General features: G+C 33.9%; 11 protein-coding genes and 1 long non-coding RNA gene across 72 annotated transcripts in view; 4 read left to right on the plus strand and 8 right to left on the minus strand.

Moving 5' to 3' along the window:
- Positions 1 to 297, plus strand: part of LOC126694470 (uncharacterized) — a 3022-nt gene extending 2725 nt beyond the window's left edge. The window contains exon 4 of the long non-coding RNA XR_007645780.1: positions 1 to 297. This exon is cut by the window's left edge and continues 218 nt beyond it. This is a non-coding gene — a long non-coding RNA (uncharacterized LOC126694470).
- Positions 298 to 19307: 19010 nt separating this feature from the next.
- Positions 19308 to 20480, minus strand: LOC126694479 (glycine-rich protein DC7.1-like). Its single transcript, XM_050390756.1, has 2 exons — positions 20288 to 20480; positions 19308 to 19648 (listed from the first exon to the last, which is right to left on the minus strand). Exons 1-2 carry the CDS (start codon positions 20376 to 20378, stop codon positions 19494 to 19496), a joined length of 246 nt encoding a protein of 81 aa, XP_050246713.1. The 5' UTR covers positions 20379 to 20480; the 3' UTR covers positions 19308 to 19493.
- LOC126694478 (glycine-rich protein DC7.1-like) lies at positions 19308 to 54363 on the minus strand. Of its 2 annotated transcripts, XR_007645788.1 has the most exons (3): positions 54175 to 54363; positions 53226 to 53534; positions 19308 to 19344 (listed from the first exon to the last, which is right to left on the minus strand). XR_007645788.1 is itself a non-coding variant. In XM_050390755.1 (2 exons), the coding sequence occupies exons 1-2, from the start codon at positions 54263 to 54265 to the stop codon at positions 53374 to 53376; spliced, it is 252 nt and encodes an 83-aa protein (XP_050246712.1). In that variant the 5' UTR covers positions 54266 to 54363; the 3' UTR covers positions 53188 to 53373. The 2 variants fall into 2 exon arrangements, 1 of the variants encoding a protein (XP_050246712.1); XM_050390755.1 differs by lacking the exon at positions 19308 to 19344 and having other exon boundaries at positions 53188 to 53534.
- On the minus strand, positions 44565 to 45703 carry LOC126695816 (uncharacterized). The gene is made up of 4 exons (XM_050392624.1): positions 45238 to 45703; positions 45035 to 45155; positions 44744 to 44902; positions 44565 to 44657 (listed from the first exon to the last, which is right to left on the minus strand). The coding sequence occupies exons 1-4, from the start codon at positions 45264 to 45266 to the stop codon at positions 44565 to 44567; spliced, it is 402 nt and encodes a 133-aa protein (XP_050248581.1). The 5' UTR covers positions 45267 to 45703.
- Positions 45297 to 47390, minus strand: LOC126695817 (uncharacterized). The gene is made up of 10 exons (XM_050392625.1): positions 47232 to 47390; positions 47076 to 47139; positions 46866 to 46958; positions 46727 to 46773; positions 46536 to 46635; positions 46347 to 46443; positions 46125 to 46255; positions 45963 to 46044; positions 45702 to 45852; positions 45297 to 45395 (listed from the first exon to the last, which is right to left on the minus strand). Exons 1-10 carry the CDS (start codon positions 47388 to 47390, stop codon positions 45297 to 45299), a joined length of 1023 nt encoding a protein of 340 aa, XP_050248582.1.
- LOC126694474 (serine/threonine-protein phosphatase PP-X isozyme 2) lies at positions 47668 to 133086 on the plus strand. Of its 2 annotated transcripts, XM_050390748.1 has the most exons (9): positions 47668 to 47678; positions 125309 to 125531; positions 127823 to 127975; positions 129594 to 129656; positions 129762 to 129847; positions 131005 to 131080; positions 131152 to 131420; positions 131498 to 131576; positions 132279 to 133086. In XM_050390748.1, the coding sequence occupies exons 2-9, from the start codon at positions 125391 to 125393 to the stop codon at positions 132327 to 132329; spliced, it is 918 nt and encodes a 305-aa protein (XP_050246705.1). In that variant the 5' UTR covers positions 47668 to 47678; positions 125309 to 125390; the 3' UTR covers positions 132330 to 133086. The 2 variants fall into 2 exon arrangements, with proteins under 2 accessions (XP_050246705.1, XP_050246704.1); XM_050390747.1 differs by lacking the exon at positions 47668 to 47678 and having other exon boundaries at positions 125273 to 125531.
- Positions 77109 to 80094, plus strand: LOC126694480 (V-type proton ATPase subunit e1). Its single transcript, XM_050390757.1, has 4 exons — positions 77109 to 77274; positions 77379 to 77493; positions 79145 to 79192; positions 79730 to 80094. The coding sequence occupies exons 2-4, from the start codon at positions 77396 to 77398 to the stop codon at positions 79794 to 79796; spliced, it is 213 nt and encodes a 70-aa protein (XP_050246714.1). The 5' UTR covers positions 77109 to 77274; positions 77379 to 77395; the 3' UTR covers positions 79797 to 80094.
- On the plus strand, positions 81473 to 86384 carry LOC126694473 (cell division protein FtsZ homolog 1, chloroplastic). The gene is made up of 6 exons (XM_050390746.1): positions 81473 to 81859; positions 82415 to 82514; positions 82722 to 82951; positions 84633 to 84800; positions 85091 to 85324; positions 86008 to 86384. The coding sequence occupies exons 1-6, from the start codon at positions 81602 to 81604 to the stop codon at positions 86275 to 86277; spliced, it is 1260 nt and encodes a 419-aa protein (XP_050246703.1). The 5' UTR covers positions 81473 to 81601; the 3' UTR covers positions 86278 to 86384.
- On the minus strand, positions 88610 to 96094 carry LOC126694471 (transcription initiation factor TFIID subunit 6-like). 3 transcript variants are annotated; one of them, XM_050390743.1, is made up of 13 exons: positions 95938 to 96094; positions 95492 to 95703; positions 95053 to 95139; positions 94848 to 94949; positions 94647 to 94755; positions 94149 to 94246; positions 93916 to 94053; positions 93704 to 93799; positions 93089 to 93213; positions 91268 to 91400; positions 90709 to 90834; positions 89789 to 89900; positions 88610 to 89242 (listed from the first exon to the last, which is right to left on the minus strand). In XM_050390743.1, exons 2-13 carry the CDS (start codon positions 95615 to 95617, stop codon positions 88878 to 88880), a joined length of 1617 nt encoding a protein of 538 aa, XP_050246700.1. In that variant the 5' UTR covers positions 95618 to 95703; positions 95938 to 96094; the 3' UTR covers positions 88610 to 88877. The 3 variants fall into 3 exon arrangements, with proteins under 3 accessions (XP_050246700.1, XP_050246701.1, XP_050246702.1); XM_050390744.1 differs by having other exon boundaries at positions 95492 to 95663; positions 95938 to 96075; XM_050390745.1 differs by lacking the exon at positions 95938 to 96094 and having other exon boundaries at positions 94149 to 94237; positions 95492 to 95907.
- Positions 103784 to 109091, minus strand: LOC126694476 (syntaxin-51-like). 2 transcript variants are annotated; one of them, XM_050390753.1, is made up of 6 exons: positions 108807 to 109091; positions 106726 to 106947; positions 105195 to 105400; positions 104993 to 105093; positions 104812 to 104856; positions 103784 to 104187 (listed from the first exon to the last, which is right to left on the minus strand). In XM_050390753.1, the coding sequence occupies exons 1-6, from the start codon at positions 108812 to 108814 to the stop codon at positions 104056 to 104058; spliced, it is 714 nt and encodes a 237-aa protein (XP_050246710.1). In that variant the 5' UTR covers positions 108815 to 109091; the 3' UTR covers positions 103784 to 104055. The 2 variants fall into 2 exon arrangements, with proteins under 2 accessions (XP_050246710.1, XP_050246711.1); XM_050390754.1 differs by having other exon boundaries at positions 108885 to 109089.
- Positions 112877 to 117771, minus strand: LOC126694475 (prohibitin-3, mitochondrial-like). Of its 10 annotated transcripts, XR_007645782.1 has the most exons (6): positions 116832 to 117770; positions 116223 to 116254; positions 115513 to 115689; positions 115360 to 115403; positions 114540 to 114593; positions 112877 to 113181 (listed from the first exon to the last, which is right to left on the minus strand). XR_007645782.1 is itself a non-coding variant. In XM_050390752.1 (3 exons), exon 1 carries the CDS (start codon positions 117674 to 117676, stop codon positions 116840 to 116842), a length of 837 nt encoding a protein of 278 aa, XP_050246709.1. In that variant the 5' UTR covers positions 117677 to 117770; the 3' UTR covers positions 112877 to 113181; positions 116223 to 116254; positions 116832 to 116839. The 10 variants fall into 10 exon arrangements, 3 of the variants coding, with proteins under 3 accessions (XP_050246709.1, XP_050246708.1, XP_050246707.1); XR_007645784.1 differs by lacking the exon at positions 114540 to 114593; XR_007645781.1 differs by having other exon boundaries at positions 115360 to 115689.
- Positions 133087 to 135315: 2229 nt separating the features above from the next.
- Positions 135316 to 241584, minus strand: LOC126694481 (disease resistance protein RUN1-like). Of its 47 annotated transcripts, none has more exons than XM_050390800.1 (15): positions 227162 to 227197; positions 194966 to 195030; positions 167592 to 168702; positions 167191 to 167463; positions 166161 to 167105; positions 165279 to 166070; positions 165036 to 165148; positions 163472 to 164930; positions 163290 to 163388; positions 138798 to 139548; positions 137638 to 137881; positions 137165 to 137256; positions 136333 to 136403; positions 136132 to 136221; positions 135316 to 135902 (listed from the first exon to the last, which is right to left on the minus strand). In XM_050390800.1, exons 1-7 carry the CDS (start codon positions 227168 to 227170, stop codon positions 165050 to 165052), a joined length of 3294 nt encoding a protein of 1097 aa, XP_050246757.1. In that variant the 5' UTR covers positions 227171 to 227197; the 3' UTR covers positions 135316 to 135902; positions 136132 to 136221; positions 136333 to 136403; positions 137165 to 137256; positions 137638 to 137881; positions 138798 to 139548; positions 163290 to 163388; positions 163472 to 164930; positions 165036 to 165049. The 47 variants fall into 47 exon arrangements, 41 of the variants coding, with proteins under 41 accessions (XP_050246757.1, XP_050246727.1, XP_050246719.1 ...); XM_050390770.1 differs by lacking the exon at positions 227162 to 227197 and having other exon boundaries at positions 163472 to 164068; positions 164761 to 164881; positions 194966 to 195482; XM_050390762.1 differs by lacking the exon at positions 227162 to 227197 and having other exon boundaries at positions 163472 to 164068; positions 164761 to 164930; positions 194966 to 195482.
- Between the last annotated feature and the right edge of the window lie 2600 nt (positions 241585 to 244184).

Below are 244184 nucleotides of genomic sequence, written 5' to 3' on the forward strand. Positions count from 1 at the left end.
GCTCAAAGCTCTTGGTCTCCTGGTAACTATGCTAAGATTTTACTTTTCTACTTAAAATGCATTTATGTATTTGTATTTTTATCTTGCATACTACCTTCATTGTTATTTAGAAAGAGAAGCTTGTAAAGATTTTTGTACGGGTTTTATTGATTTAGAGAGTGTGTATGATAGAGACTATAGACTACGTAGAGAGATTATGGGGTGGGTTTAGATAAGATTAAGGATATGTACAACGCTAGTTGTAACTGGCGTGAGAACAAATGGATCGATAATTCATATTCATCTTTTTCTCTTGCATACTATTTTCATTCTTATTTAGAAAGAGAAGGTTGTAATGATTTTTGTAGGGGTTTTGTTGATTAAGAGAGTGTATGATAGAGGACTATAGACTGTGTAGACAGATTATGGGGTGGGTTTAGATAAGATTAAGGATATATATAACATAGTTGTAACTAGTGTGAGAACAAATGGATTGATAATTCTTAAGGACGTATATATTGAAGAGGGTGTGATTTATAGGATAAGAGTGGATGAAGTGGAGAAGTTCTTTGGGTGTATTGTGTGATTATAGAATACTAGTTAAGTTGAAAGGGAAAATTTTACAATTTATGCTATATGGTTGCTGAATGTTCAGCTATCAAGAAGTAACATATTCATAAAATGAGTGTGGATGAAATGAGAAAATTAACTTGGGTAAGTGGAAACATAAGGGTGGCTACTAATAATGAAAAGATGAGGAAGAGTCACTTGAGATGATTTAATTTTACATTTTTTTTTGGTTTAGTGCCTCTAAGATCTAATTGGTTAATTTGTTGTAGTATTGTAATTTATTTTTTATTGGTATTGGATTTTGAGGTCAGTGGAAATATTGTTTTGGAATGGTATTCAATTACAATTGAATTTGATCGCGTTCTAGAATTTTGGTTTTTTTATTATTTATTTTCAATGGCATATGAGGAAACAAGTTTGTTGTTGATTAGGCCTATTTGGTATATCTTAGTTTCCAGCCTTTTGAAAATGTGGTTTTAAAACCCACAAGAAAAGGAAAAAAAAAAAAAAAAGGACCTATAGCGGCGGGCAAAAACCGCCACTAAAGGTGCACATTTTATGCTTTAAAATGATTCCCTATAGCGGCGACATATACCCGCCGCTAAAGGTAGACACCAATAGCGGCGGGCATGACCCCGCCGCTAAAAGTCAATGCCATGAATTCTGAACACGTATAGTGGCGGTTTTATGCCCGCCGCAATAAACCTTCACCCGCCGCTAAAGGGTGCATCTATAGCGGCGCTTGTAGGGACCGCCGCAATCTACCTATAGCGGCACTGCAGCACCGACGGGACGGCCCGCCGCAATAGCACCCGCCGCTATAGGTTGAATGTACCTTTAGCGGCGGTTTTTGGGGCTTTAGCGGCGGTTCTGGACCGCCGCAGTAGCCCGTTTTTCTTGTAGTGTTAGTGTGATATATGGTATGGTGGTTAAAATTCATATATATAAACAGTAAAAAAATCTCAAATATTTAAAATTGAAGAATAAAATAGCTAATAAAAAAAAAAACCTTAAATTATATGATAAAAGCCTATTGCTAATTAAAACCCGACCCGATTTTTTTAATTATCAAAATTAAAGTACGGTAGACCATTAAAATATGTAATTTTTTAACATTTTAAAAATAAGATTCCAATTCAAGTAATAATTTAAACTTCTTCAAATTTAAGTATTAAAGCTTCAATTATAATAAAACTAGCTTGTAACCCATATTTACGCATGAACATGTTCAATTATAGCGGTACTATTAATGTTATATATATATATATAGGGGTCAAAAACATAAAAACAAACGAACTACTCGAGTGTTCTTGATCTACACAATTAATTTAAGACAGGTGAGAGATGGAAATCTACAATGGGAGAACTAAACAACTAATCAAAGATGAAAATGACTAAATAACTACTTATATATATATATGGAAAGGGTTTTCCCTTACAATGATTCAAAGGGATGAACACTTGTGGAAACTCTTCTCACTTTCTCTCTCTAGTTCCTCTCTCAATTTTTTTGAACCCCTACCTTCTTGCCCTTCTCCCCCTTTTAAAGCCCACCTCATCCTCCTCCAATTGTCCGGCCCTTTAACTGGATTTTTGGGAGATACTTGTCCCATCAACACTCTTCCCTACCATTTCTAAATCATGAAGGTAGATTTTAGCGGTGCCCTCCATGTTCAGGCCAATCAATCAACATTTAATGCTGCTGACATTAGGTAAGAGAAGTTTTAAATGTGGAGGTGACTATTGCATTGGGTTCTGCATTTTTCTTGATGTGTTCCCGTGGTGATCAGATGGAGAGAGGATTCTTCAGCAACACAGGTGGGCATTCCTCGGTTGGATCGCACTTCCTCCAGAACATGGGCTTCTCGGATCTTCTCAGCATTATCTTCAGAAGGCTTATTCCCAACAATGGGCTCCTTTTGTACCTCGTCAGTATTTGGGTTGGGCCCTTACCATAGAAGGGACTTCTTAGTTTTCCTTCCTCGGGCTAAGGTCTTCAGGGTGGGCTCAAGTCCACTCCCCCACAATATCCATTTGATATTCACATAGATAACATAACATATTAAAAAATAAAAACGAAAGAAGAAAAAAGGAAAAAATACCTTAGAGTTTTTCCAAGAAGTAATGAAACGTAGATCTAACTTTGAATCTGAAGCACAACTGTCAAATGAAGATATAAGATTTGAAGCAGATTGACATAAATTAGAAGTATATAATAGCATTTTTTGTTATTATTTAAAGAACTATTACACTAGTTCATTTTTCTATGTGACACATACATAAACAATGAATGAGACACAAAGATAAATATTAACAATGAATTGGACACACATTTTTGTGGGGTTCTCATCTTAAGAATAGTTGAGTAATAAGTATATTGTATTGAGATTGAAGCAATGTCATTATTGTGGTACACCAAAATTAAGAAAGTTCAATTGGACACTTGGTGCATTAGACTCCAATTGAAAGTCAATTTGGATTTAAATTGAATTTTCTATAAGCACTTGGCTTTATAAATATGTGTTTGTGTGTGTGTGGAAGTACCACTATAATTGAACATGTCCATGCATAAATACATATGTGAAAATACATATGGATTATGGGTTATATAGCACTTGGCACTTGGCTTGAGTTTCTAGGCCATCCTCGTTTCCCCTACGTACGTGGCTAGGCCTCTCCATCGTTGAAGGTGAGTAGAGTTGGCCTCCTCGGCTCCACTTGTCATAGTTTGAACACTATTCTCAACAAAAATGAATTAAAATTAAATGGGTAACTACAGTGTTACAATGCATTTAAAAAATATAAGAGCTTGAAGTACTTCACATGAAAATCCCTTATTTTTTAAACAAATATAAAAGTGCATTTTCATTTTGCATGTTTAATCTGTAAGGATAGGAAAATGAAGTAGTCTCTTCTTGGATTTTTTTTTTTTTTTTTTTTTTTTTTTTTTTTTTTTTTTTGGTTTTCTTTGTCCCATTGTTAGTGGAGTGGAAACGTAATATTGACCATGGTTGCAAGGATTTTTGGCAGTATATTTGCTACGTACAGAGCCACCTCACACTCACACATGCAACTATATATCCAAAATTTGGTGCATATATTTTCCGCAATATGTTGGCCACGTAATTTAACATCGTTTGGTATTTAAAGACATCAATTAGGTGGATGCACCTAATGTAAACCTAATACACCAATTGCAGAAGTTGACAGACATTTGAGCTAATTATACATAAAATAGCAAAGGCACATACTTAGCCCAACAAAGAAAGAAACATGGGTGGTTTGAAAATACTAGTCACAAATTAAGAAGAATATATGGGGTTCTCGTGAAGGCGGTGATTATATGGAGGAAAATTGTAGAATGATTAGAATGGCCTAAATGTTCAAAAGACCCTTCTATTTATAGAAATATTTAGTATTTACACCGCCTCATGAATCATAACCCTAGAAAGGGTTGTGTGTCCCTCAAGGGTCATATCTCTTCACCAAACTATATAATCGTAAGTGAATCAAATCATCCTTTCATGGGTACAATTTACTACATAAGGATGCATCATATTATAGTATAATCATCATTCTCGGTATATTTACATATTCCATTTGACCACACCATATATAATTCTCATGTGATTTGTCATAGTCAACATGATACCATGGCTTCAATATTCGCTCTCATTCTAACTCTCATTTGTGATAAAACATAGATTGACCTCAATGGATGACTTCTCTATGTGTGTTCATGTCACTCCCAAAATTGACCACTGTTAGGTTCTAAAGTTTAGGACTTTGTGTAGTTAAAACTCTAATTTGTATTGTTGGCAAACCATGATCAAAACAATGTGTTTAGAATTGTTTAAAGCTAGCTCAAAGTTGTATGTCAATGTAAAGTTGGAATCGAGTTTAATGCAGGAAGCACTATGGCTTTCGACTTGGCTCGATCGATCGAAGTTTAGGCTCGACCGATCGAAGTTCGGGCAGATTGCTTTTCTACAGAATTTTCCAACTCAGCCCTAGTTGTTTTAAAACGTTTTTAGGGTTTCTTATTTGTCCTAAGTATAAAAGCCAAACCCTAGCCACGTTTTAATGTTGCTCATATTGCAGTTTGTGTAAATCTCTTGTGAGATCTAGAGGAGCTTTCCTTTACACAAACTTAGGGTTTTCAAGGAGGAGATATTCTCTACACCTTGATGATCAAAACAGTTGCTGCCATTAAAGCTTAAAGAATACACAATCGGGGGTGCTTGTAGCTGGTGGGAATCCAAAGAAAGAAGGAGTCCGTGGATTCGGAGCTTGCACGTGGTCGTGTCAGTAAGTTTTACTGGTTGGTAGCATTAGGAAGTCGAGCGGGGGTGCTTGTAAGTCCTTTTGTATGAACTTCGATTCTTTCTAATAGTGGATTCAAGTTTACCTTGAGGATAGCTAGGTTAAATCCTTCCTAGGTTTTTTTACCGGTTTGGTTTTCCTGGGTGATCATATCGTGTGTTATTTATTTTCCGCTGCTTTGCATGATTTGATCTTTATTATTGTGATAACCTATAGTTGTTTAATTGGATTAAGTAACAACTTGACTAATTACCTAGGTTTAATCAATTGTTTAAGGGGATTAAAAACTAACAAGTGGTATCAGAGCAGGTTGCTCTTTTGTTTTAGATCTTTTGATCTAAGAGCTGATCCTTGACCCCTGTTGTCGTGGATAATTTGAAGTGTCTTTCTGATCATGTTTTTGCTCATGCTTCTGCTGATTTTATTGATGCCTGTGAAACTCTTCGTAAGGAATTATTGAAATCTATGAAAATTGCTAAGAAATTCAAGGAAGAGTTAAAATTGGCTAATCTTGAAAAAGAGGAATTGATTGTTAGATTAGATGAATCTAATAAAAAGAATGAATTTTTGAGAAATCAAATTTCCTCTCAAGATGAGAAGATGAAAAGCTTGGAACAAGAGTTAGTTGAATCTAAAGCAAAAATTGAAAATTTGACTTGTACCAAGTCTGCTGTTGATAACAGAAGTATTTCTATTTCTCTTAAGCCTAAAACTGAGAAAGTTTATATCCCCCCTTTCAAGAGGAATAATAAAGAAAAGGCTTATTTTGCTAGGTTAGACAAAGGTAAAAGTTCTGATGTAGACGCTGAAGTTTCTAAACCTATGTCTAAACCTACTGTTAGAGAGCATAATAAAAATGTTTTTGTGCCTACTTGTCACCTTTGTGGTGTTGTTGGTCATATTATACCAAATTGTTCTTTGTTGAGGCAAAAACCTAAATCTGAGACTAGATTTGCTGTTAGGAATACTAATGTTCCTAAATTTGTTCTTGTCTGCCACTTTTGTGGTGTCCATGGTCACATTCGTCCTAACTGTTATAAATTGAATTTTAAGCATTCTGTGTTTCAATCTAGGATATGTGATGATATTTCTCCTGCCATAAGTCCATATAAATTGTTTCATATTATTTTGAAAAATTTAAGCTTGTTGGCTTGTGAAAGGAATTTGCAGGATTTTAGTCTTTCTCAGAAGATTGGTGTAATCCCTCATATACACTCTGCTTCACATGGATTTTCACCTACAAAGCTGAAGACTCGTGCTATATGGGTGAGAAAAGATTCTCCAAGGTGAGTGTTGCTGACTTGTCCCTGATCGATTTAATTCTTTCAATTGTTTGTGGACATGTTTTGTTTTTTGTTTTTGGTTGTTTTGTTTTTTAGATTGGTTTTTATTAAAAAAAAAAAAATCCAAAAACATTGAAAATTTTCAAAAAGACAAAAATATTTTATTTTGTGTCTTGTTTTATTTGTTTTGAGGATTACATGAATTATGATATCTCTCTTAATTTTGAACATGCTTGACATTGTGGAGAAACTTGAAAGCTATTTTTGATTTTATGTGAGTATGTAGTAGTTTGTACATGTACTTAAGGGTTAATTAAGAAATTGATATTTCTTGTTTGTGTACCCTCTATAGCTTAGTTAAATACTATCATGCATTGCATTTGCATTGTTCATTTAGCATAATGTGTGCTTTTAGTTTTTGGTCATAATTTTTAAAAAAAACCAAAAAGATTTTTATGTTTTGTATTTCACATCTTGGATTTATAATCAAGGATTGACCATTTTATTTTTACATAACAAGTTTATGTACCTTGTTTAGCTTGGATGAGCTTCTTTTATTACACTTTACTAGTTTGAGCTTTGTAGTGCATGTTGTGTGGGAGATGTTTATAGTTTTGATCACTTTGTCTTGATCTTGAAGTCACATGTCTTTGACTGTCGGACTTGAACCTTTAGAGAAAGGCATAAATAACCATCTCACCACTGTTCACTAGCCAATCATGAACACCTTAGTGCATATAATAAGTTTTTGTGCTCGAGAAAGTGTAGCACATGCACAAAAAGAACATAAGGTGTAGCCTCAGTTTAATTGATTAATGCTTAAAATTGGTGTGTACTATTAGGCTTGATGCCAAAATTACATAATTAAAACTGGTGTGTATATTATGAGGCAAAAATTAAGAAACTTACATGATTGCAAGCTTATGATCTAGGAGATGTGGGAGTTATATGATGTAACTCTTTAGGTGATAGTCTCTTTTAAATTATATGTGATGAATTTTGTAGACTTTGTGATTGATTGCTATTCACATATCACCTCACATGTATCTCAAGTTTTTGCTAATTGCACACACTACACAAGTTACTCTTTGTTAAACTTGGTACATTATATTGTATGTGTTCTTGTTGTGGCCATCCAAGATTAAAGTTCCTTGATTTTGATGCAAAATGTCTTTAATGATTGAGACTTGAGGACAAATTGATTGAATTTTTTTTGGAAGATCTGGGTTGAATTCAACTGTTTTTGAAAAAATTTTCATCTCATACTCATGCATTTTATTCATGAAATATTGTGTTTTGAGGAGTTTCTGCATTAAAATGCTCTGTTTTTCAAAAATTTGATTTTTCCATGCATCATTTATGTTTAGGATTCACATGAAATGTATTGCATTGTTTTTTTTTGTATCCATCTTGCAATTTTGCAGCCATATCTCTCATTGTTTTCACACATAACATGCATACACTTTGCTAAATTGGGTATCAACTTGATTTAAAAATTGATTGATTAATTTTGAGTTATGTACTTTCTAGTATATGCCTTTTTTATGTGTGAGCTGTAGAAAATTTTTTTCTTAAGAGATATGTTGGATAATCAATGTGCAAATATTTTCTCTACTCATGCAACTGTTTATGGGTCACATAGTGCCATGTTTGCATTTTATTGAAAGAGAGAATATTTTTTCTTCATGTGTATCCTCAACTAAGTTTTTTTTTACAAAAACTTGGTTTGTGTCTTTTTATTTATCCCCAACCCTTTTATTTTTCCTCAAAACTGTTTTTCCCAAAACTTGTTTTGTTTTTCCTATTTTTATAGGGGGAGAATTTTTTTTTAACCTTTGTGGTTCATAGGGGGAGTTGTTGCTCTTCATAGGGGGAGTTGTCTCTATTTTCTCTTACTTTCTTGCGTATGTTTTCTGTCTACCTTCTGATTGGGTAGTCTTTGTCAATACATGACAAAAAGGGGGAGAGATTTAGATGAAATGTGTGGAAAATACAAGAATGTTCTGTTTAGGGGGATTTAACATTGTTTTTGATGTATCTAACTTAGGGGGAGAGTTAGATTGCATATTTGTTGATTTACTGTTTTTGTTTTTCTGTCACACATGCAGTTATGCATTTTGTTTAGTGTTTCAGGAAATATATAGGTTGATTCAATTGAGCTGCTGTCTACACTTGCAACTGATGGATAGTAGTTAGGATTGAATTTGGTTTATGAGCATTATTTTGTAAAGGGCTTTTCATTTTGTAAACTTTGAGCTTCTATGTTGTGTTTTTTCATGGATTGCCAAAGGGGGAGTTTGTTAGGTTCTAAAGTTTAGGACTTTGTGTATTTAGAACTCTAATTTGTATTGTTGGCAAACCATGATCAAAACAATGTGTTTAGAAGTGTTTAAAACTAGCTCAAAGTTGTATGTCAATGTAAAGTTGGAATCGAGTTTAATGCAGGAAGCACTGTGGCTTTCGACCTGGCTCGATCGATCGAAGCTTAGGCTCAACCGATCGAAGCTCGGGCAGATTGCTTTTCTGCAGAATTTTCCAACTCAGCCCTAGTTGTTTTAAAACATTTTTAGGGTTTCTTATTTGTCCTAAGTATAAAAGGCAAACCCTAGCCACGTTTTAGTGTTGCTCATATTGCGGTTTGTGTAAATCTCTTGTGAGATCTAGAGGAACTTTCCTTTACACAAACTTAGGGTTTTCAAGGTGGAGATATTCTTTACACCTTGATGATCAAAACAGTTGCTGCCATTAAAGCTTAAAGAATACACAAGCGGGGGTGCTTGTAGCTGGTGGGAATCCAAAGAAAGAAGGAGTCCGTGGATTCAGAGCTTGCACGTGGTCGTGTCAGTAAGTTCTACTGGTTGGTAGCATTAGGAAGTCGAGTGGGGGTGCTTGTAAGTCCTTTTGTATGAATTTCGATTCTTTCTGATAGTGGATTCAAGTTTACCTTGAGGATAGTTAGGTTAAATCCTCCCCAAGTTTTTTTACCGGTTTGGTTTTCCTGGGTGATCATATCGTGTGTTATTTATTTTCCGCTGCTTTGCATGATTTGACCTTTATTATTGTGATAACCTAGACTTGTTTAATTGGACTAAGTAACAACTTGAATAATTACCTAGGTTTAATCAATTGTTTAAGGGGTCTAAAAACTAAAAACCACTTTCGTTATGGATGACTTCCAATTCTCTCTCTTTCAAGAATACAAAATTGGTTAATTACTGATGGTTATTAATAAACGGAAGAAAAATGCTAGGATCACAAAAAAGTTCATAACTTTTGTCATGAAGCGAGTTTTAATTGATACATGAAGTTAAAGGGGAAGGTCTACACCTTCACCAGTCATAACTTGTCGCGTGTCAAGTTGCAGCAAAAGTTGCTGACTTTTTTGTGGTCCTATTATTATCTAAATGGAATTATGGCCAAAAATGTAGCCCATACCCTCTACCACAATCAACAATTTCAATATCACTACTTTTGTGTGCTAACCTAGCTATGCTACAATTTACATCGAGTACGTCCTTCACTACCAAAAAAAAAAAGTCTATAACCGCATTTTTGTAGCGCCGCTAAAGACGAAGGAGCAGAGGTGAATAGAGCGGTAGAAGCTGGAGGAGCTGCTGTCTCTGTCAGGGGCTGTCTCTATCTGGGGCTGCCTCAAGCGAAGCTATGCAATACTTCGCTTAACGGTAACGGCATCAATGGTACACATGAACGTGAAGTGGGGAGACTCGGGATAGGGGACAAAAAAGTGGCGAAGGAGCCGCGTGATAGCCAAAGGAAAAATGAGCTTATCACGGGTCGCCGTACCCTTATAGACATCTATAAGAGAAAGTATAAAATGATAAGGGAAATCAATAGAAAGATCCTCAATGAGGGATAACAAAAACCGAGCACGAGGCTCTGTGATAGTGTTATAGTGAGACAATGGATGGAGAACAAATGTCATCACCATGTTTAGGATTCTCGAACCTTTAACAAAGGCCGAGCGTGAGGTGTTTTGACGATCACCCGAAGAAGAAGGTGTCTCACAAAATAGAGACAAGAGTTTGTCTTTGGACATTGTCCTCAGACGCTCACTGCCAGGGTAGTTAGGATGCGCTACCCTAGAAACATGTAGTACCTCGGATACAATACTCGAAGTAACTACCATGCATACACCTCAAACGCAAGGGACAAACTGGGGTATAGGGTAATCAAATCCGTGCATATTGGAGTAGAACTCCTGTATGATCATGGAAGAGCACGTGACTGGAGCGCCACAAAGTGACTCCCAACCCCTACTGTAGATGACAATGGGTAGGTCAGTGTTAGAGAAATCTAACAGAACAACTTGGCGTTCCGAATGAATGCCATGTCGTAAAAAGTTCTCCAAGAAGTCCGATTTGGCCTTCTCATCACGGAACCATACATGAGATGGAGTGGGATCAAAAAGAGAAGAAGAAGAAGATGCCTCGGAACGAAGAGGGTTCCGAGATGGTGTGGATTTACGTTTAGGTGCCATAACACAACTAACGTAAGAAAGAGAGAGAGAGAGAGACAATCAAAAAATCACCAACAAGATACAATATAACAAATATAGAAACTTAAAGATACGTATGCATGAAAATGCATGAACATGTGACATGCAAATATAAATGCATCATGGGCTCAGCCCAATCCAAACCTACCAGCACATAACATAGCAACAAAGTAAACACACGTTTAAAATGCATGAAACATTGTTATAATGCACATGTGATGCAATGCATGAAGATTTAGAAATCATTTAACCAAGACCCATCCCAAAAATTTCACAAGAACTTCATTAATTTTGAAAAATCTCAAAACTTCCAAAAATCCCAAAAGTTAGGTCACAAAATGTGAAATGCATGATGGAATGAGTGAAAAAGATCATGCCAGATGAAAGAAGATGATCTTTAGGCCAAAAATCTCTTGGAAAAGAAGTTTAGAGAGAGAAAAGTGTGTTTTGGAAGTGAAAAGGCTGAAATCAGTCGAGAGAGATCGAGGAGAGGTGATCTAAAATCGCGAGGAGCCTTTATATAGAAACTTCATAAAGCTCGATCGATCAATAGCTATCGAGCTTTAAAAAGGCGTGTTTTAGCTATCGAACCAGTTATCGGGGATCTAACGAGAGGTTTCCTCAATAATGAAGCTCGATGGATCAAGGTAGCTATCAAGCAACTATCAAGGAGACAGAAAGTTTCTCAATGGATCGAACTAGCTATTGAGAATGCGATAAGAAAAAGCTGAAGGGTCTCAATAGATAGCCTAGCTGTCAAGACCTATCGAGTAGCTATCGAGATTACTTAAAAATAGTTTTTCAAGGAAGAGAAAAAAACAGATATGAATGCAATCAAGCATGCTACTTAACCAAAGATCCAAACAACATTTTAAGCTCTTAAAAACATCTCTCCACACGAAAAATGTTAAGCACATAGATCCCAAAACACACACACACGCACACTAAACAAGTCTAACCAATTTTATATTTCAAAAACAAGTTAAGACAGTTTAGTGAGTATACATTTACACAAGTATTCCTTGTGATGGCCAAATCACATTGTACCTGCACATGTATCAAAAGTAGCAAAGAATATTGCATGTTGTATGTGAAAAAACATTGCATGATTGCATAAGTGTCTACATGTTATGACAATTTGAGATATGAGAAAATCACTTTAACGCACACACAGTCATAACTGTTTGATGGAGACTATCACCTTCGAGGTACATCCTGTAACTCCCACATCTCCTAGAATACACGCTTGCAATCATATATAAAGCATTTTGATCTTTTTGCTTTTATTTTTCTTTGCATATTTTTCTTTTAAGCAAACCATGCATGGGCATATAAGAGAGAGAAAAGAAATACACAATGATGTTAAGCATTTGACATTCCACTTTTGCTATGCCAAAGCATACAAATGTCATTTCATGATTGGCGGGCAACAGTGGTGAGATGATTATTTATGCCTTACTCTTAGGATTTTCTAGTCCTTCCCATAAAAAAGAGTGATACGAGTGTTAAGTACAAGAGATCAATTAATCTTACTCATCACAAACACGAGCCACAAAACTCACTTGCTTGGTTGTGCATAGAGATGCTCATCTTAGCTATAAAAGATACAAAGTTTAGAAAATTTTGTTTCAATAGCCATCCAAGGTACATAAATTCCAAAGTACACAAGCATACACTATTTTTGTATTTTTCTGATTTTTCAATTTTTTTTATATGAAAAAAAAAAATAAAGCAAAACTGAAAAATAACCAAACAAAAACATGCTAAACAAAGCAATGCATAAAACTTGACTGATTCAAAACACGAAAGCAAAACATACAAGTAATGCAAAAACAAAAACAAGAAGGGGAGAGAGAAAAAGTGACAGAATGACTTGGAGCCCTTTTCTTTCCACACCTTGGAAGAACATTTCCGTTTAGCAAATTCTTGATCCGACAGTGAGGGAGAAGAATTTAAATCGTTCAAATTTGAAAGAAACATGAGGGTTTTGAGAAAATCTCCAAGAGGAGCAAAGGAGGATGGAAACTGATTCTAGTTTCCTGACGCGATCATGTTGTTGCTCTATTGAGTGGCTAGCCACTTATAGCAATTAGGTCGAGTATGTCCAACTGCGCCACAGTAATGACAGAAATGTTGCTTTTTCTGTTTGGGTTTTTGAGAGTTTCCCTTCTTAGCCCTAAAGTTCTTAATTTCTTTCTTATTAAGCGTAGGGGGTGCTCCTAAGATAGATTTACCCTTATCAACGTTCTCACTAACTAATTGATTCTTAACATCATTGTTTTCAGTTTTAACATTATTAGCAGGAGGAACAAAAATAGCAGTGCTAGTAGAAGCAATACTAGGAGAAGAGAAATCATACCTTAAATTGGTTCAATCGGAAGCCGATTTCAAAAGACTGAGCATCTCATCGAGCTTAGTGCTTGAAGTCCTTTCCAGCTGAGCTCTGACTTGGAACAGTTTTACCTCAAGCTTCTTGGTCTTCTCAGCCAAGAAATTATTCTCAAATCTCAGTGCTCCAATAATCTGATTGGCTTCATCAAACTATGTAGAGATTTCTGCTCGCTCAAGCTCCATATCACTAAGCTTCTTGGTGGCCAACCTACACAACTTCTCATGCTTTTCGGAGACCTTGTATAACTTTGCATAAGTTGTGTGGATATCATCTTGTTCATCAATCTTCTCAAACTTAGACTCCACCAATTCCTCTTCTTCATCCACATCTTCAACAATCCCCTAAGTAGGATTTACAGTTGCAGTGAAGGTATTTAGGATTCTATCATCCTTATTATCGGAGTCATCCTCAGGCTTAGTGTCGCTCAAGGTAGCAGCAAATGCCTTACTTTTTCCGATGGTCTTGAGATAAGTAGGATACTCTTGTTTCATATGACTGAAACCTTGACACCTAAAGCACTTTGGTCCTAAGGGAATAGTGTACTGACCGCCATCCTTAGCATCCTTTTTCCCTTTTATCTTGGCTCTTTAATTGTGAGGAATTGGATTGCCTACGGTCCTTGTCAAAGCCCTTCCCATTGGCATTCTTCATAAACTTCTTGAATTGCCTTGTAATGTAGGACTTCATTTTAGAATCTTCATCATCTGAAGACTCATCAGTATCACTACTCTTGGCCTTCAATGCCATGCTCTTACTTTTGCTCGATTTCCCGATCCTTGTCAAACCCAACTCATAGGTCTAGATTGCTAACCAACTCTGTCAAAGGAATCTTGTCAATATCCTTTGATTCCTCAATCGCGATGATCTTGGCATGAAATCTCTCAAGTAGAGATATGAGCACCTTTCTCACAATCTTGGGTTTAGAAATGGTTTCCTCAAGATTAAAGGCTGAGTTCACTATGTCCTTAAGTTTGGCATAGAACTCATCAAATGACTCATCCTCCTCCACCTTGATCTCTTCAAAGCTTATAGCGAGTCTCTAAAACTTTGAATCTTTGACAGCCTTGGTTCCTTCATAGGTTGTCTAGAGAATAGTCCATGCTTCCTTAGCAGTTTCAGTAGAGGATATCTTTTTGAATTCCTCATTCGTGACTACATTGAATAGAGTATTCAATGCCCTGCTGTTGAAGTTTATTGCCTTGATCTTAGCATCATCCCAGTCAGTCGATGCTTCCATAAGCTTGGTCCAGCCTATCTCCATAACTTGCCACACTTTCTCATCTAAAGATTGTAAGAAAGCTCTCGTGCGTATTTTCCAGTATGCATAGTTAATGCCATCGAATAAAGAATGTATAATAAGAGACTGCCCTCTATCCATGACAAACAGGGATCAATGGATCACACACAAAGATTAAAACCTAATTAGAGTGTGTTTGCTCTGATACCACTTGATAGGCTAAGAATGTATTGACCCCTTATGATATATTAATTGATTAATTAGCCAAGTTTATTTATTAATCAAATTAACATGCAATGTGCGTGGCAACACAAACAAATCACCAATTAAACTAAATGCAGTGGAAAATAAATTGACAAGGTAATTTGTTTACGAATGGCAAAAACTTACACAGCAAAAACCCCACCGGGTGATTTTAAGGTCACCATTCCTGAGAATCCACTATTATCAAAACAAGCAGTTACAAGTAAATGAATCTCAATACCTTATACCAACCTACAGTTGAACCCTTACCCCAATACCTAATTGAACTTGTTCTGTAGTGACAATCTCTACTTTTCAATACACGACTCTCAATACATGACTAACCAATAGATGCGCGGATCTCAGTACATGACTTATTCACCAACTTGAAAAGAATTTTGATTGCAAAGTTCTTCAGTTCATCCAGACGATGAAAATCAAGAATTTCCTTGGTCACAAAACCCTACGATGTACAAACACAACAGCTTCTTCAAGAGAAATATGAACTAGGGCAAATTCTGTCTCTAGTCATAATTTGCATGAACAAGACTTTGCTTTACACTTGTGCAACTATGCAACCTTTGACAGCCCTTAAAATAATCCTAATATATGTTTAGGATTGTGAGAAAAGAAAGCCTAAACACATACTCACGGATTGGATGAAAAACAGCTCTGAAAAACTGAGTTTCATAAATCTCGATAGATAGCTATCTATCGAGGTAGCTGTCAAGCCACGAGCTTCAGCAGCTTTTAAACGTCGATAGATGCTTACTGTCGAGCTTTAAAATCCAGCACTTTCTCACTTGATTCTTGGACAAACTTGCATGACTTTAGCACTTCAACTTGAAACCTTGTTTCTTGAAGTATTAAACACATCCTAAATCTACCCAATTACAAGTAAAGTGCGTTTTGTCAAAGGATTAGCCAATTACATAAAATAGTGACATATATTCCTAACATTGAATCACATATATCCTAACAGTTTTGTTTATTTTTGGTTTCGTTTACATAAATACTAACTTCAATCCTAAAACTTTCAGTGCCCCATCCTCCACTGCTGATCCTAAAACTTTCAGTGCCCCATCCTCCGCTGCTGATCCTAGCTATATATACAAATGCTCATCTATGATATAGGTTGACATAAATGACTATTTGAAGTTGCATTTTCCAAAATAAATCATTTTTTTAAGTCCATCTTGGTTGAGTACAAGTATATACTTTAATTTCTCAGTTTGTAATGTTAATTATTTTTTTAATAAAAAATTTGGATATATAAATGGCGTAAATGCACTTTTAGTCTCTATATTTTAACTTTTTTCCATTTTAGTCCCTACATTTTATTTTTACCACTTTTAGTCCCTAAACCAATTAACGCCCTTCATTTAAGTCCTTGAAACACCATTCCGTCACCAAACTAACAGAAAACTGACAGTGAATAAGATAATATTTTTTTTTCCACGTTGAACAATAAAATAATAATTTTTTTTCCGTCACCAAGTACGTGTTAGCTCTTTTCTTCGTGTTTTTGCTAGCCTTTGCAATCCAGATGTTGTCCATCTTGCCCGATGTCAAGCCTACAAGCATGAATCCCATGCTGGGCGCCTTGACTCAAACCATCATATATACTTGTCGCATGGGTTTTGCTTACTTAGTCATGCTCTCTGTCATGTCCTTCAACCTTGGAATCTTCATAGCCGTCCTGGCTTCCATTTCTAACAGGTACCCGAAATATACAAAAGCATAAACTAAATTATTCACCAACAAGCACATCCCAATATTTCCAATCCTCATAAAATCCTATACCTGGAAAACAACACACACTGTGAACAAAAAATAGGGAACTGTAGGAAAAACAAATAGTTCATTTGCTAATTGCTAGGATCCACTCACTCACATACCAGCTGTTTTAATAGATAATATTGTTTTTTCAATAAAAAAATTTTCACTTCGTCGTTAACTTAAAAATAATGGTACAATAAGTAAATGAATTAGTAAGAACCATTTCAACGTGGCCACATTCATCCCATTGCATGTTAACTTTGAACTGACATATGGTGTGCTCTTTAATTACTGGCATTATGAGTGTTGGACATATATTAACTTAAACTAAATTCATTAACCTGAGAGGAATATCATCTAACAAAAACCCTCTCTCTAGTCCTCACCCTCACCTAATGAAAATATGGCTGACTTAAAAAACACTCTGTTTATTGACAAAAAAACAGAGCATATCTCCTAACATGAAAGGCGAATAATTGGTGAGTTGCCTTGTTAGTACTCGAGTCAACTCAATGTGATGAACTTGTGAAGTGTGCATTTAATAATCAAGGATAGATGAGTTGCGAGGCAGGTTTGGTGTTTAGATTTAGAGTATAGGGTCTATAGACTAGTACTACAACGTACTGTCTTGGTTTTTTTCTTGTTTATTAAAAAGGAAGTGAGGTGGAAAAATAAGAGTTGGGATTGATGAACTTATGGTTATATCGTTTTGTTATGTTATGTTATGTTTTCAGCTGCTTATATATGTTATGTTGAAAAACGAAGTGCATACAGTATGCACTATTTTCACTCTCTCTCTCTCTCTCTCTCTCACATGTAAATCAGAAACGTGAAATTAGTATTTGCTCCACAAAAGAGAACATGAAGTGGAACCTCAAGCATAAAATTGAAAGCCAAATCTCATTTCTGTAGGCTGGGATTGTTTATGTATTTAGCTAATATTTCATAAATTACATAAGCAGCCAAAATTATAAAATTTAATGACACAACTAACTAAAACTATTGTTAAAACAAAATTAAGATTCTTTCACGGGGCCAATAAGAAATGGAATACAATTGCAAACTTCGGGTACCTTGTTAGAAATGGAATACAATTACACTCATGAGTGTTGGTGAATAATTTGGTTTATACTTTTCGGGTACCTGCTAGAAATGGAAGCCAGGGCGACTATGAAGATTCCAAGGTTGAAGGACATGACAGAGAGCATGACTAAGTAAGCAAAACCCATGCGATAAGTATATATGATGGTTTGAGTCAAGGCACCCAGCATGGGATTCGTGCTTGTAGGCTTGACATCGGATAAGATGGACAACACCTCGACTGCAAAGGTTAGCAAAAACACGAAGAAAAGAGCCAACACGTACTTGGTGACGGAAAAAAAATTATAATTTTATTGTCCAATGTGAAAAAAAAAGTTATTATTTTATTTATCTGTTAGTTTTCCTGTTAGTTAGGTGACGAAATGGTACTTCAAGGACTTAAATGAAGGGTGATAATTGGTTTAGGGGCTAAAACTGATAAAAATAAAATATAAAGACTAAAATGAAAAAAAGTTAAAATATAGTAACTAAAAATGCATTTACGCCTATATAAATTTTTGTAAGGCGCGTAGTTATAATATTTGGCATTTAAAATTTTGGATAAATTTTTTTTTCTTTTTCTTTGTACATCAATCTTACTAACTCTAATAAATAATAAAGAGGCCAGGGGTAAGAGGAAGATATGGAAAAGTGATAAAGAAGTAGAACATATGAGTTCATGCGAAAAGCAAATGAATATTTCCGATATATATGGACTCATGATGCTTTGGTAAGACAAAAACAAAGGATGTAATTATACTATTCAGATAAAGAAAAATGAATAGTGTTTACATAAAACTAATATGAAGTGCTAGGTTCTTACTATAATAAGTTCCCATTTTGTATAAAATTTATACAAACTGAAACACATGCACTCTTTAACGGATATATTCAATAAAAATAATTAAATTAAGCAGATGATGAAGTGCTCCGCATGTGGCAAATGCAATATATCCTAACAAATGATTCGCACAAGAGTCTAGAGATGTCCAAGATAGACAAACACAGCCTTCTGATTATTTAATACATAGCAAGCCTTAGCATCCAACGGAATAAACACAAAAGGGGGCACAAAACAGTTGTTAGTTATGCACAACATAGGGCTTTAATGTATAAAACTTAAATTTGTGTACTGTTATTCTCAGTCCACCGGAAACAATCGGTCATATATTACATTAACACAAAAGGGGGTTAGAAGCTTGGGAAAGAGACCGAAAGAGAAGCTTCTAAGTAGTACTATATATCCAAGTTCATTTGGTGAGATATATAAAAATAAAGTAGGAAATGGATATTACATAGGCTGGCTTCTCTCAATCAAAACAAAAAGCAGTAAAAAATATGGTAGTTGTTGAATTCAAGCGGTCATCGATCACAACCAACCTATGAAAAAACTCGAGTACAAGAATAGGTGGTTCTCCAAATGTCAATTTCTAAAAACTGTATTAAATTAATTGTCCATAATTTATGAGATCGTGACTATTAGTATTAAATCTTATCTTGTTGCTAGTTGTTACTTACAATGTTACTTCCTTTTCTAATTGTCATCACGGATTTGGTGGAATTTTAAGAATGTATCTTATGAGAGCACTCTTTCATAACGTGTGAAAACCCACACATACGAGAGAAATGTCTTATAAATGAAACAATTTTATAAAATAATTTTTCTATTCATTTAATACATTTATCACTATGGATCTCACACATGCTATGAGGAAGCAGTTGTAGTTGCATACAACTGCCCCCACAAAATAAATATCCATATTGAAAGAATTACCCAGATTTAGGTAATAATTTTTTTATCTACTTGTGTTCATTTTGAAACAGTCAATGCGTAATGCAATTGAAGTTATAGGTAGGGTATAAGCAAAGGAAATGATAGGTAGACAAATTGCAAGACATCCTGAATTTCACAAGTTCAAGCACGTTTATTAATACATAAAAAGTAGGACATACATGACAAAGAAAACAAAGATAAAGCTTATACACCTACTGTGGTTGTAAGTTAAACCTTATTGGCATACAAGCTTATTAGACAAGTAACACATATTGATAAGACACACCCATTCAGAAACCGTAGGACAAAGGATTAATCTAATTTTGGTCGGTCTCTTCAAGTTTCTCTCCAGCAGCACCATGACCTGGTTTGCCATGGTGTCCATGGCCATGGCCGTGTCCGTGTCTGTGATCGTGTCCATGGTGATGACCATGCTTGTCCTCATTCACTGCGTCAGTTTGCACAGTCTCCTCTACAAAAAGAAATGAAAATGTTTACAACATGGCTAAAATATAATGTCAAGGTGTACTGAAAAATATATAATTAAAAAAATAATGGATTACAAAACATAAGAGCTTAGAAGTATATACTTCCCACATGGAACTCATGAAAATGATGCTCCATTATTTTGTAAAACAATAAGATGCAATGCTTCTTTCTTTTACTTTTTTCCTTAATCAATATGGATTAACAAAACTATGTACTATATCTTTTTTTCTCCTTTGTTTATTTCATTATCATTTCTTGTCAGAGTGAATGCATATTATCATTATAAATGAACAGTCATTTTACACTTTGATTGACTCAGAGATATTATAACCAAGTGACCAAGATTCATGGTAACCTTATGTACTTGTAAAAAAAACTAGCTCCAACCGATCGAATAGGTTTATTGGCAGTGTATTTGCTACAAGGAGGTCCACTTGCAATTATGCAATTTTGGTAAATTTCCCATGACAAGTTGGTATTTGAAGGCATTTGATGCATGTTGGTGAACCTCTGTCTTTGACATAAACCAAAAACACCAATTCTAGAACAAAAAAAAAAAAAAGACATTTGGGCTTAAAAAAAAGTAGTAAAGGCATATATTTAGCTCAAGAAAGTAGCTTACGAGCTAGCTCACGAGCTGAGACCTCGGAGGAGACGAGAAGAACCACAGCAAAGACAAGACCAAGAAGAAGGAAAGTCTTTGAGTAAGCCATTTTCCTTAGCAACACAAGAAGATTGAAGACAAATGTACTAAGCAAACACACACTCTAATAAGATTCTCTGTAGTAGTGGATGAGTAAGAGCAGTGTGGTTCTCCCAATTTATAGAGTTTTCAACACAGAGAGAGAGAGAGAGAGAGAGATGGGACCCCAAAGTTTTGTTTGGCTTTGATGATATGTGTGAAGTGTGACGGAGTGTGAATAGGACATTAGGACCACAAAAGTTTATTTTATTTTTTTGGCCAAAGAAAATGATCATTATCCAAAAAAAATATATGATCGAATTGGCACTGGCTTTGGTGTAGATTGATTGAGTCCAATTTCGTCTAGAGTCGTTAAGAGCCTGTTTCGTTTCAAAAAATTGTTTATCTATATTTCATTTTCTTTATTCTATATTTAAATCTTGAATTTGAATATAGAAAAAAAAAACACTTATTTTTATATTTAGTAGTGTTTGGTAAGTTATTTTGAATACATAATTTGAATATAAAATATATTATACCCAAGTTTGGTTAGCATTTTTTTTTTTAAATAACTTTTCTCACTTACACACATCACATCACTAAAATAAGAGTAATTTTGTGTCTTCACAATATTTACGAATATACCATTATATTCATATTCATACAAAACGAAAACTTAGAAAAATTGTATTCATTTTTTGTATTCAAATTCAACTTTTACAATATTGAAAATGAAAACTGAATACAAATGCTAAAACCAAATCAGTTTTTTTAATGGTAGGACCCACTAAAATCTGAAAATAAAAACAAAAAACGGTGTTTTTTTCAGCAAACCAAACATGTCCTAAGCACCTGGATATTCATGGAAGCATGTGGTAAATAGTTAGGTTCAAATCGATGGACTATGGTAGTAATGCATGTCAACTCATTATGAAAAGCCTTCATATCCTACGTGCTCACACGGTCACACTTTAGCCTTTAGTTTGTGTAAAGTAAATTGCTTTTAATCCATTATAATGGCCTAAATGGGTCATTTTGGTCAGCTTTGTTCAACTATAATATATTGCATCTTATATATTCAAGGATTTGAGGCTTAGTTTATAAACTCTTAGTTTAGCCAATAAAAAAACTCTTATAAGTTGGGACCGGACTAGGTGAATCAATTTCTAGTATTGGGAATTTAAATTGAAACTTGTTTATTATATTCTTACAGTCTTTGAAATAAGAAAATATGACTACAATCACATGAGAAAGAGTCTTTTTTAATATTTATAAGCAACTATGATATTGAAAACCTATCCTCAATCTATATAATATTGTCCTAAGATTAGGCTTGTACTCCACAGTTACTGACCTATTTGTTGACAAAAATTATAAACAATTGTAAACCACCTAATTCATTTTCTTTTGAAGCCGGTCTGAATTACCACCTAATATTCTTACTACTCTAGAGTTTGGAATATGGGTGCATCTAAGGCCGGTGGCAAAATTTTGTTGCCCACAAACGGCAAGCTACACGGAGGAGCCAGAATTATTGGCGTGGGAATGCGTTAAATGGTGTAGGACCCCAATGTTTGTGTGTGTCTCAACTCTAAAGAATTTGCTTAAACAAAAACCATTGACGATTCAAGTTGTGCTTTGTTGCTATGTTCTACTTCTAACTCCTCGTTTTTATTTCATATTGTAAAGTAAATGTGAAAAGATACTGCCGCAAAGAGGTTGGGGCGGGACCAATATCTTTGCTGAACTTTGCGTTATCTCACATGGCTTTAATTAGCCAAAAAAGAAAAAGAAAAAAACATTGCTTTAACGTAACAAATCTCTTTATCCTCTGTCAAATATATGAAAAAGATTTGCAAATCTCTCCCACGTGAGAAAAATATAAATTTAGGACTTGTTGAGGATCTGTTTATTTTGTTAAAATTGAAAATTTTTCATTGAAAATATTGTAAATAAAAATAAAGGTTAACTGAAATAGTACAGTAGGACCCATAAATAATATCAAAAAGTGCATAGTACCCATAAATAATAGCAAAAATAAGCTGAATAGTAACAAATCTCTTTATCCAATCTCAAATGAAAAAGATTTACAAATCTCTCCATGTGAGAAAAATATAAATTTAGAATAGATCGAACGATATTACTTTTCTTTTGCGTTAGATGCCCAATGTCTTTCTTAAATTTGATATTCTTTCTGGGATAAATAATTAAATTAATAACCCATAAAATCTTTTGTTTTGTTTTCTGAATTTATCACCAATTGAATCATGTTTCTTTATAGACTTTTTTAACATATTTGAGGTGAACTTTAAGTTAAGAATCACGGATACGGACATGGATACAAGTACAGACACGAATACGAGTACGATATAATGACACAAGCAATTTCTGAAAAATTATAACATAAATTGTTAATACGACACTTGTATGACATTAGTACAACACAAATACGGTATCCTAAATATAGTATCCATGCTTCTTAGATTTTAAGTAGGCATTCAAACGATAAGTATATACCAGAATTCTTTTACATATACATTGTGTAGAGAATGAAGTGATTGCACTCATCGTAGATCCATGTAAGAAAAAAAGAAAAAAAAATTGGTATCTTATAAATCAAGAAAAATGTTTCTCATGCAGGTAAAAAATATAACTTTATATTTCATGCAAATGTATAAGAAAGCTATAAACGAAGGCGGAAGGCCATAATTGTATATAAACCCCAACGATCCTCAATAATTACTCAAATGTCTACTTCAAGTCACATAAAATTTTCTGCTTTTTTTTTTTTTTTTTTTAAGTCACATCAAATGTTGATCATCTTATATTTTTCCTTCTTTGCTGTCTGCAGGTTCCGTCGGTTTTTCAACATCGGAGAAAGAGAGAGAATATTTTAAAGGAAAATCTATTTAAAAACTAGACCCTTTCAATTTTCAACTCCTTTCTTTTTCTCTTCGTTTCTTCCAAAATCGAATCAAAGTTTAACAATTCTCACAATATAATAGGTCAATTTGTATTTTTAATTTGCTCTAAAAAAACAGGCTCAATAGGTACTTAACCGACATGCATACGTCCCTCCTTGCGTCATTGTGTCACAAAACGATAGGAAACTGTCCCAAAAGTTTGACATTAAACCAATATCAACACGGGCTTACAGGACCACATTGTCTGTAAACAGCAATGAATCTGGGATTGAGTTTGGGTGGTATTCAACCACGTGCAATTACTTCCATACGATGCAATACCTACCTAATCAGTAATCACAATTCTTGAATTTGTATCTCTAATCATTATCTCTCTTTATGGTGATATTCTTTCTTGAGCAACGTGTTACCTTACGTTTAATTAATAAATTTTTTATTGGATCTCATGAATCTCAGGTGGACTAATTAGTAACCACCAACATCATCAATAATAGTAATTTAGGGTAAAAATATTATTTTCATCTTAAATTTTTATAAAAGTTCATTTTTTGTCAATTAACTTTACAAAACATTTTACTTTTCATTTTTTCATCTATATCTGTTAGTTTATATCTTATGTGGTTTAACAGAATAATAATGATATAATATTTGACTTGGACCAAATTATTTTATTCAAAAAATTAGAGACACGTGGCAAAGAGTTATTGACACACATAAATTAAATATTGAGTGAGGTGACATTCTTACAAACTGATGTGCCATTTTTATAATAATAAAAAAATCCAGCTCATATTTATGTTGAGAATTTATTAGGATTTAAAATAAAAAATTTAAACACCAAAACATTAAAATAATAATATCAATTAATTAATTAATTATAAAAATAAAAAATAAAAACCAATTCAAGCTGTCCTTCTCCAGCAACGTCGGACGTTCAACCAAAACTTCCCATATCTTTCATTCATTTTCTATGTTTTGATGGGTTTTTTTTTTCGTTTGTAGCATTAGCTTCTTTTATTTTATGATTAGGTTTTCGATCTTTAGGGTGTTTTATATTGTGAGGCATGAACATAGACGGGATTTTCTCTATTTTTTGAGAAAACACCAGATCTTCTTCCTTGTCATTGTCATCATCTCCTTCTTCGTCTCTAGTGCTCTCCTTCTTCTTACTATAGTGCTTTTCATCATTGCAAGATAGGATGAATACTTGGATGGATCAAAATGATGAGGACATGGGTGGGTGGTAGATTCTAGAGAATAGAGCTTGAATCAGTGCCAAGTGCCGACATTAAGAGATGGGAGGGGTTAAATTTGGGATTTATTTTAAATCTTGATAAATTTTTAAATTAAAATCCGAACTATTAGTTTTTTTTTTTTTTTAAATTAATCCATGTGTACCAATGACTCTGACATCTGTCCATAATTTTATAAATAAAATAATTCGGTCAAAGTAGATACTACGTCATCACGAACAAAGTTTCTCTTCAAACTAGAACAAAGTTTCTCTTCAAACTAGTTTGAAGAGAAATCCTACAAACTACTTATATATCATTATATCGAGTGTGAATTTTGAAAATTTAACCGTTAGATTACATGTGTTTCTTATATCCTTTATGCTTGTAAAATTTCAAAAAGATCAAAAGTCAATTGCTATGTCATCAAAAAAATATTAAAATTTCAAGTTTTCGTAATCTAAAATTGTGTATAAAAAATAAATTTAATGATCGAATAGTAACTAACAACCGATTTGAATGAAATTTGATATACATGTTAAGAGGATAAGGAACATGAAATTTAACGGTTCGATTTTCAAAATTCACAACAAAAAAAGAGATATATGAGAAGTTTGAAAAGTTTCTCTCCAAACTAATTTGGGAAGAAACTTTGTTCCGTCATCACTCTATTAGGCCATATAGTGACAAAAAGATGAAAAGTAAAATGTTTTGTAAAGTTTATGAATGAAAAATGAACTTTTATAAAAGTTTAGGGACGAAAATAATGTTTTACCCAATAATTTATCACCCCAGCAGTTGTGCATTTTTTTTTGGCTTCGAGATTTGTGTTCATTTATAAACAACCTATTTTTTTTTTTTTATTAAAAATGTGTAAAAATATACTTGTAATTAAAAAAAAATTAAGAAACTATATATAAAAAGTATTAGCTTATAAGCTAGTCCCAATCATAAAAGCTATCTTACGAGCTATTACAGACATAGTTGTCAAATCATGAATCATATCGTGAATCTGTAGAGGTAAAGTCCCCAGATTAAACAATGGGCCTTGGGCCCCATATAGAGTTCAACCACGTCCGAGGAGAAAGTGTGGGCGCCAAAAGGGCTCCCAGCCCAATTCTTATGAGCCCAAACTTATTTAAAAGGAGGTCCGAGGAGGAATGTCTCCTCAGACGTGCCAAGTATGGCTTAAACATGCATCCTACCAGCAATAAAGAATCACTCCAACGAGTATTAGTAGCAGGGATGAGTCCCACAAGCCCGGGAGAGGGAAGAGAGTATAGGATGTCAAGGGAGAGACTACAGCTGCCACATTAAATGCAGGGCAACTACTTTTCTAGCCGCATTAATGTGGAGAGGACAAGCGAACAGTGTTACCTTGGCCACTACAACTCACAGAAGGATAGGGGAGATGTCTGATGGGACGGGCACTCAAGTGAAAGTCCAGATGATCAACAAGTGTAAGGTTTTAATGACTTCAAGTGGGCTATATAAGAGAAGGGAATCCCCATGAAGAAGGGGACCGGAACAAAGACGAACGAAGAGTAGAAGAAAGAAAGAAAGACCATAGCCTTTGACCAGGAACAGAGGTGCACCCATACGTCTCTTCGGACCGAATATCCAGTGGACAGGAATGAGATATTCTTATGCTCAATTGTTGTATGGCCCAAAGTTAACTAACACTCACTTCGTTAGGGCCTAGTTCTGTAACCCGCTCTTTACAAATTCATTGTCTAAGACTCCTTGGGCCAGAACCACCTACCTGTTGGGCCTGGACCCCAAAACGAGGTCCTACAATTGGCGCCGTCTGTGGGAAGAACTTGTACCTCGACAAGTGAAACCGTTAGAAATGGAAGGATCAGGTCCGCGCCAAACCAGACACACAAACTCCCAACAACAAGACAACTTTTTGAACCTCGAACGAGAAAGAGATCAAGACAAGCAGCGAAAGGGTAGTGTAAACACCTCCCACACGAGCAGAAGTCGCTCAAAAGGGAAAGGTCACGCATCCCATAAGCAAAACGATCATAGGGCTCTACAGCAAGAAATCGACGACTTGAAGAAGAAGTTACGCCGAGCGCAGCGAAAGCGTCCTTCACCCGACTCAGACACTAGCGATGAGGAGGACAATGAGTACAGGCAGAGATCAAGAACCCCTTCAAGTGAAACCTTTTCCTATGAGGAAGAGCAACCTCGCAAACGCGGCCACAAAAGCCCATCTTACCAAGGCCTAGCAAACGACGCCATGAGTAAGGCCCTGGACCGCATCTCCCAGTCGCCTTTCACGCATAGGATAGAGGGGGCTGAGCTTCCTCGGCGGTTCCACCAACCCACCTTTGCCATATATAATGGTCAGACAGACCCAGTAGAGCATGTAAGCTAGTTTAACCAGAGGATGGCCGTCCATTCCAAGGACGAGGCGATGATGTGCAAAGTGTTTCCGTCCAACTTGGGACCCATGGCGATGAGATGGTTTGATGGCCTCAAGCCAAACTCCATAAACTCTTTTAAGCAGCTGACACAGGCTTTTGGTTCCCGCTTCATAACCAGCAGCAAAGTCCCTCGACCCCTAGATTCCCTCCTGTCCTTGTCCATGCGAGAAGGAGAGACACTAAAGGCCTATTCAGACAGATATTGGGAAATGTATAATGAGAGAGGGAAATTACGATGACGTCGCCATTAGCACATTTAAGAGGAGCCTGCCAACAGGGCATGGTTTAAGGAAGTCCCTGACAGGGAAACCGGTCACTAGCATGCGCCAACTCATGGACAGAATCGACAAGTACAAGAGAGTCGAAGAAGACCAACAGATGGGAAAGGACAAAGCAAGGTTGTCCCTCAGGAGAGGAGGGACTTCAGGTCGGACCGCTTTAACAGCAGCCATCGGCCGAGAAGGGATTACCCGGAGCAGTCTGGATCCACAGGGGCACAGGCAGTCCATGCTGTGTTCCGAGAACCATTACATAAGATCCTAGAGAAAGTGAAGAACGAACCGTTCTTTCAATGGCCAAGCAGGATGGCAGGTGACCCCACAAAATGTAACCAGAATCTATATTGCGCGTATCACCAAGAGACGGGTCACGCCACCGATGATTGCAGAAATATGAAAAACCACTTGGATCGGCTGGTCCGAGAGGGGAAGTTGCGACACTTGCTGCACCACCCTGTCGGATGGCAAAAGCAGTCGAACATTGAAACAAGGCAAAGCACATTGAGACCACCCGTTGGCATGATAAATGTCATTCTCGCCGCGTTGGGGAGGACCGGCTCTGATCCTTTCAAAGTAATGTCGGTAAGCAGACTCCCCTCTGAAGCTGACGATAGGGAGTCCAAGAGGGCTAAGGGGATGGCCACGCCCCGAATCAGATTCTCGGATGAGGACAAACTGGGAACCCTCCAACCCCACGACGATTCCCTAATCGTCACGCTCAGGATCGGTGGATACAACGTGAAGAAGGTGCTAGTCGATCAGGGCAGCGCCGTGGAAGTGATGTATCCCGACTTGTACAAGGGGTTGAAGCTGAAACCAAAGGACCTGACAGTATACGATTCCCCTTTAGTGAGTTTCGAGGGAAAAACCGTCACTCCGAAAGGCATGATTAGGCTGCCTATACAAACAGACTCAGACGTGGTGGAGGTGGACTTCATAGTGGTAGACGCATACTCCCCCTACACCGCCATCGTAGCCAGACCGTGGCTCCATGCCCTAGGGGCTATGTCATCAACCTTACACCAAAAGGTGAAGTATCCATCGAAAGGTCGAGTGAAAGAAGTAATAGGGAACCAGGCCATGGCCCGGCAATGCATGGTGTCAGCAATCTCGCAACGACCGAATACTGAGCCCTCCATCTCAGCCGAGAATGACTTATAGCAATTAACGACCTCGGCCCTGGCCTTGGGTAGTGGGGGACCTACCAAGGAAGCGAGTTGTGAGGATTTGGAGAAAGTTCTTGTTGGCTCCGACCCAGAAAGATTTTTTCAGGTCGGCTCAGAACTACCGCCCTAAGAGAAGGAAACACTAATTGACTTCCTCAGACAGAATGTGGACGTATTTGCATGGGACGCCTACGAGGCTCCGGGGATCGATCCAGATTTCATTTGCCACCACCTCAATGTTAGCCCGGCCGTAACACCTAAGAAGCAGCCTCCTCAGCGACCGTCGAAAGAGCATGCAAAGGCTGTGAGAGAGGAGGTTATAAAATTGAAGAAAGTAAGGGCTATCAAGGAGGTATTCTATCCCGAATGGCTGGCCAACACAATCATGGTGAAGAAGAAGAGTGGGAAATGGCGAGTCTGCGTGGATTTCACAGACCTGAACAAGGCCTGCCCGAAGGACCCTTTCCCTATGCCGCGGATAGACCGATTGGTGGATTCAACTGTGGGACACCCTCAAATGAGCTTTTTGGACGCCTTCCAAGGCTACCATAAGATACCCTTAGCCGCCGAGGACCAAGAAAAAACAGCTTTTGTCACTCCCGTTGGAAACTTCCATTACAAGGTAATGCCCTTTGGCTTGAAGAATGCTGGGTCGACCTACCAAAGGATGATGACCAGGATGTTTGAACTACAGATGAGTAAGAGTATCGAAGTCTATATAGACGACATGGTGGTGAAGAGAAAGTTAGTGCCCAATCACGTCAGGGACCTCGGCGATGTCTTTGGAATACTGAGAAAGTACAGGCTGCGCCTAAACGCGTCCAAGTGTTCATTCGAAGTGGGATTAGGGAAATTCTTAGGTTACATGGTGACCCATAGAGGCATTGAAGTCATCCCCGACCAAATTAGAGCTATCCATAGCCTGTAGCCTCCTCGGAACTCCAAAGAGGTCCAAAAACTCATTGGCATAATTGCAGCCTTAAACCATTTTATCTCTCGCTCGGCGGACAGGTGCAGGCCTTTCTTCCTCTTATTATACAAGTGGAAAGGCTTCGAATGGACGGAAGAGTGCGCCTTAGCCTTCCAACAAATTAAGGAATACTTGGCTCGACCACCAATCATGTCCAGTCCAGAAGCCGATGAGGTACTGTTTGCCTATATTGCGGTAGCCCCTCACGCAGTAAGTTTGGTGTTGATCCGGGAAGACAACGGCACACAATGACCCGTCTCCTACGTAAGTAAATCGTTGCACGAGGCAGAGATCCGCTACCTCCCCCTCAAAAAGGCCGTCCTGGCAATCGTGCAAGCCACACGAAAGCTCCCCCACTATTTCCAAGCACACACCGTTATTATACTGACCCAACTTCCGCTCAAATCAATACTCTGAAGTGCTGACTACACAGGCAGAATAGCAAAGTGGGGGACGATTCTGGGCGCTTTCAACATTAGGTATATGCCCCATACCGCTGTGAAGGGTCAGGTTCTCGCGGATCTAGTAACTGAGTTTGCAGAACCCACACCAGAAGGAGGAGGAGGGCCACTAAACCCAGACGGGAAACTGATCGGCACAATCTTTCAACAACAACCCACTTATTAGAAAGCACACGTTGACGGCGCGACCAACCAAAAAGGCTCGGGGGTGGGGCTCGTCCTGATTTCCCCCGAGGGGATTACCATCGAAAAATCGCTGAGGCTGGGCTTCTCCGCCACGAATAACGAAGTAGAGTATGAGGCATTATTGGAAGGAATGTCAATGATCCAGAAACTGGGTGAAAAATCCTTGAACATGTTCTCGGACTCAAGATTTGTTGTGGGACAAGTAAATGGGGAATTGGAAGCGAGGGATGAAAGAATGCAAGAGTACTTAGTCCAGGTCGAGCACTTGCGGGCACATTTCGATCACTTCAATCTAGCGCACGTGTCCAAGAGCGAGAACACCCATGCTGACTCTCTTGCAACGCTCGCCACCTCCTCAGCTCAGTCACTTCCTCTGGTTATTCTCGTAGAAGATCTCTACAGCCTAAAGGTGGCAAGAACCAACTCAGTACGGGTTCACAGCATCAGGGCAAGACCTAGCTGGATGGATCCTCTAGTACTATTCTTAAAGCACAACACCTTACCAGAAGATAAGAACGAGGCCGACAAGATTAGAAGAAAGGCTTCTCGATTCTAGCTGTCCAAGGACTCCAAACTGTATAAGCGCTCGTTCTCAGGATCGTACTTGCTATGCGTGCACTCGGATGCCACTGAACTCATCCTGGAGGAATTACACGAAGGGATTTGCAGAAGTCATACGGGAGGTAGGTCCCTGTCCCATAGGGCCATAACGCAAGGTTATTGGTGGCCGAGCATGCAGAAAGAGGCGCAAGAGTATGTAAAGAAGTGCGACCAGTGCCAAAGGTTCACCCCGAATATACATCAGCCAGGCGGAACCCTTAATCCGCTATCCAGCCTTTGGTCGTTCACACAGTGGGGCCTAGACATCCTACGACCATTTCCTAAAGTAGCGGGAAACAAAAGATTTCTTCTTGTCGGCACGGATTATTTCACAAAATGGGTCGAAGCTGAGCCGCTGGCAAACATTAGAGATGTTGACGCCAAGAAATTTGTTTGGAAAAATATCGTCACTAGGTTTGGAATCCCTCACACCCTGATCTCGAACAACGGCCTCCAATTTGATAGTAAAGCTTTTAGGAGATATTGTAGCGAGTTAGGAATTGCCAATAGGTACTCCACGCCGGCTTACCCGCAGGGCAATGGGCAGGCTGAAGCCATCAATAAAACCATAGTGAATGGGTTGAAAAAGAAGTTAGATGACGCGAAGGGAAGATGGGTAGAAGAATTGCCCCATGTCTTGTGGACGTACCGCACCACGCCACGTAGGTCCACAGGGGAAACCCCCTTTTCAATGACCTATGGGGTCGAGGCAGTTATTCCTCTAGAGATAAATTTCCCAACACAGAGGACCAGCGCATTCTGCCCCAATGCTAACAACGGATTGCTGGAAAAGAGCTTGGACCTCATCGAGGAAAGAAGGGAGAGCGCAATGGTCCAACTTGCCTACTACCAGCAAAAGTTCAAGCAAGGTTACGATGCCAAGGTAAAGCTAAGGCCCCTGGCACCTGAGGATCTGGTATTGAGGAAGGTCTTGGGCACTGCAAGAAATCCCGCGTGGGGAAAACTCGGACCAAATTGGGAAGGCCCATATCGTATCACCTCTGTCGCCGGCATAGGGGCCTACTTTTTAGAAGATTTGGATGAAAGTGTAGTGCCACGCCCTTGGAATATAAATAACCTAAAAATGTACTATTATTAATGAAAGATGTAATTCTTGGCGCCACACTACTGTGCACTTCTTCTTCTGAGTGTTAAACAGATGTCAAGTCCTGTCTGGCTCCTCGAACCACAGGCTTGGGGAAAATTAACTAGAATGCAATCTCTTCTTCTAAGTGTTAAACAGAACCCAAGACCTGCCTGGCTCCTCGGACCATAGGCTTGGGAGAAATTAACTGGAATGCAACTTCTTCTAAGTGTTAAACAGAACCTAAGTCCTGTCTGACTCCTCGGACCACAGGATTGGGGGAAATTAACTACTGCACAATTTCGTTTAAGTGTTAAACAGAACTTAAGTCCTGTCTGGCTCCTCGGACCACAGAATTGGGGGGAAATTAACTAGAATGCAATTTCTTCAAAGTGTTAAACAGAACCTAAGTCCTATCTGGCTCCTCGGACCACAAGATTGGGGGAAATTAACTACTGTGCAATTTCATCTAAGTGTTAAACAGAACCTAAGTCCTGCCTGGCTCCTCGGACCACAAGATTGGGAGAAATTAACTAAAATCCAATCTCTTCAAAGTGTTAAACAGAACTCAAGTCCTGCCTGGCTCCTCGAACTACAGGCTTGGGGGAAATTAACTGGAATGCAACTTCTTCAAAGTGTTAAACAAAACCTGAGTCTTGCTTGGCTCCTCGGACCACAGGCTTGGGGGAAATTAACTGGAATGCAACTTCTTCAAAGTGTTAAACAGAACCCAAGTCTTGTCTGGCTCCTCGGACCACAGGCTTGGGGGAAATAAACTAGAATGCAACTTCTTTTAAGTGTTAAACAGAACCTAAGTCCTGCCAGGCTCCTCGGACCACAAGATTAGGGGAAATTAACTACTGCGCAATTTCGTCTAAGTGTTAAACAGAACCTAAGTCCTGCCTAGCTCCTCGGACCACAGGATTGGGGGAAATTAACTAGAATGCAATCTCTTCTAAGGGTTAAACAAAGCCTAAGTCCTGCCTGGCTCCTCGGACCACTGGCTTGGGGGAAATTAACCAGAGTACAGTTTTATCTAAGTGTTAACTATCATTTTTCTCAGCCCTTCATTCATGCTTAACCGTGTTACTTAAATTTCGAATAACGTTTGGTTCTCAGCAGTTAGTAGCATAATAGAAACTCATCCAAAACAAAGGCAAAAAAAGAAGCAGTCAGACAAAATTCAAAGGAGAAATAATATCATTCATTAAGCTCCAAAATGCGTTGTCTTACAAACGTTGATAAAATAAGGAGACAAAAGACAAAAGGGTCCTACACTAATTTTGGTAAAATAAGGGAAGACAACTACAAGTAAAGTCCTACACTAATGTCCTAGGCCTTATCCTAGGTAGAACTCTTTGCAAGGACCTCCGCCTCAGGTTGATCACCTCCTGCCTTGGGCTCAGAAACGGCCTCCTTGGCTTACGCAACCACATCCCTTATTGTGAGGGTGTCCTCAGGCGACATGTCTTTTGCAGGGGGCTGCACCTCCTCGACTTCAGGTACGAGGGAATCCAAAGTAATGGCCTTAGCAGAAACAGGCTCCTCAGGAGGAACTGAACCCAGAATCTCGCAAATATCTTCAGGGAAGAAGATATTCTCAATCTTCCTAAGGTCGGAGTCCGCAGGCACAACGCCCTGTCCAAGGCCACCCCCTAGGACATAGTAATGTAGTCCCTGCACACTGTAGCCACCTCATTGGTCAACCTGGCCTCGGTGTCTACCACTCCACGTTCGTAGAAGGTTACCACCACAGCCTCAGCCGCCTCCCTGGCCAGGCGAGCTGCCTCTTTCGCCTTTGATAGCTCGGCCTTGAGGTCTGAGACCATCTGCTTCTCGGTCGCGAGGTTTATCTCGGACATATGAAGTTGTTTGCACATTTCCTCAGCCTACTAGGTGGTGGTCTTAAGCCCGGCCTCGGCACTGGCGCAAGCCTTTAGCGCATCCTTTACTTCGTTATTCAGGCGATCCTTTTCCAACCTGAGGGCGCCAATAGCCTTTTCCGCAGCGATGCGAGACTGAACCTTAGTATGTAGGTCTTCACGAGCCTTCTTGGCCCACTCCTTAGCTACAAAAATTTGTTGAGTGACCTGCATAGGAGTAATGGAAAATTGATTAAAAGAAGATAACAAATAGATAGGTGCAGTATGAAGAAACTGAATAGGGAAGAGTCTTGATTCACCATGGCCATATCTCTCTTCAGTGACATAAAGAGATCTGGCTGCCGAGTAGCCTGGAGCCCCTCCATGTCACGGGGCAGGAGAAGGGGCTGCTGCAAAACCTCAGCCAGATAGGACGCCTGTCCTCGTTGGGACTCCCACAGAGTCGCGTCCCACGAGATAGGGGCGCCATCCAACTCTAGGCATGGGGACCAGGTCTGCTGCTCCCTCCTCATAGCCGCCTCGTCTCGGCTATCAACGAATTTTGTTCTTTTTTCTTTGGGCTCTTTGCCCTTCTTCTGCTGCTTGGCCTTCTCAGGGCCAACCTCGCCCTCTTTCAGCTCTTTCACTGGCCTCTTCCGCCTCAAATTGAGAAGAGATTGTAACGCTGGGTCAGTTGTGGAGGGAAGAGGAGGAGGAAGCTTGGATTTAGCCTGCTCCTTGGGGGCATCCCTAGAAGATTGCCCCTTATTTCTATTGGACAAAAGGCCCCTAAGACCAGACCTTGGCTTCAAGTCCATGCTTTCTTCTTCGACCTCTTGACTAGTGTCAACTTATGTAATTACCAAGCCAAGGGTGGGTGCCGCCGAGGAATGGTCTATGTCAAAGTCAGAGTCTGAGAGTTCTACAGGCCTGGCTGATACCTCTCCTTCCTCAGCGAAGCGGAATTGATCAATTTAATCCTCAAGAGATGAGTGCGAGGAATCAGCTCCTTCTCCTGGGACAACCACCTCGGGAAGAACGCGCTAAGTAGGCAATTGGACGGGAGGTAAGTCTCTCTGAGCAAGAAAGCCTGGTATAGAAACTTCGATGCGGGCTAATCGGGGACTTCCAACCCTAATGGCTTGATCGGCGTCCACTAAAACGAGTGAAAGGGGCTCGTAGTCCAAAATAAAAGGAGCAGCACGCAGTTGCCCGTCCTCGCTCACAAAGATTTCAGACCTTAGGAGGAAGTTGAGAGCCAAGACGTTGACCAAACTTAGCCGAGGAGTTGTTCGTTCCTTGTTTGCAAAACCCAAAGAAAGGGTTACGTTAGTCCGAGGAAGCAAATAATCAAAGCTAAAACTGAAATAAGGAAAAGAAAACTCGAGGCTAAGATCCCCTCCGAGGAGTCTGACCCTACAGTACCCCACCTGGTGTTATTGCCCTAACAGGACAGTGAATACCGTCGTGCCATGCTCCGGAGACGATCAAAAGGTCGTCCTTCAAGCCTTTGTTGGACTTGGGAAGGTAGGATATCAGTCTCACCTCATCGGACCTGGATTTCAGGTAATACGACTTGTTGAGGCTATGACATTCATATAGGTGAACTACGTCGTGCCATGAGAGGCCAAGGTTCATCTGTTCGTTCAGAACGTCTATGCACCCTAGGATCCGGAACATGTTCGCAGTGCACTGGTGGGGGGCCAACCTATGACCACGCAAATAATCCCTAGTTATTCTCCCCATAGGGATCGTCATTCCTCCCTCCACAAAGGCTATCATTGGAATGGCGACCTGCCCCGTCTTCCTCTTGATCAAGACCTCTTCCAAAGAGCAATATTCTAGACCTACTCCCAGCGGGATACGATATTTAGCCCTGAAGCCTTCCATACCGGCCGGAGAGTCTACCAGTTTCTCAAGCTTACCCATCCCACTAACCCTAGGCGACGCGAAGAAGATTTACTTAAGGAAGAAAGCTGGGAAAGGCTACGGAAGGGAAATGAGCACTTACGGGTGAGGAACTCGCTGGGAATCTTCGAGGGAGTGTATGTGGAGTTTCAAATGCTTTGCAAAAGGAAATGCCGTAGTGCTCTAGGACGCTTGAGTGCTTTTTCAAAAAATGGAAGTAAGTCTCTTTGGAAATCTTATATAGTGGAGAGAAACTGAACGGGCTTACTCCCGCCCAGAGAAATGGGAAAAATATCAACCGTTGATCTAGCGCCCCACCGTTGGATTAGAAGGACATAAAGCCATCAAGCACAATAATTAGCGCCTCGTGAGTTACGAAACGCCATTAGCAGTAGTGAGGCACGTGGGGCCGTACCTCCACACGGGTGAAACAAGAATTTACAATAAATGACCCCATAAATGTCAAAATCTTGCCTTTTCTCCTCGGATAAGAGGGAAAGAACCGGAATTTTGAGGGACTATTGTAGGGATAAAGTCTCCAGATTAAACAATGGGCCTTGGGCCCCATATAGAGTTCAACCACGTCCGAGGAGAAAGTGTAAGCGCCAAAAGGGCTCCTGACCCAATTCTTATGGGCCCAAACTTATTTAAAAGGCAGTTTTAGGAGGAATGTCTCCTCGGACGTGCCAAGTATGGCTCAAACATGCATCCTACCAGTAATAAAGAATCACTCCAACGAGTATTAGTAGCAGGGATGAGTCCCACAAGCCCGAGAGAGGGAAGAGAGTATAGGATGTCAAGGGAGAGACTACAGCTGCCACATTAAATGCAGGGCAGCTACTTTTCTAGCCGCATTAATGTGGAAAGGACAGGCGAACAGTGCTACCTTGGCCACTACAACTCACAGAAAGATAGGGGAGATGTCTGATGGGACGGGCACTCAAGTGAAGGTCCAAATGATCAACAAGTGTAAGGTTCTAATGACTTCAAGGGGGCTATATAAGAGAAGGGAATCCCTATGAAGAAGGGGATCAGAAAAAAGAGGAACGAAGAGCAGAAGAAAGAGAGAAAGACCATAGCCTTTGATCAGGAACAGAGGTGCACCCATACGTCTCCTCGGACCGAATATCCAGTGGACAGGAATGAGATATTCTTATGCTCAATTGTTGTATGGCCCAAAGTTAACTAACACTCACTTCGTTAGGGCCTAGTTCTGTAACCCGCTCTCTACAAATTCATTGTCTAGGACTCCTTGGGCCAGAACCACCTACCTGTTGGGCCTAAGCCCCAAAACGAGGCCCTACAGAATCGATTTTTAATTTTTTTATATCGTGTATTGTATCGAATTGTGTATCGTAAGATACACAAACACCTAATAAAATTATAAAATAATGATAGATATACATATATAAAAGGTATATTCATTATAAATTCAAAATATATTCAACTAATGACCAATTTAATCATTACTTATGTAATAAAATTTAACAAAGCTAATTAAATAAATCAAATTAACTTATGTTTATAACATGCACATTCAAATTTATTAAACTCAGAAGTAATACATGATATATGAACCAAAATAATAATATCTTTTAGTCATCTTGGCTAATCAACTCCATCTAAGTCAATGTTATCATCATGTTCAGTATCTTGCAAAATTATTTTTTCATAGACATTTTCTTTTTTATTATCAACATTTACTTTTTTTTGTTTTTTTATTCTAATAATTTTTTCTTTATATTTTTTCTTGGCATTCTAGCTTTTTAGACTCAAAATAATAATAACAAAATAAAAAATAATTATATTTTCATTTAATACATTATTAATAGCATAGAAAATAAATTTGTACATATGAAAGTGAGTGTTATGAGTATGGTCTAAATTTTGTAGGAGAAAGAGAAGGGAGGAAAAAAACTCATGGACTTGCTATTTCATTAGACTCAATTAAGTTTCCCAATAATTTTGTTTTAACAAAGTCTAACAACTTGTTTAAATCAAATAAAATCACAAATTTTAACAAAAAAAACCTATTTTAAACTCATATGTCTATGTATCGTACAATACGTATGATTTACCTATACGATACGAGTCATACGATACGCACCTATGTATCGAATGATTCATGAGCACTTACAATACGCCCTTATAATACAAAAAAAAAAAAAAAAAAAAAAAAATTATACACAATACGATACATATCGTACGATACGTATCGCGTATCGTACGATACTGACAACTATGGTTATTGAAATAAAATAAAAAAAAAATATTACAAGTTGTTATTATTTTTTGAGTAATGCTAGAATGGTAAAGTTGTGAACCCACAACTTGCCATGTGGACAAATTGTGGCAAATTAAAGTTGTAATAAAAGTTGTGATTTTAGTATTTTCTTTATTTTTGAGTAATACTAAGATCACAATTTTTACCACAACTTATCCACGTGATGAGTTGTGGAGGTGAAGTTATAGAGCACCACTTTAATTCTCTTTGCACATTTGCATCCCTTCTTATGCCATGGTAAGAGAATCCACATTAGTCCATGGATAGTCTTGCAAAATACATAAAACAACCCTTTTTACACATTTTGGCCAAAAAAACACCCACGTCAGTGGGTGTAAAATTGTGCAAAATATACACTCGGCTGTGTAAATGAACGGTAACCATGTATATATACACGGTTACTGTTCGCGTGTAAACGATTTTTTTATTTTATTTTCTCTCTCCTCTATCGAACTACTTCTCTTCCCCAATCATTACAACAACCTAGCGTGTCAGAATAACCACCCAACCACCAAACCCGGCGCCACCACCAAACACCGCAATCTAACACAGAGTATTAACCAAACTCAACAGAAAATTAACCCAAAATCAACTGAAAATTAACCCAAACACATCCACACAAACAAATCAACACAGAAATACACTTGCTCAGAAGAAGAAAAAAACACAAAGATACACAAACACACCCACATACAAACAAACCCAAACGGACAAACAACAAAGAGAGATCGATACTTATCGGAACGATCGGTGCTTGACTGGAACGATCGAAACTTGTGGGTTTTGCTTGATCAGAGCTCATAGGTATGGGCCTTGCCTGATCGGAGTTAGGGAGATATACTAACTGATCGGTGCTTGTGGATCAGAGTTAGGAAGATCTCGGTCAAATCTGATCTGGTCGGATCTGATCAGTGCTTGTGGATTGGAGTTAGGGAGATTGGTGCTTGCCTGATCGAAGCTGTGGATCGGAGCTAGGGAGATCGGTATAGAGATGATTCAGAAAATTGATTCAGAAAGGGAGATCGGTATAGAGATGATCGGAGCTAGGGAGCTAGGGAGCTGTTGATCGGTATAAATCGAGAGGGAGAGTTGATTTAGAAATGGGTATAGAGATGGGTTATGGGTAGAGAGATGGGTATAGAGAGAGAGCTGTATCAGAAAAAATGGGTTCAGAAAAAATGGGTTGAGAGAGAGAGAGAGAGATAGAGAGAGTGAGAGAGAGAGAGAGCGCGCGTATAATAAGAGGTTAGTTGAGGAAATAAAAAAAATTAAGAAAATTAATTATTTAAATAAAAGAGGTGATAAAATAAATGAACTGATGTGGGTATTTTATAAAGGTGGATGTGTAAAATAGAAAAAGTAAATTTTTAGTGTAAAAATGACTGTGTAAAATACACGAATGGATGTGATTGCTCTAACAGTAGTGCAGTAGATAATGTCTTTTAAAATTTTCGTCAACGAACTCCGTAAATATTTATGCATGTGCCTTTTCTTTTCTTTTTTGATAAATAAATGCATGTGCAACCTGCATTTATTTATGATAAAGAATTAAATATTTATGCACTGTGCAGCTTTTTTTTTTTTTTTTTAAGAATTGTGCAGCTTTCTCTTTAATTCTTTATCATAAACTTGTAGCTGTGATTTAACATAGCTGTATGTAACGGTTAATAGTAGTGATAGTGACCAATACCATTAAGTGTGGACAGTGTTAGCTACATCCCATCAATTTTGGGAAGGCTATGACTGCCAGGATGAAGTTAGTGGGTCCCAAAGGAGGCCATCGTGGCCCTAACTTTAATTCTTTATCATAAACTGGAAGCCGTGATTTAATATAGCTGTATGTAACAATTAATGGTAGCGACCAATACCATTAAGTGCGGACAGAGTTCGCTGCATCCCATCAATTTTGGGAAGGCTATAACTGCCCGGACGAAGTTAGGGGTGTCAATGGAGGCCGTGGCGCCCTAACTTTTCAAAAATTCCCTTAACGTTAGGTCTAAAATTCCCTTAATATTACTATTATATTTGTACAATACACGGCTTAATAAAAAAAAATTATATATAATTTTTAAAAAATATATTTTTTTTGATAATATAATTAAATTTAATAACAAATAAAATAGTAAAAATATTTTTAAAATTATAGCAAGTTTTAAATTTCTAAAAGCTCTTAGTAGTAAAATTGTAAGTTTTATATATGGCACTTAAAAACCTTTCCATTATACTTGCTAACATGTAGAGTAGCAGAAGTGCTAACCATATATAAATTTCTTGCATATATAACTAAAAACAAATTCCATAAATTACAAAAATATAAGTGTGGGGATCGGCCCAGAATAACAAGTTGGCTGGGCCTTGGGCCCGTCCAAGGACGATCCTGTCCAAGGAGACGTCGCGGCCCATAATCCTTGCCCAAGCCAACTGGGCGAAGAAAACACGTCTGAGTAGTAATTCCTCCTCGGACATCCCAAAGTCCAGATCAATGATACATCTCAGTTACTGTAGCCCTCACCCCAAACGCATAAAAAGAAAGAAGGCTCAAAATATCCTAGCAAAGGCTATCACCACCACATTAAATGCACCACAACTACTCTCCTGGCCGCATTAATGAAGAGAAAACCCCTGAACAGTGTTACCTTGGTCACTGCAACTCACAAAGAACTGGTAAGGACGTCTGATGGGACAGGTGCTTAAGTGGGGATTTGGATGATCAATAAGTGTAGGGCCCAGATGATAAAGGAGGGCCTATATCACATGTGAGAGTCCCCCAGAAAGGGGGAAGGAGAGAAAGAGGAGGAGGGAAGAGAGAAAAGAAAGAAGTCATTGTATGAAAGCATGTCCATGAATAGAACTTCCACTTTCACATACATTTTCTTGATTTCCGTTTCTACATTCACTATGAACATGCAACGAACCGTTTGAGCCAACTGGAACCGAGTTCTTCAGCCCATACTCTACAAACTTCATTGTGTGGGACTTCTTGGGCCAGGGCCTGATCGTCCAGGACCGGGTTAACGAAAATCGTGTCCCTACAATAAGTATTTAGAGTTTCTAAACTACAATGTAAATATAAAAGTTTACCTATAAGTTATTTCAATGTTGCCATAAGTGAGGAAATAATCAGCATAATCTATTAAGAACACCAAATCAAAGATGAATTGCATTACTACGTTAGTATCTAGACCTTCTAGGGTACCACACTCAAATTTTTTTTTTTTTTTTTTTTTTTTTTTGAGAATCACCACACTCAAATATTGTATTGCAATTTAAATGTAAAAGTTTAAATATGTAAATACACACTTGCAAGGTTGTAGGTAGAAGAAGAGAAGGATAGAGGTTGTAGGGAGAAGAATAGAGAGAAAGAATTGTATTGTAGGTATTCATTATGGATTATTTGAGATATATATATATATATATATTTATATATATATTTTTGTTAGTTGAATAGAATTTTATAAAAGACTTTTTTCAAGTGTACTACGTTGCTGTTAGGTTGCTGTTTTCTTTTTACATGTAGTATTATATGTTTTTTTTTTTTTTTTGCTATTTTCTTTTTACATGTAGGAATATAATTATAGGAGAAGAAGATAAGAAAAAAAAATTATACCTAGTTTTTTTTACAAAATCTAAAATGTGTAGTTGTGTGCTACTTCTCAAAAAAAAAAAATATAAAACATGTATTAAAAATTTGTTAGATTTTAATATATAAGAATATATATACTAATATATTAATCATTAATTATCATTCTATTATAATTAAAAAAAAAAAATGTGTACTACTTCCTCTTAAAACGTGTGCTTTTGTTTTTGTTATTAAACATTAGGGTCTAAGATTTTTTTGTTGCTGTTTTTTTAATTAATATTTTTTTTCAACTTATATATTATAATGAGGAAATGATTAAATGAAGAATTTGGATTATAATCAAATTATGATTTTTATCAACTTAGAAATTATAGGAAAATAAAAATTATATCTATTTTTACTAAATTTAATAAAATTTCTGCAATTATAACTATTTTTTAAATAATCTAAATCTAAAACTTGTAAGATTAACGTGTAAGATTTTTTTGTTGCTGTTTTTTTTTAATTAAAATTTTTTTTCAACTTATATATTATAATTAGAAAAGGATTAGATGAAGAATTTGGATTATAATCAAATTAAGATTTTTATCAACTTGGAAATTATAGGAGAAGAAAAATTATATATATATATATATATATTTTTTAAATCTAAAAATCTAAAAAAAAATTACAATTTGGTGAAGCCACTTGGCACTATCACAACTTCTAAACCCAATTTTTATTATATAGTACTAGTATTATGCCCGTGCGATGCACGGTTTAATAAAAAATATTTTGATAATATAATTAAATTTAAAAACAAATAAAATGAAAAAAGAATTAATTCAAAATTGAAGATTAAAAAATAAATTGTACTTGTACACTTAAAAGAAATTTAATTTTTATTTCTTATTTTGATATTTAAATAATTTGTTTTATTGTTAATTTTATTCAAATGATTATAAGTTATATCAACCCTAAGCTAGCATATGTATCTATATGTAACATTCTAAATTAATAATAAATAAAAATATAATACTCTAACTTAATGTAACATTCTAACTTACTAATAAATAAATATAACACCCTAACTTAAAGTAATGTTAATTGTGTTGTGTTTTAGCCTTTAAGAACACACACACACTATATATATATATATATATATTTATCATAAAAAAAAAACACATATATCAATATTACACATGAAAAAATAATGAATTCAATAATTGAAATGGTTGAAAACAAAATTAAGCCAAAACCTCAATTCATTAATGAAAAAATATCCAGATTTTTGAACATAAAAAAAAAAAAAAAAAAAAAAAAGAAAAAGAAAAAAAAGGAGTTAAGTAAAGATATACTTACATAGAAATTTGCACGAATGTATTCTCTTATATCCAATTTCATGTTTGATAAAAAATTTTGCTTTTAATTAAAGAATATAGATTGCATGGAACACAGCACCAAACAAAAGCCATAACAAATTAAATCTATTATAAAATATTGATGTCAACAACAAATGATCAAGTAATAAGAAATTAAAAAATACAAATATATTGCTTGCATATTGACTTCTAAAAAAAACACTAAAAGTTGTGATCAAATATAAAATTTCAGCCTATTTCTAAAACTTATTGATAAAAATCACATTATATATAATAAAAGGCAACAAATACAAAAAATCTATTCAATTTGATGAAAGGAAAAAAAAAAAAAATTACCTGCAAGGTTGTATGTAGGGCAGAGAGGAAAAATGAAGAATATAACAAATAATTATAAAGTACGTAGTGAAACTGAAATAATGAAACACCAAAAAACTGTGTATATATAGCGAGAATTTTAGGTTGTGAAGAAGATGATATGAATAAAAAGAAGTAGTTTAGTGAAACTCAAATACTTTTTTTTTTTTTTACTTTATTATTAGGAAAAAGATGATATAAGATGCAAATTTATCCACCCAAAAAAAAACGTGGGAAAAAAAATGCAGGAAAAAAAAATGCATGTTCTATCTTTCTTTTTTTTTTTTTTTCTTTTTTTTTATAATATATTTTTACCTTTTTTAAAGAAACGTAGGAAAAGGGGATTGATTAAACTAACTGAAAAGTGAAAACCAAAATAGAAAATATGGGATGGAATGGATTAAAATATTAAGTGCTTACCAAGTTTGGCCTTCTCGATGAAATGCTTCAGATATAGAATTCAACCCCATGGATGATGCCATGTGATTGTGTTGTGATTCTTCCGAAATGGGCAAAGCTTAGAACCACCAAAAAAGCATCAAGATGAAAGAATCTCTTTTTTATTTAAATTATATCCTTAAGTAATTATATTCTATCGATTTTAGGGTTTGTTGATAACATTTTAGATAGACACAATTGTTATAATTGTAAATCAAATACTACTTTCTTTCATTACTTGATTTGTCATATTTATCCAAAAAATATGTATATATCTATTATTAAAATCTAAAAATTTATTAAAATTTTTGCAATTTGGTGAAGCCACGTGGCGTAACCACGACGTCTAAGTCCAACTTTTATTATATATAATAATAACTAGTAAAAGGCCCGTGCGTTGCACGGTTTTATCATAAACTTATATAATATATATTTTATTTGATAAACAATAACCAAATAAGTAATTATTATAATTACAAAAGGAATATCTGTTATCTAAACTACTTTGTTTGGTGTTGTTGGAATGATTAGGGGGGAAAGAAAGAAATTTTAATGTTGGTTTTTCATTTATCTTTGTTTGGGTATTGAAGAAGTTGTAGTAAACTGAGATTAATACATGTATTTGGCTTAGTTGAGAATTTTCTGGAAATTGAATTTCACCAAACCATGAAGCACAAATTATGATACTCTTAGCAGTTATTTTGAAGAATTGATAATAGTAAGAAATAACAAAACAACTAACTATTATAATAAAAAAAAAAGTAATAAAATGTATTGGCACAATTACTATAAAATATAAAATGATAACATCTAAAAAAATTAACTTGTATACAATAGCTTAAAAGTAAATTTTTCCAAACTCAAATCATTCTAAAATGAAAACAATCTAAAACTCTAAATATGAAAATAGTCTTTGATTTAAATATTTTATATGTTCTCTAATCCTCTAACACTTCTATATGATCTTCCACTTCCTCTTTTTTTATTTCTCTGCAAAATAGAAACAATACAGAAGTTATTTTCTTGTTTAGGAAAATAAAGATTGTGTGAAGCTTTAAAAAAGAACCAAATAATATTTATTTGTGCAATTGTATTTACTTCTTCACAATCTTTCTTTTCTTTACTTGTGCACAGATTTTTTCTTCAAGTACTTCATTTCCATTGTTAGCCCCTCTTTTTGTTGTTTCCTATAATCAATATGATTCAATATGTTATTATGTACTAATGATAATATTATAACTTCATCAATAATGTATAGGTGAAGCATCGTTACCTGTAATTGTCCGTTTCCTTCAATTTCAATGACTCTAGTTATTGTAAAGTTTTGTTTGCGAACGAAAAAATTGTATGCAATAATTTTCAATTGGAAGATGTAGGTTTTTCCAATTATGCATTTGATGCTACTTGGAATAATATTGTCATCGTCTTCATCCTATTATTAAAAAAAACAAAAAAACAAAAAAAAACAAAAGATTTCAATTAGTGTAACATAATACAATTAATGTAATTATACAAATAAACTATATATATATATATATATTTATTTATTTATTTATATATTTACCTCTTCTTCCATATTGGAGAGTTGCATAGCAGGCACTTTAATTAACTTCTCTGCTTCCTTGTCAAACACTACAAAATTTGCATGTTCTGTTGTATCATCAACTTGCATGTCAAGTCTGTATCTGAAATATTATTTTTCATTTACATCAATTAACATTTTAATATATTTAAAGTTAACCAATAGTAAATATTAGAATTACTAACCTAATTTTTGGGAATCCACATACTTTCATACATGTCTCACAAAATAGTTTGGATTCATGTCATTTCAATTTTTTAGGACACTCATCACAGGAGACATAATACCATCCATTCTCAACATTGATCTTTTTAATTGAGGCCGTGCAATAAAATGTTATGTCCTATAAAAAAACACATGGTAAAAGTTCATAAATGAATTTTTCACATAAACATATTTGGAAAGCAAATATAGACACAAGAACACTCTTTAAAACATCTTAAATATATAGCAATTTACTACTCCTTTCATCTGTCTTTTTCAAAAGTCTTTATTGTATTCAAAATCAATTTGAGGAATTAACGTAATCATAGTTTGTTGTCATCAACTTAAACTTAATTACCATTGCTTACCCTTTGCCATAATATATTTAACAATTGAATCCAAGTTCTAGTAAGAGATAACAATACCTTGCACACTCAATACTAACCTGTTCTTTTTCAGTCTTTATAAAGGTCAAAATTTCCAATAGTATTCTTTTCATCTTAGAAATCTCATTAGGGTCAAGAATTGAACGTGATAGTTGCAACGACTCAATCTTCTTCTCTTTCTCATCAAGGCTGAATTCAGTTTCTTCAAGACTATATTGAAATTCAACATATTAAAAATGTCTATTGGTATAATAAAATAATAATTTAAGATATTATAAAATTGAACTAAAATAAATAAGTAATTTTAAAATTGTACTAACCTTTTTCTTAACTCTATGACCTCTGGAATATCTAAATTCACATACAACTTTGAAGAGTTTGTAGAAGACGATGATAATTTCCCTACCATCATTCATACATAAGTAGTTTAAATTATGATGTTTAAACACATATCATGTATATCAAAAGAAAGAATTGCTTACTCATATAAGTCTTGACAGTGGTTGTGGTTGATGTGATAATTATAATAGGCCGCACAAAATTATCAAAACATATATCTTTATTAATTGCCTTTGCAAATTTATACCAAAATGTGATTCTAATTTTTTCCCTCCTGCATAAACATTTTTGTTAAACAATTAAAAATTTATCTCTCAACAAAAATTTACAAATCTAAGTAATATATTCATCAATATCTAACTAACCTGTTATCTTGAAGTTCAATTAGCCTTTTGTTCATTTTTTTCCCACGCACCTCTATCTTTCCCATGGGAGAAATTCCTACGATTTCTCCTATTACATCTACAAACGATAAAGTGATTAACCAAAATAATGAGTTATGAAGATAATAGTATATAAATATATTTTAAGTATAAATGTATAATCAAAATTACCTGTTAGAGTTGTGTTTTTGTCAGCAAGATATTTTAGCTCATCAAATGGAACCAATTCAAATTTTTGTTTTGCAATTAGTTCATCATTTGTTTCTAACAACTTCACAGATGTTGTTGCATAAAATCATCTGTGAAGTTCAATTAGCCTTTTGAAGTTCAATTAGCCTTTTGTTCATTTTTTTCCCACGCACCTCTATCTTTCCCATGGGAGAAATTCCTACGATTTCTCCTATTACATCTACAAACGATAAAGTGATTAACCAAAATAATGAGTTATGAAGATAATAGTATATAAATATATTTTAAGTATAAATGTATAATCAAAATTACCTGTTAGAGTTGTGTTTTTGTCAGCAAGATATTTTAGCTCATCAAATGGAACCAATTCAAATTTTTGTTTTGCAATTAGTTCATCATTTGTTTCTAACAACTTCACAGATGTTGTTGCATAAAATCATCTTATCATGTACTTGTGATTCACAATCCTATAAGCATCCTTGTTTTCGACAACTCCAAAATATTTTATTCGATAAGTTTTACCTTCTTGTATATCTCTAAAATGATTAGCAAATGACTTTCTAATACTTGCATGAATAAGATTATCCTGAAAAAATGAGAATAAACTTATCAAGAAAATATAATTCAATTGTATTTGAAGAGCTAAAAGTAATTTTATTATCTTATTTCAAAACTTACCTTCTCATCAAGAAGCACCAAATCAACACTCATAAGTTCATTATTTGTTTTAATGTCAAGAACTTCCCACATTCTTGTGACTCTAACTCTAATATTCCAATCGTCTTTTTCAATGTCGATTTCATCCAAAAGATTATATCTTTGACTTTGTCTATCCATTCTGATAAAAAAAAAAAAAAAATTATTAGCATTTATCTAAAAACAAAAGAAATTTTGATAGAGAAAAATGAAAAGTAAAATTTTTGAAAAATTAAAAATGTTTACACCTTCAACAATTACAAACATAATAACATATTAATAAGATGCACAACAATTGCAAAGAGTATAATATATTTAAAAAAAATAATATTTTTGCAATGCAGCCCCATAGCGACAATTAAAAATTAAAAACATATTATAATATATAATTAAAAAAACATAGTATAAACATTAATCATAGATTCACAGATCAATTTCTTATATAATTTCTTAACAATCAAACTAATATTATTAAAAAAAAATCAATTGAAAATCCTTAACAATTCTCTAAACTGGATTAAACTTAAGGCAATCAACTTAAACAAATACACAAAATATATTCAATTTGATGGGAAAAAAAGGATTAATCTTAAGGAAATCTACTTAAACAAATACACAAAATATATTCAATTTGATGGGAAAAAATATATTCAATTTGATGGGAAAAAAAAGTAGAGTAAACAAATACGTACTTGTAAAGTTGTAGACTTGTAGGTAGAAGAAGAGAATAATAGAGATTGTAAGTAGAAGAAAAGAATAATAACGCAAAAGAATCGTATGATAAGTATTAATTATGAATTATTTGATATATATATATATATATATATACACACACTCCACGTTGAAGAATTTTATTTGAACAAAAAGTCTAAAGTTAATTAAAAAACCATGTGATTCACAATATTATATCAACTGAAGTTTTTCTTTACCGGTCAACTTCTTATCTTCATCAATAACCTCTTTTTTTAATTTTTTTTTTTTTTTTATTATCCTGGGATATATACGGTTTTACAGTTGGCCTTAGCCATATAACGTTTTTTTTTAATCTTGAGATATATACTGTTTTATAGTTGGCCTTAGCCACATATCGTTTTCTTATCTTCATCAATAACCTTTTTTTTTGTTTTTTTTTATCCTGGGATATATACGGTTTTACAGTTGGCCTTAGAAACAACGTTTTTTTTTTTTTTTTTAATCCTGGGATATATACTGTTTTACAGTCGGCCTTAGCACATAACGTTTTTTTTTCTTTTTTTGTCTGGGATATATACGTGGCCCTTTTTTTTTGTGATAAATCAGCATTTTCTCCCGGGAAAGTGCCATATCATCTCTACATACGTGTCTATCTAATATATATAATATGATATGATATAATATGATATGATTTTAGAATTTGGTCCAATATAATTGAACTCCCCCCCCCCCCCGGCAACATCTTTAGCCTCTTTTAAAAAATAAATAATAATAATAATAAAAAGCCCAAATAACATCCTAATTACAAAAATTAAACAACCGGCATATGTAAGATCAAACATTTACCAAACCCATCAGATACATTTAGTCAAAATTGTTCCAAATTTTCAAAAAAAGAAAAGCCCTGAATTAGTGCTGGTCCGATCACTTTAAAGAGTAAATAAAGTAGTTAGAGTAAAGACTAGAATAGTTAAATAAAGTTAGTTACTGGTTGCTAATGGTTGGTTGAACATTTGATTATCATTGCTTTTATCTAATAATGATTGATGACTTGCTGAATATATTTGATAAAGTTAGATGAAAATTTGTCTTTAGTTTAGCATCTTTACATTAAAGACAATAAGAACATTGTTTGACATAAATAATTAACTTAGCAATAGTAATTAAACTTAACAACAATCTTAATCTTAGCAACAATTGACTTTGAATTTTTTTATTTTCTAGTATTCTTTTTTACCTAGCAACTATAATTAATTTGAGCAACAACATAAATGTATTGTAATGCGTTAAAAAAAATTATATTATATTTATTATTTTGTTCATATTTTGTTAATACTAAATAGGTGTTATTTTAGATTTTTATGAATTTCTTTTGTTCCTTCTTTACCCCCTCCATTGAAAATCTGGCTTGATGGCGGCTATGCCAAGGTTCAACGGGTTAGTTCATTACACACAATACATGCACATAGACTTTAGCTTGATTTGCATGTGATGATATATACAACTTGCATCCATGCATGTGTCGTCATTTAAAGCATGAAAGCATGAGTATTTTTATGTGACTATAGCACATATAAATGGGATACAGGGAGCCAGGATTTCAGCTTAGGAGAGGCAGGATTTAATTGCTAGGATCCACTCACTCACATACCAGCTGTTTTTATAAACTAGGGACTGTATTAGGTCCCAACCTCACTGGGTAAGAAAATACTTATACTGTAGACAGGGGCGGAGCGGGGGGGGGTGGGGGCAACTCCACCAAAACTCCTTTACTATTGTAGTGGTATGAGAAATGTATATGTTATCTTATATACAAAAAAAACTTTTTTAATTTTTTAATAGATAATATTGTTTTTTTAATAAAAAAAATTTCACTTCGTCGTTAACTTAAAAATAATGGTACAATAAGTAAATGAATTAGTAAGAACCATTTCAATGTGGCCACATTCATCCCATTGCATGTTAACTTTGAACTGACATATGGTGTGCTCTTTAATTACTGGCATTATGAGTGTTGGACATATATTAACTTAAACTAAATTCATTAACCTGAGAGGAATATCATCTAACAAAAACCCTCTCTCTAGTCCTCACTCTCACCTAACGAAAATATGGCTGACTTAAAAAACACTCTGTTTATTGACAAAAAAACAGAGCATATCTCCTAACATGAAAGGCGAATAATTGGTGAGTTGCCTTGTTAGTACTCGAGTCAACTCAATGTGATGAACTTGTGAAGTGTGCATTTAATAATCAAGGATAGATGAGTTGCGAGGCAGGTTTGGTGTTTAGACTTAGAGTATAGGGTCTATAGACTAGTACTACAACGTACTGTCTTGATTTTTTTCTTGTTTATTAAAAAGGAAGTGAGGTGGAAAAATAAGAGTTGGGATTGATGGACTTATGGTTATATCGTTTTGTTATGTTATGTTATGTTTTCAGCTGCTTATATATGTTATGTTGAAAAACGAAGTGCATACAGTATGCACTATTTTCACTCTCTCTCTCTCTCTCTCACACATGTAAACCAGAAACGTGAAATTAGTATTTGCTCCACAAAAGAGAACATGAAGTGGAACCTCAAGCATAAAATTGAAAGCCAAATCTCATTTCTGTAGGCTGGGATTGTTTATGTATTTAGCTAATATTTCATAAATTACATAAGCAGCCAAAATTATAAAATTTAATGACACAACTAACTAAAACTATTGTTAAAACAAAATTAAGATTCTTTCACGGGGCCAATAAGAAATGGAATACAATTGCAAACTTCGGGTACCTGTTAGAAATGGAATACAATTGCAAACTTCGGGTACCTGTTAGAAATGGAATACAATTACACTCATGAGTGTTGGTGAATAATTTGGTTTATACTTTTCGGGTACCTGTTAGAAATGGAAGCCAGGGTGGCTATGAAGATTCCAAGGTTGAAGGACATGACAGAGAGCATGACTAAGTAAGCAAAACCCATGCGACAAGTATATATGATGGTTTGAGTCAAGGCACCCAGCATGGGATTCGTGCTTGTAGGCTTGACATCGGATAAGATGGACAACACCTCGATTGCAAAGGCTAGCAAAAACACGAAGAAAAGAGCCAACACGTACTTGGTGACGGAAAAAAAATTATAATTTTATTGTCCAATGTGGAAAAAAAAATTATTATTTTATTTATCTGTTAGTTTTCCTGTTAGTTAGGTGACGAAATAGTACTTCAAGGACTTAAATGAAGGGTGATAATTGGTTTAGGAGCTAAAAGTGATAAAAATAAAATATAAAGACTAAAATGAAAAAAAGTTAAAATATAGGAACTAAAAATGCAAACTTCGGGTACCTGTTAGAAATGGAATACAATTACACTCATGAGTGTTGGTGAATAATTTGGTTTATACTTTTCGGGTACCTGTTAGAAATGGAAGCCAGGGTGGCTATGAAGATTCCAAGGTTGAAGGACATGACAGAGAGCATGACTAAGTAAGCAAAACCCATGCGACAAGTATATATGATGGTTTGAGTCAAGGCACCCAGCATGGGATTCGTGCTTGTAGGCTTGACATCGGATAAGATGGACAACACCTCGATTGCAAAGGCTAGCAAAAACACGAAGAAAAGAGCCAACACGTACTTGGTGACGGAAAAAAAATTATAATTTTATTGTCCAATGTGGAAAAAAAAATTATTATTTTATTTATCTGTTAGTTTTCCTGTTAGTTAGGTGACGAAATAGTACTTCAAGGACTTAAATGAAGGGTGATAATTGGTTTAGGAGCTAAAAGTGATAAAAATAAAATATAAAGACTAAAATGAAAAAAAGTTAAAATATAGGAACTAAAAATGCATTTACGCCTATATAAATTTTTGTAAGACGCGTAGTTATAATATTTGGCATTTAAAATTTTGGATAAATTTTTTTTTCTTTTTCTTTGTACATCAATCTTACTAACTCTAATAAATAATAAAGAGGCCAGGGGTAAGAGGAAGATATGGAAAAGTGATAAAGAAGTAGAACATATGAGTTCATGCGAAAAGCAAATGAATATTTCCAATATATATGGACTCATGATGCTTTGGTAAGACAAAAACAAAGGATGTAATTATACTATTCAGATAAAGAAAAATGAATAGTGTTTACATAAAACTAATATGAAGTGCTAGGTTCTTACTATAATAAGTTCCCATTTTGTATAAAATTTATACAAACTGAAACACATGCACTCTTTAACGGATATATTCAATAAAAATAATTAAATTAAGCAGATGATGAAGTGCTCCGCATGTGGCAAATGCAATATATCCTAACAAATGATTCGCACAAGAGTCTAGAGATGTCCAAGATAGACAAACACAGCCTTCTGATTATTTAATACATAGCAAGCCTTAGCATCCAACGGAATAAACACAAAAGGGGGCACAAAACAGTTGTTAGTTATGCACAACATAGGGCTTTAATGTATAAAACTTAAATTTGTGTACTGTTATTCTCAGTCCACCGGAAACAATCGGTCATATATTACATTAACACAAAAGGGGGTTAGAAGCTTGGGAAAGAGACCGAAAGAGAAGCTTCTAAGTAGTACTATATATCCAAGTTCATTTGGTGAGATATATAAAAATAAAGTAGAAAATGGATATTACATAGGCTGACTTCTCTCAATCAAAACAAAAAGCAATAAAAAATATGGTAGTTGTTGAATTCAAGCGGTCATCGATCACAACCAACCTATGAAAAAACTCGAGTACAAGAATAGGTGGTTCTCCAAATGTCAATTTCTAAAAACTGTATTACATTAATTGTCCATAATTTATGAGATCGTGACTATTAGTATTAAATCTTATCTTGTTGCTAGTTGTTACTTACAATGTTACTTCCTTTTCTAATTGTCATCACGGATTTGGTGGAATTTTAAGAATGTATCTTATGAGAGCACTCTTTCATAACGTGTGAAAACCCACACATACGAGAGAAATGTCTTATAAATGAAACAATTTTATAAAATAATTTTTCTATTCATTTAATACATTTATCACTATGGATCTCACACATGCTATGAGGAAGCAGTTGTAGTTGCATACAACTGCCCCCACAAAATAAATATCCATATTGAAAGAATTACCCAGATTTAGGTAATAATTTTTTTATCTACTTATGTTCATTTTGAAACAGTCAATGCGTAATGCAATTGAAGTTATAGGGTAGGGTATAAGCAAAGGAAATTATAGGTAGACAAATTGCAAGACATCCTGAATTTCACAAGTTCAAGCACGTTTATTAATACATAAAAAGTAGGACATACATGACAAAGAAAACAAAGATAAAGCTTATACACCTACTGTGGTTGTAAGTTAAACCTTATTGGCATACAAGCTTATTAGACAAGTAACACATATTGATAAGACACACCCATTCAGAAACCGTAGGACAAAGGATTAATCTAATTTTGGTCGGTCTCTTCAAGTTTCTCTCCAGCAGCACCATGACCTGGTTTGCCATGGTGTCCATGGCCATGACCGTGTCCGTGTCTGTGTCCGTGTCCGTGTCCATGGTGATGACCATGCTTGTCCTCATTCACTGTGTCAGTTTGCACAGTCTCCTCTACAAAAAGAAATGAAAATGTTTACAACATGGCTAAAATATAATGTCAAGGTGTACTGAAAAATATATAATTAAAAAAATAATGGATTACAAAACATAAGAGCTTAGAAGTATATACTTCCCACATGGAATTCATGAAAATGATGCTCCATTATTTTGTAAAACAATAAGATGCAATGCTTCTTTCTTTTACTTTTTTCCTTAATCAATATGGATTAACAAAACTATGTACTATATCTTTTTTTCTCCTTTGTTTATTTCATTATCATTTCTTGTCAGAGTGAATGCATATTATCATTATAAATGAACAGTCATTTTACACTTTGATTGACTCAAAGATATTATAACCAAGTGACCAAGATTCATGGTAACCTTATGTACTTGTAAAAAAAACTAGCTCCAACCGATCGAATAGGTTTATTGGCAGTGTATTTGCTACAAGGAGGTCCACTTGCAATTATGCAATTTTGGTAAATTTCCCATGACAAGTTGGTATTTGAAGGCATTTGATGCATGTTGGTGAACCTCTGTCTTTGACATAAACCAAAAACACTAATTCTAGAACAAAACAAAAAAAAAAGACATTTGGGCTTAAAAAAAAGTAGTAAAGGCATATATTTAGCTCAAGAAAGTAGCTTACGAGCTAGCTCACGAGCTGAGACCTCGGAGGAGACGAGAAGAACCACAGCAAAGACAAGACCAAGAAGAAGGAAAGTCTTTGAGTAAGCCATTTTCCTTAGCAACACAAGAGGATTGAAGACAAATGTACTAAGCAAACACACACTCTAATAAGATTCTCTGTAGTAGTGGATGAGTAAGAGCAGTGTGGTTCTCCCAATTTATAGAGTTTTCAACAGAGAGAGAGAGAGAGAGAGAGAGAGAGAGAGAGAGAGATGGGACCCCAAAGTTTTGTTTGGCTTTGATGATATGTGTGAAGTGTGACGGAGTGTGAATGGGACCACAAAAGTTTATTTTATTTTTTTGGCCAAAGAAAATGATCATTATCCAAAAAAAATATATGATCGAATTGGCACTGGCTTTGGTGTAGATTGATTGAGTCCAATTTCGTCTAGAGTCGTTAAGAGCCTGTTTCGTTTCAAAAAATTGTGTATCTATATTTCATTTTCTTTATTCTATATTTAAATCTTGAATTTGAATATAGAAAAAAAAAAAAAACACTTATTTTTATATTTAGTAGTGTTTGGTAAGTTATTTTGAATACATAATTTGAATATAAAATATATTATACCCAAGTTTGGTTAGCATTTTTTTTTTAAAATAACTTTTTTCACTTACACACATCACATCACTAAAATAAGAGTAATTTTGTGTCTTCACAATATTTATGAATATACCATTATATTCATATTCATACAAAACGAAAACTTAGAAAAATTGTATTCATTTTTTGTATTCAAATTCAACTTTTACAATATTGAAAATAAAAACTGAATACAAATGCTAAAACCAAATCAGTTTTTTTAGTGGTAGGACCCACTAAAATATGAAAATAAAAACAAAAAACGGTGTTTTTTTCAGCAAACCAAACATGTCCTAAGCACCTGGATATTCATGGAAGCATGTGGTAAATAGTTAGGTTCAAATCGATGGACTATGGTAGTAATGCATGTCAACTCATTATGAAAAGCCTTCACATTCTATGTGCTCACACGGTCACACTTTAGCCTTTAGTTTGTGTAAAGTAAATTGCTTTTAATCCATTATAATGGCCTAAATGGGTCATTTTGGTCAGCTTTGTTCAACTATAATATATTGCATCTTATATATTCAAGGATTTGAGGCTTAGTTTATAAACTCTTAGTTTAGCCAATAAAAAAACTCTTATAAGTTGGGACCGGACTAGGTGAATCAATTTCTAGTATTGGGAATTTAAATTGAAACTTGTTTATTATATTCTTACAATCTTTGAAATAAGAAAATATGACTACAATCACATGAGAAAGAGTCTTTTTTAATATTTATAAGCAACTATGATATTGAAAACCTATCCTCAATCTATATAATATTGTCCTAAGATTAGGCTTGTACTCCACAGTTACTGACCTATTTGTTGACAAAAATTATAAACAATTGTAAACCACCTAATTCATTTTCTTTTGAAGCCGGTCTGAATTACCACCTTATATTCTTACTACTCTAGAGTTTGGAATATGGGTGCATCTAAGGCCGGTGGCAAAGTTTTGTTGCCCACAAACGGCAAGCTACACGGAGGAGCCAGAATTATTGGCGTGGGAATGCGTTAAATGGTGTAGGACCCCAATGTTTGTGTGTGTCTCAACTCTAAAGAATTTGCTTAAACAAAAACCATTGACGATTCAAGTTGTGCTTTGTTGCTATGTTCTACTTCTAACTCCTCGTTTTTATTTCATATTGTAAAGCAAATGTGAAAAGATACTGCCGCAAAGAGGTTGGGGCAGGGACCAATATCTTTACTGAACTTTGCGTTATCTCACATGGCTTTAATTAGGAAAAAAAAAAAAAAAAACATTGCTTTAACGTAACAAATCTCTTTATCCGATGTCATATATATGAAAAAGATTTGCAAATCTCTCACACGTGAGAAAAATATAAATTTAGGGTTTGTTGAGCATCTGTTTATTTTGTTGAAATTAAAAACTTTTTGTTGAAAATATTGTAAATAAAAATAAAAGTTAACTGAAATAGTACAGTAAGACCCATAAAAAGTATCAAAAAATGCATGGAGCCCATAAATAGTAGCAAAAATAAGCTGAATAGTAATAAATCTCTTTATTCAATCTCGAATGAAAAAGATTTACAAATCTCCCCATGTGAAAAAAATATAAATTTAGAATAGATCGAACGATATTACTTTTCTTTTGCTTTAGATGCGCAATGTCTTTCTTAAATTTGATCTTCTTTCTGGGATAAATAATTAAATTAATAACCCATAAAATCTTTTGTTTTCTTTTCTGAATTTATCACCAATTGAATCATGTTTCTTTATAGACTTTTTTAACATATTTGAGGTGAACTTTAAGTTAAGAATCACGGATATGGACATGGGTACAAGTATAGACACGGATACGAGTACGATATAGTGACACAAGCAATTTTTGAAAAATTATAACATAAATTGTTAATACGACACCAGTATGACATTAGTACAACACAAATACGGCACCATAAATATAGTATCCATGCTTCTTAGATTTTAAGTAGACATTCAAACGATAACTATTTACTAGAATTCTTTTACGTATACATTGTGTAGAAAATGAAGTGATTGCACTCATTGTAGATCCATGTAAAAAAATAAAAATAAAAAATTGGTATAAATCTAGAAAAATGTTTCTCATGGTAAAAAATATAACTTTATATTTCACGCAAATGTATAAGAAAGCCATAAACGAAGGCGGAAGGCCATAATTGTATATAAACCCCAACGATCCTCAATAATTACTCAAATGTCTACTTCAAGTCACATAAAATTTTCTGCCTTTTTTTTTTTTTTTTAAGTCACATCAAATGTTGATCATCTTATATTTTTCCTTCTTTGCTGTCTGCAGGTTCCGTCGGTTTTTCAACATCGGAGAAAGAGAGAGAATATTTTAAAGGAAAATCTATTTAAAAACTAGAGCCTTTCAATTTTCAACTCCTTTCTTTTTCTCTTCGTTTCTTCCAAAATCGATTCAAAGTTTAACAATTCTCACAATATAATAGGTCAATTTGTATCTTTAATTTGCTCTAAAAAAAACAGGCTCAATAGGTACTTAACCTACATGCATACGTCCCTCCTTGCGTCATTGTGTCACAAAACGATAGGAAACTGTCCCAAAAGTTTGACATTAAACCAATATCAACACGGGCTTACAGGACCATATTGTCTGTAAACAGCAATGAATCTGGGATTGAGTTTGGGTGGTATTCAACCACGTGCAATTACTTCCATACGATTCAATACCTACCTAATCAGTAATCACAATTCTTGAATTTGTATCTCTAATCATTATCTCTCTTTATGGTGATATTCTTTCTTGAGCAACGTGTTACCTTACGTTTAATTAATAAATTTTTAATTGGATCTCATGAATCTCAGGTGGACTAACTAGTAACCACCAACATCATCAATACTAGTAATTTAGGGTAAAAATATTATTTTCATCCTTAAATTTTTATAAAAATTCATTTTTGTCAATGAACTTTATAAAACATTTTACTTTACATTTTTTCATCTATATCGGTTAGTTTATATCTTATGTGGCTTAACAGAATGATGATATAATATTTGACTTGGACCAAATTATTTTATTCAAAAAATTAGAGACACGTGGCAAAGAGTTATTGACACATATAAATTAAATATTGAGTGAAGTGGCATTCTTACAAACTGAAGTGCCATTTTTATAATAAAAAAGAAAAAATCCAGCTCATATTTATGTTGAGAATTTATTAGGATTTAAAATAAAAAATTTAAACACCAAAACATTAAAATAATAATAATTAATTAATTAATTAATTATAAAAATTAAAAATTAAAATAAATTAAAATAAATAAATAAAAACCAATTCAAGCTATCCTTCTCCAGCAACGTCGGACGTTCAACCAAAACTTCCCATATCTTTCATTCATTTTCTATGTTTTGATGGTTTTTTTCGTTTGTAGCATTAGCTTCTTTTATTTTATGATTAGGTTTTGGATCTTTAGGGTGTTTTATATTGTGAGGCATGAACATAGACGGGATTTTCTCTATTTTTTGAGAAAACACCAGATCTTCTTCCTTGTCATTGTCATCATCTCCTTCTTCGTCTCTAGTGCTCTCCTTCTTCTTACTATAGTGCTTGTCATCATTGCAAGATAGGATGAATACTTGGATGGATCAAAATGATGAGGACATGGGTGGGTGGTAGATTCTAGAAAATAGAGCTTGAATCAGTGCCAAGTGCCGACATTAAGAGATGGGAGGGGTTAAATTTGGGATTTACTTTAAATCTTGATAAATTTTTAAATTAAAATCTGAACTATTAGTTTTTTTTTTTTTTTAAATTAATCCATGTGTACCAAAGACTCTGACATCTATCCATAATTTTATAAATAAAATAATTTGATCAAAGTAGATACTACGTCATTACGAACAAAGTTTCTCTTCAAACTAGTTTGAAGAGAAATCCTACAAACTACTTATATATCATTATATCGAGTGTGAATTTTGAAAATTTAGTCGTTGGATTACATGTGTTTCTTATATCCTTTATGCTTGTAAAATTTCAAAAATATCAAAAATCAATTGTTATGTCATCAAAAAAATGTTAAAATTTCAAGTTTTTGTAATCTAAAATTGTGTGTAAAAAATAAATTGAATGATCGAATAGTAACTAACAACCGATTTGAATGAAATTTGATATACATGTTAAGAGGATAAGGAACATAAAATTTAACGGTTCGATTTTCAAAATTCACAACCAAAAAAGAGATATATGGGAAGTTTGAAGAGTTTCTCTCCAAACTAATTTGGGAATAAACTATGTTCCGTCATCACTCTATTAGGCCATATAGTGACAAAAAGATGAAAAGTATAATGTTTTGTAAAGTTTATGAATGAAAAATGAACTTTTATAAAAGTTTAGGGACGAAAATAATGTTTTACCCAATAATTTATCACCCCAGCAGTTGTGAATTTTTTTTGGCTTTGAGATTTGTGTTCATTTAGAAACAACCTATTTATTTTATTTTAAAAAAAAAACAACCTATTTATTTTATTTTATTTTTAAAAACAACCTATTTATTTTTTTTATTATTAAAAATGTGTTAAAATATACTTGTAATTAAAAAAAATTAAAAAACTGTATATAAAAAGTAGAAAGTTAGCTTATAAGCTAGTCCCAATCAGAAAAGCTATCTTACAAGTTGTTATAGACATAGTTGTCAAATCGTTAATTGATTTTTAATTTTTTTATATCATGTATTGTATCGAATTGTGTATCGTAAGATACACAAACACCTAACAAAATTATAAAATAATTATAGATATACATATATAAAAGGTATATTCATTATAAATTCAAAATATATTCAACTAATGACCAATTTAATCATTACTTATGTAATAAAATTTAACAAAGCTAATTAAAAAAATCAAATTAACTTATGTTTATAACATGCACATTCAAATTTATTAAACTCATAAGTAATACATGATATATGAAACAAAATAATAATATCTTTTCGTCATCTTGGCTAATCAACTCCATCTAAGTCAATGTTATCATCATATTCAGCATCTTGCAAAATTATTTTTTCATAGACATTTTCTTTATTATTATCAACATTTAATTTTTTTTTGGTTTTTTTATTCTAATAATTTTTTCTTTATATTTTTTCTTGGCATTCTAGCTTTTTAGACTCAAAATTATAATAACAAAATAAAAAATAATTATATTTTCATTTAATACATTATTAATAGCATTAAGTGCGGACAGTGTTAGCTGCATCCCATCGATTTCGGGAAGGCTAAAACTGCCGAACAAAGTTAGGGGTGTCAATGGAGGCCGTGGCAGCCCTAACTTTTCAAAAATTCCCTTAACATTAGGTCTAAAATTCCCTTAATATTATTATTATATTTGTGTAATGCACGGCTTGATAAAAAAATTATATATAATTTTTTAAAAATATTTTTTTTTTGATAATATAATTAAATTTAATAACAAATAACATAGTAAAAATATTTTAAAAATTATGGCAATTAAGTTTTAAATTTCTAAAAGCTCTTAGTAGTAAAATTGTAAGTTTTATATTATGGCAAGTTTTATATATGGCAATTAAAAATCTTTCCATTATACTTGCTAACATGTAGAGTAGTAGAAGTGCTAACCATATATAAATTTCTTGCATATATAACCAAAAACAAATTCCATAAATTACAAAAATATAAGTATTTAGAGTTTCTAAACTGCAATGTAAATATAAAAGTTTACCTATAAGTTATTTCAATGTTGCCATAAGTGAGGAAATAATCAACATAATCAATTAAGAACACCAAATCAAAGATGAATTGCATTATCTAAAATTTTTTATTAAAAAAAAATGATAGAATATAAGCTATAATTGAACTACGTTAGTATCTAGACCTTCTAGGGTACCACACTCAAAATTTTAGATATGTAAATACACACTTGTAAGGTTGTAGGTAGAAGAAGAGAAGGATAGAGGTTGTAGGGAGAAGATTAGAGAAAAAGAATTGTATTATAGGTATTCATTATGGATTATTTGAGATATATATATATTGTTAGTTGAATAGAATTTTATAAAAGACTTTTTTCAAGTGTACTACGTTGCTGTTAGGTTGCTGTTTTCTTTTTACATGTAGTATAAATATATATATATATATATATATTTTGCTATTTTCTTTTTACGTGTAGGATATAATTATCGGAGAAGAAGATAAGAAAATAAAATTATACCTAGTTTTTTTTACAAAATCTAAAATGTGTAGTTGTGTACTACTTCTCAAAAAAAAAATATATAAAACATGTATTAAAAATTTGTTAGATTTTAATATATAAGAATATATATACTAATATATTAATCATTAATTATCATTCTATTATAATTAAAAAAAATGTGTACTACTTCCTCTTAAAACGTGTGCTTTTGTTTTTGTTATTAAACATTAGGGTCTAAGATTTTTTTTGTTGCTGTTTTTTTAATTAATATTTTTTTCAACTTATATATTATAATTAGGAAATGGTTAAATGAAGAATTTGGATTATAATCAAATTATGATTTTTATCAACTTAGAAATTATAGGAAAAGAAAAATTATATCTATTTTTACTAAATTTAATAAAATTTCTGCAATTATAACTATTTCTTAAATAATCTAAATCTAAAACTTGTAAGATTAACGTGAAGATTTCTTTGTTGCTGTTTTTTTTTAACTAAAATTTTTTTCAACTTATATATTATAATTAGAAAAGGATTAGATGAAGAATTTGGATTATAATAAAATTAATATTTTTATCAACTTGGAAATTATAATTGACCCCCCCCCCAGCAACATCTTTAGCCTCTTTTAAAAAATAAAAAATAATAAAATAATAATAATAAAAAGCCCAAATAACATCCTAATTACAAAAATTAAACAACCGGCATATGTAAGATCAAACATTTACCAAAAATTTACCAAACCCATCAGATACATTTAGTCAAAATTGTTCCAAAATTTCAAAAAAAAGAAAAGCCCTGAATTAGTGCTGGTCCGATCACTTTAAAGAGTAAATAAAGTAATTAGAGTAGAGACTAGAATAGTTAAATAAAGTTCGTTACTGGTTGCTAATGGTTGGTTGAACATTTGATTATCATTGCTTTTATCTAATAATGATTGATGACTTGCTGAATATTTGATAAAGTTAGATGAAAATTTGTCTTTAGTTTAGCATCTTTACATTAAAGACAATAAGAACATTGTTTGACATAAATAATTAACTTAGCAATAGTAATTAAACTTAACAACAATCTTAATCTTAGCAACAATTGACTTTGAATTTTTTTTATTTTCTAGTATTCTTTTTTACCTAGCAACTATAATTAATTTGAGCAACAACATAAATGTATTGTAATGCGTTAAAAAAAAATTATTTTATATTTATTATTTTGTTCATATTTTGTTAATACTAAATAGGTGTTATTTTAGATTTTTATGAATTTCTTTTGTTCCTTCTTTACCCCCTCAATTGAAAATCTGGCTTGATGGCGGCTATGCCAAGGTTCAACGGGTTAGTTCTTTACACACAATACATGCACATAGACTTTAGCTTGATTTGCATGTGATGATATATACAACTTGCATCCATGCATGTGTCGTCATTTGAAGCATGAAAGCATGAATATTTTTATGTGACTATAGCACATATAATTGGGATACAGGGAGCCAGGATTTTAGCTTAGGGGAGGCAGGATTCAAAGTCATTATTAGAAATGAAATTAATCTAAAAAATATTAATTGATAATAATAACAAAATTAATGTGGTAAAAATGTGATTAGTGTTACTAAACAAAATAATAAAAAATTATATGAATTATTTTTTTATGATTGTGATACATCATCTTATAAGACTAATGTACTAAAATTTGTAATATTGGTAATTTTACTCAACAAGAAATGTGATATAAATAGTGAGGAAAAAAAAAACAAAAAACAAAACAAAACACTGGTCGATGGGTTAAACCGTGGAAAGAGATGTAACCTACTTTAAAAGAATAGAATAGTCAAGTTGGTGAAAAAGTCATAAGCTTTGATACGTGAGGCAAGTTTTTTTTCCTTTTTTATGTTGGGTGTCAGGGCCTGTTTGTCTGGGGTGGCAGTTTTTTATTTTGTTTTTTCACAATGTTAGGTAGCCAACTTCTTAGAACAGAGGCAACTAAAGGATTTTTTGGGATGAGTCAGGGGGCAGCTTCCCGCCCCCCGCGGGGCTCCGCCCCTGGATACAGTCATTTGCATATAAATGGGAAGCTTCAATTATCACTTACAAATTAATCCTTATCAGTAACGTAGTCACGTCAATCATTTTGCTTTTTAGTTAACTGTGTGTACAGGTTAATTATTATTGAAATATATATATATATATATACACACAGAGAGATCTTTACTTCTTTTGGTATTTTCAGTTGTATATATTATCTTGGACATAAAGCAATGAAGGTGAAACACAAACACGTAACTGCATGCTATAATTAATGGAAAAATTTTTTTATTTTTTTTTATTTCATATATGTTTAGTGTTATTTTACTTCAATCTACTATGTGACAACTGAATAAACTATTGATATGTAATTTTGATCACATGACTTTTTTAATAATTATGTGATTTGTTTAAATAATAAACATAGATAGTGTTATAGTTTTCTTCATTATTGGTTGGAAAAATTAACTCTGAATGTATTTGAAGCCAATAATTAATAATATTTCAAGAATTTTGTAACTCAATTTGTTTTTTTTTTTTTTTTTTGTATTTTTAACTAATTCATTCACTATTCAACAAGTTCTCATCGACTTTTATATATATATTTGTTTGTTTAATAAAGCTTCCGCGTTCATTGTAAAAACCTTTAAAAAATAAACAAAAGCAAAACAAAGAAAATCAATGTATGCCGACATAACTTCACCGACAACATGACTGAAAATCAAACTCACATAGTTTACACCAGAAGTCAACAAGAAACGAAAAAAGTATGAACTTTTGACGTTATGTGACGCAGAACGTAAAAGGATAAGTGGATATATAATAAAAAAATTTGCAAAATATCCATGTTACCTGTGAGCCTACTGTCAATCATGAATGGTATTGAATTGAATCTATTGATGCACACTGTTTATAGTTATTCTTCTTCCCTTCAAGATTTTTCACGATAAATAGCTCAGCAGCTAATGTTGATTTTTGTTACCATATTTTAGACATAATTAATGACTATGTCTATACCTATTCCAGCTACGCAAAAATAAAAAAGACTATACCTAGTATGAGTGGTATCACATATATAGATCGACAAGAAACGAAAAAAGTATGAACTTTTGATGTCATGTCTGACGCAGAACGTAAAAGGATAAGTGGATATATAATATAAATAATAATAATAATAATAATAATTGCAAAATATCCATGTTACCTGTGAGCCCACTGTCAATCATATATGGTATTGAATTGAATCTATTGATGCACACTGTTTATAGTTATTCTTCTTCCCTTCAAGATTTTTCACGCGGAAACGCAAAAAATGAGGAATCCAAACCGCATCTTAGTTTAAAAAATTCGAACAATCTGGATTATTTTTAACTTTTTTTTAATAGGAATTAGGAAGTTTCGTGTGTATTTGAGTACAACTTGTTCAGGACAGCTCTAAACATTTTGGGACCTCAGGCGATAACTAAAATTAGGCATTTTTTATATTTATGTATTAATTAAGTTAATATTTATTTAATATTTTTATATTATAATATATTTCATTTAAAATATATTTTTCTTGTCTTTTAAGATGCAAATTAACTAATTAAATTTTTGGGATAACTAATTAAATTTTTGGGATAATTACAGTAAACACACATGTGATATGGCCCGTTTTCACTTTGCCTACCTGTGGTATAAAACTTTATACTTTATCCACCTGAACTTCAATCCGTTACCCATCTCTATTAAAACCAGGGGTAAAAATGTATTTTTCTTCACTGTTATGTCTCTCTCTTCTAAAAACAAAAAATAACATTAAAAACTCAAACAAACAAGATCAAAGAGGGGGTTTCGTACCCATTTCAGATTTTTATATCTCAACCTTTCAATCAAACCCCTTTATCAAACCAAAACTTAATTCACAATCCAACACAAGAAAACCCTCTGAAAATTGCAAATCAAACCCAACAATATAATCCCTGAGTTTAGGAACTGCACATGACAATGTCCCATATTTCTTCTTCATGTCCGAATTCTGACTCTCCACATGCTTCAAAACAAGATTCAAAGTCCTTTTGCTCTCATTCACCTTCGTTAATGTCTCCCATCAAATCCTTGTGTTGTGATTCACCTCGGCCAATGTCTCCAACCCAATCCTTGTGTTGTGATTCACCTCGCCCAAAGTCTCCAACCCCATCGTTGTGTTGTGATTTACCTCGGCCAAAGTATCCAACCCAATCCTTGTGTTCTAATTCACCCCGTCAAAGTCTTCAACCCAATCTTGTGTTCTGACTCACCAATGTCAATGTCTCCAACCCATTTCTTGTGCCCTGTACTATCAAATTAACTTGACAAGACTTTTCAATAGCCCTGTTCAACTTGGATAGCTTGTTCAAATAAGAAAAGGCTTTGACACAATAGTTCCAATTCCGACGCTTGATTTTGGAGCACTTGAGAACCAGCTCCTTGCCCTTCTCCATTTGTTCCACCAAGCTCTGTGTTTCCTTTACTGGGAAATTAAGAGCATGGCTTAATTCTTCTATTTCTCAAACCATTGTCGTGTGCGGTTCCTAAACTCTAAAAACATGTGTTGCTGTCTTTGTCCCTGTATAGAGACACAAAACCCTCCAAGCTCTTTCAAAAAAATTCAAACCCTAACTTTTTGATTCATGGTATGTTATGTTTTGGTTGTAAAAGTTGTTTTCTAACAGAAAAGCCAAAGGTGGGTAACGAATGAGTAACAAATTGAAGTTTAGGTAGGCAAAGTGTAAAGTTTTAAACTATAGATAGACAAAGTGAAAACAAGCCAAACTACAGGTGAGTTTACTGTAATTATCCCTAAATTTTTCTATTCAAGTTCTTCTAATATCTCATTTTCAATCAATAATATAGCTAATCCAATTAATCTTTCTTGGGACATTGTCGACCTTAGCTAGATATGATTTTATTAATTTTAATTTTGAAAAACTTTTTTATGTAGAAGCAACAATAACATGTATTGTTCATAAAATTCTATAAGCAATACATGTATTTGAAAATGAATCTAACATTTTTATATAATTTAGTATGTTAATTGGAGTATATACTTTTATTTGTAAAATTTCTATTAAAACTTTTAACTCTGAAAATAAATCTAAACCATCAATATCATAACAAACATCATGTTTGAGAAGAGATTCAAGTTTATACAGTATTTTTGCAAAGTATCATCATCTAGTGATTTCAATTTGGTGAAGTTAAATAGAAAACCAAAAATATCTTCACATATTTGAAATTGTTCAAACCTATTCTCAATTGAATTAATTGCTTTATCTACTATATATAAAAAATAATCTACATTTCTCACGAAATATAAGTTCTATTTCCATTTTAGATGCCATTTTTTTAGATGAATTCATGGCAAATGTAAATCCATTTTCTCTATATATCCTTTGAAATAAGAAATGAGATTTTTTAATTGATCTACAGCCACATAAGTCTTATTGACTTATCTAATAAGACTCCACCCCAAAGTTTTGAATTCCATTACAGAGGCCGTTCTAGATTGGCCTTGGGAACGAAATATTCCGATACTGGTATGTACCGGTGCACTATTTCTAAGTTATGGGCCGAATATATATATATATATATATATATATGAGTAATTAATAAAAAATATTGTTATTAATTTTTACTATAATACTAGTTAGGGCAGCACATGCAAGGCACGTGCTTGCCATGGAATAAGAGTAGTGTTTAAGGTCAATTTTAAATTTTATTTATATCACAAAACAAAGATATAAATCATTTGATTTTTAAAATACATAGAGATTTACATTAATCAAAATAGACAGTAATTTTAAGAATTTTGGTAATTATGTCATAAAAAGTTAATCTCATTCATATAAAAAATTTGATCACACACAAAGTTAGGGTAGCTATTTAATATATAAATATCTATTTTACTATAATAGCTTTTTTTTAGTACCTATTTACTAAAGGCAATATATCCACTCAATAAAAACTTCTGAGAATGATAATGAATATCATTATCTTCAAATAATGAGCAACTAAGTTTTGCTAAGGAAAAAAAAAAAAAAAAGATAACAAAAGACATTTGTCATTGTATTTTCCATTAGATAATTTATAAGGTTCGAAAATTTAAACCTAGAAGATCAATGTTCTTTAGATAACAAATAAAATACCTTATATTATTATTCCAACTTTCCAAGCATTACTACCTTCTAAAACTCAAAGTACGTGAATAAAATTTTTGGGATTTTAAAATTTAGTAGGAGTATTTTAAACGTTACACAATAAAATATTTTAAGAATCTTAAGCTTTCATTAGGGTTTAACTAAAAGAATCACAATATGACATATTTGCTATTTTTCAAAATATTAAGAGAAAAATTGCTTGATTTTAATGTTAAAGGAGGAATTGTAAACAACCCCAAACATAAAGGACGAAAAGTGTTTTTATCCTAAGTTTTTTTTTTTTTTTTTGGTAAAACTATTTGTTTTAACTAAAAATAGTGCGTAAAGAAAAAAAAAATGCAAAAAGTCAACCCAAAAACATTGTATGTGAAATAGTGAATTTTGGCTCAACAACATTGACTAAACCAATAAAAAATTCCTAGAAACACAACAAAATGGCACAACATTTTTATAATACCTTTATAATTTTGTTATATTTTATTTTGACCTATAAAGAATTGATAACTCAGCAGTTTTGAAAATATTGTGACGACAACAAGATGTCTTAACATTTTTACAAAAGAAATGTTATATCCACGACACTTTCATAACAAATTATAAGTAGTAGATTGTTATTGGTGTGCAAAATGGTAATTTCATTAGCAAGTTTAAATTAAAACCAATTAAACATTTACCACCTATGGTTTGTTATGAAAGTGTTGCGAAAAATGTTGTGGATGTAGCACTTTTTTTTGCACAATAACTTTATTTTTATTTGTGGTTTGTTCCAATATGATATTTTATTTTATTTTGACCTATAAGAAATTAACAACTCAACAATTGTGAAAATACTGTGTCAATTTGTTGTGTTAATATTTTATTATTTTGTGAAACATTGCGAATTGAACAAACCAAAAATAATGTAGCAAAACTACTGTAGCTTTACGCATTAAAAAAAAAAAAAAAGTGATCGATGAAACAATGCAAGTTGAAAAACCAAAAATACTGTAGCTTCGAGGCATTTGCTCTTTTTTATATATATTGATAATATAATATAAAACAAAATAAAGACAAATTGGTGTACTTGAGAAGAAAAAAAATTCATCTCACCAGATTGGCCAAATGCCTTGAATAAGTATAAAAAGTTTTTTACTAGTATTAGAATAAGTCCAAAAACTTGACTAAACCAAATTTCATTCATATAAGAATTTTGATTACACAAAGTTAGGGTAGCTATTTAACATATAAATATCTATTTTACTATAATAGTTTTTTAGTACCTATTTGCTAAAGGCAATATATCCACTCAATAAAAACTTCTAAGAATAATAACGAATATCATCATCTTCCAACAATAAGCAACTGAGTTTTGCTAAGGAAAAAAAAAAAAAGACAACAAAAGGCATGTGTCATTGAATTTTCTATTAGATAAATCATAAGTTTCGAAAATTTAAATCTAAAAAATCAATGTTCTTTAGATAACAAATAAAACACCTTATATGATCATTTCAACTTTCCAACCATTACTACCATCTAAAACTCAAAATACATGAAGAAAAATTTTGGAATATTAAAATTTAGTTGGAGTATTTTAGACATTACACAATAAAATATATTAAGAATCATAAGTTTTTATTATGATTTAACTGAGAGAATCACAATATGACATATTTGCTCTTTTCCAAAATATTAAGGGAAATTTTGCTTGATTTTAAAGTTAGAGGAGGAATTGTAAAATATCTCAAACATAAAGGATGAAAAGTGTTTTTATCCTAAGTTTTTTTTTTTTTTTTTGGTAAAACTATGTGTTTTACTTAAAATGATGCATAAAGAAAAAAAAAATCAAAAAGCCAACTCAAGAAAATTGTATGTGAAACAGTGAATTTTGGCTCAACAACGTTAGCTAAACCAATAAAAAATTTCTAGAAACAACAAAATGGCACAACATTTTTATAATACCTTTATAATTTTGTTATATTTTATTTTGACCTATAAAGAATTAATTGCTCAGTAGTTTTGAAAGTGTTATGACAACAACAAGATGTCTTAACATTTTCACAAAAGAAATGTTATGTCCACGACATTTTCATAACAAATTATAAGTAGTAAGTTGTTACAGGTTGTTATTGGTGAGCAAAAAAGTTATTTCATTAGCAAGTTTAAATTAGAATTGTGGGGCCCAATAATTTGTGGCCCTGGCCCATTTATTCATTGGGGCCCAAGGCCCGAGCCGAGGAAGGTTATAGCCCAGGATCGGTAATACAAGTACAAAATAGTTTGGGGTCACAGCCGAGGACGATTCAGTCCTCGGCATGTCTGAGGTCTCACTGGAAGGAAGGGCAAAAATAGTATAGGAACAGTTTGGAAAAAATCTAAAATATCTAGGTCAATAGAGAAGGATACGCTGGAAAGTCTAACGACCAGTAAAAGCTGCCCTTACTACCATTCAATACTCTGCACCTGACAGAGTCATACTCTCCAGCTTTTACAACCACCCCCAACCACTCTGGATATGGGCTGATGGGACAAGTATCAGTCTTGGAAAAATCGATCCTACACATGGACGAAGGATAAGGAACACATGCTAGTATAAAAGGAAAAGTAAGCAATCCAGAGTGGAGGCTAGGAAAAATGGCCAAAAACTAGAGCCTCCCAGCCCGCCTCTAGGAGAAAGACTCCCAGGGCGAACACGATTTAAATCATGTATGAACACCACGAAAAACCCACCGTCTAGTGACTAAGGCCTAGCCTTTCAAACTCACGCTCTATAAATGATATTATTTGGGCCTTTTTACGTGCGAACCCAATATTGTTATGGGTCGTTACAAATTGTGTCCTTACAATTGGCGCCGTCTATGGGAAGGGCTTGTGTTTTGGCACAGGCAATGGGTTGAGACAATCTTTCACATCATTTTCAGTAGTCGGATATAGTATTTTAGAGTAAAATCCCACTAGGGGCTACGTTTCTTCACCAGGGGTTGCGCTTTGTAGCGTCAGCAACACGGATGGTTCTAGGGGCTTGGCCGAGGAGCTAGTCCCCTTAAACCAAGGTCCCACACCATAGCCGGGGGGATAATTCCCCCAATTATCAAAATCAAGTTTTGGACAGAATCAAGGTATTGCATGGTTCTCGGACTCAAACCTATGGGGAAACCAACTACTTATCAAAATCAAGTTTTGGACAGAACCAAGGTATTGCATGGTCCTCGGACTCAAACCTATGGGGAAACCAACTACTTATCAAAATTAAGTTTTGGACAGAACCAAGGTATTGCATGGTCCTCGGACTCAAACCTATGGGGAAACCAACTACTTATCAAAATCAAGTTTTGGACAGAACCAAGGTATTGCATGGTCCTCGGACTCAAACCTATGGGGAAACCAACTACTTATCAAAATCAAGTTTTGGACAGAACCAAGGTATTGCACGGTCCTCGGACCCAAACCTATGGGGAAACCAACTACTTTTCAAAATCAAGTTTTGGACAGAACCAAGGTATTGCATGGTCCTCGGACTCAAACCTATGGGGAAACCAACTACCTATCAAAATCAAGTTTTGAACAGAACAAACCTATGGGGAAACCAACTACCTATCAAAATCAAGTTTTGAACAGAATCAAGGTATTGCATGGTCCTCGGACTCAAACCTATGGGGAAACCAACTACTTATCAAAATCAAGTTTTAGACAGAATCAAAGTATTACATGGTCCTCAGTCCCAAACCTATGGGGAAACCAACTACTTATCAAAATCAAGTTTTGGACAGAACCAAGGTATTGCATGGTCCTCGAACCCAAACCTATGGGGAAACCAACTACTTATCAAAATCAAGTTTTGGACAGAACCAAGGTATTGCATGGTCCTCGGACTCAAACCTATGGGGAAACCAACTACTTATCAAAATCAAGTTTTGGACAGAACTAAGGTATTGCATGGTCCTCGGACTTAAACCTATGGGGAAACCAACTATTTATCAAAATCAAGTTTTGGACAGAACCAAGGTATTGCATGGTCCTTGGACTCAAACCTATGGAAAGGTCGGCTACTTAATAAAAATTCTAAGTTGCTCAATCCTCGGATCAAATACCAGAAGAGGTTAAAGCTATGAAAGTTATTAGGAAGATGGTGAAACACCTTATTACTCAGCAACCTGTAGGGGCTGTTCATTTTTGGGTTATATGTCTTCGGATGATTACCTCCTACACCGCACCGAGCATTCAGCTGTCATCTCGGCTATTTTGGGGTAAGTGTTGTTTTCTCAGGTCGGCATTATTATGCCAAACAACTCTATTAAGTTCATAATAATATCTTTTCCTTAGCAAGGGTTTTTGACCCTAAGTGTCATTTGTTCAAGTTGGTATTATTGTGCCGAACAGCACTCGTAAGTTCATGATAACGTCTTTTTTCTTGGTAAGGGATTTCGGCCCTAAGTATTGTGTTCTCAGGTCGGCGATATTGTGCCAGACAGCCCTAATAAGCTCATCATAACATCTTTTCCTTTTCTTCTTAATAAGGATTTCAGCTCTAAGTATCATTTGTTCGATTCAGTATTATTAAATCGGATAAGTTTCAGTAAGCACAGAGTAAGATCTTTTTATTAACTGGGATTTTGGCCCTAAGCATCGTTCAAAGTATAGAAATAAAAGAGAGGTCGCAAAGTAGCCCGTCTATTTACGACATATCCATTCCAAAAAGAAGAGATAGAACATACGAAATAAAGTAATGATAATTTTTATTAATATAAAGGGGTATTACAGTGCACAAAGAAGGGCTTAAACAAGCCTATATAGAAAACTAGTTACAAAAACAATATATAAAAAAAATAAAAAATAAATAAAAATAAAAATAAAAAACAACAACAACAACAAGCGAACAGCCAGAAATCTCTTTAAGCTCTGCTCCTAAGTCTTTCCAAATTCTGTCCCATTAGCATCCATATTGAGAGGATGACCTTCCTTGGTGGGAGAGGAGAAGAAGAGGAAGAAGGAAAAACACCAGGATGGATCTGGTGGTGGAAAGAAGAAGAAAAAGAGGCAAAAGGAGGCGCCAGTGAAGGAAGAGAGGAAGAAGCAGGGATACTTTGTCCCTGCGTCAGTCCTAACTCCTAACACACTGGTGCCATGTTAGCTATGCTCATAAGAGAGCGGCTGGTACTGATAATGGGTGACCCCAGCTCAGTCGCGCCAAAAGTTTGACGCGACGAGCCCCTGCTTCGAATTTTGTCTGAAAGGAGGGTAAGAAGGATCTTGAGTCTCTGCCATCCCTGCCCTGATCGAGCCATTTTGAGCTTCATAAGAACATGGTATTTCTAGGAAGGGTGTGGTTCCTTCATTACTTACTCCTATCTCGAACGTATCACAAATTAAGGTGTAACTAGCGGTTAAAGTAAACTCTGGAGGAGGCTAATTGTTTCAAATTTCAGAAGGATTAAAAGGGTCTCTGTACAAGAGAAATAACCTCTTGCTTTTCTTCTTATATGAAGGGCAAAACGGAAGGTATATAATCTGCCTAGATTTCCAAGAAAGTCTGTGAACGAGAATATACCCGTTCCACTTCCCCACACCGTCAATAACCGTCGAATTTAAATGGTCTCGTAAAGGGAAATCATTAAAGGCGTGCTTTGGATAATCAAACGGCAGCAACGCATTGTGAATGAATTTATAGGAATGTCTCGTAGCCTGGTATGTTTCCTGAGTAGATGAAGAGACACCAACATTAATAAAGGACCAAGTTAAACGAGTCGTGATAAAAGCTTGACATTACCAAAATCCTCCTCTCCAACCAAGAGGTCGGACAGCATGATTTTGAGGGGCTATTGTGGGGTCCAATAATTTGTGGCCCTGGCCCATTTATTCATTGGGGCCCAAGGCCCGAGCCGAGGAAGGTTATAGCCCAGGATCAGTAATACAAGTACAAAATAGTCTGGGGTCACAGCCGAGGACGATTCAGTCCTTGGCATGTCCGAGGTCTCACTGGAAGGAAGGGTAAAAACGGTATAGGAACAGTTTGGAAAAAATCTAAAATATCTAGGTCAATAGAGAAGGATACGCTGGAAAGTCTAACGACCAGGGAAAGCTGCCCTTACTGCCATTCAATACTCTGCACCTGACAGAGCCATACTCTCTAGCTTTTACAACCACCCCCAACCACTCTGGATATGGGCTGATGGGACAAGTATCAGTCTTGGAAAAATCGATCCTACACATAGACGAAGGATAAGGAACACATGCTAGTATAAAAGGAAAAGTAAGCAATCTAGAGCGGAGGCTGGAAAAAATGGCCAAAAACCAGAGCCTCCCAACCCGCCTCCAGGAGAAAGACTCCCAGGGCGAACACGATTTAAATCATGTATGAACACCACGAAAAACCCACCGTCTGGTGACTAAGGCCTAGCCTTTCAAACCCACGCTCTATAAATGATATTGTTTGGGCCTTTTAACGTGCGAACCCAATATTGTTATAGGTCGTCACAAATTGTGTCCTTACAAGAACCAATAACAATTTACCACCTATGGTTTGTTATTAAAGTGTTGTGAAAAATGTTGTGGATATAACACTTGTTTTGCACAATAACTTTATTTTTAGTTGTGGTTGATTCTATTATGATATTTTACTATTTTATTTTGACCTATAAGAAATTAACACCTCAACAATTGTGAAAATATTGTGCCAATTTATTGTGTTAATATTTTATTATTTTTTGAAACATTGAGAATTGAACAAACCAAAAATAATATAGCAAAACTAATGTAGCTTTATGCATTAAAAAAAAAAAAAGCGACCGGTGAAACAGTGCAAGTTGAACAAACCAAAAATACTGTAGCTGCAAGGCATTTGCTTTTTTTATATACAGATAATATAATATAAAACAAAACAAAAACAAATTGGTGTACATGAGAAGAAAAAAAATCCATCTCACCAGTTTGGCCAAATGCCTTAAATAAGTATGAAAGGTTTTTTAGTAGCATTAGAATGGGTACAAAAACTTGACTAAACCAAAACACTATTCCTAAGCCTATTGACTCTTTTTATATAGTTAATAGAGATAAATTATATAGATTAATGAATATAATGTTTTAATTATATATAATAAAAAAAATAGTGTTTCAAATATTCAAAATAAGTGGTTAGATTTATTTTTTGGGTAAATTCCAATAAACTACCTTAAGGTTTGGGCTAATACCAACAAGATCCAAAACTTTTAAAAAATGACCAAGTTGGTCCCCTTGACATAATTTGGTTCCTAAACAGCGTTTAGGCCCATTACTCATTCTTAACCGTTCTTCTCCCTCTCCTCACTTAGAATCTCTCTTCTTTACCGAATGTTTATGTTCATGCTAACATTTTTGAGTTGTGAGTTCTATTCAAAATGATTAGACAAACATGTACACTTAGCCATATAAAACCTAAAACCCCCAAAAATCACTTATCACAAAGCATATATACATATCCATAATCATTCATAAGCCAACAAAAACACCATATTATAACAATTTTGAGACAAAACCCAAATTGTGTAATGGGTGTAAACGCCGTTTAGGGACCAAATTGTGTCTAGGAACCAACTTGGTCACTTTTGAAAAGTTCTAGACTTTGTTGGTATTAGTCCAAACCTCAGGGTAGTTTATTGGAATTATCCTTTAATAAAAAAAAAAAAAAAAAAAAAAAAAAAAAAAAAAGAAATTTGGTTATTCAGCAAATAAAATTACCTTATTAGAACCTTCCTTTCAAATCATTTTTTTCATTCCCAAGCTTCTACCCATGTGGCCACCTCTGCTCCTCAACTTTCTCATTGCATTTATTATCTCATACATTTATTTATTACTTTTTTAGGGTTTAGTAAGTTTACAATGCTTCTTTCTTCTCAGTTTTTCAAACTCTCAACTTTGTCTTCATCTCTCTTCTCAATTCTTCTTTCTTTAGAGGTTAAGGATGATATTTTTGGGATAATTGATTTTGTTTAGACCAAAAAAAATTTTGGGGTACCAATGTTTACAAAGATGTTCTAAATTTTTTGTTCTTTTGTCACTAGGATATATCAGATTTTTTGAAATTTCATCTAAAACTTTTTTTTTTTTTCTACTACCCTTCTTTTTCAAAATTTTGAGGGCCCCTTCCACTTGGGGGCCTTAGGGCCGGCCCTGAACTTGTTTTTGGTAACTTATTTATGCAAGACAAAAGGCAAAAAATTAGTTTTTTATTTTTTTCAAAAACCTAAAAGTTGAATATTTGAAATAAAATTGAGAGAAAAGGCTAAAAGTTGAAAGTTGTAGCCCTCTTGGAGGGTGCCGGTAGTGTCACTAGATCAAAAGCTTTGGCCAAATAAAATCTAAAATCTATTGCATATGATATGAGCATATCATTAATCATTATTGATTTCAATCACCCTCATATCAAACGTGGTCATCATCAAGTTCTGGTTTTCATGGGTTTTATTTTGGCCCAAATAGGTTAGATCTATTAGCAACTTAAATTAACATCATTTGACCCATTGTCATTTGCATTCTCGGGTCAGGTCTATTATAGCACTCAAATGGGTTTAGGTTCCTACATTGGGCCTATCAGTACAGGTCCATTGCATTCTTGCAGTTGTGTAGCCGTTGAAATTGTTAGTTATAATTGGTGAAAGTTTTTTTTTTTTTTTTTTTTTTTTTTTTTAATGTAATTGGTGAAAATTGTTGAGGCAGGATCAATTACATTCATTATGTCAATTTGTAAACTTTGTACTAGAATTTGTAATGATTTTAATATTTTTCTTACTTTAAAATGACTTAACTACTAATACTATTTTTATGTGCACTGACGTGATATGCTAATTATTGTATTAGCATGTTAATAAAGAGAAAAATATCTAAATAATTGTAAACATATTTTCACCACTTATCTAAGAAAACTAGAAATTAATAAAATATAAACAAAGAAATTAAAATTAATTTTTATAAAGTATTAAACATAATTGCATGAAGAAAAAATTAATTTCAAATTTGACATTGTAATGTAACAAAGAATAAAATAATCGAACTATAAATTATTAATATAAAAATAAATAATAATTGATAAAGTAAAATAATATAGATACACTTATACAAAAGATACCATATGTCTATACATTTGCAGATGTGCCTCTAGTTCTGTATAAATAGATTTATGTTAACAGCCTTAAAAAAAAAAGATAGATTTCCATTAATGTATAAAAAATCTTATGATTGTGCTTGAAAATTTGAATTTGAACTAAGATTTTAAATCAATATATATTTTAAATGCTTTCATTTTAAATCCATTAATTTTAAATATCATTTTGAATCCAAATATTTTAAAGGGTTAAAATCCTTTGTGGATTTGTCAATTGAAATTCTTGATCTTTTAAAACTATCCAAACATAATATTTAGATTTTAATCACTTAAATGCAAATACACATGCGCAAATCCTGCTATCCAAATGCACCAATACTAAATATAGTCTTCGACATTTTCCTATATTTAATAATATAAGGAAAAAAAATTGTCAAAGGAAAACTATTTTTTGACTTTCCTTGTTTAGTTTGACGTGAGTTAGAGTTATTTTTCACTAAATAAAGAAAGTCAAAAGATAATTTTCCAACTCATTTTAAAGTTGCTAATAAACATAATAAAAAAGGATAGTTTTCTAAAAAATATTTTTTGGAAAGTGATTTATTTTCTAGAATTTTTTTTTTTTTTTTTTTTGAAAAAATGCCACAAACATCCATGGTATATCATCTTCCCTACCTCTTTAATTTCTCTCCTCTGCGTTTTCTTTCGTAACAAACAGAAGAAAATCAAAATATTCCTTTATATTTTCAATCCTCTCTAAAAATCTCCCCCAACCAAACAAGGGGATAAGACTCATGCTAAAACTAAGCCCAACTTGGCAGTGCCTTGGGTCACCTCGGCCCAATCAAATCTGTACTTTCTGCACCCAAAAGAATTTGGGCCAAAATTTCAGAATCGGCCCAATTTCATTTCCCATTCATCTAGTTCCTTCTCCTCCGTAATGTTTATCTACACGAAGTTTCAGTGCTGAGATCTCTTAAAGAAAATATTTTCCCTTTCGTTTTTTTTCACATTTTCTCGTCAACCAAACAGGCCCCTTAGATTCTCCATTTCGTGAGATCTCGCATTCGGTTCGTTTTTTTCTAAGTTCAATTTTTGAGCTTTATTCAAACCCTAATATCCCAATTCAAATTCCCCAAATTTTAATATTGTTTGGGTTCTCTTTACATTGCAGATCGAAGAGAAATCGACATGGGGTTCTTGGTGACAACCCTAATTTTCGTAGTGATTGGGATCATTGCGTCGATTTGCACCAGAATTTGCTGCAATAGAGGACCCTCTACTAATTTGTACATTTCACAAAACCCAATTTTTTTTTTCTCATTTATTTATGTTTTTGGGTTTATATGTGTGTGAATTTTATTAAAGTTGCTGCATTTGTTAATTCAAGATTGTATATAGTGCGTAACTGAAGCTTATTTACAGTAAGTAGCTCTAGATTCCATGATATATGTGGTGTTTGTCTAGGTTTTATGTGGTAATGATTTGGGCTTAAGATGCTTGGGGGATTTTGTTTTGTTGTGTCATGAAATATGGTGGTTCAGTTCACTGAGTGGGAAGTACTTAACAATCTCAACATCATCTTAGATGGGAGTATTTTAACAAGTAAGGAGTTCTTACTGTTGCAGAAGCCATTAATTTGAATGGCCATTACAAGTCAATATTCTTGTAGTTCAATGGCATTACCCAATTCTTCCTATTGTTTCGAACCTGAGTTCAAATCTACCCCTGCTTCCAACTTGTTAGTCCGTTGAGGATCTATAGGAAACTCCAAAATTTTGGGACTAAGGCTTGTTGTTCTTGTTGCTGTTGTTGTTGTAGTATGGTGATAGATTGTATATTGTCATATATTTTGAAGTTCATGAAATTCCCAATACCCTTTTTGAATTTCCTCACTTATATTGGTACATTTGTTTATTAAACGACATTTCCAATTAGCCCAACTGGCAAAGTCTCTAATGATTGAATAAGAGATCTAGGTTCAATCCCAGCGAATGGTGTAGTTCGAATATTAAGGACAATTAAACAGAACCTTAGTGGGTTTATATATATATATTTAGTTTTATTTTTTATTTTCCCCATTAAGATTTTGTAAACCTCTGAAATGGCTGTAGATGTCAAATTTTTTAGTTTTGTTCTTTTGGATATTGAGGAATGGGCTTGCATACTGGCTGATTGTGTGCCAGTTTTAGTTTCTTATTTAGTCTTCATAAAGTTTTGATGTTTCTAATGGATCCTCATACTGATTTCATTGTCAGTTAATCAATTTAAAAAAACTTTGACCCTTCAACTTTGGGTTGGGTATTATCCTTCTTTGCCAATTTACTCCACTTGGGAGTTGGGACCATCTTTGATTCCAAGTGATGATCATGTCACTCTCTTCCAAATAATACCACCACCAACCTTTTGCTTGTTCTTCCTTTCAGCTTCCTTACGTTAAGAAATTCATTTCTTTGTCATGATTATTCAATACTTTTGCTTTGAACAATGTCTGAAGATCTAATAGTAGTAACAACGACAAAGTCTTAGTCTTAAAATTTTTGGGTCAGTTAGTGAAGGTCTGATAGTTCAATTATTTTTCTGTATATTTATGATTTATGTGTATTTGAGTAGGAGCTCTTGTTGAGAAAGTCTTGTTTGTATTTTTTTTTTTTTTGGTGTTATTCTGTGTGTACTTTACTGCTTATTGATAAAATCTTGGCATCTCAAATTTTCTGCACTAGAAAGGTGCTAATGCATAGTAGGTGTGATTATGAAATGCTGGTTTGAGTAAATATAGTAATCAGACATCTCTAAGTTTGCGTGAAATGCTGAACCATCTATATGTTAGGCTTGTATGATTCTTGATACTTATAAAATTCTTGCATTTATCTGCTTTTCATAACCTTTTGTTCTTTTTGTAATCTGCAAAATATGCCTAATCTATTTTTCTCATTGCAGGTTCCATCTGACATTGGTTATTACAGCAACAGTCTGTTGTTGGATGATGTAAGTTCATGTTTAATTATGAAAACTGGAAGTTCATCTGATTTGATGTTTTATTTAAAATTCATTTTTAATATGTGCTCATCTTTAGGTTGGGACTTATATCCTTGTGTATTTAGCTAGTGCTACATGTATCTTTTATTATTTGTTGGTAATTACACATGCAGCTGGTGGGTCTTGAACCCAAGACCTTGCCCTTGACCTTGCTCTTGTGGGGGAGGAGGATTTAGGCAATGAGATCTCATCTGCATACATTTCATCTTTGGCAATTGTTTTTTCACTCCATAAAACCTATTGTCAAATCTAAGCACCATGTGTAGCCACTAAATTTGATCCAGTAGTTCTGCATGATTTTTCATAGGGCAAAGGTGCTCTAATTAAGATCCTATATATCACATACCTTTTCTAGTATTTTCTCGGCGGGGCTTAATTCTTATTTTAGAAATGTACGTGGTCTTGTCTGTATGGTTGTTTCTTCCTTTTCATACTGTGTATTGTTCTCTTTGCTGAAATTTCATATTGTATTCTTCTTTTCTTTAGGTGGGCGATAGTATATCTTGCACAGATGAAACCACTTATTGTCCCAATTCTCAGTGAAGGGGAATGAAGTTCTGCGTGGAATACCATACAGTGCATTATCAGTATAGCCAACAATATGGATTATGGATTGGCTAGCAGAGTATCTGATTTCGGTTTTGTGGATCATTCAGTAGTATTTTCTTGTGTATGTAATTCTTGTTGGAGCATCAACCTTGAATTGGTTTTACACTGTTGCTCAACATTACATGTGATAAAATTGTTGTATTTACCCTTCTTTCACTTCAGGAGTCATATTATCAGAGTGTAATCATAAAAATATGCAGTTTGGATGAAATAAGTGATGATAGAGTATTTCTCTTTTTTAATTGTATGGAGGCTATAAAGATAACCATCTCGTTATCCATGCTAATATGGACTAAGGGGCTGAGTTGGTATCTGCCTGTTAGTCCTTTTTCAAAATTAGTGTTGATATACAGATCATCAAACTATAGAGCAAAATCCAAATGAAAAAAGATGCTATAGTTTGAATAAGCTGGGACTTGTACAGCACTAATACGATGAAGGGGTGGGGCAGGAAAGGGATTGAGGGAGACATAGGAAAGAGGGGGAGACAAAGACAAGAAGACGTCCAGAATATGAAACTACATACAATGGAGGGTATTTACCTTTCTTTCACACTCTCATTGACCAGTGCTCTGTAAAGCTGGGGCCTCTATAATGAGAACCTTGAAACTTGATTGAGTTTCTGCCTATTTTTTTTTTTTTTTCAATTTCTTAACTCGTTAGCATGCTACTTTAGTATATTAGGGACAACTATTTTTACAACTCTTTTTACAACATATTAATATGATAAATAATTATTGAAGTAATATCATTTTTACATGCGTTTACTAATGACATCATATTTTTCTACAATTGTAAAAAAATTTGTTTCTACCTAGACTTATTATATGTTACGAACCTTTGATGTCTTTTAAGTTTTGAGTTTTAATCTCTACACAATGTTGAGATTAAGAATAAGAAGTGAAAAGGACAATTCCATTTTGTTGATTACACTTTGAGGCAGCTCCTATCATTTATAATAGTGGGATCATTCTAGGTTGCAATCCCTTAAATAAAAACAGCCATCAAGCATCCATCCCTCATCCTTGAGGCTTGAAAGCCAGCTTCACTTATTGCTTGCTCTAAGGCAGCAAACGAAACGCAACTTGCATATCATTACCCTTTCTTTTTTTATTTTTGGCCATTTTGAGGTAATTTAAGGAAAGATTTAGAATAGAATCGAGAAAAATGTGATCAACCTTAACCAATTTTGTTCAAGATCCATAGCCGACCCCAAACTAATGTTTTTTGGTTATGTTCACAAATGTGGAGAACTTAACATTGAAAAAACATGATAATGATAGATCACAAACAATATTTCAAATTTACAACTTATGCCCTTTTTTTTAGCTTTAAATTGAATCAATTCATTTTTTGTACTATTTTTGAAAATGGTGTTATTTTAAAAAAAAATTTACCTTCGGTCCTTTCTTTAATTTCTCTTTAAAAAAACAAATCAAACGCAGGAAGTAAAGAAGCATTTTACAACCACCAAAATAGCTAAACAAACAACTGAGCATCATGTATAAAAACCAGAAACGACATCGTTTTGGAGGGTTTTACTTTTGAAACAAAAAGAAGAAAGCCCATCAAATTAGCAACCGGACCTGATCCATTCTCTGTGATGTCTAATTATCCAAATCCACCAAAAGAGAGAAAAAACCCAAAACGTTTTTCTTTTTGGGTAATTATCAAAACTTCAATTCTAATTTTTCAAATTTTTAAAACCCTAAAAACCCATCATTTCCTGTAAGGAAAAGAAAAAAAAATATGGCAACACTTCAGCTCACAAACCCAAACGAGCTGATGATCTCATCCCCTTCAATTCCAACCCCATTTCAACACAAGTCATTGCCTTTTAGAAAATGCTTTTCTCACTGGAAAAGCAGCAATTCTTCGCAGAAACGACACCGTTTTGGGGTTGTCAGTTGCTCTTTTACCCCAATGGAATCGGCCAAAATTAAGGTGGTTGGTGTCGGTGGAGGTGGCAACAATGCCGTTAATCGCATGATTGGTAGCGGTTTACATGTGGGTTTTCGTTAACTTTTTCTGGGTTTTCGCTTATACTTTGAAATTCCAATTCTCTCTCTCACATTTTGTTACTGACTGTTTGTGTTTCAATGTTTAGCTTGATACCCATTTGTGGTTGTGCTTCATCTATGTCCATTTTTAGTTTTATGTTTTATGGTAATACAAAGTTAAGTGCATTGATCATTTTTCTCTTAGGATTAGTTAGTAGTTACTACATTGTTAGGCATCACCATTTTTATGTTGTATGTTAATGATGCTTGTAATCTGCGTGAAGATTCAATTTTCAAGGTTTCGTTGGATGTTTCTTGTGAAATTGTGTTTGTTTCATGTAGCTGTTGTGTTACTGGCTAACTCAATTTCAAAGCACCTTGATTTGGTTAAAAGCTTCACCTTTTTTATTTTCCAAATTATGTGTGTAACTTCTAGTTGCTTTTTAGATTTTAGCTTTTACTGTCTTTTGTTTTTGGAAGTTTGAAGTATACATGGGTTAGTGTCAAGTTGCATATGTAAGAGGTTATTGGTCTTGATGTTTTACAATTTTTGATATTTCAGGGTGTTGATTTCTATGCTATAAACACAGATGCGCAAGCATTGTTACAGTCTGCTGCTGAGAACCCACTTCAAATTGGAGAGCTTTTGACTCGTGGATTAGGTCTGGCATTCTCACTATGATCTGTTTACTTCACTCTTTTGAAGCTTTAGGTGTTAACCAAACAATCAATGCTGGCAGTCAGGTGGTTTCAGTCCACTCATAGTCATGTTTGAACTTTGTTTAATTGCCAGCTTGCTATTATCTCCATTGTAGTGGTGGTGGTGGTGGTATCATGTCTATCGATTTACTTACTTGATAGAGATGCAGGTACGGGTGGGAATCCACTTTTGGGAGAAGAAGCTGCTGAAGAATCTAAAGAAGCAATTGCAAACGCACTAAAGGGGTCAGATCTTGTGTTTATAACTGCTGGTATGGGTGGAGGAACAGGGTCTGGCGCTGCCCCAATTGTTGCCCAGATATCCAAAGAAGCAGGTTATTTGACTGTTGGTGTCGTAACCTATCCTTTCAGCTTTGAAGGACGTAAGAGATCCTTGCAGGCAGGTGTCCTTTTGATGTTTAATTGAAATCATGGAAAACTTATTTGTCATTCAGTATATGCTAAATCCAAAACTCCTAACCAAACGTTTATAAGCTCTTTAGTTGATGCATCTTTCACCTTTTTTTTCTTTGATAAGTAAGATAAGATTTATTAAAAAAAGGCTACTTCATGAAAAAAGATCACAAAGCAGCCAAGATGCATCATTCACATTACTTGAGTTGAAATGGATGTCCTATGTTTTGTTTCCTTTTTGAGACTATTATCTCTAGGAAAATCTCCCTTGCATTTATTCTCCCATATTCTGTTTTTGGAACTAGAAATGTATTTATGACATTATGCATTTTTCTGTTTGTTTTGAATTGAGGGAATTCATATTCAAAGGATGAATGATGTTTAATGTACCCAACTCTTTGAGCTGTACTACTGCAGTTCTTTCATTTGTAAATCATAATCCTGAAGCACTGCTGAAAGGTACACGCACTTGATGGATCATGAACCCACAACCTCACCCTCCACTTAGCACTTATAAGGGGAGGAGGTGCAGTTGAGCTAGAGCTCATTGGCTACATTAAAAAATGTTTATTGAAAGTGCTTAAGGTAGATCGTGTTTCAGTAGGCTTAAGGTTAGGGAAATATGTGGATTTAGGATTTAGAACTTCAAAAACAAGGTGAGGATTAAAGAATGAGTGAATGACTTAAGGTTTTGGTAGGGATGAAAAAAAAGATTTGATTTGGGTTATAAAGAGGTGAAGAAAAAAATGAGATCAAATTTGTCCACAAGTTATGAATAGTAAAATGAACTATACACATAAACTATAATTTGGATGGTGATAGAATACCTAAGGAGAAGAGAAATGGAGAAATGAAACACTAAGGCACGCAATCATCAACAAGTTTTCTAGTAATCAACTTTCTTCTAATTTAATACAGTGACCCTTATACAGACTCTAGATCTTAGATTTCAATAATAGGAGTAAAACTCCTTTGTTCAGTAAAGAAACTCCTAATTGAATTGACCAAAGCCCTCACTTAAAGCACATAAGATATTTCTATTTATAGAATAAAATCTAAGGCCCACGACTATGACCCACAACCAAAATCATAGAATTATTGAAATGCCCTTGACTTTAGAAAAAATCAAACAAAACATAAAATATAATATTAATAACCTAATTAGCTTTTTTTATTGGTAGGATACACACACATTGGGTCTTGAACATATGACCTCTCCCTCCATCCATTAATAAGTGTCATGTTAGCTAGAGTTCATTGGCAATGACCTAAACAAATAATACAGATACTTATGCTTGGGTTTTGCCCTAAGTTTAGACTTACATATTTTTCTTCCCTAGCCAGGCAATGGTTGTGCCATCAGTGCTTTCAATAAATTTTGGCTTCTTCCATCAATTTGACCAGTTATGGTATTATGGGATATCTTAAAGCTGTTCATATTCTCTAAAAATAACCCTGTTGTACTGTTTTTCATAGTCAATGGGTAGTATGGATCAGCTGGTTTGCTTATCTTTAATATTTGTATACTAACAGTTGAGTGTCAAGACTCAAGACTAGACACAGAAAACTAAGCCAATAATTTATGATATAGCCGGAGCATCTATATACACACCAATTTTTAATACTTTTAAAGTTCCAAAAGTTATGTTGCATTTACTTGTCTTCAGGCTTTGGAGGCTATTGAAAAGTTGCAAAAGAATGTTGATACTCTTATAGTCATTCCCAACGACCGTCTGCTGGATATTGCTGATGAACAGACACCCCTTCAGGATGCTTTTCTTCTTGCTGATGATGTTCTACGTCAAGGAGTGCAAGGAATTTCAGACATAATCACAGTGAGTGTTTTGTGAAACACTGAACTGCATTTCACATTTTGATCACTGGCCCACTAATTTAAGAAGTTTAAGTTAGTCCATGACTACCCCAACTCAGCATAATATGCTTACATTGTTGCTTATATGGTAATTAGAGAATTATACACAGCATTTGTGATTATTAAAAATCAAATACACAATGCCCTAACTATTCCATGTTATCTTAAATTAGCATATTTGATTTTTCCCTTCCCAAAAACTATCATTCTGCTTATCCTAAATAATTTGAAGATTGATTTGTTCTTTTGTAGATACCTGGACTGGTAAATGTGGATTTTGCAGATGTAAAGGCAGTCATGAAAGACTCTGGAACTGCAATGCTTGGAGTGGGAGTTTCCTCTAGCAAAAACCGTGCAGAAGAAGCAGCTGAACAAGCTACTTTAGCTCCCCTAATTGGATCCTCAATTCAATCGGCTACAGGAGTAGTGTACAATATTACAGGAGGAAAGGACATAACCCTACAGGAAGTGAATAGAGTGTCTCAGGTACTGAAGAAATATAAGCTATTGATATCCATTATTCTATATAATCTAATGAAAGAAGGCATACTTCAAAATTCATTTTCCTTTTAAATGTGATGAAATAAAATTCAATTTATTGTAAGTGAATGTTCTCATAAGGAAACATTTCTGAACACCACCACCCCCCCCCCCCCCCCAAAAAAAAAAACAAAAATCAGCTAGTTGATTTTGCAATTTCCTTTCTTTTTCTTTTTTTTTTTTCTTTTTTCTTTTCATTGTGAAATTGAAAAGAAATGTTCCTTATGCCTCTTGAAAGAAATTCGTATGTAAGTTCATTTTTGTGTTGCTTTGTATTTCAAAAAAAAAAAAAAATTACAAAATCTGGATCATCCTCTTGTTGCTCCCTTTTGAGCCAATTGAGGGAACTTCAGCTCTCAGGTAACTGATAAACTTTGCATAATTTAAAGGTCTGGAAAACATGAAAAGGATGCTGCTTCAATTGTTCTCATGATTCCATGTGTTCTAAATTGTCCTTAGTTTGCAGTGGTGATTGTTAATTATTATCTTAAATGTATTAGGATCTGGCAGCAGTTTCTTAGAAAAGGGTTGGGGATTGTAATCATGTGCAGTAGTGCTGAGATTTTCTGTTTCTTTGTTTTCCACATGCAGTATACTAATGTCTGCATATTTAAAATGACCTTTTTCAGGTTGTGACAAGTTTGGCTGATCCTTCTGCTAACATCATATTTGGGGCTGTCGTGGATGACCGCTACAATGGAGAGATTCATGTTACTATCATTGCTACAGGCTTCTCACAGTCATTTCAGAAGAAACTATTAACAGACCCCAAGGCAGCAAAGCTGATTGACAAAGTTCCAGTGGACCAAGAAAGCCAGGGAATGCCCTTCCCCCTCAAGTCCCCAACATCACCTTCAACTGTTCCATCCAGACCGTCTCACCGAAAGCTCTTCTTTTAATTCCTTTTTTTTTTTTTTTCCTTCTTCCCATTTAACTCCTTTTGCCATTTGGCTCTGTAATGATCTTGAAGTTGATATATGAGAACTGCATTTTGTTCTAGGGTTTACTCTGTTTTGTAGGTAATTATTGAGTATCTTCATTCTTTATTATCTATCTTATCTATAATTGTTGACATAAACACTAATTTAGCTTCTGCATAGTTTTAATTAATAATTATTTTTTTCTTCTAATTTTTTAAACCAAGGGAGTGGATACTATTACTAATGCTTACTATTTAGACTACCACTAATACTACATCCATTATTTTCAAACTTATATGTAACATATGCGTATAATCCTCCTTTTCATTTTCTAGCCCAGAACTAATACATTCTATCTTATCGCTACTATATGATGTCATTTTAAACTACCGTTGGAACTTGAGACCGCCTATATGCTTCATGGGGCCAAAAATCAAGTTCCCTAATGCCAAAGACTCACTAAATACGACTTAAAACTGGCTAATGGGAGATACACAGCTAGAAATGAAACGACACGCAATAATAAATTAATAGTATTCATGAATATAAAAGATTTAGTCAAGCATGGAAGATTTATATAGAAAAATTTACTTAAAATATGATATAAACTTACAAGCTCTTTAAGATAATAGATACATAGGATTGCTTCACACCTATTTACAAACTCTCAAAAGAAATAGATTTTTATTATTTAGATCGGTTGTAGGCTTTGATACAAATAATACAAACTTAAAGAAGATTATCTGAAAGTAAAACTATATAGAAGAAGAAAGTTATATTTTCATTTGTTGTTCTCTTACAAAGAAATTACACTCCTTTTATAGGAGAAATGGAACGAATGAGAACAAATAATAATAATAATAATAATTCATGTATATAATATTAATATCTTAAAGCTGAAGCTTGATATTTATTGTTGCTATGATCTTTTTTTTTTTTTTTTTTGAGAAAAATTGTTGCTATGATCTTACTGTGCTACATTAGTGTAGCATTTCAGTCCCATTCAGTCTATTTCGGTCTTATTCAATCCAGTTCGACCTCATTCAGTCTATTTTGGTCCACTCAGTCCATTTCTGTCCATATTGGTCTATTTCGGTCTATTCAGTTTATTTTGGTCTTATTTGATCCACTTAGTCCATTTTGGTCATTCAGACCACTTTAATGATACTCTGAGAGAAGAGCTACTTCATTGACAATTATGTCACATACCCAGCATATACTGTTTGTTAGCTCTTGATAAAATTAAAATTTTCTTATGTCATTAAAGTCTTTTTTTTTTCCTAATATAAGTTATACATTTACTTATATTTACTTACCTTTTAGGTCATTCAAGATATATAGAGGCCGAATCATTTATAAGGAGCACTAGAAATAAATTCTAACCACACATTACATTATTTACAAAATACCTCACCTTATATAATAATTGAATGTAAAATGCGTTATGTTTCCTTTAAAAAAAAAATTACAAAATTCAAAACATTTTCAAATAACAAATATAGATAGTTTAATTTAAAAAATCTAATATATTGTATCAACTATGTTTTGTTAGAAAATAATTACATTATTTAAGGGTTTAAGACTAACACTTATGTCTTATCTACTATTTTTCATTTTTCACTAAACAAAAAAATAAAGTCAAATTTTTCTACGCATCACGTGAGTCTACAACTAATAAAGGATAATAAATAATACATGAATAGGTGTCCTAATAATGCACAGATATCTACAACTTTTTTAGGTACAATAATTCATGGGCATCTATACCATTTTACAAGGGAATCAATTCTTTGCTGTTGAATGACAAACTCCAATGTAGAATAACCACAAGAAAGAAAAGCACACTTTTTTTAAGGCATCAAAAAGACTACTAATAATTGCACACAAGAAACCCAACTGGGTTTAAAGAGCTAGTCCATGTAGAATACCTACAAGAAGGAAGAGTATAAGCTGTCCACATGATGTCTGAAAGAGTATCAATCAACAATGCATTAAGAATTTAAGAGGTCAGACACTGAAGCCAGCTGGGGCTAGGGTTTTTGTGATGCACTAACTATTGCCGTGATTGGCATACAATCTTGGCATTTCTCATGCCAGTGAGGTCAGAAAATGGCCATCACCTATTATTCAAGAGTAATAAACTGTCTACCAAAGTATAAAACAAGATGTATGGAAGTAGAACTCATTTCTAGGGAAGCCAAAGAAGACAACCTTCATCAACAGCTCAGCTTATGCAGTTGTTGCTGGTTCAATCAGATAAATATTCACACTTCACGGGAAAAACATGATTAAACTAGGTATAGAGAAATCATTGCAGGGGAAATTAGGAGATTAGTTGCATAAATGCTCCAACTCATGGGACAAATGTAAAGAATCGCTATTATATACAAATTTCAGTTTTTAAGTAGTTCTGATGGAATTGCATAAAACTTGACATTTTGGACTATATAAATCATCTACCAGCAGGTAGCTTACAATTACATATTTGCACAGTATCTATATACTTCTGTAAAGAAAGGAATTTAACAGATAATTTACACATTCTTGAGAATTAGCATTCCCATTGATGTTCAATTAAATCACAAGAAGAAAGATAATTCGGGTTTTGGGGTAAAGGCAAACACACTTTCACCAAAAAGTTCAAACAATGATGCCAACATTTGTCCTGCATCCATGTCCTCCTTCCAAGCCTGAGAGAGAACAGTAGACGTTTTTACCACTCTACCACCAACCTCCCTTCCAGGCACATTTTCAGTTGGTAACTGCCGGGACATTGATGATAAACCAACACCAGAACCACCTGCAGCAGTGGAATACCCACCCGTTGTCCCTTGCGTGTCAATTTGCATGGAGTTCATTGGTATTACACCTATTTTGCCATCTGTTGCTACTTTCTTAAGTGATGGTTGATGCATTAAGTTGTCTGTGCTTGCTTTGCGCTTTTCTAGATAGATAAGAAAGCAGATAAGATAAAGAGCAAAGATGATCAGGAACGATGAGGTAAGAGCATTATTGCAAAGCTCGTGCAATGGCTTTATGCACCCATTTCAAATAACCAAATACAAGATATATGACATTTAGGCTTTTTAAACACCCATTTTCAAATAACCAATCGCAACATATATCTACATGCACACACAGTTACCATGATCACCTCAGAAAAATTTCAAGATTCATTTGATTGGCCTTTAGATTGCTTCTTTATTGAACTGCCACCAATACATTCAAAGAGTTGATCTCAAGTTTACATTCTTGTAGGCTGTATCACATGCAATGCCATCTCACCCCCAAACCCCATCAATAACCACCCCCCCCCCCCCCCCCCCCCTCAAACACACACTCAAGTCTTCCAAAATCATGTTTAAAACAAACCATTTGACCTCCTGTTAAAACTTACAATAAAGGGCATTCATGCAGCATACACAAGTACGCATGAAATATGTATCTATTGCATATTCATTAATGTAAACCTAGATGAGACAGGTCATACTTGAAATTGTAGACACAACTTTTGCATTGGTCTTCCAGATGGCACGAGTTGGTGGAGAAAGCAAACCAGGGAACATCTTGACCCGATCATACATGCATTGGCCAGCTGCACACTATATTGTTGATGGCTTTGTTAGTTCCACAGCACATCCAAGTCAAATAGAAAATCCATATCCAAAAAAGATATAAATAACAAATGTCATATTGGACAGAAGCCCAGGGGAAATTTTTAACTATGGATAATCTGATCAAAAGACACATTAATCTGGTGTACTGATGTTACAAAAGTGTAGTGGTGAGACATGATCACCCATTAATTCATTGTTCAATTGCTAGAGGGTTATGGTCCTTTGTTATGCAAATTTTGGGGTTCAATGGATAGTACCTCTGAAAGTGGTTGTGTACTTTATTTGGAGGAATCTTTTCGGAAGGCAGCTTGTCATTGATTTATGTGGACATTTTGGAGGGGGAGGAATAGTTGCACATTTTGTTAATTTCGGGGTTCGGTGGATAATACATGAGAAAGTGTGTGTTATTCATTTGAAAAGGTCTTTTTGGAAAGCAGCTTCTCTTTACCTTCTATGGACAATTTTGAGACGGAGAGAAAGAGAGGGTGCGGTATAAGTGCATGTTTAATGGCATAGAGTTGTCCAACCTAAATCTTTTCTTTTGCAGTCTTTGTATGAGTGGTCTACTGGTAATGGCAGAGTTATATTGCTTCTTTTGTATACTTTGTTAATTATTTGTATTTTAGCTTGAAATTATTTAGAGGGTACCCGTAATTATTTAGAGGGTATCTACATATACCGCTTGCAAGTATAGATGTCCTCACTAATAGAGATAGAAATCAGGGCTTTTTTTAGCATACAATATATCAGCAGGTAAATCTTTTGCTACTTAAAAATATGAAATATGAATCACCAGCAAGGCCCCATAAACACGCCAAGCTTCATGCCTCTTCATCTCATTCTTTTGCTTCTCAAGTATCATTTCCGGCGCCAGAAGTTGCAAATATGGCTCAAGATTTGGTAATATAAGCAGCTGAACCTGCTCAGAGTTTAGAAGCATAAAAATTGCTCAAACAAACGTAAAAGAGGATCTTACAAAGGAAAGCACAAGAAACTAAGAAACGGGCAATAACGATAGCAACAACTACAACTAAACACATAACATGCATGGTGTGGTTCAACATAAAAAAGGAGCCATAGGAAAAAGTAAAATACCTCCCTAAATTTTTTTTTTTTTTTTTTTTTTGGTTGCGAAAAAGGGGTCTAGAGTTCAAGCACCTATCTATTCTCACAGATGTGTGTAGTCCCCCTATCCTTCACACACCAGGTAATTACAATGAGGAATCCCTTGATATAAAAAAATTATAGAATATTTCCAATCTAAAACGACAACTTCCTATAAATCATGTAGCATCCTCCCCTTGATATTAAAAAAAAAAAAAAAAAAAAAAAGCATAGAGATAAGAGATTACCACACTAGGTCCAAGGGCTGCTAGCCCTTGAATTGCACCATAATGTTGAGGCAATGCTTTGGTTGGGTCCAAGAAAGCATGAAGCAGAGTCCTTGTGACACGTGGCTGAAGATTGTGATAAACATGCCCAAATCTGCATAGTTGTACTACTGAGTATAATTATATATATTCTCTTGAAAGAGAAAAGAATATTAAAGAGGCTCAGCATTTTCTAGTCTCTTTATCTCCAAATATAACTTACATGTAAAGCAAACTAAATCTGAACAAAGATAAAAATGAGTAGGCATTTTAATTTAGAACATGCATGCATAATACTTGGTTCAAGGGCAGAGGAGGCTTGGTTAGCTTAAAGATAGATCGACTCAAGGACACCAGCTTATATTCTACACTTTACAGGAGTAAATATATCATATTATGCATGAAATTACAGTGCCATAATCATCAAATATGTCCATTTTTGGACTGCACACAAGCACAAGAATAAGGCAGCATAGAAATGATTTTTATGTGGAGGATAAAAAGCAAATCTTTAACTATCGTGCTGAGTAACTTCCAAATAACTGAAATGCAGAAAATGGCAGAAGTTTAATGTACACAAGGATTATACCCATTAGATACATAGATTAATCACAAATCATATGTAAACTAAAGAAGATATTTCAATAATGTAATAAAAAAAATATAGCAAAAATGAACAAAATTCTCTTCATGTTACATGAAGAATGCCCATTGTATAAGACCAAGTTTTTATTTTTAAACCAAAGACTACAATAGAGATTATAAAATAAATTATGAAATTTCTTTTAAATTCCTTGAAACTTTTAATAAATAAGTTATAATCAGAATAGTATTTTAATCTCATTAATATTTGGTAAAAGAGTTTCACTTAACGTAATCCATGTCAATAATTATATGTACTTATATTTATCCAAAAAAAATATTATTATACGTACTTAGAATGAGTCATATGGTGAAACTTTCATACAAAACATGGAGCACACATAATGCAAGCACAACGAATACAATCTAACCCTTATTATTAAAACAAAAAATTATGGTATATTATTAACATAATGGAACTTGTTTTAAATTTTTAGAAACTCTTGGTAGTAGAATTTTAATTGCAAGTGCATTTTTTGAACTTTTTGAAACATCAGAAATAGAAATAGAGTTTATTATGTTAATTATTTTAATATACTTCTAGCATGTGTCACATGACATAAATGAAAAAGGCGGGAAAAAAAAAAGAGAGGCCATACACTTAATGCAACCACAACATGTAGGACACAACTTTTATCATAGTGTGTGTGTGTGTAAGAATAAATTGAAAGCGGACTACTTCATGCAAAGAAGGCACAAAGAAAATCATATGATTTGCACAAGAGCTTATATAATATTAATTTTTAATGAATGTTTTGGTGACAAACTGACAATTAACTAAATGGTAGATTATTATATAATTTTACAATTCTCATATGGTGTTCTAGAGGATTTTTTTTTTTTTTTTTTTTTTTTGGTGTGTTTTTTGTGTTTTCATAGGTTTTAATCAAAACTTATGTGAATTTTTCAGACTTAAATTAATAGTGTCTCATTAAGTCAGTGAATGAAAACGATCTACATAATTTACCAAAGTCTTACATAAAAAGTAGCCACAGGAAAATGAACCACTCAGCACAACCACAACTTCTAGGATCCAACTTTTATTATAAAGTATATGATTTGCATAATTGTGATCACTAAAGCTGTAATGCTAATATTCTCCATCAAGTAAATCTCCCATAGATTTTGTATAATTAATATACAACAGCAAAAATTTATCACCTTTTGCATATTAAAGCAACAATGTTTGCTGTGAAGTTCCTAAGTTTCCAATGATTGTCAGAAGATCTATTCCCTAATCTTTTTGCAACAAGGCATGTAATAACGGAGGGCATCAATTGGTGTAGCTGCATAAGATTAACACATCATTAGATAGACAGCAAATCAACCCATGATATAACATATATCAAATAAGGTACTCAAAAATCAGCAGATTTAATTTCTCACTAATGCCAAGCCCAAGGTTTATAATCTAACAGGCCCCAAAAATGTGATAACTCATTAAACATCAACCATAAAGAAGTTCTGTGCCATCCTATTTATAGCATCCTGTTGTGCATTCAAGATCAAGGGTCAAAATGTTCAGGAAAATCAACAATAGACAGATATCATCATCCAACTAGATCATTTCTGGGGTTTCTATCTCTTTGTTAAATGCTTCAAGTGGTAATCCCAAAGATTTAAATCGTTGTTTAAGATGAGGCACAAATGACTATTGAATCCTTCTGATGGTCATGTTGAGGACTTGTAATTCAGCATCAAACTTGTCATGGCTATCATGGCTATACATGTACATAAATTAATAGTTGGCCAAAATGGAAATGACTAAATACTTACATAAGGGTCTATGTGAATGTGTGGATTCCGAAGAAGGCTTCGAACAACACGCATCAAAGCAAAAAGGAGAGGAAAATCATTCAAATTGTGTGCAACCTGAGACAAATTGGGGAAAATATCAGTTCAAAATGAGAAACAAAAAAGTGATCTCAACCGAAAGCGTGTTGAGGATAGACAATAAGAAAGATATAGGCTTATAGCCTCAAGATCACCTCATCAGCAATGAAGTATATGAAGTAAGGAACTAAGGGATGCAAGCCTGAGTCTGTGGCCAAGCTCACTAATGCTTCTTTGAAGACGACAGAGCCAGACTTATTCACAGTCAGTTCTGTGATATGTTTAAAGTATAACTGCAGAGGCAATATCAAAAAAATTTGGAGATAAGACTGTTCCTTGAATGGAAATACAAAAAAGAAATGCATAGAGTAAGAGATATGGAATATACCCGCAGTTCCCCTGACAGAACATGCTTAACTGGTAATTTAAGGTCAATAAGAACTTCTGTGTACTCAGATTTTTTTCCATCAGAGGGTACTGCAAGTGCTACAAACAAAGCATATTACCAATCTAAAGCACCAAATATGGGGAAATTAAAATTTCAAACAAAAATAGACTAGTTAAACCAGACATAAAGATTAGAGATTATAATGAATTTAGGAATTACTACATTTTCCCACTCTACCTCCCATTCAAAATGTTAAAATTCCCACATGTTGGGCCTCACTTATAATGTATTAAAAAAAAGGGAATTACAACATTTTGAAATGGATCAAAATATGCAAGTAATCAAACAGAAACATTCTCAGCAGCAAATCCTTTCCAATCAGAAGTTACAAAATAAAAAAAGTAGAGCATGTATTAGAAGGGCAAGTCTCCAATTAGATGAGAGATCCCTCATTTCTTCAATTATATTGCACCTAAGTTTAGCAAGAAGGCAATATACCTTCAACTGAAGCATTTTCTGGAATTGCAGGTTGAACTCCTTCAATTGCCAGCCAGTGAGTATTAACTGATGTATCAAGTGGTGCCTTTGCCAAAGGTGCATCAATAACCTATATAAATCAAGTAAAATATGAGAAAATAAAGGAGTAATTTAAATAATTTGGTTATAAAATCCTACTTACTATCATTTATAGTTTCTTACATCTTTAAATTCCACATCCTTGTCATCAATATAAAATAAATCCTTGTGTCCAGCAGCTCGTTTGAACCTCAGGGGATCTCCAGATGTGAAGCCATATATTGGCTGAAGCAGGTAGAAAGACACAGGTAAGCAAATGGAAACCTAAGAGAACCACAAATACACACAGCAAAGGAAACATCAGCCGAACAATATTACTCTAACTTACCTCCACGTTTCGTAACTTAAGCGCACTATCCACATCATCAGCTGTCAAACTAGTCCGCCTCGAGTGGCGCATGCATTTAATTGCCTCCTACATTTCAAAAAATACAGAACATTTCAGTTTCTTTAAAATGCACTTCAATTGCTCACTTTCCTTTTATCCTTGCGTCTACTAATCATATCTATGTGTTTGTGTGCATTAAATAAAACTGGAATTGTCATTAAAGAATATAAAAATTTTTAACACTTGGGTTTGTCCAGCTCCAATTAATTCCACCACCAGCAAGTGAAACTAAAGCTAGCTCTTGAATTTCCTAACCATCACCCTCTCCAATTAATACCACAATGCTACATTTACATTGCACATAGTACAAACTACAAAACTCTCACAAATGTACCAAACTGAGCAAAAATTCAAAACAACCAAATTCAAAATGCCATACCTGCATGATCTCGCGAACCCGGTACTCCACATCTGGGGCAAGAGCCAGGGCAACATCTGGGGACAAGTTGGTAATCCCAATGCTCTGTGCAATGACCTCAATTGCCTCCTTTGGCACATTGCTCATCTTTTCTTTTCTTTTCTTTTCTTTTCTTTTCTTTTCTTTTTTAACACTTCAATAACACACACTTCATTAATCTACTTACTCCATACCTATATACAAAAACTCTTTGAAGCTATTAGGTAATGTAAATTCAAAAAGCAACTAAATTTGCATCTGGGTATTCCAATTTCTATCAAAAATTTCATATAAACCAACAAAACCCACCCAAAAAATAAAAATAAAAAACCCATCTTGGCATATATCCATAGCTATATCTATCTACATACATACATACATATATGAGAGATTAATAAAAAAGAGAACAATTTTGAAAAGAACAGTACCTGAAGACTGGATGTGAATATTTTTAAATTTAGGGCTAACTGTAAAAACTGTAAGACGAGTCTTGGTGAAACGGAAAAGACATCTCTGCCATCAGACGAGGTTTACTGGGCTTTTTATGGGCTTTGGAAGTTCAATTTGGACTCGGCTCATATAAATGATTCCGGCCCAAGGAAGCAGTGTTGGGCTGGAGTTTCTTTCTTCTCTTCTCTCTCTCTCTGTTTTGAGTTGTTCTGCACATAAGTGGAACCCACATATCTAATGAAACCCAAAAAAAAAGAACCCACGTATCTATGACAAGCCTAAAGAGTAGGGACTAGGGACAATCTCTTTTTCTTTTCTTTTTTTTTTTTTTTTTTTCTTTTTTAAAATGGTTAAAAATTTCTGCTCTATTTTTTTTTTTTTTATTGAAAAAACAGAGGATTTATTTATTAAATAAGGAGCAATGTTACAAGTATTGTCCATTGGGTAATAGCAAAGAGTGTCTAGTTGCAAAATATCACTCACATATTTTACATAAATAAAATTTGAATATCCATTATATTCTCTAACACTGCATTAGTGCTCACATCCCCTCTTTGCTAGTTCATCTACCACACTAGTTGCTCTATGAAAGATGTGACGTGAAAGGACAGTCCATTCTTGGCCGAGCAGTATCCTACAATCCAAAATCAAAATAGAAATGTCTGGTACCAAAACACCATATGTTGTTAACTAATTGAAGAGAAATTGAGAATCAATTTCTAGGTTTATATGCTTATATCTTAATTCCCAAGCCATTTTTAAACCTTATCTAACTACTCATATTTCTGTAATATTATTTGAGGCAATAACAATGTGAATTAAGAAACCTTTTATCCATCGTCCCTAGCTGTCTCTTAATACACCGCCACCGCCTACTTTACTAGGGTTATTTTTAGAACTACCATTTGTATTTAAAGTAACAAAGTGGGGTTGTGGAGGATGCCAAGATATGATTTTAGTGACTTTTGTACCTTTTGTTTTTCTATTATATGCAAGATGATAAAATTCTGCACCTAGATGTAAAGTTTTGTGCTTAAGTTGGTTTAGTGTTTCAGATTAAGGATTGAATATCCTATTATTCCTAGAAAGCCGAAGTTGCCAAATTCCATAACCAAATAAAATATTTCAAGGTGTCATTTGAAAAGAGTTGGGAGATGTATTAGTCAAATTCTGGGAGATATATTAGTCAAATTTTTGTGTAATCATTTTACCAGCGATTTATGGCAAAAAAAAAAAGATATTTCTCGTTGTCATGGAAGAACAATCCAAAATTCCTTTGCTCAAGGGTAGTCTCGAATGACATGTAAAGTACTTTCAAGATTTAGACATCAAAGACACTCAATGCTAATACCATGTTGGTGGTGAGCAATAAAGGAACGAGTCAATAATCTATTATGGGTGCATTTCCATATAAGAATTTGAATATTTTGTGGACATGGGGTTTTCCATATCCAATTCCATCTACTTTTATCAAATTGAATCCCTTCATGTGTGTATATGAATTTGGATGCTTCTTTCATAGTGCACTAACCATTACTATTTGACCAAATTAGTTTGTCTAGTTGGATATGGTATTGTGCCAAAGGAATACCTTTAATAAGTTCATTGATTTCATCAAGTAGTGGAAGGGTTAAAGATTCTAGATTCCATGCACCTACTTGATGCATGAATTCAACATTAATTTCATCTTCTGCATGGGATGATGGGCCCTCAATACGATACTTAAGAGGTCCTCATGGTATCCAATTATGATTCCATACATTTATAAGGCATCCATCTCCTACTGACCATCTCATACCCTTAAATAGCCATTTACCACCTATTTGAAAGCTTTCCAAATATGAGATGAATTTCTAGAGGAGTGTGTATCTATTAGGATGTTATTAGGAAAATACTTGGTTTTAAGGAGTTTGGCCCATAGAGAGTCTGGATTTGTCCATAAACGCCAGGCTTGGTTCATAAGACTCTACCACCAAACCCGAACCAAACTCCTTCCCTCCCCTTCAACCCCTACCCGTAGATGCCATTAAACCAATTGGGTAAAGTTTGAGAATTGCCTTTAAAATTATTTGTTTTTTTAGCAATATTTATTTGTTATAAACACACACGCACGAAAGGTCTCTAATTTTAATGGTGCATGAAAAGTAACAAATAATTGATTATTGAAAGTTGAGAAACACCTTAAAATTTATTTGTTTAATTTTTAAAGTTAAATGTTTATGTAAAGGGTCTCTACTTTTAGTGGTTGATTAATATTGTAAGTATACTTTCTCAAAAAAAAATAATAATAATAATAATTGTAAGGACACGATTCGTAACGAACCGTAACAGTGTTGGGTTCGCACGTAAAAAGGCCCAAACAATATCATTTGTAGAGCGTGGGTTTGAAAGGCTAGGCCTCAGTCACCAGACGGTGGGTTTTTCGTGGTGTTCATACATGGTTAAGTCATTTTCGCCTTAGGAGTCTTTCTCCTGGAGGCGGGCTGGGAGGCTCTGGTTTTTGGCCCTTTTTCCCAGCCCCCTCTCTAGATTGCTTACTTTTCCTTTTATACTAGCCTGTGTTCTTTATCCTTCGTCCACGTGTAGGATCGGCATTCCAAGACTGATACTTGTCCCATCAGCCCATACCCAGAGTGATTAGGGGTGGTTGTAAAAGCTGGAGAGTATGGCTCTGTCAGGTGCAGAGTATTGAATGGCAGTAAGGGCAGCTTTCCCTGGTCGATATACTTTCTAGCGACCCTTTTCTATTGACACAGATATTTTAGATTTTTTCCCAAACTGTTTCTATATCATTTTTGCCCTTCCTTCCTGTGAGATCTCGGACATGCCGAGGACTGAATCGTCCTCGGCCGCATCCCAAGGCTATTTTATACTTGTATTACAGAACCTGGGCCATAACTTTCCTCGGCCTGGGCCTTTGGGCCCCAACGAGTAAATGGGCCCGGCCCTCGAATTATTGGGCCCCACAATAGCCCCTCAAAACCCTGCTGTCCGACCTCTTGGTTGGAAATGAGGGTTTTGATAATGCTAAGCCTTTATTAGGGCTCGTTTAATTCTGTCCTTCATTAATGTTAATGTCTCTTCATCTACCCAGGAAACATTCCGGGCTACGAGACATTCCTCTGATTTCATTCATGACGTGTTATTACCGTTTGATTGTCCAAAACGCGCCTTTAATGATTTCCCTTTATGAGACCATTCAAATTCGACGGTATTTGACGGTGTGGGGAAGTGGAACGGGTATGTTCTAGTTTACAGATTTTCTTGGAAATCTGGACAGATTAAATACCTCTCGTTTTGCCCTTCATATAAGAAGAAAGGCATGAGGTTATTCCTTTCATATAGAGACCCTTTCAATCCTTCTGAAACCAGAAACCCTTAGCCACCTCCAAAGTTTTCTTCATCTGCTAGTTACATCTTAAAGTGTGATACATTCGAGATAGGAGTGAGTAATGAAGGAACCATACCCTTCTCAGAAGTACCATGTTCTTATGAAGCTAGAAATGGCTCGGTCAGGGTAGGGATGGCAGAGACTCAAGATCCTTCTTACCCTCCTTTCAGCCAAAATCCGAAGCAGGGGCTCGTCGCGTCAAACTTTTGGCGCGACTGAGCTGGGATCACCCATTATCAGTACCAGCCGCTCTCTTACGAGCATAGCTAACATGGCACCAGCGTGTTAGGAGTCAGGACTGACGCAAGGACAAAGTGTCCCTGCTTCTTCCTCTCTCCCTTCACTAGTGCCTCCTTTTGCCTCTCTTTCTTCTTCTTTCCACCGCCAGATCCATCCTGGCGCTTTTCCTTCTTCCTCTTCTTCTCCTCCTTCTTTCTCTTCATCTCCTCCTTCTTCTTCTGAAAAAGGTCCTCCTCTCAATATGGGCGCTACTGGGGCAGAGTTTGGAAGGACTTCGTAGACGAGTTTAAAAAGACATCTGACTGTTTATTTGTCATATTGTTGTTGTTTTTTTTTTATTATTATTATTTTTGTAATCCACCTTCTGTATAGGCTTGTTTAAGCCCTTCTTTGTACGTTGTAATACCTCTTTATATTAATAAAAGTCGTTATTGCTTTATTTCACATGCTCTATCTCTTTATTTTCGAAATGGTTACGCCGTGAATAGACATACTATCCTGTGAATTCTTTTCATTTTTACACTTTGACCGATGTCTAGGACCGAAATCCTAGTTGATAAAAAGATCTTACTCTGTGTTTATAGAAACTATCCGACTTAATAATACTGAATCGAACAAATGATACTTAGGGCTGAAACCCATATTAAGAAGAAAAAGAAAAGATATTATGATGAGCTTATTGGGGTGGTCTGGCACAATACCGCCGACCTTAGAGCACAATACTTAGGGCCGAAATCCCTTATCAAGGAAAAAGGCGCTATTATGAGCTTACGAGTGCTGTTCGACACAATAATACTGACTTGAACAAATGACACTTAGGGTCAAAACTCTTGCTAAGGGAAAGATATTATCATGAATTTAATAGAGTTATTTGGCACAATAATGCCGACCTGAGAAAACAACACTTACCCCAAAATAGCCGAGATGACAACTGAATGCTCGGTGCGGTGTAGGAGGTAATCATCCGAAGATATATAACCCAAAAATGAACAGCTCCTCCAAGTTGCTGAGTAATAGGGTGTTCCACCATCTTCCTAACAACCTTCATAGCTTCAACCTTTTTCTGGTATTTGAGCCGAGGATTGAGCAGCTTAGAACTTTTATTAAGTAGCCGACTTTTCCATAGGTTTGAGTCCGAGGACCATGCAATACCTTGGTTCCGTCCAAAACTCAGTTTTTCTTCCAAGTAGTTGGTTTCCCCATAGGTTTGAGTCCGAGGACCATGCAATACCTTGGTTCTGTCCAAAACTCAGTTTTTCTCATCTAAGAAGTTGGTTTCCCGATAGGTTTGAGTCCGAGGACCATGCAATACCTTGGTTCTGTCCAAAACTCAATTTTCTCATCTAAGTAGTTGGTTTCCCCATAGGTTTGAGTCCGAGGACCATGCAATACCTTGGTTCTGTCCAAAACTCAGTTTTTCTCATCTAAGTAGTTGGTTTCCCCATAGGTTTGAGTCCTAGGACCATGCAATACCTTGGTTCTGTCCAAAACTCAGTTTTCTCATCTAAGTAGTTGGTTTTCCCATAGGTTTGAGTCCGAGGGCCATGCAATACCTTGGTTCTGTCCAAAACTCAGTTTTCTCATCTAAGTAGTTGGTTTCCCCATAGGTTTGAGTCCTAGGACCATGCAATACCTTGGTTCTATCCAAAACTTAGTTTTCTCATCTAAGTAGTTGGTTTCCCCATAGGTTTGAGTTCGAGGACCATGCAATACCTTGGTTCTGTCCAAAACTCAGTTTTCTCATCTAAGTAGTTGGTTTCCCCATAGGTTTGAGTCCGAGGACCATGCAATACCTTGGTTCTGTCCAAAACTCAGTTTTCTCATCTAAGTAGTTGGTTTCCCTATAGGTTTGAGTCCTAGGACCATGCAATACCTTGGTTCTGTCCAAAACTCAGTTTTCTCATCTAAGTAGTTGGTTTCCCCATAAGTTTGAGTCCGAGGACCATGCAATACCTTGGTTCTGTCCAAAACTCAGTTTTCTCATCTAAGTAGTTGGTTTCCCCATAGGTTTGAGTCTGAGGACCATGCAATACCTTGGTTCTGTCCAAAACTCAGTTTTCTCATCTAAGTAGTTGGTTTCCCCATAGGTTTGAGTCCTAGGACCATGCAATACCTTGGTTCTGTCCAAAACTCAGTTTTCTCATCTAAGTAGTTGGTTTCCCCATAGGTTTGAGTTCGAGGACCATGCAATACCTTAATTCTGTCCAAAACTCAGTTTTTGGCATGGAGCCTTGGCTTTAGGGGGATTGGCTCCTCGGCCAAGCCCTTAGAATCATCCATGCGATTGACGCTACAAAGTGTAGCCCCTAGTCAAGAATCATAGCCCCTAGTGGAACTCTACGCTAGAACACTATAACCGGCTGTTAGAAATGACAAGGGGACTTTCTCGACCTACCGTCTATGCCAATACACAAGCCTTCCCCACAGACGGCACCAATTGTAAGGACACGATTCGTAACGAACCGTAACAGTGTTGGGTTCGCACTTAAAAAGGCCCAAACAATATCATTTGTAGAGCGTGAGTTTGAAAGGCTAGGCCTCAGTCACCAGACGGTGGGTTTTCCGTGGTGTTCATACATGGTTAAGTCATTTTCGCCCTAGGAGTCTTTCTCCTGAAGGCGGGCTGGGAGGCTCTGGTTTTTGGCCCCTTTTTCCCAGCCCTCTCTCTGGATTGCTTACTTTTCCTTTTATACTAGCCTGTGTTCTTTATCCTTCGTCCACGTGTAGGATCAGCATTCCAAGACTGATACTTGTCCCATTAGCCCATACCCAGAGTGGTTGGGGGTGGTTGTAAAAGCTGGAGAGTATGGCTCTGTCAGGTGCAGAGTATTGAATGGCAGTAAGGGCAGCTTTCCCTGGTCGTTATACTTTCCAGCGTACCCTTTTCTATTGACACAGATATTTTAGATTTTTTCCCAAGCTGTTTCTATATCATTTTTGCCCTTCCTTCCTGTGAGATCTCGAACATGCCGAGGACTGAATCGTCCTCGGCCGCATCCCAAGGCTATTTTATACTTGTATTACAGAACCTGGGCCATAACTTTCCTCGGCCTGGACCTTTGGGCCCCAACGAGTAAATGGGTTCGGCCCTCGAATTATTGGGCCCTACAATAATAATATTGTAATTATAGAATTTTTTAGATTAGATTAGAAGTGACGCTAGTTCAAAGAGTTTCATTAAAAAAATTCCAATTACAGAAACCTTTTAGGTTTTTGTCGCTAAATTTTTTGTAACAAAATACAATTGGATTAGCTGCTAATATGAAAAATAAGTACTCATCCCCAAGAATAAATAATTGAAAATTAAAAATACTCATAGTTTCCTTCTTCTTCTTTTTTTTAATATATATATATATATATATATACATATAAACCCTTATTTCTTTGGAATGAGGAAGTTTTTATTCATCATACATTCATACCCATTCTAAATAGATGGAGCAAAGTTGAAAGCTACTATCAAGAAAACTCACGTCAGTCTCATTCTAGTCTTCTATTGTAAAGGACTTTACGATTGGGAAGCAATCTTAACATAGGCAATTGACCAGCTAAAATCTTTGGTTGAGCATGCAGTAAACAATGGTTGTTCTGCATTGGTTTCCCAATTAGTTAGATTTCAAAGCTTCATCCATCTCATGAATATGCTAGAAATGTTGTCAGCTAATACATTGGTAGATGATCTGGGATCATCACATTATCTTGGCATAAAAGTTGTGGGGAAAAGCATACTTAAAATTCCATAGAGATCAACTCCTTTCTTATTTGATATAATTTCTTACAAACTAAATTGGAAGAAAGTTCTTTTAACATACTGCATGGAAACTTATACAAGAATTCACCTTTATTTATAATTATATAACCTATTTATTCGCTATATGACTTGCTTAAAAATAATTAATGAGCCATGTGGTCTTGTAGATAGTCTTATGAATCATTATGTAATGGGTTAAAACTGAAAAGAGATTGCTGCAACTTGATTCAAAGGAAAATTTTATCGTGATTGAAATCTACATTTTTAGACAAAGTTACTCATAAAAGTTGGTAAGAGAACAAGAATTCTTCATTTTTTATTATTATTGATAAGTTAAGCACGAATCCAATGAAACTTTAACTCCTGACATTGTAACATCAGCCTCCACCTTGGTCTTACTAAGAGAGGAGAAATCATTCAAAAGCTCATTGACAACACTTACTTCGCCAATGGATATAGTAGCATGATAAATGCTTCTTTCTTTCCTCATTGTGCAAAATAGGCAAGAAAAGATAAATATACAAATAGGCCGATTACAAATGCGATTTACAAAAGCATCTTAACACCTCACCAATTGCATTTCGCAAACAAAAAATCACCAAAGGAAAACACGGAAGCCAAATATTGTTAACAACCATGACAGGAGCAACAAAAGCCAATTCACACCAAGAACCACATAATACAAAAAGAAAGCAGTGATTGCCATTGTTGTTATTACAAATATTTGATCAATAAGTATATGACAGCAACCAGAACCACGATCCCAATAACTGACAAAAGCAGGCACATGCAAGAGCAGCCACCTTTGGTGCGCTTGTTCAAAATAGCCAAATTCTTTTGCACCCGCTGTTTTGACAATAGCAGAGACCACAAAAGAAACATAAATAAAATCCCACCAAATTAAAGAATAAAATAGACAGAGTAGAAATTTTGCAATGCATATCTACGTGCATGTGTGTTTGTGGATATAAATATATCAAGTACAAATTTTCGGGGTGGGGGATTTGAACCTTGGATGGTTCCATTAGAAAAACTAGGAGGTGCCAACCAGTTGAGCTACATGGCTCTTGGCACCTATTAGGTTTACTTAGTATAATACATTATAAGCAAAAGGAAAAAAGAATGAGCCGGGGGTGAGGAAGTAACTTTTTGGATTATGAATCCGATCAATAATTCTTTTACGTTATTTATCATTCTATTCCACTCTTTAGTTTCTATAAACTACAGTTTCTAGGTGAGCCAGAGTGGAATTTTATGAAGTGATTTTATTCCTTCTCTCTTCTCTCCTCCCCTTCTCATTTATGAACCAAGCAGATATTTAACTATTATGTGATGCTACATAGGATGACCTTTGGTTTTGACAGGGACAGTTGAATGAGTTACTTTATTGCATTGTACATTTTTGCGATTACATCACTTGCTAAACAAAAATTTTCAGAACAAATTAAAAAGTAGCAGTGAGTGTATTACCCGTAACCTGGAGTCTGTAACATCCACATGTTGGTCCAAGTCATCCTGCATAACGAAGAGCAACAAAATTTAAAATTCAGGGTGGCTATAGTTAATATCACTATATACTAGACTTTAACTGAGATTCAAAGATTAAAAAAGAAAAGACAACTAAGCGAATATGGTGGGGGAAAACACATACAATCAGCCTAGTGTGAAGGTCAAGTTCTTCGTTGACTGCCAATGCAATATGTTTTGTACTTACTACAGTCACCTCCAACTTCTCAAGATCCTCATCTTGCTCTGATTCATAGAGCATACCACATAAAGATCCATAATCCAAAAGCATAAGAAGTATATTTATAACAAGGAAAAGCATTGTTCTCAATAAGTGATAGCAATACCTTTCATAACTTGTCGTTGAAGCCCGACAAGGCCAGAGTTGTCCAAGCCAACTGTTCTGCTCACAGCATCAGCTGGCTTTATTTCTGGGCCAATCAAGCTGTCTCTGTTAGCAAAATTTGACATGTTTAATGTTGAAGCCATCTGGTTAACTTTTGATCTCAAATTTGCAAGATTGTCCTTGCGACGATTCATCTCTTTCTCCGTTCTGTGTTTCACAAGAAGCAGTACAATACACTTCAGATAACAACCACTAGAAAGATTTTTTGAAATACCAACTCAATCAAGTGATAAAGCAAATATTGCCAACTTTATTTTTTTTTGATAGGCAAATATTGCCAACTTTAATCCAAGAAACATCTACTTTCAGCCCAACAGTGATGAAGATGTGTACCAACAATATATTAATATAAATAAAATAAAAAAACTTAACATAACAAAAAACAAAATTTACTTTGATATGCTAAAATCAGTAACCTCAAAGTTGTTGGGATAATACATTGTGGATCAAATATGTTTTAACATAAAGTTTAATCAGCCAGGATGGATACTACAGGTGATGAATAGAAAGAAAATACTACCAAATGTGGTAAAGGAGATTACAGACATTTCAAACCACCTCTTCCAATTTCTAGATTACAATCCAACCTGCATCTAACTGATACCGTAGAGCATGACAATTAGTAGTCAAGTCTTGAACCTTTTCAACCTCACAAAATCCAGTGCCCAGAATTTAGGAAGTGAGATTTCTATGGTACAGCACAACAGATAATCAGTTAGCCTTTTCAATCACATTTGAGTTCTGTTACTTCTTGTGCAAAGGTATAAGTCTTGCCTGTATACTGAAGGACTCCCATTTTCTGCACTTTTATAAGAGGATTCTAAAAAACCCTCTAATTTATAGCGTATATGTGTGAAACTAACAAATTCTCTAATAATATAACTTGATTACATACCAGATTCATATCACTGCCAATATATAAAATCTCACTACATTTTGCCCCAATAAATGGCCTAAACTTTGGAGCCGTGGCCCTGAATCTTGATTATAAAATCACTGGGATTTGGAAGAATGTCAATACAAAAAATACAAAAGGTTTTTTTGAGAGCCAAAAACAGGAGATGAGCACTAGATCAAACCCATATTCAAATATAAATGTAAAAGATTTTGAGCTAAAAATTAAAAGATTACATCCATCAAAGATGAAAGACAGTGAAAGTGAAATAAATTTATAGCAATATAAGTTATGCTACAGTATGAAAAACTGCTCATCTCAAAAGGTTCAGATGAATCACCAAAACACTGTAATTATTAACATGGGCACCTTCCTCACGGCCGCATAGCCAAAACAATAAAACATTTTTTATCAGTATCAAATCAATAAAAACATTATCATACCAGAAAACTGGGGTCCAGAAACATTATGATCATAAGAACAAGGAAAGCATTTTAAGACATTCACTCGAGTCCTAAATCTATATCGCAGTGATTACAGTCTTCTTATTAACATTAGTGCAGTTAAGAAGACTTACATGGGCTGCTTTCCAGGAATCTTTGACAAAAGGGACTGTAAGCTATCAAGTCTAGTCCCTAATATTGTGATCTTCCTCCGTATAGAAGATGCATGACGCTGAGCATCTGGTCCTGTTGCAGGCAATGAACTACGTTCAGAAATCATGCCATTGATATCATCGGCAAGTTTTACTGCTTCATTGTATTCCTTCACCCATGAGTCTGCAGAAGCTGCCATTGACCTGAAAGATAAAAGGGAGAATATATCAGTAAAAAATTTAATCGCAGATAATTTACCAATGGTCCTACACAGATACATGGTAAAAGAACTTCGGCACCAAGACAACCACACACACATACAGAATAAAATCTTTCTGACATTAAGACCTCAACTAAAAAGATGAAATTAATAACAATAAAAAATATAAGTTTAGGCACTGACAAAAGTAGAAGGATAATAGCATAATAAACGTGAGATGTATACAGATTGGTTAATATACCCTTAACAGATTTTATAGAAACTGGTCATCCTAAGATCTGTGAAGGGCTAGGTCTGGTATTTTACAAATAAAATTACAACCTACCATTACCCACATAGCAATTTAAAGCTAATAATAAGTAAATCCAATCCCATATACATCTAACCAGTGTCTAATACCTTTTAACTCACACCAACTAATTAGTTTTTTATTTTTATTTTTAGGTAACGAAAAAATTTTATCAAGCAAAAATAGCCAACCCAAGTACATTGGGGATGTACTATGGAGGCAAAAATCAAGAACCAAAATTACAATGATCAAGTAAAACAGGAAGGGAAAAACAATAAATATGCGACAAAGCCACACTCCAACTAATTAGTTGTCTTCGTTGCAGTAAGATCACCTTCTGCAACTGGCTTAGAAGTTAGAACCACGGAACACTTCAAGAAGACGGATATTCAATTACACATGAATTCATAACACCATTACTGGCAGTTGTTTTAGCATAAATAAGAGTCAGAGATTAAACAATCATACTCTAAGAAAACTATATAAGTATACATACATCAAGGACACTAGCCACTCCACTCATGAATATATTAATGAATCCCATTGTCCACACACTGATGATCACGAGAGCTTAGGCCACCAAGAAATAAGCCAACAACATATATCTTGCTAACAACAGCTAAGCCACCCCACTTTTTAGTCCCAAAAGCAAACATGCAATAGCTTAAATAGTGTGCAAATGCAAGAAAATTATAGAAAACGAAACAAATGGTCACATGATACAAGAACAGCCCACTTGTTTGCCAAATGAGGACATTACCAACCATTACTCAACTCAACTGGACTAATCCAAAATTCCCAACTCCTATTAGCCAACACACGAATTACACAGGATCCTCTACACTAACCCTTATGCACCATCCCACTCTTAAGTCAATATATGTAAACACGCACACATAAATATATAGCTAAAACTCAAGTTAAGACTAGGGCGGCGGGGCTTAGATCAAAAGAAACCATACCCAATTACCTAAATTCTCATTGAATTATGAAAAAGCATTCAAGCATGAAAAAGCATTCAAGCATGAAAAAGCACACACCCACGCACGTATATTTATATCTAGCACAAGGGAAGCGAGGCTTAGATCACAAGAAACCATACCCAATTATCTAAATTCTCACCGAATTATGAAAAACCACATATACATATATTAAGCTAAAATTCATGTTAAGACAAGGGGAAGCAAGGCTTAGATCAAAAGAAACCATACCCAATTACCTAAATTCTCATTAAATTATGAAAAACCATTCTATTTCAACAATTTCCCAGCTCAATGTCTAAAAATAGAAACAATACAACAAAAATCCCCTCCAATAGCCAAAAAAATATAAACCCAAAAGCTAATAAGCTTCACCTCAATGATCGAAAAAAAACCCAAATTTCTAAATTCAATCTTAACGAAAACCCACAAAAAGTTGCATCAAATTATCAAACCGATCACACCAAATATTCAAGCTTTGATCGAAACCCTAAACAAAAAATCCAAAACCCCAAAAGGAAAACGACGACGCTTTTAGGCTAACAGAGATAGAAAAGTCAAATGGGAAATTACATGATCATGATGGGAATGAGAGTTTCGGATTGAATATTGGAAGATTTTGAGAGGAAAATTGAGAGAAAGAAATAGCACCTGTGTTTTGGGAATTTGATGGTGATCGAAACGAGGTCGTATACGTGAAGGAGCGTGTAGGATTGGAGGAATTTGGAAATGACGTACGGCAGCAGCACCACCTAGGATAGAACCGGAAGTAAATATTTTTAATAAAACTAAAATAAATATGTCCGGCTCCGGTCAAAAACACACGACAATGAATGAAATGAAAGTTGGAATTGTAAATTATTATTATTCTTTTCTCTCTATTTCACTCTCTCTCTCTCTCTCTCTCTCTCTCTCTCTCTCTCTCTTTTCTTTTCTTTTTTAACACCAAAAAAAAAAAAGTTTTAAACCAATTCACTTAACTATGTTATGATTAATTGATTATTCACATTGCACATTATCCACGTATTGTGAAGGAGAGGTTACATGTAAATATACGATTCGGTCTTAAGAAGGTAAGGTTCGATTATGATATTTTGTTTTGCATAATAATAGTCATATCTTATCTTCGCTTGTACTAATAAGTAAATTAGAAAATAATATATTAATAAACTAGTATAAAAATCCAATAATAACATGGATAATATTGCATTAATGATACAAAATCTAATATTTATAATCACACAAATCAAAGTATTTACTGTGCAATCATTGTTCAATAAAACACTATGTTGAAATGTATCTAAAACTTTAACACAAATACAAACTACAAATTTCATACCAAATCATATATTATATTTATATAATAAAAGATGTGTTTTAAAAACCGTGGTTGCGTTAATTGACTATTTTCTATTTTCTTGTTTACGCTTTCTTCAATTATTAAGATGGTTATTCTTTTTTAGAAGAGAATATTTAAGTAACTTTAGTTAAAACTCTATTAAATATTCAAGTCACTCACTAATTTTTAATATAGTTTTGATATATTTACATTTAATTTGTAATTGAGACGTGCATCACACAAGCATAATTAATAAATAATAATAATAAAATTTGGACTTAGAAACCGTGGTTGCACCAAGTGGCTATTTTCACTAATTAGTAAATTAAATTTATATTATTTATTAGGATATATTTCCTCAAATTAAGGGATAATATTTAACAAATGATTAATTTAGGTAGAAAATTATCATTTCAATTTTATTCAAAATTTCAAACTAAAAGTCTGTTATAAAAAATTCTAAACTTAAATTCCAAACAACAATCCACGCTTTCTTTCTCAAAAAAAGAAAACCTCACGTTTTGATTTATACTCCAATTAAATGTCTATTATTAATATTTTAAGAACAACTAATTAGTAAATTAACTTTATACATTTAAACTTCAACAAATTTGAATTCTATTCAAACTAAAAGTCTATTATAAAAAATTTATAAACTAAAATATTTTAGTTGGACTTAAAAACCATGGTTGCACCAAGTAGCAACTCTCACTAATTAGTAAATTAATTTTATATTATTTGTTAGGATATATTTCTTCAAATTAAGGGATAATATTTAACGACGGTTTAATTTAGATAAATTTTATCATTTAAATTTCAAAAAATTTAAATCATATTCTGATGGTGAACTAAAACTTGATTAACTCCAGGCTCGTCCATAAGAGCCGTCCAGGCCAAGAACACAAGAGTGGCCATGCCTAACGAAACAGTCATCCATAGGCTTGTGGGTCGTTCGTGGGCCTATGGTCGTCTATGAGGATTGTACCAAGACAATCCCCAACACTTAGAAAAATTTCAAGGGAAGTTTATCTACACAAACTAGAAAATTAATCCACGTGTTATTATTCTAAAGACGTAAATAAGGCCCCGCTTGATCACTACATCTTCCTTCTAAATACTTAACTACCATTAACAGTTATAGAAGATGAATATATGATAACTCCCATAGCGGTTGTGGAAGTTATCCTTGAACCCTTTGATTTCCTCAAATGTAGGGGAAGTTACATGTCAAATAACTACTCCAAGAGCATACTATATAAACACTCATCTACGACAAGAAAAGGTAAGTGTGAAACATTTTCCAAAAAGTTGGAATTCCAAAATTTGAGAGAGAAACTAACTTAAGCATTGGAGGGTTCTTGGCCGGTCCAAACCGGTCACCTTTGATCGTGTGTTTTCTTTTCAGGCCTTTCAAGTGACTAAAAGGTCATTGACATCCGAAACATTCTGCCTACTGATTTCTTGTGCATCATCATATTCAAACTAAAAATCTATTATAAAAAAATTCTAAACTTAAATCTCAAATAACAACCCACATTTTCTTTCTAAAACAAAACGCACGTTTAACTTCTACTCCAACTAAAATTCTATCATCAATATTTTAAGAACAACTAATTAGTAAATTAATTTTATACATTTAAATTTCAACAAATTTAAATTATATTCAAACTAAAAATCTATTATCAAAAAATTCTAAACTTAAATATTTCACCAAATTTAAATTATATTCAAACTAAAAGTCTATTATAAAAAATTCTAAACTTAAATCCCAAACAACAACCCATTTTTCTTTCTAAAAAAAACAAACTTTTAACTTCTACTCTAATTAATAGTCTACTATCTAAATTTTCATATATATATATATATAGATAAACACTGATAAAGTCCAAACTCTAAACAACTAGAATTTAAAACAATTTTTTTATTAAAATTATTTACTTATTTTATAATTTATTATTACTATTTATTTAATAATTTTGTTTAAATTATTTTTTAATAAATTTAGCTTTCATATGAATCTTCATGAGGCCATGTATCACTCGAGAACAATACTAGTATATATAAAATAAATGGGCCTTAAAAGCTGTGATTGTACCAAGTGGATAGCCTACCTAATTGTCATGTGTGTATTACAATTAACAATGGTTTAATTGTTGACTATTTACTAGCAATAGTAAAATTTAAATGAGCCAAAGGTTATTTATAAAAAAATTGAGCCAAAGGTTACTATAAGATAAATGCAAATCCTATATTTTATATAGAGTAAGACTTATGTACAATATTTAGGTGCTGTTCCTTAAGTTTCCCTTTTAAAATTCTGTCATGTGGATTTTTTTTCATGGAATGGAAATATATTTTTTTAGTTAAGTAGCCACATGGCTGAATTTTAAGAGGAGAACTTAAGGAACATCATCTAAGTTATTGTATCTAAGTTTTGCCCTTTTATATAGGTAAAACTAAGAGAAAATCCAATTAAGTTTTAAGTTAGATTCCAATTGTTGTCTAATTTTGGACCACATGTTCTACTTAATTTTTTTTTAATTTTTGTTCCAGGTGAGTTAATGAGGTACAAAAGACGAAAGGTCTAATATAAATAAATCATTAAAAACTCAATAAAAAAAAAAGAGAAAAAGAAAGAATAAATTTATGTGTATATCCAAAAGAAATTAAAATATAAATAAAATAAAATAAAGAGAGTATAATTTGAATCCATATATGTGTAATTGTTATTTTTTTAATTATACCGTACATATACACGGGTTTTATACTAGTACTTATAATTTGCAGTTATTATATTAAATATAGGATTTCAATTCTATAAAGACTTCTTATAACACATTATATTTACACCATGAATACTGTCACAACTTAATGAATAATTAAATTTGAAATTGCAGATAGATTTGTACTAAACACATTAACACAGTCCTAACATAATCCTAGCTAATAATAATTGGATTAGTTTGGGATTGTGTTTAATTCGCTATTCACTTCTACACAAATGACGAAGACTACTTTGTGCGTCTTGACGTTATGTGAAACTCATCAAACCTACAAAAGAGAGGAAAGTGGCTGCTACCAACTTACCTAACTTGTGAAAATCATACTTTTTAACTTTCTAAAGAAATGTTAATTAAGGGTGGTGTGACGAAAGAAAGAGAGACACTCATGTATATATGTGTAATCAGAAACTTATAAAGAAGTGTTCCATATCAATGATGCAAGGGTGTATAAGCTTATAAGTATATGAATTTTTTAAGTGCTCTCATAATAACAAGAATTCAATTGAAATATACATAACCAATTAACAATAGGCAAAGATTTACTTTTACTCAAAAGGCAGTTCCAACACTAGTACTAAAATATTTTATCATACATACTTTGCTTTTGACAATTACATTTGTTCAAAAACCAAAATTTTAGCCGAGAGAGAAGATTGTGATCCTTTGAAGCAAAGTAGTTTTCCTCATGTCAAAAGCTTGGGTTTGTGAGGTTGAAGATTGGATACTTGTGAAGCCACCACAGAATCAACAGCATGCCCATTAATCAGCACTTTCATCCTCTTCTTCAAGCCCACGGAATCAGTACTACTGACCATAAGGCCTACAACTGAAATTCAAATAGCATGTCAATGGTTAAATATATTAGTATATTACATTCTCATGCCCATTAACGCAAAAAATTAAGATCTATTGTAACAAAAGAGAACTTAAGAAAGAATACCACATCAGAAAGGCACCAGTACCCTGCCCCCCCCCCCCCCCCCCCCTCCCGCCAAAAAAAAAAAAAAAAGTGAAAAGTATCATAAACACAATAATGACCCTAAGAAAATCCAATCTATCGAGTTCAGAAAGATTAAAGGAACAAGATCCCCCCTGAGAATCATTTGGTCATCTTAACAATCACACCAACGTGGGGATTATTTGTATCTGCCATATTTTATAATGATTTATAGTTCAAAGATTAACTCACAAACAGAAGCATGCTATAAAATTATTTACACCCTAGAATCAAGGAAACTTGAGCAAGCAAAGGCACATATCATGATACCATAAACAAGCAACATAATTTAGCAAGATGAAATTGCTTTACCTTTAATCTGAATTATATGCCATTAAGTAAGCTTACCAATGATTTATATGTCAATGCTTGAGGCATGACCAATGGTGGTGCAAACATAGTAAGCTGAATTCACAAAATGATTCTATTATAAGTATGAAGAACAATCTACCAATCTAACCCACCAAACTAAACATCATGTCTACAACAAAAGAGAAAGGCTCTTAGTTGGAAATTGGTTTTGTTGAACAATAAATGGAGAGCAGCTCTAATAGAGGCAGTATAATAGCAATAATTCCATGTAAGTCACAGCTCAGCCAGAGACATCATGATAGTTAATAACTCCTTAACCTACATTTCTTAAACTATTAAGAAAAGCTCTCTCCCAACCACAAACCCAAGGATGTCAAGCATTAAGACACTGAAACCAACCACTCAATGCAAAAGTTTCCATTCAGTTTTTAAGTCATCCACTAAAATTCTACAAAAGTTACCATTCCAAAAATAACCATTCAATAGTAAGCAGCATTGGTTGTGAAAAAAACCAACAAAAGCTATTTTAATTCTAATTGCATTTTCTTTGTAGTCTGAGTGTGAAATATGAATAAATTTGTAAGCAAGACAACACCTTTTTCTTTCTTCCTCTTAAAATTCATGACACAAAAATAATTCTATGACCCCAATAACACCAAACACCCACCACTGCCAGGCGCTGGCATTCACTGGCCCAAGCATCCGTAAGAAAAGTATAACCTTTTCTTTTTTGACCACCATCAACTAATCAAAGAGTTTGATCAAACTAGAGGGCTGAAGGACAAATGTTAATCATAAACATACATAACATCAAATTTCAAAAATGAATTTGTAATGTACTTAATATGTGTAGATGCAAGCAGATTTGGGGTTACCTGCCAAACATCTTTTGGGAGGTTATCTAAAGCTTTAGAAACATAAATCTGATACTGAAATCAATGAAGGGGAAAAAATCAATGAAAGAACAGGATGGTTTTAGTGCTATAAATGAATTAAAGGGATGAACTTTAAAAAAGAAAATCAAGGAAAGGAAAAAAAAAAATCATAAATCTGACATCAAAATTTCCTTACCAAAAGAAAGGAAAGGTAGATTCTTCTGGTATGAATGCTGTTTGTTTAAGATTCAAGCTTTTTTCTAACAGGTCAGTATATGTAATGGGCATTGAGTTTATTTCGGGTAGGCTTTTGAAACATAGGTGACGTGGGTGGTTGAAACACTGTTAGTGAGATGCTGGTGGATGGCGAAACCCTCTCCTCCAGGCTTCCTTTTTTTTTTTTTTTTTTTTTTTTTTTTTTTAATTTTAAATTTTCGCAGTTTCCATTGGGGTGGAGCAGTTGTCTCCACTGCTGATCAATCACAAAACCAGGTGGCTCACCATCCGCTGGAAGAGAGTGAAGGAAGAGAGTGTTCTTAAAAGTTGAAACTGAGAAAAAAGGGGGAGTGAATAGCCTATTGAAAATTTTGAGGGTATCATTGTAATTTCCAGTTGGTGCAGGTATCTTCTTTATTGGGTAGTCTCAACAAGAAAGAAGCTGACCTGGAGAGAGTGGCTTATAAGATACTTTCTCCCCAAATAGAGGGTTGGGATGACTTGGTGGGACTTGGTACTTATAAACTTACTCTTGCTCGTTAGCTTGTGCTCCAACAAAATGAACTACAAATAGAATGTTGAGTGCAGTGCTTTACATACTAACCTACTTTTCTGTTTTGATTTGCGAGGCCACATTAACTCCGTTGTCTGAAAAATAGTTTTTTTCATCAGCTTTCATTCAAAGAAAAAGAGGTGCAAGCACATCAGCATCCTTCTTGCTATGCTATGAAAATGGAACAAAAAAACATGAGCTTACAGTTTTGTTCATTGGGGTTTGGGTTTGTCCAGTCTTAGGTGAGCTTGATAAAGCTCACATCTAGCTGAAGTTGAACGGACCTGGATTTCAGAGCTCAAATGGACATCAAGCCATTGTATTTTAGATCAACCCAAACTTGAGCTAATTTGCAGGCTTGCAACCCTATCCAATAGCAGACTACAATGGAAATATAATTTCAACACTATATACACCAGTAAAATAAATTAAATAATCTGTAAATGCACATTTGTACTAGCTAAACAAATGCTATTCTCCACTTACTAGCTATATGAAGATAACCACCACAGAAGCTGCATAAACAGCCATATACATTACCAAGTGCATACATGGTTGAATTCATCACATAGCTAGGTTCCTCAATCAATAAATCGTAAGGAACTTTTCCTCTAAAGGAATTAATGGTGGCCATAAAATAAAACAAACTTTAACTATTCTTAAGCAATTAGGGGAAAGGAAAATGCATTCAGCATAGATCAACATATCAGAAACGCAATTTTATCACCTAAGTTATAAACATGGCCATGCTTCCAGGACAGGGAAAAAACCAATGCAACTTTCAACAAAAAATCCAAAACAGTTTCCTAAATTCTTAACGACTGGATCTTAAGAAAGTTCAGACGATATGATCTTAGATACATAAAAAAATTGACTTCAGAGTGATAAACCAGCAATTTGTCCAAATCCATGACCTCATCATGCTTTTATGCCATGCCATGAGACCCTGCAAACATAAAATGACCAGAAATGATAATTTTACAATTACAAATGTAATCAGTGGATGTTTTATGAAAATATTTAATCTGTCACACTGACAGTTTGTGGTTTTTAGCATACTGCCTCCTAAAGATGAATCCAATTCACAATATTTTTTCATGACATGTAATGAAAAACATTGAAGCATTTGCTAATTTAATCCACAATTTTAACATGTGAAGCAGAAAGTAGCACGCAAGCATTTGCTCTAGGAAGCACAGACATTTCATTAAGGGTGTTGTACCCATGTCATATCTGAGTCATGCCCGTATCATACTAGTGTCGTAACAGCTGTTTCATGTTATAATTTTTCAAAAATTGCTTGTGACATGTAATTATTAGGATTTGAAACAATTATCATCAATAGCAATACTATTTTGCATAGCATTGTTGCAATTCTACGTTGTCATAGAGAAATTGCTAAACAATTTGTAATACTTACGAAGTATCACAGTACATAAATTTCTTGTTCTTATAAGTTAATATCACATTAGCAATTTATAAAATAATGAAAACAAACATGATAATGATAAGAATGAATATACCTTAGCTCTCAACGGTTGGCATTGAGAGCCATGAGAAGCTTCTGGCCACCAGGCAAGTAAGAGACATTCGGGGACTTAGCAAGCGTGGCGGCATTCTCCCTCATGGCCTCAATCTTCCTGAGCTCAATGAGTCCCGTTCCAGCCTTCTCGGTAGCCTCCGATATCATCTTCGCCGACTCGCTCTCTCCCTCGGCCCTAATGATGGCGGCGCGCCTCTCCTGCTCCGCCTTCGCCACCACAAACTTCGACCTCTCCGCCTCCTGCTGCGCCACCTGCTTCTGCTCCACGGCGCGCGAGAACTCCGCGCCGTACGACAGGTGCGTGATCGCCACGTCGTCGAGCACGATGTTGAAGTTCCTGGCGCGCTCGGTGAGCCCGCTCTGCACGAGCGCCGAGACCTGCGGGCGCTCGGTGAGGAGCTGATCGGCGTTGAACTGAGCCACGACGGCCTTCAAGACCTCGTTGCCGATCGAAGGGAGGACCTTCTCGTCGTACTCGAGGCCTAGGGTTTGGACGATCTGAGGGAGGCGCGTGACCTCGGGGCGCGAGAGAACGCGGAGGGTTAGGTTGACCATCTGGAGGTCCTTAGTGCCGGAGACGGAGGAGAAAGTGTGGGGCTTCGTGCGGATGTCGAAGATGAAAGGCTTTTGGAGCCACGGGATGAGGAAATGGGTGCCTTCGCCAACGGTTTCGTCGAGAATTCCACGGATGCGGTCGAAGATGACGGCGCGCTGGCCGCCGTCGACGGTGTAGAGAGATGAGTTGAGAGCCGTGGCGGCTACGCCGAGACCCAAGGCGGCGCGTGCGACATTGTTCAATAAGGAAACAGCGCCTTGGCTACCCATGATTGATACGGTGGAACTGAGGGCTGTGGTAGCACCGTTCAAGTGCGGCTTGTTTTCTGCGTCAGGGTTTTCTGAGGTTTTAGTTAGTTTTTTTTTTTCATTTCAAATTTCTATTTTCCTCCCTATATTTTACTAAATATTTGTTTTCTATTCCTAAACTATTAAATGGTTCGTTTTTCATCCTTAACATTATTAAAAATATTTTATTTTATATTCTTAAATTTTATCAAAAGTTTATTTTTTATTTTTAAACTATTGCCAAAAGTTCTTTTTTCATCCATATTTTCATTTATAAACTATTAAAAAAAATTCTTTACAAAGTTTAAGAATGAAACAATAATTTTTAAAAGTTTAGGGGTAAAAAATAAATTGTTGATAAAATTTAAAAACCAAAATAGTATTTTACCATTTTTTTAAGAGATAGTATAAGGTTTTTTGAAAGCTTCATTTAAAATATTGGGTAAACTACAAATTTTGTCGTTATCCTTTTCACCATGTTTCAATTTAGTTTCTAACCTTTCAAATTTGTGATATAGCAAGCGGCTAAAATAAAATTTTAGTTTATTTTCACATCAATATAAGCTAATTTTTTATTTTGGCCACTAAAGACATCATCAATTTTCATCCAAAATATAGCTACAAATATTAAATTGACATTGTACTAAAAGATTAATGACCAAATTGACACAATTGAAAAGTTAAGGATCAACTTGAAATATGGTGTATAGAATAGAGACCAAAAACATTGTTTACCCTAAAATATTTTATGTAGCCTTATTTGGAACTCAATTGTTTAAAACTCGGGTTCCATGGATAAAAAACCTGAGTTGAGATGTTGTTAAGTTCCCATTCATTGTTTGAAGGAACTTGAGTTGAAGAGAGTTAAGTTTTTTACATTAGAACTCAACTCTGACTAAATACCTAAACAGCTTTGAATAAGACTGTTTAACAAAAATTTTCTTCATAATAAATTTCTTAATAAATAACAAAAGATGCCTTTTTAGAGTATCGCATTCGAGGTAGTGTTGTTTTTTCTAGCACTAAGAAATAAATAAATTAATAATGAGGTGGAAAATTGTGAGTCCTCCAAAGTTTAAATAAAGTGATCATAAAAAGTCAAATACTTCTTTATAGATATAGATATACATATGAATCCGAGTCTTTTGGCTTAATATTGCAAAAAACTGAGTTTATTGGTGATATAGGTACTGTTTAAAGTTATTTGGAAAAATAAGGAAAGAGAGTGAATTTCGGCAATGATGTTGCCGATATTGCAAGAAGAAGTATGACAGAGAGAGTAAAGATAAGTGATGTGATGGAAGAGGAAGAAAAAATTGAATTTCGGTAATGAGATTACCGAAATTCTTGCTACCTGAAGCTGCTGCCCAAGTGAGTGTAGTGCCCGAAGTGCTAGTGCTAGGTGGAGTGCCCAAAGGGAAACCAATTGTGGCAACCAAGTTGCCGAAATTGTAGGGAAGGGAGGAGAGAGAAAATATGAATTGTGGTGACCAAGTTGTCGAAAATAGGAGGAAAAAAAAAAAATTGTGGCAACCAAGTTGCCAAAATCTTGTGGAGGAATTTAAAAAAAAAAAATTGTGGCAATTGATTTATGGCAATGGCATTGCCAAAATGGAGGGGAAAAAAAATTTGTGGCAATTGATTTGTGGCATTTTATATAACTAAAATTGATTCCCTGATTATTATAATGCATTTCACATGGCATGGGACATGGCTAGTAGTTAATAAATATATATTCATGCATGCCATCGGCTAGTAATTAAAAAATATAAATTCATTCACAATACAAGTTAGACTATTCTAAAGCTTATAATAGTCTAAGGCTTAGAAAGTAAGATAATATAGAAAAATAATAATTAACAAAATACATTTTTGTGCAACGACTTTTGCACAAGGTTGCCGAAATCTTGGGGAGAAACAAAAAAAAAAAAAAAGATTGTGGCAATTGATTTCGGTAATGCCATTGCCACAAATTTTTTTTTTTAAATTACTCCCCAAGATTTTGGCAACTTGGTTGCCACAATTCATATTTTCTCTCTCCTCCCTTCCCTACAATTTCGACAACTTGGTTGCCACAATTGGTTTCCCTTTGGACACTCCACCTAACACTAGCACTTCGGGCATTTCACACTCACTTGGGCAGCAGCTTCGGGCAACAAGAATTTCGGTAATCTCATTACCGAAATTCAATTTTTTCTCCCTCCTCCATCACATCACTTATCTTTACTCTTTTTCATATTTTTTCTTGCAATTTCAGCAACAGTGGCAGTGTTATGTTAGAGCCAGGGGGTTCAAATGAACCCCCTAACTTGTCAAATTTTTTTTTTTTTTTTTATATATATAATTTTTTTAACTTTTGTTTTGACCCTTAAAATAAAAATTTGAACACCTTGACTCTAAATTTTATTTAAACCCAACTAAAATAAATTTGAATATGATCATCTTAATGCTACTTTCACAACATTTTCACAATAAATGTTATATGGCAAGTTGTAACTGGTTTTTATTTGGATCCATAATTAACATCACTTTTTATCTACCATTAACAACTTACCGCCTAAATTTAGTTATAAATTTTTTGTGAAAGTATTGTGTATTGAATATTATTAAAAAAAAGTTTCATTTTTGCTCCTTTGTTAAAAATATATATGTATATTCTCTGCAAGACTCTGACTTACTTTACTATTGACAGCAAAATGAAGCTGTTTTTTCATGCACTTTTTTCCTCCATAAGCAAAAAATTACACTATTGTTGCAACTAATATATCTCTATCTACATTTGTGATTCTTTCCTATTCTCTTTATCTCTCTTTCCTTCTTATGTATTTTTTTTTATATATAGTTTTTCTCTTTATTTGATCAAATTGTTTGATAAATACTCTATAGATTTTCAAGTCCAAAAAGTTTTTTAGTGCTTGCTCAAATTCCAAGAGAGCGATCACATGTATGATTAAAAAGCCATACGGTGATTCTAATAAAAAAGCTATACACTTCAAAAGCAAAAACTTATATTAGTTACTATTTTTTTTTTCTTTGTTTCATATTACTCCTAGTTCTACTCTTAGGTGTGTTAGTATTCTTATTTATCATATATTTTTATTTAATTGATAATACATATAAATATAATAAGTTATTATTAATTTGACAAAAATGTATGATTAATTATTTAATTATATTTGTTGTCTTACTGATCTTTAAATTTTTAATAACTTTTTTATATTATTGTAAAATATAGTGTTGTAGGGTCCGATTTTTCTGGTCCAGCCCAAGATGCGTGGGACCTTAAACCAGTGAGCCCGGTACAATGAATTTGTCGAGAGTGGGCCAAAGAGCTAGGTTTTGGTGTATGAATAAAAGTTATCACGGTGTTTTACTTGATCAGGATGAGATGAATTGAGTTCATCTGGGAGAATTGGTCCTCGGCACGGTTCCGGGAGCCCTTTCTGGTCCCTCTTGTGTGTTGGGGGGTCTCCCCCCCCCCCCTCTGTCTCTCTTTTTTCCCTTTTTATAGTAGATTTCTTCCTCTTGAATGCGGTCCCTAGGGTAGGTGCTTGTCCCATCCGCCCTTCCCTCTAGTTGTTGGGAGTGGTTGTAAGGACAGGGAAGTATGACCATGTCAGGCACAAAGCCATGAACGCAATAATGGCAGCCTTTTCCCTAGACACCTCCCTTTTCTCCGTTGTCCTTTTCTGCTATAGTACTTTTCCTGCTTTGTGGTACGATATAGAGTGTCACTACCAGTGGCAGGTTGTCTCCTTTATCCTCGGCTATATCCATGCTGATGAGGATTCTCCTCATGGTCAAGGAGGGGTATTTCCTTGGGCTGAGCCCTTGGCCCAAATGTAGACATTCGCATGGGCCTTCAGGTCTTTTATACCCCACAGTTGTATTATATACTAAATTGTATGTAGAATACTATTTTAGATTATTGTATATAATATGGAAGTTATTTACAAAAAAAAAAAAATTCATTTTATTTTATATTTACTCCATGACAAATTTCTTACTCTATCATTGTTGAACCCCCATGAAAAAAATCTTGGAGTCGCCACTGTTCGGCAACACCATTGTTAAAATTTATTCTCTTTTCTTATTTTTCCAAATAACTTTGAACAGTACCTATATCACCAATAAACTCAATTTTTTGCATTATTCAGCCAAAAGACTCTATGGATCCTAAAACCATAGTTCTGCCAAGTGAATGCCCTAGCCTAATTGTCATATGTATTGCTTGTAAAAATAGGTTCACTATTGATTGTTTACCAACAATCGTAAAATTTAAATGAGTCAAATAGAATAATGGTAAAATTGTCATAATGTATAATTTGCATTTATATTATATTAAAGATTAGGAATTCAATTATATAAAGACTTCTTATAAAATCTTATATTTATAGTTTTATACCGTTATATTTACTGTCACAACAGTTAAAAAAAATGGAGATAGGTTTGTATTAAACACAATCATAATATAATCCTAGCCAATAAGTATTTGGATTAGTTTGGGATTGTGTTTAATTTGTTACTTACCTTTACACGAATGATGATGAAGACTAGCAGTGTGTCTTGAAGTTATGCGGAACTCATCAAACCTACAAGAGGGAGAAAGAGCCTGCAGCGAGCTGACAAAGCTTGTGTAAAGTGTAAACCATACTTTGATTTTCGTAAAAAGTGCAAAGATGTAGTTCCAAAAAATAAAAATAAAAATAAAAAAAATGCAAAGGTGTATAAGTATAACTGTACAAGTAAACGAAGGTTTTGTGTTTTCTCTCTCCCAATCTATTTCCCTCACTTTGGCATCGGGCCCCTTGCTTTTAATGATGATGCTATGTAATCATTTAATGGCCTACTAAATGAGGGAAAGATCAATTATATTTGCCGGACATTATTCAATTATAGCAAATATTATATTTTCTTCATGATCTTGTTTGTGACACCTTGCATTTTTAAAGGGTTGGTTTAATGATTTTTAAGGTTTCATGATATCCATGAGATGTTGAGTTAGAAATTTTTTACTCCCTTTTTAGGACTCTTTAAAAAATTTCTCCATATAATAATTCTGTGTGTGTGAGAAGAGAGAGCTGCACATGCCTGATGAACAGTTAGATACTCAAAGATGTCTCAAGCCCATTTGAGAGATTTTTTTGTTGAGACCAAGTTGGTGTGAAATGTCTCTTTTTGTCTTCCATTCCACCTCTCATAGTAATCTTTAGCTTATCTTAGGCTATGTTTGTTTCATGTAAGTGATTTTCCGGAAAATACTTATTTTTCGGAAATGCTATTTTCCGGAAAGGAAAATATTTTTAAGTATTTGGTTGCATTTCAGAAAATGTTGTGAAAAATATTTTATGGTGTTTGGTTGTATGGTTGAAAATGCTATTTTCCTACAAATTTTTTACATGGCAATTCAACCCACGGCAGCAAACTCCGACAATCAAAAGCCACAACCACCAAAACACCACCACCACACCACCACAACAACAACAAAAATCAAAATCACACAGAGAGAGATCGGTGGGTCGAAGGCGAGATCGTGCGGAGGCGAGATCGAAGGTGCGATCGGCGCGGTGCGATCGTCGGACTGGAGCTCGCGAGATCGACTGGTGCGTGCGATCGGCGCGGATTGGAGCTCGGGGTTCGCCGGCGATCGTCGGACTAGACTGGAGCTTGGGGGCCTCTTCTCTCTCTCTCTCTCTCTCTCTCTCTCTCTGGAATTCATTTGAAGTGAAAATAGGAACAGAAATTCATTTCCGTGGTCAAAGCATATTTTTTTCGGTCAACTGAAATTGATTTTCGGAAAATTCTATTTTCCGGACCAACCAAACACCCGCATTTTTGAAAGTGATTTTCACCCAAAACAAACACACCCTTAGCTTTTCAGCATTGCTTCCTTCTTCATACATGGCTGGTCTCATGAGCTTTGTCGGCTTCATTAGCGGGTTTCTTGGGCTGGGCTTCCTAGCCCAACTTAAATCAAAACCACATGTTAATCTTGATTAGCCTCATGAATCAAATCCATTGGTGATATGAGAGTATTTATCTCGATGAGTAAGAATATCTTTCAGTGACTTTTGTCTTATTTTTATATTATTGTTCTTATTATTACTTTTGGAGTGGGGCCAACCCTAAACAGCATGTTGATGACCTTTTATTTTTATTTTTTTTAGAAGAAGCATGTTGATGACTTCAGACTTCACCATCGCACATTAGCATGCTTACGGCAGCAAACTGCAATTAGCATTATAAAAAGGGCTGGAAACCAAAAATAATTTATCTGTTAAAATACGCCTTTTCTACCCCAAAATATTTATATAATTTTGTGTTTTCATTCCTTAAATTAGATAAATTATAGCTTAGTCATTGAAAATTTTTAGGATTTTTGAAAAATATTATCAATGGACTCTATTGTATCCCGTAAGTGCCAATTTTACATTGAATTTCTGATTCATTGACAATTAAACTATGCACATTAAGTTTATGACAAATCAAATCTTCTAGTAATGTTTTATATTAAAGATTTGTGAATTTAATCACATTATTAACACATAATTTTTATCATATTATCTTATAAATTTTTTTTGTCATATTATCAGTAATTTTTAAATGATATTTTTACTAAAAACACATTACCTAATTAAATCCATAGATTAAAAAAAATGATAAATCCATTAGACTTAATATAGAATAAAAACAAAAAATTTGATTTGTCCTGAAATAGATGTGTAAGGGTAAGTCATTAGGGTATGAATTTTGTCAATATAGTCGTTCACTTTGTCAAAGTGAGTCAATCTAGTTATTTTTTCCAAATATATTAAATGAAGTCATTTGAACATTTTCTTAATGTTTTGTTTTAAACAATAATTATCAAAACAATAACAAGTGATAACCTTAAAATGGGTGAGCAAAATTTTCAGCACGAAAAGTATAATAAGTCAAAGATAAATGATAACCTTTTAAATTTATTATTGTAGGTAAATCAAACTTGGATCTAAGAAAAAAAAAAGCTTGAACAAATGATGGAAATAACTCTTAAATCACAACAGGTGATACATTGTTGTTAATTAAAACAAGATAAGAACCAATAAAATCTACAAATTCAATTGTTTTAAAAAAATTATTGCTTACATAACATTATTCATAATTTGTTTAAAATTTCAAATTAAAGTAAAATACTATTTTGATCCATAAACTTTAACAAAAACTTGTTTTTCATCCGTAAACTTTAAAAGTTCTTTTTTTATTCGTAACTTTATAAAGAGTTTTTTCAATAATTTTTTTCAATGAAAAAAGAATTTAATAATGAAAAACAAACTTTTAGTAAAACTAAATGATATAAATAAAATATTTTTAATAATTTAGAGGATAAAAGATGATATTTTCAATAGTTTAGAAATGAAAAACAAATTTTCGGTAAAATTTAAAATCAAAATAGTATTTTATCATTTCAAATTATCTATATAAATCAGTAATAATAAACATATATGATATTTCCATAAGAGTGCAATTACGGCAACATAAAAGGGCACCATAGCAAAAACCTCGAAAACAGAAGCGAGTCTACAAAAGGAAGTGAACAACACTAATATATTACAACTAAAAAGGTTGCAGATTCACAGAGAGAGAGACCCAAAACCAAATCGGCTTTTGCTGTTTTGGGTCTTTCTGAGGAAGAAGAGGGTTTTGGCTAGAGAGAGAGATGTCAGACCTAGACAGACAAATAGAGCAGCTGAAGAAGTGTGAGCCTCTCAAGGAGTCGGAGGTGAAGGCTCTCTGTCTCAAAGCCATGGAAATCCTCGTTGAAGAGAGCAACGTTCAAAGGGTCGATGCCCCTGTCACTGTAACCTCTCTCTCTCTCTCTCTCTTTTATTGATTTTTAAGTGGGAAATACTGTTGTTTTATGTGATTTGGGTTTCTGGGTTTGTTTTGTTTTGTTTTTTGAGTTGTGGGTTGGATTTGGCTGTGGATTTCAATGCTGGGTTTGGTTTTTTTCAAGTGGGGTTTCTCTATTTTGTTTCATGTATGTGAAAATGTGACCTAAAAGTGATAGGAAGTTATTAGAATAGTTGGATTTGATAGTAAAAATAAATTATTTATTGGAGATATGAACTGGGTTTAGGGATTTTGAACAAAGATTTAAGGGCATGGCACTAATTTTTGAAGTCAATTGGTTGCTGATATTTGTTGTATTTTTAGTTAAAATGTTTAATCAACTGAGTTTAATAGGCATGGAAGGAAATAAACTTGTTTTGGTAATGAGTCTGCTCAGTTTAGGTTTTTGTTTTATGAATTAGGGAATCCATTTGGTTGAATTCCAGGGCTGTCAACTTAAATGAGCTTTACTGGATTCATTGCTGTTTCAAGTGTAAGTGTTTGACTTGCCAATGAGCCCTGGCTCAAATGGCAGTTTCTCCTCTCAAAAGTGTGTGTGGAGTGTGACGTCGTGAGTTCAAAATTTACTTGTTGCTGTGTAACTTGTTTTAAAAAAACAGTATAAGCAAGGTAGTCAAAGGCGAAAGGTGACCTTAAGGCACCAAAGCCTTATATTGCCCAAGTTGTGAGGTGACAAAAAGGTGCTAGCCTGATTAAAGCAAGGTGCCAAATTCTAAATATATTTAGTATACGTGTAGAACTTAAATCATATGTTGACATGTGTTGCATGAATAAATTTGGTCTATTAATTGATTTTAAAATAGACTTAACACGGTTTAAGCTCTTTTAATCATTCTAACAATAGGTTTTACAACAAGCTTCTATAAATTAATTAATCTAACAAAGCTTTTGTAAATTAATTAATTTCACAGTAGGATTTATATCAAGCTTCTGTAATTAATAATCTAATGATCGGTTCTACGACAAACTCCTATAAATATTTAATCTACCAATAGGTTTTACAGCAATGCTCTCGCCCTAGGCTTAGTGCCTTGTACTTGGTTTAAGGTGCTCTTGCTCGCCTAGGCTCTAAAGGCAAGCACCTCACCAAAGGCACCTGCCTAGCTTGGACGCATAGGTTAGCACCTGGATTGCCTTTGACTACCCTAAGTCTTTGATTTGCCAGAGTATGCATGTAGCTTTTAAAGGTCATGGCATATATAATTCATCGTAAACAGCCAAACACATAGTTAACTTGGATTTTTCTTTGTTGGGTAAGGTGCTGAAACTGGCAGCAGTACAGGTTGCCTTTCAGTTGTATCAGGTTGGGCTTCAGGTCAAACCTAAATTAAAAGATTTTGCGGATCTCCTATATGCGGAAGATTAAAACACAGCTCCTATCTTGTGATTATGTGTGACACTAACGAGAAACAGGAGCTTCCCATTCTTTTATGGAACCATAATTGGCAGAATAGGTGATAGGATAGAAGGTGCATTCTTATATAATTTTTTTTAATTTTTATAAGTAATGAATTTTATTGACGGTAAAAAATACTTTATGTGCATGATGATGAGAACAAAGTATCTTAAAAAAATTACAGTAAATCAAACTGAAAATCTGATAGAGTTTTGAAACTCCAAAATGGAAGTACAATGCCTGTGCTGATTCCTCTATGAGTTTAATTGTCTCTTGCATTACGCTTAGTTTTTTGTTGCATTAAGTGAGCTTGTTGGAAGTCACTTGAGATGATTTGGTTATGTTTAGAGTAGAATGATTAATGCACTAGTGAGAAAGAGTGAGTTGATACAAGTTGAAGGAAAAAAAAAAGATAGAGGAAGACCAAAACTAACATTTGTAGAAGACTAGAAGGATAAAAGGTCATGTCAATTAAGGATTAAGGAAATAACATAGTATAATTTGGATAGAATATAATGGCGGAAAAGAATACATGTGGCCGACATTGACTAATCTATTGAGGATCCATAGCCAACCCCAAGAAAATTGGGGCAAAGGCTTGGTTGTTGTTGTAGTTTCACTTGCAATTGCTGTTTATCTTTAACCATAATTTGATTCCCCTTTTTGCCTTTCTGCTCTATATTGTGAAATAGTTGGAGGGAGCAGAGGGATGGGCATATCTTGAGTGGAAATAGTGAATTCATGATGGTTTTTATTTTACACCTAAGTATATTTCATTGTTTAAGAGTCTGACTGTGATTCAGGCTGTGACTAATGTCAGTTGGCTTTGTATTTTTGCATAGATATGTGGTGACATCCATGGGCAGTTTTACGACATGAAAGAGCTTTTCAAAGTAGGAGGTGATTGCCCCAAGACTAATTACTTGTTTCTTGGAGATTTTGTTGACAGAGGATTTTACTCTGTGGAAACATTTCTGCTTCTACTAGCCCTGAAGGTATTTTATAATATACTCATGATGATTTTAAGTTAGAGTTTTGTTGACTTTAAGTTATAATATACTCTTGTGCTTGCTATTTATATTTCTCTCTCTCTCTCTCTTTTTCTCTTTCTTTTGACTTTGTTGTCCTGCTAACTTGCTAGGAGGTTCTCATAAATGCACTTCTGTGGCTTCTATAGCATAGTTCTGTCTTGAAAAAGAGGCTTTAGTTGACTACCAATATATTCTTATTCAAGTCCAGATTTTTTTGTTTATTTATTTATTTTTGATTGGTAATTACACACACACCCGGAGGGTCCTGAGTCCATGATCCCCCCACCCCCCTCTTCCCCCTTGCTCTTACAAGGAGAGAATGTGCCATTTTAGCTTGAGCTAATTGCCCATGTCAAGATTTATTTGGGAACACTACACTGGGTGATTGAACTGATGCAGTATTCTGAAGACTTTTTTTTTTTTTTTTAAATAAAAAATTTTTAGGCTTTTGCAATATTTAGTATGTTTAGCAACAGCAAAGCTTTGCTTTTAAGTGATAAAAAAAAAGTTGGCATTGATATTAACTCCCAGAACACTGCTTGATGACTCAAGAAAGCTACCCTGAGTTTTAAACAATCGGACTCACCTATCAAAAACAAAAGTTTTAAACAATCGGACTCTTGAGAAAGTAATGTTTGATATTGATAAATTAACAGTTGTCCCCAAAGCTTAAACTGTTAGGAAATTGTGAATTTAATCATGTAATCATTATTTTAACACTCCCTCTTTTGTGTATGTCCAAACTCCCCCTTAATAAGTGGGGCCAAACATGTTAGATTTTATTTTTTTAAATGGGAGGTATAGTGCAGCCAAGGTTCAAACTTAGGACCACCTACTTTGATACCATACCATGGTAAATTACCTATTGTCCCAAAAGTTTTAGCTATTGGGAAATGATGAATTTAATTACTTAATTATTATTCTAATAGATATAATCGGAGTAGCAGCAGCAAAAGAAGCACTCCTGACCAAATGAGCTTGGTAGAGTAAAAAAGATGTTCCAAAATACTGTAAATGCTTACTAAACCAGCACTCATAAAACTTGGGTGCAAACATTTCCATCTTAAATTCAACATAAGAAAAAATTCACTGATATATATATATTTTTGATAAGTAAAAGCTGAAAACATTCACTGATATATTGTAAACTAACTTATAATCATAGGTACATTAACACATCTTTGACTTTAAGCGAACCATTAATGATGGTTAACTTCCTCAAAGAGAACCCTTTGCATGAGGAATACCCATTTACTATCCTAGTAAGACCCACTTCTAGTGATACATGAAGAAGGCTTGAAACTAAGCAACAGGCTGTTTGTGGAATGTCAAAGATTTATATCACTTTAATATATTCTCACACTGAGTAATTATACATAATTTCATTTATTTTCCAGACCTCCTGTCTGGTTGTTCAGTCAAAGGGATTGCTTGAAATCCAACTGTTTATTGAATTGATTGAGTGTGGCATATCCATTTTGACTTGCGAATTGCCAAAGGCAGATTGCAGATATTAATAAATTATGCATTATAATTCATTTTTGTTTATTAAGGCGTTCAACTAATAATTGTTCACAATCAGGTGAGGTATCCAGATCGGATAACTCTCATTAGAGGGAACCATGAGAGCCGTCAAATCACACAGGTTAAGTCTTTTTAACTTGTATATCTGTACTTTCTATGCTCTTAGATTTACTGATTGTCACTTTTTAAGCATTCTGAGAATTTACCATTTATCTTTACATTTCAGGTATATGGATTCTATGATGAGTGCCTACGTAAATATGGCTCTGTGAACGTTTGGAGATATTGCACCGATATATTTGATTACTTAAGGTTAGCCAATATCTTTTATAGAAACACAGGACACCTATCTGTTGGAATGTAAGGAAGGTGTAACAATTATAGACTGGTGCAGGGGATGGTAGCCTGTTAGGACACAGTTGTCTGTTAGACAATTCTTGTGTTAGTTGCCTAATCATTCTTCCTTTTCTTGGCTGGTTAGAATTATGTTCCATAAATTTCATCAAGTTGGATGGTTGGGATCATGGGCTTGCTATATTGCTTCTTCCCTAGAGAGTCATAACTCATAATTGGGAATCACTAAACTAAAACTATACTGCTGCCATAAGAACATGGATACCAGTACCATAATATGCTATAACATTGATAAGTCAGATTTTAGTCCCTCTGCATTTCTCCTTGTCATGCAGTTTCTGTGCCTTTAGTACAGCTTCCTTATTATCCAACGTGATGGGTGTCCTGGATTTCAATTTTGCTATGGTTTTGGAAGCAACTGACAAACTTTCATATTAAAGTTTCATTGTTTGGTTTCCGCACCATTTTCGAATTTCACAAGTCCAAGAAACTCACCATCGAAGAAGTTCCTAGAAGTAGGTATCTCTTGCTTAATTCTGTAAATCTAAATGGAGCCTTTTAACTAAGAATAACGGACACGGACATTGACACTGACATGACATGGGACATGGTGATATGGCACTTCTTGAAAAATTAGGACGTGGAACGGTGGGATATATGACAATTAATAAATGAATTATTATCTCTAGGTATATTTTTATTCATTTATAGACATGTTTTATGTTAATTTTAAGTTCAAAAAATATGTAGCAACTATCAAAATCTTTAAATACATTGAAAATCAATTTTATGCTTTATATTTAAAATAAATAAATAAATATATATTCCCCCCGTCACAAAATGAGGATGCATATGTAGGAATGTCCCAGCATGTCAGACATGGACACGCCAGAGATTATGAAGTGTTTGTGCTTCTTATTTTAAGTGATGTATAGTAAAAGTAATATGGTTTTGCCTTTAGTTTTGCAAAGTTTTGGTATTGACCATCACATGTTACTCAGTGGCCAATTAAAGTTATTCTTTGATTCAGTTGCTTCCAACGCAACCCAAATTTGGGTACTTTTGTTATGTCAGTCCCTTACAACTTCTAAAGTTTCAGCTGTGGTTTGTTACAGTCTGTCTGCCCTCATTGAGAACAAAATTTTCAGTGTCCATGGAGGTCTCTCTCCTGCCATAACAACATTGGATCAGGTCAGAGAATTTATCATGAATTTGTATATATTCTCTTAAGATTTACATACTAATAATGTTTTGCTTGCCAGATACGAACAATTGATCGGAAGCAAGAAGTACCTCATGATGGTGCTATGTGTGACCTCTTGTGGTCTGATCCCGAAGATATTGTAGATGGTTGGGGTTTGAGTCCCCGTGGTGCTGGCTTCCTATTTGGTGGCAGTGTTGTTACTTCTTTCAACCATACAAACAACATTGACTACATATGTCGTGCTCATCAGTTGGTAATGGAAGGATATAAATGGATGTTCAATAACCAGATAGTTACAGTCTGGTCAGCTCCAAATTACTGCTACAGGTAAAATAAAAATTTTGATTTCTGCTCTCTGGTTTGTTCTAGTATTTAATTGGTTTCATTCTTGGATGTGTTTGCAGATGTGGTAATGTAGCTGCAATCCTCGAGCTAGATGAGAATCTTAACAAGCAGTTTCGTGTGTTTGATGCTGCTCCACAGGTTTGTGTATATAATCCACTTGCAATTGATTATCCGAGGAAATTAGGCGGTTGACTTCTGATAGCAATTACTTCGTTCACTTTTTATGTTTCTTCCGGTTGTTAATCTTGAGTCATACCCTCTGGACGAGGAATTTATAGATTTCATCTGGTTAAAAATATGCAGGTTTATTTGGTAAAGGCAGCTATGTGATATTTTGCTTTATATATATATTGAGGAAATTGCTTTTTATTTATATATTTACATTGTTTGGGACATTTTTGAATACCCCTATCAGTTTGTTGAGGATTCATAGCCAATCCCAATATTTTGGAACCAAGGCTTTATTGTTGTATTATTTGGGAAGTTTTGAATCTAAGAGTAATCTAACCCATAACCACCTGAGTCATTGCCAAGGGACATAGCACCTATATTACATGAATGAGTATAGTTTTTGAGAAGGGATACAGACATACAGTACTACTGGATCTGATTTCTGCAATTCTTTGACTCAAGACTATATGGTTGCATGACCTACCATCAATGTATGCTCCTTATGTAAATTTTTGCAGTTCATACAAACAGATAATGCTCCATTGAGTGAAAGGCATGATCTGTGACTCTGTATGACATAATATGTGAAGAGGTGTTGTGTTTCATGCTTCTTGATTGAATTTACTTCTTGCATTCTGTGGTGCACTGAAAGATTAAAATGATGTGCAGGAATCGAGAGGGGCCCCTGCCAAGAAACCTGCACCAGATTACTTTTTATGAAACCAATTCAGTATAGTGTCACTTTTTATCATTCAACATGCTTGCATTGATAGGCAAGAAGATATACGGTCACATGGAGATCTCGTGTAATACCAAAGGAACAGGGGTGGAATAGAGGTTGGCTGCTTAATGATCAGTTCCCTGAAATGATCACCAAGGGGTGTACTTTCCAGTTCGTGATCGGTTTAGATTATTGGGTTTACATTTCTTGTTTGTCTGCTTCTACCATCTTTGTTGTTAATGTATAATTGTAGCATGCATTGCATAGTCTATGCCAGTGAATCATCGAATATAGAATCCCTATCCTTGTTCATTTGATGGTAGAGAGAGACAGGTCTTGGAAAGGAAAAGCTCTGGTTCCATCAATAGGAGTATGAATAGGAAGTACTGGCTTAGGAAATGAGGAGGGAATTATTCTGAACATCCATAGAAAAAGACATCATGTTGGGTTTTGTTTGTCCTATTGGACAATAAAAGTTCCTCACGATTATCTTCTTCTATATGTTACATTAATTGTGAGACTTTGAATAGTCTACTAAAGATTCATAGCCAATCCCAAAATTATGGGATTAAGGCTTGATTGTTATTGTTGCTATCTGCATGTAAAACTCTGCTGCCCCTTACGTACCACTATACTAGTACTCAGGACCTCACCCCATTTTGACCGAGAAAAAGTTGTAATGCATCAAGTGAACTGTGAGAATATTTTTGAAAGATATGTCCAATATCATGGATACCATTTTCTTTCCCATGATTATATTTCGGTGTTAGCAATGACCTAACGAAGATACTCATCTCTCTCTCTCTGTCTCTAATAAAAAGTTAAGGTTAAATTAAGTCCTTTTAAGTTTTAAATTTATTAGTTTAAGCTTTTTGTCAAATTTAATTAAAAAATTACCAATACAAAAATATTTTTCTCTCACGAAAAAAATCTATATAGTTAATAAAAATATTTGGCGAAAATGTAAATTGTGCCTTTTAAGTATGACTGAAATTTGTTTCAGTTCTTTAATTTTACTTTCATTTAATTGAGTTTTTTAAATTTCAAATTTATACAATTCAAGAATCCAATTTTGCTAAAAAGTTGTCATTAAGAAATTATTTTCTAACATGAAAAAATTTATAAAATTAATAAAAATATCTATAGATTTTTTATGGGAGAATTTATTTTCAAAAACTCTTTTTATTAGTTAATTCCGTACCCAATGGCAATTTTTAATGGAATTGGAAGGATATTTTGAATTGAATAAATTTGAAAAAGGATTTAACTGGACGAAAGTAAAATTGGAGGAGTGAAATGAATTTTGGTTAAACTTAAAAAATGTAATTTGCATTTTAGCCAAAATATTTTATAGATTTTTTATGTGAGCAATTTTTTTTCATTACTTAATTGTATATTTAATGGCAATATTTTTAATAGAATTGGATGAAAGGTCCAAATTAAATAAATTTGAAATTTAGAAGACTTAATTGAATAAAAGTAAGGTTATAAAACTTAAATGAATTTTAGTTAAACTTAGACGTTGCAATTTACATTTTAACCAAAAACTAATAAAGAAATTTTTGATCGTTTGCTATATTTTTCAGGCACAGGCATTTACTCCGCCTATGAATGAGGGGGAGTTGAGAATGTCTATTATGTGAAATGTTTGTTATAAATCTTATGGGATGGAATTGGCATTTCTTGAAGCCTTTTACCAGCCATTGCAATTCCATGAACACTGCCATGCTCAGGGAACCACTAAAAATTGAATGTACTATAATTTCCTCATAAATATATTTAAAGTTTTATAATCCGGTTTTGTCTCCAAAGTATTGTTTCATATATATATATCATTCGGTTGAGGATGGGATGGGTTGGAGCCTAGGAGGTATTTTGTGGCTTCAACATTAATAAGGTAGAAATGAAAGAGAAATGGAATTGTGCCTTCAAGCTTAATAAAGCAGAGATGAAAGTGATAGGAAATGGTCAATGGTGTGTGAGTACTAAAAGAGAAAGAAAACAAGTGTTTTAAGGATATTAAAAAATAATATGTATTAAAAAAAAACGTTTAATTACCATGTTAGTCCTTAATGCTTGTCCTATGTGTCAAATGGTCTTTAACATCTTAAATGTGTCAATTTAGTCTCTAAACTTTTGATATTGTGTCAAAATAGTCAACATTATTAAAAAAGGGTTTAAGTCTTGACTTTTTAGTTAAAGTTCTCATGAATGACATTTGAAAAACATACTATTTAGCTAGTTTTAAAATAGAAATTAAAAAAAAAAAAAGAAGCCAAATGCCAATTTTTTTGCATTATCATTTTTTTTAGAAGTTAAAGTTATTACCAATTATATTATAAAATCCTTATAAACTGAATATAATTGGTGCTGTGTCAACAAGGTAATTTTTTTTTTCTTTCTATTTTATGTTTAAAAATTGATACATCTATTTAATATACATCTATTTAAAATTACTAGCTGTTCATGAAATCAGTCCCATGTGGCCCTTTTAGCCGACTAATACAAACATATTCTTACTATATTTCAGTATAAGAATAAACTACAAATTCGTCAGCAAAAAAAGAAAAAAAGAAAAAATATATGACTCAGACTAACCTTGAATTAGTAAACTTCCCATAATAGATAACATAAGACTTACAAAATAAGTTAATATTAAATCTATGTAAGGAAATCCTCAATTGAATAAGTTTATTGAAGTTAATTTAGTAGTCTGATAATGTTAAAAAGTTATGTTTTCCCTTTTACTTGGAACTTATGTTAAAGTTATCTAGTTTAGATGAATAGCCTCAGAGATTGAAGTTATATATATACCACCTTATCTTAAAGCAGCGGACATTTAGATTTTCGCACAGTGATAGAAAAACTCACATTGATTACTGCCAAAAAAAAGAGAGTAAAATAATTCAAAATCTCTGGGGTTAACAGTTATGTGTTAGTTTATACACATAACATGATCGAGGACTATTATTATAGTATCACAACTGATAAAAATAAATACAAACTAACAAGATTAAGAATTTCATGTTTTTACAGATATTTAAAGAATCGCATATCCTAGACACAAACAACAACATTCAAATTGCAAACCTAACATATGTGGTGTTGAACATATTCACATTTTCTTCATCTGAACAAACTCCTCAATACAAAAAGAAAAGTATTGGTCATTTCCAGCACCCAAGGATCCACTGTACAGGACGAGTCAGGTATGGCTCTACTTTTTTCCTCCCCCCCCCCAAAAAAAAAAAAAAAACAAAGAAGTGTGGCTCTACTCGGGAATTACTGATCAACGTTGACCCCTAGCTCTGAAGTTCAGCAATATATTCCTTCTTGAATTTGCAGCAAAAAGTTTGAATGAGAGAGATATGTGTATGTGTCACTTTACTTATAGAATAGAGTCAGGATCATAGAATTTTTTGTAGCAAATTAAATGCCCTTGATGCACTAGTTGAATTCCCAACTAAATCAATAAGCAATTCATCGAGCTTGGGAATCTCAATGATAAATAATATTTACCACTGACTTGCTGCTATATACTGTAGGCACTTCAATTTCAGCTTTTCCACTTTCTGCATTTGAAAATTCTAGCTATTAAGAATAAACTCCAAAGACAACCAATGAAATTGGAAATTAAGTTCTTAATATCAGATTTTGGTTCCAACTTCCAAGTTTGTGTCTAAATCAAATAAATTGACATTTAAAGTCGCAAATATCAGTAGTTTATAACAATATCACGAACAAACTAATTTCATTAAATAACTTGAATACTAAGAAAATGTACAGTATGATTTCTTTTACCTCTACAACTCTTTTAACTTTGATAGGTGCTCTTCAGGGAATGTGTACCAAAGAGGGAGCCCGATGGCTGCAAGTTTTTTGAGACTCATGCTGGTTATGAGTTATAAAGGAATAATATTCATTAATCATCCAACTTGTCAATCCAAATGAAACTAGACCAGCACTCAAGCAGTCAAGTGTTGCTGATAAAAGAGTACCAACCTTCACACGGGCTAAAAAAGCAAATGTTCACCGAGACACTTATCAAGGAGAAAACAATGGTGCTGGATAATCTGTTTCAGAAAAAATATGATTACATACACATCAAAGACTAGTCACTCTCAACACATAAGCAAATACTGCAATATTTGACAATACACAGCTTTATTTCTCTAAAAGAAACATGCATATTCAACTTTTTCTTAGAAATTGTACATTCAAATCTAACATAATTCCTTTTTGCTAGAGAAAAAGAACCTATTTTAAAATGAAGGCCATACCTCATCTATGCCTTTTCCAGTCTTAAGTTTGTTATGCATTGCGTGCCAATTATATTCAAGAACATGAGAATATGCATTAATATATTAAAGTGTTGGTGCACTCAGCATATTTGAAATTTTATGACAAATTTTGCACATAAAAATAACATGGACGGAATCATAAAATTATAATGCAGAAAACAATAGAATTAAACCAACTTAATCAAAACACAGAAACCACAATAAATTTTTTTTAATCTGATATCTCCAAACTTATTTTTCTACTTTGAATTTATGCAGCATGAACTAGAACAAGGGCCATGGATATGACATAGCTGACACACACTAACATGGGCAGATCATGGGAAAATAAGACAATAACATTAATCTGTTTCTGTTTGTGTGTTCTAACACTTGTTAAGTAATAACATTAACAAGTACCTGTGTATGTTTCTGGCCAATTAAGCACAATTTAGTCCATTACATTATTAAAATAGTGGCGGTAAACACATAATCAGGGATGACTCACGATGTGAAAATTTAATGACAAATTCCAACAGCAAATCAAATTATACCTTTCTTAGATGTCAAGATATGCATTGCTTGCACATTGCGTAATTTTTTAAAGCAATTACCTCACTGCACTATCAGCTGCCCTGGCCCTGTCCTGGATGCACAAAAAGCAATTTCAGGAACTAAGAAAACACATACTCCCTTCATGCCATGACAAGGGACAATATTCTAATATATCTGTACCTTGTCAAAGTCGAGGAATATTTATTTTCTTGTTACAGATAACAACCATTTATTTTTATCACATCAGTTACAAGAGATAAATTGAATTTTATGCTCATTTAAATGTTGAAGTAGGGTGAAGATTGGACTTTACTTATGAAAGATAATTGTAATAACACCAGATGCATTTTTTTTTTTTTTTTTTGTAAGTTGTATAGAACAAGCTCAAAACTTTAACTGCAAAGAGAAAAAAAACCATCTAAGGAGAAATATTATTTTTTAAACAAAAGAATAATTCGGATATATGGTTTACCTGATTCTGCAAGGGGTTAAGAACAGCGGAACATTCAAAATCATTAAGAAGCTCTGTATCAGATTGAACAATGCTTGCATAGATACATCATGGGTTGCAATACATGGTGAAAATCCCATCAGTGAACATTCTAGGAATGATTGTGCGGATCCAAGGCACCAATCAAACTTGAAAGTGAAACCACAGTTCTTGCATCTTCCAACTAGAAACTAGTGCCTAAATTCTGCAGCTGTACCACTATGCCCTAGTAATTATGATTAAGAATTTTTGACATTTAATCAAACGAGTATTGTGAATGGCATAAAATTTTTTAAAAGGACATTTACCTGAAAAATCATAGTCCAATAATATGGAATTGCTTGAACTGATCTAGAAAATGAATTGAGTATTTTGAACTGGGAGGGAACATTTACATGCAAAATTAACATTATATATACATGAGATTTTCTTTTTGCTAAGTATTTACTTGATGTTGTCTTTTTGCTAAGTATGTACTTGATATTTAAACTTAATCATTGGTTACAACAGGTACAAAATTAACAAAAGGGGAAAGGAAAAATATATGCAACAAGAAACCTTTTATTTATTTATTGGCAAGTACGAACCTATTGAGTTTTGAAACCATGACCTCACCCTCAATTCCATTATTATTAGAGGAGATAGTGCCAACTGAGCTATAGCTCATTGGTCATAAGTGACCTCTTCTCCACAGTTTTTTTATTTATAAGAAAGTTCCATGCATATTGTGTGTACATGATATACAAGCATAACTATTTGCTCATGAACAATGTTTACTTTTCTCTTCAAAACATTCCAATAATCTAAATTTGGATCACTGTTTAGATATCATGCTAAATTATCACTTGTTGCAAAAGTTTAAACTCAGAATTTTAATAATATTTCAACAATTAGTGTAATTAATTGGAGATAGCAACTTAGGATAACCTGTATCATACCATGATATCGTGGTAAGCTATCATTTATTGCAAAAGCTTAAATTGTTAATTTTAATAATCTTTTAACTATTAGTAGAGACTAATTGGGGATAGGAACTTTGGATCACCAGTATAATACCATGATGAACTATTGCTTATCTGCTTATTCAAGTAGAAAAGCGTATATTTAATCGTTTAACTGTTATTTTAAGACAGATGTCTTACAAGGTTGTGTTTGACGAGAATGGCAATGTGAAGCTTGAGTGTCCAACCATAGTCCAGCAGTTTGCAGCAGAGGAAATATCTGCACCGGTCTTGAGGAAGCTTGTGGAGGATGCATCCAAGTTTCTGAATGATAAGGTGAGCAAAACAGTGATCACATGCCTGCGTACTCCAATGATTTGTGAAGGATGGCGACCAAAGATGCAGGCCACATTGCAGGGTTAGATGTTCTGCAAATTATTAATGAACGCACTGCTGCTTCGCTTGCCTATGGGTTTGAGAAGAAAAACAATGAGACCAATCTGGTTTTTGACCTTGGAGGTGGTACCTTTGATGTTTCAGGTATGCCAACTGCTTTGTTACATCTCTTTTAGGAATTTTTTGTTATTGGTAAGTTACATGAGCAACTGTTGAAAAATCTCACCCACAGCCCATTTTTATGGGAGGAGTGTCATTGGAGGCAGAGTTCATCAAATATTTTTGACTTCTCTCTTGCTAGTCCACTTCATATGTTTATTTCTACTTGTTGGAACAAGACAAATGAGCAGAGCTTTCACTTATATTCTTTGTTTTCTGATCCATTAGCAGTTACTAATTACAGTTTTGCATTCTATACTATAATTTTCAACAGAGAATATATTGGCAAAAACAGAACCTTCGGAATCAAAACACAGAAAACTGATTTTTGGAAATCAAACACACACTGATACTTCATAGAGGAAAACCACAGACTAGCATTTGTCAAAAGGCATACCTGTCTAATAAATTTCAACACAATTCTTCAAACTTGACCCCTGTCAGAGTGGTGTCAATGTGTTTTGAGCCATTTGCAGTGGAGGTAATGAAAGGTAAACTGGAAAATCAAAAGTATATTCTCAGTAAATATGAAAAAGAGAGATCGAATTATCGAAAGAAGTTATAGAAATAGCCACATACCTAATATTGGTCTGGGTCAAAGACGACAGCTCCATTTTCACTTTCTCAGCACTCTCAGTGAGACGTAGAGCTTGCTTGTCTTCCGAGGACAAGTTGAGACTGTCTTGAATGATGCAAAGCTTTCCCTCAAAGATATAGATGAAGTAATCCTCGTTGGTGATTCAACTTGCATCCCAGCTGTTCAGGAACTGGTGAGGAAGATGACTGGAAAAGAGCCCAATGTGACTGTAAATCCTAATGAAGTTGTTGCTCTTGGAGCTGCAGTTCAGGTTCGTCCTTCTCTCCTATTGAAAACATGACCTCACCCTCCATTCCATTATTATTGGAGGAGGAAGTACCAAATGAACTATAACACATTGGTAATAAGTGACTTCTTCTCCATAGTATTTTTATTTATAAGAAAGTTATACAAGCATAACTATTTGCTCATGAACAATGTTCACTTTTCTCTACAAGGCATTCTAATAATACGTTCTCAAAGTGATACTTTTTGTGTGTCTATATATATATGTATTCAAAATTGAATTTGTACATATCAGTAACTCAAAGTGAAATAAGTAAGAGAATGCAAAGAACTGTAGACGATTACTATAATAAAACTAATCGGAGGTAATCCTAAATTTATTCACAAAGGATTTGCAAGTAGGTGAGACATGAAATGGTTACAGAACTATAGTCTTCAAAGGGATAGAAGACTTGTTCATTGCTGCAGAGATAGTGATTCATTCTAATGTCTACAAAATAAGGACATCAACTACCAAAGAAAAGACTTACATCTGTAGAGAAGTCATCAAGTATGAAGTCATCAAAATACCAGAACAGAGAACTATGGCTGAGAGAAGCAATAACAGCATCACCCATCATAATTTCGACAATTCGATGGAGGCAGCAGTGGAAGGTTGCAAAGCCAAGCGAACCCATGATGACTGTGATGGGGCTGGAAGCTCTAATTACGAACCTCACCCGAAAAGGATTGAAAGGCTCACAGAATTTATGGCAAGTGAGTACGAGGAATGTGCTGAAGAGCTAGGTGATTGGCAGGAGTCTAGTGAAAGTGACCTTGAAGGTTAATCAACTTTTTTCTCTGTAAGTCGCTGTCTTTCTTCTTAATTCAAGTTTTGTTGGTTGCTACAATATCTTTTTCTTGTGTACAAATATTAATGGATTGCCCACCATATGTCTGATTAGAGTTGTTAATGATTTTTTCTGCAACAAAAAGCTTCTTGTTGTTCCATCAAGTATGAAGCCATCAAAATACCAGAACAGAGGATCCTAGGGAACAGGGGCACAAAACTCATATGTATGAGGAATTGCTTTCATCAACAGCTACAGAAATCAACCCAACAATGCTGAAGTTGAGGCTCTGTCATCATTACAGATTCAAGTGTTTGCAATAAATACTTGAGCAAAAATTCTATAATTGAGCCTTCAAAAAAGATGAGAATCCAAAAATGCAACTATAGAAGGAGGCATACCATGGCATCTAAGTTCGATCAAGATTTTCTTGCCATCTTTGATGGTGGATATAACTTGGAGTTGGAACCATCATTAACATAAGTGTGGGGCGATTGAAAGCCCTGAATCTTCTGCTCCATTGTTGAAAGCCTTGGGATCTATCTCTTCCATTTCCCTCAGGGCCCTTGAGTTTTCCAAAAAAGAAAAAAAGAAAAAAACTTGTTTGTTTCCTTTTCTTTGGTTTTCCAAACAGAGAGAGTGAATAATAAAAAGGAAGAAAGTACCTCAACGTTGTATGGAACATCTGGGCCTATTGACAGATGCACTCTACACCGACCCCCCACCTTCTTGGATGGTTTTTAACCCAATCCTTCATTTCACATATTACCTCAACGTAATTTAGCTCAGATGGGTTTGACCCATTCAATTGGTTCTGTAATTCGTTATTAGATAAAGAAAATATCCACAGATAGTCGGATAATTCATATAGATAAGTTGATCTAATGTTCTTTTTTTTACGACCATTGATGGAAAGGTCAACATAACACCAAGACGGCCATGGATATTTTACCGGTCCAAAAGCAAAACAGACATAAAAAATATTTGGAAATGTGCGACCAACCCAAAATGATATGACATTTCCATCACTCTCATGGTTTAAGTTTAACCACTTTGGAATCTCAGTTCCTGGTAGTCTAATTCCAAAATAATCATCTTCAGGTTTAGATGTTTGTGGATCCATTAATATCCTGCTTCTTGTTCCCTTGCGAGCTCTGTTTGGTAAAATCCCTGAAATTTCTACAATCTGCATTCAATTAGCAAATTGAATTAGGGAAGAAAGTAACAAAAATTGTTTCTTTTTTATAACTTTATAAAAAAAGAGAGAGAGAAACCTGATTCAATAATCTGCTTGATGATTGTGCATTCAACGAATAGCAATTTCTTACATCCACATCTCGCACAGATTGGGGAAGCCTTGGAATTTCCCGAAGCTGCTTGCAATTTCGTATTTGAAGGACCACTAAATTAGCAAATCTGCTTAGGCTTTCGGGGATGCTAACAATATTCGTTTCAGATAGATCTAGAGAATTCAATACGGGAAAGTACTCGGGTTTCATCAAAAAATTTAATTCAATTATATTTTTATTGCCCAGGAAACTCAGGGAACCCAAATTTTTACAACCGACTAAGTTTTTACAATGGGAAAGATACAATTTTTTTAAGCTTGGGGTATAGAACTCAGGTAATTCTGTAATGGACTCGCAGTTATTGAGATTGATATATTTTAAAGATATCAACTTGAGGCCGTTTGGAAGAATTTGAAGTTTTCCACAACCTTCGAGATCCCATCTCTCAAGCTTGTCAAGAAATCCAACCGACTCATGAGCCTTAACTAAATTTTTACAATGGGAAAGACACAATTTTTGTAGGCTTGGGGTACAAAACTCAGGTAATTCTGTAATGGACTCACAGTTGTTGAGATTGATATATTTTAAAGATATCAACCTGAGGTAATTTGGAAGTTTTTGAAGTTTTTCACAACCTCTAAGACTCCATTTCTGAAGCTTATCAAGAAATCCAACCGACTCATGAACCTTAACTAAATTTTTACAATGGGAAAGATACAATGTTTTTAGGCTTGGGGTACAGAACTCAGGTAATTCTGTAATGGACTCACAGTTTATGAGAGAGATATATTCTAAAGATATCAACCTGAGGTAGTTTGGAAGAATTTGAAGTTTTCCACAACCTTGGAGATCCCATATCTGAAGCTTATCAAGAAATCCAGCCGACTCATGAACCTTAACTAAATTTTTACAATTGCAAAGAAGCAATTTTTCTAGGCTTGGGGTACAGAACTCAGGTAATTCTATAATGGAGTCACAGTTGTTGAGATTGATATATTTTAAAGATATCATCCTGAGGTAGTTTGGAAGAATTTGAAGTTTTTCACAACCTTTGAGATCCCATAACTGAAGCTTTTCAAGAAATCCAACCGACTCATGAACCTTAACTAAATTTTTACAATTGCAAAGAAGCAATTTTTCTAGGCTTGGGGTACAGAACTCAGGTAATTCTGTAATGGACTCACAGTTGTTGAGATTGATATATTTTAAAGATATCAACTTGAGGTAGTTTGGAAGAATTTGAAGTTTTTCACAACCTTTGAGGTCCCATCTTTGAAGCTTATCAAGAAATCCAACTGATTCATGAACCTTAACTAAATTTTTACAATGGGAAAGATACAATTTTTTGAGGCTTGGGGTGTAGAACTCTGGTAATTCTGTAATGGACTCACAGTTGTTGAGATTGATATATTTTAGCTGGATTCCCTGTAGAAGAAAAAAAAAATTCATCCAACATTCAAATAAAATTTAAATAGATTATAATTTATAAATACTAATATTTTTACCAATTTGAATGTTGTCTCCAATCTACTACGTGGCATCCCAAGTCTAACAAGTTGTTGAGGATAATAGTTAGATGGCAAGGAAAATGGAAATTCTGTCCATTGAAGCAACATTAACCCGTTGGGGAGATATTTGAGTTCTTCACAAATGTGTACATTACGAACTATAAGAAATTTGAGATTTTTCATCTTTTCAAAAGCTTTAGCTTCTATTGGCATCGTTATCAGTTGAGGTGAGCAGCATATAATGCCCCGAATTTTACTTGAGCCCTAGTTGGACAAAGCATTAGTTACACTTAATAATAGAACAAAATTTTTTTAAAAAAAATTAGAAAAACATATCCAAATAAAATTAAAAATTTCTTCAATGTTAAAAAAGAAAAAAAAATAAATGGAAAAAACTCATTTGGAAAAAGGAGATGCAAAAGAGCTTATACCGTATTTGTAGTTAGAATTTCTTCAGCATCCTCAAAACACCATATCCTGCTACGTTCTCCGAGCTCTTCTGATTCTTGTTTAACAATTTCTCTCCCCATTTGTTGAAGCAAGTCATGCATCCACAACTTGCCAGATTGACCAACGGTTATAAGACACTTATCAATTAGTTTTCCAATTCCATATCCTGGATATAATTTGCAAGCATCTAATATATTCTCTACATAGCTCCTATTGAATCCCTTAAAGAAACATGCAATATCCAAAAAAATATCCTTTTCGGTCTTTTCAAGTCCATCATAACTTATTTTGAGCTTTTCCACAATTTTTTTGTGGGGAATGTTTTTATACTTTTCTAACGCACTTCTCCAATCACATATACTTTTTCCACACAAATCATAACCTATTATTTTAAGAGCTAATGGAAGGCCATTGGCATAATGTATGATTTGCTTTGCAACTTCTGAATAATCTTTTTTAGGTTCAATATTTGGGAAGGCATGTAGGTTGAAGAGTTCACGAGATTCAGATTGATTTAAACCCTTAAGCTCATAAATTAGATGATCTTTTCCAAGAGTATTCAGCACTTGTTTGTCTCTTGTTGTTATAATGACTCTACTTCCTAAAGCAAGCCAATCACATTCTCCAAGCAAAGTTTCCATTACTTCTGACTCATCCACATTGTCAAGAATTAAAAGAAGTCTTGTACGAGAAAGCATTTCCTTTATCATAATAATTCCTTTGGGTACGCTGTCTACCTTTACATATGTGCCTTGTGAGATCTTAGAAAGAAGCATCTCTTGTAGATTGATTATGTCAGCATGTGTTCTTGACTTTTCTCTGACATCCTCCAGAAAGCAACTCATTTCAAAAAAATTAGCGATTCTGTTATAAATAGCCTTTGCAATTGTAGTCTTGCCTACTCCTCCAAGACCATGAATCCCTACCATTCGAACATCATTTGAGTTCATATCTAAAAGCAATTCTATAGCATCCACACGAGAATCTATTCCAACTGGGTGTTTAGTAACAAATAACTGAGTGTGATTCAATTTCGTAATTGATATCTCTCTAATAATTCTCTGGATAAATTTAGTTTCAGATTCAACACAACTGTCACACACAAAGAATAAGAAACATATAATAAGTTAGACAAATTGAAAATATACATAGATGGGTCGTTCATGTATGAAGAGTTCAGAAGTTCAAAAGTTATTGTGTGTTGGAATAGTAAGTTCATTTAATGTGTAGTGCCTAGGGGCAAGGATCTTGTACTAGATTTGTAACTTCTCTTCATATAGTGAATTGCCCTTGTAATTTTTTTTTTTTTTTTTTTTTTTTTTTTAACTTTCTCATCATATCATTGTGTTATTTGTTTATAACTTTTATTGCTTGCTTTATTGATTTTTGACTTGTTGGTTTCATTGATTATTTCATTAAAATTAGGTTGATATAATTGGGAATTAATTCACAAATGTGTGCATTTAACCTTGGGAATTAATTCATCTCCAAGACTATTTTACAATTGAATATCGTGAGTGAGTAGATAATATATATATATATATATATATATATTTGTGATCTACTATAGATTCTCAATTAAAAGCGTTAAATAATCGTTTCAGTGAGCATGCAATGAAGTTTCTTTGAATGTTATTGAATAGATATTTTTTCAGCTACAATAGATTATCAATTAAAAAAATAATTTATGGTTTTATTAAGCATACAATGAAGTTGATTATTCTTAACTTAGCATTACATCTTCAAGAGATAAATGATTTCTTTTATTTAGAATTGATGATATATATTTGTTTGTTGAGAGAACAATTACTTACAAGATTTTACATATAATGAAAAACTATTATTATAAACAGAAGTTTATCATTATGGGCATAATGTAGTTTAATTTAATACTCAAACTTTAAAAAAAAATTTAAAAAAATTTAAGAATTGTACAAATAGATGGTTGGGAATAGAAGGTCAATAGCTTGTCAACTTGTTTTTAGAGTGGTTTGTTACGTACTTACTTATCTAAGACTTATTGCAACTACAAAATGAGGACTTTCTGTCATAAATATAGTGAAGATTAAGCTCACAACAAAATGAGAAGACAATTATCTAACACTCTTTGATCATGTATATTGAAAGTGAAATTGCTATTAAATTTAGAACAAAATTAATTATAGATTATTTTATAGAATAAAAAAGAAAATCAAATGCTATTTTGATAGATCATATATAAGTGGGTTGAAATATATTAAAAACAGTTTATTTTTTCTATGTTTTTGTTTATATTTTATTAATACTTAATAAAAACAAGTATATTTTTTACATATTTATGTAGTTTTGAGCTTTAGTATACTTCCTCTGTGAATTTTTTATATTCAAGATTTGGGCTTGCCAAAGATGAAATCCTAATTCCCTCGTAACCTTTTTGTAATCCATGATAGGGTTTATGAAGATCATTTAAAGTTTTTAACACATAAAAGTACACAAGAATTAATAGTCGTAAACTCATAATAGGTAAAATTATATGGCTTTAATATATATATATATATTTAATTTATACCATCGATTTTTATAACTTAACTACCTCTTTAGTAGAAGATTCTATGAAAAACAGGATACTTTCATAATCTAGAATTTAGTGAACACATTTCTTTTTTCGGGAATCCATAACAAAACTATTAAACTCTATAACTTATAGAAGAGTAGTTGATAGTTACATACCCATCCTTGTAATGCAACCCAGACAAATTAGTTGCTTTAGTCAAAGCTGTCCTCCACTTGTGAAGCCTCTCCATGTTATCCTTTGAATTTTCTCCATGTTGAGTTAGCGCTACTCCAAACTTTCCCTTTTGTTTACGTATTTTTGATGGATCCACTTTATAAAATATAGGTAGAACTAATTGTCCATTATTCCTACATTCAAGAATCTTTACAAGTTCGTCTAAGCACCAACTGGAAGATGCATAATTTTCAGAAAACACAATAATCGAAATCATTGACAATTCAATAGCTATAAGAAGTTTTGTTGAAATTTCTTCTCCTCTCTGAAGGTCATCATCGATAAAAGTGTTAAAACTCTTATCACATAAAGCTTGATATAAATAGCCTGTAAAATTATAGCGGGTATCTTTGCCTCTAAAATTTAAGAAAACATCATAGGTGAATTGGGGAGTGAAAGAAGAGGAGGCTCTGTAGTTGATTTGGGGAGCCATAGGAATCTAGAGCAAAAAAATTGATAAAATTTGGAAAAAAGAAAGATGTGATGAGATGCAAAATCGAATGACTTTAATGACAATATGCAATTTGACTGGAAAAGTGGGTGTAATCCTCCTCACTTCTCTCTATATAAAAATGATAGCAGTGATGGTCCACACGTTTTCAATTTTTAGTTTTCTATTAAAAAGTAAGAATACACAATTTGATTGATTCTCCAAAATTTCATACTTTTTTTTTTTCTTTTTGATGAAGTTTCATACTTTTCTCACAACCCATAATTTTGAGTAAAGTTTGTTTTCTAGAAACTTTCTTAGCACAATCCTTTAGGTGGTCCCATTCTTTTTTCAAAGAAGACCCTTCTTTCGAAGAAATTGTATTAACACAATCCTTCTATGTACAACTCTCTCTTCTTCCCTTTCCCTTCCCTTACTTTTTCCTCCCTTTTTTTCTTTTGTGTCATCTCCCTTACAACCAAACAGGATATTAGTTTCCAAATTTAGCTAATAAAAAAAAAATGTTTTGAGGATATTAATAAAAAGAGTCTGAATTCGGTAAGAATGGGGTGTAAAATTTATGTTTTATACCATTCAATAAGAGATTGTCACATCAAATTTTTACTTAAACTTAGTACATCATACCACAATTAATAACATCTTAATAAACTCCCAATTTGGTTGAATTTTCAGATGAGTATTAGAATTGATTGAGTATGGTTGGGCTTATTCTTTAATGTGTGATAAGATAATGTGGCATGTTGGAATTGGAGGGTGTAAAACTTGGGTTTTAAACCAAATCCTTATAGAATTTGATCTTTAATAAAAATATGGAAAAAACACTATGTGTCAAAATGGTTTTTAACATCTTAAATGTGTCAAATTTTTTTCTAAACTTTTGGTATTGTGTCAAAATAATCATTATTAATACATGGTACATGAAAAAAATTGATGTAACATTAATATCAAAATAATATTTTTATGCCATCTAAGCTATCCTTTGGGTTCTCATGTGTCCTTAATTATAAAATAAATAAAATATTGAAAATATATTATTTGCAGCTCCCTAAGTAAATGAGATGTCATTTTATTAGCAAAAATTGAAAATTTCTTTTCTTTTCTTTTCCTTTGCTTTCTCGGCAACCAAACGGGATTTAAGTCTTGATTTTTTTAGTTAAAGTGCTCATAAACAGCATTTGAAAAACCTACTATTTACCTAGTTTTAAAATGGAAATTTTTAAAAAACAAAAAACCAAATGTCAATTTATTACATTATCATTTTTTTAAGAAGTCAAAGTTATTGCCAATTATATTAAGAAAAAAACCTTATAAAATGATGTGGTAATGAATATAATTAGTGTCATATCAATAAGGTAATAAATAAATTTCTTAATTATTTTTCTATTTTGTGTTTAAAAATTGATACATCCATTTAATAAAATGTATAGTAACCTACCATCACTCTATTTAAATTTACTTCTTGTTCATGAAATCACAATCCCATGTGGCCCTTTTAGCTGACTAATACAAATATATTCTTACTATTTTTTAGTATAAAAATAAACTACAAAGTTGTCATGAAGAGGTGAGCCAAAAAAAAAAAAAAAAAACTATGACTAACCATGAATTTGTAACCCTCCCATAATAGATAACATAAGACATGCATAATAAGTTAATAACAAAAAAGTACGAGATAAGAAGTTAAATCTATGTAAGAAAATCCTCAATTGAATAAGTTTGTTGAAGCCAATTTAGCAGATGCACTCCAGAAGATGACAATTTTACACTCTCCTTTTGTAACATCAAAAACATTAAATTTAATACCAATTTTACTTGAAAAAAAAAAAAAAAAAAAAAAAAAAACTTACAAACAGACTTAACTAAAAATATGATTGATGTCAACCCAAAAAAAAGATTGAAAGTCACATAAAGTTGTAAACGAGCCAATATTAAAAATTCAGACTTGTTCATTGAGCTTAAGTTCATTACGTTCAAGTTTTGTACACGTATTTGTGGAGCAAACTTGAACTTGTTTACAAAATATTGATTAATAACTTTTGTTTTTTTTTATATACAAGACATGCTAACATGAATTGACAATGCTATTTAATCCAGACTGAAATCAGCAGAGGTGTAAGAAAAAAAAAAATCCACCAAAAGAGAAGAAAAAAGAATCGAAAGAAAGAGAGAAGGCAATGACCTTTTGGAAAGCTCTAGGTGAGAAGTGATAGTAATAAACTAAATAAAGATGTTCGTATACATCGGTACGTGAATGCGCATTGTAAAAAAAAGAGAGGAAAAAAATTAAAGTGATTCCCACTTTCTCTCTTTATGGAAATGCAAAACGTATAAACTTCGTGAAGAAAGAATCTCTATTTTTTTTTCTTTTTTGGTCAAAAGGTAGAGTATATTAGATTAACTAGCCACAAAAGGAAACGTAACAAATCAGGAGATCCTTTTTGGTCCAAACGATCTCTACTTTTTTTTGGATAGGATCTCTACTTTTATTCACTATTGTGGTTATTCTTCTGTACCATATAGCATAGAATAAGTAATAAATCAAGTGGCACTTTATCGATTGCACCATTGTTTTGTCTCTTTCGGATATATTAGATTAGGAGCCACTATCTCATTAAAAAGAAAAAGAAAAAAAAGAAAAAGAAAAAAGAGGAGGTTGGTGTTGCTGTAATTCAATGTAATAAAAAATCGGTTTTCATGAATTTTTTTGGTTATACTAAATTTTGGTTCTATTTTTACATGAGAGTGATAGATGTCATTTTTTTTTTTTTATTGTTAATGCCCTATGACTAAAAATATACGTGGATGATTTTATTAATTGCCATGTATTGAGTTGAAATAATTTTCCTTCAAACTAATAGAGGTAAACTTTTTTAATTATTATTTTGAGTGTTAGATGCCTTTTTATTATTTAAATTTTTTTTGGAGATAATATATGTTTTGACGTTTTTGTATATAGACTTTATCTATCATCTTGAGATTATTTGTAAACTACTCATAGACCCATTGTAGACACATGTGATGAGTGAAAATATATTAATATTTGTGTGGGGCTAGAGAACTTAAGACCCGGCCCACTTTCCATTAGGGCCCAGGGCCCGTGCCGAGGAGGGTAGTTGCCGAGGACGAGTAGGGAAAGACCAAATAGCCTATAGAGGCAGCTGAGGATGACCTTGTCCTCGGCATCCCAAAACTTCAAAAGAAAGAGCGACATGTCGTCAAAGGCAACCTCCAAGGCGCCCCCAGAGGAAGAGGCGAGTAGAATGGGACTCACATGGGGGTACGTAGTGGGGGTGGTTCAAGGTAAATACGTCACCTTTGTATTGAATGCGCCCACAAACGTCCTAGCCATATTAATGAGAAAAGACTCCTGAATAGTGTGGTTTCGGTTATTGCAACTAACAGAAAGCAGGGGGAGGCGGCTGATGGGACAGGTATTTGAATAGGTACCTGCCTGATCAACAGATGGAGGGTCAAGATTAACTGAGAAGAGCTATATAATGTGAAGATTTATGCGCCAAAAAAAGTGGGGGACAAGTCGTCTCTCAAACCATGGAGTCCTAAAAAAGGAGAATAATAAGAACATGATGCTCCTCGGACGAGGTCTAGGGACCGGAGCCACTTAGGACGTACCGGAAAAGATTATTCTTAAACACGTCAGGTTCATCCTAATGCAAATCGCTATGGAAACCATGATTAACTACCGTCTGGGGACCAAGGCCTAGCTTTTCAAACCTACGCTCTACAAATTATATTGTTTGGGCCCTTGATGTACGAACCCAATATTATTTTGGGGCCGTTACGAATTGAGTCCTATAATGTGTAATTTGTTTTTTGAAATTTATTGAAGAATGTTTGATCTCTTTAAAAATGAAACATATTTTACAAGTATTTTCTATCTCTCTTTTTCTACAAATATATTGTTCTATTATATATTTGGGTGTGTTTGAAAATTTGATTGATATATATTTTTTGAGGTGGTTCATATTCATTTAACAATTACTTATAGTGCATTATGTTTTCATGATTGTTTTTTGTAGAACTAAAATTTTTAAGTTTCAAATTTTTTTTCTTCAAATTTCTTGTTTTCTTAAGGAAATTATTATAATAATCAAAACTCATAACAAAATTATAATATTATCTTAATAAAAATTAAAATGAAACCAAATGCATTAAAGATAGACAATATAATAATTTATTACTCACCCAATTTGTAGACACATTCAAACATATAACCAATGGCGGAGTTAGGAAATTTTCTCAAGGAGGGGCGGTGAATACATTTTTGTGTAATTTTTAGATCTATTACCAAATGCAAAAGAAGATTAATGGAAAATTTCAGAAGTTAGGGGGGCATGAACCCCCTTCCCCCCCCCCCCCCCCCCCCTCCCCCCCAACTTCACTTTCAAAATAACTAAATATTAATCCATACAAAAATCAACATAAGCTATAAGAGGGAAGGAGAGGAATTGCGATGGAGAATTAAAAAACACTGAAACTTCATCAACTTAAGGTGTAAGAAACAATAAAAAATTCAGCTAAAAAAGAAAATAAATTTTTTGAATGGAAAGAGAAAGAGTATTCACCTTTTTGGAAAGCTCTAGGAGGGAACCAAGAAGTTAGAGTGATATAGATGTTAGCACATGAACGCACATTATTTAAAGAAAAAAAAAATGATCTCCACTTTCTCTCTTTATGGAAAATGCAGAATGTGTAGACACCCTTTGGAAAATTGCAATTGCGGAAACTTTGTGGTCGAGTGATCTCTACCTTTGTTGACTATCGAGGTTAACAAAAAGGAATCTATGTGGAACAATGTTAATCTGCTTTCATGCAATTACTACTTTCTATTTCAAATGATTAAAGTCAATTGCACATCATTACTCTCTCTATTTTATAGAATATGCTGTAATTGGGGAATTGATCCCTCTATGGTGCTTGTTGATTCTTATCTAGCTCGAGGGGTTAGTGATCTGCTGTTTTTGTTGTCAGTAGTTTATGCTTTGAGTTTGTGTTGATTGCTTTTAGGTTCGCCTCTGTGATTTAGATGCCGATAGTTTGCTTATTTCAGTTGTGAGGTCTGATGGCCTAGACTTTGTAAAGTTTCAAAGAGATGTCCAATCAATCTCTCTCTCTCTAAATATATATATATATATATATGCAAAGCTTAGAGAAAGTCCAACTAGAATTTCAAATTAGAGGCCAATTTTGCGTCATATATCTTAAATTTTTTATTTTTAGAAAGAGTTTAATTTCCTAAATTAGAGTCAAATGTGGGACCACATTATAAATATTCATCAAAGTGAGTTATTGAATACAAAAACTAAATAGTTTAGAATAAATGAATCATAAAAAAAAAAAAGTGTTTCACAATAACAAAAATTAAGAAGTAATAAATAAATAATAAATAAACATAAATAGTTTACATTTTACACCTAATAATATTCTTACAAGACTTTTTAAAGATTTAACAAAATATAAAAATTGCTATCAATAGTATTTATATATATAGGAATTGTATTATGCATCTTACTGTATATCTTTAAGTATATCTATGCATATGCATGTAGTTACAAGCTTCTCTCTCTCTCTCTCTCTCTCTCTCTCTCTCTCTATATATATATATATATAGCCAAAACTTAGAAAAAATTCAATTAAATTTTAATTGGATTCTCAATTTTGCGCCATGTATCCCATTTAAATTTTAATATTGTGTCAAATGAATTATTGAGTGTAAAAATCAAAGAGTCCAAATTCAATTAAATTCTAAATTTGATTTCAATTGGAGTCCAATTTTTTGCCACGTTTCCATCTAAGTTTTAAATTTTTTTTTGCAAGTGAAGTATTTGGTGCAAAAACCAAAGAGTCTAAAATCAATTAAATTTTAAACCATATATATATATATATATATATATATATAATGAGAAACCATTACATATTTTAGAAATGTATCGTTTAAAAAAAGTGTAAGCTAATACCATATATAATTTGAACCTCTTCTAAAAAAAAAAAGTATAATTTGAACCATATAATTGTGATTATTTTTTAATTGTACCTATGCATATACATGGAACTACACACTATTAATACCCATTTTTGTGACACTATTTTTTACAAGCCCAATTCAACCAATTCTAACTTCCTTGTGGGCTCAATTTATGTATTCTATTCTATTATATTCTTTTAAGCATAGCTCAAGCCCATATGACATATTGGTGGAAATTGAGGAAGTGTGATTTGGAGAGTATGAGTCGGTTTCTTTCGGACCTTTTGCATGAACCCAGCCCATGTGTGCTACCAAGTGGGCAAGGGACACTGGTAGCACCTTAGGCTCATGAATGAGGTCTTGTACTTGAAATTTCCACCTCAAAAGAGTTTTTATACTTTGGCTGATTATGGCCCAACTTTTCTGCTCTGTACTTTTTTTTACCTAAAACACATAGCTGACCCCAAGTGGCTAGCCTTGTCTGCTACAACAACCAAATGCAAACTCTAAGGGCCTGCCATGTTTAGGAAACATCAACCCATGAATTTAGGCCACTCCATTCCCAAATTATGCAAAAAGCAAGCTAACCTTCTTATCCAATTAAAGCAAATCTGACCATAACCTTTTTGATTGAAACCTTAGGGTTCAAAGCCTCTCTTATTGACTAAAAACCAGTCACTTAGAGCACCCCAAACTCAATACAAAAAGGCCCCAATCAAATTCAAAATGAACCACATTTTTCCCACAGAGCTGAAACTTTAGAGCCAAAGCCCATTCAACCAGCTAACATCCTCACAATTTTGAAGTTTGTGGGTGGAAATATAGATACAGGGGAACCTTCCCTCTCTTCCTCACAACCCCTCTCAATTTCCCTCTTCTCGCTGACTGTGAGTCGAAGTTGTTGGAGTTGTGTACTTTTTCTACATTTTCTTGTATTTTAGTTATGACATTTTGATTTCTCTCTTGTTAAAGCATCATTAGCCTTTTATTCATTATATATATATTTGGAATTTTGGGCTTGATTTTCTACAAATAAACATTTCTAAAGAATCCAAGAGGAGATTTAGGCTAATCTTGCATTTTTTACCCTTGTCTCAAAATGTCCTCGACATTTTGGCAACTCCGCTAGGGACTCAAGCAATTGAAACAAGAGGAATTATGTCTCTGAATATACAAAATCAACAAAAGATGATGCTATCAACACCAACTTGTCATTCCAAAAGGCATCGTATGATGTCTTGTTATCCCAAAAGAAGCATCATGATGTATTGTAAGAAGTGGTCCATTTTCAGCTTGTCAACATGTTAAGGACACTCTAAGACGTGCAACAAATCTGCTACAGCCTTGCACAAACCATCCAAGAAGAAAAAGACTTTGAGGATGGAAGAGGAACTAAGGATATGTTTGGTAACTGTTTTTTCCCCTTATTTTTTGTTTCCAAAAACAATTTTCTATTTTTGAAACTAAAAATTGGTTTGGCAACCCAAAATGGATAGAAAACCTCAAAACTCAATTTGTGAAGGAAATTGAAAAAATGCAAAAGACTGTTTTCAGTTTATAATTTTCAGAAGTCAATAAAAACACGCATTTAATTTAATGAATCTGTCTTATTTAATGAGTTAGCATTAGAGTTCAAATCCTAGTAACAACATATTTTAGTATTTTTTTTTTCTTCAAAAAACTATATATATATTTTTTTAATTTTAACTAACCAAACATGTTTTTTATTTTAAAAATACAAGAAAATTGTTTTTTTCTTTTCATTCCCCAAAACAAGTTTTTGAAAATAGAAAACAAAAATTGTTACCAAACATAACCTAACTCCTTTATTAATGGGAAATTTTTCCTTCTACTCATTTATATACTCTTTTAGCTATTATATTTATGGATGAACCATCCTATATCTCTTGCTTTACTTGATATTTGTGAAAATTTTTGCTTTTAAGTGATAAAAAAAAATTGGCATTGATATTAACTCCCAGAATACTGCTTGATGACTCAAGAAAGCTACCTGAGATTTAAACAACCGAACTCACCTATCAAAAACAAAAGTTTTAAACAATCGGACTCTTGAGAAAAAATAATGTTTGATATTGATAAATTACCAGTTGTCCCCAAAACTTAAACTGTTAGAAAATAATGAATTTAATCATGTAATCATTATTCAAACACTCCTCTCATGCATGTGTGGGTCCAAACTCCCCCTTAATAAGTGGGGCCAAACATGTAAGATTTTTTTTTTTTTAAATGGGAGGTGTAGTGAAGCCAAGGTTGAATTAGGACCACCTACTTGGATACCATACCATGCTAAATTACCTATTGTTTCAAAAGTTTTAGTTATTGGGAAATGATGAATTTAATTACTTAATTATTAATCTAATAGATATAATCGGAGTAGCAGCAGCAAAAGAAGCACTCCTGACCAAATGAGCTTGGAAGAGTAAAAAAGATGTTCCAAAATACTGTAAATGCTTACTAAGCCAGCACTCATAAAGCATTGGGTACATACATTTCCATCTTAAATAGCTGAAAAAATTCACTGATATATTGTAAACTAACTTATAATCATAGGTACATTAACGCATCTTTGACTTTAAGCGAACCACTAATGATGGTTAACTTCCTCAAAGAGAACCCTTTGCATGAGGAATGCCCATTTACTATCCTAGTAGGACCCACTTTTAGTGATACATGAAGAAGGCTTGAAACTAAGCAACAGTCAATCGGTGGAGAAGTAGGTAGAAACTGCGCTAGCGCGTGGTGGCACGTGCAGTGTTCAGTGGAGACCGGACTTCTAGGTTTTTCTCGCGGGAGGCCGTGGGGAATGTCTGTGTTGTTGGTTTCATCAGGCGAAGCTTGGATTTGCACAGATCTAAGATTGATGTCACGGGCTTGTTTGAGTTTGTTGGATTTTGACACAGCATAGAGCCATGGTGGCTGCGAGATGCCGTGGAGTCTAGATCCAGCAGAGAAATATGTGTGACTTCAGATGGTGGTATGCACGTGTGAATCTTCTTTGCTGTGTAGAGATGTTTGTTTGATGCCAAGAATGAAACCTGGCTCTGATACCATGTTGAAATATATTATTAGCAATGTAAAGTGTTATACCATGTTGTGTATGCTAGAATGGATGCGGAAGGAGAAGCATAGAATAGGAACATCGAGAACATGAGGGTTACATGGTTCAGCCTTGTCGGTCTACATCCACGGATGAATCCTTTAAGGGCTACATCTTTATTGTGTATAAAAGTGTAGTACAATAACCTGTGTTATAATAAACCCTAACATGAGTATATATAGGCGACTAAATCCTAGACTACTAGTACAAGCAGAACTGGGCTTGCGCCTATTACATTGGGCTAATACATGAATAATATATATCTCTAACAGATTCTATGATGAGTGCCTACGTAAATATGGCTCTGTGAACGTTTGGAGATATTGCACCGATATATTTGATTACTTAAGGTTAGCCAATATATTTTAGAGAAACACAGGACACCTGTCTGTTGGAATGTAAGGAAGGTGTAACAATTATAGACTAGTGCAGGGGATGGTAGCCTGTTAGGACACAGCTCAGTTAGACAATTCTTGTGTTAGTTGCCTAATCATTCTTCCTTTTCTTGGCTGGTTAGAATTATGTTCCATAAATTTCATCAAGTTGGATGGTTGGGATCATGGGCTTGATATATTGCTTCTTCCCTAGAGAGTCATAACTCATAATTGGGAATCACTAAACTATAACTATTCTGCTGCCATAAGAACATGGATACCAGTACCATAATATGCTATAACATTGATAAGTCGGATGTTAGTCCCCTGCATTTCTCCTTGTCACGCAGTTTCTGTGCCTTTAGTACAGCTTCCTTATTATCCAACTTGATGGGTGTCCTGGATTTTAATTTTGCTATGGTTTTGGAAGCAACTGACAAACTTTCATATTAAAGTTTCATTGTTTGGTTTCCACACCATTTTCGAATTTCACAAGTCCAAGAAACTCACCATTGAAGCAGTTCCTAGAAGTAGGTATCTCTCGCTTAATTCTGTAAATCTAAATGGAGCGTTTTAACTAAGAATAACGGACACGGACATTGACAATGACATGACATGGGACATGATGACATGACACTTCTTGAAAAATTAGGACATGGAATGGTGGGATATATGACAATTAATAAATTAATTATTATCTCTAGGTATATTTTTATTTATTTATACTATAGACATGTTTTATGTTAATTTTAAGTTCAAAAAATATATAATAACTATCAAAATATTTAAATACATTTAAAGAGAATAGGCAGTGGTGTAAGTGCTAAAAGAGAAAGAAAACAACTGTTTTAAGTATATTAATAAAAATATTTATAAAAAAAACGTTTAATTACCATGTTAGTCCTTAATGCTTGTCCTATGTGTCAAAATAGTCTTTAACATTTTAAGTGTTTCAATTTAGTCTTTAAACTTTTGATATTATGTCAAAAAAGTCAACATTATTAAAAAGGGTTTAAGTCTTGACTTTTTAGTTGCTGATGGACGACATTTGAAAAACATAATATTTAACTAGTTTTAAAATAGAAAAAGAAAAAAAGAAAAAAAAAAAAAAAGAGCCAAATGAATATTTTTTTGGCATTATCATTTTTTTTATAGAAGTTAAAGTAATTATCAATTATACTATAAGATCCTTATAAACTGAATATAAATGGTGTTGTTTCTAAAAAAAAAAAAAGAATATAATTGGTGTCATGTCAACAAGGTAAAATAATTTTTTTTTTCTATTTTATGTTTAATACATCTATTTAATATACATCTATTTAAAATTACTTGCTATTCATGAAATCTCAATCCCATGTGGGCCTTTTAGTCGACTAATACAAACATATTCTTACTATTTTTCAGTATAAAAATAAACTAGAAATTTGTCAGCCAAAAAAAAAAAAAAAAAAAAAAAAATATAGACACAAACAACAACATTCAAATTGCAAACCCAACATATATGGTGTTGAACATATTCACATTTTCTTCATCTGAAAAAACTCAATATAAAAAAGAAAATTATTGGTCATTTCCAGCACCCAAGGATCCACTCAACTTCCCCACCCCCCCCCAAAAAAAAAAGAAAAAAGAAAAAAACAAAGTATGGCTCTACTCGGGAATTACTGATCAACGTCAACCCCTAGCTCTGAAGTTCAGCACTATATTCCTTCTTGAATTTGCAACAGGAAGTGTGAATAAGAGAGACAGGCACCCACACAAATAGAGAGAGATAAGTGTATGGGTCACTTATAGAATAGAATCAGGATGGTAGAATTTTTTTTAGCAAGTTAAATGCCCCTGATGCACTAGTTGAATTCCCAACTAAATCAATAAGCAATTCATCGAGCTTGGGAATCTCAATGATAAATAATATTTACCACTGACTTGCAGCTATATACTGTAGGCACTTCCATTTCAGCTTTTCCACTTTCTGCATTTCTACCTATTAAGAATAAACCCCAAAGACAGCCAATGAAATTGGAAATTAAGTTCTTAATATTAGATTTTGGTTCCAACTTCCAAGTTTGTGTCTAAATTAAATAAATTGACATTTAAAGTCACAAATATCAGTAGTTTATAACAATATCACAAACAAACTAAGTTCATTAAATAACTTGAACACAAAGAAAATGTACGGTATGATTTCTTTTACCTCTACAACTCTTTTATCTTTGATAGGATCCCTCTTCAGGGAATGTGTACCAAAGAGGAAGTCCGATGCCTGCAAGTTTTTTGAGACTCATGCTGGTTACGAGATATAAAGGAATAATATTCATATCATCCAACCTGTTAATCCAAATAAACTAGACCAGCACTCAAGCAGTCAAGTGTTGCTGATAAAAAAGAGTACCAACCTTCACACAAGCTAATAAAGCAAATGTTCACCGAGACACTTATCATGGAGAAAACAGTGGTGCTGGATAATCTGTTTCAGAAAAAAATATGATTAAATACACATCAAAAACTAGTCACTCTCAACACCTGAGCAAACACTGCAATATTTGACAATACACAACTTTATTTCTCTAAAAGAATCATGCATATTCAACTTTTTCTTAGAAATTGTACATTCAAATCTAACATAATTCCTTTTTGCTAGAGAAAAAAGAAGCTATTTTTAAATGAAGGCCATACCTCATCTATGCCTTTTTCAGTCTCAAGTTTGTTATGCACCGCATGCCAATTATATTCAAGAACATGAGAATATGCATTAAAATATTAAAGTGTTGGTGAACTCAGCATTTTTGAAATTTTATGACAAATTTTGCATATAAAAATAACATAGACAGAATCATAAAATTATAATGCAGAAAAAAATAGAATTAAACCAACTTAATCAAAACACAAAAACCACAATAAATTTTTTTTTAATCTAATATCTCTGAACTTATTTTTCAACTTTGAATTTATGCAGCATGAACTAGAACAAGGGCCATGAATACCAGGATATGACACAGCTGACACACACTAACATGGGCAGATCATGGGAAAATAAGACAATAACATTAATCTGTTTCTGTTTGTGTGTTATAACACTTGTAAGTAAGAACATTAACAAGTACCTATGTGCGTGTTTCTGGCCAATTAAGCTAACAATTTAGTCCATTACATTATTAAAATAGAGGCTGTCAAACGCATAATCAGGGATGACTCATGATGCAAAAATTTAATGAAAAATTCCAACAGCAAATCAAATTATACCTTTCTTAGATGTCAAGATATGCATTGCTTGCACACTGCATAATTTTTTAAAGCAATTACCTCACTGCACTATCAGCAGCCCTGTCCTGGATGCAGGAAAAGCAATTTCAAGAACTAAGAAAGCACATACTCCCTTCATGCCATGACAAGGGTCAACTTTCCCAGTTTTTACCTAATATATCTGTACCTTGTCAAAGTTGAGGAAAATTTATTTTCACGTTACAAATAACAGCCTTTTTTTTATTTTTTATTTTATTTTTATCACATCAATTACAAGAGATATATTGAATTTTATGCTCATTTAAATGTTGAAGTAGGGTGAAGATTGGACTTTACTTATGAAAGATAATTGTAATAACACCGGATGCATTTTTTTTTTTTTTTTTTGTAAGTTGTATAGAACAAGCTCAAAACTTTAACTGCAAAGAGAAAAAAACCATCTAAGGAGAAACATTATTTTTTAAACAAAAGAATTATTCAGATATATGGTTTACCTGATTCTGCAAGAGGTTAAGAACAGCAGATCATGCAAAATCATTAAGAAGCTCTGTATCACATTGTCCAATGCTTGCATAGATACATCATGGGTTGCAATACATGGAGAAAATCCCATCAGTGAACATTCTAGGAATGATTGTGCGGATTCAAGGCACCAATCAAACTTGAAAGTGAAATCACAGTTCTTGCATCTTCCATCTAGAAACTAGTGCCTAAATTGTGCGCAGCTGTACCACTGTGCCCTAGTAATTCTGATTAAGAATTTTTGACATTTAATCAAACGTGTATTGTGAATGGCATAAAATAAAATTAAAAAAAAAGAAAAAGAAAAAGACATTTAATTGAAAAATCATAGTCCAAATAATATGGAATTGCTTGAACTGATCAAGAAAATGAATGAGTATTTTGAACTAGGAGGGAACATTTACATGCAAAATTAACATTATATATACATGAGATTTTCTTTTTGCTAAGTATTTACTTGATATTGTCTTTTTGTTAAGTATGTACTTGATATTTAAACTTAATCATTGGTTACAACAGGTACAAAATTAACAAAAGGGGAAAGGAAAAAAATATGCAACAAGAAACCTTTTGTTTTTATTGGTAAGTACGAACCTATTGAGTTTTGAAACCATGACCTCACCCTCAATTCCATTATTATTGGAGGAGATAGTGCCAATTGAGCTATAGCTCATTGGTCATGAGTGACCTCTTCTCCACAGTATTTTTATTTATAAGAAAGTTCCATGCATATTGTTTGTAGCTCATGAACAATTTTTACTTTTCTTTTCAAGGCAATCCAACAATACGTTTTTAAGGTGACTTATATATATTCAAAATTGAATTTGTATAGATCAATAAATTGAAGTGAAATAAGTAAGAGAATGCCAAAGAACCATAGAAAATTAGTATAAATAAAACTAATCGGAGGTAATCCTAAATTTATTCAAAAAGCATTTGCAAGTAGGTGAGTCATGAAATGGTTACAGCGCTATAGTCTTCAAAGGGATAGAAGACTTGTTCAAAGCTGTAGATATAGAGATTCATTCTAACTTCTACAATATAAGGACATCAACTCCCAAAGAAAAGACTTACATCTCTAACGTCAAGTACCTTGTAAAAAAAGAAAACAGCCTTTTAACCTCTTTTCTCACTCAGTCTCTGAACTCTCTCTCTCTCTCTGCAGAAAAAATAGGCAACTTTAGTGCCAAGCTGCCAACCCATATCTACTTCAATCCTTAATGTTCCCACAAACGAAACAAAAACACTTGTTGTGTACCATAACCAGCTCTAGAAACGTGTTCTTGGGTCAGTAATAGTAATAGTAATTGGAGAAGGAGTGAAGTGAAGTGGTTGGTATAGGCTTGGGAACCAATAACAATGCAGTGGCAGTGGAAGGTGATAAATTTTCTAGGAGGTAAGCAGCTGCGGTGGATCCTAACCACACTTTCTTTTCACTGAAAAGGTTCCAATTTTCCATTATATATGTTCTTATATTTAATCATTCAACTGTTTGTAGATTAGACACTGAATTTGGATTTGGATTACTGCTCACAAGAGCTTAAACTGTGAAATTTAATAATTAGTAGACAAATTGGAGATAGGAACTTAGGATTGCCAGTTTGCTACCGTGACATGTCCTGATGTTATGATAAAGGAGAGTCAATTTAATCATTTAACTATTAGTAAAAGTTGATGGGAGATGGTATAGAATCTAAATTTGGATCACTGTTTAGATATCATGCTAAATTATCACTTGTTGCAAAAGTTTAAACTCAGATTTTTAATAATATTTCAACAATTAGTGTAATTAATTGGAGATAGCAACTTAGGATAACCTGTATCATACCATGATATCATGGTAAGCTATCATTTATTGCAAAATCTTAAATTGTTAATTTTAATAATCTTTTAACTATTAGTAGAGACTAATTGGGGATTGGAACTTTGGATCACCTGTATAATACTACGATGAACTATTGCTTATCTGCCTATTCAGATAGAAAAGCATATATTTAATCATTTAATTGTTATTTTAAGACAGATGTCTTACAAGGTTGTGTTTGACAAGAATGGCAATGTGAACCTTGAGTGTCCAACCATAGTCAAGCAGTTTGCAGCAGAGGAGATATCTGCACCGTTCTTGAGGAAGCTTGTGGAGGATGCATCCAAGTTTCTGAGTGATGAGGTGAGTAAAACAGTGATCACATGCCTGCGTACTTCAATGATTTGTGAAAGACGGCGACCAAAGATGCTGGCCGCATTGCAGGGTTAGATGTTCTGCAAATTATTAACGAACGCACTGCTGCTTAGCTTGCCTATGGGTTTGAGAAGAAAAAAAATGAGACCAATCTGGTTTTTGACCTTGGAGGTTGTACCTTTGATGTTTCAGGTATACCAACTGCTTTGTTACATCTCTTTTTGGAATTTTATGTTATTGGTAAGTTACAGGTGCAACTGTTGAAAAATCTCACCCACAGCCCATTTATATGGGAGGAGTGTCGTTGGAGGCAGAGTTCATCAAATATTTTTATTTCTCTTGCTAGTCCACTTCGTGTGTTTATTTCTACTTGTTGGAACAAGACAAATGAGCAGAGCTTTCGCTTATATTCTTTGTTTTCTGATCCATTAGCTGTTACTAATTACAGTTTTGCATTCTATACTATAATTTTTAACAGAGAATAAATTGGCAAAAACAGAACCTTCGAAATCAAAACACAGAATACTGATTTTTGGAAATCAAACACACACTGATACTTCGTAGAGGAAAACCACAGACGAGCATTTGTCAAAAGGCATACCTGTCTAATAAATTTCAACACAATTCTTCAAACTTGACCCTTGTCAGAGTAGTGTCAATGTGTTTTGGGCCATTTGCAGTGGGGGTAATGAAAGTTAAACTGGAAAAACAAAAGTATATTCTCAGTAAATATGAAAAAGAGAGATAGACTTATAGAAAGAAGTTATAGAAATAGCCACATACCTAATATTGGTCTGAGTCAAAGACGACAGCTCCATTTTCACTTTCTCAGCACTCTCAGTGAGACGTAGAGCTTGCTTGTCTTTAGAGGACAAGTTGAAACTGCCTTGAGTGATGCAAAGCTTTCCTTCAAAGATATAGACGAAGTAATCCTTGTTGGTGATTCAACTTGCATCCCAGCTGTTCAGGAACTGGTGAGGAAGAAGACTGGAAAAGAGCCCAATGTGACTGTAAATCCTAATGAAGTTGTTGCTCTTGGAGCTGCAGTTCAGGTTCATCCTTTTCTCCTATTGAAACCATGACCTCACACTCCATTCCATTATTATTGGAGGAGGAAGTACCAAATGAGCTATAACTGATTGGTAATAAGTGACCTCTTCTCCACAGTATTTTTATTTATAAGAAAGTTATAGTCATGAATATTGTTTGTACATATTAAAAGCAATGCTGAAACAGATGTGTGTCTTCTGCAGCAGCAAGTGTCCAAGCATGAAACTAGCACTCAGTGTCAGGGGGAGTTGCAGGGATTTGCAGCTCAGCATGTGTTGCAGCATCAGGGTGCAGCCCAGCGTGCACCACAGGAAAGACAGAGTTGCAAGCCTGAGCAATGAAGACTTAGAAGATTTGTTGGAGTCAATTCCTTATCATGATCAGATTATACATTCTATACAAGGAATGATGCCAAGTGGACTGACAGTTACAAGTTAATGTACACGTGTCATAGCTAGGAGTGTTTTTGATTGTAACAACTATCTCCTTGAAATAAGGGGAGTTAGTTATTTTGTTTTTCTCTGTACATAATCGTGTATAAAAGGATAGGTACAGATTTTTAGGCATTTATTCATTCATTGTAATCATTTTTCAATCAATGAAAAGTTAGTTTCTATTTAGAGAGAGCTTTTTTACAGTACAGGATATCCAAGCATAACTATTTGCTCATTAACAATGTTTACTTTTCTCTACAAGGCATTCTAATAATACGTTCTCAAGGTGATACATTTTGTGTGTATATATATATATATATATATATATTCAAAATTGAATTTGTATATAACAGTAACTCAAAGTGAAAAAAGTAAGAGAATGCCAAAGAACCGTAGAAAATTACTACAATAAATTAATCAGAGGTAATCCTAAATTTATTCACAAAGGATTTGCAAGTAGGTGAGACATGAAATGGTTACAGAGCTATAGTCTTCAAAGTGATAGAAGACTTGTTCATAGCTGCAGATATAGTGATTCATTCTAACGTGTACAAAATAAGGACATCACCTACCAAAGAAAAGACTTACATCTGCACCAGTTCCATCAAGTATGAAGTCATCAAAATACCAGAACAGAGGATCCTAGGGAACGGGATGATCATTTTTGGGCACGAAACTCATATGTATGAGGAATTACTTTCATCTACAGCTACAAAAATCAACCCAACAATGCTGAAGTTGTGGCTCTGTCATCATTACTGAATCAAGTGTTTGCAATAAATACTTGAGCAAAAATTCTATAATTGAGCCTTTAATTAAGATGTGAATCCAAAAATGCAACTAAAGAAGGAGGCATGGCATACCTTGGCATCTAAGTTCAATCAAGATTTTCTTGCCTTCTTTGATGGTGGGCGATTGGAAGCCTGAAACTTCTGCTCCATTGTATGGGCGATTGAAAGCCCTGGGATATACAGCCCTTGAGTTTCCCAAAAAAAAAAAAAAAAAAAAACAAACAAAACAGAAAACAGAACACACAAAATTTGTTTGTTTCCTTTTCTTTGGTTTTCCAAACAGAGAGAGTGAATAATAAAAAAAGAAGAAAGTACCTGGACATAAGCGTTGCAGTTGGAAGGGTTGGGCGAGAACTCCGTTTCCGGAGTCGGAATCGGATTCGAAGCCATCCGAAGTAGTCTCCGAAGTTCTTCCTTCGAAGCCTTCTGAGCTCCGACAGATAGTGTTCTTGGGGTCGTCTGGCTTCCATTGTTGGCAGTCGGCATTGATGTCTGGCTTCCATTGTTGGAAGCCCATTGACAGATGCACTCTACACCGACCCCCCACCGACTTGGATGGTTTATAAACCAAGTCCAATCCTCCACAACAAATCCAAACCCATCCGAACCCTCATCCCAACGCCCATCCCAACGCTCATCCCAACGCCAACTTTCACATATTACCTTTACGAAATTTCGTTCAGATGGTTTTGACTTATTCAATTGGTTCTGCAATCTCTCATTAGAAAAAGAAACTATCCACAGATGGTCGGATAATTCATATGCAGAATCTGAAAAGAGCTGCTCTATTTCACAACCATTGATGGAAAGGTAAACAGAACGAAGAGATTTCCATGGATATTTCAGCGGTCCAAAAGAAAAACAGACAAAAAAATTATTTGGAAATTTGCGACCAACCCAAAATGATATGACATTTCCATCGCTTTCATGGTTTAACTTCAACCGCTTTGGAATCTCAGTTCCTGGTAGCATAACTATAAAAGGCGAGTGATGGGGATGAATCTCATCCAATATATCGCTTGATGATGTTTGTGGATCGATGCCCATTAATATCCTGCTTCTTGTTCCCTTGCAAGCATTTGGTAAAATCCCTAAAAATTCTACAATCTGCATTCAATTAGCAAATTGAATTAGGGAAGAAAGTAACAAAAATTGTTTCTTTATAAATTAATAAAAAAAAAAAAGAGAGAGAGAAACCTGATTCAATAATCTGTTTGATGATTGTGCATTCAACGAATAGCAATTACTTAAATCCACATCTCGTACAGATTGGGGAAGCCTTGAAATTTCCCGAAGCTGCTTGCAATCTCGCATAGAAAGGAACTCTAAACTAGCAAATCTGCTTAAGCTTTCAGGGATGCTAACAATATTAGTTGCACATAGATCTAGAATTTTCAATACGGGGAAGTACTCGGGTTTCATCAAAAAATCTAATTCAATTATATTTTCATTGCCCCCGAAACTCAGGGACTCCAACTTCAAAAACCCACATCTGGAAAAGCCATCCAAATAATCGTTTGTCTGTCTCAATTTAAGGTTTTTACAACAACTTAAGTCTAGGAGTTCGAGCCCAGTGAGATACTCGATTGATGAAGGCAACTCTCGAATACCACTCCCACTTAAATTTAAACTCTTTAAACATTTCATTTCTGGATGAATATTAGAAAACTTCTCAAGCCTTAAGCAGATTGTAAGATCAAACTCCTCAAGAGATTTCAACCTGAGGTTGTTTGGAAGAATTTGAAGTTTTTTACAATAGTAGAGTTCCCATCTCCGGAGCTTATCAAGAATTCCAACCGACTCATGAACCTTAACTAAATTTTTACAATGACTAAGATCCAATTCTTCTAGGCTTGGGGTACACAACTCGGGTAATTCTGTAATGGACTTACAGTTCTTGAGATCGAGACGCTTTAAAGATTTCAAATTGAGAGAGTTTGGAAGAATTTGAAGTTTTCTACAACCAGTGAGATCCCATATCTGAAGCTTATCAAGAAATCCAAGTGACTCATGAACCTTAGCTAAATTTTCACAATCACAAAGCAACAATTCTTCCAGGCTTGGAGTACACAACTTAGGTAATTCTGTAACGGAATCACAACCTTCAAGATTGATATATTTTAAATATTTTAGCTCGATTCCCTGTAGAAGAAAAATAAAATTATTTTCATCCAACATTCAAATAAAATTTAAATAAATCATAATTTATAAATACTAATATTTATACCAATTTGAATGTTGTCTCCAATCTAATAAGACTACATGGCATCTCAAGTCCAACAAGTTGTCGAGGATAATAGTTTGATGGCAAGGAAAATGGAAATTCAGGCCATTGAAGCAACGTTAACCCGTTGGGGAGATATTCGAGTTCTTCACAAATGTGTACATTATGAACTATAAGAAATTTGAGATTTTTCATCTTTTCAAAAGCTTTAGCTCCTATTGGCATCGTGATCAGTTGAGGTGAGCAACACATAATGCCCCGAATTTTACTTGATCCCTAGTTGGACAAAGCATTAGTTACACTAAATAAAATCCAAATAAAATTAAAATTTCTTCAACGTTAAAAAGAAAAAAAAAAAAAGGAAAAAACTCATTTGGGAAAAAGAGATGCAAAAAAGCTTATACCATATTTGTAGTTAGTATTTCTTCAGCATCCTCAAAACACCATATCCTACTACGTTCTCCTAGCTCTTCTGATTCTTGCTGAACAATTTCTCTCCCCATTTGTTGAAGCAAGTCATGCGTCCACAACTCGCCAAATTGACCAACAGTTATGAGATACTTATCAATAAGTTTTCCAATTCCATAACCTGGATACGATTTGCAAGCATCTAATATATTCTCAACATAACTCCTATTGAATCCCTTAAAGAAACATGCAATATCCAAAAAAATATCCTTTTCGGTCTTTTCAAGTCCGTCATAACTTATTTTGAGCTTTTCCACAATTTTTTTGTGAGGAATGTTTTTATACTTTTCTAACGCACTTTTCCAATCACATATACTTTTTCCACACAAATCAGAACCTATTATTTTAAGAGCTAATGGAAGGCCATTGGCATAACGTATGATTTTCTCTGAAACTTCTGAATAATCTTTCTCAGGTTCAATTTTTGGGAAGGCATGCAGGTTGAAGAGTTCATGAGATTCAGATTGATTTAATTCCTTAAGCTCATAAATTAGACGATCTTTTCCAAGAGTGTTTAGCACTTGTTTGTCTCTTGTTGTTATAATGACTCTACTTCCTAAAGCAAGCCAATTACATTCTCCAAGTAAATTTACCATCACTTCTGACTCAACCACATTGTCAAGAATTAAAAGAAGTCTTGTACGACAAAGCCTTTCCTTTATCATGATAATTCCTTCCGGTACACTGTCTACCTTTATATACGTGCCCCCTAAGATCTTAGAAAGAAGAATCTCTTGTAGTTTGATTATGTCATCATTTGTACTCGACTTTTCTTTGACATCCTCTAGAAAGCAACTCAATTCAAAACAATTAGTGATTCTGTTATAAACAGCCTTTGCAATTGTAGTCTTACCTACTCCTCCAAGACCATAAATCCCTACCATGCGAACATCATTTGACTTCATATCTAAAAGAGATTCTATAGCATCCACACGAGATTCTATTCCAACCGGGTGTTCAGTAACAAATAACTGAGTGTGATTCAATTTAGTAACTGATATCTCTCTAATAATTCTTTGGATAAATTGAGTTTCAGATTCATTACAACTGTCATACACAAAGAATAAGAAACATATAATAAGTTAGACAAATTGAAAATATACATAGATGGTTCTTTCATGTACGAAGAGTTCAAAAGCTCAAAAGTTATTGCGGGTTGGAGTAGTAAGTTCATCTAATGGGTAGTGCCTAGGGGCAAGGATATTGTACTAGATTTGTAACTTCTCTTCATATAGTGAATTGCCCTATTTGGGTTGGGTTGCCCTTGTAATCTTCTTCTTCTTCTTATTCTTCTTCTTCTTCTTCTTTTTCTTTTCACTTCCTCATCATGCGTTATGTATGTTACTTGTTTATTACTTTTATTGTTTGCTTTATTGATTTGTGACTTGACGGTTTCACTGGTTAAATCTTTAAAATTTGGTTGGTATAATTGGGAATTAATTCACAATTGCATTGCACTTTAACTTTGGGAATTAATTCATCCCCAAGACTATTTTACTATTGAATTCCATGAGTGAGAAGATAATTTTTTTTTTGTGAGCTACAATAGATTCTCAATTAAAAGAGTTAAATAATCATTTTAGTGAGCATGAAATTAAGTTTCTTTGAATGTCATTATTGAATAGATATTTTTTCAGCTACAATAGATTATCAATTAAAAGAAATAACTTATGGTTTTATTAAGCATGCAATGAAGTTGATTATTCTTAACTTAGCATTACATCTTCAAGAGGCCAATGATTTTTTTTTTTTTTTTTAAGAGTTGATGATATATATTTGTTTGTTGAGAGAAAAGTTACTTACAAGATTTTACATTTCATGAAAAACTATTATTATGAACAGAAGTTTGTCATTATGGATATAATGTAGTTTAACACTCAAGCTTTTAAAAAAAAAAAAATAATAATAATTTAAGAATTGTACAAATAGATGGTAGGGACTAGAAAATCAATAGCTTATCAACTTATTTTTAGAGTGGTTTGTTATGTACTTTCTTATCTAAGATTTATTGGAACTACAAAGTAAGGACTTTCTGTATTTCATATAGTGAAGATTAAGCTCAAAACAAAATGAGAAGACGATTTTCTAACACTCTTTGATCCTATATGTTAATTGAAAGAGAAATTGCTATTAAATTTAGAACAAAATTAATTATAGATTATTTTATAGAATAAAAAAGAATATCAAATGCTATCTTGATAGATCATATATAAGACTATAAGTGAGTTGAAATATATTCAAAACAGTTTTTTTTTTCTTTGATTTTGTTTATATTTTATTAATATGAATAAAAACAAATATATATATATATATATATTTTTTTTTTTTGATTGGGACAAATATATTTTTTACATATTAATGTAGTTTGAGCTTTAGTAATTAGTATACTTCCTATGTGAATTTTTTTTTTATTCATGATTGGGCTTGCCAAAGATGAAATCATAATTCCCTCGTAACCTGTTTCTAATCATGACAGGGCCTATTGAAGACGATTTAAAGTTTTTAACTCATAAAAGTACACAAGAATTAATAGTCATAATTGGTAAAAGTATATGGCGTTATTTACAGTCACAAGAATTAATGTAGTTTGAGCTTTAGTAATTAGTATACTTCCTATGTGAATTAATTTTTTATTTATTAGTGAAAACTTTTTTTTTTTGGGGAATCCATAACAAAACTATTAAACTCTATAACTTATACAAGAGCAGCGAATAGTTACATACCCCTCCTTGTAATGCAACCCAGACAAGCCAGTTGCTTTAGTCAAAGCGCTCCTCCACCTTTGAACCTTCTCCACATTATCTTCATGTTGAGTTAGTGCTACTCCAAACTTTCCTTTTTGTTTACGTATTTCAGAAGGATCCACTTTGTAAAATACAGGTAGAACCAACTGTCCGTTAATCCTACACTCAAGAATCTTTACAAGTTCATCTAAGCACCAACCAGAAGATGCATAATTTTCAGAGAACACAACAATCGAACTCTTTGACAATTCAATAGCTTTAAGAAGTTCCATTGAAATTTCTTCTCCTCTTGGAAGTTCATTATCGATAAAGGTGTTAAAACCCTTATCACATAAAGCTTGATATAAATGACCTGTAAAATTATAGCGGGTGTCTTCACCTCTGAAACTTAAGAAAACATCATAGGTGAATTGGGGAGTGATAGAAGAGGTGGCTTCGTCGGTGATTTGGAGAGCCATAGGAATCTATGAGCAAAAAGTAGAGAAAATATGGAGAGAAGAAATATGTGATAAGATGCGAAATAGAATGACTTTAATGATAAAATGCAATTTGACAAGATGTTCTATATCAATATGGGTTATGATGGTCCCACGCGTTTTCTATTTTCCATTGAAAAGTGAGAAAACATAATTTGTCCAATTTGTCAATATTTCACACTTTTTCTTTCTGATGAAGTTTCACACTTTTTCTTAGCACAATCCTTTAGATGGTCCCACACATTATTATTTTTTCAAAGAAGAATGTTCTTTTGAAGAAATTGTATTAATGCAATCCTTCTATGTACAACTCTCTCTTCTTCTCTTTTTCTTCCCTTACTTTTCCTTCCCTTCTTCCCTTTTCTTTCATCTCCCTTACAACCAAACAAGATATTAATTTCCAAATTTGGCTAATAAAAAAGAGAAAGAAAACAAGTGTTTTGAGGATATTAATAAAAATATGTAAAATACAAGTTTAATTACCATTTTAGTCCTTAACACTTGTACTATGTGTCAAAATGGTCTTTAACATTTTAAATGTGTCAATTTAGTATCTAAACTTTTAGTATTGTGTCAAAATAATCATTGTTATTAAGTGGTACTTGAACAAAATTGGTGTGGCTAACATTAATATCAAAATAGTATTTTTATACCACCTAAGTTATCCTGTGGGTTATTGTATGTCCTTAATTATAAAATAAAATATTAGAAAATATATTATTTGCAACTCCCTAAGTAAATGAGATGCCATTTTATTAGCAAAAATTGAAATTTTCTTTTCTTTTCTTTTCCTTTGCTTTCTTGGCAATCAAACGGGGTTTAAGTCTTGATTTTTTAGTGAAAGCACTCATGAACAGCATTTGAAAAAGATACTATTTACCTAGTTTTAAAATGGAAAATTTAAAAATAACAAAAATCCAAATGTCAATTTTTTTACATTATCATTTTTTTAAGAAGTTAAAGTTATTACCAATTATATATATATATATATATATTATAAAAACCTTATTAATTGATGTGGTAATGAATATTGTGGGGCCGAATAATTTATGGGTCAGGTCCACTTGCTCGTGGGAAGTCCAAAGGCCCAAGCCAAAGAAGGCTACGGCCCAAGCTCAATAACATAAAGCCCAAATGGCCCGGAGATGTTGCCGAGGACAGTTCAGTCCTCGGCAGACCCAAAATTCCACCGAGAAGAGGGGCAAAAATGGTATAGGACCAGACTGGAAAGGAGACCTAAAATATCTCGGGAAAGCTGCCCTCATTACCCTTCCCAGATAAGACTCTGCATCCAGCAGAGCCGGATTCTTCGGCTTTATCAACCACCCCCAGTGATTCTGGGATTAGACTGACGGGACAAATATCAGTCTTGGAAAGGTTGACCCTACACGTGGACGAAGGACAGCGAGCGTCAGCGAGTATAAAAGAGAAAGTAAGTAATCTGGATAGGGGGGCGGGAGACAAGGGACAAAAAAACCAGGGGCTCCTATTCTACCTCCAGGAGAAAAACTCCATGGGGAAAAACCCCTTAACAATGTATGCACACCACATAAAAAAGAGAAACCCACCGCCGGATAACCGGAGGAAGACCTTAATTGTCCTCGGACTAAGTACGAGGAGTCCAACCCCTCAGGATGTGATGCTATAGGGCTTAAATGTTCAAATCCAACTCCTTTTTCTACATAAATTCCTCTAAAAACGGGACCGGACCATCGCCCCGTGATCAAAGACAAGCCTTTCAAGCCCACTCTCTACAAATCATATTGTGAGGGATCTTTCATGTACGAGCCCAACATCATTATTGGGCCGTTAAATAATCGTGTCCCTACAATTGGCGCCGCCTGTGGGAAGGCTTGCACGTTGGCACAGGTGGCGTTTGAGATAACCCTCTAGCAAGTAGAGATTCGTGGGTTTCCCCCCATCTCCGGCGACATGCAGTTGTTATTCCGACATAAATTTGTGCCAGAGCTTACGTCCTGTAATGCCAACGGCACGGGCAGCTCTAGGGGCTTCCGACCCTAAGTCAGCTCTCCCCGCCGGGGTCAAGGGGCTGACCTGCGAAAAAGCAAATAAGTACAAAAAAGTACTCAAAAAGTTCTGGACAGAACCAAGGCCTTGCATGGTCCTCGAACTCAAGCCTATGGGGAAACCAAGTACTTCAAAAAAATTTTTGGACAAAACCAAGGCCTTGCATAGTCCTTGGACTCAAGCCTATGGGGAAACCAAGTACTCAAAAAGTTCTGGACAGAACCAAGGCCTTGCATGGTCCTCGGACTTAAGCCTATGGGGAAACCAAGTACTCAAAAAGTTCTGGACAGAACCAAGGCCTTGCATGGTCCTCGGACTCAAGCCTATGGGGAAACCAGGTACTCCAAAAAGTTTTGGACAGAACCAAGGCCTTGCATGGTCCTCGGACTCAAGCCTATGGGGAAACCAAGTACTCCAAAAAAAAAAGTTTTGGACAGAACCAAGGCCTTGCATGGTCCTCGGACTCAAGCCTATGGGGAAACCAAGTACTCCAAAAAAAAGTTTTGGACAGAACCAAGGCCTTGCATGGTCCTCGGACTCAAGCCTATGGGGAAACCAAGTACTCAAAAAGTTCTGGACAGAACCAAGGCCTTGCATGGTCCTCGGACTCAAGCCTATGGGGAAACCAAGTACTCAAAAAGTTCTGGACAGAACCAAGGCCTTGCATGGTCCTCGGACTCAAGCCTATGGGGAAACCAGGTACTCCAAAAAGTTCTGGACAGAACCAAGGCCTTGCATGGTCCTCGGACTCAAGCCTATGGGGAAACCAAGTACTCCAAAAAGTTCTGGACAGAACCAAGGCCTTGCATGGTCCTCGGACTCAAGCCTATGGGGAAACCAAGTACTCAAAAAGTTCTGGACAGAACCAAGGCCTTGCATGGTCCTCGGACTCAAGCCTATGGGGAAACCAGGTACTCCAAAAAGTTTTGGACAGAACCAAGGCCTTGCATGGTCCTCGGACTCAAGCCTATGGGGAAACCAAGTACTCCAAAAAGTTCTGGACAGAATCAAGGCCTTGCATGGTCCTCGGACTCAAGCCTATGGGGAAACCAAGTACTCAAAAAGTTCTGGACAGAACCAAGGCCTTGCATGGTCCTCGGACTCAAGCCTATGGGGAAACCAGGTACTCCAAAAAGTTCTGGAAGAACCAAGGCCTTGCATGGTCCTCGGACTCAAGCCTATGGGGAAACCAACTACTTGTAAGGAAAAACTACATCACATGGACCTTAGGATTTATCCGGGGAAGACTCTCCACTAATAATTGGGTTAGTTCCTAAATTGCGAGGATTCTCAAGTCTGCTTTCGGATCTTCAGCACCAAAGGGATCGATGCAATATAGAGCAATATGTCGCCTGAAAAACAATCTGAGTTCTCTACTGCTCAGTCAACTCCTCAGATAGATTATTTAGAGATTATCATTCTCGGACGGTATTCTCGCACTTATCACAGAATATTCAATTGTTACCTCGGTTAGTTTCCTAAGTTTAACTTACTATGAATCATCATCGTAATGCCTGGTAGTGTTGGTAAATCAGAATTAGTTGGATTATGTTTCAAGGTTTCCTGCTCTAAATATCATTGAATAAACACACACATGGAGCACACTCATTCATAAAGTAGTATTGCCAAAAAAAATAGTATTCAAAATAAGTAAATAAATTTCCCTTTTTACCAAAACAAAGAAATAGTACATCGTACAATGAAAAGCGGGAATCAGCTTATATCAAAGCTCATTACATAATCAAAAAGAAAGATACAGAAGAATAAGACAAAGCCGAGGAGGCAGTACAGACGAGAGGTTGGCTTCTGAAGCTAACCACATAATCAAAAAGAAAGATACAAGAAAATAAGCTAAAGCCGAGGAGGTGGCACAGAGGAGAGGTTGGCTACTACTCCAAGACCTTGTTCTTCTTCAATGCTTTTACATGCCCATAACTCAGGCAGCAAAAGAACCCAGCTTGGGGCCTGCACCGTCGAAGAAAGGGTGCAGAGAGAGCCCAGCTCCAGGCTAGTGTAGCTGAAGAAAAGGTGCATGAAACCCAACTTGAGCCTCACACCGCTGAAGGAAAGGTGCAGGGAGCCGGAAGTTGAGGAGCCTTCACCAAAAATTTGCCTGCAACAAAGCAGAGGCGATGATGGCGGAGAATCTTTCTTCTGACACACCAAAATTCTGGCATGAACAGAACCTGCTTCGGATTTTGACTAAAAGGGGGAGAAACAACCTTTCCCCTCTGTCGAAACGGAATATTCTCTTGAATTTATGCCTCCCTTGCCCGTACCTCACTATTTTGAGTCTCAGGTGGACACGGCGCCTCTGTGGCGGAGAGAGTTCCTTTCCCCCAACCCTCGCCTCAAACATGTTATACTAAGGGAGGATAGCACCGGATATGGGAGTTGTGATTTGGGAGGAAACTGCAGGATTTGTGCGTAGGTAAAGCAACTTTCTCTCCTATTTATTTAAAAAAGATAAGGTGGTGGCATTTAATTCACGCAGCGTCCCAAGGAACGCTACAGACAAAATGGCTCAGGCTCAGTTTCCAACGCCACCTGCAACCATAAGATTAAAGGAGTCTCGTGAAGGCGCACCTCGAACACTGGGACGCCAAAGAGTACCGCGTGACCAAAGACTACAGAAATACCTCTTAATTTGTGGGCCTAGTGAATTCGCGGCCCAGACCTGTTCTACATGGGGGCCTAGGGACTATGGCCCACGCCGAGGAATAGCCGTTGCCGAGGACAACCTCCTGCTCGGCACCTCGTGAAATACCTAAGAAGAGGGAGAAATTGAACTCAAATAGTTTTGGACAGAACCAAGGCCTTGTATGGTCCTCGGACTCAAGCCTATGGGGAAACCAAGAACTCAAAAAAGTTTTGGACAGAACCAAGGCCTTGCATGGTCCTCGGACTCAAGCCTATGGGGAAACCAAGTACTCCAAAAAAAGTTTTGGACATAACCAAGGCCTTGCATGGTCCTCGGACTCAAGCCTATGGGGAAACCAAGTACTCAAAAAGTTCCGGACAGAACCAAGGCCTTGCATGGTCCTCAGACTCAAGCCTATGGGGAAACCAACTACTTGGATGACAAAACTAGGTGTTGGACAGAGCCAAGGCGTTGCGAAGTCTTCGGACTCAAGCCTATTGGGACGCCAACTACTCGGATGGGGAAAGTCCTCGGCTCAAATACTGTAAAATGTTAAGGCCAATAAAAGTGTTAGGATGATGGCGAGACGCCCCACTATTCGGTAGCCTAAGAGGGCTGTTCATTTTTGCGGGTGATATGTCTTCGGATGATTGCTTCCTACACCGCATAGAGCATCCAGTTCTAATCTCGGCATTGTTTTGGGTAAGTATCGTTATTCACAGGTAGGCATTGCTGTGTCAAGCCATTCTATTAAAGCTATAATGATATCTTTTTGTTAGCAAGTATTTTGGCCTTAGTTATCATTGGTTCAAATGCTATACTATTATGCCGAGCAGCGTTTGCAAATTTGTAAAAACATAGAGACAGAACATGCGAAGTAAGATAACAACAATTTTTATTAATATGAAAAATTATTACAACGTACAAAGAGGGGCTTAAACAAGCCTATACAAAAGGTGAACTGCCGAAGCAGCGATAACATCCGCAATACAGATAAGTAAACAGTCAGGTGTCTTTTAAACTCGTCTTCAAAGTCTCTCCAATCTCTGCCTCAGTATTGCTCATGTTGAGAGAAGAACCTGCTTTAGAAAAAAATGAAGGAGAAGGAAGAAGAAGATGAAGGAGAAGGAAGAAGAGGATGGAGGAGATGAATGAGGAAGATGAAGGAGATGAATGAGGAAGATGGAGGACATGAGTAAAAGAAGGAGGAGAAGAAGAGGGAAGAGATGAAAAGAAAGAGAAAGGAGCAAAAGAGGGAGAAGGAAAAGCACCAGGATGGACCTGGTGGTGGAAAGAAGAAGAAAGAGAGGCAAAGGGAGGCGCCAGTGAACGAAGAGAGGAAGAAGCAGGGGCACTTAGTCCCTGCCCCAGTCCTGACTCCTAACACACTGGTGCCATGTTAGATATGCTCGTGAGAGAGCGGGTGGTACTGATGATGTGCTTCCTCGGCTCAGTCACGCCGAAAGTGTGACGTGACGAGTCCCTGCTTCGGATTTTGGCTAAAAGGAAGGCGAGACAAATCTTGAGTCTCCGCCATCCTTACCCTGACCGAGCCATTTCGAGCTTCGTTAGAACCTGGTGTTTCTGGGAAGGGAATGATTTTTTCATTGCTTATTACTACAGTGAGTGTATTTCAGGTTAAAGTATAACCGGAGAGTAAAAGTAAACTCAGGAAGGAATCTGAGGGTTTCAAATTTTGGTGGGATTGAAGGGATTCATTTGTGGGAGAAACAACTCTTGTTTCTTCTCTTTATATAGGGGACAAAGAGGAGAGTACTTAATGTGTTCAGATCTCCAAGGAAATCTGCAAACATGAATACGCCTGTTTCATTCCCCCACGCCATCAAAAACCGTTGAATCTGGGAGGTCTCGTAAAGGGAAGATATTAAAGACGCGCTTCGGATAACCAAACGGCATAAACGCATCGTGCGCAAATTAAGGGGAACATCTTGTAAACCGGTACATTCCCTGGGCAGGTGAAGAGTCGCCAGCGTCAGTCAAAGGCTGAATTAAATGAGCCATAATAAAGGCTCGGTATTACCAAAACCCCCCTCTCCAACCAGGAAGTCGGACAACAGGGTTTTGAGGGGTTATTGTGGGGCCGAATAATTTATGGGTCAGGTCCACTTGCTCATGGGAAGTCCAAAGGCCCAAGCCAAAGAAGGCTACGGCCCAAGCTCAATAACATAAAGCCCAAATGGCCCGGAGATGTTGCCGAGGACAGTTCAGTCCTCGACAGACCCAAAATTCCACCGAGAAGAGGGGCAAAAACGGTATAGGATCAGACTGGAAAGGAGACCTAAAATATCTTGGGAAAGCTGCCCTCATTACCCTTCCCAGATAAGACTCTGCATCCAGCAGAGCCGGATTCTTCGGCTTTATCAACCACCCCCAGTGATTCTGGGATTAGACTGACGGGACAAATATCAGTCTTGGAAAGGTTGACCCTACACGTGGACGAAGGAAAGCGAGCGTCAGCGAGTATAAAAGAGAAAGTAAGTAATCTGGATAGGGGGGCGGGAGACAAGGGACAAAATAAACCAGGGGCTCCTATTCTACCTCCAGGAGAAAAACTCCATGGGGAAAAACCCCTTAACAATGTATGCACACCACATAAAAAAGAGAAACCCATCGCCGGATAACCGGAGGAAGACCTTAATCGTCCTCGGACTAAGTCCGAGGAGTCCAACCCCTCAGGATGTGACGCTATAGGGCTTAAATGTTCAAATCCAACTCCTTTTTCTACATAAATTCCTCTAAAAACAGGACCGGACCATCGCCCCGTGATCAAAGACAAGCCTTTCAAGCCCACTCTCTACAAATCATATTGTGAGGGATCTTTCATGTACGAGCCCAACATCATTATTGGGCCGTTAAATAATCGTGTCCCTACAAATATAATTAGTGTCATATTTATCAACAAGGTAATAAATAAATTTCTTAATTATTTTTCTATTTTGTGTTTAAAAATTAATACATCCATTTAATAAAATGTATACCTAGGAAGGAAAGAGAAGACTTGTGATAGGGAATTAAAAAACACAACATTAAAACATATCAACTAAAAGTAGAGTTATAAAAAAAAAAAAAAATATATATATATATATATAAATTCATTAATTTAAAGCAGATGTGTAAGAAAAAAAAATCCACCAAAGGAAGAAAAAAAAAAGAATTGAGAGAGAGAGAGAGAGAGAGAGAGAGAGAGAGAGAGAGAGAAATCATTTTTTGGAAAGCTCAAAGTGATGTTTGTACATGAATGCATGTTGTCAAAAAGAGAGGAAGAAAATTCAGCAAAAAAAAAAAAAAAAGAGAGGAAGAAAAGTGATTCCCACTTTCTCTCTTTATTGAAATAAACATGCAAGTAATGATAGAGAAACACCCTTGTTGGAAAATTGCATTGCGGAAATTTCGTGGAGAATCTCTACTTTTATTCACTATTGTGGTTATTCTTCTGTATCATATAGGTAAGTAATGAGTCAAGTGACACTTTATCGATTGCAGGGCTGGTCCAATATAATTTGAGGTCTAAGGCGAACAATTTATGTTGGGCATTTTATAAGTAAATATTAATTAAATAAAATTATTTAATACAAATTAAATTAAGACCAATTTGATGTATTAAATACAAAAATTGATGAATATACTAACTAAACTAAGGTTAATTTTATATAGAGGACTAAATATCATAGTTGAAGCATAAATTTTAATATAAAAAACTAAAAATATATTATTTTTTTAAAAAAGAAACTTATTTTATCTTGGATACATGACTATGCGTAGTTAACTAAGGTTGTAATTTAAATTTAAATTTTTATATTTTCTATTTAAGAGGAAGAGATGGATAGATATTATTTGGTGTGTGGCTTTGCAGGTGATTAGTTTGCAAAAATTAAAGTTTCAAACTATTAGGGAGATTAGTCATCATTGATGATCTAACACATTTGCAACATTTTTTTTTGAAACATTTTTAGGATTTTCAATTGGGTTAAATTTTTATTGGTCTCCTATTTTGAAAGCCTTGTTAGATATAAAAAAGAAAAATACTAAAGATACTACAAAATATTGACAATATAATAATGTGATAATGACGATTGATGAACTTCAACAATCTAATTAATAAGTGTTAGAATTTCTTTTTTAGGTAATTGGTGACATGTCAATTTTTACACATATAGTAAAATTTGTGGTATTTTTAGCATCACTAAAAAAAAAGGTGCTCCTTTTAAAAAAAAGAAAAAAGAAGTTGCTCAACCATTTAAAAAATTTTATATTTTTATAATGTTTTGGGCCTTTTACTACGGGGGATGAGGCCTTTTTTTCTTAAGGAATTTTTGTTGTTGCTGTTGTGGGGCCTTATGCCTAGGTGGGCCAGCCCTAGTCGATTGTACCATTGATTTGCCCCTATCGGAACATACTAGGAGCCACTATCTCATAAAAAACAATAAAAAATAAAATGGTTAGTGTATTGCAATGTATTTAAAAAAAAAAAATCGGTTTTCATGAATTTTTTTGTTTATACTTCAGCGTCCACTCAATCTAAATTTTGGTTTCGTCCTTGCATAAGAGTGACACATATCATGTTCTTATTGTCCATGTCCTATAACTAAAAGTAAATGTGGATAATTTTATTAATTGTCGCGTATTGAGTTGAAAGAATTTTCCTTCAAACTAATTGGAGGTAAACTTTTTTAATTACTATTTTGGGTGTTATATGCCTTTTTATTTTTTATATTTTTTTGGAGAAAGAAATATGTTTTGAATTTTGTCATATGAGATTTTATCTATCATCTTAAGATTATTTGTAGACTACTCATAGACCCATGCTATGCGTGGGGATATATAAATATTTTGTAATACAATATAATGTGTAATTTGTTCTCTAAAATTTGTTGAAGAAAATTTGTTCCCTATAAAAATGAAAAAAAAAATTTACAAGTATTTTCTATCTCACTTTTTCTACAAATATAACATTCTATTATATATTTGGGTGTGTTTGATGTAGGGTCACAATTTTGGGGCCCAAGCCCAAAATGTATGGGGTCTTGGTCCAATGAACCCAATACAATAAATTTGTAGAGAATGGGTTGGAAACCTGGATCTTAGCGAATCAGACGATCGACCAATAGGTCTTAATGATAAAGAAAGAAAGATAACATAGATTTACTAGGGAGAGACGTCCTCAGATTTTATCCGAGGAGGTTGATTCTTAAATATTGTTTGTAATACTTTGTTACAAGTCTGGTCTCCAGATTTGTCCCCCCTCCCTCTTTTTTTCCTTCTCCTCTATTTTATACTATCTTCCTCTCATTTCCACCGTCCACGTGTAGATTTAGATTGATAGTGCTGATACTTGTCCCATCAGCCCCTCCCTAAAGTCTTTAGGAGTGGTTGTAACGGCTAAAAAGCATGGTTTAGTTGCAGAGTATTTAATGTAATAGTAGCAGATTTCTCTTAGATATTTCCATGCCCTCCTTTGTCATGTTCTTTCTTAATACTTATCATTTTCCATGGAATGGTCCGGAGTGTCATTCTCAACGACAGACTGTTCCCTTTGTCCTCGGCCTTGCCTGGCCAAGGAGGTCGAGGAGGAGTTCTTCCTCGGACTGGGCCTTTGGCCCAACATATACATAGGTATGAGCTCCCTAGTCTTTCACCCCCCACATTTGATATATATATATATATATATATTGATGTGGTTCATATTCTTTTAACTATTATAGTAGTGCAATATGATTTTTAAGTTTCAAATATATTATTCAAGTTTCTTATTCTCTTAATGAGATTATCATGATAATCAAAATTCATCACAAAATTATAATATTATTGTTAAGTTATGGTTTTTACATAAAATTTATGTTGGATTTATTCCATGACAAAAAATGTTATAATTTCATTAATTCATTTCCTTGTATTTTGTGGGAATTAATTGTGATGGGTTTAGTATTAAGGGTCAATTTGGATACAACTTATTTTTGCTGAAACTAAAAATTGAAAACTGAAAACACTGTAGCAAAATAATTTTTAAATGTGTAAATAGTACCGTGCAACCCATTTTTAATATTTTTTTTCTAAATAAAATGGTTGTGGGTCCCATGAACAGTGCGTAAACAGTACTGCTACAGTGCGTAAACAGTACTGCTACAGTGCGTAAACAGTACTGCTACAGTGTGTGAACAGTATTGCTACAGTACGTGAACAGTGATAATTGTCCCCTAGCCTAAAGCAAAACACGTAAAAAAAGAAAAAGAAAAAAAAAGGCGAGTCTCTCATGACTTGGTCAACCTGTGAGATACACTAACCAGAAAGATTTTTTTTTTTTTTTTTTTTTGAGAGAGAGAGTTTCAACCTATGGCATCTGCTCCTGATGATTGCTCTTTGTTATCAGACCAAGACACCAATCAGTTTTTGGTGTAGGCGGGGATTGAACCCCAGATCTCTTATTCAACCATTAGAGACTTTACCAATTGAGCTAACTAGAACCCACACCAGCAAGATTTTAAGTGTGCCTCTTATACCATTCACCCATAATATATATACCCTCATTAGCCACAAAATTGGAGGGAGGTTATTCAGAAGAAAAACCTATTAGGTACTCTCAGAGTACCATAAATGCATAATTTCATTTCTCACATGAATGGTGGATCCCACCATGAATTTAATTAGTGGGACCCACCATTTATGTGAAAGGAAGGAGTACGCATTTATGGTACTCTAGGAGTACACAATAATTTTCCCTACCAAAGAGGATAATAATTTCCAAATTTGGCTAATAAAAAAGAGAAAGAAAACTAGTATTTTTTGGAAATTAATAAAAATATGTAAAATACATGTCTAATTACTATTTTAGTCCTTAACACTCTACCATGTGTTGAAATGGTCTTTAACATCTTAAATGTGTCAATTTAGATTCTAAACTTTTAGTATTGTGTCAAAATAATCGTTGCTATTAAGTGGTACTTGAAAAAAATTGGTGCGGCTAACATTAATATCAAAATAGTATTTTTATGCCATCTTAAGATATCATGTGGGTTATCGTGTTCCTAATTATAAAAATATTTAGAAATATTAAAAATTCTTTTCTTTTCCTTTGCATTTTAGGGAACCAAATGAGGTTTAAGTCTTGAATTTTTAGTTAAGGTGCTCATGAATGACATTTGAAAAACATACTATTTACCTAGTTTTAAAATGTAAATTTTTTAAAAACAAAAAGCCAAATGTCTATTTTTTGCATTATAAATTTTTTTAAGAAGTTAAAGTTATGGACAAAACTTAAGTACAGTACCTTAGATGCTATTCTTTAGATTTTCCTCTTAAGATTCAGTCAGGTGGCTACTTAACTAAAAAATACACTTCCATCCCATAAGAAAAAATCCACATGGCAGAATCTTAAAAGGGGAACCTAAGGAACAACACCTAAATACTGTACCTAAGTCTTGCTCTAAAGTTATTACCAGTTACTATAAAAAATTTATAAACTTATACAATTGGTGTCATGTCAACAAAGTAATAAATAAATTTTTAATTATTTTTCTATTTTGCGTCAAAAAATTGATACATCCATTTAATAAAATGTATGGTAACCTACCATCACTCTATTTACAATTACTTGTTGTTCATGAAATTACAGTCCCATGTGACCCTTTTAGTCGACTAATACAAACATATTCTTACAATTTTAGTATAAAAATAAACTACAAATTTTTCATGAAGGGGTAAGCCCAAAAAAAAAAAAAAAAAAAAAAAAAAAAAAAACTATGACTAACCTTAAATTGGTAAACTTCCGATAATAGTAACGTAAGACATGCAAAATAACAAAAAAAGAAAAGGAAAAAAACACGAGATGATGAGAAGTCAAAACCATGTAAGAAAATCCTGAATTGAATAGGTTTGTTGAAGCCAATTTAGTAGTGTGATAGTGTTAAAAAGTTGTTTTTTCCCTTAGTTGGAACTGTGAAATAATGAAAGGATACTTGTTCTTAAACTTTGAAGATGCGAATATTATATTTAATGCAATCCTTCTATGTACAACTCTCTCCCTCTTCTTCTCTTTCCCTTCCCAAAATCCTCCCTTCTTTCCTTTTCTTTCATCTCCCTCACAACCAAACAGGATATTAGTTTCCAAATTTGGCTAATAAAAAAAATTAAAGAAAATAAGTGTTTTGATGATATTAATAAAAATATGTAAAAAAAAACATGTTTAATTACCATTTTAGTTTTTAACACTTGTACTATGTGTATGTTTGGATAGCACATTTAAGTGCTGCGTCTGTGTTTTCTTTTTTTTATTTTTTCAGCCGCAACTGTTGACCGGTCTTTTGTGAACAGTGCATAAAGGCACTGTTCACGGGTCCCACAAACTCCACTTTTTATCAACTTTTTCATTAAAAATGGATTTCACGGTACTATTTACACATTTAAAAATTATTTTGCTACAGTGTTTTCAGTTTTTAGTTTTAGCAAAATAAGTTCTATCCAAACAGACCCTATGTGTCGAAATAGTTTTTAAAATTTTAAATGTGTTCATTTAGTTTCTAAACTTTTGGTGTTGTGTCAAAATAATCCTTAATGTTAAACGGTACATGAAAAAACCAGCCACTCCACACTTCCGTCACAACTGCTTTTGTTTAAGGAACAATTACAATATGCTGCTAACCTCGCAGCTAATACCTTTTCTCCCTTAGACCCTCTAGCACTTTGTGCATGGGGTTCAACTACATGGTCCTTGATATAAATTTATATATATATATATATATATATGTATATTTATTTATTTATTTGACGTTTAATAAATGTAGAACTTCCTTGAGCATGACCCTTAATATGTTTATCATAATTAAGGGAAATCCTAATGGGTACTTCACTTGAGCATATGTGAAAAAAGCATATACAGACCACAAATGGTAAAGGACAAAGAAAAAGTTGCCAATCCCTTTTAATATGGTTAATTGCTTTGCCTCAATCAGTTGCCCAAACAACATACCGCCTATTCATACCACAACCACAAATGACAATGCAGCATTGCCCATCTGTAATTGCTAATCTGGAAGTGCAGATTTCTTTAATAGCTCTACCTTCGTTTCTTTTGGCTAATATGTCTTTACTAAATCAAAATCAAACCACAAAAATCATATAAAAACTACCAAATTAGAGTTTAAAACTAGAATTAAATTTTTAAAAGAAATCTAGGCACAATTGCATAAAAACTCCATGTAAATAAGTCACACTCAGGAATATTGGACCTTTTTTCCTTTGTATAAATAAGGGGGTCCCAATGGGATGAGGGGGCTAACAATTTTCTCTCCAAAACATTTATTGTAGGAACATAAAAGTTTTCCATTGTAGACTTTTCACGCTTAAAAGAACATGACTTGCCAACTAATCAAACTAGAGTTTTTAGTACCTACAGTAATTTCACAGCATCAAGAACAAACCCCATTGTATACGGTGTCATTCAATAGTCTCTTGTTGCATCAAATGAGCAGTGTTTAATTTTTCTCGCAAAGTATTGAATAGTAAAGCTTCTGGGCCATAGTCTCAACTACAACTCTCAATATTGTTGGACTTGGATGACACCTTTCCACAACCTATCACTATGAGATGTAGAAAAAATTTGGAGTGTACACAACATTTAGTGTGGATGGGAAGAAATTTCATCCTATTCCTATTGGTTAGGTCAGTAAAGGGCCTACTCCAATTTAATGATCCTTGAATTTTGTATACAAGTATTAATCAATGAAATTTCAGCCTAAAATAAGTCAGACTTTTGGCAGGAGAGAAAATTGACATCTAGACAAATCAAGTCAACCAAATGGACTATATTCTTAATTTCTTATCTCGATTTGTTCCATGTACAAGACTTACAGTCAATGCTTGGCGTATAAAAGTCGAACATTTTATCTAAAGTCCATTCTCTAAAAGCTTGAAAAAAAATTCATTTAAACCAACACAATATAGAAATTATAAAGGAATTAAAGAAAAATTGTAAAAAATAGTGAACATCTAACCCATGCTTAAATTCTTATAAGGATGAACACAATAGCAATAGCCTTTAAAAAAAAATCTTTGCTTATTTTGTACAAATGATAAAGTCCTATCACAAAGTTTTTTTAGACTCATGCTGATTAGTGATTAGGAGTTATAAAGGAATAATATTCATTAATCATCCTACCTGTCAATCCAAATTAAACAGTCATGCGTTGCTGATTAAAAAAAAAAAAAAGTTACCAACCTTCACACAGGCTAAAGTAGCATATGCTCACCGAGACATTTATCAAGGATAAACAATGGTGCTGGATAATCTGTTTCAGAAAATATATATCATTATATATACATCAAACTGATCGATGACTAGTCACTCTCAACATGAGCAAAACACTGCAATATTTGACAATACATGGCTTTATTTGTCTAAAAGAATCACGCATATATAACTTTTTCTTAAAAATTGTACATTCAAATCGAATGTAATTCTTTTTTGCTAGAGAAAAAAGAACCTATTTTTAAATGAAGGCCATGCCTCATCTATGCCTTTTCCTGTCTAAAGTTTGTTATGCAGCATGAGGGGGCTAACATGTTCAAAAACATTAGAATATGCATTATTAATATATTAAAGTGTTGGTGCACTCAGCATTTTTGAAATTTTATGACAAATTTTGCACATAGATACCTTAATGAATTTCATATAGAATTATGTTCTTCTCTCCCCCCCCGCCCCCCCCAAAAAAAGATCAAGATTCTACTGAAATATTTAAATATAGAACTGAATTTAGATTCAGTTAAAATAATGACGTGTCGAATTGTGAGGTTCCAAAAGTTTAAATGGCATAATATTATGAGGTCAACCAAATTCAAATCAAAGTACTTTGATTATATATATATATATATATATATATATAACCAAACCAATTTGACTTTTGGTTGAGTTTAGAATATCGTACTACAATAGTATATATATTGTTTTAACCACACGCTTTTCTCCCTAGCAGTGTACAGGTTGCTCATGAAAGTCTGCATATCTGATCAATTTTGAAAACCAAACATGGACCATCTAAGCTTGTACATGCTTGAGTTATCTTCTGCTAATTCATTTTTCACATTATTCAATAGGAAAATTTGAGGTAAGTTATGATTTTATTCTATTTTTTTAATTATTATTTTTTAAAGTACAAACACAATCCCTATGTTGGAATTACCGGCACAAAAGACATTGGCAACAACGACTACCAAACCTTAGTGTTAAAAACTTTGAGGTCCGCTGTAAATTCATAACAAATTAATTAGGTTTGGAGAGAGGCATGACACACTTGGCTGGGTTGGAACGTGTTGGGGAACACGCTTCTGGTCTTTTAACAGAGCATAGATTCTAGGTTTTGGGCTTAGAACAAGCCCAGCCTGTTTCGCACCAATAGGCTTTCAAACAGACAGTTTGGGCTTCGGCCCAATGTCTTTAGGCAACTCCTAATGCAGTTTGGGTTTGGGCCCATTTACTTTAGGCAGCACCGAATATTGAGCCTTCACATACTCAGACTAGCCTTCAAGCGACACACGATCACCGGAATTTGTATTGTTTGAAATTTGAATTTCCGAGATTTTCTTATTTCCTCTTTTTTTACAAACTCACCACTGTGGTTCCTCCACTGCCATCATGACTGACTTTCTCATATGAATACAGAAGCCTATCCAACCACTACCCCACTTCCCTTCTCGAACTATGTACGAGGAATTGCATTCAGCAACAGCTACACATATCAACCCAACAATGCTGAAGTTGTGGCTCTGTCATCCTTACTGATTCTTATTAATAAAATGCAAGAAAAAGAGGAAACTGTACATCAAGCCCGGTATAACGGGACAGAGAAAAGAAAGGGTAATCCTCCGCCCCTTATTATTAATAAAATGACCACATGTAATTGGTTGAGAACTTGCGATCAGATGTAGGAGAGAAGCTCGTTTAGGAGCCACTGCATACGTTTACTCTTGAATTGATTCGTGAGATTTGCGATCGCTTTTTCCCCCTGCCTCGCTGGTCCTCAAAATCTCCTTGAGTATTCAAAAAGTGTTTGCGATAAATACTTGAGCAACAATCCCATAATTGAGCCTTTAATTAAGAGAAATAGAAAGAGAAGCACCCAAAGATGTGAATTAAAAAATGCAATTAAAGGAAGCATACCTTGACATCGAATGTTTATTTCTACTTCGTATGTTTATTTCTACTTGTTGGAACAAGAAAAATGAGCAGAGCTTTTGCTTATATTCTTTGTTTTCGGATCCATTAGCTGTTACTAATTACAGTTTTGCATTCTATACTATAATTTTCAACAGAGAATAAATTGGCAAAAACAGAACCTTTGGAATCAAAACACAGAAAACTGATTTTTGGAAATCAAACACACACAGATACTTCGTAGAGGAAAACCAGACTAGCATTTGTCAAAAGGCATACTTGTCTAATAAATTTCAACACAATTCTTCCAACTTGACCCTTGTCAGAGTGGTGTCAATGTGTTTTGGGCCATTTGCAGTGGGGGTAATGAAAGGTAAACTGGAAAAACAAAAGTATATTCTCAGTAAATATGAAAAAGAGAGATCCACTTATAGAAATAGCCACATACCTAATATTGGTTTGAGTCAAAGATGACAGCTCCATTTTCACTTTCTCAGCACTCTCAGTGAGACGTAGAGCTTGCTTGTCTTTCGAGGACAAGCTGAAACTGCCTTGAGTGATGCAAAGCTTTCCTTCAAAGATATAGATCAAGTAATCCTCGTTGGTGATTCAACTTGCATCCCACCTCTTCAGGAACTGGTGAGGAAGATGACTGGAAAAGAGCCCAATGTGACTGTAAATCCTAATGAAGTTGTTGCTCTTGGAGCTGTAGTTCAGGTTCGTCCTTTTCTCCTATTGAAACCATGAACTCACCCTCCATTCCATTATTATTGGAGGAGGAAGTACCAAATGGGCTATAACTCATTGGTAATCAGTGACCTCTTCTCCACAATATTTTTATTTATAAGAAAGTTATAGTCATGTATATTGTTTGTACAGGATATACAAGCATAACTATTTGCTCATTAACAATGTTTACTTTTCTCTACAAGGCATTCTAATAATACGTTCTCAAGGTGATACTTTTTGTGTGTGTGAATATATATATATATATTTTCAAAATTGAATTTGTATATATCAGAAACACAAAGTGAAATAAGTAAGAGAATGCCAAAGAACCGTAGAAAATTACTACAATAAAATTAATCGGAGGTAATCCTAAATTTATTCACAAAGGATTTGCAAGTAGGTGAGACATGAAATGGTTACAGAGCTATGGTCTTCAAAGTGATAGAAGACTTGTTCATAGCTGCACATATAGTGATTCATTCTAATGTGTACAAAATAAGGACAACACCTACCAAAGAAAAGATTTCCATCTGTACCAGTTCCATCAAGTATGAAGTCATCAAAATACCAGAACAGAGGATCCTAGGGAATAGAATGATCATTTTTGGGCACAAAACTCTTATGTATGAGGAATTGCTTTAATCAACAGCTACAGAAATCAACCCAACAATGCTGAAGTCGTGGCTCTGTCATCATTACTGATTCAAGTGTTTGCAATAAATACTTGAGCAAAAATTCTATAATTGAGCCTTTAATTAAGATGTGAATCCAAAAATACAAAGAAGGAGGCATACCTTGGCATCTAAGTTCGATGAAGATTTTCTTGCCTTCTTTGATGGTGGATATAACTTGGAGTTGGAACCATCATTGACATAAGTGTGGGCGCTTGGAAGCCCTGAATCTTCTGCTCCATTGTTGAAAGCCCTGGGATCTATCTCTTCCATTTCCCTCAGAGCCCTTGAGTTTTCCAAAAAAGAAAAAAAGAAAAAAACTTGTTTGTTTCCTTTTCTTTGGTTTTCCAAACAGAGAGAGAGAATAATAAAAAAGAAGAAAGTACCTGGACATGAGCGTTGCAGTTGGAAGGGTTGGGCGAGAGCTCCGTTTCCAGAGTCGGAATCGGATTCGAAGCCATCCGAAGTGGGACAGGTGGTGTTTTTGGGGACGTCTGGCATAGGTTGGTCGATGGTTTCTTCTTCGCAGTCGGCATTGATGTCTGAAACCTCCTCCATTGTTGTTAGCCCGTTGACAGATGCACTCTACACCGACCCCCCACCCTCTTGGATGGTTTTTAATCCAATCCACCGCAACCCATTGTTGCGGAATAGTCGTCCTATCCGAACGCGTCGTTTCACATATTACCTCAACGTAATTTCGTTCAGATGGGTTTGAGTTATTCAATTGGTTCTGAAATCTCTTATTAGGTAAAGAAACTATCCACAGATGGTCGGATAATTCATCTGTAGGGACCCAAAAGAGTTGCTCTTTTTCACAACCATTGATGGAAAGGTAAACAAAACAAGCAAACCATGGATATTTCAGCGGTCCAAAAGCAAAACAGACTAAAAAATTATTTGGAAATTTGCGACCAACCCAAAATGATATGACATTTCCATCGCTTTCATGGTTTAACTTCACCCACTTTGGAATCTCATTTCCTGGTAGGCTAATTTGAAAAAGCGAGTGATGGAGACGAATCTCATCCCATATATAGCTTGATGATGTTCGTGGATTCATGCCCATAAATATCCTGCTTCTTGTTCCCTTGCAAGCTTTATCTGGTAAAATCCCTAAAAATTCTCCAATCTGCATTCAATTAGCAAATTGAATTAGGGAAGAAAGTAACAAAAATTGTTTCTTTATAACTTAATATAAAAAAAATAAAACAAAATAAAAAAGAAAGAGAGAAACCTGATTCAATAATCTGCTTCTTGATTGTGCATTCAACGAATAGCAATTACTGAGATTCACATCTAGTATAGATTGGGGAAGCCTTGAAATTTCCTGGAGCTGCTTGCAATCTCGTATATTAAGGACCTCTAAATTAGCAAATCTGCTTAGGCTTTCGGGGATGCTAAAAATATTTGTTTCAGATAGATCTAGAGAATTCAATTCGGGGAAGTACTCGGGTTTCATCAAAAAATCTAATTCAATTATATTTTCATTGCAGCTGAAACTCAGGGATTTCAACTTCAAAAACCCACCTCTGGAAAAGCCATCCAAATAATCGTATGCTATCGATTTGGCAGTTGGAATTGATAGTTTATCAATAAGTTGTAATTTATAGAGGTCATCCGGAAGATACCTAAGGTTTTCGCAACAACTTAAGTCTAAGAGTTCGAGCCCAGTGAGATACTCGATTGTTGAAGGCAACTCTCGAATACCACTCCATCTTAAACTTAAACTCTTTAAACATTTCATTTCTGGATGAATATCAGAAAACTTCTCAAGCTTAGAGCAGCCTAAAAGATCAAACTTCTCAAGAGATTTCAACCTGAGGATGTCTGGAAGAGTTTCAAGTTTTCTACAAAATTTGAGATTCCATATCTGAAGCTTATCAAGATTTCCAACCGACTCATGAACCTTAACTAAATCTTCACAAGAATAAAGATCCAATTGTTCTAGGCTTGGAGCATATAACTCAGGTAATTCTGTAAGGGAGTAACAGCACCTGAGATGGAGACGTTTTAAAGATTTCAACCTGAGAGATGGAAGAATTTGAAGTTTACTACAACCACTGAGATTCCATAACTGAAGCTTATTAAGAAATCCAGGTTGCTCATGAACCTTAACTAAATTTTCACATTGAGAAAGATCCAATGTTTCTAGGCTTGGGGTACATAACTCAGGTAATTCTGAAATGTACTCACAAGAGTGAAGATAAATATATTTTAAATATTCTAGCCGGATTCCCTGTAGAAGAAAAAAAAAATTTCATCCAACATTCAAATAAAATTTAAATAAATAATAATTTATAAATATTAATATTTATACCAATTTGAATGTTGTGTCCAATCTAATAAGACTACGTGGCATCTCAAGTCCAACAAGTCGTTGAGGATAATAGTTAGATGGCAAGGAGAATGGAAATTCAGGCTATTGAAGCAACATTAACCCGTTGGGGAGATATTCAAGTTCTTCACAAATGTGTACATTACGAACTATAAGAAATTTGAGATTTTTCATATTTTCAAAAGCTTTAGCTTCTATTGGCATTGTGATCGGTTGAGGCGAGTAGCACATAATGCCTCGAATTTTACTTGATCCCTATTGTTGGACAAAGCATTAGTTACACTAAATAATAGAACAATAAAAATTTTAAAAAATTAAAAAAAAATCCAAATAAAATTAAAATTTCTTCAACGTTAAAAAGAAAAAAAAAAAAAAAAAAAAAGGAAAAAAAGCTCATTTGAAAAAAAGAGATGCAAAAGATCTTATACCATATTTGAAGTTAGTATTTCTTTAGCATCCTCAAAACACCATATCCTACTACGTTCTCCTAGCTCTTCTGATTCTTGTTGAGCAATTTCTCTCCCCATTTGTTGAAGCAAGTCGTGCATCCACAACTTGCCAAATTGACCAACAGTTATGAGACACTTATCAATAAGTTTTCCAATTCCATAACCTGGATATGATTTGCAAGCATCTAATATATTCTCTACATAACTCCTATTGAATCCCTTAAAGAAACATGCAATATCCAAAAAAATATCCTTTTCGGTCTTTTCAAGTCCGTCATAACTTATTTTGAGCTTTTCCACAATTTTTTGTGAGGAATGTTTTTATACTTTTCTAACGCACTTTTCCAATCACATATACTTCTTCCACACAAATCAGAACCTATTACTTTAAGAGCTAATGGAAGGCCATTGGCATAACAAATGATTTGCTCTGCAATTTCTGAATAATCTTTCTCAGGTTCAATTTTTGGGAAGGCATATAGGTTGAAGAGTTCATGAGATTCAGATTATTTAATTCCTTAAGCTCATAAATTGGAAGATCTTTTCCAAGAGTGTTTAGCACGTGTTTGTCTCTTGTTGTTATGATGACTCTGCTTCCTAGAGCAAACCAATTACGTTCTCCAAGTAAATTTACCATCAATTCTGACTCAGCCACATTGTCAAGAATTAAAAGAAGTCTTGTACGACAAAGTCTTTTCTTTATCATGATAATTCCTTCGGGTACACTGTTTACCTTTATATACGTGCCCCGTGAGATCTTAGAAAGAAGCATCTCTTGTAGTTTGATTATGTCATCATTTGTACTCGACTTTTCTTTGACATCTTCTAGAAAGTAACTCAATTCAAAACAATTAGCGATTTTGTTATAAATAGCCTTTGCAATTGTAGTCTTACCTACTCCTCCAAGACCATAAATCCCTACCATGCGAACATCATTTGACTTCATATCTAAAAGAGATTCTATAGCATCCACACGAGATTCTATTCCAATTGGGTGTTCAGTAACAAATAACTGAGTGCAATTCAATTTAGTAACTGATATCTCTCTAATAATTCTCTGGATAAATTGAGTTTCAGATTCATCACAACTGTCACACACAAAGAATAAGAAACATATAATAAGTTAGACAAATTGAAAATATACATAGATGGTTCTTTCAAGTACGAAGAGTTCAAAAGCTCAAAAGTTATTGTGGGTTGGAGTAGTAAGTTCATCTAATGGGTAGTGCCTAGGGGCAAGGATATTGTACTAGATTTGTAACTTCTCTTCATATAGTGAATTGCCCTATTTGGGTTGGGTTGCCCTTGTAATCTTTTTTTTTCCCCATTGGAGATGTACCTCTATAAGTTTTTTTTTTCACTTCCTCATCATACGTTATGTTACTTGTTTATTACTTTTATTGTTTGCTTTTTTGATTTGTGACTTGATGGTTTCATTGATTAAATCTTTAAAATTTGGTTGGTATAATTGGGAATTAATTCACAATTGCATTGCATTTTAACTTTGGTAATTAATTCATCCCTAAGACTATTTCACTATTAAATTCCATGAGTGAGAAGATAAATTTTTTTTTTTTTTTGGTGAGCTACAATAGATTCTCAATTAAAAGAGTTAAATAATCATTTTAGTGAGCATGAAATTAAGTTTCTTTGAATGTCATTATTGAATAGATATTTTTTCAGCTACAATAGATTATCAATTAAAAGAAATAACTTATGGTTTTATTAAGCATGCAATGAAATTGATTATTCTTAACTTAGAGCGCGTTTGGATTCGGCTGAAAAAAACTGCGTTTGCGTTTTGTCTGTTTTTTTTTTTTTTTTTTTTTTTAACGCGTTTTGGAGCGTTTTGGGTGTTGCGGCTACTGTTCATGCACTGTTCAATGAACAGTAGCCGCAAACTTTGACTTTTCAAATTTTTTTGGACCAATCACAGCACATCGTGTACTGTTCACGGACCCACAAATTTCACTTTTCAGCAACTTTTTCATTAAAAATGGGTCTCACGATACTATTCACACATTTAAAAATTATTTCGCTACAGTGTTTTTCAGTTTTCAGTTTCAGTTTTCAGTTTTCAGCTGTATCCAAACGGACCCTTAGCATTACATCTTCAAGAGGCCAATGATTTTTTTTTTTTTTAAGAGTTGATGATATATATTTGTTTGTTGAGAGAAAAGTTACTTACAAGATTTTACATTTCATGAAAAACTATTATTATGAACAGAAGTTTGTCATTATGGATATAATGTAGTTTAACACTCAAGCTTTTAAAAAAAAAAAAATAATAATAATTTAAGAATTGTACAAATAGATGGTAGGGACTAGAAAATCAATAGCTTATCAACTTGTTTTTAGAGTGGTTTGTTATGTACTTTCTTATCTAAGATTTATTGGAACTACAAAGTAAGGACTTTCTGTCTTTCATATAGTGAAGATTAAGCTCAAAACAAAATGAGCAGACGATTTTCTAACACTCTTTGATCCTATATGTTAATTGAAAGAGAAATTGCTATTAAATTTAGAACAAAATTAATTATAGATTATTTTATAGAATAAAAAAGAATATCAAATGCTATCTTGATAGATCATATATAAGACTATAAGTGAGTTGAAATATATTCAAAACAGTTTTTTTTTCTTTGATTTTGTTTATATTTTATTAATATGAATAAAAACAAATATATTTTTTACATATTAATGTAGTTTGAGCTTTAGTAATTAGTATACTTCCTATGTGAAATTTTTTTTTTATTCATGATTGGGCTTGCCAAAGATGAAATCATAATTCCCTCGTAACCTGTTTCTAATCATGACAGGGCCTATTGAAGACGATTTAAAGTTTTTAACTCATAAAAGTACACAAGAATTAATAGTCATAATTGGTAAAAGTATATGGCGTTATTTACAGTCACAAGAATTAATGTTGTTTGAGCTTTAGTAATTAGTATACTTCCTATGTGAATTAATTTTTTATTTATTAGTGAAAACTTTTTTTTTTTTTGGGGAATCCATAACAAAACTATTAAACTCTATAACTTATACAAGAGCAGCGAATAGTTACATACCCCTCCTTGTAATGCAACCCAGACAAGCCAGTTGCTTTAGTCAAAGCGCTCCTCCACCTCTGAACCTTCTCCACATTATCTTCATGTTGAGTTAGTGCTACTCCAAACTTTCCTTTTTGTTTACGTATTTCAGAAGGATCCACTTTGTCAAATACAGGTAGAACCAACTGTCCGTTAATCCTACACTCAAGAATCTTTACAAGTTCATCTAAGCACCAACCAGAAGATGCATAATTTTCAGAGAACACAACAATCGAACTCTTTGACAATTCAATAGATTTAAGAAGTTCCATTGAAATTTCTTCTCCTCTTGGAAGTTCATTATCGATAAAGGTGTTAAAACCCTTATCACATAAAGCTTGATATAAATGACCTGTAAAATTATAGCGGGTGTCTTCACCTCTGAAACTTAAGAAAACATCATAGGTGAATTGGGGAGTGATAGAAGAGGTGGCTTCGTCGGTGATTTGGAGAGCCATAGGAATCTATGAGCAAAAGTAGAGAAAATATGGAGAGAAGAAATATGTGATAAGATGCGAAATAGAATGACTTTAATGATAAAATGCAATTTGACAAGATGTTCTATATCAATATGGGTTATGATGGTCCCACGCGTTTTCTATTTTCCATTGAAAAGTGAGAAAACATAATTTGTCCAATTTGTCAATATTTCACACTTTTTCTTTCCGATGAAGTTTCACACTTTTTCTTAGCACAATCCTTTAGATGGTCCTACACGTTATTATTTTTTCAAAGAAGAATGTTCTTTTGAAGAAATTGTATTAATGCAATCCTTCTATGTACAACTCTCTCTTCTTCTCTTTTTCTTCCCTTACTTTTCCTTCCCTTCTTCCCTTTTCTTTCATCTCCCTTACAACCAAACAGGATATTAATTTCCAAATTCGACTAATAAAAAAGAGAAAGAAAACAAGTGTTTTGAGGATATTAATAAAAATATGTAAAATACAAGTTTAATTACCATTTTAGTCCTTAAACACTTGTACTATGTGTCAAAATGGTCTTTAACATTTTAAATGTGTCAATTTAGTGTCTAAACTTTTAGTATTGTGTCAAAATAATCATTGTTATTAAGTGGTACTTGAACAAAATTGGTGTGGCTAACATTAATATCAAAATAGTATTTTTATACCACCTAAGTTATCCTGTGGGTTATTGTATGTCCTTAATTATAAAATAAAATATTAGAAAATATATTATTTGCAACTCCCTAAGTAAATGAGATGCCATTTTATTAGCAAAAATTGAAATTTTCTTTTCTTTTCTTTTCCTTTGCTTTCTTGGCAATCAAACGGGGTTTAAGTCTTGATTTTTTAGTGAAAGCGCTCATGAACAGCATTTGAAAAAGATACTATTTACCTAGTTTTAAAATGGAAAATTTAAAAATAACAAAAATCCAAATGTCAATTTTTTTACATTATCATTTTTTTAAGAAGTTAAAGTTATTACCAATTATATATATATATATATATATATTATAAAGACCTTATTAATTGATGTGGTAATGAATATAATTAGTGTCATATTTATCAACAAGGTAATAAATAAATTTCTTAATTATTTTTCTATCTTGTGTTTAAAAATTAATACATCCATTTAATAAAATGTATACCTAGGAAGGAAAGAGAAGACTTGTGATAGGGAATTAAAAAACACAACATTAAAACATATCAACTAAAAGTAGAGTTAAAAAAAAAAAAAAATATATATATATATATATAAATTCATTAATTTAAAGCAGATGTGTAAGAAAAAAAAATCCACCAAAGGAAGAAAAAAAAAAAGAATTGAGAGAGAGAGAGAGAGAGAGAAATCACTTTTTGGAAAGCTCAAAGTGATGTTTGTACATGAATGCATGTTGTCAAAAAGAGAGGAAGAAAATTCAGCAAAAAAAAAAAAAAAAAAAAAAAGTGAGGAAGAAAAGTGATTCCCACTTTCTCTCTTTATTGAAATAAACATGCAAGTAATGATAGAGAAACACCCTTGTTGGAAAATTGCATTGCGGAAATTTCGTGGAGAATCTCTACTTTTATTCACTATTGTGGTTATTCTTCTGTATCATATAGGTAAGTAATGAGTCAAATGACACTTTATCGATTGCAGGGCTGGTCATATCAACTAAAAGTAGAGTTATAAAAAAAAAAATATATATATATATATATATAAATTCATAAATTTAAAGCAGATGTGTAAGAAAAAAAAATCCACCAAAGGAAGAAAAAAAAAAGAATTGAGAGAGAGAGAGAGAGAGAGAAATCACTTTTTGGAAAGCTCAAAGTGATGTTTGTACATGAATGCATGTTGTCAAAAAGAGAGGAAGAAAATTCAGCAAAAAAAAAAAAAAAAAAAAAAGAGAGGAAGAAAAGTGATTCCCACTTTCTCTCTTTATTGAAATAAACATGCAAGTAATGATAGAGAAACACCCTTGTTGGAAAATTGCATTGCGGAAATTTCGTGGAGAATCTCTACTTTTATTCACTATTGTGGTTATTCTTCTGTATCATATAGGTAAGTAATGAGTCAAATGACACTTTATCGATTGCAGGGCTGGTCCAATATAATTTGAGGTCTAAGGCGAACAATTTATGTTGGACATTTTATAAGTAAATATTAATTAAATAAAATTATTTAATACAAATTAAATTAAGACCAATTTGATGTATTAAATACAAAAATTGATGAATATACTAACTAAACTAAGGTTAATTTTATATAGAGGACTAAATATCATAGTTGAAGCATAAATTTTAATATAAAAAACTAAAAATATATATTTTTTTTTTAAAAAGAAACTTATTTTATCTTGGATACATGACTATGCGTAGTTAACTAAGGTTGTAATTTAAATTTAAATTTTTATATTTTCTATTTAAGAGGAAGAGATGGATAAATATTATTTGGTGTGTGGCTTTGCAGGTGATTAGTTTGCAAAAATTAAAGTTTCAAACTATTAGGGAGATTAGTTATCATTGATGATCTAACACATTTGCAACATTTTTTTTTGAAACATTTTTAGGATTTTCAATTGGGTTAAATTTTTATTGGTCTCCTATTTTGAAAGCCTTGTTAGATATAAAAAAGAAAAATACTAAAGATACTACAAAATGTTGACAATATAATAATGTGATAATGATGATTGATGAACTTCAACAATCTAATTAATAAGTGTTAGAATTTCTTTTTTAGGTAATTGGTGACATGTCAATTTGTACACATATAGTAAAATTTGTGGTATTTTTAGCATCACTAAAAAAAAAAGGTGCTCCCTTCAAAAAAAAGAAAAAAGAAGGTGCTCAACCATTTAAAAAATTTTATATTTTTATAATATTTTGGGCCTTTTACTATGGGGGATGAGGCTTTTTTTCCTAAGGAATTTTTGTTGTTGTTGTTGTGGGGCCTTATGCCTAGGTGGGCCAGCCCTAGTCGATTGTACCATTGATTTGCCCCTATTGGAACATACCAGGAGCCACTATCTCATAAAAAACAATAAAAAATAAAATGGTTAGTGTATTGCAATGTATTAAAAAAAAAAAAAAAATCGGTTTTCATGAATTTTTTTGTTTATACTTCAGCGTCCACTCAATCTAAATTTTGGTTTCGTCCTTGCATAAGAGTGACACATATCATGTTCTTATTGTCAATGTCCTATAACTAAAAGTAAATGTGGATAATTTTATTAATTGTCGCGTATTGAGTTGAAAGAATTTTCCTTCAAACTAATTGGAGGTAAACTTTTTTAATTACTATTTTGGGTGTTATATGCCTTTTTATTTTTTATATTTTTTTGGAGAAAGAAATATGTTTTGAATTTTGTCATATGAGATTTTATCTATCATCTTAAGATTATTTGTAGACTACTCATAGACCCATGCTATGCGTGGGGATATATAAATATTTTGTAATACAATATAATGTTTAATTTGTTCTCTAAAATTTGTTGAAGAAAATTTGTTCCCTATAAAAATGAAAAAAAAAAAATTGCAAGTATTTTCTATCTCTCTTTTTCTACAAATATAACATTCTATTATATATTTGGGTGTGTTTGATGTAGGGTCACAATTTTGGGGCCCAAGCCCAAAATGTATGGGGTCTTGGTCCAATGAACCCAATACAATGAATTTGTAGAAAATGGGTTGGAAACCTGGATCTTAGCGAATCAGACGATCGACCAATAGGTCTTAATGATAAAGAAAGAAAGATAACATAAATTTACTAGGGAGAGACGTCCTCAGATTTTATCCGAGGAGGTTGATTCTTAAATATTGTTTGTAATACTTTGTTACAAGTCTGGTCTCCAGATTTGTCCCCCCTCCCTCTTTTTTTCCTTCTCCTCTATTTTATACTATCTTCCTCTCATTTCCACCGTCCACGTGTAGATTTAGATTGATAGTGCTGATACTTGTCCCATCAGCCCCTCCCTAAAGTCTTTAGGAGTGGTTGTAACAGTTAAAAAGCATGGTTTAGTTGCAGAGTATTTAATGCAATAGTAGTAGCTTTCTCTTAGATATTTCCATGCCCTCCTTTGTCATGTTCTTTCTTAATACTTATTATTTTCCATGGAATGGTCCGGAGTGTCATTCTCAACGGCAGACCGTTCCCTTTGTCCTCGGCCTTGCCTGGCCAAGGAGGTCGAGGAGGAGTTCTTCCTCGGACTGGGCCCTTGGCCCAACATATACATAGGTATGAGCTCCCTGGTCTTTCACCCCCCACATTTGATATATATATATATATATATATCTATATATATATATATATATATATTGATGTGGTTCATATTCTTTTAACTATTATGGTAGTGCAATATGATTTTTAAGTTTCAAATATATTATTCAAGTTTCTTATTCTCTTAATGAGATTATCATGATAATCAAAATTCATCACAAAATTATAATATTATTGTTAAGTTATGGTTTTTACATAAAATTTATGTTGGATTTATTCCATGACAAAAAATGTTATAATTTCATTAATTCATTTCCTTGTATTTTGTGGGAATTAATTGTGATGGGTTTAGTATTAAGGGTCAATTTGGATATAACTTATTTTTGTTGAAACTAAAAATTGAAAACTGAAAACACGGTAACAAAATAATTTTTAAATGTGTAAATAGTACCGTGGGACCCATTTTTAATATTTTTTTCTAAATAAAATGGTTGTGGGTCCTATGAACAGTGCGTAAACAGTACTGCTACAGTACGTGAACAGTGATAATTGTCCCCTAGCCTAAAGCAAAACACGTAAAAAGAAAAAAGAAAAAAAAGGCGAGTCTCTCACGACTTGGTCAACCTGTGAGATACATTGACCAGAATTTTTTTTTTTTTTTTGAGAGAGAGAGAGTTTCAACCTATGGCATCTGCTCCTGATGATTGCTCTTTGTTATCAGACCAAGACACCAATCAGTTTTTGGTGTAGGCGGGGATTGAACCCCAGATCTCTTATTCAACCATTAGAGACTTTACCAATTGAGTTAACTAGAACCCACACCAGCAAGATTTTAAGTGTGCCTCTTATACCATTCACCCATAATATATATACCCTCATTAGCCACAAAATTGGAGGGAGGCTATTCAGAAGAAAAACCTATTAGATACTCCCAGAGTACCATAAATGCATAATTTCCTTTCTCACATGAATGGTGGATCCCACCATGAATTTAATTAGTGGGACCCACCATTTATGTGAAAGGAGAGAGTACGCATTTATGGTACTCTAGGAGTACACAATAATTTTTCCCTACCAAAGAGGATAATAATTTCCAAATTTGGCTAATAAAAAAGAGAAAGAAAACTAGTATTTTTTGGAAATTAATAAAAATATGTAAAATACATGTCTAATTACTATTTTAGTCCTTAACACTCTACCATGTGTCAAAATGGTCTTTAACATCTTAAATGTGTCAATTTAGATTCTAAACTTTTAGTATTGTGTCAAAATAATCGTTGCTATTAAGTGGTACTTGAAAAAAATTGGTGCGGCTAACATTAATATCAAAATAGTATTTTTATGCCATCTTAAGTTATCATGTGGGTTATCGTGTTCCTAATTATAAAAATATTTAGAAATATTAAAAATTCTTTTCTTTTCCTTTGCATTTTAGGGAACCAAACGACGTTTAAGTCTTGAATTTTTAGTTAAGGTGCTCATGAACGACATTTGAAAAACATACTATTTACCTAGTTTTAAAATGTAAATTTTTTAAAAACAAAAAGCCAAATGTCTATTTTTTGCATTATAAATTTTTTTAAGAAGTTAAAGTTATGGACAAAACTTAGGTATAGTACCTTAGATGCTATTCCTTAGATTCTCCTCTTAAGATTCAGTCAGGTGGCTACTTAACTAAAAAATACACTTCCATCCCATAAGAAAAAATCCACATGGCAGAATCTTAAAAGGGGAACCTAAGGAACAACACCTAAATACTGTACCTAAATCTTGCTCTAAAGTTATTACCAGTTACTATAAAAAATTTATAAACTTATACAATTGGTGTCATGTCAACAAAGTAATAAATAAATTTTTAATTATTTTTCTATTTTGCGTCAAAAAATTGATACATCCATTTAATAAAATGTATGGTAACCTACCATCACTCTATTTACAATCACTTGTTGTTCATGAAATTACAGTCCCATGTGACCCTTTTAGTCGACTAATACAAACATATTCTTACAATTTTAGTATAAAAATAAACTACAAATTTTTCATGAAGGGGTAAGCCCAAAAAAAAAAAAAAAACTATGACTAACCTTAAATTGGTAAACTTCCCATAATAGTAACATAAGACATGCAAAATAAAAAATAAAAATAAAAATAAAAATAAAAAAAGAAAAAAAACACGAGATGATGAGAAGTCAAAACCAAGTAAGAAAATCCTGAATTGAATAGGTTTGTTGAAGCCAATTTAGTAGTGTGATAGTGTTAAAAAGTTGTTTTTTCCCTTAGTTGGAACTGTGAAATAATGAAAGGATACTTGTTCTTAAACTTTGAAGATGCGAATATTATATTTAATGCAATCCTTCTATGTACAACTCTCTCTCTTCTTCTCTTTCCCTTTCCAAAATCCTCCCTTCTTTCCTTTTCTTTCATCTCCCTCACAACCAAACAGGATATTAGTTTCCAAATTTGGCTAATAAAAAAAATTAAAGAAAATAAGTGTTTTGAGGATATTAATAAAAATATGTAAAAAAAAAACATGTTTAATTACCATTTTAGTTTTTAACACTTGTACTATGTGTATGTTTGGATAGCACATTTAAGTGCTGCGTCTGCGTTTTTTTTTTTTTTTTTTTTTTTTTTTTTTTTTTTTTTTCAGCTGCAACTGTTGACAGGTCTTTTGTGAACAGTGCGTAAATGCACTGTTCACGGGTCCCACAAACTCCACTTTTTATCAACTTTTTCATTAAAAATGGGTCTCACGGTACTATTTACACATTTAAAAATTATTTTCCTACAGTGTTTTCAGTTTTCAGTTTTCAGTTTCAGCAAAATAAGTTCTATCCAAACAGACCCTATGTGTCGAAATAGTTTTTAACATTTTAAATGTGTCCATTTAGTTTCTAAACTTTTGGTATTGTGTCAAAATAATCCTTAATGTTAAACGGTACATGAAAAAACTAGCCACTCCACACTTCCGTCACAACTGCTTTAGCTTAAGGAACAATTACAATATGCTGCTAACCTCACAGCTAATACCTTTTCTCCCTTAGACCCTCTAGCACTTTGTGCATGGGGTTCAGCTACATGGTCCTTGATATAAATTTATATATATATATATATATATATGTATATTTATTTATTTATTTGACGTTTAATAAATGTAGAACTTCCTTGAGCATGACCCTTAATATGTTTGTCATAATTAAGGGAAATCCTAATGGGTACTTCACTTGAGCATATGTGAAAAAAGCATATACAGACCACAAATGGTAAAGGACAAAGAAAAAGTTGCCAATCCCTTTTAATATGGTTAATTGCTTTGCCTCAATCAGTTGCCCAAACAACATACCGCTTATTCATACCACAACCACAAATGACAATGCAGCATTGCCCATCTGTAATTGCTAATCTGGAAGTGCAGATTTCTTTAATAGCTCTACCTTCGTTTCTTTTGGCTAATATGTCTTTACTAAATCAAAATCAAACCACAAAAATCATATAAAAACCACCAAATTAGAGTTTAAAACTAAAATTAAATTTTTAAAAGAAATCTAGGCACAATTGCATAAAAACTCCATGTAAATAAGTCACACTCAGGAATATTGGACCTTTTTTCCTTTGTATAAATAAGGGGGTCCCAATGGGATGAGGGGGCTAACAATTTTCTCTCCAAAACATTTATTGTAGGAACATAAAATTTTTCCATTGTAGACTTTTCACGCTTAAAAGAACATGACTTGCCAACTAATCAAACTAGAGTTTTTAGTACCTACAGTAATTTCATAGTATCAAGAACAAACCCCATTGTATACGGTGTCATTCAATAGTCTCTTGTTGCATCAAATGAGCAGTGTTTAATTTTTCTCGCAAAGTATTGAATAGTAAAGCTTCTGGGCCATAGTCTCAACTACAACTCTCAATATTGTTGGACTTGGATGACACCTTTCCACAACCTATCACTATGAGATGTAGAAAAAATTTGGAGTGTACACAACATTTAGTGTGGATGGGAAGAAATTTCATCCTATTCCAATTGGTTAGGTCAGTAAAGGGCCTACTCCAATTTAATGATCCTTGAATTTTGTATACAAGTATTAATCAATGAAATTTCAGCCTAAAATAAGTCAGACTTTTGGCAGGAGAGAAAATTGACATCTAGACAAATCAAGTTGACCAAATGGACTATATTCTTAATTTCTTATCTCGATTTGTTCCATGTACAAGACTTACAGTCAATGCTTGGCATATAAAAGTCGAACATTTTATCTAAAGTCCATTCTCTGAAAGCTTGAAAAAAAAATTCATTTAAACCAACACAATATAGAAATTATAAAGGAATTAAAGAAAAATTGTAAAAAATAATGAACATCTAACCCATGCTTAAATTCTTATAAGGATGAACACAATAGCAATAGCCTTTAAAAAAAAAAAAAAAATTCTTTGCTTATTTTGTACAAATGATAAAGTCCTATCACAAAGTTTTTTTAGACTCATGCTGATTAGTGATTAGGAGTTATAGAGGAATAATATTCATTAATCATCCTACCTGTCAATTCAAATTAAACAGTCATGCGTTGCTGATTAAAAAAAAAAAAGTTACCAACCTTCACACAGGCTAAAGAAGCATATGCTCATTGCTCACCGAGACATTTATCAAGGATAAACAATGGTGCTGGATAATCTATTTTAGAAAATATATATCATTATATATACATCAAACTGATCGATGACTAGTCACTCCCAACATGAGCAAAACACTGCAATATTTGACAATACATAGCTTTATTTGTCTAAAAGAATCACGCATATATAACTTTTTCTTAAAAATTGTACATTCAAATCGAATGTAATTCTTTTTTGCTAGAGAAAAAAGAACCTATTTTTAAATGAAGGCCATGCCTCATCTATGCCTTTTCCTGTCTAAAGTTTGTTATGCAGCATGAGGGGGCTAACATGTTCAAAAACATTAGAATATGCATTATTAATATATTAAAGTGTTGGTGCACTCAGCATTTTTGAAATTTTATGACAAATTTTGCACATAGAAACCTTAATGAATTTCATATAGAATTATGTTCTTCTCTCCCCCCCCAAAAAAAGATCAAGATTCTACTGAAATATTTAAATATAGAACTGAATTTAGATTCAGTTAAAATAATGACGTGTCAAATTGTGAGGTTCCAAAAGTTTAAATGGCATAATATTATGAGGTCAACCAAATTCAAATCAAAGTAATTTGATTATATATATATATAACCAAACCAATTTGACTTTTGGTTGAGTTTAGAATATCGTACTACAATAGTATATATATTGTTTTAACCACATGCTTTTCTCCCTAGCAGTGTACAGGTTGCTCATGAAAGTCTGCATATCTGATCAATTTTGAAAACCAAACATGGACCATCTAAGCTTGTACATGCTTGAGTTATCTTCTGCTAATTCATTTTTCACATTATTCAATAGGAAAATTTGAGGTGAGATATGATTTTATTCTATTTTTTTAATTATTATTTTTTAAAGTACAAACACAATCCCTATGTTGGAATTACCGGCACAAAAGACATTGGCAACAACGACTACCAAACCTTAGTGTTAAAAACTTTGAGGTCCGCTGTAAATTCATAACAAATTAATTAGGTTTGGAGAGAGGCATGACACACTTGGCTGGGTTGCAACAATCCCATAATTGAGCCTTTAATTAAGAGAAATAGAAAGAGAAGCACCCAAAGATGTGAATTAAAAAATGCAATTAAAGGAAGCATACCTTGACATCGAAGTTCGATTAAGATTTTTTTTTGTCTTGTTTGATGGTGGATACAACTTGGAGTTGGAACCATCATTGACAAAAGTGTGGGTCATTGAAAGCCCTGAATCTTCTTCTCCATTGTTGAAAGCCCTGGGATCCATCTCTTCCATTTCCCTCTGAGCCATTGAGGGTGTGTTTGGATAGAACTTATTTTGCTGAAACTGAAAACTGAAAACTGAAAACACTGTAGCAAACTAATTTTTAAATATGTGAATAGTGCTGTGGGACCCATTTTTAATGAAAAAATTGATAAAAAATGAAATTTGTGGGTCTGTGAACAGTGCATATGTGCACTGTTCACGGCAGAAAGTCCACTTTTGCGGTTACTGTTCATTGAACAGTAACCGCAATACTCAAAACGCGTGAAAACAAAAAAAAAAGAAAAAAAAAACAAAAAGAGGAAAACGCAGCAAAGAAACGTGGACGTGAATACAAACACACACTGGAGTTTCCAAAAACCAAAAAAGAAAAAACAAAACAAAATAGGCTATTTTTATATTAATAATAAATAAATAAATAAAAAAGAAAGAAAGACGCGTTAAAGCTTTAAATTTTGAATTTTTGGTTCATCCAATTGAAGTATGAGGTGGCGCCGGTAAACGGGCAAAGGGATGAGACAAGGAGGGAGGCAGTCAGAAGGATAAAAGTGATTTTTTTTAATTATTATTGGGTTATTTTAATATCTGATATGGCTTCCTAAAAAGCTGATGGGTAGCATGTCACATCAGCCACTTGTAAAATATTTGTAGAATAGTTTGTGTTTATAGCATTATTTAGAAATTAAAATAACAAAAAAAAAAGAAACTTTGAGATGAAAATAGTGTGTTTGTATAAGGTGTTGGAAAATTGTGTTTTAAGTTTAAAATAAACGTTTGTAAAAAAAAACTATAAAGAGTTTTGGTTGCAAAATATAATTTTAGACTTCAAAATCGCACTTTTAAATTCCTAAAATGCCTAACCAAACAACCCGAAGGTATATTTGTGTAAGGAAATCCTCAATTGAATAAGTTTGTTGGAGCCAATTTAGTAGTTTGATAGTGTTAAAAACTTGTGTTTTTCCCTTTTTAAGTTGGAACTGTGAAACAGTGAAAGGGTACCTTTTTTTTCTTTTTTTTTTTTTGAGAAAATAAGGGTTCTTTGTTCTTAAACTTTCAAGATGAGAATATTGTGCATGGATGCTTGTCTTTGCCAAAAGATCACAAATTTACACTCCTTTTGCTATATGGAAAACGTTGTACTTTTTTTATAAAAAAAAATTATCAATAGGAAAAAATGTAAACTTAATACCAATTTTACTTGGAAAAAAAACTTAACTAAAATATGATTGATGTCAACATAAAAAAGGAAGAAAAAAAATATTGATGTCATGTAGAAGTTTAAAAATGTAAACAAGCCGAGTGTAGCTGAGTATAAAAAATTCAAACTTATTCATTTTATTTTATTTCGAACATGAACTGAACTCAAGTTCATCACCAAACAATATTCAATGTTCAAGTTTTGTTAATTTATCTATCGAGCAAACTCGAACTTATTCACGAACTACTTTATTAACTTATTATTTTTCTATAGTAAAATTATGACTAAAATGTTTTGGTTATTCACAAATCTATGAATTTTTACTACAAATGGATTGTTTATTTTATGAATAAACTACAAATAATAATTTTATGAATCAATTTATGAACTTATACAATCAAATTTAAAGTTTATATAAATATACTTTTTTACACAAGTTTACATATAAATATATAGTTAATTCGAGCCCTCGTGTTTATGAGTTTGTTCACGAAGACATTATTTTGTTTGAGCTTGACTCATTTAATAATTGAGCTTAAAGTTGAGCTTGAACGTGAATTGTGTCGGTGAATTAGATAAATGATGGAATATTTGATTATTTTCAAACTTCAATTTCTTATCTTGATTACTTAATGGGTTTTGTACAATTCTTCCGCTGCTACAAAGCAAAGAGAGAAAAAGAGTTCCAAGTGCGTCCAGTTGAATCATAAAATGAAACAGTTCATCTAACCCAACCGTGTATTGTTCAACTTGGGTTGAAAAGATGAAAGAAACACACGCACACGCACACGTAGATTCTTAATTCCTAATTAGAAGTGGGACGTCGGATTCTTAAATCCTAAATGGAGGGGAAATTAATTAAAAAAAAATGAATGAAATCATTTTTTTGGTAACCTGATCCAATATGACTAGAGAGTAAGTTACTGATTGGTAGAAGAATTTTTGTTTTTGTTTTCTAAAAAAATTGAACTTGAAACTAGTTTTCAGATAATAATTTTTATATTTTACGTTTTTGGCTCCCACTTTTAAGAACAATTTTCAAAATGCTAAAAACAAAAATAATTGTTTGAGAGACTATTTCTATTTTTGAGATTTAAAAATATATATATTTACAAAAAGTAACGTATAGAATCTATAGATTACTCTATTTTTTCTTTTTCTTTTTCTTTTTTTTGTGTGTAGATAATGATAAGGGAGTAAAAGTCATCTTTTTTTTTTTTTTAATGATAAGTTTCAAATTTAAAGTGTGAGAATTCTTTTTGTGATATAGATAAACTCTTAAATTTAAGAGATAAAAGAGTTTGGACAAATATGTAGGGTCCATTGTTTTTAATTTTTTTACAACTATGTTATTAAAAACATTTTCTGTATCCTGAAAACACCCCCTGAACCGTTTTCAAAATCCTGTTTTACATCAAGAAAATAGGATATAGTTTTTTGAAAACTGTATTTAGAAAATATTAGCCAAACAATAAATTCAAATGTGGAACCCACCATTTTATGGATTGCAAAACAAAATTTTATATTTAAATACTTTTACCAAACAGCCCCTTAGATGAAAGATTTTGGATTTTGGATTTGGGTTTTTGTTTTTTATTTTTTATGAGAGATTTGGGTTTTTGTTGAATTATTATCTTTAAGTCAAATTGGGTTCAATTAAAGTGAAGAAGTCCTGACTTGGTGCAGAATGTGAACTATTAGAAAAGACAAAGAAACTCAAATTTAAAATAAACAAACAAATTATGTAAGTTATCTAGTTCTAGTTGAATAACCTCAGACATTGAAGTTAATATATACCACATTTATCTTAAAGCAACGGATATTTAGATTTTCGCTTAGTGATAGGAAAACTCACATTGATTTCTGCCCAAAAAAGAGAGTAAAGAAACTCAAAATCTCCGAAGTTAACTGTTATGTGTTAGTTTATACGTATAACATGATCAAGTACCATAATACCTAGGATCACAATCGATAAAAAATAGTATCACAATCGATAAAAATCAATTCAAACTAATAAGAGATTCATTTTTATAGATATTTAAAGAATCACATATCCTAGACACAAACAACATTCAAATTGCAAACCCAACATATATATGGTGTTGAACATATTCACATTTTCTTCATCTGAGAAAGCTCCTCAATATAAAAATAAAATTATTGGTCATTTCCAGCACCCAAGGATCCACTGTACAAGAAGAGTCAAGTATGGCTCTACTTGGGAATTACTGATCAACGTCGACCCCTAGCTCTGAAGTTCAGCGTTAGATTCCCTCTTGAATTTGTACAAAATGTGTGAATGAGAGAGACAGGCACACACACAAATAGAGAGAGATGTGTATGTGTCACTCTACTTATAGAATAGAGTCAGGATTGTCGAATTTCTGGTAGCAAATTAAATGGCCTTGATGCACTAGTTGAATTCCCAACTAAATCAATAAGCAATTCATCGAGCTTGGGAATCTCAATGATAAATAATATTTACCACTGACTTGCTGCTATATACTGTAGGCACATCGATTTCAGCTTTTCCACTTTCTGCATTTGAAAATTCTAGCCATTAAGAATAAATCCCAAAGACAACCAATGAAATTGGAAATTAAGTTCTTAATATAAGCATAAAAATTAATTGTCTTCCTCTTTTTCAATATCATTATTCACTAGAGTGTAAGATTCATCACCAACTTTAGTTTGGTCGGTGAAATATTTTTCATGTGTTATGCGTTTGCATATTAAGGACAATATAGCTTAGGCTAGGTGAGGAGAAGTTCAAGATGCATACGTATTGCCTTTCTTGACTTTTCATTTGCCATGTTTTTGTTGAAGATTCTAGAAATAATTCCAAGTTGGTAGACTTCCGTATATAGATTGATTGTAAATATATATGTTTCCTAGATTAGAGATTTGCTCTACACTGGCTTGGAGATTTGTAGTCCTAAACTTTAGCATTCCAATTATGTATAGTGGCTATTTATGCCCACAATATTGTAAAAAGAAAAGTATGAATGAAAACCAAGTTTTGACTTGGTATCAGAGCCTCCCGAAAATTTCCATCGCAGCAAACAACTACTCCCATACTACTCTGAACAACCATTGCAGTAAACAACTACCATCATATGGCTTCCGAATCCTCTACTCTCGAACCATCAACCCCAGTAATCCATATCCAATCTGAAAATTCTGGCTTCCATGCCGGAGTTGTCCTCACCGAAGTTAACTATGATGTATGGTCCCAAATATTAGAGATGCAAATCGCAGGACGTGAGAAGCTCGAATATATTATGGGTAAAACTAATCCACCGAAGGAAACTGATGCTACCTATGCAAAGTGGTGTGCAGAGAATCAAAAGGTCAAGGGTTGGTTGCTGACCTCCATGTCGCCAGAGATAATGAAGCGTTATCTTCGACTGCGTACCGTAAGGGAAATCTGGAGTGCTCTTGCCAAAGCATTCTATGATGGATCGGATGAGACACAACTCTCTGCACTGAATCAGCGTGCCTTCACCACCAAACAAGCTGGTCGACCTCTATCAACTTATTACAGTGAGCTTGTCGAAATTTTCCAAGAATTAGATTATCGTGATAAAGTTATCATGAAGGATCCCGATGATATTGTCACCTATAAGAAATCTGTTGCACGGTTGAGAGTGCACATCTTTCTTAGTGGTTTGGATGCAGAATTCGAACAGATTAGAGGTGAGGTTCTTCGGAAGGACCCCTCGATGGACCTCGCCAACACCTATGCCTATGTCCGTCGAGATGCTGTACACCGAGCTACCTTAAATGCTGAACCCCATAATCCTAAGTCTTCCTCTCTAATGGCTCGACGCTCTAAGCCCCAACCTCGACAATCCGCTCAAAAGACTGATTCTGACCAAGCACGATCTCAGAAGGGCTGTTATGAAATAGGTGCTGCTAAACCCGAACGTTTGTGCACTCACTGTGGTGAGACAGGCCATACAAAGGCACGGTGTTATGACTTAATTGGCTATCCAGATTGGTGGGATCTAGCAAAGGCACCGCGCAAGCGCAATTCGAAGCCAAACCACAACCACCAAGCCTCTGTTGTTGTGACCAAACCTTCCAATGATGTTGCAGAAGCTTCCTCTTTGATTGCTACTTCAGGTAACATTGGTAAGGTTTTCCATACTTCTGCATTAGATAGTAGTAGTAGTACATGGATAATTGATTCCGGTGCTACGGATCACATGACCTTTGACAGTCAGCATGTTCCGTCTATGAAACAATCCACCACACATATAGTCTCTACCGCCAATGGCAATCCCTCACTTGTGATTGGGGAATGTTCAATTCCTCTCTCAGATAATTTGAATCTTGATTCCGTTTTAGTTGTACCTTCCCTCAACCATAATTTATTGTCTGTTGATCAAATCGACAAGTCCTCCGAAATTTGGTTGTGGCACAGGCGCTTAGGTCATGCGTCTTTTGGATATTTAAAAATATTGTTCCCAAAGTTGTTTTCTCAATTAAATACTTCAGATTTCAAATGTAGTATTTGTGAACTTGCAAAAAGTCACCGCATATCGTTCCCATTGAGTATGAATAAAAGTCCAGTACCTTTTATGTTGATTCACTTTGATGTATGGGGGCTGGCCAAAAACCCGTCCTTGAATGGTTCTCGTTGGTTTGTCTCATTTATTGATGATCACACTCGTATGACTTGGGTTTGCTTGATGAAATCAAAAAATGAAGTTAGCTCCTTATTTCAGAAATTTCATAAGATGATCACCACTCAATACCAATCTCACATACAAGTTCTTCGCACTGATAATGGTGGAGAATTTGTTAATAAGGACCTGAAGAAGTACTTGTAGGAACATGGCATATCTCACCAGACAACTTGCCCTTATTCCCCTCAGCAAAATGGGGTTGCGGAGCGTAAGAATCGCCACCTACTTGAAGTTGTACAAGCCTCTTTGTTTGGAGCTCACATGCCCACCAGTTACTGGGGTGAAGTGCTCAGTGTTGCGGCTTACCTCATTAACCGTGTACCCTCCAGCTCGCTGAATTTTCAGACTCCCTTTGAAGTTCTTCATTCAACTGTAACTGCTCCTACTGCTCCGAATTTATCACCTAGAATTTTTGGGTGCGTGGCATTTGTGCATCTTCCTAAGCCATTGCGTGATAAGTTGGAACCACGAGCCCTACGATGTGTCTTTGTTGGCTATGCCTCACTTCAGAAAGGCTACCGTTGCTATCACCCCCCATCACGGAAAATGTTTGTCACCCTTGATGTTGTCTTTCATGAAAATGACATGTACTATACTGTTCCCAAGTCCTCAATTCAAGGGGAGAGACAAAATGAATTGCAGACTCTAAATCTAAATCCTTCTTTGGACCATTTGGATACAAGTGGTGAGTGTCTAGAGGAGGAAACTGTGTGTCCAGAGGAGGAAACCGTGCTGCATGAGCAACCTGTTCTTGACCAACCAGACGTTAATTTGAATGGGGAAAATAATCAGAATCAGATGGAAGCGACTCCATTTCAAGTACCATCTAACCAATTGTTTTCTGAGGTCAATTCCTTTCCTGAACCCCAGGTACATTCTGAATCTCAATTCCTTCCAAAAGTACTACCTAATCGAGCCACTAGAGGTATACCTAGAGTTAGCTATGAACCTGTTCTTTGTTCCAATCCTAAGTATCTCATGAGCAACTATGTATCCTACCATAGACTATCAAAAGAAAGTGAGTCATTTGCGAATCAATTATCTGCTGTATCTATTCCTACTAACATGCAGGAAGCTCTGGGAGATCATAGGTGGAAGGAAGCTATGAATGAAGAAATGAAGTCACTTCAAAAGAACTCAACTTGGAAAGTTGTTGAGCTGCCTGAAGGAAAGAAACATGTTGGATGTAGGTGGGTTTTCACAGTCAAATACAAGGCAGATGGAACCATTGAACGATTCTGTAAGGTTGAATTTATTCAACCATCTAATTGGCTTTATTCCGTGCCAAATTTGCTTGTAATTCAACATTTAGTAACCCTGTATTTAGGTGGGTTTGTTGTAAGGGTAGTGAGTGAGATAGAGTGAAGTTTGCTCAAGAGTGTGCAAGAAAACAGAGACTCACGGCTGGGACTCACGGGTGGACTCGCAGCTACAAGCCGCCAGAAGCAGCACACGTGCCAAGCATGCTGGAAGATGAACAGTCATGCTAGCTGGAGCACTACAGGACAAAACAGGACAACTGGCCATACGGTTAACTCGCGACTGGATCTCGCGACTTGGTCAAGCTGCGAGGTCAAGCCGCGAGCCATCCCTGTTTTGTAAAACCTGACGTTTCACATTCCTCTCCCTCTCCAGTATAAATACCCCTTTAACCCACGATTGAAAGAGAGCTTTCAGAGAGAATTTTGAGAGAGAAACCCTAAAGAAAAACAAGATTGTTTCACCCACAATCTATACCTTAGAGTCTCTTCAAATTCCCCTACTCTCTTCCTCTCCATTGTTAAATCCTTGAGAGGCATTATACCAAACCTGGTTCTCACCATCATCATCACTGTGAGACAGTTGTTTGGGTTTCTGGAAAGCAGTTAGGAAGGAGCCAATCTTCATTGGTTGATGCTACGGTCTAGTAGCGGAATCCGGGAAGCTAGAAAAGAAAAAGGTTCGGCACAACCTCGTTGGAGCAAGAAGCTTGGAGGGCTTAGGTGCACTGGGTAGATTAGGCTTGGAGGGTCTATTGCTGTCCTTGTATCCCAACTGTATTTTCTAGTGGATTGATTACCGCTTGGAAGGCGGCGGAGTGGTTTTTCGCCGAGGACTTCGGTTTCCTCTTCGATAACATATCGCGTGTTGTCTTTGTGTTTGCATCTTCCTTCCTCTCTATCTTTGCCTTTATATTATCTGCTGTGTTTTTATTCTGTTATGGCTTAGATAGTATTTAACCAATTTCGTATTATAGCATGTGTTAAGTTTCCGCACACTAGTTGTTTGACATATTGCTTGTATTGGTTAAGTTGTATTTTGGGGGTCTAAACGTTCAAAGGTGTTTTGTACACGTTTTTGAACTTTCAGATTCAAAGCTAGACTAGTCGCCAAGGGGTACACTCAAACTTATGGAATTGACTACATGGAGACATTCGCACTAGTAGCAAAAATCAATACTGTTTGTATTCTTATATCCTTGGCGGTGAATCTTGACTGGCCATTGCACCAGTTTGATGTGAAGAATGCCTTTTTGCATGGAGACCTACAAGAAAAAGTATACATGGAGTTGCCCCTTGGATGTAATATGCAGTCAGAAGGTGGAAAACATGTTTGCAGATTAAAAAAAGGCCCTATATGGTCTGAAGCAATCTCCGAGAGCATGGTTTGGAAGGTTTATGAAGTCAATGAAAGCTTTTGGATACAAGTAGAGTAACTCAGATCATACTCTTTTTGTGAAGCATAAAAAAGGAATGATTACTTGTCTCATTGTGTATGTTGATGATATGATAGTAACAGGAAATGATTCAGAAGAAAGGAGAGCATTGCAGAACCATCTAGCTCGAGAATTTGAGATGAAGGACCTTGGTCCATTGAAATACTTCCTAGGTATTGAAGTGTCAAGATCAAAGGAAGGTGTCTTTCTATCTCAAGGAAAATATGCCTTGGATTTACTAAGTGAGACTGGTATGATGGCATGTAGTCCAGTTAGCACTCCTACGGAAGAAAATTTGAAGCTAGGCATATATCCGGATCAAGTCCCAACCAACAAGGAGAGGTATCAAAGATTAGTTGGGAGACTGATGTATCTTGCACATACTCAGCCTGACTTGGCATATTCACTAAATTCCGTGAGCCAATTCATGCATTCTCCAAGCGAAGAACATATGAATGCAGTTACTCGCATTTTGCGCTACTTGAAATCATCTCCAGGGAAAGGGATTATGTTTAAAAAGGGGAATAATCTGGATGTCAAAGGATACACTGATGCAGATTGGGCTGGATCAATCAAAGATAGGCGGTCTATAGCAGGATATTTCACTTTTGTAGGAGGAAATTTGGTCACTTGGCGAAGCAAGAAGCAAGCTGTAGTTGCTCTATCTAGTGCTGAATCTGAGTTCAGAGGAATGGCTAAGGCAGTATGTGAATTATTATGGATCCGTAATTTATTAAAAGATCTGAATATTAAGCATGACAGCCCAATGAAGCTCTATTGTGATAACAAGGTAGCTTGTGATATTGCCCACAACCCAATTCAGCACGATCGAACCAAACATGTGGAAGTTGATAGGCATTTCATCAAGGAAAAACTAGAGGCAAGGATCATTGAAACACCTCATGTCTCATCTCAAGAACAACTTGCTGACCTACTCACCAAGGCCGTATCAAGTCGAGCATTTCATGATGGTCTCAACAAATTGGGAATGAGCGACATCTACGCACCAACTTGAGGGGGAGTGTTGAAGATTCTAGAAATAATTCCAAGTTGGTAGACTTCCGTATATAGATTGATTGTAAATATATATGTTTCCTAGATTAGAGATTTGCTCTACTGGCTTGGAGATTTGTAGTCCTAAACTTTAGCATTCCAATTATGTATAGTGGCTATTTATGCCCACAATATTGTAAAAAGAAAAGTATGAATGAAAACCAAGTTTCTACTGTTTTCTACCTTTTCAACTAGTGTAGTTTTATTTTCATTTTCTTTTAGGTGAAAGCATTTAATGCTTTGCTTTCTTGTCTCCCTTGTAAGTTCTGTATGTAGCTTCTGTGGTTATGCATGTAAGACATCCAATAGAAGTACTGTATCCAAGAAGTGATATCGCAAGAAGTGTGTGGTAGTTCAATAAGTGTTTGTACAAAGAGTAGTATTCAACAAGTGTAAGGGAAATAGCAAGAGAGAAATAGTGAGTGGTGTGTGTAGCAAAGTGTGTGTAATGTATTAAGCATCAATAACAGTTTCTATTTTATTGATAACTCCTTTTAGTATTCTACTTGAGTGTGGTGAGGACAAAGTATTTGACAAAATACTTCTCTTTTGAGTGTCAAATTTAAATCTCTACATAGAGGTGCTTAGTGATTATTGGATTACTTCTATTTTCAAATAAAGGTATCAAACTTTGGTTCCAACTTCCAAGTTTGTGTCTAAATCAAAATAAATTGACATTTAAAGTCACAAATATTAGTAGTTTATAACAATATCATGAATACTAAGAAAATGTACAGTATGATTTCTTTTACCTCTACAACTCTTTTAACTTTGATATGTGCTCTTCAGGGAATGTGTGCCAAAAAGGGAGCCTGATGGCTGCAAGTTTTTTGAGACTCAAGCTAATTAGGAGTTATAAAGGAATAATATTCATTAATAATCCAACCTGTTAATCCAAATTAAACTAGACCAGCACTCAAGCAGTCAAGAGTTGCTGATAAAATAAAAGTACCAACCTTCACACATGTTAAAGAAGCAAATGTTCACCGAGACACTTATCAAGGAGAAAACAATGGTGCTGGATAATCTGTTTCAGAAGAAAAAAAAAAAAAAAAATATATATATATATATATATATATATCATTACATACACATCAAAGACTAGTTACTCTCAAATCTCAACACATGAGCAAACACTACAATATTTGACAATACACAGCTTTATTTCTCTAAAAGAATCATCCATATACAACTTTTTCTTAGAAATTGTACATTCAAATCTAACATAATTCCTTTTTGCTAGAGAAAAAATAACCTATTTTATTTTTAAATGAAGGCCATAACTCATCTATGCCTTTTCCAGTCTAAAGTTTGTTATGCACCACGTGCCAATTATATTCAAGAACATGAGAATATGCATTAATATATTACAGTGTTGGTGCACTCAGCATTTTTGAAATTTTATGACAAATTTTGCACATAAAAATAACATAGAAAACTTAATGAATTTCATATATAAGTATGATCTTCCTCCCCCCCCCCCCCCCCCCCCCCCCAAAAAAAAAAAAAAAAACATTAAGGTAACAACGGCTCAAGCCAAAGCTTACTAATTTTAATATTCTGATATAGGAAAGGCTACAAGAATCCAATCAAAGACAGAATACTGGAAGACCACAAGGTTCTTTCTTGTTATTATTATTTAATTAGAACTATTAGTCTATATTGTGTGTGCATAATCATAACCAATCCTGAACATTGTAACCGCATTGTCTCATGTCATTCGGAATTTGACACAAATTTGTTCCAGTAATATTTGTAAGGAAGCTAGGATTAGCATACTTAAAGCTGTGCCATTTCCTTCAATACTTAGAATCATAATCCCAAATGAGGCTTTCCAATAAAAGATTAATAAATTGTAAGCATCTAAAAAAAGATTTGATAAACTCATAATTATGTTAATGGAAACTTACCTTTTGAAAAGATTTGTTCTCTGCAATGAAATTCCACCATAAGGATTGTTAACCACTCCTTCATAGAACAACCCAAAATTTAGTTTGATTTCTGTTTGAGCAAGAAAAGAATTAGAAGAAATCATAAAATTATAATACAAAAAACAAGAGAATTAAACCTACTTAATCAATACACAGAAACCACTTAATTTTTTTTAATCTAATATCTCCGAACCTTTTATTTCAACTTTGAATTTATGCAGCATGAACAAGAACAAGGGCCATGGATATGACACTACAGACACGCACTAACATGGGTAGATCATGGGAAAATAAGACAATAACATTAATCTATTTCTGTTTGTGTGTTCTAACACTTGTAAGTAATATCATGAACAAGTACCTATGTGTGTCTTTGTGGCAAATTAGGTCCATTACATTATTAAAATAGTGGCTGTCAAACATATAATCAGGGATGGCTCATGATGAGAAAAATTATTGAAAAATTCCAACAGCAAATCAAATTATACCTTTCTTAGGTGTCAAGATATGCATTGCTTGAACATTGCATCATTTTTTAAAGCAATTACCTCACTACGCTATCAGCAGCCCTGGCCCTAGCCTGGATGTAGGAAAAGCAATTTCAAGAACTAAGAAAACATATACTCCCTTCATGCCATGATATGGGTTCACATTCCCAGTTTTTACCTAATATATTTGTACCTTGTCAAAGTCGAGGAATATTTATTTTCACCTTTCAGATAACAGCCTTTTCATATCACACCAGTTACAAGAGATATATTGTATTTTATGCTTATTTAAATTAAATGTAGAACTAGGGTGAAGATTGGACTTTACTTATGACCTAGAAAGCACAGACACTTTATTTAGGGTGCCGTACCCATGTTGTATTAGTGTCGTACCCATGTCATACCAGCTATTTCATGTTATAATTTTTCAGAAATGATTCGTGTTGCCGTGTTGTACCCATACCCATGTCCATGTTTGTGATTCCTAGCTTATGTCAGATAATTGTAATAACACCTTATGCATTTTTTTATGTAAATTGTATAGAGCAAGCCCAAAACTTTAACTGCAAAAGGAAAAAACCATCTAAGGAGAAATATTATTTTTTAAACAAAAGAATAATTTAGATATAAGGTTTTACCCACAGTTATAAAAACCGTACCAAACCACTAGTTTAATCGTGAACCAAAGCATAATCTGGAATGGTACAATATAAAATACCAAATATGCAATGACCCATTATTAAACCGTGTAAACCGACAGATTGCATGGGTTAATCTTTTTAACCACAAATAAAACCAAAAAACTACTGTGTATTTAGTTAATAGTTATTTACTAAACTATTGAAGATTGAAAAGATAATTTGATAAAGACATAAAGTGATAAAGACTAAAAACTAAAAGACTAAAGAGATAAAGTAAGAGTTGTGCCATGAGATGTAATTTATATATATAAATATATATATATATATATATATTAAAAAAAAAAAACACAAATGTAAATGATATGTTTAATTTTTTTTTATTCTCTAACTTTATATCATATCATATGATGTTTTTTTTTATTGTTATAAAATTATAATCTATTAATTTACCTAAATGGAGTATTTTTATTTTATTTTAGTTGCTTTTTATAATTATAAAATATATTATATAATTAAGTAATAAAACTACAATTGAACCAATGAATCAGTGAACCAATTCTTCAGCCGGGTCAACCTCCGGCTGAAGAATTAACATTATATGTACATGAGATTTTCTTTTTACTAAGTATGTACTTGGTATTTTAACTTAATCATTGGTTACAACTGGTGCAAAATTAACAAATTCTATTGGTAAGTACAAACCTATTGAGTTTGAAACCATGACCTCACCCTCCATTCCATTATTATTGAAGGAGGAAGTACTAATTGAGCTATGGCTCATTGGTCATAAGTGACCTCTTCTCCATAGTATTTTTATTTATAAGAAAGTTAAAGCCATGTATATTGTTTGTACAAGATATGTAAGCATAACTATTTGCTCATGAACAATGTTTACTTTTCTCTACAAGGCATTCCAATAATAAGTTCTTAAGGTAATACTTATTGTAATTACAAAATGTACATACATACATACATACATACATACATATATATATATATATATATAGAGAGAGAGAGAGAGAGATGGGTTCAAGTAACACCGTAGATTTCTAAGAGATCTAACAGTTAAAAAAGACATCATTAAATGTTATTGCTTTCCACTTTTGTCTCTCTCCTTATTTATTGTTTTTCACTTGATTAAAGGGCACTTACCATTTTTAACAACCTACTTTTCAAATGAGTCATTAAATTCTCTCCACCCAACCCGTATTCTTCTTCTACTATTCTCTCTCTCTCTCTCTCTCTCTCTCTCTCTCTCTCTCTCTCTCTCTCTCTCTCTCTCTCTCTCTAGACCACTTTGAACTCAACTCCTTCTCCTGCATTGACCCACACAACTTATTTGAGCTACATTTTAAATTTCTTAGCTTGTTAAATTAATTCAAAATTATAATATAGTTTTAGATATCAGTCCAAAACCAACTGAGGCCAAAAATTTCAACTTTTTTACTGGTTATAAGTCCTCTGTCACTTGGCAATGGAGTGAGGGAGATTTGGTCTGAATGTCAATTTAGAAAACTAAACAAAAACGTCATTTTTTTCTTGAATCTCTCCTTAAAATTTTCTTTTGCTGTGTTTTTATCAAAAAGAAGCTTTAAATTTTCTTAGAAAACTATTGCTCTGTCTGTTCTACTAGGTTCATCTTTTAGATTTGTCTTTTTCACAAATCTTTCGTATAGTTTGTAGTTTAAATTTATGATAAACTACACGTGACAAATTGTTAATTGTTAATCTTTCGTATTTGTCACGTGTAATCTTTTGTGGATTTGGTGGCTTTAGGTATTGCATAAATCTTTCACATGGTTTCCATGCCCAGATTTTTCCAATACATTAGAAATCTACAGTCCATCTTTCTATTAAAAAGATAAGTATTAAACCCGAGGAAACAAAAAAGTTTTAGATTGCAATGAAAATTTAGAAATTTCTATTGTAGCTTTCACTTGCTTGTCAATGAAATGGGAGGTTTGGCCATGGTGGGATGCTCTTTAGTAGATTAATATAGTTTCTAGGTTGTTGAAAATGGCGTGTGCCTTTAATCAAGTGAAAAAAAAAAAAAAAAAAAAAAAAAAATTAGGAGAGAAAAAAAATACTAGTATTAATTAGGAATGAGGTGGAAAGTAATAGCATTTAATGATATTTTTTTTAACCGTTAGATATTTTAAAAATCTATGGTATAAAGAAGGTGTAACTTAAACTCATCTCATATATATATATATATATATATATTCCTAAATTGAATTTGTGTAGATCAGTAACTCAAAGTGAAATAAGTAAGAGAATGCCAAAGAACCATAGAAAATTACTATAATAAAACTAGTTGGAGGTAATCCTAAATTTATTCACAAAGGATTTGCAAGTAAGTGAGACATGAAATGGTTACAGAGCTATAGTCTTCAAAGACATAGAAGACTGGTTCATAGCTACAGATATAGAGATTCATTCTAATGTCTACAAAATAAGAACATCAACAACCGAAGAAAAGACTTACATCTATACCTAGTTCCATCAAGTAAGAAGTCATCAAAATGATCATTTTTGGGGCACAAGACTCATATGTATGAGGAATTGCTTTCATCAACAGCTACAGATATCAACCCAACAGTATTGAAGTTGTGGGCCTGTGGCTCTGTCATCGTTACTGATTCAAGTGTTTGCAATAAATACTTGAGCAACAATCCTATGATTGAGCCTTCAATTAAGAGAAATAGAAAGAGAAGCACCCAAAGATGTGAATCCAAAAATGCAACTAAAGTAGGAGGCATACCTTGGTATCAAAGTTCAATCAAGATTTTCTTGTTTCCTTTGATGGTGGATACAACTTGGAATTGGAACCATCATTGACAAAAGCATGGACCATTGAAAGCCCTGAATCTTCTTCTCTGTTTTTGAAAGCCCTGGGATCTATCTCTTCCATTTTCCTCAGAGCCCTTGAGTTTCCAAAAAAACAGAAAACACACAAAAGCTTTTTTGTTTCATTATCTTTGGTTCCCTAAACAGAGAGAGTGAATAATAAAAAAATTAGGTACTTGCTTATGGGTTTGTGAAGAAAAATAATGAGACAATTATGGTTTTTGACCTTGGAGGTGGTACCTTTGCTGTTTTAGGTATGCCAACTGCTTTGTTACATCTCTTTTAGGAATTTTATGTTATTGGTAAGTTGCACGTGCACCTGTTGAAAAATCTCACCCACCACCCATTTTTATGGGACTGTCATTGGAGGTAGAGTTCATCAAATCTTTTTGGCTTCTCTCTTGCTAATCCACTTCATATGTTCATTTCTACTTGTTGGAACAAGACAAATGAGCAGAACTTTCACTTATATTCTTTGTTTTCTGATCTGTTAGCTGTTACTTAATTTCAATTTTGCAGTCTATACTATAATTTTGTACACAGACTATAATTTGTCAAAAGGCATACCTGTCTAATAAATTTCAACACAATTCTTCAAACTTGACCCTTGTCAGAGTGGTGTCAATGTCTTTTGGGCCATTTGCAGTGGCGGTAATAAGGTAAACTGGAAAAACAAAAGTATATTCTCAATAAATATGAAAAAGAGAGATCCACTTATAGAAAGAAGTTACATAAATAGCCACATACCTAATATTGGTCTGAGTCAAAGACGACAGCTCCATTTTCACTTTCTCAGCACTCTCAGTGACAAGTAGAGCCTGCTTGCCTTTCAAGGACCAGTTGAAACTGCTTTGAGTGATGCAAAGCTTTCCTTCAAAGATATAGATGAAGTAATCCTCATTGGTGATTCAACTTGCATCCTAGCTGTTTAGGAACTGGTGAGGAAGATGACTGGAAACGAGCCCAATGTGACTGTAAATCCTGATGAAGTTGTTGCTCTTGGAGCTGCAGTTCAGGTTCGTCCTTTTCTCCTATTGAAACCATGACCTCACCCCCCATTCCATTATTATTGGAGGATGAAGTACCAATTGAGCTATATAACTCATTGGTAATAAGTGACCTCTTCTCCACAGTATTTTTATTTATAAGAAAGTCAAAGCCATGTATATTGTTTGTACAGGACATACAAGCATAACTATTTGCTCATGAACAATGCTTACTTTTCAATAGGAGACTTGTTCATAGATGCAAATATAGTGATTCATTCTAATGTCTACAAAATAAGGACATCATCAACCAAAGAAAAGACTTACATCTGTACCAGTTCCATCAAGTATGAAGTCATCAAAATACCAGAACAGAGGATCCTAGGGACAGAAGGATCATTTTTGGGCACAAAACTCATATGTATGAGGAATTGCTTTCATTAACAGCTACAGAAATCAACCCAACAATGCTGAAGTTGTGGCTCTATCATAATTACTGATTCAAGTGTTTGCAATAAATACTTGAGCAAAAATTCTACAATTGAGCCTTTAATTAAGATGTGAATCCAAAAATGCAACTAAAGAAGGAGGCATACCTTGGCATCTAAGTACGATCAAGATTTTCTTAGCTTCTTTGATGGTGGATATAACTTGGAGTTGGAACCATCATTGACATAAGTGGGGGCAATTGAAAGCCCTGAATCTCCTGCTCCATTGTTGAAAGCCCTGGGATCTATCTCTTCCATTTCCTTCAAAGCCCTTGAGATCCCAAAAACCAAAAAAAAATAAAAAACAGAAAACACGCAAAACTTGTTTGTTTCATTTTCTTTAATTTTCCAAACAAAGAGACTGAATAATAAAAAAGAAGGTACCTGGACATGAGCATTGCAGTTGGAAGGGTTGGACGAGAGCTTCGTTTCCAGAGTTGGAATTGGATTTGAAGCCATCCGAAGTGGGCCAGGTAGTGTTTTTGGGGACGTCTGGCATAGGGTGGTCAACGGTTTCTTCTTCGCGGTCGGCATTGATGTCCGAAATCTCCTCCATTGTTGAAAGCCCATTGATCCATATTAGAGTCACAGCTATGTCTAGCACTTGGACTTGGCAAGTGAAAAACATCAGATTTTTGGGAACAACAGATGCATTCTACATGGACCCCCCACCTTGTTGGATGGTTTTTAACCCAATCCTCCATTTTACTTGTTAACTCAACGTAGTTTAGTTCAGACAGTTTTGACTTATTCAATCGGTTCTATAATTTCTTATTAGATAAAGAAAATATCCAAAGATGGTCGGAGAATTCATATAGATGAGTTAAACCAAGGCTCTCTTTTTCACAACTATTGATGGAAAGGTAAACATAACAAGAAGACGGTGGTGGATATTTCACAGGTCCAAAAGCAAAACAGACATAAAAAATATTTGGAAATTTGTGACCAATCCAAAATGATATGACATTTCCATCACTTTCATGGTTTAAGTTCAACCACTTTGGAATCTCAGTTCCTGGTAGTTTAATTATAAAAGGCGAGCGATGGAGACGAATCTCATCCAATATATCACTTGTTGATGTTTGTGGATCCATTAATATGCTGCTTCTTGTTCCCTTGCAAACTTTCTTTGGTAAAAACCCCAAAATTTTTTCAATCTGCATGCAATTAGAAAATTCAACAAATTAAATTAGGGAAGAAAGTAACAAAAATTGTTTCTTTACAACCTATAAAAGAGAGACCTGATTCAATAATCTACTTGATGACTGTGGATTCAACGAATAGCTATTGCTTGCATTCACAAATTGTATAGATTGTGGAAGCCTTGGAATTTCCCGAAGCTGCTTGCAATGTCCTATATGAAGGAACTCTAATGTAGGAAATCTGCTAAGGCTTTCGAGGATGCTAACAATATTAGTTGCATATAGATCTAGATATTTCAATACGGGGAAGTACTCGGGTTTCATCAAAAAATCTAATTCAATTATATTATTATTGCCTCTGAAACTCATGAATTCCAACATCAAAAACCCATATCTGGAAAAACAATCCAAATAATCGCATGTCTGTCTCAATTTGGCAATGGGAATAGATAGTCCAACAAGAAGTTGTAATTTATAGATGTCATCTGGAAGATTCCTAAGGTTTTTGCAATCCTCTAAGTCTAAGCTATAAAGCCTAGTGAGATACTTGATTGATGAAGGCAACTCTCGAATACCACTCCCACGTAAATTTAAACTCCTTAAACATTTCATTTTGGGATGAATTTTAGGAAACTTCTCAAGCCTTAAGCAGACTGTAAGAGAAAACTCCTCAAGAGATTTCAACCTGAGGTTGTTTGGAAGAATTTGAAGTTTTCCACAACCTCCGAGATCCCACATCTGAAGCTTATCAAGAAATCCAACTGACTCATGAACCTTAACTAAATTTTCACAATAGGAAAGATTCAATTCTTCTAAGTTTGGGGTACACAAATCAGATAATTCTATAATGGACTTGCACCTTTCAAGTTTGATATATTTTAAATATTATAGCTGAATTCCCTGTAGAAGAAAAAAAAAATTATTTTCAACCAACATTCAAATAAAATTTAAAGATATTATAATTTATAAATACTAATTCTCATACCAGTTTGAATGTTGTCTCCAATCTAATAAGACTATGTGGCATCTCAAGTGCAACAAATTTCTGAGGATAATAGTTGGATGGCAAGGAAAATGGAAATTCAGGCCATTGAAGCAAAGTTAACCCGTTGGGGAGATATTCAAGTTCTTCACAAATGTGTACATTACGAACTACAAGAAATTTGAGATTTTTCATCTTTTCAAAAGCTTTAGCTTCTATTGGCAACGTTATCAATTGAGGTGAGCAGCACATAATGCCTTGAATTTTACTTGATTCCTAGTTAGACAAAACATTAATTACACAAAATAATAGAACTATAAAAAAAAAATTTAAAAATTAAACATGCACAAATAAACTTAAATTTTCTTCAACATTAAAAAGAAAAAAAAAAATCAATAGAAAAGACTTATTTGGGAAAAAAGAGATGCAAAAGAGCTATACCATATTTGTAGTTAGTATTTCATTAGCATCCTCAAAACACCATATCCTACTACGTTCTCCCAGCTCCTTTGATTCTTGTTGAACAATTTCTCTCCCCATTTGTTGAAGTAAGTCATGCATCCATAACTTGCCAGATTGACCAACAGTTATGAGACACTTATCAATAAGTTTCCTAATTCCATAACCTAGATATAATTTGCAAGCGTCTAATATATTTGCTACGTAACTCCTATCAAATCCCTTAAAGAAACATGCAATATCCAGAAAAATATCCTTTTCAGTCTTTTCAAGTCCATCATAACTAATTTTGAGCTTTTCTTGAATTGTTTGGTGAGGGATATTCTTATACTTTTCCAATGCACTTTTCCATTCACATATACTTTTTCCACACAAATCAGAACCTATTATTTTAAGAGGTAATGGAAGGCCATTGGCATAATGTATGATTTGCTCTGCAACTTCTGAATAATCTTTCTTGGGTTCAATTTTTGGGAAGGCATGGAAGTTGAAGAGTTCACGAGATTCAGACTGATTTAATTCCTTAAGCTCATAAATTGGATGATCTTTTCCAAGAATGTTTAGCACTTGTTTATCTCTTGTTGTTACAATGACTCTGCTTCCTAAAGCAAACCAATTACATTCTCCAAGCAAATTTACCAATACTTCTGAATCATCCACATTGTCAAGAATTAAAAGAAGTCTTGTATGACAAAGCCTTTCCTTTATCATACTAATTCCTTTGGGTACACTGTCTACCTTTAAATTTTTGCCTGGTGAGATCTTAGATAGAAGCATCTCTTGTAGTTTGATTATGTCACCATTTGTTCTCAAATTTTCTCTGACATCCTCTAGAAAGCAACTCAATTCAAAACAATTAGCGATTTTGTTATAAATAGCCTTTGCAATTGTAGTCTTACCTACTCCTCCAAGACCATAAATCCCTACCATGCGAACATCATTTGACTTCATATCTAAAAGCAGTTCTATAGCATACGCACGAGAATATATTCCAACTGGGTGTTTAGTAACAAATAACTGAGTGTGATTCAATTTAGTGTCTAATATCACTTTAATAATTCTCTGGATAAATTGAGTTTCAGATTCAATACAGCTATCACACAAAGCATAAGAAACATATAATAAGTTAGACAAATTGAAAAAATATATAGATGAGTCATTCATGTACAAAGAGTTCAAAAGTTCAAAAGTTATTGTGGGTTAGAATAGTAAGTTCATCTAATCGATAGTGCCTAGAAGCAAGGATCTTGTACTAGATTTGTAACTTCTCGGGTTGGGTTTCCCTGGTAATCCTTTTTTTTTTTTTTTTCATTGGAGATGTTCTCTACCAATTTTTTTTCACTTCCTCACCATATTTTTTTGTGAGCTACAATAGATTTTCAATTAAAAGAGTTAAATATTTGTTTTAGTAAGCATGTAATGAAGTTTCATTGAATGTCATTATTGAATAAATATTTTTTCAGCTACAATAGATTATCAATTAAAAGAATTAATTTATGGTTTTATTGAGCAAACAATGAAGTTGCTTGTTCTTAACTTAGCATTACATCTTCAAGAGATCAATGATTTTTTTTTAGAACTGATGATATTTGTTTGTTGAGAGAACAATTACTTACAAGATTTTACATATCATGAAAAACTATTATTATAAACAGAAGTTAGTCATTATGGACATAATGTAGTTCAACACTCGATCTTAATAAAAAATTTAAGAATTATACAAATAAATGGTAGGGACTAAAAAATCAATACTTTATCAACTTTGTTTTTAGAGTAGTTTGTTCTACCATCGACTTTTATAACTTAACTACCTCAGTAATAGAAGATTCTATGAAAAACAAGATACTTTCATAATCTAGCATTTTGTGAAAATATTTTTTTTTTGTGAATCCCATAACAAAACTATTTAACTCTATAAACTTACAGAAGAGCAGTGAATAGTTACATACCCCTCCTTGTAATGCAACCCAGACAAGCCAGTTGCTTTAGTCAAAGCTATCCTCCACCTCCGAACCTTCTCCATGTTATCCTTTAAATTTTCTTCATGTTGAGTTAGCACTGCTCCAAACTTTCCCTTTTGTTTATGTATTTCTGGTAGAACCAACTGTCCGTTATTCCTGCACTCAAGAATCTTTACAAGTTCATCTAAGCACCAATTGGAAGATGCGTAATTTTCAGAGAACACAACAACCGAACTCTTTGACAATTCAATAGGGATTTTTCTAAAAAATAACTATAAAACCCAAACTATATTATAAGTTAGGCAACATTTCAAACATGTTGCATTTCTAACAATTCGAGTCCAGTGGACTCGATTTTCGGGTTCTAAATCGAGTATATTGTACTCGAGTTTCCTATTTTGCCAGTAGCTAAAGTGGACAAAGGGTCCACGTATGCACAGAAATCGAGTTCATTGGACTCGGTTTTTGTACATAGAAACCGAGTCCGATAGAGTTAGTTTTTGTACATTTAGTGAACTTGGTTTTTGTACATATAAACCGAGTCCAGTGGACTTGGTTTATATACATTGAAATCAAGTCCATTGGACTTGATTTCTTTTCGGCCCTCCACGTGTCCTGCAGATCGCACTCAAACTTTCAAAACTCACAGTCCTCTCACTCAAAAAACTCACAGTCTCTCTCATTCCCTCCCACTCTCAGTCTCTGTCTCACTCTCATTCCATCTCGCTCTATCTCACTCTCATTCCCTCTCACTCCGGTCTCTCACTCTCATTCCCTCTCACTCTCATTCCCTCTCGCTCCATCGATGTCCGTCTCTCTCACTCTCATTCCCTCTCCTACAGCTTTGTCGTCGTCGCCCCTCTTCTCCGTCGCCGTCACCCCTCCGCTTCGATGCCGTCGCCCCTCCGCTCTGTTGCCGTCGCCGTCCCAACAACCGCAAATGGTGCAATGGTGTTAGTGACAAATTTATACCACTCAATCAACATCAATCACAAAACTTTGCGTATGAAATGCCAACAATACTAATCTCAACCAAATTTGCATATACTCACCTCAGGTCACATACAAAAATAGTCATTGCCAATTTCATATTCTTTTAAAATTCCAAATCATTCTAGGGGCATGACTTTCAAAACCCATTCAAATAAGTTCTGATGAACAAAAATATTATATACCAACTAATTATCCATTGAAATCTCTGTTACAAATCTTAAATAAATATATCTTGAAATAATTTATGGTAAAAAGACTACAAATACTATCTTAGGTATCAAACTCATAATCCATTTCATATCCATGATAAAGACCTAAAAGTACTAAATATTCCTAACAATTGATCACAATATTTAGCACTAAATGTTCCCATCACAATATCCACAAGGGCCTCACAATATCCATTATAGATATTTTTTTCTTCAGTAAATTCATGATCTTATATAAATGTGTCCAAATATTTAGACATTAGTTTGGCGGTAAGTAATCAAGTTCATCATTCAATTGAGCACTAATGTCAAAACTCAAATAGCTTCACTTGTCATGATTAAATGCAAGCTATCAAAATAAAAGGACTGAACAAAACCAATTTCAAGATATGACTAGTTTTTTGGACATAACATGAGTCATACTATGAACGTGATTACACTTTTTATAATTAATCATAATATTAATTTCAAAAAAAAAAAAAAAACTAGCAAATAATCACAATATACTAACAAATAAACTAATGACAATATACTGGTAGACTGTAATGGTGATTACATAAGAATAGGAATAAGTATTACAAGGAATACGAGATGCTGTAATGTAATACTTATTACTATTCATTTGTTTGGTGATAAAACCCTGAAAATAATGGAATAAAAACATTTTAAATTAAATTGTCTAAAATACCCTTATTATAAAATTACAAATACACTTGATAAGAATTAGTTTAACAAACCCAATCTTGAACAGAGGACCTCCAACAAACCCAATCTCTCTTCTTCTTCTTTTTTGTAAATAAAATTGCTTTCATTTCATTGTATAGAAGTAGCTACATAAGTAATCAATTGGTCTTTCAAAAATTCTTATGAGTCTTCAATCAAGTGTCCCACAATTGTAAAATTTGACCAACAAACTACAATCTTACTTGAACAATGGTAAAATAATGGTAAAATACTCAATTTTTTCATAGTCCTCAATCTTGATTTAATATCTGGTTTTGCTCTTAACTCAACATTAGGTAATTTGGTTTAAAGGATATATCATTGAACAAAACTTTGAATCTTATACATATCATCTATTATCTATCTTCTGGTGTTTATCTTCTTAGCAGACTTTGAATTATTTCCAACTCCATCCTCTTTATCTGCTTGTGGCTGTTTCAAACTCTATCTTATCACCTCCTTTATTTTTTAATTTGCTTATGACTGCTTGTGTAATCCATACACGACAAGTTGGTTAACACTTATAAAAATCCTATTTTATTGTTTTTGAAATCGCAAATATAAAACAAAAGTTTTAGAGCAAAATAAATATAATTTCAGAACAGCCTATTGAATTGCAAATAAAGTTTTTTGTTTGTTCTGTCCTTCTATGCTTGTTTTTTAAAGCGCATAAAGGACACCAACAGGTTTTTGAAGTTTTTGAAAACGCAAAAAATAGTAGAGAGAGAAAAAAAGGGGGGCAGTACCTATGGAATCGCAGAGATCTAGGAGGGGAGAGAAAAATTCTTAAGAAGAGAGAGCAGCAACTGAGAGGAAAGAAAGTCCGTACCTGTAGAAATAGGAAATATCTAGTAGTAGGAGATTAAAAGTTTTGAGAGAAGGGACATAAAATATTTCAAAAGGGACGGAGATAGAAAATTTTTGAGAGGGAGATGAAAATTTTGGAGAAGCGGGTAAGAGGGGATATTTTGGGAATTTTGTTAATTGAGCGTGTTATTAAGTGAAGGAATAGGAATTCAGGCCTTTTAATAAGGAATGACTATTCCTCATTTTAAGGAATAACTATTCATAAGGAATAATTATTCCTTGTAATAAAAACTTTACCAAACAACCGTATAACTAAACCATAGGATTAGTTATTACATTACAGTGTCTATTACAATCTACCAAACGTGCCCTAACAAACAAATTAATCACTAACAAATAAATTAATCACAATATACTAACAAATAAACTAATCACAATATACTAACAAATAAATTAATCACTAATAAATAAATTAATCACTATATACTAACAAATAAATTAATCACTACAACAAATATACTAACAAATAAACTAATCACCCTCTAAAAAAAAAAAAAAAACTAATCACAATATACTAACAAATAAATTAATCACAATATTTACACTAACAAAAAAAAAAAAAAAAAAAAAAAAACATAACTTTTCCTAATATGTTCTAAATTTTTCTTTAAAAAAAAAACTAACAAATAATCACAATATTGTATACCTCAGATGTTGTGTGAGATGAGTGTAATGAGTGAAGAGCTTACTGAGAAAGTAGTGAGTGAAGAGTTACTGAGAAAGTAGAGTCTGAGAGTGCATAGTGAGATGGACAAAGAGGGAAAACAGGTCCCAGCTGGGACCCACAGCAACACGTGGAGGGCTGGGGACCATTCATAAAAATCGAGTCCAGTAGGCTCGATTTCTAGCTCAGTACCCACGTGACCGTCAGATGAGATCAGACATAGAAATCGAGTTCAATGAACTCGGTTTCTATACATAGAAATCAAGTTTAATGAACTCGATTTCTATGTATAGAAACCGAGTTCAATAAACTCGGTTTGCTACTTTGTCTACATCAGCTTTTTGGGTAAATTGAGTCAACTGGACTCGAATTGTTAGAAATGAAATAAGTTTGAAACGTTGTCTAACTTATAATATAGTATGGGTTTTATAGTTATTTTTAAAAAAAAAAACCCCTCCAATAGCTTTAAGAAGTTCCATTGAAATTTCTCCTCCTCTTAAAAAGTCATTATCGATAAAGGTGTTGAAACCCTTGTCACATAAAGCTTGATGTAAATCACCTGTAAAATTATAGCGGGTCTTAAGAAAACATCATACATGAATTTGGGAGAGAAAGAAGAGGAGGAGGCTCCGTCGTTGATCTGAGGAGCCATAGGAATAATCTATGAGCAAAAAGTTGAGAAAATATGGAGAGAAGAAATTTGTGATGAGATATCGGATTTCGGCCGACTAATGGAAATCAGCCGGTACTGAACTTGAACCGAGAAACGTCATAGATCGATTATCTTTCTCCAACTAAAGCAAATCGGACTCGGACTCGGACTCAGACTCTTTTTCCTCCTCTCAGCCTCAAACTGACGACGAAAATGCAGGGTGGGATGAGCTCTGTGCTAATGGATCGGAAGCTTAAACTCAGGGGGAGAGAGAGATATCTGAGATCTAAACTCTTGAAGAAATAAAAAAATAAAAAATAAAAGTCAAAATAGGCTTTTTTTTATATATATAATCTATATATATATATATATATAACCGAAACTTCTGCTAGCACCACAATTTTCCACGTCAGCATCATTTAAAAAAAAAATACAAAAATACAAAAATTCTGATTTTTTTTTTTCTCTAAAAGCCGATAATCACTTTAAAAAAAAAAAATTCCAAATTCCCATTACAAAACCGATACCGATACTTCTTCAAAAGAATCAAAACCTAAACCTAAAACTGACGCTTCTTCAAAATCTCTCCTCTTCTCACACGCAGCATCACCTTCCCCTAAACCTAAAACTCACACTTTTCTTCCCCCAAAATCAAAACCCAAAACTCAGATTCTCCCACCACCGCTGCCGCCTCCACGGATTGCCGCCACCACGGGTCACCGCCACTGCATCTTTTGGTTTTCCTCTCCCTATTATGCAACTCATTCTCTACATTGAAAATCAAAATCCATACCGAATGCCTAGGTACGCTTGCTTTCCTCTTTCTCTTTTCTCTGATTTTAAGTTTTTCAATTGAAATCAAACAGAGTAAAGGCAGCCTACTTAATGATGAAAACAGAGGAAATATTTCTCTTTTTTTTTCTTTTTTTTTTTTTAAATAAAAAGAATTTGTGAGTTTGTTTAACAGGTTGTGAAATTAAGGACAATTATAAAAAACCTCTTCAAGTCATTTGTCAATTTGAAATGTACTTGATAATGAAAGATTGGCATAACATTGTGGCTTAGAAAATATGCTTTCTGAAACTATTTTTGCTATGTCGACATTTGACATTAACAAATCTGTGGTTGGCTCTTTCAGGGGGGCAAAGCTCTCCATGGCCTGAGCTCTAAGAGAAAGCAGATGTTGGAAGATGTAAGCCTACTCAAGAATTTAAAGATAAATGAAACTGAGTCAGGTACATTGACTTGACATGTGACTTAAAATTCATCTGTATATATTAGCTTTATACCGTTTGATACTCTTGCTGGAAGTCATCAACTATATGTAATATTTCTCCTCTCCTCCAAAGACATGGAAACCAGGTGGTCCCTATTGGATTTGGGTTGGATATTTCTGCTTAGATGAAAGCATTATCTCTCCCTTGAATCTCAATGGCTACCCGCATGATTTCACCTTTGCTTAATTTGTCTCATGTTGGAATTTCTTTCTATCCTATTCTTTTGTTATGTTCAGAATTGATTTTCTTTTGAGTATTTGGGTTAATCTCCATATTTATATTAATATTGTTTTCGTGGGTTTGGTTTTGATTTAGGAAGAACAGATGCTTGACATTGATTTGTAAAACCTTTGCTTTTTTTAATTAGGGTTATTTTAGGTAGGGTATCGATGGTTGTTTTTCTTTGATTTTTTAAATTCCTCAATTTAAATTATTTAACAAATTTACCATCTTTGGCTCATATATTTGTTTCACGTTGACCTTTAGTTCTTTGCAGTTCAATTTTCAGTTGCTTATTTTGAATTCTCATATATTATATTTGTTCCTTCCCCTAAGCCTAGGTACGCTTGCTTTCCTAGATATTTACTCCTTCCAGGTACAACATTAATTGGTTTCATAGTATTGTTCGTTACATATTTACATATCCAAAGCTGAATACAAGAAAATCCTGTGGGTTTGTAATACTTATTAAACCAAATATAAGAGTACATTATGATTATTGTAATATATTACTTCATAATATTTGTATTTATCTCATTTTTAATATTACTTTATAATATTACATGTTTCATCTAATATTAGAGCCAATTTAGCTTTCAATAATTGAAATTTGAGAAATGTTTAAACCTTAATATGTTAACGTTTGATTTAAAACAATCCCGTGCATCGCACGGGTTAGCGACTAGTAATAAAATAAAAAGGAAAGACACGTTAAAGCTCCCCACGTTTGTATCTATTTAATACTTGTCATTGATATTGATTTTAATTTTTTTTTTTTTGGTGAATTGATTTTAAACTTTTTGGTCTTCTTTGGATTTTTTATGTTATGAATAACTAAAAATAATAATTTTATGAACCAATTTACAAGCTTATACAACCTAATTTCAAGTTTATAAAAATATACTTTTAGACAAATATAAATATATAGTTAATTCGAGCTCTCGTGTTCACGAGCTTATTCACAAACACATTATTATGTTCGAAATTGGCTCATTTAATAATTAAGTCTAAAGTTGAGCTTGAACTTGGATTGTTTCAATAAATCACATAAATGATGGAATATTTGATTATTTTCAATTTTCAATTCATGATCTTGATTACTTCTAGTTTTTGTACAATTCTTCCATTGTTACAAAGCAAAGAGAGAGAGTTTTGAGTGTGTCTAGTTGAATCATGAAATGAAACAGTTCAACTTGGGTTGAAAAGATGAAAGAACCACACACAAACATAGATTCTTAATTCCTAATTAGGAGTAGGATGTCGGAATCCTAATTCCTAAAGGGAGAGAAAAAATAACCAAAACAAATGAACGACGTCATTTTTTATGTAACCTGATCCAAAATGACCAAAGAGTAAGATGAAAGATTTTGGATTTGGGTTTTTATTGAATTATTATCTATAAGTCAAATTGGGTTCAAAGAGTAGAAATCCTGACTCAGTGCAAAACGTTAACTATTGGAAAAAGCAAAAAAAATTAACTCAAATCTAAAATAAACAAGCAATTTATGTAAGTAATCAGTTTTAGTTGAATAGCCTCAGGGATTGAAGTTAAATATGTACCACCTTTATCTTAAAGCAACAGACATTTAGATTTTCGCTCAATGATAGAAAAACTCCCATTGATTACTGCCAAAAAAAAAAAAAAAAAAGAGTAAAGAAACTCAAAATCTCTGAGGTTAACCATTATGTATTAGTTTATATGCATAACATGATCGAGGGCTATAATACCTAGTATCACAATTGATAAAAAATCAATACAAACTAATAAAAATTTCATGTTTTTACAGATATTTAAAGAATCACATATCCTAGACACAAACAACAACATTCAAATTGCAAACCCAACATCAATATATGGTGTGTTGAACATTTTCTTCATCTGAACAAATTCCTCAATATAAAAAGAAAATTATTGGTCATTTCCAGCACCCAAGGATCCATTGTACAAGAAGAGTCAAGTATGAGAGGGACAGGCACACACAAATAGAGAGATATGTGTATGTTTCACTTTACTTATAGAATAGAGTCAGGATCGTAGAATCTTTTGTAGCAAATTAAATGCTCTTGATGCACTAGTTGAATTCCCAACTAAATCAATAAGCAATTCATCGAGCTTGGGAATCTCAATGATAAATAATATTTACCACTGACTTGCTGCAATATACTGTAGGCACTTCCATTTCAGCTTTTCCACTTTCTGCATTTGAAAATTCTAGCTGTTAAGAATAAACCCCAAAGACAACCAATGAAATTGGAAATTAAGTTCTTAATATCAGATTTTGGTTCCTACTTCCAAGTGTGTGTTGAAATCAAATAAATTGACATTTAAAGTCACAAATATCAATAGTTTATAACAATATCACGAACAAACTAAGTTCGTTAAATAACTTTTTTTTTTTTTGAGAAAAGTTCGTTAAATAACTTGAATACTAAGAGATTGTACACTATGATTTCTTTTACCTCTACAACTCTTTTAACTTTGATAGGTGCTCTTCAGGAATGTGTACCAAAGAGGGAGCCTGATGGCTGCAAGTTTTTTGAGACTCATGCTAGTTACGAGTTATAAAGGAATAATATTCATTAATCATCCAACCTGTTATTCCAAATGAAACTAGACCAGCACTCAAGCAGTCAAGCATTGCTGATAAATAGAAGTACCAACCTTCACACAAGTAAAAAAAGCAAATGTTCACCGAGACACTTATCACGGAGAAAACAATGGTGCTGGATAATCTATTTCAGAAAAAAATATGATTACATACACATCAAAGACTAGTCACTCTCAACACATGAGCATACACTGCAATATTTGATAATACACAGCTTTATTTCTCTAAAAGAAGCATGTATATTCAATTTTTTCTTAGAAATTGTACTTTCAAATCTAACATAATTCCTTTTTGCTAGAGAAAAAGGAACCTATTTTTAAATGAAGGCCATACCTCATCTATGCCTTTGCCAGTCTTAAGTTTGTTATGCATTGTGTGCCAATTATATTCCAGAACATGAGAATATGCATTAGTATATATTGAAGTGTTGGTGCACTCAGCATTTTTGAAATTTTATGACAAATTTTGCACTCTAAAATAACACAGATGGAATCATAAAATTATAATGCAGAAAACAATAGAATTAAACCAACTTAATCAAAACACAGAAAACACAATAAAAAAATTTTAATCTAATATCTCCAAACTTATTTTTCAACTTTGAATTTATGCAACATGAACTTGAACAAGGGCCATGGATATGACACAGCTGACACACACTAACATGGGCAGATCATGGGAAAATAAGACAATAACATTAATCTGTTTCTGTTTGTGTGTTCTAACACTTGTAAGTAATAATATTTACAAGTACCTATGTGTGTGTTTCTGGCCAATTAAGCTAACAATTTAGTCCAGTACATTATTAAAATAGTGGCTGTCAAACGCATAATCAAGGATGAGTCACAATGCAAAAATTTAATGACAAATTCCAACAGCAAATCAAATTTTGCCTTTCTTAGATGTCAAGATATGCATTGCTTGCACATTGCGTAATTTTTTAAAGCAATTACCTCACTGCACTATCAGCAGCCCTGGCCCTGTCCCTGTCCTGGATGCAGGAAAAGTAATTTCGAGAAGTAAGAAAACACATATTCCCTTCATGCCATGACAAGGGTCAACATTCCCAGCTTTTACCTAATATATCTGTACCTTGTCAAAGTTGAGGAATATTTATTTTCATATTACAGATAACAAACTTTTTTTTTTGTTTTATCACATCAGTTACAAGAGATATATTGAATTTTATGCTCATTTAAATGTTGAAGTAGGGTGAAGATTGGACTTACGAAAGATAATTGTAATAACACCTGATGCATTTTTTTTAAAGTTGTATAAAACAAGCTCAAAACTTTAACTGCAAAGAGAAAAAAACCATCTAAGGAGAAATATTATTTTTTAAACAAAAGAATAATAAAGATATAAGGTATACCTGATTCAGCAAGAGGTTAAGTACAGCAGAACATGCAAAATCATTAAGAAGCTCTGTATCTTATTGAACAATGCTTGTATAGATACATCATGGGTTGCAAGACATGGTGAAAATCCCTCAGTGAACATTCAAGGAATGATTGTGCGGATTCAAGGCACCAATCAAACTTGAAAGTGAAACCACAGTTCTTGCATCTTCCAACCAGAAACTAGTGCCTAAATTGTGCAGCTGTACCACTATGCCCTAATAATTCTGATTAAGAATTTTTGACATTTAATCAAATGTGTACTATGAATGGCATAAAATAAAATATTTTTAAAAGGACATTTAACAGAAAAATCATAGTCCAAAAATATGGAATTGCTTGAACTGATCAAGTAAATGAACGAGTATTTTGAATTGGGAGGGAAGATTTACATGCAAAATTAACATTATATATACATGAGATTTTCTTTTTGCTAAGTATTTACTTGATTTTGTCATTTTGCTAAGTATGTACTTGATATTTGAACTTAATCATTGATTACAATAGGTACAAAATTAACAAAAGGGGAAAGGAAAAATAAATGCAACAAGAAACTTTTTTTTTTTTTAATTGGAAGCACGAACCTATTGAGTTTTGAAACCATGACCTCACCCTCAATTCCATTGTTATTGGAGGAGATAGTGCCAATTGAGCTATAGCTCATTGGTCGTAAATGACCCCTTCTCCATAGTATTTTTATTTATAAGAAAGTTCCATGCATATTGTTTGTACAGGATATACAAGCATAACTATTTGGTCATGAACAATGTTTACTTTTCTCTTCAAGGCATTCCAATAATAAGTTCTTGAGGTGATTTTTATATAAGTATATATATATATATATATATATATTCAAAATTGAATTTGTATAGATCAGTAACATGAAGTGAAATAAGTAAGAGAATGCCAAAGAACCATAGAAAATTACTATAAATAAAACTAATTGGAGATAATCCTAAATTTATTCAGAAAGGATTTGCAAGTAGGTGAGACTTGAAATGGTTACAGAGCTATAGTCTTCAAAGGGATAGAAGATTTTTTCAAAGCTAAAAATATAGAGATTTATTCTAATGTCTACAAAATAAGGACATCAACTCCCAAAGAAAAGGCTTACATCTCTAAAGTCGAGTGCCTTGTAAAAAAAAGAAAAAGAAAACGGCCTTTTAAACCTCTCTCTCTCTCTCTCTCTGCAGAAAAAAATAGGCAACTTTAGCGCCAAGCTGCCAACCCATATCTACTTCTACCCTTAATGTTCCCACAAATGAAACAAAAACACTTGTTGTGTACCATAACCAGCTCCAGAAACATGTTCTTTCTTGGGTCATTAATAGTAATAGTAATAGGAGAAGGAGTGAAGGGAAGTGGTTGGTATAGGCTTCGGAACCAATAACAGTGCAGTGGCAGCAATGGAAGGTTAAATTTTTTTAGGAGATAAGCAGCTGTGGTGGATCCGACCACACTTTCTTTTCACAGAAAAGTTTCCTATTTTCTATTATATATGTTCTTATATTTAATCATTCAATTGTTTGTAGATTAGACACTGAATTTGGATTTGGATTACAGCTCACAAGAGCTTAAGCTGTGAATTTTAATAATTAGTAGACTAATTGGAGATAGGAACTTAGGATTGCCAGTTTGATACCATGATGTGTCCTGATGCTATGATAAAGGAGAGTCAATTTAATCATTTAACTATTAGTTAAAGTTGATGGGAGATAGAATAGAATCTGAATTTGGATCACTGTTTAGATATCATGCTAAATTATCACTTGTTGCAAAAGTTTAAACTCAGAATTTTAATAATATTTCAACAATTAGTGCAATTAATTGGAGATAGCTACCTAGGATAACCTATATCATACCATGATATCATGGTAAGCTATCATTTATTGGAAAAGCTTAAATTGTTAATTTTAATAATCTTTTAACTATTAGTAGATTAATTGGGGATAGGAACTTTGGATCACCTGTATAATACCATGATGAACTATTTCTTATCTGCTTATTCAGATAAAAAAGCCTATATTTAATCGTTTAACTATTACTTTAAGACAGATGTCTTACAAGGTTGTGTTTCACAAGAATGGCAATCTAAAGCTTGAGTGTCCAACCATAGTCAAGCAGTTTGCAGCAGAGGAGATATCTGCACCAGTCTTGAGGAAGCTTGTGGAGGATGCATCCAAGTTTCTGAATGATGAGGTGAGTAAAACAGTGATCACATGCCTGCGTACTTCAATGATTTGTGAAGGATGGCGACCAAAGATGCAGGCCGCATTGTAGGGTTAGATGTTCTGCAAATTATTAATGAACGTACTGTTGCTACGCTTGCCTATGGGTTTGAGAAGAAAAACAATGAGACCAATCTGGTTTTTGACCTTGGAGGTGGTACCTTTGATGTTTCAGGTATGACAACTGCTTTGTTACATCTCTTTTAGGAATTTTATGTTATCGGTAAGTTACATGTGCAACTGTTGAAAAATCTCACCCACGGCCCATTTTTATGGGAGGAGTGTCGTTGGAGGTAGAGTTCATAAAATATTTTTGGCTTCTCTCTTGCTAGTCCATTTCATATGTTTATTTCAACTTGTTGGAACAAGACAAATGAGCAGAGCTTTCACTTATATTCTTTGTTTTCTGATCCATTAGCTGTTACTAAATTGGCAACAGAGAATAAATTGGCAAAAACAGAAGCTTGGGAATCAAAACACACACTGATACTTCATAGAGGAAAATCACAGACTAGCATTTGTCAAAAGGCATACCTGTCTAAAAAATTTCAACACAATTCTTCAAACTTGACCCTTGTCAGAGTGGTGTCAATGTGTTTTGGGCCATTTACAATGGAGGTAATGAAAGGTAAACTGGAAAAACAAAAGTATATTCTCAGTAAATATGAAAAAGAGAGATCAACTTATAGAAAGAAGTTATAGAAACTGCCACATACCTAATATTGGTCTGAGTCAAAGACGACAGCTCCATTTTCACTTTCTCAGCACTCTCAGTGAGACATAGAGCTTGCTTGTCTTTAGAGGACAAGTTGAAACTGCCTTGAGTGATGCAAAGCTTTCCTTCAAAGATATAGATGGAGTAATCCTCGTTGGTGATTCAACTTGCATACCAGCTGTTCAGGAACTAGTGAGGAAGATGACTGGAAAAGAGCCCAATATGACTGTAAATCCTAATGAAGTTGTTGTTCTTGGAGCTGCAGTTCAGGTTCGTCCTTTTCTCCTATTGAAACCATGACCTCACACTCCATTCCATTATTATCGGAGGAAGAAGTACCAAATGAGCTATAATTCATTGGTAATAAGTGACCTCTTCTCCACAGTAATTTTATTTATAAGAAAGTTATAGTCATGAATATTGTTTGTACATGTTAAAAGCAATGCTGAAACAGATGTGTGTCTTCTGCAGCAGCAAGTGTCCAAGCATGAAACTAGCACTCAGTGTCAGGGGGAGTCGCAGGGATGTGCAGCTCAGCATGTGTTGCAGCATCAGGGTGCAGCCCAGCGTGCACCATAGGAGCAGGGAAGACTGCAATTGAATGCAGGCCACAATGCATCCCAGTATCACCAGAAAGACAGAGTTGCAAGCCTGAGCAATGAAGACTTGGAAGATTTGTTGGAGTCAATTCCTTATCATGATCAGATTATACATTCTATACAAGGAATGAAGCCAAGTGGACTGACAGTTACAAGTTAATGTACATGTATCATAGCTAGGAGTGTTTTTTATTGTAACAACTATCTCCTTGAAATCAGGGGAGTTAGTTATTTTGTTTTTCTTTATACATAATCTTATATAAAAGGATAGGTACAGATTTTTAGGCATTTATTCATTCATTGTAATCATTTTTCAATCAATGAAAAGTTAGTTTCTATTTAGAGAGAGCTTTTTTACAGTACAGGATATACAAGCATAACTATTTGCTCATTAACAATGTTTACTTTTCTCTACAAGGCATTCTAATAATACGTTCCCAAGGTGACACTTTTTGTGTGGGTGGGTGTGTGTGTGTGTATTCAAAATTGAATCTGTATATATCAGCAAATCCAAGTGAAATAAGTAAGAGAATGCCAAAGAACCATAGAAAATTACTATAATAAAACTAGTTGGAGGTTATCCTAAATTTATTCACAAAGTACTTGCAAGTAGGTGAGACATGAAATGGTTACAGAGCTATGGTCTTCAAAGGGATAGAAGGCTTGTTCATAGGCACAGATATAGAGATTGATTCAGATGTCTGCAAAATAAGGACATCAAGTACCAAAGAAAAGACTTACATCTGTAACCAGCTCCATCAAGTACGAGGTCATCAAAATACCAGAACAGAGGATCCTAGGGAAAAAAAACTCATATGAATGAGGAATTGCTTTCATCAACAGCTACGGAAATCAACCCAACAATGTTGAAGTTGTGGCTCTGTCATCCTTACTGATTCAAGTGTTTGCAATAAATACTTGAGCAACAATCCTATAATTGAGCATTTAATTAATAGAAATAGAAAGAGAAGTACCCAAAGATGCAACTATATAAGTGTTTTTGGCGACGTCTGGCATAGGGTGGTCGATGGTTTCTTCTTCGCCGTCCACATAGATGTCCGGAATCTCCTCCATTGTTGACAGCCCATTGATCCATATCAGAGCCACAACAACTATGCCTAGCACTTGGACGCGGCAAGTGAAAAACATCAGATTTTTGGGGACAACAGATACACTCTACACGTACCACCTTCTTGGATGGTTTTTAACCCAATCCATCACAACCAAACCCAAATCCTTAATTTCACATATTACCTCAACATAATTTAGTTCAGATTTTTGAAGAACTCTAAGATGTCACTTCATTCCTTTCTTTCATCTCCCTAACAACCAAACAGAATAATAATTTCCAAATTCAGCTAATAAAAAAGAGAAAAAATGGTCTTTAATATTTTAAATGTATCAATTTAATTTCTAAACTTTTAATATTGTATCAAAATAATCATCATTATTGAGCGGTATTTGAACAAAATTGGCGTGGTTAACATTAATATCAAAATAGTATTTTTATGCCACTTAAAGCTATCTGTGGGTTATCATGTGTCTTTAATTATAAAATATTTACTTTTCAAAAAAAATATAAAATATTTAGAAATATGAAAATTTTCTTTCCTTTTGTTTTCCTTTCGCTTTTTGGGAGAGCAAACAACGTTTAAATCTTAGCTTGAACGACATTTGAAAAGCATACTATCTACCTAGCTTTAAAATGGAAATTTTTAAAAAACAAAAAGCCAAATGTCAATTTTTTGCATTATCATTTTTTAAGAAGTTAAAGTTATTGCCAATTATACTAGCATAAAATTTTTAGTGACTGATACAATTGGTGTTATGTCAACAAAGTAATAAATAAATTTTTAATTATTTTTCTATTTTGTGTCTAAAAATTGATACATCCATTTAATAAATTTATAGTAACCTACCATCACTCTATTTAAAATTAGCTGTTGTTCATGAAATCATAGTCCCATGTGGCCGTTTTAGCCCACTAATACAAACATATTCTTACAATTTTTTAGTATAAATAAAAAATAAATAAAAAACTACAAATTTGTCATGAAGGGGTGAGCAAAAAAAACTATGACTAACCTTGAACTGGTAAACTTTCCAAAATAGATATCATGTGACATGCAAAATAACAAAATAAAGTACGAGATCATGAGAAGTCAAAAGACTCAAAACCATGCAGGAAAATCCTGAATTGAATAAGTTTGTTGAAGCCAATTTAGTAGTATAATAGTGTTAAAAATTTGTGTTTTCCTTATGGTTGGAACTGTGAAATAATGAAAGGCTACTTGTTCCTTTTAACCCAAAAAAAAAAAAAAAAAAAAGAAGGATATTAAGCACGGATGCTTGTCTTTGCCAAAATTTAGCACACGCGCCCAAGAACATGACAATTTTGCACTCTCCTTTTGCAATATGGAAAACTTTCAACTTTTTTTTTTTTTTAATAATTTATGAACAGGAAAAAAGCGTTAAACTTTTAATAACAATTTTCCTTAGGAAAAAAAATACTTACAAATAGACTTAATTAAAAATATGATTGATGTCAACCCAAAAAAAAGAAGAAAAAAGATTGATGTCACTTAGAGTGTGATTGGTAAGTGATGAAACTTGTAACTTATTAGAGTTTTAGCTTATTTTTATTTTATTCATAGGTCTCATTATACTTTTCGGTACTATTTATGAGTCCTACTATACTATTTAATTATCTTTTAGCTTTTCTCCACAATACTTTTAATAAAAAAATTTCAATTTCAGTTAAATAAGTTGCTTCCAAATGAACTCTTATACAACCCAATTTCAAGTATATATAAATGTACTTTTAGACAAAGACACTTATAAATAAATATATATACACACACTATTATATATAGATAATTTGAGCACTCATATTTATGAATTTGCCCACGAACTCATCATTATGTTTGAGTTTGACTCATTTAATAATTGAGCATAAAGTTGGGTTTAAACTTGGCTTGTCTACTAAATAAATTAGTTGCTGACCCATACGATACATGAATATGTGTTATCTTTTCTTCTTCTTTTTTGGATACAACAAAATTCAAATTAATTATTCAAATTTCTTACTCTTGTAAAGAGATAATCATTATAATCAAATCTCATCACAATTTTAGAATTAATATTACTCAAATAATTGAAAGTCACATTCAAACAGAGACATGATCGTATTTTACTATAAACTCAAATTCTCACTTTCAAAATATCTAAAAATTAACTTAAAAATGTATAATTGTAAACACAATTATCCAAGTCATGCTACCCTATGTAATAAAATTACAGTATATCATTATATACTTCTATCAATTAAAGAGAATAAAATATAGAAAAAATATAACAAATTAAAACACAACTAAATCGTATCAACCCAAAGTAGAATTCAACACAAAAATTCATCAACTTAAGTAAAGATGCAATAAATAATTAAAAATCCACAAGAAAAAGGGGGGGGGGGGAGAATATATATATATATATAGAGAGAGAGAGAGAGAGAGAGAGAGAGAGAGAGAGAGTATTTACCTTTTTGTGTGGGAAAAACATGGACTAAATGAAAAAATAAAATAAATTTTTTTTATAATAAATAAAATGGAGAGAAGAAGAGCCAACATAAAGGAAGATGGGAAGGGATAGAGGAACTACAACGTTAAGATATAAAGTATTAGGAAGATAAAAAGGGAAAAGTGAGGGGGAAATGTTGGAGGAAGTGTAATTATAAGATAAAAGAAATTGTTGAAAATAGGTGAATGATATGACTATTGATATGGTGCAACAAAAGCGTAGTAATTAAAATTGCTATTTTTAGTGTTTAGATATATATATATATATAGATATAGATATAGATATAGATGAACAAAAACAAGATTTTTGTCGACCCGAGCTCAAATGTTCATAAACAATTGGGTTCAT

Source organism: Quercus robur, chromosome 8 (genome assembly GCF_932294415.1).
Source record: "Quercus robur chromosome 8, dhQueRobu3.1, whole genome shotgun sequence".
NCBI lineage: Eukaryota > Viridiplantae > Streptophyta > Magnoliopsida > Fagales > Fagaceae > Quercus > Quercus robur.

What these genes read in the sequence shown, in the direction of transcription:
- LOC126694473 (XM_050390746.1), top strand. Translation starts at nt 81,602, where the DNA reads ATGGCAACACTTCAGCTCACAAACCCAAACGAGCTGATGATCTCATCC. An exon ending in GCTTTTGACTCGTGGATTAG is followed by an intron (nt 82,515 to 82,721) that starts GTCTGGCATTCT and finishes ATAGAGATGCAG; the next exon opens with GTACGGGTGGGAATCCACTT. An exon ending in GAATTTCAGACATAATCACA is followed by an intron (nt 84,801 to 85,090) that starts GTGAGTGTTTTG and finishes GTTCTTTTGTAG; the next exon opens with ATACCTGGACTGGTAAATGT.
- LOC126694478 (XM_050390755.1), bottom strand. Translation starts at nt 54,265, where the DNA reads ATGGCTTACTCAAAGACTTTCCTTCTTCTTGGTCTTGTCTTTGCTGTG. An exon ending in CTCAGCTCGTGAGCTAGCTC is followed by an intron (nt 53,535 to 54,174) that starts GTAAGCTACTTT and finishes TTCTTTTTGTAG; the next exon opens with AGGAGACTGTGCAAACTGAC.
- LOC126694479 (XM_050390756.1), bottom strand. Translation starts at nt 20,378, where the DNA reads ATGGCTTACTCAAAGACTTTCCTTCTTCTTGGTCTTGTCTTTGCTGTG. An exon ending in CTCAGCTCGTGAGCTAGCTC is followed by an intron (nt 19,649 to 20,287) that starts GTAAGCTACTTT and finishes TTCTTTTTGTAG; the next exon opens with AGGAGACTGTGCAAACTGAC.
- LOC126694476 (XM_050390753.1), bottom strand. An exon ending in TCAACGACAAGTTATGAAAG is followed by an intron (nt 105,094 to 105,194) that starts GTATTGCTATCA and finishes TCTATGAATCAG; the next exon opens with AGCAAGATGAGGATCTTGAG. An exon ending in TTACAGACTCCAGGTTACGG is followed by an intron (nt 104,188 to 104,811) that starts GTAATACACTCA and finishes TTGTCAAAACAG; the next exon opens with CGGGTGCAAAAGAATTTGGC.
- LOC126695816 (XM_050392624.1), bottom strand. Translation starts at nt 45,266, where the DNA reads ATGAAAGTATGTGGATTCCCAAAAATTAG. An exon ending in TGTGGATTCCCAAAAATTAG is followed by an intron (nt 45,156 to 45,237) that starts GTTAGTAATTCT and finishes ATAATATTTCAG; the next exon opens with ATACAGACTTGACATGCAAG. An exon ending in TCTCCAATATGGAAGAAGAG is followed by an intron (nt 44,903 to 45,034) that starts GTAAATATATAA and finishes TTTTAATAATAG; the next exon opens with GATGAAGACGATGACAATAT.
- LOC126694471 (XM_050390743.1), bottom strand. Translation starts at nt 95,617, where the DNA reads ATGAGCAATGTGCCAAAGGAGGCAATTGAGGTCATTGCACAGAGCATT. An exon ending in GGGTTCGCGAGATCATGCAG is followed by an intron (nt 95,140 to 95,491) that starts GTATGGCATTTT and finishes TTTGAAATGTAG; the next exon opens with GAGGCAATTAAATGCATGCG. An exon ending in TTCTGTCAGGGGAACTGCGG is followed by an intron (nt 94,054 to 94,148) that starts GTATATTCCATA and finishes TTGCCTCTGCAG; the next exon opens with TTATACTTTAAACATATCAC.
- LOC126694480 (XM_050390757.1), top strand. Translation starts at nt 77,396, where the DNA reads ATGGGGTTCTTGGTGACAACCCTAATTTTCGTAGTGATTGGGATCATT. An exon ending in AGAGGACCCTCTACTAATTT is followed by an intron (nt 77,494 to 79,144) that starts GTACATTTCACA and finishes TTCTCATTGCAG; the next exon opens with GTTCCATCTGACATTGGTTA. An exon ending in ACAGTCTGTTGTTGGATGAT is followed by an intron (nt 79,193 to 79,729) that starts GTAAGTTCATGT and finishes TCTTTTCTTTAG; the next exon opens with GTGGGCGATAGTATATCTTG.
- LOC126694475 (XM_050390751.1), bottom strand. Translation starts at nt 117,676, where the DNA reads ATGGGTAGCCAAGGCGCTGTTTCCTTATTGAACAATGTCGCACGCGCC.
- LOC126694481 (XM_050390772.1), bottom strand. Translation starts at nt 195,444, where the DNA reads ATGGCTCTCCAAATCACCGACGAAGCCACCTCTTCTATCACTCCCCAA. An exon ending in AAATACTAACTACAAATATG is followed by an intron (nt 167,464 to 167,591) that starts GTATAAGCTTTT and finishes TTGTCCAACTAG; the next exon opens with GGATCAAGTAAAATTCGGGG. An exon ending in TGGAGACAACATTCAAATTG is followed by an intron (nt 167,106 to 167,190) that starts GTATAAATATTA and finishes TTTCTTCTACAG; the next exon opens with GGAATCGAGCTAAAATATTT.
- LOC126695817 (XM_050392625.1), bottom strand. Translation starts at nt 47,390, where the DNA reads ATGGATAGACAAAGTCAAAGATATAATCTTTTGGATGAAATCGACATT. An exon ending in ATTGAACTTCAAGATAACAG is followed by an intron (nt 46,256 to 46,346) that starts GTTAGTTAGATA and finishes ATGTTTATGCAG; the next exon opens with GAGGGAAAAAATTAGAATCA. An exon ending in CACTGTCAAGACTTATATGA is followed by an intron (nt 46,045 to 46,124) that starts GTAAGCAATTCT and finishes GAATGATGGTAG; the next exon opens with GGAAATTATCATCGTCTTCT.
- LOC126694474 (XM_050390748.1), top strand. Translation starts at nt 125,391, where the DNA reads ATGTCAGACCTAGACAGACAAATAGAGCAGCTGAAGAAGTGTGAGCCT. An exon ending in GGGTCGATGCCCCTGTCACT is followed by an intron (nt 125,532 to 127,822) that starts GTAACCTCTCTC and finishes ATTTTTGCATAG; the next exon opens with ATATGTGGTGACATCCATGG. An exon ending in TGTTTGATGCTGCTCCACAG is followed by an intron (nt 131,577 to 132,278) that starts GTTTGTGTATAT and finishes AATGATGTGCAG; the next exon opens with GAATCGAGAGGGGCCCCTGC.